The 261,959-nt window shown below is 43.8% G+C and overlaps 6 protein-coding genes and 1 pseudogene across 7 annotated transcripts; 2 read left to right on the top strand and 5 right to left on the bottom strand.

Moving 5' to 3' along the window:
- The first annotated feature begins 6,232 nt into the window (after positions 1-6,232).
- LOC115146203 (homeobox protein OTX2) lies at positions 6,233-8,236 on the top strand. The gene is made up of 3 exons (XM_029688134.2): positions 6,233-6,524; positions 6,988-7,139; positions 7,499-8,236. Exons 1-3 carry the CDS (start codon positions 6,428-6,430, stop codon positions 8,120-8,122), a joined length of 873 nt encoding a protein of 290 aa, XP_029543994.2. The 5' UTR covers positions 6,233-6,427; the 3' UTR covers positions 8,123-8,236.
- Positions 8,237-38,320: 30,084 nt separating this feature from the next.
- On the bottom strand, positions 38,321-75,319 carry LOC115146202 (protein O-mannosyl-transferase TMEM260). Of its 2 annotated transcripts, XM_029688133.2 has the most exons (17): positions 75,178-75,316; positions 74,692-74,807; positions 69,572-69,603; positions 67,502-67,665; positions 52,667-52,844; positions 52,271-52,384; positions 51,971-52,150; positions 51,810-51,850; positions 50,681-50,767; positions 48,980-49,088; positions 48,528-48,700; positions 47,640-47,811; positions 47,292-47,431; positions 42,858-43,034; positions 40,654-40,707; positions 40,269-40,353; positions 38,321-40,172 (listed from the first exon to the last, which is right to left on the bottom strand). In XM_029688133.2, the coding sequence occupies exons 2-17, from the start codon at positions 74,795-74,797 to the stop codon at positions 39,918-39,920; spliced, it is 2,067 nt and encodes a 688-aa protein (XP_029543993.2). In that variant the 5' UTR covers positions 74,798-74,807; positions 75,178-75,316; the 3' UTR covers positions 38,321-39,917. The 2 variants fall into 2 exon arrangements, with proteins under 2 accessions (XP_029543993.2, XP_064860293.1); XM_065004221.1 differs by lacking the exon at positions 50,681-50,767 and having other exon boundaries at positions 75,178-75,319.
- A 10,201-nt stretch (positions 75,320-85,520) lies between these two features.
- On the bottom strand, positions 85,521-134,325 carry LOC115146201 (E3 ubiquitin-protein ligase pellino homolog 2-like). The gene is made up of 6 exons (XM_029688132.2): positions 133,960-134,325; positions 111,121-111,250; positions 105,396-105,497; positions 90,458-90,655; positions 89,907-90,095; positions 85,521-88,522 (listed from the first exon to the last, which is right to left on the bottom strand). Exons 1-6 carry the CDS (start codon positions 134,034-134,036, stop codon positions 87,944-87,946), a joined length of 1,275 nt encoding a protein of 424 aa, XP_029543992.1. The 5' UTR covers positions 134,037-134,325; the 3' UTR covers positions 85,521-87,943.
- Positions 134,326-139,329: 5,004 nt separating this feature from the next.
- Positions 139,330-191,834, bottom strand: LOC115146199 (kinectin). Its single transcript, XM_029688128.2, is given in 35 exon segments — positions 139,330-140,347; positions 142,480-142,590; positions 142,839-142,928; positions 144,176-144,259; positions 149,920-150,003; positions 150,109-150,177; positions 150,293-150,385; positions 150,480-150,569; positions 150,669-150,788; positions 155,752-155,841; positions 157,974-158,060; positions 158,998-159,088; positions 159,223-159,260; positions 159,360-159,459; positions 159,545-159,654; positions 159,919-160,009; positions 160,123-160,160; positions 160,269-160,337; positions 160,458-160,548; positions 160,792-160,829; positions 160,971-161,039; positions 161,444-161,534; positions 161,691-161,728; positions 161,839-161,907; positions 162,219-162,397; positions 162,583-162,679; positions 163,090-163,234; positions 168,077-168,183; positions 168,546-168,677; positions 168,813-169,048; positions 170,473-170,577; positions 170,768-170,926; positions 171,215-171,626; positions 171,629-171,857; positions 191,699-191,834. Coding segments are annotated over 34 exon segments (3,681 nt in total). The 5' UTR covers position 171,857; positions 191,699-191,834; the 3' UTR covers positions 139,330-140,317.
- Positions 191,835-193,855: 2,021 nt separating this feature from the next.
- Positions 193,856-214,083, bottom strand: LOC135561634 (mutS protein homolog 4-like; annotated as a pseudogene).
- A 10,996-nt stretch (positions 214,084-225,079) lies between these two features.
- On the top strand, positions 225,080-228,367 carry vcpkmt (valosin containing protein lysine (K) methyltransferase). Its single transcript, XM_029688703.2, has 5 exons — positions 225,080-225,362; positions 225,636-225,749; positions 225,938-226,010; positions 226,235-226,354; positions 226,509-228,367. The coding sequence occupies exons 1-5, from the start codon at positions 225,103-225,105 to the stop codon at positions 226,611-226,613; spliced, it is 672 nt and encodes a 223-aa protein (XP_029544563.1). The 5' UTR covers positions 225,080-225,102; the 3' UTR covers positions 226,614-228,367.
- A 17,148-nt stretch (positions 228,368-245,515) lies between these two features.
- Positions 245,516-249,287, bottom strand: LOC115146198 (ADP-ribosylation factor 6-like). Its single transcript, XM_029688127.2, has 2 exons — positions 249,136-249,287; positions 245,516-248,991 (listed from the first exon to the last, which is right to left on the bottom strand). The coding sequence occupies exon 2, from the start codon at positions 248,263-248,265 to the stop codon at positions 247,735-247,737; it is 531 nt and encodes a 176-aa protein (XP_029543987.1). The 5' UTR covers positions 248,266-248,991; positions 249,136-249,287; the 3' UTR covers positions 245,516-247,734.
- Positions 249,288-261,959: the final 12,672 nt, after the last annotated feature.

Below are 261,959 nucleotides of genomic sequence, written 5' to 3'. Positions count from 1 at the left end.
ATCTGAAAATGTATAATATTTATTTTTGTTAAATTTGTGTAAATATAAAACGGTGTAAATATATATATTTTATAATTGCATCATGGTGATGAATGATGATGAATGGGAAACATTTACATGAACACGAGAAGGCAACGGGGATTTAATAATCGGTTAAAAAAACATTGAGGTTAAAGTGTGAAGTGGTAAGTCATAGTGCGAATAGATGAAAAGAGGAAGAAGAATAGGTATAGGTAGAGTTTGATTCATACATCCAATTTGTGTTGAATTTGGGATTTGAATCCCGCAACTCTTAACCCCCGGGTTCACTTACCAGAGGCACAGATAAAAGACCTCGTCCTTGTCAATTAGCCGGGAGCCAGTGGGAGCGCTGATTGCCAGAGGCGTTAACTCGTTTTCCCTTTAAACATCGTCCTCCTTTTAAGATAGAAAGTCCCGGAGGAGGGCTGGTGTTTGAATTTAATAAATAATTTAGCAATTTAAACGGCGAGGAGCAAGCGCGATGCTACGGATAACGATATCAGGCACAATGATTTTCCACACAACACCGTAATTTATTAGGCTATTAATGCAGGTAAACAACCTCTGTGCGTTATTCGATAGCTCTGGTTGCTCGTGCCACCTTTATGATCGGGCTATTATTTTAGTATACGTGAGTTAATCATTATAAAGGTAGCCTAAAAAACTAAATGGCATGCTGAAAAGTAGGCCTTAAAATGAGTATAGATTTCAATAGCCTACAATTAGCACACCGCAGGGCCTTCGTAGCTTTTAATTTGCTTATTTTAAAGGATATGTTTTATGACAATACAACATAAGAAACAAATAACAAATGCCGTTTGTTTTTACATGACTTCTGATTTGGCCTAATAATGAAAATTGCTTCAGGCAAAGCCTTTGAATTCAAGGAGAGGCCTGAGAAAAAGAGGGACCACTTTGAAAGCTTATTTTCATAATATAAGTATAAACAAATACCTATATATATATTTGTTTTTTATTACTATACTCAAAAGCACCGCGGGACAATCAAATCCCTAAGGTTAACAAATGGAATTGGCTAATTTGCTTCAAAAACACAAATGAAGAAAATGAAGAGAAAATGCAGATACAGTATTAACAGATACCTGACAACTTGCCATGTCCCTATCCATCCCTCAGACAGAGAACGGCTGTAGGCTGAAGAAACCCCGGTCATAAACTAGATAACATGTTGGAAAACTTTACTCCAGTCAAGATGCAAACATGACGAGTCCGGAACAGAATATTGATAGAGAAAAAAAAGAGTCTAGACGGAGTGATCCCCGACGATTTCCATTCATCAAAGTCTGTCAAAATAAATCATATAGATTTTTACATTAGTCAATGTTTTTGATTGCGTAAAAAGACAGGTCTAACGATTCAATACTGCACTTTTGACTTAGCCTAGGCTACTCTTAAGACTGCTAGAGAGGCAACTGACGATGTATAAAACCCAGGTTATGTCTCTGTTTACAAATCTAAATCAATATTCGAATTTCGAATCTGTTTGAAGTGAGCGGGTTTGTCCGTGTGTGTGTGCGTGTGTGTGTGTGTGTGTGTGTGTGTGTGTGTGTGTGTGTGTGTGTGTGTGTTCCTCAAAGCTCCTTAAGATGATACATTTACCAAGGCGTGCCAAAACCCTCGGCATATTGTTTTGGTGCGCATACAGGTTACATTCATTACAAGTGATGTAGGCTATTAGTTGTGGCTCGAGTCAATAGCAATGAAGGAACTAAGTTAGACTTTCTGTTCTGTTAACTAATCAACTATAGTACTTAGGCCTAATTGTAAAACTGAATAATAACAATAATAATAATAATAATATTATAGAAAAAAAATGTTTTATGTGATTTGCTTTTTGTAGAGGGATGTCATAAAACTATTAAACATGTTATTATGTTCACATATCATACATTTTTGTGAAACGATCAATCAAAATGTAGGCCTCTGAATAACTCTGAATATCCAAAAAATGACGTTTTCATTATTCACATGAATTTAAAATAGTCATACCTTTGAGAGATAAAAAGCTGGCGTTGATTTTCTCCTGAGTAAGTGGCCGACTGAGTTCTCCAGTCAATTCAAGGGTGCAGTAAAAAGGCATCCACTAAAATAAGTCGGATGCCACCAAACTCCTGCAGGGATGGTATTTTCCCTGTCGTTGTGTTCCAGCCACAACAGCATGTCTTAACATGGCTGATATTTAAAGATATTAACTTATTTAAAAAATACACCACCAGGAATTAGTATTATATCTGGTAAATAATATATAAGGGTCAAATCTTCGGTTAGTCCGCCTCGCATAGTATTCCCTTTACCCTGGCTGAATTTTGCTATATCAACTTGATCAGAGCAGACTGGGCGCTCTGTGGATGGGAGGACAGTTTTAAGGAAATAAGTCTCCCTAAATCCCCCCTTGCTACGCAATGGAATGTGAGAGGACCGGGTTTTAGCCTCCACTTGAAGCTCCTGCTTTTCGCCCGGACGGTTTTTGTCACCGGCCCCAGAATTGTCATGGATTCGTGGGGAATGCTCCATGTTGTTTTTAGCTCTTGTTATAAGTCATTATTCGTAAGATTAAAATACTGTGGTTATTGATTTTACCTTTCCCACTGGTTAGAACCATTTATTAACCGTGGGGGTAGTTTCATATTTATCATAATTGGGAACAGTTTATATAAATATAGTTCTAACTTCAGTGTGCTAAATAGACATAAAATGCTCCGTCCATTAACCACTCAAATGAGTCTTGATGCAGGGACACAATTGCTCCTATCCATTTGCTAAGATTTGCAGCCCTGTGAGTTTGAGGTTTTATGATTAATTTACCCTCAGTTCAGGGATGAAAATGTTCTCAGTCGCCCCTTCGCTGCCATTGGCTGAGGAGTTTGCGTCAAAGCGTAGCTGGCGACATTTGCTTCTCAGCAAATCTCCCCGCGAGAGAGAGAGACAGACCCCAGCTTCGAGTCCTCCAGACGTTCTCATTGGCCAGCCCTCTCTACAAATCCAACTCCAGCAACTTCCCCAGAACAGACTAACAAATCATAACCGCATGTATTTTACCGTCATAAACGCTTTTGCACTATCCCATACATTGGTGCAAGTGTTGAAGATTCAAGTTTTGTTGGTATTTTTATTCGAATATATCCAAAGCGACAGTTACTTTTGATTGTTTACATTACAGGATATCGAGAAAGCTATTTTATTCAAGGAAAGAACTGGACAAAGAACATTCTACTCCGGCCCACAATCGAGAGTAAGTTGCCATTTATTATTATTATTATTTGGATTATTATTAGACTAGTATTATAGCCTACCATTATATGTATAGGAGTCGTAATTGTTGTACAACAAAAGGATGTATTGGCTACCTATTAGCCTATACGCTATACAGACAACATCCCACATCAGAAATATATATCAATAAAATGTCATTAACAATATAACAATACATTCATTAAATAGTGTATTAGGCCCTATTATGTCACTGTGTTTGGACATCAATTTATGGTCAATTAACACCTTGCATAACCTGGAGAAAGAGAGAAACGTTCTGACACATGTTAATCGAATGATTTTTTAAAAACTCATTAGACCATTGAACACTCCGGTGTGTATTGTGTATGGATCTTCCATTTTAGCCTGAGGCCTACTGTAGGACACTGGAAAACAGTTTTATGACACAGTTTCTGTCCTAAATGTGACAATTAATTATGTAATTGTAAAACTCAGCGCTAGTTTGTAGCTACATTTAATTAAATCCAAATAAGGCTAATAATTTCAGCCGCAATTTTGTCTTCAACAGAAATATTGTCTTGGAGAAATTTGAATAGCTAATGTGTTTTCGACTCTTTCGATTACTTTCTTCAATCTGAATGCATTCCAGTGAATGTTCTCAGTTGGTGTGAAAAATACATGCAGACAAAGGGCGATAATTGAGGAGGCGTGTAGTGAACCCTCTTTCCGCCTGTACAGCACCTCCCTCCCCTACCGTCCTATATGGAACGGCCAGTCGTGACAAGGCACGCGGGAGGGTCCTGGCAATTCTCTGAAATATAGCCTAACATCTCAAACATTTAGCTCTTTTTATTAGCGTATGAGCTGTTTGCTTTGGTTTATGCAAATTACGCTTGACCTACAGTTTAAAAAACAAATGGCCCACATTTGCTTAAAAAAAATCGTTTTATTTGTTAGAGGGACAAGTGTGTTTGTCCGTAAAAAAAAGTCTTTACATATAAAATAATCAAATTCCCATTCTAAAACGGAATATTTTCTAACACTTTAATATCGATTGAGTAGCCTAAAAAAACACTATCTGGAAATGTGTTAGTCAAGTTATAGACCTGATGTTTCTTTACAAATGTAGCCTATAGGCTATTATTTAGCATAGTCCTGTATATTGATTTGTTTCCATTAGGCTATCCATATGTCTAACTACAACGAAGACGGCGTATGAACTGTTTTATTGTGATTCTGCATGGCATATGGATATTAAATGAAAGAGGAGAACCTGTCTTATTTTCTTCAGCCTGCAAAATTATTATTATTATTATGACTGAATGCAGTGCAGAGTTGAGGATAGCGTCCTGTAATTAGGCTGCGCGTGCCACCCGGATTATCTCGTTAATTCATCAACATAAACATTTATCATAATTAATTATTGGACAGGGTAATTATTATTTAGCGGGTGTGCAACTGGTAGACGAAGTCTGTTTTAAGTGTGACAGATTGAGTGGAGGGAAAAAAAACCGTTGGGTGGATATTAAAAAATGCCACTCCGGTCGAATAATCAAGAGACTCTGGGGGGGTTACCATAAATGTTATTTAAACCAGTTCTCCAGGTTGAAATATTCCAATAGTATAGAATTGTTCAATCTTTATGAAGATACTCCTGGAAATATGTTGTTAACCTCTCTTTAAATCAGACATATTTAAAGTAATTGAGTAAGTGTTTTTCTACAACCCTGGCGCTTGCAACGCCAGGGTTGTGGATTCAATTTCTGCGGGGGACCAGAACGAAAAAAGTAGGAAAATGAATGCACTCACTACTGTAAGTCTCTCTGGATAAGAGCGTCTGCTAAATTACTAAAATGGAAATGTCCATGCTCTATAGGCTCCCTGAAATAAGAGAGTGCATGACCTACAATCAAATACATTCAAGTTAGTCCTATGCTGTGTCATTAGTCAGTTCAACAACTAAATATTTCCACGAGTAATATTATTTTTTGATTGATTCATGACCAATGTCAATAAATCATTAATGAAGCATGTATTTACCAATAAATGACATTATTTAGGCCAATTAAAAGGAATTAGGCCTATATACTCCAGGCCCTTCATGAATAATCTACATTGTCTAAATAGGTTACTTTATAGCAGTTTGATTGGCAGGGCTGATGTTTCCTACAGCCCAAGGCTGAGGGTTTTTTAATGGGTTTTAACACCTTAAATTAGTCAAGAGGCGTTTTGACAGTAGGAGATAGGGGGAGGGAGTTAGCCTATAACTGCTAATAGGGTTGGTTGCCTGTTTGGTTAACTCAAGTCCCCTAAGCGTGGGCCTCGTTATTAAAACATTTCGATTGCCTTCTGAACGTTATTCAACCTTGTAAATCTAATTACAGCAAGCAATTAATTAGGATGGAAATTGAGAAGAACCTATTGGGCACAGTCGAGTCCCGTACTAGTTTTAAATTGTTAGCTGAAGTAGCCTTCATTTTTCACATTTGAATGGCATCCTGTTCACGTTTACAGCGATTGCTGGTGCGGACAAAACCAAGAGGCATGGTGAAAAGCTTGGCCTAGTGAAATGGCTACAGTACAAAATGGGCCGATAAATTGACTGCATTGTTAGCTACTTTACGCCAAAGGTTTTTGTTATCAGTCTCATTTATCGGGCCTACAGTGTCTTTGTCTCGGCAAATGGCCTCCAATCAATTCCCTTATATTTGAGACAATTAGCTGGGCTCTATGTAAATGATGATCCTTGCTGCGTCCCAATGTGTGTGCATTTGAGCGACTGTGTTTTGTTCTTTGAGAGTACTTGTTGCAATTAAGGATGTTGCTTTTTTGGCCTGGGGGTGGAGGGGGAGGGGGGAGGGAGGAACGTTTGTCAAGATGAGCCACGCTTTCTTGAAGAGGACAGCTGGGGCTCTGGGACTGTTTTAAAAGCACACTGCGGTTGGATAGGGTTTATTGCCAACTAATCACAGCGCTGAGTCCATCAAATGCTATTCAAACTGGATGCAACTTACTTTGCTCAATTTCTTCTCTTTTTATGATTTTTGGAATAGGCATCCAGCGGCAAAATCGAGACCTCGAGAAAAAGAACCAATAAACAACCAAGGACATCTACGGGCCTTACCCAATTTTCAACATTTTCTCCAACTTTACCCCCCAGTCCAACATTAGCATGATGTCGTATCTCAAGCAACCACCTTACACAGTCAACGGACTGAGCTTAACGACCTCTGGAATGGACCTTCTGCATCCATCCGTGGGCTACCCAGGTAAGTTCCAGCACTTTTTACGCGTGTGCATGGATGCTTTAATCATTTATGTCAACTCTTCATTTGATTAGATTTTCCAATTAGGGTCAAATCACGTAAAGCCATCATGGATATAATGCCTCTGGTTACTGATTTATATCTAAAACATGCTTTTTAACACCAAGGGATTAATGTTAATAATGCATTATCATAATGCTGAAATGAGGCAAGACATCAACTAAATGTTGCATTCTTTTGTGCTGACTTGAAAATTCTTATTTCACTAAATGTTTGTAAAATGTCATTGGTCCTGAATTCGTCTTAGCCCTGAATAGCAAATACATGTTAAACAATGTTGTTATAAGTTATACTTAAAAGTGAATACATTCACAGTTGTGTCACAATATCCCTACTTTGTATCCTGATAATCTTATGTGGGTAGAATTAACATTTTTAGTTATGTGCATATGTTTATTTTCAACAGCGACGCCCCGCAAGCAGAGACGAGAAAGGACGACTTTCACACGCGCACAACTTGACGTTTTAGAGGCACTGTTCGGCAAAACTCGATATCCTGATATATTCATGCGCGAGGAGGTAGCACTGAAAATCAATCTGCCAGAGTCTCGTGTACAGGTGAGTGTTGACACAGGCACAAATACTCCCTATCACTGAATAATAAATATCCGCTGTTTGTGGCAACTCAAACGAGAGGAGACAGATGGCCATAACAGTAATTGGCATGGCAGTCATAAACAAAAGCTTTGAAAAACAAAATAGACTACTACTCAGACTACGTTTACTGTGTCAAGCAGTGCTTTTCAACATCAGTATAATAAAACATCTCCGAAGTCTATGATCAACACAACACACTTTTTCAAAATGATCTGGTTCACACGTAAAAAGCCTATTTGCGTCACATTTAGCTTTTACGTGTGAACCTTTCCTTACTGTTTGGGTGATTAATTGTGTTTGCTATTTTGTGTTTATTTTAGGTTTGGTTTAAGAACCGAAGGGCAAAGTGCCGCCAGCAACAACAGCAGCAGCAGAACGGGGGGCAGAACAAAGTGCGACCAGCCAAAAAGAAGAGTTCTCCAGCCAGAGAAGCGAGCTCTGAGAGCGGGGCGAGTGGCCAGTTCACACCGCCCTCAAGTACTACTTCAGTCCCTTCCATATCAACCAGCACCGCACCGGTATCTATTTGGAGTCCAGCTTCCATCTCTCCACTGGCTGACCCTCTTTCTACATCCTCCTCCTGCATGCAAAGATCCTACCCAATGACCTACACACAGGCCTCGGGATACAGCCAAGGCTATGCCGGATCAACGTCATACTTCGGCGGAATGGACTGCGGTTCTTACCTTACACCCATGCACCACCAGTTGTCTGGCCCAGGGACGACAGTCAGTCCTATGAGCACCAACGACGTCACAAGCCATCTGAACCAGTCCCCTGCATCCCTCTCCACTCAGGGCTACGGAGCCTCGGGGCTAGGCTTCAACTCCACGGCGGACTGCTTGGATTATAAGGACCAAGCAGCATCCTGGAAACTGAACTTCAATGCCGATTGCTTGGATTATAAAGACCAGACTTCATCGTGGAAATTCCAAGTCCTGTGAAAAGAACAATGATGATAAAAAGATAATGATGATAAATCAAACATCTAGCCCTGCCATCCTTCAATAAGATATATCCGTAAAAGACTGATTATTCGTGTCGCCGGTAAGGAACTTCGAGAGAGAAAGAGAGGGGGAAGGGGGGGGGCACATTTCGGATGGCGGCTCGTGTTGATGGCATGAAGTTTGTCCCCGTCCAGCAGAGGAGAAGTTATAATTTATTTTAGCACTGGCAAAGATATTTTCTTTTCATAAACCTCACAGGTTGAAGCCATCTCATCGGTCTGTCAGTGTGTACCTCTATGCTTACAGTACAGCACCTGTTGGTTAATTGAAGGAAAACTTGAAGTCGACTCGTAGTAATTTATGGTACATCACAGCCACGAACAAATCCTTATTCAAGAACAACATTGCTAGAGGAGACAATCTTTTGGTTAAGTGCTTGGGATGGACAGGCTTCATTTAAGCCTCTTACAACTTGCCGACCTATTGGCGGAGGAACACTTTGACCAGGAATGTTGTGTGGACTGCGCTCCCCCGAGGCGACACGGATTGACTACTTTATTTAAGAAACAGTGTTTATAAGGAATCAAAATGTAGTTTCTAAGAGACAATCAGTGTGTGTCTTATATAAATGGTACATATGTGTTTGTTTTTTAAATCTGTGCTAGCCTTCGAAACTGTGATCTGTTGTAATTGTATGCAATTTGTGAGCTCCCTCGCATTAGCGATGACTCTCTGCTGTGATTTTAATAGATTTGTAACTTTTTGAACAACAAGAAAATAATGGATAATGGTTAAATAATGATTATTGCAAGAGACAACCTGACTGTCCAAACATATGGTAGAACATCTGAGGGGATACTGGAAAAGAAATTCGATTGCTGAGACCTCTCTGGACTTAGCCTCGCGCGTCCCTATCCATTGATCACTCACGTTCATTGTGGATCCCTAACATGGCTCCAAAAATGGTGTGACCCCACCGCTGAACAGACACAAATAAAGGTCCTGAGATCAGACCCCCTCATTTATCAATGAGCTAAATATGGATTCACTATTGACTGTGTGTGTGTGTGTGTGTGTGTGTGTGTGTGTGTGTGTGTGTGTGTGTGTGTGTGTGTGTGTGTGTGTTGATACATATTTATGTATTTTACAACGTCATCCGTGGACATCAGATATGGATGAAACGCTGTGGAAGTAGGTTTATATGTATGTTCCCTCACCTTGAATTGAACAAATAAATATTCATAGGAAGAGCCATAATGCCATTTATTGGATGAATTGACAGAGAATGAACGTTGGATATGTTTATTGCAAAATACTGACTTTACTTCAGCCTTTCAAGCAAAAAGTCATGGAAAATCTTGGTGGCCATGATATATTGCAGGAGGCCTATGCCATGATATTATTTTACCACAGATTACAATATTTTCTAAACGAAATTAATGAACGAATTGAATTGAGGTGTGTTAATTAGGTCTGTAATTACTATCTTAGTGAGCAATCATTAGCCACACTTGGCCGTTCAATATCCTCCAATCAGCCTCAAACCGTAAACACGCAGCCTACTGTCTACATTGACCATTGTTGTAATAAATAAAACATTTGGCTGAAGTTTCAGTCATACATTGGATAAATAATACCAGAATAGGCCTATTTCAAGTCATACAATATAGTTGTTGCTCTTTTCTTTGTCAAACCCACAGACACAAAACATGGATTTGACTCTTCCACGTTATAACCAACACAAATAGGCTACGATGACAGTGAACAGCCCTGCGTCGTTTATTTTTGCTATACAAAATAAGTTTAGGGCCTATGTATTTCTGCAACAGCCAGGGTATAGCACATTTTTAATATTTTGCTTTTTCTTAGTTTCCGGTGCTCATTTCAGATAGTCTCAGAGACAGAATGTGCTTCTTGGGAAAGTAGTGTTAATCCTGGCCTCAAAGAGAAACTAATCCCAATATTTTACTAGCGGGGTTTCTTTAGGGCACAGTCATTCAAAGACCGCCGCATGCTTCTGCCCAACCCTGCATTCCAAAAGCTGGCCTACCGTACCAGTTCGTTATAAGCAGCCTCCCTACAAACACACGTTGACTGAGTTTTTGTTCAACTCGTGGATTGACTCGATCTCTACAAAAAATAATGAGGTTATAGCAACGATTCATGCCACTTAGTAATAATATGGATGTATTTTAAGAACCTCTAATTGCAGATTGCTAAACTGAAGCTGCCCATATTCTGCAAACGTTTTCCGAAATCAATTAAAAGGCAACAAAAGATGTCTGATTAGTTAAGTTAATCAAATATATTGAAACGCAGCTCTCTGGAAAGTTCCACTACGACTCGTCATTGCACAAAGTTTCAAGCTTGCCTTGATAGTAAAACTTTTTTTTTTAATAATCTGATTTAGGGGGTGCACTGTTTGAGAACAATTGGCACCCGGGAGTCCTCTGGAGCTCAATGGAGAACTTCTACAAAACTAAATCTGGCGAAGGCAAAGAAAGTGGGCGGGGAAAGGGTTTTACCGTCGGCTCCGGGTTATTTCTGAAAGTCCGACTCTGAGCATTTAACGTTATTGTGAGTTGACTGAGGCAAAGTCAGACAGGCAATCGAATCTTTAATTACTCCATGCCTATGCAGTAATTGTTAGAAGTCGAACATTCAATTAGCATCCTTGACATTGCCAATAATCTCTCTTTCATTCGAGTCCTCAGTAAAGGAAACACACTAATTAAAACCCGGGTTAGAAATAATTGAACCATTAAAAAGAGGGCTAAAGATTTGTATTTCATTCTTTTTATCCCTTAGTTCAGAAAAAGTGGTGACTGAACCGTGTGTGCGTGTGTGCTCGCGCGCGTGTTTGTGTGTGTGCGCGTGTGTGTTCGTGTGTGTAATGTAAATCATCATTATTATCAGCTAAAATAGATGGTTAGTTTAGATGTAAGTGAAAGTTCAGTTGTATCAACCTAAAGGTCTAGTTGAGTGCAAGAAGCCTAGTAATTGTAAAAATAAATATATATATAAAAAATAACAACAAAAAACGTATATGTAACAAACAATGAAACAATAATCATTCAACTGTAAACAATAGATGCAGTTGTCTGTGGCATGCATGTTAAAGAGATTGCGTCTCCTCGTGCAGTGTCAACAACAACTGGCCTCTGCCCTCCAGACTGTACAATGTGTTTCCATGTTTGAAATTGAAGGTCACTTGCAGGAAGATTTTTATAACAACGGACAATTTTCGGTCTGCTATAAGCATTTGGTTTGACCATAAATGATCAGTGTTCATTAGGGGAAATCCCAAATATAAGCGCACGTAATTTGGACATGTGTGTAAAGTGTGGAATTAATTTTAGGCGCGGGAACTAAGGATTCGGATTGGGCCCTAGCGCACAGAGCCTGGTTCCGCTCTAGGTTTCGTCACTGTTTGCTCTTTGGGGTTTTAGCCTGTGTTTCTGTATAATCACTTTGTGACAACTGCTGATGTAAAAATGGCTTTATAAATACGTTTGATTGATTCACAGCACATAAACTATTCATGAGAGATTCTAATGGAAATATAACAAAATTCAAAAGGCACTCGCACATCTGAGCAATCTAATTTGCAGGTTCATGGCAAGAATTGAACAAGAAGAAGGGAAAAGGAAACCGCACACTGCTCTTGATAGTATCACTGATATTCAATAAACTGACGTATCGGACTCACGGCCTTAGTCAGAGCTTTTGTGATTAAAAAAAAATGTGCACCCTTATCTAGACCTAGGATGGAAATATAACAAAAATCAACTAACTCATAACATGCAATAAAAACCCCTTTGTAATTAGGGTTAACATAAGTTAAATAACAACATGTATACTCTCTATGAATGCTCATACTCAACAAATATTATTTTAGAGGTCAAATAGGCTGCTAAATAACTGTCAGACCAGGCTGGGCTGTGGCTGGGCTGTGGTTGGGCTGTGGCCGGGCTGGGCTGTAGCTGGCTGGCGGGTCAGACAATGTAGTACAGTAGGGTTGACACATTCAGATGAGGAGCAACTTTAAGCAGGGAAACTTTACGCACAACTTTACGCACAACTTTACGCACATGCACAACATGGTGATAAGTGATGATAACAATAAAAACAATAGACCCAATGAGAATAATAATAATAATGCTAAAAATAATACTAATTAATAATACTAAGAAGACAAAATCACAACCATCACCACCATCTAAAGCTTCTTCATCCAACGGTCCCCTTTTCTTTTTATGTCAGATGGTCCAACACCACCCTCAGACAATTGCTTTCATTTTTGGTGCAATTCTCATTTCTGGATTAGGTTTAAAATACAGGATTCAATCTTGCTATGTCACATGCTTGTGCAAAACACCCATTGCATTTGTAGACCTATCATTAAAATAAATGATCCACTAACTATCCATATGTGTTCCTCCATATGAAGGATGTGATTTATTTGCCTTCCTAATGTGTTTAACCATCGAGATCTAAGGAAGACGCAGGATAAATCATTCACCTAAACAATGCACTAATAATCAGGTCTTGTTGATAAGTGCAGTGACATTCTGAGAGACACAACAGGCTCACTGAGGGTTCTAACTTTTGAATGTGATATTTTAAGCGTGCACAAGTGACGGTGAGATTAGACACCAGGTGCACATACTCCGTATTGAAGACCCCATACCTACAGTCAGACTCCGAGTTTTAATCAAAAGCAAACCGCACTGAAGAGCATATGGGACCCGCAGACGCTGCATTAATCCCTCCGATCTTTTGTTAACATCACAACAATAGGCTGCACTTAGCCTACAGCACTCCTGGTCCTGCCAGCCATGCAACGCATCACCATAACCAACGTCGGGAAGGCCCACACCAAGTGCTCACTGGAGACGCCCGGATGCATCCTGCGCAAGACGCGTGAGTGGCCCGCGTGATGTTGGGAAAATGTTTACAAGCCCTAAAACGCATTCCCAGATTATTACCTCAAAGTAGGTGAACACGATCTCTGATTACAGGCTACGAGGCCATCGACTGACGCTTCAACAAAGAAACAGCTGATGAGCACCTTCTTCTAGACAGGATCAACTATTATTGGACATTAATTAATTAAAAAAATAAAAACGACAATATCCAAAAGTAAATGTGTATTATTAATATAATTAATTATAGCGTACTATGTATAGGGCTATTGGTAGTTTATTACAAGTCAAGTCAACCGTTATCAGTTGATAACGATTTAGGAATGAGGACCACGATAATGAGTTTACATTTATGACAACCGCGTCCACTATTGTGCTGACAATGACAATTATCGCTATATTCTTTTGGATGAACTTTTTCATATATCAGACGATATACCGTTAAGGAAGGACATTATATTTCAGACAGATTTATTTAGGCAAGAATATGGTCTGGAAAGTGGGAGTAGGCTAATGTGTGCATCTTGAGAAAACATACCCTGTCCCTAATTCCAAAGGTTGGCAAGCAACACTTAAAAGAACTATCCTGTAAAAATAGTATGCAAAATACCTTCTCATTATCAGTTCGAAAAGCTTCAATTTGTTCCCCTTTTTTTTTGTCCTTTCCATCAGTCTCGGGTATGGATACACATCCTCTATGGCTTGGAAGAAATACTGCATATATGGCTACATGTAAACAAAACACCCATAATAACAAATAATTATAAGACACTCTCAACCAATCATGATGAGATTTGTGCAGAATTCGACTTGAACAATCAATGAGACCTTTTGCCAAATGTTTAATGATAAAAAACAATAAAAAAAAGATGAATGGTGTTAGGAGGAGTCGTTGGTGTTATGGAGAGTCGTTGGTGTTATGGAGAGTCGTTGGTGTTATGGAGTCGTTGGTGTTATGGAGAGTCGTTGGTGTTATGGAGAGTCGTTGGTGTTAGGAGGAGTCGTTGGTGTTAGGGAGAGTCGTTGGTGTTATGGAGAGTCGTTGGTGTTAGGAGGAGTCGTTGGTGTTATGGAGAGTCGTTGGTGTTATGGAGAGTCGTTGTCGTTGGTGTTATGGAGAGTCGTTGGTGTTAGGGAGAGTCGTTGGTGTTAGGGAGGAGTTGTTGGTGTTATGGAGAGTCGTTGGTGTTAGGAGGAGTCGTTGGTGTTATGGAGAGTCGTTGGTGTTAGGGAGAGTCGTTGGTGTTAGGGAGAGTCGTTGGTGTTATGGAGAGTCGTTGGTGTTAGGGAGAGTCGTTGGTGTTAGGAGGAGTCGTTGGTGTTATGGAGAGTCGTTGGTGTTAGGAGGAGTCGTTGGTGTTATGGAGAGTCGTTGGTGTTAGGGAGAGTCGTTGGTGTTAGGAGGAGTCGTTGGTGTTAGGAGAGTCGTTGGTGTTAGAGGGAGTCGTTGGTGTTAGGGAGAGTCGTTGGTGTTAGAGAGAGTCGTTGGTGTTAGAGGGAGTCGTTGGTGTTAGAGGGAGTCGTTGGTGTTAGGGAGGGTCGTTGGTGTTAGGTAGAGTCGTTGGTATTATGGAGAGTCGTTGGTGTTAGGGAGAGTATTTGGTGTTAGGGAGAGTCGTTGGTGTTAGGAGGAGTCGTTGGTGTTAGGAGGAGTCGTTGGTGTTAGGAAGAGTCGTTGGTGTTAGGAAGAGTCGTTGGTGTTAGGAGGAGTTGTTGGTGCTAGGAGGAGTCGTTGGTGTTAGGAGGAGTTGTTGGTGTTAGAGGGAGTCGTTGGTGTTAGGGGGAGTCGTTGGTGTTATGGAGAGTCGTTGGTGTTAGGGAGAGTCGTTGGTGTTAGAGAGAGTCATTGGTGTTAGAGAGAGTCGTTGGTGTTAGATGGAGTCGTTGGTGTTAGAGGGAGTCGTTGGTGTTAGGTAGAGTCGTTGGTGTTAGGGAGAGTCGTTGGTGTTAGCAAGAGTTGTTTGTGTTAGGGAGAGTCGTTGGGTAGGCAACAACATTTCCACCCCGCTGATCCTCAACACTGGGGCCCCACAAGGTGCGTTCTGGAGAGCCCTCTCCTGTACTCCTGTTCAGGGAGAGACTGCGTTGGTGTTCCAACTCAATCATCAAGTTTGCGGACGACACAACAGTGGTAGGCTTGATTACCAACAACGAGTCGTTGGTGTTAGGGAGGAGGTGAGGGCCCTCGGAGTGTGGTGTCAGGAAAATAACCTCACACTCAACGTCAGGAAAACTAAGGAGATGATTGTGGACTTCAGTAAACAGCAGAGGGAACACCCCTATCCACATTGATGGGACAGTAGTGGAGAGGGTAGTAAGTTTTAAGTTCCTCGGCGTTCACAGACAAAGATTTGGTCCACCCACACAGACAGCATCGTGAAGAAGGCGCAGCAGCGTCTTCAACCTCAGGAGGCTGAAGAAATTGGTGTTGTCACCAGAGTCACAAACTTCTACAGATGTTCGGAGCATCCTGTCGGGCTGTATCACTGCCTGGTATGGCAGAGCTCCGCCCACAACCGTGTCTCCAGAGGATAGTGAGGTCTGCACAACGCATCACCGGGGCAAACTCCTGGTGTTAGGACAGTCGTGTCACAGGAAGGCCATAAAGATCATCAAGGACAACAACCACCCGAGCCACTGCCTGTTCACCCCGCTATCATCCAGAAGGCGAGGTCAGTACAGGTGCATCAAAGCTGGGACCGAGAGACTGAAAAACAGCTTCTATCTCAAGGCCATCAGACTGTTAAACAGCCACCACTAACATTGAGTGGCTGCTGCCAACACACTGACTCAACTCCAGCCACTTTAATAATGGGTTGATGGGAAATGATGTAAAATATATCACTAGCCACTTTAAACAATGCTACCTAATATAATGTTTACATAGGAGTTATTCATCTCATATGTATATGTATATAGTACTCTATATCATCTAGGCATCTTTATGTAGTACATGTATCACTAGCCACATTAACTATGCCACTTTGTTTTACTCATCTCATATGTATATACTGCACTCAATACCATCTACTGTATCTTGCCTAGGAGTTGTACCATCACTCACTCATAGATCTTTATGTACATATTCTTATCCCCTTATACTTGTGTCTATAAGGTAGTAGTTTTGGAATTGTTAGCTAGATTACTTGTTGGTTATTATTGCATTGTCGGAACTAGAAGCACAAGCATTTCGCTACACTCGCATTAACATCTGCTAACCATGTGTATGTGACAAATAACATTTGATTTGATTTGAGTCGTTGGTGTTAGGGAGAGTCATTGGTGTTAGGGAGAGTCGTTGGTGTTAGAGGGAGTCGTTGGTGTTAGAGGGAGTCGTTGGTGTTAGGGAGAGTCGTTGGTGTTAGGGAGAGTCATTGGTGTTATGGAGAGTTGTTGGTGTTAGAGGGAGTCGTTGGTGTTAGGGAGAGTCGTTGGTGTTAGGGAGAGTCGTTGGTGTCAGAGGAGTCTTGGTGTAGAGGGAGTCGTTGGTGTTAGGGTACTACTACTGTTAGGTAGAGTCTTGGTGTTAGGGAGAGTCGTTGGTGTTAGGGGAGTCTTGGTGTTAGGGAGAGTCGTTGGTGTTACTAGGGAGTCGTTGGTGTTAGGGAGAGTACTACTGTTAGGAGGAGTCGTTGGTGTTAGATTACTCGTTGGTGTTAGGGAGAGTACGTTGGTGTTAGGAGGAGTCGTTGGTGTTAGGAGGAGTCGTTGGTGTTAGGGAGAGTCGTTGGTGTTAGGAGGAGTCGTTGGTGTTATGGAGAGTCGTTGGTGTTAGAGGGAGTCGTTGGTGTGAGGTAGAGTCGTTGGTGTTAGGAGGAGTCGTTGGTGTTAGGAGGAGTCGTTGGTGTTAGGGTGAGTATTTAGTGTTAGGGAGAGTCGTTGGTGTTAGAGGGAGTCGTTGGTGTTAGAGGGAGTCGTTGGTGTTAGGGAGAGTCATTGGTGTTATGGAGAGTTGTTGGTGTTAGAGGGAGTCGTTGGTGTTAGGGAGAGTCATTGGTGTTAGGGAGAGTCGTTGGTGTTAGAGGGAGTCGTTGGTGTTAGAGGGAGTCGTTGGTGTTAGGGAGAGTCGTTGGTGTTAGGGAGAGTCGTTGGTGTTAGGGAGAGTCATTGGTGTTATGGAGAGTTGTTGGTGTTAGAGGGAGTCGTTGGTGTTAGGGAGAGTCGTTGGTGTTAGGGAGAGTCGTTGGTGTTAGGGAGAGTCGTTGGTGTTAGGAGGAGTCGTTGGTGTCAGAGGGAGTCGTTGGTGTCAGAGGGAGTCATTGGTGTTACTACTACAACTATTACTACTACTATTATTACTACTACTACTACTACTACTACTACTATTACTACTATTACTACTACTACTACTACTATTACTACTATTACTATTATTACTACTACTACTACTATTATTACTATTACTACTATTACTACTATTACTACTACTACTACTACTACTACTATTACTTCTATTACTATTACTACTACTACTACTACTATTACTTCTATTACTATTACTACTACTACTACTACTATTACTTAATTTACTATTACTACTACTACTACTACTACTATTGCTACTACTACTACTATTGCTACTACTACTACTATTGCTACTACTACTACTACTATTACTACTACTACTACTACTATTACTATTACTACTATTACTACTACTATTACTACTACTATTATTACTACTACTACTACTACTACTATTACTACTACTACTACTACTATTACTACTACTACTACTACTACTACTACTACTATTACTATTACTACTACTACTACTACTACTATTACTACTACTACCACTATTACTACTACTACTATTACTACTACTACTATTATTACTATTATTACTACTACTACTATTACTACTACTACTATTATTACTACTACTACTATTACTACTACTATTACTACTACTACTATTACTACTACTACTATTACTATTACTACTACTATTACTACTACTACTACTACTACTACTACTACTACTACTACTATTACTACTACTACTACTACTACTACTACTACTACTACTACTACTACTACTACTATTACTATTACTACTACTACTACTATTACTACTACTACCACTATTACTACTACTACTATTATTACTATTACTACTACTACCACTATTACTACTACTACTACTACTACTATTACTACTACTACTACTATTACTACTACTATTACTACTACTACTATTACTACTACTACTATTACTATTACTACTACTACTAAAGTACAATAATAATAATAATAATAATAATAATAATATCACTATCCCTCTTATCCAGGCTCAGCTAACACAGTCCTATATTTTCTGCATTACTTATTTAAGTTTGTAACATCATCAATGAATTTGATAATCTTGCCAAAGATTAAATTAAAAGGGTTTTGTACCCATAATAACAGATTTAGATGTTTAAAAAATAATATATAACGGGATTGGAGTAAACCACTAAAAAGCATGTGATTTTAATTTGTCCGACTGCTCACACAAATCCGTGGATTTCCAGAGATCTGAAAGTGATAATAGTACAGCAGGACTAGTTGGAGGTCTGATAAAGCAGAGGACCACACATTCTTTCCACATAGGCCTACTGTAACATATTGCTCATGCCTGGTTATAAGCTACAATGAATACTTTTTACTGAGCAAACCAAGGTTTGTGATTTACTTATTTGCTTGACAACAGGCTTATTCCAACTTGTGACATGTATCAAAAAATGTGATATTCATTTGAACGATCAAATTAGTTTCAGAGATTAAAGGTGCATACTAACACATATTCCATTGAGGTCCAAAAGTCAGATCAAAAAGTGAAAAATAATATTTGCTAGCTGTAGCTAATAATATCTATGTGCAAATCAAAAACAAATGTTGTATTCCTCTCTGAACAGTTGCTGGGATGCAGCACTATTTCACTAAATACTACATGGTTTGTTAAGTCATTAAAAACGGATAACATTTCTTCACAGGCTATTGATGTCAGGGACCAGTAAGTTTCTTACTCTGCTTGTCTTCTGTCCCCTCACAGAAGATTAATATGGAAGTTTATCAGGCCAGTTGCCAGGGCCTTTATTATGTATATTGGTCAAGTTAATACCTAGTTAGTTAATGTCTACCTAGTTAGAACTAAACATGGAGTCCATGTAGGACCAGGGATTTAACAGCTCTTGGATTAACAGAGTATTCCATGATAGATGTTTCCTATCAACCCCCCATTGACTAACAAACCATAAATAAAAAATCTCCTTAAGAAACAAATGGAAATACTTTTATGGTGGATTACATGTATCTAATATCCTACACTCAGCGGCTTGATGGGGACTAAAGTGCTCGAAATGAGGTGGAATGCAAAATAATAATCGCCTGATCAACAAATATTCCCAGAACTGACAACCCTAATGGTCGTTGGTGTGGCCACAAGCCATTTAATAATATGATTTAACTGTAGACATCAGCTGTGTTTGGAAAGGTCATGTGAAATTCATATTATCCTCCACATATGTTCTCTAATCCTAGAAATCTATAGCCAAATTTGTGAAAGATTTGAGTGAAACGTCACTTAGGCCTGTATAAAAGTGGACAGGCCTACCTAAGCATCATCCATCAATCAACTCGACAGGGAAACTAGAGAAAAATGGGGATGCAGACTATGTCCAACGCATGAAGGCTTTGATCTAAACAAACATAAGAAAACAGATTCCTGATTCGATGCTGGATGAGTCACCACTACACTCTCACCCAAAGCGCGTCCCAGTGAGCGAGGCACTTCTCTCTCCCACATGATCCCACTGAGACACCTCATTATGGCAATTAGACAGGTGCACGCGATGAGGCCTCTGATAATTAAGGCGACACCTTTCTAACGAACTCTCGGCAGCTCTTAATCTCCAGCAAACAAGATACCCTTGTGTGAAAGTGTACAAGGAACCAGAAATTAATTAGCTGAAACTAACAGATTACAGTTGAGAGACCCCCCTAGATGGACAGCGGTTAGTAATGAGACTAGAAGTTGGGAATGGGATGAGGTTCATGTAGAGCAGCCCCGACAGACAGCACTACAGCTCCTTTTTATTTCTTTTCCCCCCCCATTAAGTGTTATACATCAATGAACTGTTTCGAGTTGTCATCCAGACAGAGTCTAAGCCTTTTTGAAGTCATGGCGCACAACTATGCACCCAACGTGCTTTGAATATCTATTATGGGAAGCGAAAGCATAACTTTTTTCACTGAAATTCTAGAACACCAATACTTATCCACTTTTCCACTCAGATCAGAGCCTTTTCACTTATTCTTTGCTTCAAGATGAAAATCTCACATTCATTGAGAGGTTATTGTTATCAATGTGGGCACATGATAAGGGAAAGGAAAAGACTTGCTGTCCTCCAAGCCCCTCTCACTGTTATTCAACTCTGTGTCTTGTTCTGTAGGCCTACTTCATAATACGTCCACAAATACTCAGATTGCATTGAATTGTTAGGAGAAAAGGTGACTAAGCCCTTCACGGGACCACCTCATTATCTTGATCATGATCTTGACCTCCTCATGCCTTTTGCACACATTGTATATAGACTGCCCATTTTTTTCTACTGTGTTATTGACTTGTTAATTGTTTACTCCATGTGTAACTCTGTGTTGTCTGTTCACACTGCTATGCTTTATCTTGGCCAGGTCGCAGTTGCAAATGAGAACTTGTTCTCAACTAGCCTACCTGGTTAAATAAAGGTGAAATAAAATAAAATAAATAAAATCAAAGGCAGGAGAAATCTGATCCCTCATTCAAGGTTGCATTGTGTTCTCGTGGTGTAGGGGGTAAGTTACCCAAAGCACTGTTCCAAGGCCAGTTTTACTGTTTACTATGGTTGAGAGAGAATTCATGGGTTGCACCTCTGTCACTTGGTCACAATTTTTGGCGCTCTCCCCTCAATCTTAGCTAGCTGGCTAAAGTTATACTGCATCTAATGTCAATCTGGAGACATCACAATGATCACAAAATCTTGTCCTACTAATTACTCCTTCTTTGCAACCTGGACTCAGGGGTAGACTTTACAGAGTAAATGTAAATTCGTAACACCAATTAGTATAATATGTTATATTTCATATGGTATGTATTAATTTGCGGATGTCCACCATCCATTTTGTATTTTGTTGCGAATTTTGTACAATATATTACACATTTGCTAAATGTATGATATGTTACGAATGCCAATTTGTTGTGGCTAACGTTAGCTAGGTGGCTAATGTGAGCTAGGCTAGGGGATAAGGGTTAGGAGTTATGTTAAAGGGATAGGGGATAGGGGAAGGGTTAGTTACTATGCTAAGTAGTTGCAAATTAGCTAAAAAGTAGTAAATAGTTCCAAAGTTGCTAATTGGCTAAAATGCTAAAGTTGTCCTTGACCTTTAGGTTCTTTCAGCCTAATTTGAGTGTCCCAGATTTACATTTACTATGTTATGTCTAGTCTATGAGACCAGGCTGCCTTTTGAAATATCCTGTGTTTCCAAGCCACAGTAAATGCTCTTCAGACAAAATCTTCATCAGCGCCCATTGAGACTGCATTGAGTAGAATGCTCAGCTGGGCATTAGTCCTAAAACAAACGTTAAAAACATTATTGTGATGAAACGTACAACCTATGAATAGGGTCAGATTATTGAGTCTGGATATAGAACAGTGCGTTTTGGCAACTCGTGCTAAGTATAAGAGCAGAAGGTCAAAGGAGAATGGAGGAAACAAAGAGAGAGACCACTTCCATCAACATTGTTCCTCACATCCCTCTCTTCAGACCCTGTCCCCACCTCCAGGACACTTTGACTAATTTCATTTTTTTATTTTACAGTGCAGGTTCAGGAGAAGCTGCTCCAGCTGTCACAATACTGTCAGCTGTAACCCACGCAGGTCCAGGTCCTCCATGCTGCTGAGCTAAGAGACAATTAGACAGAATGAGGAGAGCCCAGTCTGCGTGCCCTGCTCCACTCCGCTCTGCTCCCAATCATCTTACTGCTCTGCCCTCCTCTTACCCTCCTTGGCCCATCCAACACTACTGCTGGATTCAGACCCAATGTCCTACTGGGCCTACCCACACCACAGCAGACCATAACCAGTCACCAGCATAATGCTTGCAGAGGCTCAGCCAGGAGTAGTTATGGTAGGCTAAACCAGGCACAGATATTAATATAACTAACTGATGGAAGTCTTTTTGATAAAGGCACATAAACACATTAGTATATGCATTTTATTACACAGAAACAACACAATAAATATGTAATAAATCAAATACAAATGTAATAAACATCCAAAAAGCTGAGTCCCATTCCACTTTACAACATTTAATAAATTATATGTGTTCCTCATCAGCTCATCAAACTCCTGCCCTTTTTGGCTTTTGTTTTCTCAATTAGTTCTCCGTTCCAGCCGACTCTATTCCCACTGCATAAATACGCCAGTGTTTTGGCTTGGAAGTGGAGCCAACAAACACATTGACATGTCATGTATAGTATCTGTCTCATGTTCTCTGGGTCTATGAGCCAGTATGACAGGCCACTGAGCCCAGACAAGACAACAGGGCATCACTTACTGAAGGCCAAGCATTTCATATGGCTTAGGGGTACTGGTCTGATTCAAGTGAAATCTTACAAGAATAGTGAAATCTTACTTACAAGGCCTATTTGACAGTTTTCCAATGTCTTCCATCTACCTCTTCTAATCCCCCCATTCCCCTCCACCTGTTTGTCTCTGGTTTGCCTCCCTCTCTCGTGAGACCTTATGGGGTGGTAGCTGGGGCTGGGCTGGGTGAGGCAAGGGAGTCGTTGGGTATAGGAACAGATGCAGCCTCTTCCCTCCCCTCTCACTATCTTCCCTCTCTCCCCCCTCCCCTCCCCTACCCACCTGTTTGGGCCAAAAATTAGGGCTGAGAAGCCGCACATGTGCCATACCAGCGGCTTGGCCACCAGTTATTATCCCACCCCAGACAAAAGGGTATTTAGGCAGGCCGGGGGCAGCCTGCCTGCCCAGGGGGAACACAATGCCATGAGGCTGGTGGGCCTGTGGCCGCAGGCTCCTGAATCACGTGCCCGCTTGTGTGTGTGAGCGTCAGGGGGCATCTGTTGTGTGTGTGTGTCACCCGAGGTATTATGCCATGGATGGGGTGGGGTGGGGGGTAGGGGGTAGGAAGAGAGGGGGGCATAGGGGAAAGGGAGGGGACTGGGGGTGTTTAAAAACAATTTTATCCATTATGATTAAATGAGGTCTACAAAGAAATGAATTGTGGGCTCTAGCGTTGCCCACTCATAACAGGTCAGTCTCCACTGCTGTTGACTTACACACGGCTGTCCATTATTGCTGTTTAATAGTGCAGTTATAGGGTATTGGGTTTTATTGTTGTATTCTCAATACTGATTGCCATCTATTATAGTATAGAGTAGTAGGCAACTTTCGTAATCCCTTTACTGATACAGTGTCAGTATGAGGTGCCATACATGCTGAAACATAACCAATGAATGAAGTTCAATAAATACGGTAGGCATTCTATACATTTGGGAACCCTCCCACAGTCCTCCAGCACCCCCTAGTTGAAACAGTTTTCAGTCCAATCCCCTCCTTCTGTAGCCTGGGGTATTCAGCCCCTGATTCAAGACCTGTCTGAACTGGGCCTCTATAGCCTGCTGATGGCTGATCCCCCAGAGGTTTTTACCAAAGGATGGAGTCTCTGTGTATCTCACGAGGTGAAAAAGTGAGAGGTTCTTAGGATCTAGGTAGAGCAGGCAGCGTGAAGTAGGCTAGAGACAGACAACAGTGGACCAGCTTTAAAAATGTATTTTTAAGGCATGGCTTTCTCCATTAAACATTTCAAATGTTAACCATCAATTCATTGAGTTATCCATACTTTGCCTCCACTTATCAGTTACTCCATTTCCATTATTTTACTTTAAAAACCCTGCTAATTGAAATCACAAATACAAAACCAACATGAAATAAAAAGGGGCACAGGAAGTGCAGCAGGCAGGTGCCGTTTTCTCCATTATAAACTTTCAACACAAAATCCATCTGCTCTCACCAAGCATAGCTGCACAACGGGTCCACCATGCCAGACATCCTGACTTTCTGTGGGTGGTCACCTAAAACACAAAAACAAGGGGGTTTAAATACAGGTAGGGACATTCAATTAACCAATGAGATTGCTTCCTGTAATAACAAGGTAATTAGTCACACCTGTACTTCAACCATGGGCTGCTGCTTCTGGGCAGTAGGGATAATGCCTTATTCACTCATAGGAAAAGATTGTTGTTTCACAGATGAATAAAACAGATGAATTGAAGTGCTTGTGTTGGTCTTTGATTGATTAACTCCTTGGTGAGTGGAGCGAACAATCTGCGACAGGTTATTGGGGTAGTTTCAGAAGCATCTAGGAGTCACGGAGGTCAAGTCCCTCTTGGTTGTGATGATGAAGATCCTAACCTCCAGGTCAACTGAAAAAATGAAACAAAGTGTCAAACAACTCAGAGATACGGAGTCCTGGAACCTGCCAATTATCAACAAAGATCTTTGTACGTTGGGTGAGTAGAAGCAGTTAGTGTAGCTGTCACCTTAGTATCAATTGTGGCGACACCTTCCGTTGTGTAGGCATAGAGACCTAAACGTCCTTTGTCTGTCACGAATGTTGAATAAAATCTATATTTGAACTTACTCTGCCAATTGTCTGCGGGGCTGGTCCTTCAGTCGGTCGAAATTTGAGTCAAAATATCCACAGGAAAGTATTATCAAACAGACTTCAAAACGTGGGTCTCTGTGTGGCAATCAAGATCGTTGCAGACCTAAGGCACGTGATGCATGCATACTAACCGTCTTGCAGGTGTCGTTTACAATGGTTTTGCTCATGTACCAGGTGATAGAAATATCAGCGGCAGTACCGGTGCATGAACAAGTCGGGGTAAATAATACTTTCCTGTGGTCTCATATTTCCACCCACTGAAGGTGCCAACCGCACCGACAGACCGTACATTAAGTTGACATTTCATTCAACGCTCTGGCTTTGTAAGTAAGCTAGGTTTTCTTGCAGTGCTTTGTTTCAGACTGTAAACCAAGAATTGGTATCACAGTCTGATTTAACTGTCACCTTTAACGTGAGTGTTTCTAATTTCAATTGCACTTTATATTTCCATTCTATTTGCCACAATATAATCCAAAGTATCCAGCCCGGGAGTTTTTTGTTGTTGGTATATTTGTGGATTATGTGTGGTTGTGATCCCTCGTATTCTGAGTTATGTTGACTTGTTGGTAATAATTCTGTTGATGACGTGTATGTGCCCAGTCTACATCCTCTCAGAGGGGGAGCGTGCATGTAGCTCATGTTATTGTCTATTGTGGCCGACTGACGACAGCCTGCCCTCTCTGACACAGTAACGCATGGCTTGTGCCGTACTGACCTACAACTACCCCTCGTGTTTGTCAGCAGTTGTTTGGCCTACTTTCATAAACAACAACACACCCATTTGTTTAGTTCTTAGTTTCCATTCAAAAGGATGAAACAAAGCGGCAAGTGGAGGGGCAGCTGAACGTTGGAGGAGAGGGAGGAGGAGTGTTGGATTTTAACAACCAGAACAATAGCGACAACAATAGCGACACCTAAAAGATGTGACGAACAGTACCCACATGAATCGAGCAACAACAAAATGCAACTCTGATTAACGCTGCCTTAGTCAATTTGAATAGGCAGTGAATAGTGAACAAAAGATAACAGCACAATGAAATAAAACGAACAAGCCCTCAACAAGCTCCAGCATTGGTCCAGTATTTTCTTTGGAAGGAGCAGTTTTCATTAGAAACATAAATGATAATACATGCTACTAATCTGGATGGAAGAAGACCACAATAACAAAAATAAAAAACAATGTCAAATAAATACACATTTTAACGCAATAGTTGTTCTTCGTGACCTTATGGAAGAAGTGTTTGCCACAGGTGACAGCAGGTCCTCAAATTGAATCAGCTGTTGAGTTTGGGGCCCCCCTCCTCCTCCTCCTCCCTGGACAGTAAGGATGCTACAGTTTACTAATGAGTGTAGGCCATAGCTTTAAGAGTCCTTAATTAGTGGCACACTGACACAGCGCAGGCCCAGCGGGGGATGGGGGGCACACTGGGGAGAAGGGAGCAGGAGGAGAAGAAGCGCTGGGGGGGGGGTTAGGAGACAGACGGAGTAAACAAGAAGAACATCATCAAATCTATCTAGTGCACACCCGAAACACAACCAAATAGGAGTCCATAAATTCATTCACTTTATCTCTGTCGAATGTTTTTTAAATGAACTCGTTCAAACTGAGTTGATTGTCCTATAAACACAGTGTGCCATTGATATCTTGCAAGGTTAGGACATTGACCCTGCCCACCCTGATCGAATGAAACACTAAGTGTGACAAACAAGCGAGACATCATGTTTGACTTGAATTATCAGCAGCACCATAGGGGGGCAGAGGGACCAGTCCCCAGAGACAGACGTGTGTGTGTGGAATATTAACAGGGGATCACCAGTGACCAGTAGGTCAGGGGACTGGGCAGGGCAGTGCTGGGGAGTTGGGGACATTCCTTTAGCAGGTCTTTAATGTGATCTGGCTGGACATGCTCCCCAGCAGGTGATCTGGGGACAGCCAGGCACACTTCTAGCACACAACCACCACAACCCTGGCGAGTGTGTGTTTGTCTTGCAGGGGGTGTGGGGTTGGGGGTCCCAGATGGGTTAATGGGAAGTTTAGCATCAGGATTACAATTACATTTACATTTACATTTAAGTCATTTAGCAGACGCTCTTATCCAGAGTCAATGCAACAGTACAGGCTTCAGATTGAGTAACGATTACCCCAAGCGCACACTGTCTAACCCCCCCCCCCCTCCTCTACTGCCCACTTTCAACAACTGGGAATGGTTGTGGCCAGGCTACCGGTCACTGAGAGTCCAGGCACACGGCCAGTCAACCGTTCATCCTCTACAACAGGAAAAACACCACCTGGATCTCCCCATCCCATCCCTCCATCAGGGCCACTCAGGGCTGGTGGACTGATCTGTTTGTGAAATGTGTGTCCTGCCTCTGCCTGCCTGCCCTCCCCACGGCGCCAGGCCCCAGCTAGCCTGCCAGGCAGGCAGGGAGAGAGAGGGGAATTGAACTGTTAAGGGCAGGGACGACAGCTCCACTAATTAAATTCCCCAGGTTAATCCCTGCCGATCAACTCATCACACTCTCCAGCCAGTCCCTGCAAGGAGAGAGAGGGGGGGGGGGGGGGAAGAGAGAGAGGAGGGGGTGAGGGAGAACAAACAATAAACGTGATCATTGAAACAGCTACAATGGTCGCAAGCAAGAGAAAACAAAAGGATGATAAAAAAGCAAAGTGAAATAATGAAACAATGGATGACAGGATGGGTGGGCTTGGAACGGCGTAGCCCTACTTTATTGTGCGCATGTTTCATGAAATGCATCTTTACAAACAAGCACTTAAACGAAACACGTCAAACAGAACACAGAGACAAACACCTGCCGCTATTGACATATGTTAATATGACCAAGCTGTTGACATGCTAAAACATCCTGAACAATATCCATTAGCCCTCGTGGCCTCTTCTGTACTGAGATGTAGAGCAACTGTGTACACGCAATACAGACAGAATTCAAAGCATGTCCTGTATATGTCCAAACAAAGATACTCTCTCAGCTCAGTTAATAATTAATTTTTACCAACAACTGCCTTCTGTCCAACTCATTTTTTTATATATTATAGCTACAGTTGAAGTTGGAAGTTTAAATACTTCGGTTGGAGTCATTAAAACACGTTTTCAACCACTCCATAATTTTTTTGTTAACAAACTATAGTTTTGGAAAGTCGGCTAGGACATCTACTTTGTGCATGACACAAGTCATATTCCCAACAATTGTTTACAGAAAGATTATTTCACTTATAATTAACTGTATCACAATTCCAGTGGGTCAGAAGTTTACATACACTAAGTTGACTGTGCCTTTAAACAGCTTGGAAAATTCCAGAAAACTATGTCATGGCTTTAGAAGCTTCTGATATGCTAATTGGCATCATTTGAGTCAATTGGAGGTGTACCTGTGGATGTATTTCAAGGACTACCTTCAAACTCAGTGCATCTTTGCTTGACATCATGAGAAAATCAAATGAAATCAGCCAAGACCTCAGAAAAATGTTTGTAGACCTCCACAAGTCTGGTTCATCATTGGGAGCAATTTCCAAACGATTGAAGGTACCACGTTCATCTGTACAAACAATTGTATGCAAGTATAAACACCATGGGACCACACAGCCGTCATAACGATCATGAAGGAGACGTGTTCTGTCTCCTAGAGATGAACGTACTTTGGTGTGAAAAGTGCAAATCAATCCCAGAACAACAGCAAAGGACCTTGTGAAGATGCTGCAGGAAACAGGTACAAAAGTATCATAACCTGAAACCTGAAAGGCCGCTCAGCAAGGAAGAAGCCACTGCTCCAAAACCACCATAAAAAAGCCAGACTACGGTTTGAAACTGCACATGGGGACAAAGATTGTACTTTTTGGAGAAATGTCCTCTGGTCTGATGAAACAAAAATAGAACTGTTTGGCCAAAATTACCATCATTATGTTTGGAGGAAAAATGGGGATGCTTGCAAGCTGAAGAACACCATCACAATCTTGAAGCACGGGGATGGCAGCATCATGTTGTGGGGGTGCTTTGCGGCAGGAGGGACTGGTGCACTTCACAAAATAGATAGCTTCATGAGGTAGGAAAATTATGTGGGTATATTGAAGCAACATCTCAAGACATCAGTTAAAGTTAAAGCTTGGTCGCAAATGGGTCTTCCAAATGGACAATGACCCCAAGCATACTTCCACAGTTGTGGCAAAATGGCTTAAGGACAACAAGGTCAAGGTATTGGAGTGACCATCACAAAGCCCTGACCTCAATCCTATATAAAATTTGTGGGCAGAATTGAAGAAGTGTGTGCGAGCAAGGAGACCTACAAACCTGACTCAGTTACACCAGCTCTATTAGGAGGAATTGGCCAAAATTCACCTAAATTATTGTGGGAAGCTTGTGGAAGGCTACCCGAAACATTTTACCCAAGTTAAACCATTTAAAGGCAATGCTACCAAATACTAATTGAGTGTATGTAAACTTCTGACCCATTGGGAATGTGATGAAAGAAATAAAAGCTGAAAGAAATAATTCTCTCTACTAATATTCTGACATTTACATTCTTAAAATAAAGTGGTGATCCTAACTGACCTAAGACAGGGAATTTTTACTCTGATTAAATGTCAGGAATTGTGAAAACTGAGTTTAAATGTATTTGGCTAAGGTGTATGTTAACTTCCGACTTCAACTGTATGTGGAATAACCTTCCTATTAATCAGTGCATTGCTACTCTTAACCTGCCATGTGTATCTGCCCTCTGGCCTGGTCCCGGCCAGGGGTGTGAAGTCCTGCACCTCGCCCACTGAGATGGGCCTTGGCCCTGTTACTCTCCCAGCATTCATTGCTCATAAGTTGCCCTATGTCTGACCCTGTGGCTCCCAACACAGAGGGAAATAGGCATTCTGAGGGTATTTTTGGTGACCTCCTCAACTCCAGTAAGAGGCGTAACATTAGCCTCTGTCTATAATATGATGCCAACCAATATGTTGGAGGCTCACACAAATCTTGTGTTTTTTTTAGCATTTTGGCTGGTAGGTGACATCTCTCTACCCCCTCCACTGAATGTTATGGCTGTCATTTAAAAATCACACCACAATCAACAACAGCAACCATAGTGTTTATTAACCAAAGTCTGAGGGCACATTAGGGCCAGACTATCAAGTGTCTATCAAGTCAAACATAGCAATAACCTCCAGTCTCAGAGCAGTCTGGTGTACACGGCAGAGGGCCTGACCTCTGAGGACCAGGAACTGGGCTGTCAGAACAGCCAGTCTACAGTCAGACCACCCCGCTCTGGCCTCTTCATGTTAGCATGTCTATGGGACGTCCTGTACTGTGGGGCAATAACGCTTGTCTAAAACTCATGTCTGACCCCTGCGACCAATAGTGTGGCAGCAGGGCGATGGAATGAGTACTCAGTAAGTCTAATCACCTTTACACCATTCATCACGATGCATAAATCCTATTCTCAGTATATTGCACATAATATGAAATTCACACGTTGTACTGTTTAAGACATGATGCAAGAAGTGTGGTGGTGGGTGTCTAAAGTGGACGTGATAAGTTAGGGAAAATGTGGGTGTTTTATACAGTGTGGGTGTGGTGTGTTTTGAAAAGTGGGTGTATTACTGTATACTGTGGGTGTGCTGCGTCACAGCCAGCATGCGCCTGCGTTGTGGCTCTGCTCAGAGGTGTAATGCCTGATTAGGGGATTACAGGAAAGTACTTCTTTGCAGTTCTGTGAGAAACAATTATTAACATGTTGGTGTCTCTAATCCTGGATAAACACAGCTTTTCAAGAACAACAGCCAGATTCTCTTTCTTCCCTTTAAAAAAAATATCAGTGTCTAAACCCTGTAGTCACTTGAACTCCAAAGCCTAGCTAGTACCAGTTGAGGAGACAGGCCAGTGGCATGGAACAGTGTCATTACAGAGGTGCTGCTGAGTCACTGCTCATAGTTCCTGGAGGAACACATGGCTGGTCAGCAGGGGTGAATATTTAGGGAGAAATCCACATTTAGCTCGGGGAGAGAAAGGCATTGTGTGGAGCACAGCTTGTTGAAAGGGCATTAGACTGAACATGTTCACAGCCTGTAATCTTTTATTTGTTTGTACACTTCTCTCATGTAATCTGCTTACTAGTAATTCAGAGAAGATTTCCTAAGTAACATTGCCGGAGAGGCTGTGGATAACTGATCCAGGTGGGGAAATACTACCATTGTTGTGGATATTTTAGCATTGTCTGCTTGCCAGGGATGACTCTTCAAATGCATACAAATTAACCACTCATCATTTTGAAGTCTTAACATTTCATATTTTCCCTTAATAATACATCCAGTGCAATTAGTCTGATTTAACACCAGTTGAATCATTTATTATTGAACTCTTTGGTGAAAGTAAAAATGAGAAACGCAGACTAACACATAGAAAAGGGGTGCATTATTTTCTTGAGTTACTTCCAAGCAGGTATGTGCAGAGGGCACGCAATATACACACCTGAGCCAGCATGTTCAAACACACACAAACAACAAACTCCACCCCCGAAGTGTTGCTTCCAGACATATTACCCAGACAGGTAGATCAAAAACAACTCACCATGAGCCCCATTTCCACATCATATTACTACACCACTCTCTAGTCCTGCTGACTGGCCACTATACTGGCCAGCCACTATCAGAATCTTTAAAGAGTCCACCTCAGGCTTCTCCTGCTGTCACAGATGTCCCTCATTTTGTTTACAAGTACAGTAGGAGTGTTGTAAGCTAGCAGTGTAGGACAGTTCCAGGGCCAGGGCTAAAGGCCACAGCTATTGGGGGGGGGATGTATATTACAAATTCAATATCATCAAAATTATATATTATCAGCATTACCTCTCTGTGGTGAAGAGAACCATACCCTCAGCTCCCCCAGGGGTCCCATCTCCCTAGTGTCTGGTCCTCAGGGCCCAGTGCAGGCCAGGGGGTGCAGGGCTCCGCCTGGCCCTGACGTCTAAGGTGGGTGGTGGTGGGGCTGATGTGGTGCTGGTGCCATCTGGCAGGGCAGGGTTTAGGTCTAATTCCAGAGGCCCTCAGCAGGGGAGCCCCAGACTGCTGATCAGAACCCCCACTGGTTCCTCTCCACTCATCTCCTACTCCTCAGCACACACATAGCCTGCTGTAGAAGCCTGCTGCCGGAGCTGTGTCATACTTTATCCCCATCCCTAGCAAACACAGCTGATTTAAAGTCATTGCATTCTAAATGAAAGATCATGATTAGTTGATTATTGGAGTCAGGTCTGTTAACTGGGGCAAAAGTGTGACACCAATCAGGCCCCCGAGGACTGGAGTTTCCCGTCCCTGGTTTATATGGCCAGTACACATAAATACCATAATACACACTGTAGATGTGTGTACGGTGAGAGAAAAAAAGTATTTGATCCCCTGCTGACTTTGTACGTTTGCCCACTGATAAAGAAATGATCAGTCTATAATTTTAATAGTAGGTTTATTTGAACAGTGAGAGACAGAATAACAACAACAAAAATCCAGAAAAACGCATGTCAAAAATGTTATAAATTGATTTGCATTTTAATGAGGGAAATAAGTATTTGACCCCTCTGCAAAACATGACTTTGTACTTGGTGGCAAAAACCCTTGTTGGCAATCACAGAGGTCAGACGTTTCTTGTAGTTGGCTACCAGGTTTGCACACATCTCAGGAGGGATTTTGTCTCACTCCTCTTTGCAGATCTTCTCCAAGTCATTAAGGTTTCGAGGATGACGTTTGGCAACTCGAACCTTCAGCTCCCTCCACAGATTTTCTATGGGATTAAGGTCTGGAGACTGGCTAGGCCACTCCAGGACCTTAATGTGCTTCTTCTTGAGCCACTCCTTTGTTGCCTTGGCCGTGTGTTTTGGGTCATTGTCATGCTGGAAAACCCATCCACGACCCATTTTCAATGCCCTGGATGAGGGAAGGAGGTTCTCACCCAAGATTTGACGGTACATGGCCCCGTCCATCGTCCCTTTGATGCGGTGAAGTTGTCCTGTCCCCTTAGCAGAAAAACACACCGAAAGCATAATGTTTCCACCTCCATGTTTGATGGTGGGGATGGTGTTCTTGGGGTCATAGGCAGCATTCCTCCTCCTCCAAACACGGCGAGTTGAGTTGATGCCAAAGAGCTCCATTTTGGTCTCATCTGACCACAACACTTTCCCCCAGTTGTCCTCTGACTGGCATGTAAATGTGCTTTCTTGAGCAGGGGGACCAAGCGGGAGCTCCAGGATTTCAGTCCTTCATGACGTAGTGTGTTACCAATTCTTTTCTTGGTGACTATGGTCCCAGCTGCCTTGAGATCATTGACAAGATCCTCCCGTGTAGTTCTGGGCTGATTCCTCACCGTTCTCATGATCATTGCAACTCCACGAGGTGAGATATTGCATGGAGCCCCAGGCCAAGGGAGATTGACAGTTCTTTTGTGTTTCTTCCATTTGCGAATAATCGCACCAACTGTTGTCACCTTCTCACCAAGCTGCTTGGCGATGGTCTCATAGCCCATTCCAGCCTTGTGTAGGTCTACAATCTTGTCCCTGACATCCTTGGAGAGCTCTTTGGTCTTGGCCATGGTGGAGAGTTTGGAATCTGATTGATTGCTTCTGTGGACAGGTGTCTTTTATACAGGTAACAAACTGATATTAGGAGCATTCCCTTTAAGAGTTTATACTCCCTTTAAGAGTGTGCTCCTAATCTCAGCTCGTTACCTGTATAAAAGACACCTGGGAGGCAGAACTCTTTCTGATTGAGAGGGGGTCAAATACTTATTTCCCTCATTAAAATGCAAATCGATTTATAACATTTTTGACATGCGTTTTTCTGGATTTTTGTTGTTGTTATTCTGTCTCTCACTGTTCAAATAAACCTACTATTAAAATGATAGACTGATCATTTCTTTGTCAGTGGGCAAAAGTACAAAATCAGCAGGGGATCAAATACTTTATTCCCTCACTGTACATGTGTAGCCTATCATATATCCAGTAGACAAAAACAGTTCTGTCTGTCTGGAATTAACAGCTGTACACAGACCTACACTGTGATAAACAAAAAGGAAAACATGATCCAGACAAACACCGACAGGCAGAGGAGAGACATACACATAGTCACAAGCAGAGGGCACAGACTAGGGTTTGTGAGGCAAGTTGCAGTAACACATTTGTCACATACACAAGTAAAAAAACGAGTAAATATACACACACATAATTACAAAAACATAGACGGAGAGGCAAACACACAAAGACACCCAGAAGCGGTCACCCAGCCATACACACCTAACCACATATAATCCCCTAGACACTGGCACACACACACACACACACACACACAGCATCATTATGTTTATCACTCTGAACCAGCCCACCGACACCCATCACTCTAATTCCGTTTGTCTGTTTAGATTCGTTTTGCTTTAATCCTCCCTTGTTTGTGCACATCTGCGAGCACTGCAGCATCAGCAGAGAGAGAGAGAGAGACACAGACAGACAGACAGACAGACAGACAGACAGACAGACAGCGATAAAGCAAGCGAAGCACTTATAGAGAGAAACCGAGAGAAATCAGAGCACAGGGTAACTCTCAATCCTGCACCTCTGGTCCGGTACCGAAGGCTCCACCACCAGGGGTAGACAGGCATGTATTCCAGCCCAGAGAGGAGCACCCTGTCCCAGCCATGGAGCTGCCGCCATGCCCGCAGGCCCCGGTAATCACTGCACAGTCAAACACGCAGTCACAAAGGCTCATACACCAACACAACATTACAGGCTTTTTACACAGTATTACACCACATCTTATTATCCCATTCAAGTCCCTCTATTAGCTCAATTGGATGGTGGGATTTCCATTTGTAAATTGAGGGATTTTAGATTAGCTTGCCTGTCTGTCAGCGGTGAAATGCCCCCCTGAGATAGTGAATTATGTGACCAATCACATGTGAATCATTGCTTACGCATGCTGGTGCTGTGCATGAACCAGTGGTGTCAAGCACAAGAAAAAACATCCATTTTAACCTGTCAAAACACGTGTGTTTAGAAACAATGTGAGCCGATTTCTAATAGGGTCATGTTGTTTTACTTATTATTGTGAGTTGATGATACACATCATTTATATTGATGTACACTTGACATTGAACACAATGTTTTAACTTGAAATATAGTCCTAAACAGATCTTGTTTATAGTGATTACTATTACTGTATCCTCACCTACTACCAGCTGCTTTCTGCAGAAACACAGTCAGCTGACAGAAACCAAGGGCATGAATCACTCTTCTTCCCCAGGCCTCTCATTCAGACACGGAGTGAGAGAGAAGGAATGGCACCTCAAGTGAGCCGAGAGACGCGGCAAATTATGAAAATACCTATGTGTCCTAAACGGAGGCCGAGCTCTCTAATATGGCACAAAATTAGAACCTGGGGGAGAAAGTGTTGCCTGCTTGATTGGCAAAACCGCTTCTGGCCCGCTCCCCACCAATCCCCCTCCTTCAGCTCCTCTCGAAGCAAACAAAGATATTATCCCATGCCCAGTGGCACCATCTTGTACGGGGCAAACGGAGAGACCCCTGAAAGGCCAGGGGCGTCCATAAAGGGGCCTAAATGGTCGGTTTACTCCTCAATTATTTAAATAGATCTAAGAAGAGAGCGGAGAAAGGGGCTTTTTCTGACTCTCTGTAGTCAATGCGGAGAGAGTCCTTTCTCCACGGTAGCCATTTTCAATTACGCTCTGCACTGTTTTGTCTTTGATATAAGAAATTGCAGTGGTGGAGAGGGGCTGTATCAAATAAACAAATGTGTGTATGCAAGATAACAACGGGAACTTAGGATACAATTCAGTTAGCAGAGTATAACTCCAAGAGGTTATTTCACATTTGCAATACCGGAATACTAAAATACACATTTAAAGTACATACACAAATAGACTCAAAACACCCACACACCTGTCAGCGGAGCTTTAGGGGCGGAGGTGTACTATAGAGACAGAGTGTAAGAACCCTTTGTCCACAAATCCCCTGTGGTCCTCCATGCCCCTGGCTGCCTGGGTAAAGCCTTTATCCCTCCCCACCTCCCCAGCCTGGACAGAGAAGCCATGGATCCTCTCCTATCAGCCAGGCACCACCAGCCCCCCATGCCCTGCTAGAGGAGCAACACAGCCAGTAGGGCCAGGCCTCACCCAGGCTAGGGCCAGGCAGCCCACCAGAGGTATATGGGGGCTGGGGCCAGAGATAAGCAAGGGTTCAAGATTGATCCTGGAAATGTAGATGGCCAAATCCCCCAACCCCCTGACCCCTAATCCCTCCCATATCTGTCCCTATTGTTGAGGTCTTTATTAAAGAGACGATGAGGAGGTGGACGAGGAGGTGGAAAATGCTGTGGAGGTGTAGTAATGGGGGTCCTGAGGTGACTTTATCTTCCCCAGGCTTCTGGTGGAAGCAGGTAACAGGGCATCCCTCCCTGTGTCTACATGCTTTGCAGCAGGCCACTGTTGTGAAGGATTCTCATCTGTTCAACAACAAGCCCTTTCAATAAGCTCTATATCAGCAGCAGCAACAACACAAGGGCCTGTGACAACACAATAGACCTAATATTCTTACAAAAATACATGGACAAAGTACTCATCAACACAATGACTTAATCCATTTAAAAACAGGCAGGGACACTTAAAGGTGGAGAATACAAATGTGAGACTTTCCGTAAACAGGAGATAAACAAACCAACACAAACACATAAAGACAATGGAGAGAGCTGCTCGCACCTGTACAAACAGACACTCTGTAAACCCACAAACACACGGTGCCTGCAGGGTTTCAAACAACACCTGTCACACACTGAGACACACACTCATGAAGGTAATGGCAAACTTAATATGTAAGACAATTCACACATAACAACAGTCATTCCCACAGAGGAAAAGAACCTATAGCATAACACAAAGGAACAGGCTTGGACCCATGCTCTTGGCTTGTTGTGTTGTGCTTACAGTATAAAAACAGCTAACGACAAAAGGTGGAAACAACTTGAATATCCCAGCTAGTCTGTATGATGCTAAGGCACCTTGGAGTCTTAGTCATGACTATGGGGACACTCCACTCCATACTGTCGTCTATAAGACCTACTGTGCAAAACCAACCGACAAGAGCCACCGCATTAGATAAACCTGCAAGTATGGATGAATAACAAGAACAATCCTGTGCTAAAAATATGTTTTAGCACAGTAAGTTCAGTCACGGCCATTGGCCAGGAACACAGAAATGGGTCGCGCAGAGTAAACACCCATGAAACAGGTTTCCCTGTTTAGAAAACTGATCTGCAGGGAAGTTTTTCAGTGTAATATGCGGCAAAATCTGTGGCCAGCTCAGTACATTATGTCTCTCCAACCCCCCATTCTGTTACCAAACACCAGTCCCCCTACCCCCCTCCAACCTTCTCCATCCAGCCAGAGAGCAGAGGAGATAGACCCAGCCACTAAAGCTGTTTTTTCAGACCCTGCTCCCATTCGGTCTATCTGAGATACACAGAAAGCGGAGGTGTCGCTTTTCCGCTGGCATTTCGGACAGTATCTACTTATAGACGGAGAAAAAGAGAAAAGAAAAACAGAAGGGGTATTATCAGGGAGGGATGAGAGCAGCAAAGGCATTTTGTCTTTTTATTCCCCTCCTAAGCCCTGGGCTTTGCTCCCAATCCGATTGGTCGATACGGCCAGGGATGTAAATGAAATGCAAAGAGGAATAAGGCTGGCTTCCCTTCTCCAGTGTGCCCCCTATGTCCCCCCCCCCTCTCTCTCGTTCTCCCCCCTCCCCTATTTCTCTGTCGTCTCGGTCTCCCATTCACAGGATTGCTTCTCTCTTTCACCCTCCCTGTCTCTTTCCCCCCTCTCCCTCCATCCCTCCCCACTCCCTCTCCCTGGCTGGGCTCACAGCTCTTATCTCCTCAGACGCCCCACATTCCAGCATTGCCGTGGCTCCCTGCCTGCATCCGTGGTCATGGCGATTCCATGGGTTCCTACAATCCTTCGGCAGCTTGCTGATTTGGGGTGGGCAACTGAATCTCAGAGACAGGGGGACAGAGGGGTGTTAGAGAGGGAGGGAGACAGAAACGAGGACAGAGGGGTGTTAGAGAGGGAGGGAGACAGAAACGAGGACAGAGGGGTGTTATAGAGGGAGGGAGACAGAAACGAGGACAGAGGGGTGTTAGAGAGGGAGGGAGACAGAAACGAGGACAGAGGGGTGTTATAGAGGGAGGGAGACAGAAACGAGGACAGAGGGGTGTTAGAGAGGGAGGGAGACAGAAACAAGGACAGAGGGAATAAAGCAGAACCGAGGATGTGAGATGAGAAAAGGTTAACGACACAGAAAGGTGGCAAAGAGGGATAAAAACACAAGAAATATAATGGCAGATTTAAACAGCTTCAAATAGGTCTTTGGTGATTTTTTTGCATCTCCTTTTAATACTGATTTGTATATATTTGTATAAATCAGTAAATATACTTACACCAGAAATAAAATGTCTCATAGAAAAATATTACTAACACAGTAGAAACAGTAAAGTAAAGCTCTGAGAATGTTTAAAGTGGAAAAAATCTTTCTTAGAGTATTTTAATCTTTGGAGAACAGAAAAATATTTTTTCTGAGAGAGAGATGTACCATCTGTCCTAGGCCCGTTCTCATCAGCCAGCCCCGTGGACAGAGCAGAGGGCAGGTTGTTTTCTGAGAGGACCCGGAGCAGCACTTCTAGTGCTCTGCCCTCTCTGTCCATGCCATTAAAAGTACAATGAGAGCAGATGACAGGACAGGACACAGGAGTGGCTGTGGACCAGGTCTCATAGAAATCAGTGGCGCCCAAATATCAAACACACCAGCCCCAAAAGGTTCACAGACTGAGAATGTTTACGGTAAATTAGGTAGAAAGTCTATGCGAGAACAGAGGGGAGAAGGAATGAAAGGGAAAGTAGTTAAAGATGTAATTAAGTGTACTGAATCACCATGTCTCTCAGACCAGCCTCAAGTGACTGAGTCCATCTATCCAGGAGTGTGGGTCGTGCTGCTGAGGACCTTTGCATGTCTGGATGCAACGTCTCTGAGTGTCTGCGTGACTGTGGTTGTGACTCGATGTCTGCGTGACGGAATGTCTCTCTGGAAATGAAAGCGCTCCACTGCTCGGTGTGTGTGTGTGTGTGTGTGTGCGTGTGTTTTTCCTCTCTGCGTATCACTGGGGGGGGCACACACACACACACACCTCTAAAAGGGTCCCTGGCATTGTAACATTTCATATTTAATTTAAATCTATGAGGGATTATAGCTCTGTCGTCAAAGGGAGAAAAAAAAGCTAATTGAATCCATTGGTTTTTAAAGGACCAACTCAGATGGATGGATAGTCGGTGGGCAGGGATGGCGACTGGGAGCCAGGGTCACGCTAAGAGACCAGAGCCCAGGACAGCGTGGCAATGCACAAATCTGTCACAGATTAAGAGCCTGCTCTAATCCCCCATTTCTGCACTCAAATTGGGTTTCCCTCAATCTCAGCCCTGCCACCTAATGGGAGAAAAAGATAACTAAATCAGCAGGTGGCCACGGCCACATAATCATAACGTTAAAAGCTGTTTGAGAGAAAGAGATGCAGAGAGAGAGAGACAGAAAAATGAGATAGGGAAATAGTAAATAAAAGTATGTATGTGTGGGAGACTTGAACAGCTTGATTGGGTTCCATCCAGGCTGCAAAAGTCATGTAATGTCCCCAGTGGAAAACATTGCTGCAGTGTGAGGTGCAGCCTGGTTCCTGTTTATCTGGACAACCCCACCTCATCACAGAGAACCCCATCACCAGCACTACCTCCATATTAGGTCCCATGTTGTAGCCAATTATATGACAAGGGATGTTTTTCCTGCCCTACTTCATCACCGAATTTTCCAGGGCATCATACATATATTTGTCCATGATGACTGCCGGTAGAGCCCAGTCTACTCTCCACTGTACTGGGCGTGTTCAACCCCTGAGAAAACCCTTCATCCCAACCACCAGAGAAGTTAGAGCACCAGACGCAGCCTGTAGGTCAGTCAACATCCCCTGGCTGCCACACTCATTGAGAGGACCTCTCCTCCTCAGTCTCCATGGTGACCTGCAGTACTTCCTGTATGCCTGCTCTATCTGACACTCCCCTCCCTCACGGGGTGTGTTTCTGCCGGAGCCTGGTCCTCTCCTGCAGCAGGTGGGAGACGGCGGTGTGGATGGCGGGGGCCTGGGAGTCCGTGGGCTCCTTGTCCAGGTACAGGCTGAAGTGCTGGATGCTGCAGGTCAGCAGGCTGTCAGGGCTGTGGCCCTGCTTCCCTGAACGCAGGAGCCTCTCGCTGGCCAGGGCCAGGTTTTTATCCCAGTTGGGAGGGTAGTCTGTATGGCTCTCCACGATCTCCTTATAAAGCTGTCAATCACAAAGAACACAACTTGTACACAATAACTATAATCTATTGGTTTATGCTCATACTCCTATATGTTTACTATGGGAGGACTGACTCACAGTGTAGGAGAGCTCAAACAGGCGAGCTTTCCCCTCTCCCTGGATCCTCTCAGCCAGGTCAAACAGAAAGAAAGCCGTCTTCATCCTGAAACAAAGAGGATACATCACAGGCTCAGAGCTAAGTGCTGGATGGATGGATGAACCGTAGAGATCTATCTGCAGAGATGCACTAGCAGAATAGAGTGATTTATGTAGATGCTAGCTACACAACAGCATTTCATGTAGAATAGCTGGTGCTCTACCACACCAGACTGGGTTATGTAGATGTTTAAGCTAGCAGACAAGGGTGATCTGTCATAGAGGCTCTATCTGTAAACTATACATATACAGTGACCGTAACAGAGAAGAAGGAGTCAGTGTCTTCAGTGTTAACTCTTTACTGTACCTGGCCTGCCACATCTCCTCATTAGCCACCCTCTCCCAGGACCCTGGGTGGAAACTGGAACCGGACACAAAAACAGCTCTTAATCTCAACACCTCTGGGGCTTTTCTTATGCATCATTCTTTCCACACTATCATATTCATTCTGTATCATTATAGGTTTTAATACTGCACAAAAATATAAACGCAACAATTTCAAAGATTTTACTGAGTTACAGTTCATATAAGTAAAATCGGTTAATTCAAATAAATTATTTAGGCCCTAATCTATGGATTTCACATGACTGGGAATACAGATATGCACCTGTTGGTCACAGCTACCTTAAAAAAAGGGTAGTTGCCTGGTAATGTTGTCCCACTCCTCTTCAATGGCTGTGCAAAGTTGATGGATATTGGCGGGAACTGGAACACGCTGTCGTACACGACAATCCAGAGCATCCCAAACATGCTCAATGGGTGACATGTCTGGTGAGTGTGCAGGCCATTTTCAGCTTCCAGGAATTGTAAACAGATCCTTGCGACATGGGGCCGTGCATTAGCCTATCATGCTGAAACACTTGGTGATGGCGGCAGATGAATGGCACAACAATGGGCCTCAGGATCTTGTCACGGTATCTCTGTGCATTCAAATTGCCATCGATAAAATGCAATTCTGTTCATTGTCCACAGCTTATGCCTGCCCATACCATAACCCCACCTCCACCATGGGGCACTCTGTTCACAACGTTGATAGCAGCAAACCGCTTGCCCACACGACGCCATAAACGTAGTCTGCGGTTATGAGGCCGGTTGGACGTAATGACAAATTCTTTAAAACAACGTTGGAGGCGGCTTATGGTAGAGAAATTAACATTCAATTCTCTGGAAACAGCTCTGGTGGATATTCCTGCAGTCAGCATGCCAATTGCACACTTCCTCAAAAAACTCGAGACATCTGTGGCATTGTGTTGTGTGACAAAACTGCACATTTTAGAGCGGCCTTTTATTGTCCACAGCACAAGGTGCACCTGTGTGATGATCATGCTATTTAATCAGCTTCTTGATATGTCACACCTGTCAGGTGGAAGAATTATCTTGGCAAAGGATAAATGCTCACTCACAGGGATGTAAACAGATTTGTGCACAACATTTGAGAGAAATAAGCTTTTGGTGCGTATGGAACATTTCTGGGATCTTCTATTTCAGCTCATAAAACATGGGACCAACACTTTAGATGTTGCATTTATATTTATGTTCAGTGTATATTGTTCAACCAAGTATGCAGGCTTAGGTTTTCACAAACCTAATGTGAATATAGACAGTACTGTCAAAACATCAGACGGCAGAGCAACACCACCAACACATTAGACATGGAATAACCCACATATCCTTTTCCATTTGGTTGTGTATAAACACTTGACCTCTTCTTCTTCAAAATAATATTTTAACAGGGTTCTGAGCTAATATTTGGCTTGTGGGCATCGACCGACACGCTTGTGAGGGCGAGGGAAATAACGTCACAGTATTCAGCCATGATTATCGCAGTGAATGAGGGGCTGCTGGCAACGGCAACAGAATATGGAGCTTTGACTAATTCCACTTTTGACACACTTATTGACAAAACGCAATAAGAAACTCATTATGTTTCATCTTCAGTCTCATTTCAAATAGCTGAAGGCCTAATGTCTTGCTTTGGTATAATGCAGAAAGAGCTTCTGGATCAGAGCACGGAAAACAGAGGAAACCTTGCTGTAGGAACGTTGGTTCTCTGCCAGTATTGTGAAAGACCACATAGAGAAAGAATAGTCAACACCAAAGAGTATCTATGGACATAAGATTCCTCAATGGATTCCTAACTAGCATGTTTGTCATGGTAGAAACAAACATACAGTAAGTGTACAGAAATGATATGGCATAGGCCTCCAGCAGGGGTATCAAACTAATTCCATGGAGGGCCTAGCGTCTGCTGGTTTTGCCTTTCAATTAAGACCTAGACAACCAGGTGAGAGGATTTCCTTATTAATCGGTGACCTTAATTCATCAATCAAGTCCAAGGGAGGATGAAAACTCACAGACTCAGCCCTCCCTGGAATGAGTTTGATATCTGGTCTACAATATGACCATTTCCAAGGCGACTAGCAGAATCCCATAGACTCCCCATGGAGTGTAGGCTTCCCCCCCCACCCCTCCAGTGGGCCCTCTGGGTTTTGTGTGTAATGTACTGTGTACCTGTTGTGTGGCTCGGTCCAGTTATAGATGTAGCGGGTGCGACGGGCCCACTCCTCTGGGTGGAAGTGCTCCTGGGCAGGCACCAGGTGGTCACACACGCCTAGGGGCCAGCGAGAGAAGCTCCTCTCCCAGCTGGGGTCCCCGTCAGGCAGCCCGATGCAGGCCAGCACGGCCCCCCTGCAGACACACACAATCAGGCAGGTACCGTGCTTCTGAAGTGGGCAAGGCTGGAAACCCCTGAAGGGACCTAACCCTAGCTATCCATCTCCCGTCAAACACTTCTCACTCTCCCCTGAAACACTAATCACTCTCCCCTCAAACACTACTCACTCTCCCCTCAAACACTACTCACTCTCCCCTCAAACTACTCACTCTCCCCTCAAACTACTCACTCTCCCCTCAAACTACTCACTCTCCCCTCAAACTACTCACTCTCCCCTCAAACTACTCACTCTCCCCTCAAACTACTCACTCTCCCTGAAACACTAATCACTCTCCCCTCAAACACTAATCACTCTCCCCTCAAACACTAATCACTCTCCCCTCAAACTACTCACTCTCCCCTGAAACACTAATCACTCTCCCCTCAAACACTACTCACTCTCCCCCTCAAACTACTCACTCTCCCCTCAAACTACTCACTCTCCCCTCAAACACTACTCACTCTCTCCTCAAACACTACTCACTCTCCCCTCAAACACTACTCACTCTCCCCTCAAACACTACTCACTCTCCCCTCAAACTACTCACTCTCCCTGAAACACTAATCACTCTCCCCTCAAACTACTCACTCTCCCCTCAAACTACTCACTCTCCCCTCAAACACTACTCACTCTCCCCTCAAACACTACTCACTCTCCCCTCAAACACTACTCACTCTCCCCTCAAACACTACTCACTCTCCCCTCAAACACTTCTCACTCTCCCCTGAAACACTAATCACTCTCCCCTCAAACACTACTCACTCTCCCCTCAAACACTACTCACTCTCCCTCAAACACTACTCACTCTCCCCTCAAACACTACTCACTCTCCCCTCAAACACTTCTCACTCTCCCCTCAAACACTAATCACTCTCCCCTCAAACACTACTCACTCTCCCCTCAAACACTAATCACTCTCCCCTCAAACACTACTCACTCTCCCCTCAAACACTACTCACTCTCCCCTCAAACACTACTCACTCTCCCCTCAAACACTTCTCACTCTCCCCTCAAACACTTCTCACTCTCCCCTGAAACACTTCTCACTCTCCCCTGAAACACTACTCACTCTCCCCTCAAACACTACTCACTCTCCCCTCAAACACTACTCACTCTCCCCTCAAACACTACTCACTCTCCCCTCAAACACTACTCACTCTCCCCTCAAACACTACTCACTCTCCCTCAAACACTACTCACTCTCCCCTCAAACACTACTCTCTCCCCTCAAACACTACTCACTCTCCCCTCAAACACTACTCACTCTCCCCTCAAACACTACTCACTCTCCCCTCAAACACTACTCACTCTCCCCTCAAACACTACTCACTCTCCCCTCAAACACTACTCACTCTCCCCTCAAACACTACTCACTCTCCCTCAAACACTACTCACTCTCCCTCAAACACTACTCACTCTCCCCAAACACTACTCACTCTCCCCTCAAACACTACTCACTCTCCCCTCAAACACTACTCACTCTCCCCTCAAACACTACTCACTCTCCCCTCAAACACTACTCACTCTCCCCTCAAACACTACTCACTCTCCCCTCAAACACTACTCACTCTCCCCACTCTCCGCTCAAACACTACTCACTCTCCCCACAAACACTACTCACTCTCCCCACAAACACTACTCACTCTCCCCTCAAACACTACTCACTCTCCCCTCAAACACTACTCACTCTCCCCTCAAACACTACTCACTCTCCCCTCAAACACTACTCACTCTCCCTCAAACACTACTCACTCTCCCCTCAAACACTACTCACTCTCCCCTCAAACACTACTCACTCTCCCCACAAACACTACTCACTCTCCCCACTCTCCCCTCAAACACTACTCACTCTCCCCACAAACACTACTCACTCTCCCCACAAACACTACTCACTCTCCCCACAAACACTACCCACTCTCCCCACAAACACTACCCACTCTCCCCACAAACACTACCCACTCTCCCCACAAACACTACCCACTCTCCCCACAAACACTACCCACTCTCTCCACAAACAGTACCCACTCTCCCCACAAACAGTACCCACTCTCCCCACAAACAGTACCCACTCTCCCCACAAACAGTACCCACTCTCCCCACCCACTCTCCCCACAAACACTACCCACTCTCCCCACAAACACTACCCACTCTCCCCACAAACACTACCCACTCTCAACCCAGGTGGCTGCTAATAGAACTGAATAGGCATACATGGGAAGCACATACAGTACCAGTCAAACGTTTGGACACACCTACTCATTCAAGGGTTTTTCTTTATTTTTATTGTGCTCTTCAGTAAGGCCATTCTATTGCCAATGTTTGTCTATGGAGTTTGCATGTCTGTGTGCTTGATTCTATACACTTGTCAGCAACGGGTGTGGCTAAAATAGCCAAATCTACTAATTCTTCAAAGTAGCCACCCTTTGCCTTGATGACAGCTTTGCACACTCTTGGCATTCTCTTAGTCAGCTTCATGAGGTAGTCACCTGGAATGCATTTCAATGAACAGGTGTGCCTTGTTAAAAGTTAATTTGAGAAAATTCTTTCCTTCTTAATGCGCTTGGGCCAATCATTTGTGTTGTGACAAGGTAGGGTTGGTATACAGAAGAGAGCCCCTATTTGGTAAAAGACCAAGTCCATATTATGGCAAGAACAGCTCAAATAAGCAAAGAGAAATGACAGTCCACCATTACTTTAAGACATGAAGGTTAGTCAATCTGGAACATTTCAAGAACTTTGAAAGTTTACTCAAGTGCAGTCGCAAAAACCATCAAGCGCTATGATGAAACTGGCTCTCATGAGAACCGCCACCGGAAAGGAAGACCCAGAGTTACCTCTGCTGCAGAGGATAAGTTCATTAGAGTTACCAGCCTCAGAAATTGCAGCCCAAATAAATGCTTCACAGAGTTCAAGTAACAGACACATAAACATTACCTGTTCATAGGAGACTGTGTGAATCAGACCTTCATGGTCGAATTGCTGCAAAGAAACCACTACTAAATGACACCAATAAGAAGAGACTTGCTTGGGCCAAGAAACACAAGCAATGGATATTAGACCAGTGGAAATCTGTCCTTTGGTCTGATGAGTCCAAATATGAGACTTTAGGTTATTTGTGAGACACAGAGTAGGTGAACGGATGATCTCCGCATGTGTGTTTCCCACCGTGAAGCATGGAGGAGGTGGTGTGATGGTGCTTTGCTGGTGACACTGTTGGTGATTCACTTAGAATTCAAGGCACACTTAACCAACATGGCTACCACAGCATTCTGCACTGATACGCCATCCTATCTGGTTTGTGCTTAGCGGGACTATCATTTGTTTTTCAACAGGACAATGACCCAACACACCTCCAGGCTGTGTAAGGGCTATTTGACCAAGAAGGAGAGTGATGGAGTGCTGTATCAGATGACCTGGCCTCCACGATTACCTGACCTCAACCCAATTGAGATGTTTCGGGATGAGTTGGACCGCTCAGCATATGTGGGAACTCCTTCAAGACTGTAGGAAAAGTCTTGAGGTGAATCTGGTTGAGAGAATGCCAAGCTGGTTGAGAGAGTGTGCAAAGCTGTCATCAAGGCAAAGGGTGGCTACTTTGAAAATATATTTTGATTTGTTTAACACTTTTTTGGTTAGTACATGATTCCATATGTGTTATTTCATAGTTTTGATGTCTTCACTATTATTATACAAAGGAGAAAATAGTCAAAATAAAGAAAAACCCTTGAAAGAGTAGGTGTCCAAACTCTTGACTGGTACTGTATGCCTCCAGTCTTACCCAACAAATACACAGACGAGCATGTGCACACACACCATTCAGCTCTCTCCCATTCCTACTGCTCTGCTCCACTCTCCTCTCCAGTGCTGTGCCCTACAGGGTTGATCCCACTGGTCAGTGTTGCCCCCCTTAGAGACGTTCATGTTGGCCAAGCAAACACTGCCCCCTGGTGGGCTTGGCATTTTAAGGACTCTTAAAATGACTGTCCAACCCATTTGATCTATGTTTCCCCAGACTACTATAGTCAGATGGATACAGTAGTCACACAGTAAATCATATCTACTCATTATGTATTCAGTATTTCTCTGCAGTCTTTCCCACATATGGCTGAACCATTGTTACTCTTGAGGCAGCAGTTATAAGTCTTATTTCCTCAATGGACTGATCATTGTATCAACCACTCAGTGCTCCCATTCAACCTCACCAGTTCTCTCAACTCACTCTCTCACTCACTGTGTGTTGTGAGAGAGGAACTGCTCCAGACTGAAGGTGTCCTTCTCCTCAGTGTGGACCGGGTCCCACCAGAGCCCAGGGAAATGAACCCCAGGGTGATGCTGGCCCAGCTTGGCCACGTACCAGCTGTACGTCATCATCTGGAGGAGGAGAGAGTAGTAATGAATAGGAGCCTTACTGAGATCATCATCATCGCAACTCTATTGTCTAACTTGTATGGCCTGTCTTCAGTATCAGGTTCAGATTCATTTCCAATTCTATTATAATATAGCTCTAATTATAATATATAAAAAAGCTAGGCATGGTGTCCTGGGCCTAAATAAACCCAATATAAGGCTCAGTACTAACCTCCTGGTCAACGAGGTGTACGTCAGGCCGGACCCCCTGGCAGTAGTGGAGGTAGCGCAGGGAGTTCCCTGGGAGGTCTCCCCGGGTCAGGATGATAGAGTCTGGAGGAACAGAGGCCAGAAGCTCCCTGCCGAACCGCTCCACAACACTGTTAATGCTCTGATCACACTCCCTGGGAGGGATGCAACACAAACCTTTACAAGTCAACGGGAGCTAACATATTTTCTCTAACCACACTGACACTTAACAAGTGTACGTTTGTGTACACAGCAGCGAGGTTGTGTTTGTAGGTCTTCACTTCTGAGGATTGTGTGTGTGCATTCATGTACTGTATGCATGCTTTCAAGTTGCTCTGTGGTAAGTTGTCACAGCCCCAGCTCTGCCTATCTAATCGTGGGTAGACAGGTGCAATGGGTCTGACAGTGTAGGCCAGGCTCTCCTCCTGATCAAAGCAGCTGTGTGATAGCGGCCTCAGCCTGCCAGGCAGAGCGCAGCGCCATGCTGGTGTAATCTGCTGCCTCTCATGGCTAACATCTCACACTCAGCATTCACAGTGAAATCTATGTGCTAACCGTGCCTCTCTTTAGCCCCCACCATGGGGTGAGGAGAGACGGGAGAATAAAATACCTGCCATGTGGAGTGCAGGCTCCAGTTTGAAGTACAGAGAGAACTACTGGGTTAGCTCAGGTGAGACTAGTGTGGAGGGAGTTTTGGGAGTAAAATACTCAACACGTTTGTATGCGACCCCCTACCTATAAGACAACATGTATTTTCTAGTTTGTGCGGCAAACCTTGAAAACAGTTGGTGGTGAAGATACTACAGTGTTATAGCCCCACACACAGGATGTGCCATCAAGCCTAAGTCAGTTGACAGGTTATGATGCTTACCGATGGTTGGAGTGCACCATGTGTGCCAGGACACCTACGGTGAAGAGCCAGCCTCCGGCCCTCCACAGACCCCCATGGCCTAGCCTCCTCTCCAGGCCTGTGTGTGTCCAACTCAGGCCCAGCCCAGCCAGCACACACACCACAGCATCGCTCTGAAGCCAGAACCGCTCCACCTGCAGGGACCAAACACACAACACAGCCTTTTACCTGGGTCAGAGGAGACTGTGGCATCCCAACTCAGGCCCAGCCCAGCCAGCACACACAACACAGCCTTTTACCTGGGTCAGAGGAGACTGTGGCATCCCAACTCAGGCCCAGCCCAGCCAGCACACACAACACAGCCTTTTACCTGGGTCAGAGGAGACTGTGGCATCCCAACTCAGGCCCATCCAGTAGCGTCCCTGCCCGTTTTCCCTGCCTGCCCTAACTAAGCCCCATGGCCCATCACTCACCACTCCCAGCAGTAGGGGTCTGCTGATGTCCAGGTTGGCTCTCCAGGCAAAGAACAGGGAGTAGAGTAGCAGCATGGCCGTCAGTAGCCAGGGAACAACAAGGCGTCTCCTGGAGAGGAAGGACAGGCATCGCCATGAGAGAACTGGCCTTACACAGACATATACACAAAAATACCATATATATTACTTTCTCAATATCACATTTATTTTCACCCTCCCAACAAATACATGAAAATAGATCCAGTGCAATTCACTCCCAAATTCATCAAGGTACAGGAGAGATAACATCACACCGCCTGTAGACAGACTCACTATTACAGCGAACACGTTCTGTAGCCCACAGCATGATTGCTTTCCTAATGCTGGGTCTGGATGACAGCGTGTGAGTCACTGTGTGACGGGCCAACCACTCTGCCTCACATCACCATTACAGCACAGAGGATGGTTGTAAATGGTTTTATAAACGAACGAAAAAGCACTATCCCCTAGTGGTAATCAAAACACAATTATGTGAATGGAAATGAGAATTGGAAAAAATAGCATATTTATTGTGCTGTATTTCAGGAAACTTGACTTTCCATGGAATATCAATGGAATGACCCACGTATGTTTGCGTGTGTGTGCAGGTGTTCACGTACATACATGCTTGTGTGTCTGTGTGTAAAGCCAAGTGTATCAAAGTGCCCCCCAAGAGAGGTGGAAGAGGGTGGGTAGGGGTGGTAGGGGGTGGAAGAGGGTGGGTAGGGGTGGTAGGGGGTGGAAGAGGGTGGGTAGGGGTGGTAGGGGGTGGAAGAGGGTGGGTAGGGGGTGGTAGAGGGTGGGTAGGGGTGGTAGGGGGTGGTAGGGGGTGGGGGTGGAAGGGGTGGTAGAGGGTGGGTAGTGGGTGGAAGAGGGTGGGTAGGTGTGAGGCAGGGGGTGGGTAGTGGGTGGAAGAGGGTGGGTAGGGGGTGGTAGGGGGTGGATAGGGGTGGAAGAGGGTGGGTAGGGGGTGGTAGGGGTGGAAGAGGGTGGGTAGGGGGTGGTAGGGGGTGGAAGAGGGTGGGTAGTGGGTGGGTAGGGGGTGGGTAGGGGTGGGTAGGTGTGAGGCAGGGGGTGGGTAGTGGGTGGTAGGTGGTGGGTAGGGTGAGGCAGAGGGTGGGTAGTGGGTGGAAGAGGGGGTGGTAGGGGGTGGGTAGGTGTGAGGCAGGGGGTGGGTAGGAGGTGGTGGAAGAGGGTGGGTAGGGGGTGGAAGAGGGTGGGTAGGTGTGAGGCAGGGGTGGGTAGGAGGTGGTGGAAGAGGGTGGGTAGTGGGTGGAAGAGGGTGGGTAGGTGTGAGGCAGGGGGTGGGTAGGGTGAGGCAGAGGGTGGGTAGGTGTGAGGCAGGGGGTGGGTAGGGTGAGGCAGAGGGTGGGTAGGTGTGAGGCAGGGGGTGGGTAGGAGTTGGTGGAAGAGGGTGGGTAGTGGGTGGAAGAGGGTGGGTAGGTGTGAGGCAGGGGGTGGGTAGGGTGAGGCAGGGGGTGGGTAGGGTGAGGCAGAGGGTGGGTAGGGTGAGGCAGAGGGTGGGTATGGTGAGGCAGGGAATGGATAGGGTGAGGCAGAGGGTGGGTAGGGTGAGGCAGGGAATGTATAGGGGTAGGTAGGTGGTGGGAAGGGTTTCAAATTTACATCCCAAATGCTAATAATTGCCCTGAAGCAAGGTTCGTCTGCCAGGTGTTTCCTTACCTGTCCCAGGAGATGAGGAACATGCCCAGTCCAGCCAGGAACAGCACAGGGAGGGACAGGTCAGCCATACAGTGGTCCAGCTGAGCCCTGACCCACACACACACACAAAACCTCTGATGACCAATCAAACTGAAGGACACCAATTACTGAATGTCCTCTCATTTCCTCCTCATCAGATTGGAATACACCAGTAACTGTGCCCCCCCCCCAATCAAACAGACTAACTCTGTTGACTGTATGCACCCCCAGTCCCCACCCTTCCATTCCCATTCGAGCGACAGACACCAATGAATGTGTCCTCCACTCAACCCCTGTCAGAGTGCCTGTCAGTCACAGAGACACTTTCCCAGAGCATCTTCTTTAATACCCATCTCTATTTGATGGCTTATTGAGTCTCTATCAGGGGAGAGAGAGAGTGTGTGTGTGTGTGTGTGTGTGTGTGTGTGTGTGTGTGACTGTGTCAGCTTGTCTAGCGGAGTTTACATCCCCGATGTGACATGCTTGTCATGCTTGCCTCTCTCCCTTGTCTTGAAGGTGTGCTTGTCCATCAACCAGCAGGGGTGATGGAAGGGGGCGGGGGCTGGTGGTGGGGGGTCTTAAGACGCATACTCCCCACCCGTCGTCAGCCATAGACAATTACAGAAGTTGGATGACGGAGGGGGGAGATGGAGGGGGTTGTTGGAGGAAAACAAATCTCTCCGCTATATTGCAGTGTCTGTCATCACAGCTTGTCACGCTTAAACACCAGAGCAGAGTGATCATTTCAAACTGCTGGAGAAACAGAACACAGGGATTTGGCCCTCTAAGCAGGTTCAGTTCTGCTTTGATGGGAGAGAGGGAAGAACAAAAGAGAGAGAGAGGAGAGAGACGGGATCCAGTGCTGGCGATGGATGGGCTGCCTCCTTCAGAACAGAACTGATGGGTTTTTGTGTGATGTTTAAACCTGTCTGTCTCGAGCCAAAACCATGAGAAAACCCACTCTGTCACTTCTACAGATCACATTATCCAATGAATGACCTTCAAATGCACAACATTTAAAAGCAAGACACCAGAACAATTCATGCTATAGCAATGACTTCATCTGTAAAATAAAGTGAATGAATATTCTAATAAAGATGGGCATACTCACTTTAGCATCATGGTGAGGTTCCCGGTACCTTCTGTCTTGGCCTAGGGTCACATATTAAAGAAACAACCACATCAATCACCACTACACGTCCCACACTAGAGTTTGTGGTCAAGCTCAAAGATAATGTATGTTGGTACCGGTAAATGTATAGAAGTATGTACCAGGCTGAAGGTGCCGTATTCAGTCCTCAGTAGGTGAGTAAAGAGGCCTGAGAGGGAAGTCTGGTCTCCCCAGCTCCAGCGAGCTGTGTTCAGGTAGGAGGAGATAGGCAGGTAGACGTAGGGCAGTAGACCCCCCAGGAAACACAGTCCCAGAGACATCAGCCCACAGACAGACAGCTCCTGACACAATCACACAATAAACATATATTCAGCATCCTTACAGATGGGCCAGTTCTTCTACCTGGTTGTGTTACATCTCTATGGCCACTCAGATGGAGAAGAGCCTGTCGTTAAACTTACTCTGTGAGAGTAGAGTTGGAGCAGGACCCAGGGAATGATGACCACCACGTACAACACCAGAGTGTGCTGGTTACACAGACCCAGGCCACAGCACAGCGCCCCCCAATGGGAAACCTGACAACAACAAGAGGAGACTTAATTCCTCATATTATATATAGCATTTCTGTCATTGAAAGAAATATACAAATCAAATGACGAAACATGAAATCTGTAAATTCACACCATATTTCTATAGGTTGTACAGTATAGTTTCCTGAGGCAGACAGTTGTGATATCACCAGTTGTGATATCACCATGGAACAGTCTATCTGGTCTGGGAGATGTGGCTGATATGCATGTTCTGTCCCGTGTGAGGGTGGAAGCTGTGGAGGGAGTGTGTGCCGAGGGCTGGGTTACCTTCCTCCTCTGGGGGGCACTGTCAGCACAGTGGAAGCTGGTAGTCAGGGAGAAGAGGAGCCCAACAAAGAGGTTGTTGAGGGAGAAGACCTCAGCCACCACCGACCACTGCCAGCTGAGCCTGGACACAGCAAACACCCCCCCAGCCAGAACCGCACCCGGCCCTGGGCCTGCCAGTCTAGAGTAGAAGGAGAGGGTGAGGCACGGGGGTTAACACACAAATTTAACTGCTCAAGAAATCATATAATTTTTTTCAGTTTTTAATTGTAGAGTAACTGTCTAATCATAGGTATGAGCAGCTCCGGGCAATGTGGGCATGAGTAATTATCCCAAAGCTAGATCTGAAAATCATATTTAGGATTGACGTATATGATTGCTCAAAAAATCATTGGCACATGTTTGTTAATTATGGAGTACTTGTCATTGCAATAAATCTTAGATTTGCATAGCAATAGGTACTATCTAAAATCTAGGCCATTCCCATACCTATCCTTCAACCTTCCTCTCCAGCAGCACCAGAGCAACCTGACATAAGAACCATTATGGGAGATATGGTCCTTTACTTCAATAATGTGTGCACAAAAGTTTCCCCCTGCTTCCTCTCCTGCCTCCATCTCTTTAGTGGTAACTGAAGCAAAGTTGGGATAATCCGTCATATACTAAGACCCACCACTTACTAGAAAGAGAGACAGAGGGAGAGGAAGAGGGACAACAAATGATGAGGAGGAGAAGAAGGGGCAGAAAAGAAAAAGAGTAAAGAGATGTGTGAGTGGGGGGGGGGGTGAGAGTACGAGGAAAAAGTTGAGGGGGAGAAAGAGGAAGAAAAAAAAGCAGCCTAGTCCCCGGCACGCTGGCTCTGAAATATGAGCGGGCTCCACAGTTAAGGAAGTCAGGCAGTATGGCCCTTTCCGCCATTGTGTGGAGTGGCTTAGAGTCCTCATCAGCCTATCAGCTAACTGACAGGCAGAGAGCTGCTCTATTCAGCACGGCAGATACAAGCTGCAGGCCAAACGGCTGCCAGGTCCCTTATGACCCCACAATCCCTTGCCGGTGACAGCTTCAAGCTCCATAGCAAATTAGGCGCTCTCACATTACAATCGCAGAAGACAGATTCCATTAACGGTATCTGAAATTGAGTAGAGAGCAGGCCCGTTATCAGACCTGACTCATAAGCACCGCCATTAATCACAAGGCATGATACCATTTATACATTTCCAGCTCGCTGCCTGCCGCTGTGATAGTCAGCCACAAAAGGCCTGATGAGACTTAGGCTAGGGGAACAATGGAGCTTTCTGAGGAAAGCGCGGTAAATCAAGAAAAAAGAGACGGAGAGGAGAGTAAAAAATACCTCTCCTATCCTCCAGTCTTTTCGCTCTGTGTTCTATGTGATGCAGGGCTGTAGTGGGGGGTGTTGAAGGGGTGTCTGGGTGTGGGTTCAGTCTTAGTAAGAGATAGCAGTGTCTTTCTCACTGCACCGATCCAGGAATTAGTTGTAACTTGAAGGGTAGGAGGAAGGGGTGGGGGCAGATGGAGACATTTGTTGAGGGGCAGGGACTCCCCGCACCCTCAATTCTACCCCCCTGCGTGGCAATTAACCCCAGCCCACACGCTTAGCAGGGGGGCTGGTTTTGAGGTAGAGCAAGGTGCTGCGCAGTAGTGGGGGTCCCTGGAAGTAATGGGGATATTACACCAGGCTTGCTTTGGCTTCTACAGACCTGCCTGACAAGCACACTCCCGCATACACACAATCACACTCCTGTCCCCTTGCCCTTTATTCCTTCTGAGAGACTGACACATCTCTCTCCTAGGGCCTGTCAGTGTGTAACAACCCAGTGATGTGTGTACTCTCAGGTTTAAATGACCTGTCTGTCTGCAGAGGACCACCTGGGTTCCCAGTCAGTCTTTTAGCCTCTCCTTGGCTCATTCTCTGGGCTAAGTCTGGGGCTGGCTGCTCCCGTGGTAGAGAGATGAAGAGTAAGGGACTGACTCCATTGTGGCCATGTTTCCTGTTATCAAAGCTCAGTGTTTTGCAGGATGCTGCTGTGTTGTAATGTTGTGGCTCACTGACAATAGCTGTCTGGTTGAGACATGGCAAGAGAATAATATGTTGTCAAGCGAGTGTATTTTACCCCGAACTGATCTAGTGTGCCAGAATGTCTCAGTCTCATCACTGGGGTAATTTACAGGATGACAAAGGAATTCTAAACAGAAATGCTGTACAGAAATGCTATGTATTTCATGAAGATATTGGGAGATCATTGCCCTGCTAAAGAAACATACAAACCATTTAAGAGGAAAGAATCCTGGAAATTTGAACAATAATCATCAAGCTCTTACTGAAGTAAAATACATCGACCAAAATCGTACAACAATTCACTCTCTAAATGAGAAATATCCTAAATAGAGTATAAACTGTAGGTCAGTAAGCAGAAGAAGAAAAAATACATTCAAGATAAACACAAACACTCCATGTCCACAATCCATGTCCTCAAACCAACACAGATATAGTTCCCAGTGTCCTCTACGGGGACAGACAGTAGGACACACATAGCTTGCCACTGTCACTTTGAAGAGTCAAAGCAAAACCTGCCTCATTTACCACCTCAGTTCCTAAACATGGGCCAGAGGCTTGCCAGCACTGCACTGAAATCCAGCACCAAACGCCTGCCTGCCGTGCGCTTGTCTGGGCTGGCCTCAATAACGCAACACAAAGGGCCACCAGCAGCCTGTCTGTAGTGAATGTGTAGGGAATGAGGCAACACAAAGGGCCACCAGCAGCCTGTCTGTAGTGAATGTGTAGGGAATGAGGCAACACAAAGGGCCACCAGCAGCCTGTCTGTAGTGAATGTGTAGGGAATGAGGCAACACAAAGGGCCCACCAGCAGCCTGTCTGTAGTGAATGTGTAGGGAATGAGACAACACAAAGGGCCCACCAGCAGCCTGTCTGTAGTGAATGTGTAGGGAATGAGGCAACACAAAGGGCCCACCAGCAGCCTGTCTGTAGTGAATGTGTAGGGAATGAGGCAACAGAAAGGCCGCCAGCAGCCTGTCTGTAGTGAATGTGTAGGGAATGAGGCAACACAAAGGGCCCACCAGCAGCCTGTCTGTAGTGAATGTGTAGGGAATGAGGCAACACAAAGGGCCACCAGCAGCCTGTCTGTAGTGAATGTGTAGGGAATGTGGCAACATAAAGGGCCCACCAGCAGCCTGTCTGTAGTGAATGTGTAGGGAATGAGGCAACACAAAGGGCCCACCAGCAGCCTGTCTGTAGTGAATGTGTAGGGAATGAGGCAACACAAAGGGCCCACCAGCAGCCTGTCTGTAGTGAATGTGTAGGGAATGAGGCAAGACAAAGGGCCCACCAGCAGCCTGTCTGTAGTGAATGTGTAGGGAATGAGGCAACACAAAGGGCCACCAGCAGCCTGTCTGTAGTGAATGTGTAGGGAATGAGGCACGACAAAGGGCCACCAGCAGCCTGTCTGTAGTGAATGTGTAGGGAATGAGGCAACACAAAGGGCCCACCAGCAGCCTGTCTGTAGTGAATGTGTAGGGAATGAGGCAACACAAAGGGCCCACCAGCAGCCTGTCTGTAGTGAATGTGTAGGGAATGTGGCAACACAAAGGGCCCACCAGCAGCCTGTCTGTAGTGAATGTGTAGGGAATGAGGCAACACAAAGGCCCACCAGCAGCCTGTCTGTAGTGAATGTGTAGGGAATGAGGCAACACAAAGGGCCACCAGCAGCCTGTCTGTAGTGAATGTGTAGGGAATGAGGCAACACAAAGGGCCCACCAGCAGCCTGTCTGTAGTGAATGTGTAGGGAATGAGGCAACACAAAGGGCCACCAGCAGCCTGTCTGTAGTGAATGTGTAGGGAATGAGGCAACACAAAGGGCCACCAGCAGCCTGTCTGTAGTGAAAGTGTAGGGAATGAGGCAACACAAAGGGCCACCAGCAGCCTGTCTGTAGTGAATGTGTAGGGAATGAGGCAACACAAAGGCCCACCAGCAGCCTGTCTGTAGTGAATGTGTAGGGAATGAGGCAACACAAAGGGCCACCCGCAGCCTGTCTGTAGTGAATGTGTAGGGAATGAGGCAACACAAAAGGCCCACCAGCAGCCTGTCTGTAGTGAATGTGTAGGGAATGAGGCAACACAAAGGGCCCACCAGCAGCCTGTCTGTAGTGAATATGTAGTGAATGAGGCAACACAAAGGGCCACCAGCAGCCTGTCTGTAGTGAATATGTAGTGAATGAGGCAACACAAAGCGCCAGACCAGGGGATGGACTGTCACATATAATGCCACAGCCGTGCCATCGCAGATCAGCCCTCCACTGTTCTCTCACTCTGTGCGTGGCGCTTTGGGAGAGACATGGCAGGAAAAGAACCACACATTCCTGAAGAGGCTAGGATGAAGCCCATGAAGTGGTGTCCTGGCCTGGTCTGGTGTGACAGAGGGTTCCAGCTGGCCTTGGCTCAGTAACACTGACACCCCAGGGTTTAGATGTGGCCAGGACAGGACAGTGGGCTGAACACTGAGGATCTTTAGATAATATGACAGTGTTTCTGGTTAAGTGCTCTGTTGCATCACATTTGGGAAACAGACATGCAAATCTGTTTTTGGGCCAAGCTAAGTAATAGAGGTAACAATTTAACTATCTACTATAAAGCATATATTACACAGGTCTAAGTAGATCATACACATGATATTATGGGTGCTACATATATCATTATAAAAATGTTTTTATTTATTTATTCATAATACCTAGCCTTCCAGCAGCTAGCAAACAAACGTTCCTAAATGTGCACACATTCCTGTTTAAATTCCCCAATCAGGCAGAAGCAGCAACCACAGCAGCAGATAGGAGAGAAGAGGAGGTAAATCAGGACCAGAGAGTGGAGCGTGCCTCAGTCACCCCTCCTCCAGGAGAGCACCCGCCCTCGCCCAATGCTCCCGAGTACATGCAAAATTAATCACCACAATCCCGCTCAAACAATGCAGCCACTGACATGACAATTTCTCCCAGAATGCCATCTTAATCTCCAGCCCAACACACAAAAATTACACAAAACAGAAAAAAACAAATTACAGAAATCCGGTGCTTATGTGATTCACAGAAAGCCATTTTTATGCTGCTGCTGCGGCTATTTCAACAAAGTCATTAGGCAGCCACCACTGATATATAAATGTTACTCTATAGATTCCATTAACTAATTCTGGCTGAATTGTAATTGCCGAGTCTGATCCGTCGACTAGCCTGGTGTCTTATTAAGACTGCCTGTGGTGGGTGAGGGATGTACAATTTACGTCCGAGGCAGACACAATCTCAGGGCCACAGGCGAGAGGAATATTAAACTGGTACTTTGTTATGCTGTCTATCTACCCCCCTCATACCCCCCTCTATCCCCATCCCACTGCCAGTAATGAGGAAATAACATCTTCATTAAACATCTGTTTAACTGTATTACAGGATGAATCCTAGGGGGAACCATTGGTCATGCTGAGGATGGGGGGTGAGAGGAGCAGGAGGCCTCATGTCCCAGGAGACAGTAGGATATCATACAGACAGGGCAAAGGTCCAAACATAGGAGCTTTTAAACAATACCAATACAACTACCCCCTTCAATCTATGGTTGAGAGAAGTATGGCTCTGAACACTAAGTGCCTTGATGTAGATTCTACCTGACCACAACAGATGTGAAAGGGAGGGGCTGCCTTGCCACCAGCAGGGGGGTAGCGGATGGAGAAAGGGGGACGCTCAGCTGTTTTCCCCCACCCCATTCATCCCTATAAAACCACACACACACACACACACACACACACACACACACACACACTGATCCAGTGATGACCTCGCCACACATGTCCTTCCAGCAGCCCCAGCCCAGTGGAAAAACAAGCCACCTGAGTGAGCAGCAGCGGGGGGTAGGGAGGGGGAGCACCATCAGGGCCATATGGTGGAGGCCCTATAAGGAGCCTGGGCCACAGCACTGGGCACTAGGCATGGTCTGGCACACCGCCCGCCCTGCGGTCCACTGACGTATCAGCTGGTCCACACAGGCCCGCTCTTGGCAGGTGAGTGTCTCGCCGGTGTGCCTTTGGGATGGGGGAGGGAGGGGACGGGGCACATTTGGTGCGCCTCACGAATCCTGTTGTTATGTAATCGTACGATCACACGACGTCTCAAAAGTGCTGATTGTTGGATGTTGGTGGGGACAGTGTTTTTGTTGTTTTAGCGTTCCACTGGCTGTGTCAGTGTACTCCGTCTCAGTCTCTGGTCTCAGGATTACTATAGGAACGGCGTGAGAGAGATTCCTCTCAGGTAGCACAGATTCAGAGGAGCTTTAGTTGATAAACTGTGAAATGAGGGAGCACCAAATACTGAGCTCTTTGGATTATCCTCTTTCACAGGGTACACACGTTCTTATAGTCCTCCTGAGACTGTATAGAGGACTTTTGTAGGACTGATAGGGTCATATTTTATTCCTAGGAAGTTTCAAGTGCAATCGTACCCCTGCACATCCACTCGGTACTGGTACCCCGTGTATATAGCCAAGTTATCGTTACTCATTGTGTATTTATTTATTCCTTGTGTTATTGTTTTTCTATTTTTCTCTCTGCATTGTGGGAAGGGCCCGTAACTATGCATTTCACTGTTAGTCTACACCTGTTGTTTACAAAGCATGTGACAAAAAAACATTTGATTGACTAATTATCATCATTATGGCCACCGTCCTTAAAGGCTTGTTTAGTCCTGGTGTGATAACATAGGAGACGGGCAATTTGTCCATCAAACCATGTGATCAAGCCAAGTGTGCTGTAATTGACAAATCAAAGGGAAGCTAAGTGCTACATTTTACACTTACGCAACTGGCAGTTTAGGGAGAAATGGCTTCCAAGTCTATCAATTTACATTCCACCACATTAAAAAACAGCAATCTGTCCGACTAATTTAAATTGATACATCAAAGGCTTGCTATGTTGGGAATATTACAGACGAATTTCAAGGTCTTGCAATTTACTGTTTTGGAGGAACTGCCTTCAAGTCCATGAAAAAATAAAAAAGTGGATATCATGTAATAACTTCAATGCAATAATTCCCTACGCATTTGAAACTGTGACTATTCCTCTGGTGCAACCACTTGCATAACCACTCTCAAAATACTGCTGTGATACAAACAAAAGTTACATGGAGATTGGATACCAACCAGGGTAAATGTCAATCACAGACATAGAATAGGTATTACTATAGTTCAGCTTAGTGAGATTAGCTCAAATGTTCCTGAGGGGGCTGAGCAGGGAGGGAGTGCAGACTGGTCAGTCTTGGCATTTAGTCTGAGGGCCAGGTCTGGCCGGAGGGACCCCCACAGGGGCGTGGCATGTCATCTCTGCCACCCTACCGGGCACGGGCGAAGCACCCAATGCCCCCAGCGACCATTCCGGAAACCATCTACCCCCCTTGCCCCCTCAAGCCCTATCAGTACCATACCAAGTCTGCCAGCTGAACTTCAGCCACAGCCTCAACCCAAATCATGCTACAGACAGATAATGACTAAAACCTTTATGCTTATTTTTCAAATTGAAAAGCGTAAATTATATATTCATACTTAAAAGCTTAGAGGGTATGACTGGGTGCTCTGGCTGAAGTCCTCAGTGCCCATCAGCCCATTAGGGGGGTCCTCATAATGACTTTTCACTTAGTTTAATTATAATCCAAAATTTGATCTAAATCCTTAGAGATTACAAACAGGGCAGAACTTTCCATGTGTTGTGGTCCAAATATCTTCAGACAGCATGCATAGATGCTGTCTCCAAAATCCCAGTATGTTAGTGGCTAGCCAGAGCTTAGTGAAATGATGCGATTGATCGTTTATGAAACAAATTCCAAAACGCAGTTGAGTCCAAATCGGAGACAGAGACCGAGAGAATGAGATCCACAGAGCAACAAACCACAGAGGGAACAGGAACAACTACTCTCTAACTGTTCCCTCTGTGGTTTGTTGCTCTGTGGATCTCATTCTCTCGGTCTCTGTCTCCGATTTGGACTCAACTGCGTTTTGGAATTTGTTTCATAAACGATCAATCGCATCATTTCACTAAGCTCTGGCTAGCCACTAACATACTGGGATTTTTGGAGTGAGTGAGAGTGGAAAGAAATAACAAGAATGTTCCTCTCCTCTGCCCTCTCTTGGGAGGCCAGCCGGTTTCAGGTTATGAGTCACCTCTGAAGAGAGGAGGAGAGGCAGGACAGGGGCTGAGAGTGAGGCTGAAGTCAGTCAGTCCGGGCTGAGGGCCAGTCCACATGGAGAGAGCACTTCCTCCCCAGCCCCTGTCCTGCACCAGCAGGGCTGACCCTGTACCCTGACCCCCTTCAGCCCACCTGCCACCCAGACACCACCGGCCAAGCACACAGGAAATGGACCCAGCTCACTGCAGCCCACATGGGAGCAGTGACACTCCCTTTACCAGCCCTGTATCACCTGCTTTCTCTGGCCCAAAACAGCTTGCTGGTTCTGTATCTGTGCTACAAATGGCACAGTTTTTAACATACGCCACAATTCATTTGTTGGAATGGTAAATCTAACACGGTGCACAGTACATTCTCAAAATAGCACTGCATGCATAAATGGGCCATGTACATGTAAAACTATGGGGAAAACGTCTGAAATTAATCTGCCACCAATGGTGCACAGAGCACACGTAGGAAACTACCAAAATCAGCAAACGGTCGATGTAAGATAGGCCAGGCAACCGTGTGAGATAAAAGCAGACAAAGAGAGAGGGGGGGGGGGGTGGGGACTCCTTACATGATGGGGTCAGCAGGCAGAGCTGCAGGAGGAGGGCCGTAGGCAGGGTGGCATGGGAATGTACAGAGACACAGTGGCTAACAATCTGAGGTCCTGATTGGAGGGAGGGAGAGAGGGAGGGAGGATCCTGTCCCTTTTAGACCCAGGAGTGCAGAAGGGGGAGATTAAAAATCGTGCCATGTCAGGATTGGGAGCATGCTGGGTGATGGGAGGTGTCAGGCACTTGGAGGGGGCTGTGACTGTGTGACACACACATACACACACACAACGGGTAGGTGATGGGTAAACAGGCTGGGTGTGTTTGTGGGGGAGGAGTGTGCTGGGACTCTGCTCTGAATACAGAACAGGGGGATCAGGAACACCACTGCCAGTCAGAAACGACCCAAAAATATCACCAGTCCATTCACCAAGCAGCAGGATGCAAATGTCAGTTGGAAAATGTTCAGGGATTACAGAATTGTGCTACGAAGAGAGTTTACATTTTGTGCTAAAACCCCATTTGTTGGCACATTTAGTAATTATCCATTTAGTTATTATATATATCTAAAATGTGATTCACTTTAAAAATAAATGATATATATATATATATCTTTCTTTTCACATTTTCAAACATTTATATTTTCCAATCTTCGGGTGAGGTTTTTTGCTCACCTGAGTAGCCTCGTTTCACTGCAAAAAAATAAAATGAAACCATCTAGTGTTCAGCGAAATAACAACACAATGTCAAATACAGGTAACCTAGCCAAATAATTAACATCCAATCACATTAACCGTTACTCTCTCATGGGAATTCCACGAAGTGTCGGTGTGTAGCCAAACATAGCTGCTGCTCGTTCCATTTTCTCAAAAATTGATAAATGGTTAAAACAAGTAAGGCCCGCGTCCATAGAGACACATACCAGCTCTACTAGTAGTACTGCTACTACCAGCGGTACTACACCTGCACCTGTCAATGACACAAGTTGTTCTGCTTCCATAGAGACACATACCAGCTCTACTAGTAGTACTGCTACTACCAGCGGTACTACACCTGCACCTGTCAATGACACAAGTTGTTCTGCTTCCATAGAGACACATACCAGCTCTACTGGTAGTACTGCTACTACCAGCGGTACTACACCTGCACCTGTCAATGACACAAGTTGTTCTGCTTCCATAGAGACACATACCAGCTCTACTGGTAGTACTGCTACTACCAGCGGTACTACACCTGCACCTGTCAATGACACAAGTTGTTCTGCTTCCATAGAGACACATACCAGCTCTACTGGTAGTACTGCTACTACCAGCACAAGGTACTACACCTGCACCTGTCAATGACACAAGTTGTTCTGCTTCCATAGAGACACATACCAGCTCTACTGGTAGTACTGCTACTACCAGCGGTACTACACCTGCACCTGTCAATGACACAAGTTGTTCTGCTTCCATAGAGACACATACCAGCTCTACTAGTAGTACTGCTACTACCAGCGGTACTACACCTGCACCTGTCAATGACACAAGTTGTTCTGCTTCCATAGAGACACATACCAGCTCTACTAGTAGTACTGCTACTACCAGCGGTACTACACCTGCACCTGTCAATGACACAAGTTGTTCTGCTTCCATAGAGACACATACCAGCTCTACTGGTAGTACTGCTACTACACCTGCACCTGTCAATGACACAAGTTGTTCTGCTTCCACGAGCACATCCAATGCTAACATCAGTAATTCGTTGTTAGCCCAGCTAGCATGGACACTGAGAGTTGTGAATCTGATGCAGCCGAAGAGCTACTGCCCCCTTACCCGGTAAAGCACCGAACAACAGACAGGGACGTTGGACCATCGAAGAGGCGCAAATATGATGAGAACTACATTGATTTGTGGTTCAATTATATTGAGAGTTGTGCCTTTCCTCAGCCACAGTGTGTTATATGTGCAAAAGTACTATCTCACAACTCGATGAAACCTTCACTATTGCGCAGACATTTAGAAACAAAACATGACGATTTGAAAAATAAGCCAAAATTAAGACGACTTTCGAGTAGTAAGACATGTATAAAAGCAACAGATACCATTAATAAGAAGGGGCTAGAAGTGTCTTATATCGTGAGCTATCGAGTGGCTAGGACAGGCAAGTCCCATACTATTGTGGAGGACTTAGTTCTTCCTGCTGCCACGGATATGGCTGGGATAATGTTAGGGGAAAAGGCAAAAAAACTATACAGACATTGCCTTCATCAAACAACACTTTTTTCACGACGGATCAGTGACGTGGCAGGAGATGTTTTGAAACAATTACTGCATCACATACAAGCCAATTAATTCTATGTGTTATAGCTGGATGAGAGGATATTTTTAAAGCAGCTTTTTGACATCAAATGGACTTTGGTGGTCAAAATGTGTTGGTATCTGTAATGATGGCGCAAAAGCCATGACAGGTAGACATAGTGGAGTGGTAATGCAAGTGCAAGCAGTTGCTCCCGACGCCACTTGGGAACACTGCAGCATCCACCGAGAGACTCTTGCTGCCAAGGGTATGACTGACTTGAAAGACGTTTTGGACACTACAGTGAAAATAGTTAACTTTGTTAAAGCAAGGCCCCTGAACTCTTGTGTATTTTCTGCACTATGCAATGATATCGGCAGCGACCATGTAACGCTATTACAACAGACAGAATTGCGCTGGATATTAAGGGGCAAAGTATTGGCACGTTTTTTGTATTGAGAAACGAGCTTAAAGTTTTCTTCGCTGACCATATTTTTCACTTGTCTGACCGCTTGCATGATGAGTTTGTCACATGACTGGCCTATTTGGGTGATGTTTTTTCTGGCCTGAATGATATGAATCTAGAATTACAGGGACTCTCCGCAACTAATTTCAATGTGCGGGACAAAATTGAGGCTATAATTAAGAAGTTGGAGCTCTTCTCTGTCTGCATGAACAAGGACAACACACAGGTCTTTCCATCATTGTATGATTTTTTTGTGCGCAAATGAACTCAAGCTTACGGACAGTCAAAGTCAAATGTGAAATAGCGAAGCACCTGAGTGAGTTTGGTGCGCAATATACCCAAGTACTTTCCCGAAACAGATGACACAAACAACTGGATTCGTTATCCCTTTCATGCCCTGCCTCCAGTCCACTTACCGATATCTGAACAAGAGAGCCTCATTGAAATTGCAACAAGCGGTTCTGTGAAAATTGAATTTAAATCAGAAGCCACTGCCAGATTTTTGAATTGAGCTGCGCTCAGAGTTTCTTGCCTTGGCAAATCGCGCTGTTAAGACACTGATGCCCTTTGCTACCACGTGCCTATTATTCGATTATTATCTGTGCATTGGTCCTATAAGAGCTCTCTGTCACTTCCCACGAGCCGGTTTGTGACAAAAACAAATTATTATGTTTAATAAATGTATTGTATAGAGGGTGTGTGTGGCAGGCTTACAATGATGGAAAAAACAAACATTTGAGAGTGCGCTGACCCTGGTGCTAGAGGGGGTACTCAGCTGGAGGTTGAATGTTTGAAGGGGTACGGGACTATAAAACGTTTGGGTACCACTGATCTACAGTGCCTTGCGAAAGTATTCAGCCCCCTTGAACTTTGCGACCTTTTGCCACATTTCAGGCTTCAAACATAAAGATATAAAACTGTATTTTTTTTGTGAAGAATCAACAACAAGTGGGACACAATCATGAAGTGGAACGACATTTATTGGATATTTCAAACTTTTTTAACAAATCAAAAACTGAAAAATTGGGCGTGCAAAATTATTCAGCCTCCTTAAGTTAATACTTTGTAGCGCCACCTTTTGCTGCGATTACAGCTGTAAGTCGCTTGGGGTATGTCTCTATCAGTTGCACATCGAGAGACTGACATTTTTTCCCATTCCTCCTTGCAAAACAGCTCGAGCTCAGTGAGGTTGGATGGAGAGCATTTGTGAACAGCAGTTTTCAGTTCTTTCCACAGATTCTCGATTGGATTCAGGTCTGGACTTTGACTTGGCCATTCTAACACCTGGATATGTTTATTTTTGAACCATTCCATTGTAGATTTTGCTTTATGTTTTGGATCATTGTCTTGTTGGAAGATAAATCTCTGTCCCAGTCAAATCAAATCAAATTTATTTATATAGCCCTTCGTACATCAGCTGATATCTCAAAGTGCTGTACAGAAACCCAGCCTAAAACCCCAAACAGCAAGCAATGCAGGTGTAGAAGCACGGTGGCTAGGAAAAACTCCCTAGAAAGGCCAAAACCTAGGAAGAAACCTAGAGAAGAACCAGGCTATGTGGGGTGGCCAGTCCTCTTCTGGCTGTGCCGGGTGGAGATTATAACAGAACATGGCCAAGATGTTCAAATGTTCATAAATGACCAGCATGGTCGAATAATAATAAGGCAGAACAGTTGAAACTGGAGCAGCAGCACAATCAGGTGGACTGGGGACAGCAAGGAGTCATCATGTCAGGTAGTCGTGGGGCACGGTCCTAGGGCTCAGGTCCTCCGAGAGAGAGAAAGAAAGAGAGAATTAGAGAGAGCATATGTGGGGTGGCCAGTCCTCTTCTGGCTGTGCCGGGTGGAGATTATAACAGAACATGGCCAAGATGTTCAAATGTTCATAAATGACCAGCATGGTCGAATAATAATAAGGCAGAACAGTTGAAACTGGAGCAGCAGCACAGTCAGGTGGACTGGGGACAGCAAGGAGTCATCATGTCAGGTAGTCCTGGGGCATGGTCCTAGGGCTCAGGTCAGTTGAAACTGGAGCAGCAGCATGGCCAGGTGGACTGGCGACAGCAAGGAGTCATCATGTCAGCTGGTCCTGATCTTTTGCAGACTCCATCAGGTTTTCTTCCAGAATGGTCCTGTATTTGGCTCCATCCATCTTCCCATCAATTTTAAACATCTTCCCTGTCCCTGCTGAAGAAAAGCAGGCCCAAACCATGATGCTGCCACCACCATGTTTGACAGTGGGGATGGTGTGTTCAGGGTGATGAGCTGTGTTGCTTTTACGCCAAACATAACGTTTTGCATTGTTGCCAAAAAGTTCAATTTTGGTTTCATCTGACCAGAGCACCTTCTTCCACATGTTTGGTGTGTCTCCCAGGTGGCTTGTGGCAAACTTTAAACGACACTTTTTATGGATATCTTTAAGAAATGGCTTTCTTCTTGCCACTCTTCCATAAAGGCCAGATTTGTGCAATATACGACTGATTGTTGTCCTATGGACAGAGTCTCCCACCTCAGCTGTAGATCTCTGCAGTTCATCCAGAGTGATCATGGGCCTCTTGGCTGCATCTCTGATCAGTCTTCTCCTTGTATGAGCTGAAAGTTTAGAGGGACGGCCAGGTCTTGGTAGATTTGCAGTGGTCTGATACTCCTGCCATTTCAATATTATCGCTTGCACAGTGCTCCTTGGGATGTTTAAAGCTTGGGAAATCTTTTTGTATCCAAATCGGGCTTTAAACTTCTTCACAACAGTATCTCGGACCTGCCTGGTGTGTTCCTTGTTCTTCATGATGCTCTCTGCGCTTTTAACGGACCTCTGAGACTATCACAGTGCAGGTGCATTTATACGGAGACTTGATTACACACAGGTGGATTGTATTTATCATCATTAGTCATTTAGGTCAACATTGGATCATTCAGAGATCCTCACTGAACTTCTGGAGAGAGTTTGCTGCACTGAAAGTAAAGGGGTTGAATAATTTTGCACGCCCAATTTTTCAGTTTTTGATTTGTTAAAAAAGTCGTTCCACTTCATGATTGTGTCCCACTTGTTGTTGATTCTTCACAAAAAAATACAGTTTTATATCTTTATGTTTGAAGCCTGAAATGTGGCAAAAGGTCTCAAAGTTCAAGGGGGGCGAATACTTTCGCAAGGCACTGTATATAATTGACAAACATGCAGAATAGCAGAATTACTATTGGATGCAGCAGACTAACAATGTTGATTGTAATTAGATAAGAAGGACCTGGAGTTTTTCCTGACTATGTGACCTGACCAGGAGAGACGCCTAGCCCTAGCGATGTGCTGTAGTCTTACCTGCAGACAGTGAAGCAGAGGGCCCCGCTGGCCCCGGCCCCCAGCAAGCTGCTCAGCAGGTTGACACTGTGGGCCGGAGACACGGAGAGGGAGAGATAGGGCAGCAGGGACAGAGCCAGCCAGGCTAAGAGGGTGAAGACTGGGTATCCCGGGGGGTGAGCCACCTGCACCAACAGAGAGAGAGAGAGAGGACAGTAACCGGGGGAGGGATGATGAGGAGAGCGACAGGAGGGAGTCCACTATCCTGAGGACATCAGTGTATAGGTAGAAGTTTTTCCTGGCCCATTCAGGAAATACTCCTGGCCCAGGATATCAGGCTAATGCGTTTGAGGAGTGGGAAATGTTTAAATAAGTGTGGTGGAACTATACAGAGTGGGGGTACGGGGCTGAGGCAGGATGAAAGGGAGAGGTGGTAGCAGGGTAATGAAAGCCTGTCATTTTAATTAGCCTCACTTCCACCAGTGCTGCACCTGAGTGCCCCAGGGGGAGTGGTGGTGGAAGTGAAGGGATAGAGTGGTAGGCCTAGACAGCCATACTGTTACTGTGTCCTGACCGCTGACTGACTGACTCTGCTATGAGAGGGCCTCCCAACCCTCTTTTGTCTCTCTACACAAACCATTCCTCCTCCTCTTCCTCCCTTCATCACTTCCCAAGGACAAGGCAACTCTCTGGGGTCCGTGCTGCAGCACGTGGTGCACACCAGCCCCCCAAACCCCCTCAGAGCCGCAGCCACTGTCACCCGGGGATCCCAGAAATCACTGCAATTAGCCGCTAAGTCTCCTCCAGGCCGATAAGGGCTCAGTCATTACACACAGACTCCTTCCCTGACACAGATAAGGCTGGGTCAGCCGTAGAGCAGGGGCAGCCCTTCAAATGGAGCCGCCACTGAGAGGTGAGAGAGTGATTGCGGCAGTGGGGTGGCAGGGTAGCCTAGTGGTTAGAGCGTTGGACTAGTAACCGGAAGGTTGCAAGTTCAAACCCCCGAGCTGACAAGGTACAAATCTGTCGTTCTGCCCCTGAACAGGCAGTTAACCCGCTGTTCCTAGGCCGTCATTGAAAATAAGAATTTGTTCTTAACTGACTTGCCTGGTTAAATAAAGGTAAAATAAACAAATTAAAAATAAATAAATAAATTGCACCACCAATCATCACGGACACGGCCGAGGCTCACTGGATCCCTGGGTATGTCCACAACAACCAGCCTCAGCTAGGTCTGAGGAGAGTGGTGAGAGACTGGAGGAGCTTTTAAAGCGAGGTCGGTCAAAGGGAGGTCAAATGGAAAGACAGAAGGAGAAGAAATGTGGGCGGTAAAAAGGCACAGAGAAGGGGGAGGAGCCCAAGAGAGAGAGAGAAAGAAAAATAATGGGTGAAGGGAGACAGTGAAAAATCCCAGTTTGATAAACAGATGGGTGGGTCAGACAGGCAGGCAGCACCACACAGGTGAACATGAGGTGGAGGTAGGAAAGACGGGATGTGGGGGCAAATCCAGATGGACCGGCTCATAGTTAAAGAGCTAAAGGACAGCGGAGGGACACCAAGGCCACTGGGAGCTGTGGGGAGAGAGAGCTCCAGAGGGGAGGGCCGGCGTTCCCGGGCCCAGGGAGGACCTCCGAACACTGGGGAGGCCAGACACGCGGGCCACACGGACTGCGGCACTAACGGCAGGATTACTGGCATAGTGACACCGACACAGCCTCCCTAAAAGGATCACAGCAGCGTAATAAACTTTATTAAATAATAAAACTTATTATAACTGTTAACCCGATTTAGTTCATTCTTCCCAGCTTACACACACACACACAAAAAAGATATAATGAGCCTTATACCATACATAAGGCAGAGCCTAAGAAAGCCATCGCCTTACCATTGACTTTAATTGGATTTGAAAAACGGGTTGCAAATTATAGCATTCTCTACTTCCAACTTAGTCAAATAAGTGTATAGAAAAGAAGGGAAAAACCTGTGGATTGAAAGTAAATTAATCTGCTTTCTGTCCATGCTTAATTAAACTTCCGTGATGCTTAAAGGAGTTAATGAGTGAATTGATTAAACAATACGGCTAACGCTTACCCCCAGTTCACAAGCAGCGGTGATCAGCTCTCCTGTGGAAGACAATAGGGGAGGAAATTAATGTAAACCCAATAATTATTATTAAGAGACAAGTCTGCTCCAAAGTTTTCCCAAATCAAATACTTGCACTGGGGTTTTGCATTAATTTGCCTGGATCAAAACCTGCAAATCTTCCCAGTGTGACATTTCCTAAGCGGCACGCTCATTCTCTTCCTCTCTCGATTCTCCCCCCTACACACACGCACACACACACACACATAGAAAAACTACTCCCATCTCCGCCACACACACACACACAAACACACCATAACACTTCCTCCCCAATGCTTCGCCACACAGGCACACACGTAGGCACATCTGAGAGTATCGCTCCTGTTCCAAACCTCCCCATGCACCAGGTCCCTTCTCTTTCGTCTTTCCATCCCTTTCTCTCTGTTCACACACTCCCAGCCTCTCCTTTGGTCCAGAGAGGACACAGAGATGGAGGCAGTGTTGGTGACAATGAGAGCATGATGAGGTAAGCTTAAGGACACAGGAACTGGTTGCAAGGTTTATGACTGTCTCTACCTCTGTGTGGGGTGCAGCATAAAATGCATTCATCCCCTAAACGCTATTTCAGGATGCATCAGATCATTTTGGGCACAAACCCATTTGTGCCAGAATCTATCCAATCCGTTTCCAATTACACAGATTTTTCACCCAATGTTTGCATCTCCCACTCATGAAAATTGAAATTTTGTTCAGATTAAATGTAATTGATAAATGCGTGTGCCCTACACAACACCCTCTGCTGGACGAATATAGATAAATCAGATATTGTTTTCTCTGGGGTACAATTCAATGACAATATTTTTCTACATAAAAACAGATTAGGAAATGAGAATTGTAGTTTTTGCATCAAGGTTTTGTATGAAATATAACTTGACTGATACATTTGCGTATAAGAGAGTCTTTGCAAATATGTCTATATAATTGTACTGATGGTGTTACATGTGGTCAATTTGCAATAACTGTTGGCTATATAGTTGGAAATGGTTCTTCTAGCTCTGTGCTATAATTAATATTTGGCCATATTGACTGAATTAAAATACATTTTTCAGTTGAGAAATATGATTTTTATAAATATCAGTAACACACATAAACATACAAAATGACTGTAGAATTGCAAGAACTGGGGTTTTGATGCAATACCAAAATGACAGAACATTGCAGTATAATTTCAAACAGTTGGCCGACCTGCCTCTATTTTCTGCATTTAACCTCTGTGATACAGTGCATTATCATGTTGGACTTTCTGGCGCATGAAGCGCCCGCACTCTTATCAGTTTAATAGGCCATGAAACCCGAAACCTCTTCAATTGCACAGCTCAAATGTTTCCATTGGTCCATTTCACCTGGCATGAGAACTACCTGTCGTCATTTATCACCACTCTGTCTCATCTTCCATTTCACACTACACATTCCATATTGTACACTTTTACACACCAACATACAATTGTAAATAATATAGGGCCACAACATCAGAGTGGCAGAGGCACAGAGATACAGCAGTGCTGCGGTCCCATTACTAAAATGGGAAAATATATGAGTCGACAGGGTAGCAGCGTGGACGCCAAGAGTCTTTGTTATAGCAGAGCACAGGCACCCACACCAGCCTTCCCATAATCCCTGTCACTTCCACACACCACATTCCTAGACAACAGCGTTCCCGCAGGGTGTGCTCAAGCCTCTCTGGGGCGCATCACACCTAAAGAGATTAGAACATGGAAGCGGAGACCTGGAGAATTGGGAAAGGGTGTTCAGCTGGCACTATCGGAGCGGGCATCCTGCACCGTCCCTAAACGCTGTGGAGAAGGGTCTGGACGTTTTTTCAAAGGCCCAGGCCTCTCGGCAGCATCACAACCAGCAGGGCTACTCGGGGCTTTTCTCCTGTACTCTCCCATATCTGGCCCAGGCTTTTCAAATGGTTCCATCTGGCAAAATGCAGTTTCAATGTATTTCCCCTTTGCAGAATGTATGCCAGAACAACACAAGCCTAGTGAGCAAAGCATTCATGCCCCCAAATCCACTTTCACTGTAGCTGAACCTACACTATATATACACACAATAGTATGTGGACACCCCCTTCAAATCAGGGGCTTTTACTTTTTCAGCCACACACAGCTTGACAGGTGTATAACATTTACATTTACATTTAAGTCATTTAGCAGACGCTCTTATCCAGAGCGACTTACAAATTGGTGCTTTCACCTTATGACATCCAGTGGAACAGCCACTTTACAATAGTGCATCCAGGTCTTTTAAGGGGGGTGAGAAGGATTACTTTATCCTATCCTAGGTATTCCTTAAAGAGGTGGGGTTTCAGGTGTATAAAAATCGAGCACACAGCCTCCATAGACAACATTGGCAGTAGAATGGCCTTACTGAAGAGCTCTGACTTTCAACGTGGCACCTTTCCATCAAGTCAGTTCGTCAAATTTCTGCCCTGCTAGAGCTGCCAGGTCAACTGTAAGTGCTGTTATTGTGAAGTGGAAATGTCAAGGAGCAACAACAACAGCTCGACCGCGAAGTGGTAGGCCACACAAGCTCACAGAATGAGACCACCGAGTGCTGAAGCATCTGTCCTCAGTTGAAACACTCACTATAGAGTTCAAAACTGCCTCTGGAAGCAACGAGAACTGTTCATCGGGGAATTCATGAAATGGGTTTCCATGGCCGAGCAGCCGCACACAAACCTAAGATCGCCATGCACAGTGTGGTGTAAAGCTCGCCACCATTGGACTCTTGAGCAGTGGAATAGCATTCTCTGGAGTGATAAATCACGCTTTACCATCTGGCAGTCCGACGAATGAATCTAGGTTTGCAGGATGCCAGGAGAAAGCTACCTGCCCCAATGCATAGTGCCGACTGTAAAGTTTGGTGGAGGAGGAATAATGGTCTGGGGCTACTTTCACAGTTCAGGCTAGGCCCCTTACTTCCAGCATACAATGACATTCTAGACGATTCTGTGCTTTCAACGTTGTAACAACAGTTTGGGGAAGGCCCTTTCCTGTTTCAGCATGACAATGCCCCTGTGCACAAAGAGAGGTCCATACAGAAATGGTTTGTTGAGATCTTTGGGATGAATTGTAACGCTGACTGTGAGCCAGACCCGACACGTCACATGCACCGCAAATTACATTTAGAAATCCATGTTATTCAATTGTTACACCCACACTGCTCGAGCGCCAACTAGCGTCTGCTACACCAAGGGCTAAAATAGAACTCATTCCTATTTCTGACGCAGATCACGCTGAAAGTCCCGCCTCTCCCATCTCCTCATTGGTTTATAGTATCAGGTACCCACGTGCCATCTCCTCATTGGTTATACCCACGTGGGTGTGATTGAAAGACGAACTGTTTTGCCTGTAGTTGTGGTAATACAATGAAAGTTTAGATGCGATCACCATATAAGTTAAATTATGAAAAAGCCTGGAAGGAGGAGAGATGACTAGAAACGATTCGGTTGGACGTTTTTGTCGGAGTAGAGGTCCTTGTGCATTTCAGGTAAAATAACAACTCAATATTTATATCCTAGGACAAATTAGCTAGCAACAGCAAGCTAGCTAAATAGGACAAATTAACGTTAGCTAGCAAGTGCAAGCTAACTAGCTAAATTGCCATACATGTTTAATGATTTTCAACCTGTCCCCAAATTAATGTCATTGGTTCAGAGTTTGTTTTGATATTTTAACCTGCGTGTCGTGACCGCGTTTGGTGTGGGGGGGGAAAAATAAATGTATGCACGATAGCGCACGCGCGCAGCCGGTTTGGGTTCCGTGTAATGCTCTTGTGGCTGAATGGAAACAAGTTCCTGCAGCAATGTTCCAACATCTAGTGTAAAGTCTTCCCAGAAGAGTGGAGGCTGGAATAGCAGGAAAGATGTTTGACGAGCAGGTGTCCACATATTTTTTGTCATGTAGTGTACATACCGGTATGATATTTCTAAGCACAGTTTGTAGCCTACTTACACAAGAGAAACATTTGGATCTTGTTCTTATTGAGAGATTTTTGAAGGAAATGCAGTTTCTCTTTAGGAAATAAACCCACATTATGTTAATAACAATGCAAATAGTGGAGGAGAGGAGACTTTTGACACTAAAGCCTGACAAAAGTACTGTGGCAGATGTGAATGTCAGTCTCCCATCCATGGTTATCTATGAATCAGTAATCCTGACACTGGAGTAATTCCCTGTCTCAGTCTGCAGGCAAGCAGAGACACACCACTACCTGCTGAATACATTACTAAACAACTTTAAAATGCAGTTCATTGTCATAATTTGAATGAACATTTTACTTCATCACTAAATAAATGTGCACTGCCAATCTTCACTTCATGCCAAAATAATCTCCTCTGATAGGAAGAGACAGAGGAAGCACATGAGAAACAAAACAATGTTCTGACCACAAATAGTGGAAACATTTCACATTTTGTTAAGTAGGCCTATAAAACTACATACAATTTTACTATTTGTTTGTGATGGTTAAAGAGACAATCTATAAGAGACTGAGTGTGCACAAGATATACTAAACAAATAGAAGAATATTAGCAAATGTCATCAAATAAGCCTATAGAACTGCATAGATGTTTACTGTATGTTCGCAGGACACATGAAAACAAACATTCAGCACCATGGACAGTACAGTACAAACTAAAACAAAGGACTTGATGGCTTATTCAACACCAATGCCACTGAACAGAGCTGTATCCAGGCACCTCATATAATGAGAAGATTCAATGCACTGGAATGTCACCACCAGAAAAGTGTGCACTGAATATAATATGAACGTTTTTGGATGTAACGGAGTAACAAGTTATATATGGGTAAGTAGAGAACATTTTGAATGTATGGAGTATGGAACTGACATTAGCTACTTCTGCATGCACACTGAAAAGGTGTATGCAAAAGTGATTTGCTCACAAACCATGATAAACTGTGATTAAATTGTATCCTTAACAACAGCAATGCTACATATAGTACCTGTATAATTAGTCAGATCACCGGTAGGTGAGACGTCACCACCAGTCACTCGTCATAAACCATACACGATTGGCTGCCTGACAAGCTCATAAGCTTTACCTGAGTCTCCACCGGGGACAGCCTTCTGTGTGCAGGGCAGGTAAAGCGCTGCGACAAAGGCGACAGTGGCACCAGTTAGCACCCAGCTTCTCTGCTCCACCACCATGGCTAGTTAGCTAGATAGAGGGGAAAAAACACGAATTGTTAGCTAGCTTGCATGCACAATTAGCTGGAAAGCTAAGCTAGCACTGAAATAATAAGTAGCTAGCTAGCGCTAGGTTTCAATGCTAACACCCCAACGTCTATTTACAAATGTTTTTGTTGTTGTTGTGCCAAAGTAACGTTAGCTATTCTAATTTTAAAGCACAGCCTAGCTAACGTAGCCTAGCCAGCTACGGCAGCTAGCTAGCCTATTCATTGAAAGTAATGTCCAAGATACTGGTAACTACTCCAGCCCCATGCCATGCGCATTCTATTTCTCCGCTACAAAGACGCGACATTCATATTGACTCGTGCATATGAGGTATTATTGATTAAATGTCTTACTGTAAGAAACAAATCAATAGCTAGCTTCCAAAAATACTTGCATGGTCCACAACAGGTTATTCCGTATAAAGTTCAAATGACAATAGTCACACTGCTGATTTCACTTCCTGGTCTGCCCATCAGCAGCATTCTCCAAGGGACAGGGGGACAAACCAGAGGGAACTGCAGTATTGACAGATGGTAGATTTGGGGAGAAAAAATGGGTTAGGGTAGTCTAGGTCACATCCAACAAGAGGGAATAGAGTGCATGTGTGATACCCTACACTTTTACCAGAGCCTGCTACTACTCAGTAATCCTGTTAAAATGTCTGAACATTTGGCAAACACACACAAACATCCACATCTTGCACATCTATTTGAAAATGTAACATTTGCCTGCTCTTTTCGAGATTGATTGACAGGCATCATTATGATATCATCTGATACTTCATCCCGACCTATGGTCATCATCGTTTTTGGGTTGAACATTGAATATGTTTGTAACCTAGGTGTTTTAAAGTGATTATGGAAGGACAGCAAGATTAAATTGCCCTGTAACTTGCTCAATATGCTGAGAAAAACCTAAGGGGACCATGACTTCTGTCATTTTTTGTTGTATCTTCTAACCTGATTTTGAGTGTGTAATCACATGCTCAATGATGGACTACTCTGTATCAGCCAGAGGAGGAAGTGCAATGCATTACAAGGGAGCCAATACACTGGGCCAGTTTAAGAATGTTGACAAACCAGGTAAACTTAAACTCAAACATAGCCAGCTGCCTTATTGGATTTGGAGTCTTTTGAAAGAAGCCACGGTCATCCTGTGAGGTGTTAAGGAATTACTGAAGGAAGCTGCGTTTGTTTTGGTTCCTGATTGGGTGTGTTGATACAGTCAGTCAAGCTGAAAAAGGCTCTAGGTTCTTGTATATGATGGAGAGAGGAGAGATTAGCATCCTATATGAATAACACTTAACATACAGCAGATGATCATGTCAACATCTCAGATCAAATAATATTTTCACTGGTGTAGAATGTAGATGGTGCAGATATTCTTGTTTCAAAAGCTCTACAAATCTGTCCATAAAATGTACTAAAATTATTAAAGTGTTTGGTTCGCTTTAGGCATTAAATCATGACTGGAGAGGGAAGTGTCGACACATAATTGTGGGGACACATTTATATACTTCTCCTTTCTCTTATTCTCTTATAGCTGCATAGATTCATTCTTCTATAAGTCCAGCTACATCACAGTATATGTTCAAATGTGGGCTAATGTGCAATGATAATGAAATGAGGTGTACATGCACCCCTAAACGTCTCACAAGTGTCCACATTCCCAAGTTGAAGGGTTACCCTAGTAAAGAAATTGCCCTTTTGAACTGATAATAATCACACTATATCATAAATGAGTCTGATCCCTCAGTAAATTGAGCCCTTGGCGAGGTGGAGTGGTGTCAGCACCTAAAGAACTCAGAGATGGTTCTCTAATCCTCTCTCCCCTCTCACCAACACCCGTACTGTCTAATCAGTCTTAAACACACACACACACACACTCACACTCACATCCAGCATATATACACACACACCAGCACTCACCCTTCTTCACTCTCAGCTCAGCCATCTCTTCACTGTAATGTCACTCTTAATCCACGCTTGGTTATCCGCTGGGCTGCAGCGCTGGCAGAGGGATATGAGGAGGGAGAAGGGGGAAGTTGGAGTGTTCCATTACTCTCACAAATCCCGGCACATAGAAAAGGAGGATTTATGACAGGCCTTATAGATGCACAGATGCACCGTGGTGTATTTAGCATACACACAGATTCAAGTTCTCCCCCAAACAACCGAACAAGAGGGTTGTCAACGGAGGAATCCTCCAACGGGATCGTTGGACAATACAGAACAGTTGCTACTCTGTATTTTCCCTTTTTTGAGCTTGAAACATGTTTCATTAGCTAGTTTAAAATGCCTTTCTTGGCCAGGAAACCCAGATTGGACCACCAGCCACCACAACAACTCACCATTCTATTTGTCTCATGCTGCATTTCTGAACTTTGTAGACAGCCCATGCTAGGCTGCTACTGTAGCTACAAACTCAACTGCCTGCACAAAGTACAGAGGCATGTCTGTACTGTATGTGGCAAGCTGGCAGGACACATTAGTGACACAGAACTCATCCCAGAGCCTGAGGGATTATACAGCATCCACAGCCCCCTCCCTGTCCCCCCCCCATGCTTGCTGAAAATGTAAGACTTTTTTATTGACAGCTTGTCCAACGATGGGAATTACCCACATGGGTGAATCCCCGGTTCCATATGGCGCCAAGCTATTAGCAAATAATACTAGTCTGTAATGGCTGTGGTATTACGTTCATTATCTTTGCAGTTAGCCTATGTGTACAGAAAGAAAATTAATGTGTTAGCAATGGTGATTTGTAAAGTGCAGTGATAGGGAAAGGGCATCCATCATAAATGGTAGTGTCACGCCCTGACCTTAGAGAGACGGTTTATTTCTCTATTTGGTTAGGTCAGGGTGTGATGTGGGGTGGGCATTCTATGTTTCTTTATTTCTATGTTTTGGCCGGGTATGGTTCTCAATCAGGGACAGCTGTCTATCGTTGTCTCTGATTGGGAATCATACTTAGGTAGCCCTTTTTCCCTCCTTTCAGTGTGGGTAGTTAACTTTGTTAGAGGCATCATAGCCCTGTTAAGCTTCACGGTCGTCTTGGTTTATTGTTGACGACATTTATCTAATAGAAGGAATATGTACGCTGACCATGCTGCACCTTGGTCCACTTCTTAAGACGCCCGTGACAGGTAGTGGGAGTTGGGGGCCTTAGATAAAGTAGGCTAGCTAGCCGGTTAATGTCTGACATCTGTCTCTGTACTGTAATTCTCTCCCTGCCCTTGTAAAGAGTGAAGCCCACCATAATATCCACACCGTACTGTATGTCTTACATTGACAAATACACATACAGAGCGCATATACACACACACTCGTGCAAAGAAGTGGCTACTCAAATATATCTATTTGGTCTGATTTCTCTCTTACTGTGATTTACTATATTATCTATTTTAATCTTACCTTAAGCATCCTGCAAACCCTGTGTAATCCACTAAAGCCCCTGTGAAATATGCTTCACAGTCATAATAGAATTGTTCGTCCTCCCGCCAAACAGTTGCACACACAGACTAACTGACACTATCCACACTGTGTATATCCATAGAGATCAAATGCGAACAAGCAGAAAGTCGGCCTCATACTTTGCTGCTTTTATATAGCACCCTAAACGTAGTGATCACGTACACAACACAAAAGCTGCACAGGGACTACACCAGAGAAACTCCTCTTTTATGATCCAGAGTCTTTCCTAGTGGGTACTGATAGGTGGTCTAAACACTGCAGGTGGCAAAGCTATTTCAGACAGGATTCTTACTGATGTGGTTGTGATTGAAAAGCTATTTAGCTACCACTCAATGTAAGTCAGTTGACAGGGGAAACAAAATAGACACTGGTCCCAACGCACTTGTGTATCAACTGAATAACAAGGATGTTGTAGACTAAAACTAACGTTAACCGTTGTCCCTTTTGCACCATTTGGTTTAGAAAATGTTCCTTAACTAGACTGCTAGATGGAAAGGATAAACAAATCATTATCAACCTTTTGCACAATGGAACACAATGGGGTTGGGAGAACAACAAAGTGAGTCCTTGTTCCAATCGCCCAGAGCAGTACACCTAATGGAGACCAATTAAAATTTGAGGATTCAATTTGGCAAAACAACAGGAACCTGAAGATAAATCTTGTATCTTGGTTTGCAGTGAAGGCCACTACCTCACTTTGGTTTCTATCATGTTTGTTGTGGCATTTCAGAAAAGCAGCTGGCTACTGACAGAGTTGGTCCAAACTACCCCTCCAACATGGCACTAATCCTACACAATGAAGTTAGAGAGAGGAGTGTGTGTGAGAGAGAGAATGGGAGGAGAGTGAGAATAAAGGAAATAAGATGGTCTATGACTGTGGTGTGAAGAATTTAGAAATAGGAGGAGGGAGAGAGACAGCACGTCACAGCATGGTTTCCATGTGGGAGCAATCCACTTACTTAAACTGATAAAGATTTAATTAACACACGACTCCTGCAATTACTCTGTAATTAAAGTAATTTGTCCCCTTGTTGGGATGAGTAGGCTATATGCCACAGCTTCCACAAAATAGGAAATCGGAGAAGGGGGGAGTGACAGAAGGGAAAGAAGGGCGAGAGAGAGTGGTAAATCAGAAGAAGAAAGGCCATCTGCCCACAAACAAATGTAGTTGATGACAAACATGCGCAGAGCATGCTCAGTAACAGCACAAAGGTCATAATCAAAGTCAAGGTCTTCTTCACCAGGTTGGGCCTGTTTTGAGTTCCAACAGGCAGAGGTCATAGGGGAGAGTGGGGACAAATGTAACAAGGGACAAATGTGACATTAAAAAACAGTCCTAGAGCAATATGCAATATTTAACATTCAAACTACACCTGGAGAAGGACGGTTTTTAGGAGGTTGAGTTGAGGAATTAAAACATTTCAAATACCCTCTCTACCCTGATTTATTTGCAGAGGTGCTCGACCATGGGGCCCAGGTAAGCGTGGACCTCTGCCTGCCACTATTTCAAGGTAAATGTAACTTCAGTTATAGCTGAATAACGGGTTTGGATAATTAATGAGACGTTTTCTGCGGCAAACAGTGACTAATTGCGCAAGACAGATATAGCCAGCAATTAATAATATTCATCCAACGCTTGCCATTATCCCCTACCCGTTCAATTTGCCGGGAGATTAAAACGACTGCCAAGTTGACTAAATTAAAAAGCGGGGAAACAACGTCTTGTTGTGTTTGTGCGTGTGACGGTGTGCGCGTGTTGTTGTTACTTCATTTAAAGCGAGGGGGGATAACCCTATCTCCTATTTACAGACGATGATCTGCATATTATTTGCCTTGGTAGCACGCTGGGACATAGGTAAATATCACAGCCTTCAAGTCGCCAGCTAAGGTGTCCTATTGAAAGCTTTGCGTGCAGCCTCCAGCCACCTGTGGCATTTCGCATGCCAGTTCACCGGGTCTTGGACAGAAAATAGATGAGACAAAGATAAATTACGGTTACACGGTTCAGACACAGCAAGAGATATGCCGTCTCCTGCTAGGATAATAAGGTTTACATGACAATATAGCTGAATGGCAATACATTGCATATGCTGTCCCTCACCATGTCACATGGTCATATTCTAAACCATTTTCAAGTAAGGCCTAGCATTTTCCCGCTCTCCCCTACTATTTGATTATTGTCCACCACCACCTATTTTCCTCCTAAATATGTAGCAGTGCTATCAATTGATATCTTGTTTAGACTCACATTTTCAATAATAAGATGGATGTTATCAAATTAATTTGAGTGGTTTTGTAATGGACTGCAAATGATAATTTGTGATACCCACACCATCCTCCCAGTATCATTACCCACCATTCACTGAGGTTGACATCTGATCTTGTTACATCTGCTCCTGTCACGCCCTCTACTGCTCATCCTGTGTCTCCTTGACCTGCCGCCACTCCCCCAGTGCTCTCTCCCTCTGTGTGTGTGATTGTGTGGGCAGAGACAGGTGTGCTGGAGTCAGAGCAGATCCCCACCAGCTGCAACCTGTTCCATAATCAAGACCCCTACAAACACTCAGTCCTGCCACTTCCACACTGCCAGATTGTAATCTCTGCTCAGTCAGTCTGTTTCTAGCTGTTTGTTACTATTTAGATCCTGTTGTGCCCGTTTTCCTTGCCTGACACGGTTTTCCTCTCCGCTACAGTTCTGCCCGCTCTGACTCTGGTCCCTGTCTCCAGTCCCACGTCTCATCATCCTGCTACTCTGCCCTGGATTCCCCACTCTACTGCTCCCTTGGATTCCCCTCCGGACCTGCTTACCCTGTCCCAACCCCTCTCGCTCCAGCCTCAGCCGCTGCACCTGGTTTCCTGCAACCCGTCTGAGCTTCCACTGGCCTGCACTCCATCTTCCCCCTGCGTTTCAATAAATACCTTGGTTACTTCATCCCAGTCTCCTCGTCTGAGTCTGCTCTTGGGTTTCCCTGTTCCACTCCGTGTAACAAATCTCCTCACCTACTGCCAGCTTCCCATCTACACACCTGTCCAACAGCTGTTAAAACACACCACTCCCTACTCAAACACTGTTTACCTCATAACTTCAAAATATGTTTTGGTGCAACATAAAAGGGAGGAGTGATGTCATGGTTATCAGAAGGGAGACGACAAAGACTCAGAAGTTTGTTCTGGGTTCAATCTCCTTCCTTGGGCACCTGTATCTCCCCTTCCTTGGGTGCATGTGTCTTTGGCTGATAGGACATGTATCCTGCTTCTGTCTTTGATCCTGCAGGTATGGGCTTCTAGTGAAGGCAGGCATCCTGACAGTCTGTCAGTGGGCTGAAATAATCACACACATTGTGTCTACCTTTCTCTGTTTGTGGTGCGCTCTTGATGGACCGCTCCGCAATGGCATACATGCTGTGAAGCCTCCAGAGCACAGTAGCACTAAGCGCCACACTTCGAGGGCGGTCTACAAATGGGTTACATATGTCCATCTTGATGGGAAATGCTTCAACATTGTACCATCACTCCCACCCAAAATTCTGCTGTATTACTACCTAAAGACTATACCATAGCAATGCTGTTTAGGTGAATAATGTTAGTAGTTTTGACATTTAGCATACACAAAAAATGAATACTATCTTGGCAAATGTTAGATTTTTGTACTTGGTTACAAACCTGGAAACTATTTTCATGCTTGAGTCATGGGCTCCCAAGTGGCGCAGCGGTCTAAGGCACTGCATCTCAGTGCAAGAGGCATCACTATAGTACCTGGATCGAATCCATGCTGCATTACATCTGGCCGTGATTGGGAGTCCCATAGGGCGGCGCACATTAGGCCCAGTGTTGCCGGACTAGACTGTCATTTTAAATAGGAATTTGTTATTAACTGACTTGCCTAGTTAAATAAAGGTTAAATGTTTTTTTTAAATGCCTGCAGCCTGATCCCTTTAACGTGCTGCTGCTGCAGTATTGATCTGCATTGAGATTAATTTGCACTTTGAATTTGTGAAGTTAACATTAAAAAAGAGTATAGGAATTAAGGGAAGGTCACATTCACTGCTCTTGAAGTTCTGTGTTTTAAAAATGTTTCTTTCCTGTGTCAAGGGCTGATAAAATAAACTTTATATCACTATTACCAATAGTAAATGTGTATTAAAGTCACATATTAACATTTAGAAACTGGCACTGTGTCAGTGTCATTTATTTGCATAACTCTGCCCCGCTTAAAGCAGTGCAGCCAACCAGTGATCTCCAAATTAACATTCTGTCACCAGTGTCTTCTCCGTCATTCAGAAAAACAGGTGAGGGTGCAGACACACAAACCCCTCTGAACATCGACAGGATTAATGTTAATTAGGAGGCACGGCATCCCACTGTTCCATCCTCATCCGCAAAATGACTAAATTACATGTTATCTATTTAAATCCTTTTGTGTGCCCTTAGTTTAGAGGGGAGCAAGTTGTGTATGATGAAAAATGTTGCTGTCTTTGTACAGTATTTCTACATGAACAGATCCACTAAAGTATGTGGACTCCGCTTCAAATGAGTGGATTCGGCTATTTCAGCCACATAGAATCGAGCATACATCCATGCAATCTCCATAGTCAAACATGACTTTCAACCTGGCACTGTCATAGGACGCCACCTTTCCAGCAAGTCAGTTGGTCCAATTTCTGCCCTGCTAGAGCTGCCCCGGTCAACTGTACGTGCTGTTATTGTGAAGTGGAAACATCTAGGAGCAACAACGACTAAAAATCGTCTGTCCTCAGTTGCAACACTTACTACCAAGTTCCAAACTGCCTCTGGAAGCAACGTCAGTACAATAACTATTCGTTGGGAGCTTCATGAAATGGGTTTCCATGGCTGAGCAGGCTCACACAAGCCTAAAATCACCATGCGCAATGCCAAGCTTCGGCTGGAGTGGTGTAAAGCTCGTCGCTATTCGACTCTGGAAATGCGTTCTCTGAAGTGAAAATCACACATCACCATCTGGCAGTCCGACGAGACAAATCGGGGTTTGGCGGATGCCAGGAGAACTTTACCTGCCCCAATACAATGTGAACTGTAAAGTTTGGTGGCGGAGGAATAATGGTCTGAGGCTGTTTTTCATGATTCGGGCTAAGACCCTTAGTTCCAGTGAATGGAAATATTAATGCTATAGCATACAATGACTTTCTATACGATTCTGTGCTTCCAACCTTGTGGCAACAGTTTAAGTAAGACCCTTTCCTGTTTCAGCAATGCCCCCATGCAAAAAGCACGGTCCATACAGATATGGTTACTCGAGATCAGTGTGGAAGAATTTGACTGGCCTGCACAGAGCCCTGACCTCAACCCCATCGAACACCTTTGAGATTAATTGGAATGCAGACTGTGTGCACGACCTCACTAATGCTCCTGGCTGAATGGAAGGAGGTCCCTGATGCAATGTTACAACATCTAGTGGAAAGCCCTCTCAGCAGAGTGGAGGCTGTTATAGCAGCAAAGGGGGGACCAACTTGGAATGAGATGTTCGATGAGCAGGTGTCTGCACACTTTTGCTCATGTAGTGCAGCTAGCCATATAGAAATCGATGGTGGTACTTGAAGACGTTATTAGGTGTAATGCAGTTGATTGGTGACTATGACATGAACATGTATTGGTTTGACATCCATACAAGCACATACTTTTGGCCAAGTAGTGTAATTATTCTACGAAGTAAAGAAGACTGAATGAACTCTCAGGAGTCCATCTTTTTCACTGGTATAGCTAAATGGAACACTAGTCACTTTGTTTACATACTGTTTTACTAATTTCATATGTATATACTGTATTCTAGTCAATGCCATCTATTGCTGTATATATACACACACATACAATTCTATCCTATGTATTCTACAGATATACTAAATATTATATCCACATACTGTCCATACATTGTTCCTGGACCCCAGGAAGAGTAGCTGCTGCCTTGGCATTCTGTGAATATTGTTAGATATTAGTGCACTGTTGGAGCTAGAAACACAAGCATGACTCTTAACCCGCAATAACATGTGCCTTCTGTGTCTTGTTATTCATAATGCAATAAATGGCTGCCTTCATTCCGTCCCCTTCATCGGTCATCCATTGCTGCCAGGTTTCCACTAGATAGTACAAAGTCCAAATTGGCTATATTGTAAAAATTCATGAAAACTAAATTGAGCTTTTTGGTTAAGGTTAGCAGTGTGGTTAAGGTTGATTTGAATTAAAATCACATTTTAAGAAGATAAATTGTAGAAATAGGCAAGGCTTATGACTTTGTGGCTGTGGTAATTAGAGACGACCCTGCTGCCATGTGTTGTGTGTTCAATGTTTCCCCTGGGCATCATTTGCACCTTACAGGACACTGGGTAGCAGTATGCCCATAGTTGAGGAAATAGTGTCCTCTAGTGGTTTGTACAGTGATCTGCATAAACAGAGGACAGGGTCAGAAAATGTTCCCATTTTGCCATTATTTACAGTAAAAAACGAGGCCTATACCAACTTGATACTATGACCATGTTGAAACAAGGATAGCATCAGAAAATGTTGCTGATGGGCTTTTCTGTATGCTAAAAAAAGAAGAGTAGGCTGCCACTGATTAGATGACACGTAAGAAGTTAATAGATAAAAATATCTTATCTAAAATTGTGCCTCTTTGATAGAGCCAACTTTATCAACATTTGAGAATGAAGATGGTTAATGTTTGTAATGAGGAATGATGCAACATGTCAGCAACTATGATGAAAGATGGCCTCAGTGAAGTGCAGTAATACCAGTTATCCTGTGAGGGAGCTAGAGACTCAGCCAGGGCATCTCAGGCTACTTATGTCCAAAATAATCCTTGGCCTGCTGTCACTCAGACCTGGAACCTCCTTCCGCTAGTGTTTTAACATGGTCACCATTCTGTAAAAATACATCTGCTTACCTTTGCAAAGCCTGTCTTAACGTAGACGTGTTCCTGAGTATTATCTTTCAGAAGGCTTTGGGAGCCTTAACGTAAGCCTCACTCTTTACAGTAGAAGTGATTTTGATAGATTTCGGCAATAGACATTTAATAACCTTTACACGTGATTATCAGTTGACTCATACGGTTGTAGAATTTCTAATGTATATTTCTCTGGCAGGGGAAACACCTAAAATCACAAGGTTCACCCAGTGTGATGCTTTCAAAAACAAAATACTAAAATGTATGGCGAGTCCCTACACAGAACTGAAACCAAACAAAGACGAGCAACTTTTGTTTTTAAACAAATTGTTTATTTTTGCAAGTAGGTATTGGGAGCATCAGTGCGAGCTATGACCTGTGTACAGGGTTAGGAGACGAAATGCACTGAACAACAGAACCCCTCCCAAATGTTCAAGGAGGAAGGTTGGTGTCAGGCAGGTACATTACAGCTGTTCCAGAGCATGGTCTATCTACTTACTGTCAGCACTGACTGGGCACTGTGGGAGGAATGCTACTGTGAGACACCCCTCCTTTACCCTGCTACTCATTGCTAATTGGAAGTTACAAACAACGCCATTGAATGACCACCTGTTATGGTCTCACATCTGTCCGACTGCTTCTGGCTTCATACTACCAAGGTCATGTTTTTACCCTCCACAGAGCATACCTCACATCTGGAGGGGGAACCTCTGCAGTCCACCAACAAGGAAGAGGACAGGACACCACATCTGTAGTGTTCCTGTGTGCATAGTAATGTAATGTAAATGTAAAAATGCATAGTAGACATGTGACTATGTTATTTGGCTTCTCAGTGTAGCTGAAAAGAATAACCATCTCTTCAAACTTGTTGATTCATTATGCAACTTGTAGAAAGCCATGGTAAGAACATTGCTAACATGTCATTATCATGATGCTCACTATCATAACCATGAAGCTAAGATGGTCATTTGTATATAGTGTTGAGCTTCACTCTACATATGGGCAGAGTCAAACTAGCCAGAATCTAAGAACAGTCCACATATTTGTTTCTAATTCTTCATGTTCAACTTATTTCCACCTTGTTGTCCAACTTTAAAGTCTGATTTTATCTACACAAGTATTTGACCAACTTGATCCATCTCCACAATTTTATTTGCTAAATAGGGCATTGCACATGATACTCAAACAGCTTTGGCTGTCATCCAGAACAGTTTTTTTATTCTACAATAGCAGTTTGGTTTTTAGTTTGTTAACAATAACACTTTGGGCTCCAGGAAGCATCACAGAGAAAACTCTTTTTATATTTGGTAATTGGTATGATCCATGCTGCAGTGACTGTGCCCAGGTTTGGAAGTGTACAAATTATTGGATAAAACCCAGCATTAGATAAAGCTACAAATTCAAAAGTGCACATTGAAAACAGTATTGGAGTGTGGGACAAGGCCAAAGACAGTTCGCAGGTGAGAGTGGATGTGTGACTGAGTGAGTTACACTTCAAAAAGCTAATAACTTGCACTGGAGATGAAGGCCTTACTGATATGAGACACCCAGGTTTTACAGTACATTTAAAAAAAACTAGCCATTCAGTAAAACAATGGCATAATTAAGGCTAAAGCACCAATGGTGAGGACAATATGTATTTGAATACATTCATTGTCATGGCCCACAAGGTTGAAGCCAGCGGCCTGTTGTTGGTAACGTCATAAAAAATAAAGGGACTTATGTCTCAGTATGAGCCAGTGTTGGCACATTCAAACACATCCGCGTGATCCAGCCCACATGCACCCAATAGTTACAATAGAGAAAAATATATTAACATTTTCATTAGAAAACTGTACAAGGGCCTCAGCGTAGTAAAATACTTAAGAATAAAAAGGTGAAAAATAATCAATGTGGGTTACATTTCTTTATAGTATGCACAATTATCTCCCTCCCTTAACAATTATTATAATTTTGTTTTATCTAGTAAAAATATTCCCAGAGTTTTACTGGGAGCCCCAGGCACTAGAATACATCTCTGTACAAGAGGAGAGAAAAACGTGTTTTCTTTAAAGATCTGTTCCCTGAATTAATGAGCAGAGTTCAGCTCACCTCTGGAAAGGCTAAATGTTCTGGATAGCTTTGCAGATCGGATCAGGGCTGAGGAGCCAATGGGGAGCACTTAACTAGTCATTGATGAACCTCGCTGGCTCGCTCAACCTCCCAGACAACAGTCCAGCTGTCTTGGTTCTGTGAAAATCATGCACCTCAGAATCAGACCGTGAACCCCCACCCAATCTGCTCTTTGTAATCCGTTTGGAGTTTATGACCGATAACATGGGGACAAAATGTACTCCAGCGACCCGTTCTGTAGCCCTTTTACTTGAACTGAGCAGTCATTTTAGCTTGCACAGTCCAGAGAGTTAGCTCAGTTGAAAGCTGATGGCTGGCAGCTGAAGAGTATGTTGGATTTCTGTGGTTGTGCCTTAGGTCCACTGTGCTCCACGTCTCTGTGTACACCACACCACGGTGTTCATCCAGAGGACCAGAAGCCCAAACCAAACACTGTGATGGACCACTGCCTTCAGGCCAATCGCCACTGAAATTTGGAACACACTTGTAGTACACCATCAGCTTTGGGATCTTTACAGTCCGGTGAAGAAAAAAAACTTAAGGGCACTAAATAGTCTGAACAGTTTCACAGCATGTTGGCCCTCCTGCTTCATCCCTTCCCCCAGCCCAAGGTTCCCCAGCTTAGTCGATGGGGCCCTGGAAGATGAGCTTGGCATAGCCCTGAGTGAGGCTGAGCTGGGTGGCACAGAATGGGCATGCGGCGTGGAAGGCGTGGGTGCCATGGGGCAGAGGGATCTCGGCCCAGTACTTTGCCGACTTCTCCGAGCACACGTGTCCGCACGGCACAAAAGCATGTGTGGGGGCACCCACGTCCACGTAGAAGGCGGGCTCGCATCCCAGCCACAGCGGCACGTACGGGCCCACGGTCCGGCACATGGGGCACTCCCGCTGGGCGTTGGGCTCCTGCTCCGAGCGATGGCCCCAGTTGTGGTAGCCGTGCACATGGCCACAGGCCAGGTAGACCCAGGGCTGCTTGTCCTCCAGGGAGGAGAGGGCGCGGCTGCGCTGCATGCTGGGGAAGGCCAGGGTGTTGAGGCCCACAGGGCACTGGGGCCGTGCTGCATTGATTTCCTGCCGCAGGGCCTCCAGGTGCTTCTGGGTAGGCGTGTGGAAGAGGCCGTCAGCTGTGCGCCACAGCAGGGTGGCTCCACACAGGTCTACCAAGGATCCGTCCTGCAGCACGTTGCTCTCACACTCCACCTGCAGGGGGCAACACAGCACACACACAGCTCTAAACAGTGTACAAAACACTAGGAACGCTTGCTCCCTCCATGACAGACTGAACAGGTGAAAACTATGACCCCTTCTTGATGTTACCTGTTAAATCCACTTCAATAAGTGTAGATGAAGGGGAGGAGAGGTTAAAGGACTTTTAAACCTTGAGACAAGGATTGTGTATGTGTGCCATTCAGAGGGTAAATTGTCAAGAAGTCAAATGACCCAAGTCGCTAAACTTGCAAGATAACATCCTTCAACGAATGACAGAATATCTCCTATATGTCAAAATCGAGTTGATTATACAGATAGCAGATCAGCTCATGAATAACAGGGAGATTAGTGTAAATAGTAAGTTAAGAGACCATATATAAATAAATAAAAAATCCATATCTACGTTTGTTCACACATTCTCTACCGAAGATCTCATATGGACAGCAAGTACAAGACAACGTTGAGTAGTGGGGGACATGCTATAGGGGTATTTTGACATGCATAGGCCAGAGACATGCTTTGATAATGCAACCTACGAATCACAGAATAAAGTTACGAATTTTCACGCGACACAGGAGTCAGGACTTTGGGTTTCAGTGGGATTGGAACTGGACAGCAAAACAGACTAGGCTCAGGGACAGAATTATAATTCTTCCTCATGTGTGATAGAGATACCTATGTAGTGAATTGTGCATAGGCCTACAAAATGTGTGACTATCTGAAGAATCACGTCATCAGCTCAAAGAGGCACAAGTTATGTTATAGGTTATAACCTACTGTAGGGTTTATTAATGGTTGCATGTGCAGTCCGACAGTGTCAATTATGCATGTGCTTTGAATTTATGGGGACATTGTGTGAAGTAACTGCGCTAGGCTAAAAGCTTCCATGTGACAACCCATTTGGATAATGTGCTATTGTATTTTTTGCTAATCTGTTGCTGCACATGTTTATTTTGTGGAATTACATTAGTGCAACATTGTACGATAATTTCCCAGGTCCTGTCATTTTATTTTCCCGGGAAATGTGAAGAATGATCCCGGGACAGTCCAGGGATCCCAGTAACCCATGGGTGAGAGCACTAAGTATAGGGAAACTAAGTTAAGAGAATGCTACCTAAAACATCTGCTTCCTATATAAAAGTTGTATCGTGATCAATTTGGTTTCAGTATAATTGGGTATGGAATTTTATTTGTAAAGATGTAACAGTTATTTACATTTACATTTAAGTCATTTAGCAGACGCTCTTATCCAGAGCGACTTACAAATTAGTTATGATGTTGAATGGCCTGATGTTTGTTAATGGTTCATTCCTTGACCTAAATGACTGAACAGATTTGGTGAGTGTAATGGTGGAGCATCATCAGTGCTACTGACCAGTTTGCCGCGGGTCTGAGCAGAGCGGGTCTCTCTAAGGGTGTAAACATCCCCACACACAGAGATCTCCCTCCATACACCCGGCTTGGACTCCTCCGTGAAACCACCCCTGGGGTGCATCACGAGCACGCCATTGGTCGTCAGCCCGTCCATGTGACCATCCGGGTTCTTCCACTTGGCGGCTTTTTCCTGAGGGTAAAACAGGAGGAAAGTCAGACACACAAACACACTGTAGTGAACTTACATAACACTGGTGCTAGTATACATTGTGTGCTAATCTAGTTTACTCTGCTTGGAATGCTAGGCATGCATATGCAAACCAGGCTTTGAATCTTAGCAGGAAAACAAGAGGAGAACGAAAAAACATGCTAGTGTTCATTGTCATAAAATAGATACTGTAGCAAGAACATTAAAATATATAATTATATATTGTCACACTAGATAGGTGCAGTGAAATGTGTTGTTTTACATTAGAAACATTTGTATCTGAATTCCAGTCAACCCTGCAGACGTTCTATCCCTGGGATAGTGCCCTCTGAGCCCAGTCTTACCCCCAGGAAGATGTTCTTGGAGGAGTCAAAGCCAGCAGCGTAGATGCGTGCGGTGTAGGGCAGGACCCGCTCACAGACGACACGGCAGGCAAAGCGAGAGATGGTGCTCTGGGTGATGGGCGTCTCTTCTCCCTCCTGACTCCCAGACACAGTGTCCGTCACCACAAAGTCTATGGGGCTTTCTGTGGAGCGGCCAATCTGCAGGACAACAGAATCCGCCCAGGTTAGAACAGACAAGTGCACCATTCCAATTTGAACAGCCATTTGTAAAACAGTTGTTTAGAAAGTGTTTGTTTTTAGGGAATGGCAGATCCCATTTTTTTTAGAGCCAATGTAGATTTGTGGGGGTCAAGAAGGTCAGTGGCTGATATTTTAGGCTGATACTCAATATCACAATTGAAAATGTTGATGACAACATTTTCCAGAGACAGCAATGTGTGTATTAATGCATCCATTTCTTTATCAAAACAATACATTTGACTATGTTTTCACCAATATAACTACATAACGGTCATGTGTTAAAAAAAAGAAGGCACATCTCTTGATAACCTGGGTAAATGAAGATAGAATAGGCATATTCAATAAGAGTGTGTGCATGCATTCAGTTATCTAGCTTGTCTATGGTGCTACAGATGACTGTGACTTCCATTTGGGACTTATATTAGCCCAGAGATAAACAACATTTGCATAGAAACATCACTCCCGCATGTAAGGACATCATATAGGCACTGCTGTTAGTTTGAGAATATAAAATAACATATATTCAATGTAAACGGGTCCAACGTAATGTCGTGATTTGTGATCACGGATGCTAATCCATGATAATCATTTTTTCCCCAACTGTCAGGACACATCTCTAAACAACTAAACAACAAGATGAAATTCGATATTACTCAATTGGCTAGTTCAGCGGTAAAGAAATGGGCGGGTTGTAATTTGATCCTACTGCTACGATTGGCTAGAGCGAGGCTATAACTCTGCTCCCGTTCCCATGTCTCTCCATTGCTCATATCACTTGGTGCTGTTGACTGCTACTATGAGATAACATTTAAAACACTAAAATATTCTTTCTCTATTACGACAATTACGACAATGGTCTAATTCGACCAGCAACTGTTTATTTATGGCTGCGATTGCGGTTGGTCAAATCAGCACACCAATAAATAGCTAATATTACACTACAAATCAGATGGCTCGTTGACAAAAATGATGCATGTTCAAAATGATAACCAGCTAACGTTTGCTAGCTAAATTGGCCATTAAGCGCCTATCTGATATCTTTGCAGCATATTTATCCCGCTAACTAGTGTAAAGAATTGCTATTTCTTATACAGGATAGCTCCTACATTACACTAACCTACTGCTAAAAACATGGCTACAACTCACAGTAAAGCCTGTGGGGTCCCCTACAGGATAGCTCCCACATTACACACATAATCTCCCTTTTAACCGAACACTGTGCCCGAAGAAGATTCTACGATGACGGACAGACAACTGAGCCAATGGCGGAAGACTACAGACTACAACCAGCTGAACCAATCCGGAGATCCGATCTTCCTAGAATCAACCTTCTGTCTGTTCCGTATATTAGTGGTGTACTGAATATTAACGGGCTCTCTGCCTGCGGTTCCAACACGAACTAACGGAAGAGCCGTAATTACGCTGTACTAGATATTTTCACTCTGAATAAACTGTTACTTGTCATAAAATGTATCACTTAGTCTGAATCGATCCTTGACCGGCTCACCCATCTACACATTTAATTACTAACAGAACTTGGTACGCAGAGGATTGTTAACTAACGGTCCAGTCGAAGCGAGCAGATTGGGTGTGAGAGAGGGGGTGAGCGCGTGGAAAGGACGATTCAAGGAGGACGAGTGATGATTTTCGCTGGGTGGACAACAATTCTGCTCAACTCGGGAAACTGATCTAAAGGTGCACCATAAATAAGGTAAGCAAAACCTGTTAAATCAAACTTTGCATATTGTCGTATAGTCTGCCTAAATTTTGATCAGTATTTCCGAGTAAGTATGAATTCTTGTGTAAATTTATAATTTGCTGACGAGTCGAAAAGAACAGTGTAGTGAAGATATGTAGAAACAAGCCAGCGACGGCTGGTGTGATATAAATCATTGATGAGATATCAGTAGGGGATAGTTAATTACTATTCATTAAACCTGGCACCGAGGGGGTAAATGGTAATTTTGTCCCGCGACCCGGTCAGCACAGTCCGATAGCTTTCAATTGATGAGAGATCACTTAAAGGCCTAGATAGCTCCAATAGGGGTCGGACATATATAAATTCAGTTCCGATAGGGGTTGGACATGTGTATTAATTCTGATAGGGGTTAGTTCGATGAGAGATCAGGAATAGAGATCGGTAAGGGGATAGTTAATTACTATTCATTAAATCTGGCACCGAGGGGGGAAATGGTAATTTTGTCCCGCGACCCGGCACGGCTCAGTCCGATAGAAATTCACTGATAAGGATCGGCTTTCAGGGGTCAGAGAGATAACGTGTATTAATTCTGATAGGGATTAATTCGATAGGGATCAGTAGGGGATAGAATTGAATTCTAGAGTTGAATTCTATCCAGTAAATCCGCTTAGTTCGGTCTGATAGGGGTCGATTAATAGAGGTCAGAGATATAACCTGTAATTGTATGTTTTGTCTATTTGTAACTGTTTATATGAAAATGCAAGGTGGTTGTAATTGTTTCCATTAAGATTGTTGGTGGTTACATAGAGAGAGAGAGATAGAATTATATAATAAGGGTTATTGGATAAATCCGAAACTTCTATATTGTATGTACCTATGACTTCTGTGTTAGATGTATAATCAGGAACGAAATGACTGATGTATAATTGAAATAATATCTGAACATAATATTTGAATGTTGAGACTAATTAGTCGAATAGATCCCTTGGTTGTGCGCTCCACAAATCCCATACCGACCCATGCGTTTTTCTCGAACTAAAACATACAAAGGAGAAGCTCAGAGATAAGACAGAGCACGTGCAGCAGTGTCTCTTCGAGTACATCGTGGGTATTAATCAACGTCGGGCGAAGTATATGCTAACTATATTCAGATAGAAGGAGAGAATTCCGATTAAAACTACGATTAAATTCCGATTGAATTAAATTAAATTACAATTAAAGCAAATTCACAATGGCGACCCCCAATACTCCAAAACTGAGGTTTAATGAGTTCCTAGAACAAAAAATAGAATATAGATCAGGGGGAAAGGGACAATGGAAGCACATGAAGAAAGTTTGGGAGGGATTAAAGCTAAAATGGACACAGGAAGGTCATTTAGGAGGGGGACCGCCATCCGCAGTTCAGCTGAAAACAATGGAATGTGGGTTAAAAGAGACGTTGCAGGAAGCTAGAGAGAAAGAGACAGAAAAGAACAAAAATCACGTATTTAAGAATAAAGGGACTAAACAGAGAGAAAGGGCAGAAGTGGAACTGAAGATAGGAACTTGGGCCATCGAAGAGGCGCTAAGAGCACAACTGAATAAAAAAACGGAAATGATGGGGGTGGCCACGCCCTCACAAGGGGAAGATGAGCAGACGGACCACCACCAGGAGATGGCGCCAAATCCATTTCCCTCTGCCCCGCCAACACAAGTGCCCTCAACGACCCGACCCCTTTACCCGGTCCTATCAAATCTGCCTCCACCTTATACTGATAAGGGGAAAAGGGCCGGGCCTGCGTCAACACAGGCCCCTGTGTTCCTTGTAAAAGAAGGAGTACTTAGAGGGGATACGTTGATAACAGGGGGCCACCTGGAGTGTGAAGAATTAAAGCCTGGCCCACAGGATTACTCCACACCAGTGGGTGCACAAAGGTGTACACCAGGGCCATCTGACATGCATGCCCCTAGATCTATGCGAGAACAGCTCCACCCCAGTGGCCACACGAGGAATCCATTCATAGATGGAGCAGGGGGCAACGGGAGCAGCTTGAAGTCAGAGGGGAGGGGAACCCCCACCTCCTGCACATCCAGAGTGTACAGAGAACATAGAGGGGAACAAAGGAGCGATATTAGTAAGGACTATTTCACAAGTGGCCGCCGACAAGAAGAAAATTTAATGACTTTTAGCGAACCGGAAGAACAGGAAGGAGATGATATGGAATCACAAGAGGAGACAGAGGAAGACGTTCCCCTCACGGCTGCAGGTGTATGGGAGGCAGAAAGCCAACTGAAACTCATGGAAGAAGTCGCAGGAGAAACGGGTGAAATGGTCCTGATACAAGGAGTTTTTAAGGGAAAATCAACCCCCGTTGAAACAGCAGTAAGACGGTCGAGGCGCCTCATAGCCAGAAAAAGGAGAGGAGAAGAAGAAGAAGATCAAAGACGACATGGGTCGCATCAAATGCCACTCAGGATGGACGACACAACGCACCGAGAGGAATACGTTGCCTGGAAGATGCAAGATTTAATGGCCTTGATGGAACAGCTCCCGAGCTTACATGGGGGTGCCTCAGCCTGGCTGCTTCAGCTTCAGTCCCTAACTTCCGGGGTCCGGCTTGCCTTGGGGGACATGAAGGCCTTATTGGCTAGGTCAACAGACTACACAACCATGAATGCCCTAATAAACACAGCAGGACTGGGAAAATTGGGGTCAGCAACAGAACCTGAGAAATACAGAGTATCACTGTGGAATGAGCTCAGAAGGGCATATCCCACCGAGAAAAATTATGCAACCCTTACCTCTTTTGCCATGGAAGACGGGGAGCAGGCAGCTCAATACCTAGATAGGGCCAAGACCACCTGGAGGTCAGTCCACATTGAACCCCATGACCAAAGCGGAACCACTCTCAGCATGTGGAAGGAGATGGTGGTGAATGGGACACCCACAGAAGTGAAAACCAAGCTTAGGGCCACAGTGGGGCTGATGGCCTTGCCCACTGCCCAATTCAACTCCCATGTCCACCATCACATCTCTCAATACAACAAAGACAAGGGCACGGCTGATTCACAAGTTCAGTCGCTGCAACTCCAGTTGCTCAAATTACAATTGAATGAGGCCCAAAAGACCGCAAAGCCTAAAAAGCAAATGGTGGCGGAGGAACCCACTGATATAGCCAAAATTTTGACTCAGACCATGAACCAGATGTTGGTGGCCGCTCCAGCACCACCGACCCCCGCACAGGCACCGGTCGTATACGCCGCCCCTCCAAATCCAGGAGCCAGCTACGGATATGGAGGTTATGCCCAGCCGAGTTTCTCCAACCCCCCAGCACAAGCATGGGGGGGGGGGGGGGCACCACAAACAGGGGGGGGACCGCCACAAGCAAGACCCATTCACTGCTACAACTGTAACCACGAAGGCCATTACGCCAGAGACTGCCCCGCTCCCCTCTCACAGCAGCGCCAGTCATACTTGGCCTACAGGGGGAGGAGAGGTGGACAACGGGGAAGAGGGGCCCCAAGGTACCCAGCCCCTGCCCAGGGATATCCACCAGCCCCTGCCCAGGGATATCCAACAGCCTACAACCCAGCGCCCCCTACCAGTCCCACCTTCCAGGGGATGTCCGAGGGATACCCCCATGGGAATGAGGCTGCCCACCACCACCAGTCGGGTTAGATGGCCAACAATTCTCTGTCCACACGGAACCCACTATTACATGTGTAGTACAAGGGGTCACCCACAGGTTCCTTGTGGACACTGGATGTACATATTCCGCCATCAATTCTAATCAAACCCTCTCTTCAGACAAGGTAAAGGTGGTGGGGGTTTCAGGAAATCCTGAAGATCAATACAAAACTACTCCCCTATTGTTCCAGTGGGGCCCTTCCAGTTTGAAACACCAATTCCTATATTGTCCAAATTGCCCAATCAACCTACTAGGTCGAGACCTACTCTGTAAGTTAGGATGCGCAATCTACCTAAATGAGTCAGGTGTGGAGGGGGGACCGCTCGATCCACCGCCAAGGGCCCGAATCCTGATGCTCCCAATTCTGCCCGCACCTGCTCTATCCACCACACAGGAGGTTTACTGGCTCAAGTGCCTACCATCTGGACCTGGAACTCCTGCCATCCAATTTCAATTCAACCAATGGAGGAAGCTAATATACACCTTTCATCCCTATAAGACACCACTGGCAGAGTTGCACTGCACTCTCAACGTCACTGACGACGAAGACACGCCTTACACACAAGACTGGGATGAAAACATGATGCATCTTACCCCAAACATACGCTGCCTTACCATCGTGTGCGGCCCTGAGGGGGTGGCAGCCCTAGTCATACTCCCACACCATACTAAACCTTGGTATCAACTGGGACCCGACTCTGCTCCACACGTGACCCTCGCAGTAGGGAATGGACACGAGGCCCGAAGCCTGGGTCCAATGATAAAAAGGGCCTCGAAACTCACTTGGGAAGCGACTAGTACACCAGGCCTGTTGAAGGCAACCACCGAAGAGATGTGGCGTCTGACCATGGTGGACACTGAAGAACAGTGCCAGCCTGAGCGCCTCACTCTCCCCAGGCATCACGGGAAACCATATTCTGATCACCCTTCCTCTCCTGCTGTCTTGGAGTCCATAGACAAGGCAATATGGACAACCACACCATTTGACGTGGGAAAGTTACAGGTCCAACCAATGTGCATTACCCTAACCAATCCGGCACAGGTACCAATATTTCGAACCCAATATCGATTGAAGCAAGAACAGACAGAGGGGATCAGACCCACCATCGAAGGCCTCCTTGGAGCTGGGTGCATATACAGGACTCGGTCACCCTGGAACACCCCCATACTTCCTGTTCTGAAGGCAGGAGGAGAAACATACCGGATGGTGCAGGATTTCCGGGCTGTAAATGAAGTTACCACACCCATCGATCTCCCTGTTCCAGACCCACACATCATACTGAGCAACCTGTCACCCAAACATCGGTATTTCACCGTAGTGGACTTGGCCAATGCCCTTTTCAGCATCCCATTGGATGAGGCTTCCCAGCCACTTTTTGCCTTTACCTACGAGAATCAGCAATTTACCTATTCCGTACTTCCCCAAGGTTACACTTCTTCCCCGGGAATCTTCAATTACATTCTAAAAATCCCAGAAGGAGTGATACTCACACAATACGTAGACGACCTGTTGTTGGGGGCTCCCACCTCAGACCTCTGTCTAGAAATGACTAAAACCCTGTTAGACTTTCTGGCAGTCAAAGGCTACAAAGTCAAGATGTCAAAAGTCCAATCATGCATACGAACCGTTCTGTTCCTGGGAAGGGAAATCTCAAGCGAGGGGGCCGGCCTCTCAAAATCACACCGAAACTCAATCCTACATCATCCCAGGCCCATTACTGTTTCAGGAATGCTCTCTTTCCTGGGGTTGACGGGATACAGTCGTACTCACATCCCAGACTATATACTGAAAGAACTGAACCTCTGAGAGAAATTGTTCGAGAAGCTGGTCCAAGAAACCTACAGGCCCCACTTACATGGACTCCTGAAGCTTCAACGGCGTTTGGGCACCTGAAGACTGACCTGTCTGTGGCTGCTGCTCTCACGGCACCAGACTACGGTAAAACATTTCACCTGGATGTTTCTGAAAAGGAAGGTTTTGCATCCGCCGTCCTTTTTCAGAAACATGAGGGGGAGAGAAGAGTACTCATGTACCACTCTTCAAAACTTGACCACATTGAAACTGGCCAGACCGCCTGCTCCAGGTACGTTGCGGCGGTAGCCAAGGCAATTGAGAAGACAGCCCATCTGGTAATGTGCCACAAGATGCAAATACACACCCACCACGGGGTGGCAGCATACCTCATCAGCAAAGAATTTACCTTCAGTGCGGACAGAAAAAACAAAATCCAGAACAAATGCACCCAGTCACACATCACCTTTGTGAACACCGACAAGAACATGGCAGATGCACTTACTGCAGAAGATGGCCTAGCACACTCCTGCGAAGAGAGGGCAGCACAAGAGCTCAAACTGAGACCAGACCTGGAAAATGAACCACTGACATCTCCAGACCTATGGCTGTACACAGACGGATGTTGCTACAAGGGAGACACAGGAAACGTAGCTGCCTATGCGGTCGTACAGCAGCTGCATGACAAAACACATGTCACGTTGGAATCAGGAATTATCCCCCAGCCAGCATCGGCACAACTTGCGGAAATTGTGGCCTTGACTCAAGCTCTAGAGAAAGCCGAAGGAAAAACTGTAAACATTTACACGGACTCGGCATACGCACACGGAGCTGTGCACATAGATGGACCACAATGGGTTAGGCGCAACTTTACCACCACAGGTAACCTACCCATCAAGCACCGAGCCCAAATGGAACGTTTGATGCATGCCGTGTCCTTACCAAAGACAGTGGCCATAATGAAATGCCGAGGCCACCAAAGACTGACCAGCAAAACCAATCAAGGAAATGATGCCGCAGATCTGGCAGCCAAGGCCGCAGGAGGATACAGCCCCCGACAGATGGTGCTCGGGATAGAACCGGCAAGGACTGAATTGACAAGCCAACACATACTAGAACTACAGGAAGAGGCGGGCCCTTACGAACATTCGGTTTGGACACAGAAGGGAGGCTCCAAGGGACCAGATGGAATATGGAGATGCCATGACGGCCGACTGGTGGCTCCGGCTAATCTCTGTCCAGAACTGATAAGGGAAGCCCATGGACCCACTCATGAAGGGAAACTCAGAACTTTACAGAAGGTTTCATACATATGGTGGCACCCCCACATGAAGGACATGACAGATTTATTCTGTGACGAATGCAACATATGTGGGAGCCACAATCCAAAGAAGCCCTACCAAACCCCGATGGGGGCCTACCCGGTGCCAAACGCATGTTTACAAGACATCAGTATAGACTATACAGACATGGGAGAAGACAATGTAAAGAACGGGAAGAGATATTTGCTAGTAATGGTAGATAGATTCTCTAGATGGGTAGAAGCAATTCCAACAGCTAAGGAGGATGGGAAAACGGTCATTAAGTGGCTACAAACAGAACTCATACCTAGATATGGGGTCCCTAGACATATCCGAAGCGACAATGGGTCCCACTTCGCAAACAAACACCTGAGACAGGTGGAGGAGAGGAGAGGCATTATACACAAGTTTGGTTCCGTGTATAAGCCGCAGGCCCAAGGCCTTGTGGAGCGCTGCAACCAATCTCTTAAGTGTAAGATAGCCAAAGTGTGTGCTGGTACAAAACTGACATGGGTGGAGGCCCTGCCACTGGCGTTGATGGCCATGAGGTCATCACCTGGGGCAGGGACTCATCTCTCACCCCACGAAATAATGACAGGGAGAGTAATGCCAGGTCCACCAAGAGAGGGAGGTCATATGCCCCCTCTTGATGTACACCAGATAGTCAGTCATACCTATGTAAGAAAATTGACGGAACTGTCCGCAGCTCTTTCCAAACAGATACACAAAGTCCATGAGGGGGAGCTGACGGGAGATCCGGAGCAACTGAGGGTAAAGGTCGGCGATTGGGTAAGGATCAGGGTCCACAAAAGAAAGTGGGCGGATCCCAGGTGGACTGGACCGTACGAAGTGAAGGAGGTTACTTCACACTCAGTCCAGGTCAAAGGTAAATCAGGCGCACCTTGGCACCACTTGACTCATTGTACACCAGCACCGACTCCTTCCAGAACCCTGACTGAAGTCAGAGTCGATTTGAGCGACCTAAATTTGATTACAACCACAGAACCCTTAGTTGGTGAGGATGTGGGAGCAACTCCCCAGCACACCAACTAACAGGTCGTCCAGAGATAGGGGCTATCCCTGGACGAGATTGGGGATATCAGGCCCCGTGTTTGTTATTTTCATTGTAGTCACAGGAGTTTCCATGGGGATTCTCCTGTGTGTATTAGAGCATCATACACCCACATTACAAGCAGATATAGGACCCTCTAATGGGTCATCCAACCTGACCACACCCATGGCACATATAGAACTGACCAATCATTTGCATAAGAGGCATTCCACCACCCCTGACACTGATTGTAAGGCCAACGACATACGGAGCACGACCGTTTGCGTCCCCGCACACGCAACTAATATCATTAACATCCCTTGGGGGACTTTAGGGTACTCTAGGCTAAAGGGGAGGGAACAGGTGGGGGCCAGTGCACTCCGGTTTGCCGGACATGTCTGGTATATGACATTAGGGAAGGTTGGAGATTGGTCTTGGAGGAATTTGGTGGGGGAGACAGGTAATGGGTGGGAAGACTGGACAACAGACGAGGGGGCAGTGAAATGGCGGAAGCGACTGACTCGAACTAAGACAAATACGGGACTGAAACTTACTGTCAGGCCAGGGGGCCAGCCCTTAGGGTGTTATGATTTCATACTGGCCCCAGGGAATTCCGGGGTCAGTTATTGGTTGTGGCGAATTTGCGTGACTAGTAATCCTAAACCGACTTCGGTTACAGTAAGGAATGACATGACCGCACCCGTAAAGGGTCCCCGTCATCCCCACTGTTTGGCCCGGTGGAGGCAGTATCCAGGCTTAAAAGTCCGGATGATGTAATTTTAACAGCCACAGGAGTCTCAGGTTTTTCCAATAATTGGCTATTGTTGACCGAGGAAGCTGCAAATACCACCAGGCAGAGTTGTGTGGTGTGCATGGGAGCTCGTCCATTGCTCCGCATTGTCCCAGCAGTAGTGACTCTAGCATGTCTAATCCCTCTTATGACTACAGATAACCCCAGGGATAATTGTACTGCCTGGGATGAGGTCTATCCAGTTACTAAATTCACCACTAGGAACCCAGTGTTTTCCAACCAGGTTGCAAGGGCAAATTTTACTTGTGTCAATATGACGGGAGGAGGAACCAAGGTGGGAGGGATTCCTGCGGATTGGTGTCTGGATACAATTAATATTAAGGGGAGCCTCAGGCCAATATCCAGAGCAGATGTGTGGTGGTGGTGTGGTAGTACGGTCCTGTTTGATAAGTTACCCTCCAACAGTACTGGACGCTGTGCACTTGTTACTCTCTTGTTGCCTGTTTCTATCTACACTATAGGAGCCGAGGACCTTGTTCTGCGGATCCAGGGAGTGAATCCCGGATATAGGGGACGTTTCAGGAGAACCACCACCCCATCTAGTGGAGACCCCTCCTACATAGACGCTATCGGAGTCCCTAGGGGAGTGCCTGATGAGTATAAGTTAATAGATCAGGTAGCTGCAGGGTTTGAATCATCCATCTGTTGGTGGTGCACAATTAACAAGAATGTTGATCGTATTAACTATATTCATTACAACGTCCAAAGACTAGGCAACTGGACTCAGCAGGGTTTTGAAGCAGTACATGGTCAACTGGCTGCAACCAGCCTGATGGCTTTCCAAAATCGTATTGCCATTGATATGTTACTCTCTGAGAAGGGCGGAGTTTGCTCTATGTTTGGTGACCAGTGTTGTACTTTCATCCCTAATAACACAACCTCGGATGGTAGTTTGACGGTCGCTCTGGAAGGTCTGCGGACGCTTAATGGTAAAATGAAATCTCATTCTGGGATAGATACCTCGATGTGGGACTCCTGGATGAGTGCGTTTGGTAAATATAAAACCCTGGTGTCCTCCATTTTGGTATCCATTTCGGTGTTCGCGGCCATTTTAGTTCTCTGTGGATGCTGTTGCATTCCATGTATCCGTTCCCTTACCACTAGGGTTATCTCTAGAGCTAATGACCCTTCCTCCCCTTCCCAGATGTTTCCTCTGCTGGATAAAGACCTACTTGAATTCGAGGATGAGGAGGAGAGTGCCTATTAGGTTTACATTATATCTGCTGTTGCCTTATGGGGATGTATGCATGTGTTATGCAAGTGGATCATTCCGCCTGACTTGCCTGGTTTAAGTCACATCTCTTTGGAGATGTGAAGAGAGGGAATCACAACTTTTTCCTGCGGGAAAAAGTTGGCTTATGTAGACAAGCATTTTTACTTTTATTTTGAGCTGTTGTTCTCTGCTCTGTTAAATGAGGGTTGTAAGTTCCTAGGTGGCTGGTAGCCAACTTAGTACATAGTGGGATTGAATGGAGAACATGATGGTAATACATATATATCTATTTCTGTTTAATACCGTCCCTTATGGGAGAAGTTTCTCTTTGTGTCTGGATCCAGTTAGGTTGTGTCACGTCTCTGGTGAGACGTGAAGAGAGGGTTTTGTAAAGAATTGCTATTTCTTATACAGGATAGCTCCTACATTACACTAACCTACTGCTAAAAACATGGCTACAACTCACAGTAAAGCCTGTGGGGTCCCCTACAGGATAGCTCCCACATTACACACATAATCTCCCTTTTAACCGAACACTGTGCCCGAAGAAGATTCTACGATGACGGACAGACAACTGAGCCAATGGCGGAAGACTACAGACTACAACCAGCTGAACCAATCCGGAGATCCGATCTTCCTAGAATCAACCTTCTGTCTGTTCCGTATATTAGTGGTGTACTGAATATTAACGGGCTCTCTGCCTGCGGTTCCAACACGAACTAACGGAAGAGCCGTAATTACGCTGTACTAGATATTTTCACTCTGAATAAACTGTTACTTGTCATAAAATTTATCACTTAGTCTGAATCGATCCTTGACCGGCTCACCCATCTACACATTTAATTACTAACACTAGCATTATAGCTAATATAGCTAGCTAAGACCACATATGAAAGGGTTAGTTACCGTAATCTTTGCTAAAAGGTCACATACCCATCTGCTTAGTTAGCGTGCTTATTGCAAGAAAAATGTAATGAATATCAATATTCAGGTGGTTTATGCCTACTAGTTGACGATCCTTGCCATCATCTTACTCTCCATAGACAAAATACGATGCGTTTATGAGTTGTGCATGTGCACAATACTAATTCATGTCAAATGATTATTTGAGGCCGGGAGCATTTTAATATCCAATGTTTATTTGCATTACTTATTTTTAAAAACTCCATGAAAAGGCTGAAAAAGTACATAGCCTCTAATTCATTTTCAAAGACAAGTAGGCATATCAGATATTAAATATTTTTTACACTGGCAAAATTGGGTAGTGGAATAATAAAATAATTGTGCTGACAAGCACATTTAATTACCATACATTTTAACCCATTGTTAAGAATGAGAATTATTCCACTGATCAGACTAAATAAGTAAATAGATCATACAAACCTGCCCCTACACCCTAACCAAATTATTTGTATATTTATTTTCCCAGCTCTTGAATCAAACTAACACTTTTTGGTTCACAAGCGGTTTGACAAAATTATTTTCATACTTACATGTCAGGTCACCCTACCAAACTTCCCTGCTAAAACATACTGTAGGTCTGTCTGCTGCCTTGTCGTTGTAACAGCCTAAATGCCAATCACCAAACAGGGGACTAATGCAAGTGTGGAGTAAATTGACTTTAGTATATGTTGTCAAGTAAGTAACAGCAACCACATATTATGGAAATTGTTCATAAAAACAGCCCTACCATGCTGCTCTTTTTACCGTTTTATAAACTCAGCGGAGAATGTTCTTCTATTCAGCTCTGCTCTAATCTTGAGGGGTGTTTCTATAAAAACACTCATCCAATCCCCTTGATCCCTTACAACTATCAATCATATGCTTAAATGTGGTTCACAGTGCTGTGGCAGGACAATGGAGGTTCAGTGATGTTAATTTGCAGGCGCAGATGCTCAGATTTGAAAACGATTTGGAACACAGATGAAAAGTTAATGCACCGACTATAGAATAGACTAATTAGAAAAATATAAGCAGTACTTTTCAATGTGTGAGATATAAAGAGATGTGGCGTGTGAGCTTGAGAAGAGGTTCAAATGGGCCAATGTGTGAGAGTTGGCAGCAATGCTTATTATTAGTATATTAACTAAACTAATATTTGCAACAGGAGTTCAAATTTGGCCACTGACAATTCATCCATTTCTCAATACTGCACCTTTCAGTTGGAGAATGAGCTAGCTTGCTGTTGCTGATTTTCCCAGCTAGACATTCCGAGTGGCGGCTGGCATAGCTTTCGGAAAAGCCGATAGAGAAGGGCTGAGACACTACAAAAGGCCAATATCGGCCCGATCGTTGTCTATGGTCAACGTCCCCAATCATGGGCAATTTCCTTCATAAATAGTCAATTAAACCATCGGCTTAGACACTGCCACCACTAATGATCGCAAATTCCCACAACCAGAAAATAATGGTATGAAAGAATCTCATTGAATGGTCCAAAGACAGGAATGAACAGTGACTGTTAATGTATCAATATAAAAAAGGCCTCCATCAGCTAGCTAAATACACCCATTTGTTATTTTATCAAATCAAGGTCACAAACCAATAGAATTTGTATGAATTGTAATACAAAAATATACTGATTAAATAATTATATAAATTTCAGCTTCACACAGAAAAGTCAATGCTTTTCCATCTCATTTCCATAATAATTTTGTTGGTATTTATCATCTCTCTGCTGGTTATGGCTTTCTGTTAACTTAGTGCCATTTGCAGAAACATGAACACAATAAAGGGTTGAATGTGAAGGTGGTGTCTGGAGCAGTCTCAATTCCTCTGGTGGGAGTAGAGCGGTCTGTGCTCTGGATTTAGATTAATGCTAGGGGGGTAACAGAACATGTCTTCACTTGACAGAAGGAGAGCGGGGAGGGACTAAGAGAGAGACCAACACAGAGACTGAATGCTATAGAAACACTGCCATGTAGCAAACAAATCCATGAGGCAGATTAGCACTTCATAAAAAATTTAAGTTCTGCAAAACAGACCGCAGTTGATTGTTGAAATGCAATATCAATGTCTATTACTAAGCAGATTGTCTTGTAAAACTTATGGTTCGAGTGTTTTACACCGATTTTTAGGACTGCCGGATAATATACATACGGCAGGGTCATCTGCTAAGCTTAGACCAACAGAGTATCTGGGATGTTGAAACAGGCGGACTTACCTGAAACATGTCTGTGTCTTTGTCATGGCAGTACTCTACCACTACGGTCTGGTTCCTGGACAGAGTGTAGGAAATACTGTGCTGCACTTTGCAGTTCACCGCCTGCAACAGCAGAGGAAGCACATCAGAAGAGGCCTTCTATACCATGCAATGGACTGATACTGACAGTTCTTACAGTGAAAGGGTTAATAGGATATTAGAAGTCAAATATAAATTACATTGTATGAGCTCATTAATAATGAGATCATAAATCTACTGAAACAAAGGGCTTCTTAAGTGCTATAGGGTGATGAAATCAGGGAAGCAGCTAACCCTAAAGAGCTTGCCGTCACCTATACAGTTGACACAAGTAAAGTTATTTTAGCAGTAACGTTACGTCTTCCAGCATAATTTTGGAGAAGCGTTCGAGTTAAGGACGCGTAAAATGACTACCATGTTTAGAATGGTATGTCCGTAAATCGGTAGACTGTTCTGATTAAGAGATCCTCGTTTGTGTCGCAGAGCCCAATAAATAATTTAAGGAAATTGTTAAGATGCTACCACCCCACTACAAATCAAAATGTAACATGGATGTCAATGTTCGTGTGCACACGTCCAGTCTACTTCTTGTCTGCGGCAGGTGTGAAACAGGTGTGTGTGTGCAAAGTGAGAAGACCACATCGAATCAATGTTTGGTTTTGTTTGGGAGGGGGGTGGTAGCATCTAACAATTGGATTTATTTATTTTCTTGGGCACTGCTCGCCGATGCAAACAACAACCTCTTAAATCAGAACTGTCTTCCGATTACGGAGATCCATTCGGACATGGGAAAAGTGTCACCAAACATGCAGACATTCAGCTAGCGGGATACACGCTGCACCGGCAAGATAGAACAGCACACTCCGGTAAGACGAGGGGGGGGCGGGGGGGGGGTCTGTACATATTTGTAAACAGCTGGTGCATGAAATCTAAGGAAGTCTCTAGATTTTGCGCGCCTGAAGTAGAGTATATTGTGATAAATTGCAGGCCACACTACTTGCCTAGAGAGTTTTCAGCTATACTTTTCTTGGCTGTTTATTTACCACCAGACAAATGCTGGCACTAAGACCGCACTCAGTCAGCTGTATAAGGAAATAAGCAGACAAGAAACCAGTCACCTAGAGGCAGCGCTCCTAGTGGCCGGAGACTTTAATGCAGGGAAACTTAAATCAGTTCTACCAAATTTATCATCAACATGTTAAATGTGCAATCAGAGGGGAAAAAAATAGAGCACATTTACTCCACACACAGAGACGCGTACAGAGCTCTCCCTTGCCCTCCATTTGGTAAATACAACCACAACTCTATCCTCCTGATTCCTGCTTACAAGAGAAATTAAAGCTGGAACTTGGACTCGGTCTATAAAAAAAGTGGTCAGATGAAGCAGATGCTAAACTACAGGACTGTTTTGCTAGCACAGACTGGAACATATTATCATGTTGCTGAATGTATCCAGAGTATTTTCAAAATTTCATTATCAACAAATGTGGTGAAAAGTACGGTAAATATAAAAAAAAGCACATAAAAAGCAACAGTTTATTCAGTGTGAACTGGTGTGTCCTAAACTTGTCTAATAATTTTTCCTATTATCTCCAAACTGTTCCCTTTCAATTGCTAACATGCTTATGCATGTACTTTTCATATTTATTTTGTAAGAAACCTGTTCCATATAGGTCAATTCCCACAAGTGTAAAGCATTCCACATTTTCAACACAACATTTGGCTACTTTGGATTGCCACATACCCAGTTCTAAAATCCCACACAACCAACTGAGACCTGAAGAGAGCGAGGTCTAAACCGTTTGTTAGGGAACACCCAAAGGAACACAAACACACCCAGACAGACACCTGTAATTGAGATCAAGTGGGCAGATTAGGGAGCAGAGGCAGGATTTGAATAGGAGTCTGGTAGTGATCATGGGAGCTCCTCATTATCGGTCATTAGCACCAGAGTGTGCACAGACACGTGAGCCCTACTCAGTCGGAGCGCTTTCTCAACGTGTTCACATGGACCTACTACAGAGTGTGAGGAGGGAGATTTGGTGTAGTGTCAGAGTGAGAGAACACATTCCTGCTGAGCAAGAGAAAGCGTTGGTGGACAAGTACACACTTGGAAATCCACATGTAACAGTTACCCTCTCAATTGAGATCTCACATCTGTACTTTCAAATAGAACCGTCAGTGCTGGCTCAACGACGTTAGCTATAGATGCGGTAAAGAGATGAATCGATTCAATCAAAACAATGGGAATGCCATGGCAACACCACTGACGCATCCCCCATGCGGGCAAGATTCAAAATCTCCTTATTGCCTACCAACAAAATGTGCCTATATTTATGTGCATTTCATACCCTCTTGGGGGTAATAAGAGAATAATGCTTGTATTGATGTAAAACCAATACGTCAGTCCCCAATCAAATGCATGACACTTAAAACTAGGCTTCAAGTAACACCAATTTCTATAGTGCATTCGGAAAGTATTCAGACCCCTTGACTTTGTCCACATTGTTACGTTACAGCCTTATTCTAAAATGCATTAAATAGTCTCCCCCAAATCTACACAAAATACCCCATGACAGAGAAAACAGGTTGAATTTGCAAAATAATACAAATAAAAACAGAAATGCCTTATTTACGTACGTATTCAGACCCTTTGCTATGAGATCCGAAATTGAGCTCACGTGCATCCTGTTCCCATTGATCATCCTTGAGATATTTCTACAACTTGATTGGAGTCCACATGTGGACATGATTTAGAAAGGCACACCTGTCTACATAAAGGTCCCACAGTTAACAGTGCATGTCAGAGCAAACACCAAGCCATGAGGTCGAAGGAATTGTCCATAGAGCTCCGAGACAGGATTGTGTTGAGGCACAGATCTGGGGAAGGGTACCAAAAAATGTCTGCATCATTGAAGGTCCCCAAGAACACAGTGGCATACATCATACTTAAACCGAAGTTTGGAACCACCAAGACTCTTCCTAGAGCTGGCCGCCCCGCCAAACTGAGCAATCGGGGGAGAAGGGCCGTGGTCAGGGAGGTGATCAAGAACTCAATGGTCACTCTGACAGAGCTCCAGAGTTCCTTTGTGGAGATGCAAGAACCTTCCAGAAGAACAACCATCTCTGCAACACTCCACCATTTAAGGTAGTGGCAAGATGGAAGCCACTCCTCAGTACAAAAAGCACATGACAGCCCACTTGGAGTTTGCCAATAGGCACCTAAAGGATCCTCTGCTCTGATGAAACCAAGATTTAACTCTTTGTCCTGAATGCCAAACGTCATGTCTGGTGGAAACCTGGCACCACCCCTACGGTAAAGCATGGTGGTGGTAGCATCATGCTGTGGGGATGTTATTCAGCGGCAGGGACTGGGAGACTAGTCAGGATCAAGGGAAAGATGAATGGAGTAAAGTACAGAGATCTTTGATGAAAACCTGCTCCAGAGCGCTCTGGACCTCAGACTGGGTCAAAGGTTCACCTTCCAACAGGACAATTGACCCTAAGCACACAGCCAAGAGAGCACAGGAGTAGCTTCGGGACAAGTCTCTGAATGTCCTTGAGTGGCCCAGCCAGAGCCCGGACTTGAACCTGATCGAACATCTTTGGAGAGACCTGAAAATAGCTGTGCGCAGCAACGCTCCCCATCCAACCTGACAGAGCTTAAGAGGATCTGCAGAGAAGAATGGGAGAAACTTCCCAAATACAGGTGTGCCAAGCTTGTAGCATCATACCCCCTTTTTTTTGCTTTGTCATTATGAGGTATTGTGTGTAGATTGATGGGGAAAGAAACAATTAAATGCATTTTAGAATAAACCTGTAACGTAACAAAATGTGGAAAAAGTAAAAGGGGTCTGAAAACTTTCTGAATGCACTGTATATGGCTAGCTACAGTATGTTACAAGCTAATACGAACAGGAGTTAGCATTTATTCTAACCCCGAAAAGGACCATTTCTAAATATTATGCTGCGAAAACAGCCAAATACATTATACACTGCTTGTCGAACATTTCATTCCAAAATCATGGCCATTAAAATGGAGTTGGTCCCCTTTGCTGCTATAATAGCTTCCACTTCTGGGAAGGCTCTCTACTTAGGTGTTGGAACATTGTTGCAGGGACTTGCTTCCATTCAGCCACATGAGCATTAGTGGGGTCGGGCCCTGATGTTGGGCAATTAGGCCTGGCTCGCAGTTGGCGTTCCAATTCTTCCCAAAGGTGTTCAAATAGGGTTGAGGTCAGGACTCTGTGCCATCTCGACAAACCATTTCTGTATGAATCTCGCTCTGTGCACAGGGGGCATTGTCATGCTGAAACAGGAGGGGGCCTTCCCCAAACTGTTCCCACAAAGTCTGATGCACAGAATCGTCTACAATCTCTGCTGTAGCATTAAGATTTCCCTTCACTGGAACTAAGGGGCCTTGCCCGAACCATGAAAAACAGCCCCAGACCATTATTCCTCCTCCACCAAACTTTACAGTTAGCACTAGGCATTGGGGGAGGTGGTGAAGCATGATTCATCACTCCAGAGAACTCGTTTCCACTGAGTCCGATGGTGGCGATGTTTACAACATTCCAGTTAACCATTGCTATTGCGCATGGTGATCTTTGGCTTGTGTGCGGCTGCTTGGCCATGGAAACCCATTTCATGAAGCTCGCGTCCCGACAAACCGTTCTTGTTCTGACGTTGCTTCCAGAGTCAGTTTGGAACTCCGCAGTGAGTGTTGTGTGCCCTATCATTTCGCAGCTGAGCCCTTGTTGCTCCTAGTCATTTCCACTTCACAATAACAGCACATACAGTTGACCAGGGCAGCTCTAGCAGGGCAGAAGTTTGACAAACTGAAGAAGAAGGAACAGCTATTTTCATCTGTGTGTACAGCTGTGAGGGGAAGGTCAGCCAACTGCAACAACATCCTCCTCACTTCACCCCACTAAACCAAGTTTAATAGAGGCCCTGATACCAGGGTGGCAGAGGGAAGGGGAGGTGAAGGTGCTGGGGGGTTAATAAAGCTCCATCATTATATAACAGGCTGTACATGACCTCTTACATAAACCTACACATACTGGTGTGTGTCGTGAAACAGCAGAGAGAGGAGGGCCCAGTACAGTTCACTGAACAGGCAGTCAGAGATGACACAGCCTTTATCAGCTAACAGCTAGCTCCTAAACCTTTTCTCCCAGTGAGAAGAGCTATCAGACACAGTCAGGCTACAGGGTGGGAGACTAACACAGACTGAAGGGCCTTAAGCCAGAAGGCCCAAAAACAAAAAGGAGAAGTGCTTTGAAACATGTGCTTCTAAAAACTGCAGACGTCAGCAGCAGGCACTCTAGCTTGTTTAGCTGACTGCTAGGATACCAAATGTAGGAATGCAAGAGGACAGACATGCTGTACTGGACTGGCAGTTTTCTGGCAGACACCACACATAGCAAAGCTAGGAGGTCTGGCTGCAGCTTTTGTGTAGTAAATGTCAGAGCCATCAATAGAGCAACAATATTTTCTTGACTGGGATTTCAAGTTAGATACGTGAAAAACGTGTTAAAAAGTCAAATGACTTCAATTCAGTGTTGGTTCTCACTGCTGTGTCAATTGTTGGTCATTCTACCAATTTGCTAAGAAGGGTAATAACATATTCATGAGAACTCAGTCTTCACCCATCAATTACTTAGTTTGTGCATGAATATGTGAGTAGGCTAGGTTCCTGGTTTACCTTGCTGGCTTGTGGCGTGTTGAGGATATGGACGGTGCTGGGTTTAACACCATTGGCTTTGCTTCTCTTGTACAGGGCAAAGCGGCTTTTCCTTCTGCCCCGGTCTCCGTTTGGGAGGGAGCCATTGTACCTATCAGAAAAAAAGGGAGAAAGAATGTGAGAGAGTTTCTAACATTTCAGGAATAGTTCATTCATTCCCCCAAAGGGTAGATAAAGATATTCTTCCAAGAGAGAAAAGATCTCTGAAAAAAGAACGTTACAGAATACTCTTGTCTGTACGTGAATGCATGAATAATAATGTGTGTTCCTAGGGGTTTTGGAGCAGGGCCATTTGTATCCACTTTCATTCATCCACATAGATAACTAATACAATGAATGTGATCTAAGCGTCACCTTGGATTATAGCTGGGTTATTACATAAAGCACTTTAAAATGCTCCCCCTCCGTCTATCAGCTAGCTAGCCACGCCGCAGCTGTTACTCTGCACTAGTCTGTAGAAGAGCAGTTTAAGATGTGTGTCAGGTCTCCTTTACAGGACTATCCAGACCAGACTGGGGAGGCTCTCTGACTCACATGATGATCAGCAGCATAATACCTCTACCGCATTAGTCACACTAACTTGGAGCCTGAACTGGCTGACTCAAATTAAAAATACACAGGACAAAATGGCCTCATCATAACAACTTCTCTATTTAGTGTGTGGTTAACATTTCTATCTTGGTGCATCCTTGTGATGCCCAGTCTCTCAGTCGGCTGTAACTACGGGCCTGGTCTTGCCTGGTGAATGGAGATGCCTCTTCCAGAACAGACCAATACTCTACATCCACCAGCTGGCCCCTACAGCTGGGAAACCCCATGCTCTCCTCCCATCCAACACACAGGCCTTCTGTTCGGTCATCCACCCCCCCACAGAATAAGAGAGTTCAGGTTGACATTTTGACTGATTACAGTATTTCAGAATCAATTATATTAATTGAATAAAAATCCACCAACCTTTCCTTTTATTAGCGATTGGGTAAATAACCAACCACTACACTGTAATCCCCAAAGCCCTCGTTACTGCAACGACTACCACCGCCTCCCCATACTCATCCTCCCTCCCCTGGCCACCTGTCCCCACAGCCAGGCAGCCTGGAAAACACATGGTCTCAGTCAGAACAGGGTTGAGAGCTGGTCTGCTAGACACAACCCACTCACAGGGGAATATTGTAGCTCTGCCATCGCTGACTGACTGCACACGAGTGCGATCAATATGATATGAAACAGGTCATGACCGCTGCGATCAGTCCACAATAAAGCAGGATCAATTCCACTCTTCTGTTAACCTTCAGCAACCACCCCTTCACAGCTGTTATTGTCAGTGGTAACAGTCAATGAAATCTCTCTAGCTTGATGACACTGGGCCATTACATCTCTACCATTCCAGTGAAGCCATTTGGCGTTGGATAGGAAGACTGGGCATAAATGCCAGTCCATTATCCATCATTAAGGACAGGAAGTGAAGTGTGCAATGTCACCTGGATGCCTCTTCATCATTGCATTAGCCAGGACAGCCTTTTAAATCTGTGCTCTAGTTTATTGTAATCTCTTTGCCTTTTGACCTGGGCCAGAGTGGGCATTTTTAGCCTCTTGATTCTTAGAAGGGATTAGAATGGAGGATCTGAGCATCACCTGTACTCCAGCCCTGCCATCATACACAAGAGCCACCTGCAGTCCCCTAGTCATCGACAGGGTCGCTGACAGCACAGCGTTAACGTAGTATGAGACATTTGTTAAAGCGATAGCACTGGCTATGACCCCCATGACTGCTTCTAGGGTCATGTGAGGATGGCACAGTGGGTTATTATGGGTCAGAGGGGCAATATGTTTTTATATTTTTTGTGTGACATTCCAGATGCCTGTATTGCAAGAATCACATTTTTTTAATGGTAGATTGTTGTCATGTCTTTTTGGTTGTCTCTTTCTGTGCTGTGTGCACCTTCCCATTTACACCAGAGATCTGTATATAATTGCAAGATGCTCATGTCTACACCCTAACAATGGGAGTCATTGTCCCAAAGGCAAGCTTAGGTCCAAAATGAGCCCATAGAAACGCATGGGGCTTATTTTGGATAGATTTTAGCGAGTGAAACCTCATGCTTCGACTCTTCCCCTATGGTTTACACACACACACCCCCTAGCCGCTCCACCTGCCACTCACAACAAAAATGAGGGATCCTCTCTAACAAGTGGTTTCAACTTGTGCATTTCAGGTTTGGTCCACAGAAACCCATTTTACTGTAATAGAGAAGTTCACCTTTCTAACTATACCCTTTTATGTCTCAACTACTCAAAATGTACACAGAACAGACACTACTAAAACGAGAGTATCAATGAACATTGATTCTGGGAAATAAATGTTCAGTTTGTCGCACGCGGCATTTCAGTACCAAGTACCAATAGCAGCATTTTAGCCAAAGACTTATACTAGCTGTCTAGTCTTTATAAATGTGCAATAAGCATAAAACAATTATTTTGGGAATTGGAGAGAAATGAGGTAGGTCACTTGATTTCAACATCTAAACAAAAGTGGACAGGCTAACGATGCCATTCAAAAAGTTGAAGACACAGAAAACTGTTCATAAACTGACATTTAAATGTTCAACTTCATTCATCTCCAGCACCACCCCAACATATGTGAAAATTATGCGTTTCTATGTTTTGTAGTAAAAAAAAAAGAAGAAGAGGGGAAGATAAGTGTTTCCAATGACAACCATTGTGTGATGTTGACCATTTTTGAGTAGGCATTGCCTACTAATTGGTTAATGATGACATTGGAAACACTTACATTTCTCTGTGTGTTTCCAATGATGTCATCAATCAAACATTGGTGAGTTTCTATGTCATATGTTGATGTAGGGGTGGTGCTGGAGATGAATATGAAGTTGCATTTTTTTTTTTTTTTAAATGTTCCCCCTATAACAATTCAACTGTTCTGCCTTGTTAGCTAGCAAATAGATCCAAGTTGGCTAAACTTGAAACTGAAAAGATTAGCTGGCTACTCACTAGCACGTGGGCTTGTGTGATTGAACACCGGTCTCATAAACATTTCCTACAGCCCAAGGCCTGCTACAAAGAACTTAGACATTATTAGTGAATGTGCATTATGCAAGGCTCTGGTTAAATTTGGAACTAAACATTGCATTTTCAAAAGACAGATTTGAAAGCCAGATCATTGATTGCAAAAAAAAAAGCAGGCTAAACTATTTTGATAAAATAATTTAATTATTAGCTGGTATCATGGTTGTGGAAGGCTTATAAACTAGCCTAGGTATAATTTCACAACCCTGAATTCATTGCTGACCGTTTGAAATTGAGTGATTTTGACCTTTAAAAAAATTGTACAACAAAGAGAAAACATAAAATAAATAAATGGAGATATTGCCCAGCTCTAGGTTAAGGTCTTCAGAACCAGTCCAAAATGTGACAATAGCAGCATTTCCGATTCATCATCTATAATGTAATCCTCAGCAATGCTATCTACAGTTAGTCACCATACTCCAGTCTTGGTGTTTGGAGGTCTGTGCTCCACCTACCCGGAGATGTCCCCATCAAATACAATCTTCCCTCACAGAATCGTTCTTCAGGGGAGACTTGCACAATCAATAGGTTAAATCCCACAAGCACAATGAATGGACAAAGAGGACTGTGGAGAGGCAGAGGCTGTATCCTGATCAATCCCCCCTTTCATTTCCTAAACCCACTCACCCAGCCTGCCCACTCACTGCCCAGTGCCAGTGCTGCCAGCCAAAGCCGGGAAGTGGCCATGCAAATACCACTGGGTTAAGACAAACCAGGGTGAGAATTGCAATTCAAATAGGACTATGCTCTCCATTCAAATTACATGTCATGAAGATGTAACTTTGGATCAAAATCTAGACTATAACAGAAAGGATAAGTCCACAAATTATTGTATTTTTTTTTAATGGCATGCGTCTTATCCCTACAACACCACACTGACTCAAAATGTCCTGACTGAAAATGTGTATGGGGGGTGCGGGCAGGATTCAATACCACGATCAAAACAGTCACACTTGCGACCGTTTGACTTGGCAGTGAGACATACATTTTTAATTGGTCGCAAGGGTGCCAGTGAAAACAATGGACCTGGTCACGTTATAATTATTTTATTATCATGATTTATTCAAACAATTGAATTTAATTGCAATTGACCAAAAATAAAGAAGCAACAGCAGCACGGAAATGCCCGTGTGTGCGCGCGTCAGAACTTGCCTTTATGAGGGAGGTTTCGGAAACCCTCCGGGCCAGTCAATCATCCCAGTCAGTGGGCAGAGAAACAAATATTATAATAATGCTATTTTTAATCTAGGCTATATAATTGATTTTAAAAAACGATTAAACAATGGATGCTTATTTATCACATGCTCTCTGCACAGATATAGCCTACAGACAAACTGTCAGGCAGAGAGAACGCATAGCTCTCAAAAAGCCGGTTGTTACGAGGAGCGGGTAGGAAAGATGTTCCAAGTTACTACCAACTACCATTAAATTATAAAGCAAGAATGGGCATGCAAACTACATATTTAAAAAGTTTAAAGTCTTGGTTAAGTATTTGTGATGTGCAATTCAGTCATCATGGAATAGTATACCTTGAAAAGTCATTGAAGTTATGGTAGCCGATTTAGAAGTTCTACTGCGCTAATAGTGCCTTCAGAAAATATTCATACCTCGACTTATTCCACATGTGGCTGAACGGCTCAATCTTGTGTAGCAACATTTTAAATTGTGTTTTTTATTTTTTACTTTGGAATAAAGTAGAGACACAGAGCTAGAAAATGGTTTATCATACAGTACAGTTGAAGAACAATGGGAAAGTAATTCTGCTTTGAAAGTTGATAAACTTGTAACCCCACTTTTGAGAAAATGGCCCTTGAATATTTTGGTACACCTACTGGAAAGCTCTTCTTGGTCTACACCCATTCAGCATTGTTTACACCATCTTAAGCTTCACCCATCTCTTTAAGGATTCACATGCGAGGCCATGTGCTAAACAGTGAGTACAACCAAAGATTTAGACTAAAAGCTAGTTTATACTATGTTATTCTGACTAGCTACCACATGGACAGACTTCATTAGTGTGTTTGTCAGGAGCATGCTGTCTATTTAGCCAGGCAATACCCACATTATTCTGACATATTTTAGAATGTAAAAATAATGTGAATGTCAATGCATAATGACAATAGGTAGGCCTAGTCAAAAGGTATTTGACTTGCCAATGTCTATGTACCCTGTATAGGCTAGTTGCTCAGCTTGCGAATTAAAGATAAAAATCACACACTCATCATTTGATTTGATTTCAACCTCTCTTTCATATCGTCTGAGATCCCCAAGGATAGGAAAGCTGCTGCAGTCATCCCCCTCTTCAAAGGGGGAGACACCCTGGACCCAAACTGTTACAGACCTATATCCATCCTGCCCTGCCTATCTAAGGTCTTCGAAAGCCAAGTCAACAAACAGGTCACTGACCATCTCGAATCCCACCGTACCTTCTCCGCTGTGCAATCTGGTTTCCAAGCCGGTCACGGGTACACCTCAGCCACGCTCAAGGTACTAAACGATATCATAACCGCCATCGATAAAAGACAGTACTGTGCAGCCATCTTCATCGACCTTGCCAAGGCTTTCGACTCTGTCAATCACCATATTCTTATCGGCAGACTCAGTAGCCTCGGTTTTTCTGATGACTGCCTTGCCTGGTTCACCAACTACTTTGCAGACAGAGTTCAGTGTGTCAAATCGGAGGGCATGCTGTCCGGTCCTCTGGCAGTCTCTATGGGGGTGCCACAGGGTTCAATTCTCGGGCCGACTCTTTTCTCTGTATATATCAATGATGTTTCTCTTGCTGCGGGCGATTCCCTGATCCACCTCTACGCAGACGACACCATTCTGTATACTTCCGGCCCGTCCTTGTACACTGTGCTATCTAACCTCCAAACGAGCTTCAATGCCATACAACACTCCTTCCGTGGCCTCCAACTGCTCTTAAACGCTAGTAAAACCAAATGCATGCTTTTCAACCGCTCGCTGCCTGCACCCGCACGCCCGACTAGCATCACCACCCTGGATGGTTCCGACCTAGAATATGTGGACATCTATAAGTACCTAGGTGTCTGGCTAGACTGTAAACTCTCCTTCCAGACTCATATCAAACATCTCCAATCTAAAATCAAATCTAGAGTCGGCTTTCTATTCCGCAACAAAGCCTCCTTCACTCGCTCCGCCAAACTTACCCTTCTAAAACTGACTATCCTACTGATCCTCTACTTCGGCGATGTCATCTACAAAATAGCTTCCAATACTCTACTCAGCAAACTGGATGCAGTTTATCACAGTGCCATCCGTTTTGTTACTAAAGCACCTTATACCACCCACCACTGCGACGTGTATGCTCTAGTCGGCTGGCCCTCGCTACATATTCGTCGCCAGACCCACTGGCTCATCTACAAGTCCATGCTAGGTAAAGCTCCGCCTTATCTCAGTTCACTGGTCACGATGGCAACACCCACCCGTAGCACGCGCTCCAGCAGGTGTATCTCACTGATCATCCCGAAAGCCAACACCTCATTTGGCCGCCTTTCGTTCCAGTTCTCTGCTGCCTGTGAACGAATTGCAAAAATCGCTGAAGTTGGAGACTTTTATCTCCCTCACCAACTTCAAACATCTGCTATCTGAGCAGCTAACCGATCGCTGCAGCTGTACATAGTCTATCGGTAAATAGCCCACCCATTTTTACCTACCTCATCCCCATACGGTTTATATTCATTTACTTTTCTGCTCTTTTGCACACCAATATCTCTACCTGTACATGACCATCTGATCATTTATCAATCCAGTGTTAATCTGCAAAATTGTCATTATTCGCCTACCTCCTCATGCCTTTTGCACACAATGTATATAGACTCCCTTTTTTTTCCTACTGTGTTATTGACTTGTTAATTGTTTACTCCATGTGTAACTCTGTGTTGTCTGTTCACACTGCTATGCTTTATCTTGGCCAGGTCACAGTTGCAAATGAGAACTTGTTCTCAACTAGCCTACCTGGTTAAATAAAGGTGAAATAAAAAAATTAAATTGAATTTTAAAAATTCCTGTCAGATCTTGTCCCGGGCTAGTATATATATTTTTATTTATGCAAGTAGCTTTCAGTTGCCACTGGCCCGGTGTGCCCCTGGAATATATACCTGAATGTGGAGCCCTGCTTTGTGTGTTGCGCGTAGGGCCTACAACTTTGTGTAGCCGTTAGCCATGCTTTGTGTAGGCTAAATGTTGTCAGGTAGATGGAAAGGCAATAAACATTTAACTTCAAAGTAGCCTGCGCCTTCCTGGCAGAATCATGATTATTTGCATCAATACAGTGGACATTTGTTTTGAAACTCCATCCTAAGTGCACTACAGAAACACCGCTGGCCAAACAACTGTCTGGAGTTTACCTGAATTAAAGGCTAACAACAAAAAAATCTAAATTTCTCAGATTTTTCCCAGATCTCAAAATGGTCCCCTGATGTGGTTACATTTTTTATTTTATTAAACTAGGCAAGTCAGTTAAGAACAAATTCTTATTTACATTGACAGCCTACCGTGGCCGACCCCAATGACGCTGGGCCAATTGCACGCCGCCCTGTGGGAGATGTGGGTACGCAGACCGAAGAGTTACTGCTGCTCCTCATGAGTTCAGATGTTTTGTGGCCCCCACCCCTGCTCTAGAGGACTTTGCATAAAAAAACTAAAAAAACACATGTAACTTTGTAACTTTGAGATCTGTAATAAATATATTTAAGTGTCTTTTCTTTGCTGTTACAGTAAATCTATCCTAATTAAAAAACACAAAGGCATGCTAATTTAAAAAGGTGGCTAGTCATTCTTAGCCTGGTTCTATATGGAATGAAGGAACATTATGTTATAGAGGCCAGATCATGATCAATTATTATATTTATTTAAAAGATTGTGCGACCTAATCATGTGCTGGTGCCACCAACTGAAAAGGTTGGTAGCACCAGTGCCGCCAGTAGAAAAGGTTAGTGTAGAACCCTGAGTGCAGGGGACACAGGCCACACATATAGATTTGAAATGCAAAATGCTTTTAACAGATGCTCTATACATGAAATTCACAAAGCACCAAACACCAGAGAAATGACTGATGTATTATTTCGTTCTCTCTCCATGAATGTTTAATAACACCTTACAATGAAAGCACTGCAAGGCCACACTTTTCTTGCGGATTTTTTGTTGTTGTTGACAAAAAGTCTAGGTGGTTGTGCCTGAAGCACAATGAAATGTTGCCCAAGGAGGATAGCTACGAAGCACTGCTGAAAGAAAGTAACATCTACAATGGTAAAGACAGAGCATTAATAATCAATGTCCCACCAAAACAGGCTCGGAAACTCATCACTATGAAAAATTCAGATTAAAGTGCTTTTCTTAGCCCCATGGGGGGTATTACTACACCACCAGTGTTATGGGAGCTAATACGTGGACACAAACACATCACATCTATGGCACATAGCTACATGAGAATTTCAACAAAAGCTGTGTAGTGAAGGCCTACTTACTGTATAGCATGCAATTGCGTAAAATGTTCGAAACATGTCTACTGATGTTTTGGATTTTCCTAAAATGGGTCAATGGGAGATGTTTATTGAATTAAGGAGTTTTAAATTCCCTAAATGACATTTATATCTAAAATGAGAGAGAACATACTTTATAACTTTCATTATGTGAGTAGTCAGTCAGTTCACCTGGCAAACAATGGATGCTGTGAGAATTCTATAAAACCGCAGTAAACCAATCTGTTTTCACTAAATGTCAATAATGTGGTCCTTAAAATACATAAAACATTTGAAAACAATGTGGCAGTTGTTACCCATGTCTAAAAATCCCAATACTGTCTGTTATGATATTTAGGCGTTATACAGCCCAAATGTAAAGCAAGTGCCACGCTAAGAACGTTGCAGGTTTCTCTTTTTGTGAAACCTGCAAAAATCAGTGTTCAGATTTGCTCTTTGTGATGGGTATTCTTCAACATAGAGTAAGATTAATGTGACATTGTATTGCCAGGTATGGGGTCAAATCAGCTTCTAAAGCCCATTGAGCATGAGGTGACACTGTTGAGAAAGATTAAAACATCAGTGAGGAAGCAAACACAGACTAGCGCACAGAGGATGGGTCCCGTGAGCGCACGGGGAATGAGCAGAGGATGTGTCCCGTGAGCGCACGCGGAATGAGCAGAGGATAGGTCCTGTGAGCGCACGCGGAATGAGCAGAGGATGGTTGCGCAAACACAACATCCCCAAATGGATTTCTCTTCTCACAAAAAATAAATTCTTGCTCTTGCAACTGCAATAGATGTATTATTATGCTTAGATCCCCGACAGTGTCATTGCATTTTGGTACACCAGAATTACATTCATTTCCAATGAAAACCTGCGTTTGCCTTGCAGCATTGCGTTGCAGAGGCAGTTGCAGTGTGGTGCATATGTTGGATTTATCGAACATAGAGTCAAACTGTATGCGTAGACGGCTTGACAGAAATGGTATCAGAAGGTGAATTTTGAACTTTTGTTGCATACATACCCAGATGATGCTGCGTCAAAATTCCAGACAATGAACATGGTAGTCACTAGTTAACACCGCTTCAAATTCTTAATTATTATGGCTAAACCACACCTATTTCGACATGTTCTCTTAAAATCAGATTTTATAACTAACCTTATGCCTAACCATGATTTTAAATTAAGACCAAAAAGTTTTTGTTTTAATCAATTTTTGGGATGCAGCCAATTGACTGTGGCTGAGTTATTTAAAGGAAATTGTATTTTGACAGTGAAAGGCAATGGTGGTGATGTAGGGACAATGGCAGACGATAAAAATGTATAGTTTTTCAGTAGAGAACCTAACCAACCAACTATGATTTCAATATTAAAATTGGTAGTAAGTTGGTCTTCAATTATTAAAGCAGACTATTGATTAGGCAAGCGTCAGCTAGCTAGGAAGTTAACTAATTAGCTAACATTTAAGCACATAGCTAGCTAAGTCTAGCTAGCTAAGTCTGTAATTACACTCCAAAAGGTCAATGCTAATGTGGCTATCATAAAGAACTATAAACTGGACGAGACTGCCAAATCGGGATTCGTCTAAGAGCACACTTCTCCAGCATGCCAGTGGCCATCAAAGGTGTGCAGGGTAGCCTAGTGGTTAGAGCGTTGGACTAGTAACCGGAAGGTTGCAAGTTCAAACCCCTGAGCTGACCAGGTACAAATCTGTCGTTTTGCCCCTGAACAGGCAGTTAACCCACTGTTCCTAGGCCGTCATTGAAGATAAGAATTTGTTCTTAACTGACTTGCCTAGTAAAAAAATAAATAAAAGTAAAATAAAAATACATTTGCCCACCGAAGTCGGTTACAACACCGAACTGCAGTCAGGTCAAGACCCTGGTGAGGACAAAGAGCACGCTGATTAGCTTCCCTGAGACGGTTTGACAGTTTGTGCAGAAATTCTTTCATCAACTGTCCAGGTGGCTGGTCTCAGACGATCCCGCAGGGGACAAAGCCTGATGTGGAGGTCCTGGGCTGGCATGGTTACACGTGGTCTGTGGTTGTGAGGCCGGTTGGATGTACTGCCAAATTCTCTAAAATGACGTTGAGGCGGCTAATGGTAGAGAAATTAACATTCAAGTCTCTGGCAAGAGCCCTGGTGGCACGCCAATTGCATGCTCCCTCAACTTGTGGCATTGTGTTGTGATAAAACTGCACAGCCTTTTGTCCCCCAGCACAAGGTGCATCTGTGTAATGATCATGCCGTTTAATCAGCCTCTTGATATGCCACACCTGTCAGGTGGATGGATTATATTGGCAAAGGAGAAATGCTCACAGGGATAGACACATTTGTGCACCAATACATCTTGTTTTTATTTTGGTTCAGTGTACATGGGCAATATTGTAAGCTGCTAACTGCACACTCAGATGGTCTATGTGAAATGCAGATTTGATTACTTTTACTCTGGCAGTGTTGTGCAGTTACAATAAAAGATAATGACCTAACCATCTTCTCTTTCTCCATTCCCTCTCTTCATACAGGCCCACTTTCACTATGTGGTGGGGAAGTTGTTCTGTCCTTAGCTGACAGAGATAGCAGATACAGGATCCACTCGGTTCCGAGTACCTAGGCTCTCTATACACAGCGCACTGGGTCTTCCTGCAGGCAACAATGACTTTGATCAAATCACCTCAATAACTTAATCATTAGTGGTACTGAGTGTTCCTGTAATTGCATTGACGCTGTACAAAGGCATTGTTATTAGGACATTTGTCACATTGAGAGGATGACATGTTATTGACTTTCACCAACTGCTTTCTATTTGATTAGAAATATTGTTCTATACAGAGGACGGTTCTATATAGAATTTGTACAAGTACCTTATGTAATTGGATAGCTCTCCACAACGAGGGTTGGGCATGAAATGACAGCAGGCTGTTCAATACTGGGCCCTACTGACTGACGAGTGGCGTGATCGGATACAGCTCGACTCAGTACGTTATCACTTATTTAGCTAAATTATTATCCTTAGTTGCTTCTTTTGATACACCAACAGTCTTTAAAAATCAACTGTTACACCTTGAATGCAACATCTCAACTCTGTCCTATGCCATTTCCTGACTGTTTTTACTCTCGCCCTCACGAGACAGGTCAGTGTGTGTGTAGAGAACATACGTCTGACAAGGTGGAGTCCGGCTTTTACTGCACCGCCCTGGACCACTACGAGGCAGAGGACTCCAAGTTGACAGGTGAGTCACCTTTGACCTTGACGCAACTTTCTTGTAAGGCTTTTGGGGTCATGAATGTTCCAACTCATCATGTGCCTTACAGAACTCGGCACATATGTAGCCCTCCACCTTCCTCGGTGGAATCCTGACCAGGGGTATCAAACTCCAATGCCTACGTACCCGTTGTGTTGGCGTAGTTACCAAACCAGTTGAAGGTGGTGACAGTGATGTGTCGCAGTGTGACCAACAAACAGCCACTGTGCCATCACCATGCCAGATGACGACAACCAAATAATATCCCTCCATCCTGGATCACGATAAAGACACACCTAGTCTCTAACTCTCTCTACGTTTGTTGAATACGAGCAAGTGAGTAGTGGGTTTGTATATGCAAGCGCGTGTGTATGACACACGTTATGTACAGTCGTGGCCAAAAGTTTTGAGAATGACACAAATATTAATTTTCACAAAGTCTGCTGCCTCAGTTTGTATGATGACAATTTGCATATACTCCAGAATGTTATGAAGAGTGATCAGATGAATTGCAAAGTCCCTCTTTGCCATGCAAATTAACTGAATCCCCCAAAAACATGTCCACTACATTTCAGCCCTGCCACAAAAGGACCAGCTGACATCATGTCAGTGATTCTCTCGTTAACACAGGTGTGAGTGTTGACGAGGACACTGAGGCGCACATTGAGGCGAAGACTTTTAGAGGATGGCACAGTGTCAAGAAGGGCAGCAAAGAAGCAAAATCTCTCCAGGAAAAACATCAGGGACAGACTGATATTATGCAAAAGGTACAGGGATTGGACTGCTGAGGACTGGGGTAAAGTCATTTTCTCTGATGAATCCCCTTTCTGATTGTTTGGGGCATCTGGCAAAAGGTTGTCCGGAGAAGACAAGGTGAGCGCTACCATCAGTCCTGTGTCATGCCAACAGTAAAGCATCCTGAGACCATTCATGTGTGGGGTTGCTTCTCAGCCAAGGGAGTGGGCTCACTCACAATTTTGCCTAAGAACACAGATCAGTGTTAAGGCAGGGATAGACTACACCGTTTGTCTGAGCTTGCCCCTCTACTCTGCACTGAGTGATGCAGTCCCCATACACACTCATCGACTCGGTTAGTCCTCCCCACTAATTACATCTTCTGTCCTCTATAGATTGTGCTGATACCCCACTAAGAACCTGGAGATCTTCAATGGTTCTGAGGGAGGTGACGTGGCCACCAACAGTGCCTGGGACACATTCCAGTGTTACCACTGTCTGGACAACAGCTAGAGCGTAGTCATGACCCCTCCAGAGACATCTGCCGCTACTTTATCTTCAGCGTGCCAGCTCTGCTGCATCACAGAGCTAAAGGTATGGCACCGCACTCCAAACAGTCACGTAGGACTGCTTTAATCAAATTAAACATACTTGTATGCTCATTTAAAAAGTAAGCGCCAAAAGTATTGCCACAGTGATTTTTTTGTTGTTGGTTTTGGCATTGACATTTTACAATGACGATGAGGTTAAAGTCTTGACTGTCATACGTTCAAATTAAAGCTTTTCATCTATATCGGGTGAACAGTTTAGAAATTATAGCACTTATTGTACATTGTCCCGCCATTTTAGGGGACCAATTGTATTGGGACAAATTCACATATGTGTATTAAAGCAGTCAAAAGTTTAGTATTTGGACCTATATTCTTAGCACACAACGACTGACTACATAGCGTGTGACTCTACACATTTGTTGGATGCATTTGCTGTTACATGTCCTAATAATTCGAAAGATTGCTCAGAAAACCAGGTGTTTTTTTACCCGATTATGACTTTAAGGCAATTAAGATAAGCAGAGTGAGGTGTTTACATGACTAATGCCCCACAGCCTTTTGCCATAAAATAATTGCGCTAGAGGGGATGGCCGCCGTTTTACAGGCTCCTGACCAATTGTGCTATTTTTGTGTGATTTCTTTCCGCTGATCCTAACTTTGTCATCAATAGTTGGCACTATGGTTGAATATTTTCCCAGTATTTTACAGATGTTTTATCCCGAGAACAAATCACTTCTCTCCCGGGTAACCCAGTATTTCCGCCCAAAACCGTAAGTGTAACTAAATAACATAGAAAATAGGCCTGTGTCTGGATTTGAAATACATTTCAAACCTGATGCTACCTGAGCCTGATGAGCCATATATTAAATACATTTCAAACCTGATGCTACCGGAGCCTGATGAGCCATATATTAAATACATTTCAAACCTGATGCTACCTGAGCCTGATGAGCCATATATTAAATACATTTCAAACCTGATGCTACCTGAGCCTGATGAGCCATATATTAAATACATTTCAAACCTGATGCTACCTGAGCCTGATGAGCCATATATTAAATACATTTCAAACCTGATGCTACCTGAGCCTGATGAGCCATATATTAAATACATTTCAAACCTGATGCTACCTGAGCCTGATGAGCCATATATTAAATACATTTCAAACCTGATGCTACCTGAGCCTGATGAGCCATATATTAAATACATTTCAAACCTGATGCTACCTGAGCCTGATGAGCCATATATTAAATACATTTCAAACCTGATGCTACCTGAGCCTGATGAGCCATATATTAAATACATTTTGGAAGCCCTACATTAAAATACATTTTATGCGCACAAAAAATACTAAATTATTGTGTCATTATCCAATACATATGATATAGGCTACTGCACATAATGCATGAAAAAAACAAAACATAAAAGCCGATAGATGTAGCTAGCTATATGCCCTCTTGGGTAAATCAATTAAAAAAGCCCCAGTAGGGTAATCTTTTTTTAGTGGGAATGACATTACTATTATATAGACTGGATTTACACACCTCCTTCAAATTATGATGAAGTTGGGAGAGAACATGCAAATCTGGTGCAGCACAAGTATAGGCTAGCGAATTTGATTTTACATTTTGAAATATAATAGGGCCTATTTCTATAATTAGTAGTAGGCTGACTCATACCTTTCATAATATTTCCCCTAATGTTGTTATAGCCTACCACCTCTTTCTCACAACAGTTAAATGAAATAAGTTGTCCTCATCTTCATCATTCTAATGACATGCTTAATATAATATAGTTGGTCTAGAATTATATAAGTGAAAGCAGTCTCTCTTCACTAAGATTGAATGGATATGGTCTGAATAAATAACGGTCATAGCCTACCGCCATCGGGCGTTCGCAATTCTTTCAAACTTCCCGTGAGTTCTATTGGCTGCTATATTTAACATTCAGCAAACAAGAGCTTGCATCCCTCGTCGAATGGTCTATTGGTATAAGAAATGCAGACTCTGAAGTATTTATTTGGGCTGCAATTTCTTGAGGCTGGTAACTCTAATGAACTTATCCCTCTGCAGCAAAGGTATCTCGGTGTTCCTTTCCTGTGCCAGTCCTCACAAGAGCCAGTTTCATCATAACGCTTGATCCTTTTTGCGACTGCACTTGAAGAAACTTTCAAAGTTCTTGAAATGTTCCTTATTGACTGACCTTCATGTCTTAAAGTAATGGACCGTCATTTCTCTTTCCTTATTTGAGCTGTTCTTGCCATAACATGGACTTGGTATTTTACCAAACAGGGCTATCTTCTGTATACCACCCATACCTTGTCACAACACAACTGACTGGCTCAAACTCATTAACGAAAGAAATTCCACAAATTAACTTTTGACAAGGCACACCTGTTAATTGAAATGCATTCCAAATGACTACCTCATGAAGCTGGTTGAGAGTATGCCAACAGTGTGCAAAGCTGTCATCAAAGGGAGGCTACTTTGAAGAATCTCAAATATATTTTAATTTGTTTAACACTTTTTTGGTTACTACATGACTCCATGTGTGTAATTTCATAGTTTTTATGTCTCACTAATATTCTACAATGCAGAAAACAGTAAAAAAAAATATTAAAAAACCTGTAATGAGTAGGTGTGTCCAAACTTTTGACTGGTACAGTATATGCCTATATCAATCTTGAAAAGGATGATCTATTTTGGATGCAATTTTAGGGAGTGGGAGTGTGATGAGTGGGGGAGCAAGTTGGTCGCTCTGGGAACAGATGGAGTTACTGTGATGACCGGAGCCAAGAATGGTGTGGTCAGCCGGCTGAAGGGGGGGCAGGGCCTACATCATCAGCATCCACTGTATGGCACACCGCCTTGAACTGACCTTTTCTGATGCCATCTGGTCCAACGTGATGTTTCAGGAAGTCGAAGACCTCTTCAGTGGGCTCTACAACTTCTACCACGCCAATCCACTTAACAGGGTAAACCTGGTAAACAGTTTCCAGGCTCTTGGGCGCACACCACTGGTGCCCACCAGAATTGTCGGGACCCGATGGGTAGGACACCCATTATGTGCACTGGACCACTTCCTGCGAGGTTACCAGGGGCGTGTCCAGCACCTGGAACAGGTAGTTATTCTAGATTGCCATGCTACGTACTCTAAAAGTCATCATCAATACGTAATGTCCAGTAAATAACAAACACGGTTACAAATTGGTAACATCATGTTTCAATGCTTTATGCACTGATAAAGTGTCATATCTAATAGATTTTTTGGACAGCAATTAATTGTCTACTTGTAGGTCTGTTCTTTATGTATTTCAGATTCAATCTGCTGATGCCCAAAATGTCAGAGGTGTCCTGCAGGCCAGGAAATACTCCAGTACTGTGAGGGAGGATGCTGTTATCCGTTTCTGTGGCTTCCTGCATGACACACTAACACACCTGAGCAACCTGTCTGCAGAGGGCCACCATCACCATAGCAGAAGCCCACAGCTCCTCAACACAGGCAGTACTTAAAAAGTACAAAACTAGGTATGTTTATTTAAGCTGCAATAAGAAATACTTAACTTAAAAGAATTAAGAGAAAGGATGACATCAATAAGAGAGGGAGAGAGAGTGAGTGTGTCATAAAGGAAAATTCTGAAAGGATGGTAAAATGAGCCTTTTATCATCACAGATGGGCCCATGATGAAGGCCACAATGGCCAACAGATGAGGGAATTTCGCTGAACAGAGGTGACAGCAAGACCCTCGTCACCTCACAAGACAAAACGCTTGACGGGCTAGTCAAGAGTATAGTGACAGGTTCCAGGACGCCAGTGTTACGGGTCCTGTGTGCCACCAAGCTGGTCAGCTTCACCAACTGGCCAGAGTCAGGAGATGCAGCAGATTACTTTATGTTTTATATTAAAGGGCAGTTAGGTTAGGCTCAGGTTCATCATCATATTTTTATAGTTTGAGAATTAAAACTGCATGATGCTTGTTGTAATGTATACAGTAATTCTAGATTTTGGTGACACTGAAATGGAAACTCTGGTGGACCACTACAAGCCTGTTGAGACCTCTGGCATCCATGTTGAAAGGATCCCTGACCAGTGGACTGTCCTGAAGGTGCTGATGTACTAAGAGCCACAGTCCCTGCAGAAGATGTCCTGGTTCTGTGTCAACAGAGGCCATCAGCAGTCCTGCCCTGATTTCTGCCATTGGTTGAACTGGTCCTGTCCTTCCCTGCCTCCCCAGATGAATGTGAGAGGTTTTAATACCATGAAACAGGTGAAAACCGATTGGCGGTTCAACCTAAAGTCTGATACACTGTCAGATCTCCTTATGGTACAGCTGTCCTCTCCAGAGATCAGGGAGTATTATCCGATAAAAGTTGTGACGCTGTGGCAACAGGACTCTGTCAGGAGTAGGAGGCCAGACTTCATGGACCGTGCAGAGGGTGATTGCGGTAGAGTGAGGAGTCTGATGAGGTTTAAGTTGATTAAGCATCTGATAGGTTTACAAAACCTAATTTACTATTATGTTTGATCCATAAGTACATATAATAGCAAATAGAAGTTTGAGTTGAAGACTTCTTAAGTTGTATTCAGGCTGGGAAATTAAATCGAGCCACAGCAAAAATAACCAGCATCTGATAAGTCTCTATTTTACCTGTATTTTTTCAGGGTATTTCTACTCAAAGTAAAGGATTTGTAGACCTGCTTCCCCTCTGTATCAGAAGAGCACCAGTTCTATGTCCACTGCACTTCTCATAATTGTATATTACCATTGTTGTTGCCCTGTTTTGACTTCCATGTACGCTTATTCATTGTATCTGATATGTTTGGTTTATTCCATTGTGTGCCCACTGTTTGGCATTTTTTTCACTATGTATAGGACTTTTGGTCAACTACAGTTGTTTTTAAAATGTGCTCTACAAATAAACTTGATTTGATTAACCGTTGATCAATATAATAACAATTTTGTTTCAAATTTTGCTCTGGCCTCCTCTTTAAGTTTGTAATCAACATAATACCTTATCTCAATGAAACGTACTGAAATTCATGTATATGTGACACAAAAAAAAAATGTAAAAAATATGATTGGCTGGTGGATTTTTTCATCTACCAGTCCCCTTGGCAGATAAGCTAAAAAGTTAATTTCGTACATTTCCCAACCAGAAGCCATGGATTACAGGCAAACATCCTCACCAAGCTAAAGGCTAAAGCTGCCGCTTTCAAAGAGTGGGACACTAATATAAGAAACCCCGCTATGCACTCAGTCAAACCATCAAACAGGCAAAATAATCAATACAGGACTAAGATTGAGTCCTACTACACCGGCTAAAACGCTCGGCGAGAATGAGGCAGGGCTTTAAAAATATTACGGACTACAAAGGGAAACCCAGCCACGAGCTTCCCAGTAACGCTAGCCTACCAGACGAGCTAAATTACTTCATTGCTCGCTTCGAGGTAACATTGAAGCATGCATGAGAGCACAAGCTATCCCGGACGACAATGTGATCGCGCTCTCCGTAGCCGATGTGAGCAAGACCTTTAAACTAGACAACATTCACAAAGCCACCGGGCCAGACTGATTACCAGGACGTGTACTCAAAGCATGCACAGACCAACTTGCAAGTGCCTTCACTGACATTTTCAACCTCTCCCTGTCGGAGTCTGTAATACCTATATGTTTCAAACACACCACCATAGTCCCTGTGCCCAAGAAAGCGAAGGTAACCTGCCTGAATGATTACCGCCCCGTGGGTAGCCATGAAGTGCTATGAAAGGCTGGTCATGGCTCACACCAACACCACCATGCCAGAAACCCCAGACCCACTCCAATTTGCATACCACCCCAACAGATCCACAGACGAGGCAATCTCAATCACACTCCACACTGCCCGTTCCCACCTGGACAAAAGGAACACCTACAGTGGCTTGCAAAAGTATTCACCCCACTTGGCATTTTTTTCTATTTTATTGCCTTATAACCTGGAATTAAAATGTATAATTTGATTTACACAACATGCCTACCACTGTGAAGATGCAAAATATTTTTTTTATCGTGAAACAAACAAGACAAAGAAATCTGAAAACTTAAGCGTGCAATACTATTCACCCCGCCTAAAGTCAATACTTTGTAGAGCCACCTTTTGCAGCAATTACAGCTACAAGTCTCCTGGGGTATGTCTCTATAAGCTTGGCACATCTAGCCACTGGAATTTTTGCCCATTCTTCAACGCAAAACTGCTTCAAGCTGGATGGGTTCCGCTGGGGTACAGCAATCTTTAAGTCACAGTTTCTCAATCGGATTGAGGTCTGGGCTGTGACTAGGCCATTCCAATACATTTAAATGTTTCCCCTTAAACCACTCAAGTGTTGTTTTAGCAGTATGCTTAGGGTCATTGTCCTGCTAGATGGTGAACCTCCGTCCCAGTCTCAAATCTCTGGAAGACTGAAACAGGTTTCCCCTCAAGAATTTCCCTGTATTTAAGCGCCATCCATCATTCCTTCAATTCTGACCAGTTTCACAGTTTCTTCTGGACACTCTTTCATAAAGCCCAGCTCTGTGGAGTGTATGGCTTAAAGTGGTCCTATGGACAGATACTCCAATCTCCGCTGTGGAGCTTTGCAGCTCCTTCAGGGTTATCTTTGGTCTCCTTGTTGCCCCTCTGATTAATGCCCTCCTTGCCTGGTCCGTGAGTTTTGGTGGGCGGCCCTCTCTTGGCAGGTTTGTTGTGGTGCCATATTCTTTCCATGTTTTAATAATGGATTTAATAGTGCTCCGTGGGATGTTTGAAGTTTTAGATACTTTTTTATAACCCAACCCTGATCTGTACAGCTCTAAAACTTTTTCCCTGAACTGTTTGGAGAGCTCCTTGCCACTTGCTTGGTGGTGCCCCTTGTTTAGTGGTGTTGCAGACTCTGGGGCCTTTCAGAACAGGTGTATATATACTGAGATCATGTGACACTTAGATTGCACACTGGTGGACTTTAATTATGTGACTTCTGAAGGTAATTGGATGTACCAGATCTTATTTAGGATCTTCATAGCAAAGGGGGTGAATGCATATGCACGCACCACTTTTCCATATTTTCATTTATTTCACTTCACCAATTTGGGCCATTTCGTGTATGTCCATGACATGAAATCCATTCAAAATTACAGGTTGTAATGCAACAAAATAGGAAAAACACCAAGAGGGAAGAATACTTTTGCAAGGACCTGTATGTGAGAATGCTGTTCATTGACTACAACTCAGCAATCAACATCAGTGCCCACAAAGCTCATCACTAAGGACCCTGGGACTAAACACCTCCCTCTGCAACTAGATCCTGGCTTCCTGACGGGCCACCCCCCAGGTGGTAATGGTAGGCAGCAACAAATTTGCCACGCTGATCCTCAACACTGGGGCCCCTCAAGGGTGTGTGCTTAGTCCCCTCCTGTACTCTCAGTTCAACCGACTGCATGGCCAACACGACTCCAACACCATCATTTAGTTTGCTGATGACACAACAGTGGTAGGCCTGATCACCAACAACGAGACAGCCTATAGGGAGGTCAGACACCTGACAGTGTGGTGCCAGAACAACAACTTCTCCCTCAATGTGAGCAAGACAAAGGAGATGATCGTGGATTATAGGAAACAGAGGTCCAAACAGGCCCCCCATTCACACTAACGGGGCTGAAGTGGAGCAGGTCGAGAGTTAAGTTCATTGGTGTCCACATCACCAACGAAGTGTCATGGTCAAACACACCAAGACAGTCATGAAGAGGGCACGGCAACACCTTTTCCCCCTCAGGAGACTGAAAAGATTTGGCATGGGTCACCAGATCCTCAAAATGTTCTATAGCTGCACCATCGAGAGCATCCTGACTGGTTGCATCACCACCTGGTATGACAACTGCTCAGCATCTGACCGTAAGGGCCCCCAACAAATTGTCAAAGACTCCAGTCATCCAAGTCATAGACTGTTCTCTCTGCTACCGCACGACAAGCGGTACCAGAGGGCCAATTCTAGGACCAAAAGGCTCCTTAACAGCTTCTACACCTAAGCCATAAGACTGCTGAACAATTAATCAAATGGCCACCCGGACTATTTACATTGACCCCCCTTTGTTTTTACACTGCTGCTCACCGTTTATTAATTATGCAGTCACTTTACAAATTACCTCGACTAACCTGTACCACACATTGACTCTGTACTGGTACCCCTGTATATAGCCTCGTTATTGTTATGTAATTTTCTTGTGTTACTTTATTATTTATTTATTTATATTTTTTTCACTAGTTTATTTAGTAAATATTTCCTTAACTCTATTTATTGAAATGCATTGTTGGTTAAGGACTTAAGGACTAAACTCTGGGATTAAACACCTCCCTCTGCAATTGGATCCTGGACATTGACAGGCCACCCGCAGGTGGTGAGGGTAGGCAACAACACATCCGCCATGCTGACCCTCAACACACAGGCCCCTCAGGAGTAGGTGCTTAGCCCCCTTCTGTACTCCCAGTTCACCCACGACTGTGTAGCCACACCCAACTCCAACACCATCATTAAGTTTGCTGATGACACAACCGTGGTTGGCCTGATCACCAAAGACGATAAGACAGCCTACCGGGAAGAGGTCAGAGACCTAGCAGTGTGGTGCCAGGACAACAACCTCTCCCTCAATGTCAGCAAGACAAAAGGAGCTGATCATGACTACAGGAAACAGAGGGCCGCGCATGCTCCTATTCAAATCAACAGGGCTGTAGAGGAGACAGTCAAGAACTTCAAGTTCCTCAATTTCCACATCACTAAGGACCAATCATTGTCCAAACACACCAACACGTGAAGAGGGCACAACAACACTTCTTCCCCCTCAGGAGGATGAAAAAAAAAAAATTGGCATTGGCCCTCAGATACTCTACAGCTGTACCATTGAGAGAATCTTGACTGGCTGTATCACTGCTTGGTATAGCAACTGCTCTGCATCCAACTGCAAGGCACTACAGCGGGTAGTGTGTACGGCCCAGTACATCACCGGGACCGAGCTCCCTGTCATCCAGGACCTCTATACCAGGCGGTGTCAGAGGAAGGCCCTAACAATTGTCAAATACTCTAGCCACCCAAGTCAGTCTGTACTATCTGCGATCACCCAGCACGCAGTACCAGAGTGCCAAGTCTGGGACCAAAAGACTCCTGAACAGATTCTACCCCAAAGCCATAAGACTGCTTTACAGTTATTAAACGGCTACATTGACTTTCTGCTATTCGCCACCTACCTACATGTACATAGCTGGTACTTCAAGCAATCACCTAACCAAACCTACATATTACCTCAACTACCTTATTTTATTTTCTCACTATTTTCTTACCAATTTGTCAATTTTCTTACTTTTTAACTGCATTGTTGGGTAAGGGCTCGTAAGCGGTTCAAGGTAAAGTCCACACTTTTCGTATTCATCGCATGTGTCAAATAAAAGTTATTAGAATTAGTTTAATATCCAATTATTAGTGTGCATGTAAGTTAACCCTATTGTCAACAGCTAAATCGAAGTTAAGCATTAATATTTATTCACAGAAAAAATATTTAACTCCAGCCCGTGTTTTCTGTGCAGGAAAAAAGTTCTGACGTTCACAAACATAGCTTCGACTTTTTCACCTAGCCTACAAAATGTCAGCTAGCTAAACTGGTTGACTTTAGAAAATACACAAGCCTTTCTCCAACTTACCCTAATACTACCAGCTCGCCGTATTTTATTGGGTCTTTAGTCGGGCCGCAGTGTTCCTCCTGGCTTTGCGAAAACATTAGGCTTTTTCTTGCTTCTATGGACAGCAGGCGCCCCTCAATCTCAATGCACTCGCCCAAATTCAAAAGGAAACGATCATAGGAAATTCACTTCAAAGGGTGTAAGCAGCTGCCATTTCACACAATATCACGTCGTATACGTCTTTACAACCATATAGAGCCGTCTTATTTAAAAAAAAAATCGAATATAATTATTTTTGTGTTAGATATGTTACAAGCAAGTCGTAATTAACGCATTTTGCCAGTTCAATCCGCTCTAAAAGCGGATGCATAAACAGCCAGGCACAGGGGTGGACCATACCATTCAGCAGTCCTTTACTTCAAACAGGGGGGACCTTTAGACAAATTCCTCTCATCACTTTTTTTGGACTAATTTATTTACACAACACTTTATCGATGTAAGCTGATATAGGGATATGATATTTTATTTTTCATCATTTGATTTCTATAATACATCTTAGTCAAATAAATACGATAAATTAGAACAGACGTCCCTTGTTCGATATCTCACATGGGCATGGCTAGAATGAGGCGGCACCTTCTATTATGTAAACAAAGAGTACTATCTGGCTATTCTTAAAGGGATCATAGCTTTCACATTTCACACTGCCACGTTCATATCATTTAGAAAAAACAGAACGTTTGAAACTCACACGTTCTTAGGCCAATTTTTCTCATTTTCAGACCATAATAGCGTAGACTTAGATGAGACCTGTCCTATTATGGGCAGGGGGTCCAAGACAATTCCTATAGCTTGCAGAGCGCACCTATGAATGATTATTCTTTAGGCTGTCCACAAGGTGAGTATCCCAAAAACGCATCAATTTATGCCGGGATTTCTTCTCACGTGGACAGAAGTAGGTGGGGGTGCATATGACTATGTTTAAACATATTGACTGATTATCAGAATGCAGCATAAAACTGAGCAGTCAAAATGATATTCTCTCGGTTTTGTGTTGAGAGCAAGTGATGCAAATGTAAATACTGTGGACTGCTGTGACTAACTAGAATGAGGGGCCACAGGGATGACAAGGGTCGAATTAGACCATTCTCTATTTGGTCAAAGAAAAGTCAGCAGTTCAAGTGAATAACACATCAACTGCCGTTAGACACAATGCTGCAATCGGGTGACAATAATGGGGGAGCTGGGGAAAAGTTCCCTTTCAATATAAATTAGTCTACCCCCAGGAGTGAATATCTCTGACCTACACCTTTGAGCTTCTAGCCTCACATTAATGTGATTCACTGTAACGCAATGGTGAGGTTCTGACCACTCATCAACTTACAGTATATGCAGCTAACGTTTCATGGGCCTGTTTTACCCATCTTCACAAGGCATCAATATTATACTCTCCCTACCCCACTTGGAAACGTGCCCCTTTATGGCACACACTGCTGTCTCCTGCAAAAAGAGCCACATAACGGTCCATGAGTCATCCTATATTGTTAGATAGGTAACTGTATGTGTTGAGCATAAAAGAAAAGACAGTGCCATTCACTATTCAATACTTTTCTCGAACGTCTTACTGAGCTAAGAGTAGCAGAATCCAAACCAATGTTAAATTAATCTCACATTTTCAATTTAGGAAATCCCTCTGGTCTTCCTATCCTGTATGTCCAGTCATTGTCACACCTTTCTGGTGAATGTGCCACTTCTACAGTTCTGTCTGTATCAACAATTGACTGTCTCTGTCCTGTTTTCACAAGGCTCAGCTTGGCTAAGTGCCCCATACCTCCTAACTCTCCATTGTCAATAGCACATTTCAAAGTGCAATAACAGTTAACACAAAAACAAAAGGTCGGGGTGAGGGGGGTCCACGGCGGTCTAAGGAGTGTTACTTCATATGTAATGCATCATCAAAAGGAGTTCTGGACTTTGATGTTATTTTTGATGTACTAATCCTGTCTATCTGTAAGCAATACTGCAACCCACTTTAAACCATGGCATTTGTTGGTTACATTCATAGTTCTCCATATCAGGCCATTAATAGTACTGTTACTACAGATAAACCTCCATGTCTGTCTGTATATTAGGATCAAGCTACTTGTGCTGTGAACACCAACGTTCTGCCCCCAGGCTAGTCTTAACAGCCTGGGGTATAATGACTATTGACTTTTGTGTGTGACAGTCTCTGTCCCCCCATTTCATTGAGAGCATACTGTCTGTTTAAAAGAGCACAGTAAGACTCCCTTTCCACCCCCACCCCCCCCGCCTCCACCAAACACACACACACAAACCAAATCAAATTTTATTCATCACATACACAGTTTAGTGTACACATACACACACTCAGAGTGGATGGATCAAAGGCTCTCTAGCACATACCACACTGATGGGAAGCAGATGCAGAGAGGGAGCTGCTCTGTTGAGATGGGTCCGGCTTGTTTGTGTACAAAGTCGGACATTTCTTGGTAATAGGCATGGAACAGAGACTATCACACAATAGGGACTAACTGTATGAGCCATGATGATGTAATAAAGACAAAGCTCCTATTTACTTCCTACTCCCTCCCTGCCTTCCCCTTGCATCCTCATCTGTGCTTAAGTTCCCTGGAAGTCTTAGAAGAGAGCGAGAGTGTGTACATGTGTGTGTTGTTAAGAGTTTGTGGGATGTGGGATGTGATTGTTCTAGATTACTATTTCAGCTACATTTCCATAACTTCACATGGTCCTCATTTAAACACTCGTATATACATTCCAAGAACAGGCATGAGTCATATTTAAACAGAGAGTGAGACATGCTTCACAGGAAAATGCATGCATGTGTGTGAGAAATCCAGTTTTGGGGAGTAGTGAACTACATGTACTTCAACTAATAATTTAATTTTGCAGTAGCTTGGTGGTAGTTTAACTAAATTCCAATATTGGTAGTGTTTTCAGTTGTTCATAACGTTTTTTCATGTTGTGGTGTCGCTAACTACTGGAACTATACACAATTGTTTTTTAAATCCAATAAAATAAGGGTGACAGGAAAGACTTGCATTTTCAGCAACAGACCTGGCTTATTCTCACTTGAAACACTTTTTGTGTGCCTAAAGCTCCCTTTCTTTGTGTTTAATAGGGCACAGTACACATTATGTTAACATCTGATTGAAGAGTTATCTGTTCTTGCAATTTGTAGTCTATTACATATTAGGTGTAGATATATGATAATAATGATATTTTAGATGTGTTAATGTTTATATATGATAAGTAGTTTGGATGTAGTGAACTACTTTTTCAAAGTAACTTTAGTTAAGTAAACTATATTTTTCTTTAGGGTAGCTTTAGTGTAGCTAAACTTCTTCCAGTGTGAAGTAATTGGTAGTTTGGCAAACAATATTTTCAGAGTAGCTTCCCCAACACTGGAGAAATCTAGTGACTGGATTCCTGGAGATCTGCAGTGTAGGAAAGTTAATCAACTGTGTTTATTCCATAGGTTGCATACATCTGATAAGGGGTTTGACAGAGGCACTGATGTACCATAGAAAAGGCCTCGCCTGTATCATATCAGTGTATAGAGGGGTATGCTGAGGTTATGGTGTGGTGCCTGTTTGTCGCTAGCTTGGTCTCCTTGACAGGCCCACAATCAGCTGACTACAGCATGACAGTGTGGGAGAATGTTTGGAATGTGCTGATCCTGTGCTGCTTTCTCCCCTGACCCCTTAATGTACAAAAGTTGTCTTGTTACTCTGTGTTGCTCTTCTACAGTCCTGAAGGACCACATGCAGATTTACAGACAACAACAACAAGAGCAGAGCAATGACTGTACTCACTGTATCAAATCAAATTGTATTGGTCACATACACATGGTTAGCAGATGTTATTACGAGTGTAGCGAAATGCTTGTGCTTCTAGTTCCGACAGTGCAGCAAATTATCTAACAAGTAATATCTAACAATTCCACAACAAATACCTAATACACACAAATCTAAGTAATTCATGGGAATAAGAATATATAAATATATGGATAAGCAATGTTAGAGTGGCATAGGCTAAGATGCAATTGATAGTATAGAATTGTAGTGCTGGTAAGTTGATGCCGCTCTGATATCCAATAGTTCTTCCCGGCTGTAAGTAATAACACTTAAGATTTTCTGGGCTAACAATGTAAGAAATAATACATAAAAAAAGAAAATACTGAACAGTTTCCTAAGGACTAGAAGCGAGGCAGCCCTCTGTCAGCGCCATTTTCCTATATCTGTCTCACACACCGAATGTCAATTCCTTGGAACTGGTATTTCCTCTCCATCTAAGCTAATATAAAGAAGTTGGAGACAAACACTCACTCCACACAGACAATTCTTTAAGATCTTTCAGCTCTTCCCCACGTCTAATATGTTGAACTTCTTTGGGAATGGGAGGTAAAACTTGGACGTCATTCACAGATCCACTGCTTGTACATCTACCACAGTGACAAACCTCATGTAATTTCCAGTTGTAAAGTATGACCGGAGGGGGCAGTCCTTGGTGAGCCATTATGACAGCCACACAACAGCCATACCTCCTTTCAGTAAACAGGAAGAATCGATGTTGCACAATGTTTCGCAAGAGTGAGGTTAGAACCTCAACACAAAACAAAAGTGACGTGTAGGATTCTGTTTTCACATGATTGCTTTTGAAAAAAATGCTTTATCTACCTTCCCAATGAATTCAAAAATATATTTTATGGAAAAGAGATGTTTCTGGACAGCGCACCATGACCGCGTGGTGCAGATTACTGTTCCATTTGGGAAGGGCGGTCCTCCCTCACTGCCTTTGACCGGTGCACCACGTCTTCAGGTTAATATAACTCCCTCATACAAAGAGCACATAACTAAAATTACACCCACCACATGACAGTAAGATGTTTGTCTTGAAAGGGGAGGACAGCGTAACATTATTCTGCTTATTAGTCAGTCACGCAGCCCGTAGCACGTTTGTCATCAGAGCTGAGGGAATGGCCTTACCTTTTATTTGTAGTAAGTCAGGATCTAATCTAATTGAATGGCACATTGCAGAGATACAAGATCATCCGGCCCAAAAGTCAACCCCTAGCCGCAGCCCGTTACTTCTAGACTGATGGCTCTTCATAGGTCTGAAAGTATCAGATAAGTGAAAGCAAAAAACAAACACTTCACTCAAGCCTCTAGTAGGCAAAGTACTACACTACATTTGGAGGTGGTGTCTAGATGTGTTAAGGGGTTGATTTTGTATGGGCAGGATAGACAACATTTTAACAAACAAATAAAGTGATAAGGACATTGGTGCCCCACGGTGGTATGGCAAAGGAAGTGCAGTCAAGAGAAGCAGAACTAAACACAGGACAGCGAGCAGATTTATCAAGCATCCCTTTAATTAACTGTCACCTGTTACAAAAAAAAAGAAATATTCCATGTTAATGAAATTAGCAACAATATAGCGAGTGTTGATTACAGATGATATGGGACACCTCTTCCTAAAGTAGTTACAGTAGGATTAAAACTTCTATTCTGTAGACCTGTCCTACTGCTCCCACAGCGAGGATGGGTCACAGCCTCCCTCCTACTGGCTCTGCACTTAAGACTTCCTCCATGGTTAGTTACTTAGTGACCCGTCTGACATGCTGGGACCCTCCCTCATGCCCTTGCCCCCTCCAAAATACCTCAGCCAAAGTATGCATATACAGTACCTATGTATTCATGGATCAATGCACATTTACAGTTTGTGAGCTGTCAGCAAAGGAGATCAACAATTGTAGTGTAATGTCAGCAGGTCCTAAAAGTTACTTTTTTAACAATACATTTTTCCCTTTTAACTTAAAAAAAAAAGGAAAGAGAACCAAAGTTAATTTAATGAAGTAGGAATCCACTTCATCACCCTCTGGACAAAGAAAACTAACAGAGAAAAAAACAACATCTGTATTCAAAGATTTCCATTGAAAAAAGGGGGTAAACGGGGGGAGATGCCAGTCTGACATGTGTAGGATGTCTTTAGCACTGGCTGTGCTACTGTAAGGATCATGAGGAATGTGGTGGGACTTTGGAGTAGTAAGGTCTGGTTTGGTGTCCGGAGTGTGTGTGTGTGTGTGTAGCGTGAGGGAGCCCCTCTCCTCTGGGGCCCAGCGAAGTCTCTCCCTGACCCTGCTGAGGAGGAGCAGCTGGAGGTCAGAGGTTACAGGTCAGTGGCAGGCAGTGACAGAGGATCAGCAAGAGGCTGCCTACAGTACAGGTGAGGGGAAAGATAGGAGTGTGACAGGAGAGGAGAGGCCATGATAGGAGAGGTGGTGGGGAGGTTGGGGGTGGTCTTTGTAGTAAGATTGGGAGTGTCCATCCTCCCCTCCCTATACTTCAGGCGAGTCTTTGTCCGATTCCTGAGAGAAAAAAAGGAAGCACAGTTTAAGACCTCTTTGTGTGTTACAAGAAAGACTTGCTTGCCAGTTACAACCCCGATTTAACAGATGTGCTTGCTGAAAACCAAGCACAATTTTAGAAACTGTTCATACTTATTATTATTCTCCTCCTGCTGGAACCTGAAAAAAAACATTGATACTACTTGTACTTTTTACACTACATCCATATTTGCATAAAATCCTATGTATTTCAACAGCCATAGACTGAATGGTAAAACTTTGCACCGTGCCTAGATTTCAACCATTTATGCTTTTTGAACTGTAACCATTTTAAAATGTTCATAAAAGATCCATGGGCTTCAATGGAAAGTATTTGGATCTGCCATTGCTCTTGAACCGTTAAAGCCACAAACACCAAACCAACGTTGAAATGTGCAGACTGACAACTTAGATGGCTACAACCCAGCTTCTTGCAACCATTCAGAAACTATAAAGATTGTTGTATCCCCATTCATTTCAACGGTGGAATGCTGGATTCAACATTATAAACTGAAATCACTGACACAAATTTTAGAATGTTCAAACTAAAACATTTTGAGATCTTGAAAACACAATCTATGGCTTATGATGCTATAGTACTCACTCTAGCCTACTATACTAGCCAATTACAGTGCATCCAGAAATTATTCATACCCTTTCACATTTTCAACATTTTGTTACATTACAGCTTTCTTCTAAAAATGGATTAAAACAAAAATGATCTCATCAATCTACACACAATACCCCATAATGACAAAGCAACATTTTTATTTTTAAAGTAAAAAAAAAAATACTAATAAATTGCACATTTACATAAGTATTCAAACCCTTTACTCAGTACTTTGTTGAAGCATCTTTGGCAGTGACCACAGCCTTGAGTCTTCTTGGGTATGACGCTACAAGCTTGGCACACCTGTATTTGGGGAGTTTCTCCCATTCTTCTCTGCAGATCCTCTTAAGCTCTGTCAGGTTGGATGGGGAGCGTCACTGCACAGCTATTTTCAGGTCTCTCCAGAGATCTTTGATCGGGTTCAAGTCCAGGCTCTGGCTGGGCCACTCAAGGACATTCAGAGACTTGTCCCGAAGCCACTCATGCGTTGTCTTGGCTGTCTACTAAGGGTCGTTGTCCTGATGAAGGTGAACCTTTGCCCCAGTCTGAGGTTCTGAGCGCTCTGGAGCAGGTTTTCATCAAGGGTCTCTCTGTACTTTGCTCCAGAGATGGTTGTCCATAAAGGAACTCTGGAGCTCTGTCAGAGTGACCATCGGGTTCATGGTCACCTCCCTGACCAAGGCCCTTCTTCCCTGATAGCTCAGTTTGGCTGGGTGGCCAGCTCTAGTTAGAGTCTTGGTAGTTCCAAACTTCTTCTATTTAAGAATGATTGAGGCCACTGTGTTTTTGGGGACCTTCAATGCTGCAGAAATGTTTTGGTACCCTTCCCCAGATCTGTACCTCGACACAATACTGTCTTGGAGTTCTACGGACAATTCCTTCGACCTCATGGCTTGGTTTTTGCTCTGACATGCACTGTCAACTGTGGGACCTTATATAGACAGGCCTTTCCAAATCATGTCCAATCAATTTAACTTACCATAGGTGGACTCCAATCAAGTTGTAGAAACGTCTCAAGGATAATCAATGGAAACATAATGCACCCGAGCTCAATTTCTCATAGCAAAGGGTCTTAATACTGTAAATAAGGTATCTGTTTAAAAAAAAGAAAGAATTATAATACATTTTCTAAAAAACTTTGTCATTACAGTGTAGATTGATGATGAAATGTTTTAATTTAACCCATTTGAGAATAAGGCTGTAACGTTACAAAATGAGGGAAAAGTCGAGGGGTCTGAATACTTTCCGAATGCATTGTATATATCCCACTATAATAACTACACAACTACAAACCACCCCAAAATAGGTCACTATAACTAACCCACAGCCTATGAAAACCATATTACTATAATTACTACTGCTGTTACTACCACTTCATAACCATAAATACTGCAAGAGTAGCAAGCGCACACATTTACTTCAGTAAATGTCCTTTTCTATATTTGAAAGCCTTCTTTTGATGGCTGTATTATCTAAATGCGGATCCATAATAAATACGTCGTACCGCCTCCTGTCTCTTGGTGAGTTGCCGGTTGACGGCCTGTAGCAGCTGCTGCAGTTCCCTCACAGTTTGGTTCAGCCCTGCTGTCTTCTTCTCCTTCCTGTCAATCTCCTCCTGAGGGACACAGTGACAGGTTGGTTACTACCCTGTAGTCACTTTCAATATAACTTGTCAATAAAACTACCCCTATTTAAAGACTGGTTACATTTAATACACAATTACATCTAATAATTATCAATATTAGAACTCTTAGTAGCTAGATACCTTTGTTTTGACCATGAATATACACTACCTAGATAATATGTGCAACGGACTGTCTTTAATATATAGCCACAGACAGTTCCCCGTCCAGTGAGTCTTACGTGTGATGAGAGGTTGCTGTTCTCTATCAGGTCACCCTGGCCGGTCTCTTTGCACACCTCCTCCTGGATCAGATCCAGAGACTGCTGGGCCTGAGGTGGAGCAGGGTGGGGGAAATGACAAGAAACATTTAAGCTTACATTTCAGGTATTATAATTGTGTTCAACTCTTCCACGTATTCAAATGCTCAGTGTGTATTTATCTCCTAGTAGGGATGCACATTTCGGTCAATTTTGCTGCCGACTAACTGACCCTCATTAACCGGTTAACAAAAAATACTATTAGAGATCTGTATATAATGATGAGATGCTTATGTTTCCGCCCTAACAATGAGAGTCGACCCAAGGCAGGAGACAAGCTTAGTCCCAAAATAAGCCCATAGAAACGTATTAGGCTTATTTTGGACAGATTTTGTGGAGAGTGAAACCTCTCCCTTTGCCTCTTCCTCTCTGGTACTATGCATGTGCAGGACATTTTTCATTAAGCACTTAATAGAAACATGCAATAATAGCAAGCCTTTGTAAAATATTTGCCTTCACGTTTCTACAGATGGATTTTCGCAAGGCTACTTTGAAGCAAGGTAAGACATGCCTCATTATTTGAAGTGAACTAAAACAATTCAAGTTTCAAACAATTCCACTGCCTCAAGCTCCCATTGCAAAGTGGTGGGTGACCTGCTGGTAGTCAACGCTAGGCAGGCTATAGCCTATGCAACCGAATGACAAATTGGAGGCGCGCTTTAATTACGAGTTGTGATGGAGGAATAAAAATAGCTCCTTTAATTCGTGGCCACCGAAGTTAACAGGTGACTGCATTTAGAATTGTTATTTGTTGTGCAATGACTGGGCTTACAAAAGCAGGTTTCATTCCAGTAGCTTACAGACTTTTTAAGGAGCTACTCTCACGCCGTCTGACATGTGGTAGGCTATTCCGCTCCTCAAACTGGTGTAGTAGGGACAGGTTATGAGAGCTCCACCTATTTGGGTGAGCAAGGCTTACCAAATTCAGCTCCTCATTTTGCCTGACTGCTTCTGTATAAGAGCCATCAAGTTTGCTCGGCAGTTCAGTGTTGTGCACTTGTGATAAATAAGATGCATGGCGACTAACGAAAATACACACTCGCCAATTTAATACAGCACAATTATGCAAATGGCCCTATAGACCAATAAGCATTACCGGTCAAATGTTTTTTTCGGCGGCTAACTGCTAACATCCTCAGCTCCTTGAGTAAGTTGCTTCTTTCTAGACTTGGACTGGTGACTAATTGTTTCTCTAACAGTAATGTAAATCCAAACAAACTAAAGGTAGTCCAAACCTAAGGGACAAGGGGCCGTCTTACCTTATAGAGATCTCCAGCCACCTTCTGCCTCTCACTCTCCTCGGTCTCCAGTTTTGACAGAGTCTCAGTCAGCTGGGTCTTCAGCTGCAAGCAAAAACACCAGCGATGAGATAAATGACAGTGGTTGAGACATGTATAGATAGCTACTTATGGCAACTCTGATATCAGTTATGTCTCTACTAAACTAGCTATTCAATGATTAGCTAGAGACTGATAAAGATATTAAATGTTGTATTATCAATGAAAAACCAGCAGAGATGCTTTAATTATCATTGAAGATGTTCACAGACAGAGGGTGGCAAGACAAGAGACAAACAAGACAACCAGACAGACATTGAACATGTTTCAACTGTGTGTGGAGGCAGATGAATGATGAAAGCGTGTGCAGTTGAAGGCATAGAATGTATCCCCAAAGATGGCTGACATGGAAAAGCTCATTGTGCATAGTAGAAGTGATGGAAGAGTAGATAGTGTGGAAAAGAGTAGATAGAGTGGAAACAGTAGTGTGTGTTAGTCTGTCCTCTCACTGAGTAAAAGTGGTCCATCATCTATATTATCTATGATACTAATACTCCAGTCTAACATTACACTAAGAAAAAACTGGCTCCTAAAAAGCTAAGAAAACACACCTTATGCATGCCTCTTGCATATAAAAACAGTTTAGCCCATGTTGCATTTGAGCTTACATCACTACTGAATCCATAAGTTGTAGATCGATGGACTGATTCCCAGAGGACTGTCACGCCTTGGTCATTGTATTTTGTGTTTTTGTTATATGTTTGGGTAGGCCAGGGTGTGACATGGGTTTATATTGTGTTGGGTTCGTATTGGGGTTTTATTAGCATTGGGATTGTGTATGGGTGTGTCTAGTTAGGCTTGGCTGCCTGAGGCGGTTCTCAATTAGAGTCAGGTGCTTCTCGTTGTCTCGGATTGGGAACCGTATTTAGGTAGCCTGTGTTCACGTTGTATTTCGTGGGTGATTGTTCCTGTCTCTGTGTAATATTCACCAGATAGGCTGTATTAGATTTCACGTTCCGTTTGTTGTTTTGTATTGTATAGTTATTTTCTTGTATCACGTTTTTCTTCATTAAAGTAACATTAGTAACCACCACGCTGCATTTCGGTCCGACTCTCTTCCTTCAACAAACGAACGTCGTTACAGAATCACCCACCACAAACGGACCGAGTGGCGTGGTAACAGGCAGCAGGAGCAGCGAAGGGAGGACGTTATGGATATCAGAGGCATGGAGTATACGACGTGGGAAGAAATCGACAGGTGGGCGGCCGACCCAGAGAGAGTGCAGGAGCCCGCCTGGGATTCCCTGCAGCAATGCGAAGAGGGCTATAGACGAATGGAGTTGAAAAGGAAAACACGGCGGCGCAGAGAGAGAGTGGCTGAGTCAGGAGTCAGACCTGAGCCTACTCTCCCTGTTAATTGTGAGGAGCAGCAACATAAGGACTTCTGGTCTTGGGAGAGGATATTAGATGGTAAAGGACCCTGGGCGCAGCCGGGAGAATATCGCCGTCCCAAGGAAGAAATAGAAGCGGCTAAAGCGGAGAGGCGCTGGTATGAGGAGGCAGCACGGCGACGCGGTTGGAAGCCTGAAAAGCAGCCCCAAAAAATTATTGGGGGGGGGCTAGAAGGGAGTATGGTTATGCCAGGTAGGAGACCTGCGCAAACTCCCTGTGCTCACCGTTGGGCTAGAGAGACCGGGCAGGCACCGTGTTATGCTATGGAGCGCACGGTGTTTCCAGTGCGGGTGCAGAGCCAGGTGCGGCACATACCAGCCCTTCCTATTGGCCGGGCTAGAGTGGGCATCGAGCCAGGTAAGCTTGGGCAGGCTCGGTGCTCAAGAGCTCCAGTGCGCCTGCACGGTCCGGTCTATCCAGAGCCACCTCCACACACCAGTCCTCCGGTAGCAGCTCCCCGCACCAGGTTTCCTGTGCGTGTCCTCGATCCAGTACCACCAGTTCCAGCACCACGCACCAGGCCTTCAGTGCGCCTCGCCTGTTCAACACAGCCAGAGCCTTCCTTCCCTCCTACGCTGTCGGAGTCTCCCGCCTGTTCAACACAGCCAGAGCCTTCCTTCCCTTCTACGCTGTCGGAGTCTCCCGCCTGTTCAGCGCAGCCAGAGCTTGTCTCCTCTCCTGCGCTGCCGGAGTCTCCCGCCTGTTCAGCGCAGCCAGAGCCTGTATCCTCTCCTGCGCTGCCGGAGCCTCCTGCCTGTTCGGAGCAGCCTGAGCTGCCAGTCTGCAGAGATCTGTCAGTCTGCCAAGTGCTGTCAGTCTGCAATAAGCAGCCAGTGCTCACAGTCTGCCCAGCGCCGCCAGTGTTCACAGTCTGCCCAGCGCCGCCAGTGCTCACAGTCTGCCCAGCGCCGCCAGTGCTCCCAGTCTGCCCAGCGCCGCCAGTGCTCCCAGTCTGCCCAGCGCCGCCAGTCAGCCCAGCGCCGCCAGACAACCAGTCTCTTCCAGATCTGCCAGACAACCAGTCTCTTCCAGATCTGCCAGACAACCAGTCTCTTCCAGATCTGCCAGACAACCAGTCTCTTCCAGATCTGCCAGACAACCAGTCTCTTCCAGATCTGCCAGACAACCAGTCTCTTCCAGATCTGCCAGACAACCAGTCTCTTCCAGATCTGCCAGACAACCAGAATCTTCCAGATCTGCTTGTCAACCTGAATCTTCCAGTTCCGCCAGCCAGGATTTACCGGTGCCTACTACCTCCCTGAGCTTCCTCTCAGTACTGGGCTTCCTCTCAGTACTGGGTTTCCCCTCAGTCCCGGGCTGCCCCTCTGTCCCGGGCTGCCCCTCTGTCCCGAGCGGCCCCTCTGTCCCGAGCGGCCCCTCTGTCCCGAGCGGCCCCTCTGGACCCGAGCGGCCCCTCTGTCCCGAGCGGCCCCTCTGTCCCGAGCGGCCCCTCTGTCCCGAGATGCCCCTCTGTCCCGAGATGCCCCTCTGTCCCGAGATGCCCCTCAGTCATGAGCTGCTCCTCAGTTATGTGGGGATCTGGGTGAGGACTATTAGGCCATGGTCGGCGGAGAAGGTGGATTATCCTAGGACGCGAAGGGGAGGAACAAGGACATTAATGGAGTGGGGTCCACGTCCCGAGCCGCCACCATGGACAGACGCCCACCCGGACCCTCCCTATGTTTTTGAGGTGCGTCCGGGAGTCCGCACCTTAGGGGGGGGGGGTTCTGTCACGCCTTGGTCATTGTATTTTGTGTTTTTGTTATATGTTTGGGTAGGCCAGGGTGTGACATGGGTTTATATTGTGTTGGGTTCGTATTGGGGTTTTATTAGCATTGGGATTGTGTATGGGTGTGTCTAGTTAGGCTTGGCTGCCTGAGGCGGTTCTCAATTAGAGTCAGGTGTTTCTCGTTGTCTCGGATTGGGAACCGTATTTAGGTAGCCTGTGTTCACGTTGTATTTCGTGGGTGATTGTTCCTGTCTCTGTGTAGTATTCACCAGATAGGCTGTATTAGATTTCACGTTCCGTTTGTTGTTTTGTATTGTATAGTTATTTTCTTGTATCACGTTTTTCTTCATTAAAGTAACATTAGTAACCACCACGCTGCATTTCGGTCCGACTCTCTTCCTTCAACAAACGAACGTCGTTACAAGGACAAAGAGAACCCTGTATTCCCCAGGCAGGTGGTGATGGACACTTTATTGGATTAACAGAAAATGTGCAATATGCATCAAAACAAAATTAGACAGGTCCATACATTTGGGCACCCCAATAGAAAAATCACATAAATATTTAATAGAGCCTCCTTTTGTTAAAATAACAGCCTCTAGACTCTTCCCATAGCCTCTAAGGAGTGTCTGGATTCTGGATGAAGGTATTTTGGACCATTCCTCCTTACAAAACATCTCCAGTTCAGTTAGGTTTGATGGTTGCCGAGCATGGACAGCCCGCTTCAAATCATCCCACAGATTCTCAATGGTATTCGGGTCTGGGGACTGGGATGGCCATTCCAGAACATTGTACTTGTTCCTCTGCATAAATGCCCGGGTAGATTTTGAGCAGTGTTTTGGGTCGTTGTCTTGTTGAAATATCCAGCCCCGGCGTAACTTCAACTTTGTGACTGATTCTTCAACATTATTCCCAAGAATCTGCTGATATTGAGTGGAATCCATGCGACCCTCAACTTTAGCAAGATTCCCAGTACCGGCCCTGGCCACACAGCCCCACAGCATGATGGAACCCCCACCATATTTTACTGTGGGTAGCAAGCGTTTTACTTGGAACGCTGTGTTCTTTTGCCGCCATACATAACGTCCCTTGTTATGACCAAATAACTCAATCTTTGTTTCATCAGTCCACAGCACCTTATTCCCAAATTAAGCTGGTTTGTCCAAATGTGCGTTTGCATACCTCAAGCGACTCTGTTTGTGGCGTGTGTGCAGAAAAGGCTTCTTCCGCATCACTCTCCCATACAGCTTCTCCTTGTGCAAAGTGCGCTGAATTGTTGAACGATGCACAGTGACACCATCTGCAGCAAGATGATGTTGTAGGTCTTTGGAGGTGGTCTGTGGGCTGTTTTTGACCGTTCTCACCATCCTTCGCCTTTGCCTCTCCGATATTTTACTTGGCCTGCCACTTCTGGCCTTAACAAGAACTGTGCCTATGGTCTTCCATTTCCTCACTATGTTCCTCACAGTGGACACTGACAGCTTAAATCTCTGCGATAGCTTTTTGTAGCCTTCCTCTAAACCATCATGTTGAACAATCTTTGTTTTCAGTTTGAGAGTTGTTTTGAGGCCCCCATGTTGCCACTCTTCAGAGGAGAGTCAAAGAGAACAACAACGTGCAATCGGCCACCTTAAATACCTTTTCTTATGATTGGATGCACTTGTCTATGAAGTTCAAGGCTTAATGAGCTCACCAAACCAATTGTGTGTTCCAATGAATCAGTGCTAAGTAGTTACAGGTATTCAAATCAACAGAATGACAAGGGTGCCCACATTTTTGCATAGCCTATTTTTCACATCTGATTTAATTTCATATAACTTAATATTGCTACACTAAAAATCATTGTCTGGACAATACCCCAGTACTGAGATTTTATTAGAAAATGAATGGCATGCCACTGTGATCATTTTCTGTGAGGACAGAGTCAATTATTATGCAGCCTCAGAGGGGTGCCCAAACTTTTTCATACGACTGTAACAGGCAGCTGTGGGATCGGAGGAGCCAGGGGACAGAATGCTACACAGCTGAAGCAGGGGAACGGGATGATCGATCGGCTGCTATGGTGAATGTACAAGCCTATAGCATCAAGGTGTTTGGTTGGTTTTTCTACATTTAATCAATGCTCTACAGCATCTGCATAAAACAAATACTCAAACAATGGAGGAATTGTGTGGTGATATGAATGAATGCAGCTGGCTGACAATGTTTTTGTTCTGTGTAACTGCAGTGACGCCAATGTTTTAACAACAACGGGGCAGACTCAGTCTGTAGGTTACTGTGTAAAGTGTGTAAACCCTCTCAACCATATTCTATAACAGAACATACCAGAATGAACTGTGTGGTGTGTCAACTGTGAATGTAATGTCTAATTGTTGCATGAATACCACAAACAGTAAACACAGAGACATGCACCATAAACATACAGTACAAAGCCACCCACAAACAATGCAGAGGCGAATGACTAGATCTATGACGACATAGATGAATAACCACTATGACATGACCGAGTATGACTGGTAGATGACATGAAGTCTAGTCAGCTCACCTTTCTGACCTCTGTCACATAGGTGGCGCTCTCACGCTCTGCTCTCTCCAGCGCAGACTCAAGGTGCTGCTTGTCTCTTATCAACTATGAAAGAACAAAATGAAAAATCACTTACATTTAGTGAGTCAACTGATGTAAAGTTCCTAATACAATTGCTGAGAGATGTGTTAAGTGTGTAACTGGACTGACGTTGTCCAACTCCCCGACGTCACTCAGTCTGTCTACATCCTGCTCCAGTGCTGCAACTTTCACACTCATCTAGGAAAGAGAGGGCAGGAGAGTGACCATAAGCACCACACATACTCATTATATAGTGATTAAAAGGGAAATATAAATACAAATTCAGTTTGATTGAATGGTCTTCAGTGTTCACCTCTTTCAGCTCTGTCTGTGACAGATCCAGCTTCACCTTCCATCGAGACTCCTCCTTCTCCACACTGCTCTGGAGACGTTGAAGGATGCCCTCCTGTGGACAGTAGAGGGTATTACAGGTTAGTTTAAAAGACCTCATGACGCCGTTATAGAGTTATCTACAGGACACTGATAGAGCATCACCTCACCGTCTCAGCCAACACTTTCTTGTACGTCTCACAATCTTTCTGTAGAACCTTCTGGGCCTCTTCAGATTCCTTCAGCTTATCAGCCAACACCTGTAAGGAACAGCCCGGGTTACACTTATTTTCACCTCAGTTCTCAGACATTTGAAAACACAACTATTTTTAAAGAAACAGTAAAGGCTGTGACGTCACCTTGGTGTCCTCTGAGCCCTCTGGAGCAGGTTCAGGTGCTGCTTCAGGGGCAGGGTTGGGCTCTGCTGCCGGGGCCTCTTTCACTGCAGTCTCAAACCTCTGAAGCCACTCCTGGTGGTTCTGAGAGAGAACACAGTAGAAAAGATACAAAACTATAGGATATGTGGAAAAGATTAACTTATAATTTAATATCACATCATATGGTCCTCTGTAGTTCAGTTGGTACAGCATGGCACTTGCAATGGCTGTATGGTGGGTTCAATTCTGGAGACCACCCATATACGTCTGCTAAATTGCATATATATATATATATATATATATATATATATATATATACACACACACAGTACCAGTCAAAAGTTAAACAAATCAAACTTTGTCACATGCACTAAAAACAACAAGTCTAGACTTTACCGCGAAATGCTTACTTACAAGCCCTTAACCAACAGTGCAGTTGAAGAATATTTAACATAGACTAAAGTAAAAAGTAATAATAAAACACAATAACGAGGCTATATAGAGGGGGCACCGGTACCGAGTCAGTGTGCGGGGGTACAGGTTAGTTGAGGTAATTTGTACATGTAGGTGGGGGTGAAGTGACTATGCATAGATAATAAACAATGGAAATTGTCTGGTGGCGATTTAATTAATTGTTCAGCAGTCTTGTGCCTTGGGGTAGAAGCTGTTGAGGAGCTTTTTTTGTCCTAGACTTGATGCTCCGGTACCGCTTGCCGTGCGGTAGCATAGAAAACAGTCTATAACTCGGGTGACTGGAGTCTCTGTCAATTTTATGGGCTTTCTTCTGACACCACCTATTATATAGGTCCTGGATGGCAGGAAGCTTGGCCCCAGTGATGTACTGGGCCGCTCTCACTACCCTCTGTAGCGCCTTACCGAGCGGTGCCATACCAGGCAGTGATGCAACTGGCCAGGATGCTCTCGATGGTGCAGCTGTAAAACCTTTTAAGGATCTAAGGTCCCATGCTAAATCTTTTCAGTTTACTGAGGGGGAAAAGGTTTTGTTGTGCCCTCTCACAACTATCTTGGTATGGTTGGATCATTATAGTTTGTTGGTGGTGTGGACACCAAGGAACTTAACTCTCAACCCGCTCCACTACAGCCCCGTCGATGTTAAATGGGGGCCTGTTCAGCCCGCCTTTTCCTGTAGTCCACGATCAGCTCCTTTGTCTTGCTCACATTGAGGGAGAGGTTGTTGTCCTGGCACCACACTGCCAGTTATCTAACCTCCTCCCTAAAGGCCGTCTTATTGTTGTTGGTAATCAGGCCTACCACTGTGCTTTTGTCAGCAAACTTAATGATGGTGTTGGAATTGTGTTTAGCCACACAGTCGTGGGTGAACAGGGAGTACAGGAAGGGACAAAGTACGCACCCCCAGTGTTAAGTATCAGCGTGGCAGACGTGTTGTTGCCTACTCTTACCACCTGGGGGCAGCCCGTCAGGAAGTCCAGGATCCAGTTGCAGAGGGAGGTGTTTAGTCCAAGAGTCCTTAGCTTAGTGATGAGCTTTGTGGGCACTATGGTGTGGAACTCTGAGCTATAGTCAATGAACAGCATTCTCACGTAGGTGTTCCATTTGTCCAGGTGAGAAAGGGCAGTGTGGATTGCAATTGAGATTGCGTCATCTGTGGATCTGTTGGGGCGGTATGCTAATTGGAGTGGGTCTAGGGTGTCCGGGAGGATGCTGTTGATGTGAGCCATGACCAGCTTCTCAAAGCACTTCATGGCTATCGATGTGAGTGCCACGGGGTGGTAATCATTTAGGCAGGTTACCTTCGCTTCTTTGGGCACAGGGACTATGGTGGTCTGTTTGAAACATGTAGGTATTACAGACTCGGTCAGTGAGAGGTTGACAATGTCAGTGAAGACACTTGACAGTTGGTCCATACATGCTTTGAGTACACGTCCTGGTAATCCGTCTGGCCCAGCAGCTTTGTGAATGTTGACCTGTTTCAAGGTTTTGTTCACATCGGCTCCTGAGAGCGTTATCACAGTCATCCAGAACAGCTGGTGTTCTCTCGTACATGCTTCAGTGTTGCTTGCCTCAAAGCGAGCATAAAAAGGCATTTAGCTTGTCAAGTAGGCTTCGCGTCACGGGGAGCTTGCGTCTGGGTTTCCCTTTGTAGTCCCTAACAGTTTTCAAGCCCTGCCACATCCGACAAGCGTCAGAGCCAGTGTAGTACGATTCAATCTTAATCCTGTATTGACGCTTCGCTTGTTTGATGGTTCGTCTGAGGGAATAGCAGGATTTCTTAAGCGTCTGGATTAGTCTGGAAGTCTCCCGCTGGATTCGTCTCCCGCTCCTTGAAAGCGGCAGCTCTAGCCTTTAGCTCGATGCGGATGTTGCCTGTAATCCATGGCTTCTGGTTGGGATATGTACGTACGGTCACTGTGGGGACAACGTCATCGATGCACTTATTGATGAAGCCGATGACTGTGGTTGTGTACACCTCAATGCCATTGGATGAATCCTGGAACATATTCCAGTCTGTGCCAGCATAACAGTCCTGTAGTGTAGCATCCGTGTCATCTGACCACTTCCATATTGAGCGAGTCACTGGTACTTCCTGCTTTAGTTTTCGCTTGTTAGCAGGAATCAGGAGGATAGAATTATGGTCACATTTGCCAAATGGAGGGCGTGGGAGAGCTTTGTATGCATCTCTGTGTGTGGAGTAAAGGTGGTCTAGGATTTTTTTCTCTGGTTGCATGCTGGTAAAAAATGTGGTAAAACTGATTTAAGTTTTCCTGTATTAAAGTCCCCGGCCACTATGAGCGCAGCTTCTGGGTGAGCATTTTCTTCTTTGCTTATGTCCTTATAGAGTTGATTGAGAGCGATCTTAGTGCCAGCTTCGTTCTGTGGTGGTAAATAGACGGCTACGAATAATATAGATGAGAACTCTCTTGGTAGATAGTGTGGTCTACAGCTTATCATAAGATACTCTACCTCAGGCGAGCAATACCTCGAGACTTCTTTAATATTAGACATCACGCACCAGTTATTGACGAATAGACACACACCCCCACCCCTCGTCTTACCAGAGGTAGCGTCTCTGTTCTGCCGGTGCATGGAAAATCCCACTACCTCTATATTGTCCATATCGTCGTCCAGCCACGTCTCAGTGGAACATAAGATGTTACAGTTTTTAATGTCCCATTAGTAGGATAATCTTAATCGTAGGTCATCAATTTTATTTTCCAATGATTGCACGTTAGCAAGAAGAATGGATGGCAGTGGGAGTTTACTCGCTCGCCTACGAATTCTCAGAAGGATGCCCGATCCGCGGCCCCTTTTCCTGCGTCTTTTCTTCACACAAAAGGCGGGATCTGGGCCTGATCCAGTGAAAGCAGGGTATCCCTCTCGTCAGACTCGTTAAAGGAAAAGGTTTCTTCCAGTCCGCGGTGAGTAATCGCTGTTCTGATGTCCAGAATATATTTTCGGTCATAAGTGACGGTAGCAGCAACATTATGTTCACAATAAGTTCAAAAAACAAGTTACACAAAGTGCAAAAAACTAACAAAATAGCACAATTGTTTGGGAGAATGTAAAACGTCAGCCATGTTCTTCAGCGCCATCTTCAGCCTACTCATTCAGGGGTTTTCTTCATTTTTACTATAGTGCAGAATAATAGTGAAGACATCAAAACTGTGAATTAACACATATGGAATCACGTAGTAACCAAAAAAGTGTTAAACAAATCAAAATATATTTTATATTTGAGATTCTTCAAAGTAGCCACCCTTTGCCTGAATGACAGCTTTGCACACTCTTGGCATTCTCTCAACCAGCTTCACCTGGAATACTTTTCCAACAGTCTTGAAGGTGTTCCCACATATGCTGAGCTCTTGTTGGCTGCTTTTTCTCCACTCTGCGGTCCAACTCATCTCAAACTTTCTCAATTGGGTAGAAGTCGGGTGATTGTGGAGGCCATGTCATGGTCATGAAGGTGCACTCCAACACTCCTTCTTGGTCAACTAGCCCTTACACAGCCTGGAGGTGTGTTCTGGGTCATTGTTATGATGAAAAACAAATGGATTGTCCCACTAAGCGCAAACCAGATGGGATGGCGTATCGCTGCAGAATGATGCGGTAGCCATGCTGGTTAAGTGTGCCTTGAATTCAAAATAAATCACTGATAGTGTCACCAGCAAAGCACCCCCACACCTCCTCCTCCACTGAGGGAACCACACATGCGGAGATCATCCGTTCACCTACTCTGTATCTCACAAAGACACAGCGGTTGGAACCAAAACTCTCAAATTTGGACTCATCAGACCAAAGGACAGATTTCCACTGGTCTAATGTCCATTGCTTGTGTTTCTTGGCACAAGCAAGCCTTCTTCTTATTGGTGTCCTTCAGTAGTGGTTTCTTTGCAGAAATTTGACCATGAAGGCCTGATGCACACAGTCTCCTCTGAACAGTTGATGTTGAGATGTGTCTGTTACTTGAACTCTGAGGTGCAGTTAGTTGCCAATTTCTGAGGCTGGTAACTCTGATGAACTTATCCTCTGCAGCAGAGGTAACTCTGGGTCTTCCTTTCCTGTGGCAGTCCTCATGAGAGCCAGTTCCATCATGGTTTTAGCAACTGCACTTGAAGAAACTTTCAAAGTTCTTGAAATTTTCCAGATTTACTGTCGTTACTCTTTGCTTATTTGAGCTGTTCTTGCCTTAATTTGGACTTGTTATTTTAGCAAATAGGGCTAACTTCTATATACCACCCCTACCTTGTCACAGCACAGCTGATTGGCTCAAAAGAAGGAAAGAAATTCCACAAATTAACTTTTAATAAGACACACCTATTAATTGAAATGCATTCCTGGTGACTACCTCGTGAAGCTGGTTGAGAGAATGTCAAGAGTGTGCAAAGCTGTCATCAAGGCAAAGGGTGGCAACTTTGAAGAATCTCATATATATTTTGATTTGTTTAACACTTTTTTGGTTACTAAATTATTGTTATTTAATAGTTTTGATGTCTTCACTATTATTCTCAATGTAGAAAATAGTGTGTCCAAACTTCTGTCTGGTACTGTATATATAATATCTAGATTATATTATGTGAGCACTTACCCGTTCAGTGGGCAGAGGCACGTTCGGAAGCAGTCTGTGCAGAACACCTCGACATTCTGCCTGGGCTATCTCCAGGGCTGTCTGGTTCTCCTGAAGAGGTAAAGGAGGAGGAAAGAGAAGAGAGGACATTCAACATGGACTGCACTCAGGGAACACACACACACACACACTTGGGGAACCTGTACAGTAGTTAGCTGAATAGCTCTGCAGGCAAACATCCAACCTCAAGTCACTACCTCTGCTTGCTTGGTTTCACTCCTCCCATCTCAGAGTACATACAGGAGCATAGCCTCTGACCAGCACATCTCCCTCTCCATGACACTCCAGTGAACAAACTGCTAACATTTACAATGGCTCAATTATTTAGTGTGCGCTCAAAGCAAGTATTCATACGCCCCACTGTTCAGCAGCCACACACAACCACAAAACAAGTTCCTCAAGCTTTAGACCTCACCCTACACAGGTTCAATTATTTCAGATGTTTATCCTCTCAAGGAGGAACATCAAAGTCACTTGTGTTCATATAGTTGCAGCACAGTAATTCCCCTGAGTATCTAACATTCTGTCCAGAGACAGACATCCATAGAGCACCACACATACTTCTGTTATCAGGAACCCGCAAACAAAAACCACAATGTTGGTGCCGTTAAGCACATTAGCCGCACAAGGCTTGAAACTCTCAGAAGGAGAGCGATGTCATGTATAACCCCTCTACCCTCCGATGGAGTGAGTCCTGTAACAGACAGCTGGCACATTCACCTCTCATTAACACATCGTGTTGTAAGGGGAATAGGTTCTACACTACGACATATGCTTTAGATTGTGTACAAGCATGCACTTTCCTGAGCAACAGGTGTCCAGGAACGCCTACATTTTTACTGTACCAAAATGGCCGAGAGCAGCTGCTGGGTAAATCAGTTCACTATGTGCCCTGTCTGCTGTATTGACATGGAGAGGAACGGGGGTGACAGCTTAGGCAAAAATTCCCTGAACCCTCCACAACTGTTTATAGTAAGAGCAATCTGTTAGTCTATGGTTTACTAGTGCATCCCTAAATACATATGGTTAAGCAAAGGTAGGTGTGGCAGGTAGCCTAGTGGTTAGAGCGTTGGACTAGTAACCGAAAGGTTGCAAGATCGAATCCCTGATATGACAAGGTAAAAATATGTCGTTCTGCCCCTGAACAAGGCAGTTAAGCGCATTGAAAATAAGAATTTGTTATTAACTGACAGTTAAGCGCATTGGGCCAGGTACCGGAAGGTCACTGGTTCGAAACCTGAGCCGACTATGTGGAAAAATTTGCAGATGCGCCCTTCAGCAAGACACTTAATCCCAATTGCTCCTGTAAATTAAAAATGTAAGAGGACAAAAAAATCCTTAGGAAACAACTGGGTGGATATAAACAGCAGTTAAGCTGAGGGGCTGTCTGGTTTCTAATGGTTCCATGCAATAAGTTGATAGACGTGTCCACACGGAGTCAAAGTACCCCCGTTGTTGTATAATAAATCACTGATATTCAGTATATGTTTTGTTGTTTCCAAAAATGATTTTACACAAAACAATTATGTTGACTAATTACACATATTCTGGGCATAATTTCTCAAAAAGGCAACTCTGAAAGACCAAATTTATTTTGAAAATCTTATAATCGAATTTCATTAGAGGCTGATTGCTGTAATGATGACAGTATATACACAAAGCAGAATGGAACACATGCTGGATTTGGGAGAGAAAATGAGGAAAGCACATGGCAGGGAGCGAGAGGAGCATCATGAAGACCATGGATCTCAAACTTATTATGACCATCTACAGGAAATCTGGAGTCAGTCACTGCACACTCATTTTCAAATGTCTATTTCTTTACTTTGTATTGGAATTGATGTAGTTAAAATAAATAGTTGTACTGTATGAAACAAAAAGATTGTGTCCTTTAAAAGAGGTCAATGCATTCTAGCGCGGAATAGCAAGCAGAACTCAAGTAGAGCAGTGTTTTTTCTACATAAAAATACATTAGACTCTTTATGAAATTCCTGAGGGGAATAGATTAATGGAGATAAACTGCCAATTATTCAGGGCCAGAATGCAGAGGGAGGGGAGAAATGAGTATGCAGCAGCATGTAGAAATGATGGAGTAATCTCACTGGTCGATTATGGCAATAACTGTTTGGGGATGCATCAGATTTTCAATCTAGAGTGAAGCAGACTGGAAGTGGGATCCGAACCTTGAGGGCCTTGCTGAGTTTCCCCTGAAGCATGGACTCGGTGGCTGCCAGAGCCTCCATAGCGCTCCAGTTTTTCACCCGAAGCTCCTGGTCAGTTTCAGAGAGATATCACTTTCAGTTTAGCCTCAGGGAAAAGTATGCAGTGACCCACAAACACAATTTATATAGGGATGAACAGAGAACCATTAGCAAAAATAAATGTGACTCCTTTTCTTTACGGCTGTCCTGTCCTATCCTATCCTGTTTCGGAGTCTAGGTTTAAAGAAAATCCTCACTGCATTTTACCGTAAACCAGTCTAAGGGTCAAGCTCAACTTAACATGAGTTGGCCATCTAAAGATTGAGTCTTTAGAAGGATCAGACACTAAACTGTATTGTCAAAAACAAACAGTGAAACAGCTCTGATAGTAACACAGTAGAGAGGTCTTTGGCATAGACAAACTGAAATAACGTGAAGAATGAGAGCTGCAACTCACTGCCAAAAAAGTCCAATGAGTCTAGATAGGAAAAGCCAAATCACATAACATAGAGCTAGTCAACAAGGTAGCTGTCTGTCTCTGCAAAACAAGACCATTGTTAAGCCCCAGAGCATTCACACGCACAGACATGCATCCTGACACACAGAAATACAGTCCTTGTAAACATGGCAAAGGACAGAGCAGAGTAGACTGACTGCCCTAACAACTGTACTGTTTGATTGTAGCAAGCCTTAGCCAGCATAAGCATAGAATAGCATATGAACAGCTCTAAAATGTAAATGGTACATGTATCATTGTCTTGAATAGTTTCAATTAGATTAATAAATATTCATAGTCTGCGACAAAATGCAACCTAACAACTTTGTAAAAGGAGTAGAGGGAGATTATGCATGCATAGTGTGACATCACTGAGAGGGTGTGGTTTAGGGGAGCACATTGAGGATGAGGTCTGCAGATGTATCACAGGGCCAGACTGGAGATGTGGACGGTAGGCTGGTAGTGTGGGCTGAGGCAGTAGCAGCACTGTCTGCAGGACAGGACACCTACATTGTTCTTGTTCCTGTGAAGCTCCAAGGACTCCGTCAGCTTAGCCAGCTCTCCCTGGAGATCAGACACCTGCTTCTCCTTCTCTGCCAACCTGGAGGACAGAACACCACCACACATACATTACCAACACTACCACTACCAATCACAACACTGCTGGGTGGCCCCATGCCAAGGGACACCTACTGTATACTGAAGGGAATTCAGTGAAGTATTACAGTGACTCACGCTGTCAGCAGTTCCAGGCTTGGGGCCTCTGTGTGGGTCTGCGAGAAGAAGAAAATAAAAGTAGTTAACTCTCGTTCTTTTTTCTCCCTCTCAGCCAATAAAGGTCACCAATCAACTGTTTCCACCTCTTCCCTCACCTGTTTCTGCTGTAGTTCCTGCACCTTGTCGCTCACCTCCTTGGCCCTTGACTCCAACTCACTCTGTAGTGTCTGGATCTCCTGGTCCTTAGCAGCAAGCCTGGACAAAGACTGTGTTAGTCTATCTTTTCAGAGTACAATGCAGTCGAGTAGGTCAGAGTAGAGGGATAGTACAGTAGACTTACTGTGTCTGTAATTCTAGGAGCTGGTCGCTGGCACTGGTGGTGTCCACAGCCTGCTTCTGTCTCAGCTGCTCCATGTCAGACTGCAGCCCTGCCACCTGCTGCTCCAGAGACTGCAGGGACAACACACACACACATTTACATAAACACCCAGCAGGGAGACACAGCACAATCCAGAACCAAAACTGTAACATTGGGCAAAGTCAAAACACACTACATTCAATGTTTAATTTCACATTTGTTACAAGTTTGGCATTCCAAAATCACATGAATCAAAATGCAGAGTACATTGCTGTATGTCAGAGAGAGAGAGAGAGAGAGAGAGAGAGAGAGAGAGAGAGAGAGAGAGAGAGAGAGATGTACTACTATGAACACACCTCAATGGTCATCCCATTGCTGGAGCCACTCGCCTGTGCTGCCTGTAGGCTCTCCTCCATTGACTTAATCTGCTCATCTTTCTCTTGGATCCTTGAGAAACACAGAATTACAAAACGTATCAAACACAGAACAAATTGTCCATGAATGTGGCAAGAGGTTTCATAGCAGTTGCTAGACAAAAATTGGTATTTTCATTGACTTACTTGCTCTGTAGACCTTCCATTATCAAATCGGATGATGTCTTGAGAGTAGGAAAAGACAAGAGGAAAAAATGTCATGAGAATCCAATGAGGGAACGGGGTTGAGACTATCCAAAATGAAAACACAGCAGATCAGTGTGAGTACTTACCTGCTCAGTAGTCTGAAGAATAAATGCCTCCATATCACGTTTCAGAGCCTTATTCTCTTCTCTTACAGTCTGTGACAGAGAAAGCCATTTGATTTTAAACAACACTTAAAACAATATTTGTCTAAACAACGACCAAAACAGTGATGTCAGGTGGGTCAAGCTTATTCCCGACCCTTGACCCCTACTCACCGTCAATTCCTCCTCCTTATTGGCCACCTCAATCATTCCCATCTTCAGCAGGTCCTCCACAGTCTTGATTTTCTCCTCCCTCTCTTGGACACTGCAGGGGGCACAACACAAAGACAGGGTTATAAGGGTTACAATCATAGCATTGTTTTCAGGTGTGGTATTAATACCACGTTTCTAAATAGAGGCAAGACGACAACATTTTATCTACTTGTAAAACTACCCAGCAATAAGGATAAAATTAGTGCACATTTGATGTAACTAGATAGAATGGGAAGCAGAACAGTCAACTCTCTGGCAGGTTCTAAATTGCTTAAAAATGCTCTCACACACACACCTCTTCTGGAACTGATCCAAGGCCAGCTGAGAAACAGTCTAGATGAGGATAGAAGGAGGGCGAGAAGGAAGGAGAGGAGGGAGGGAGAGAGAAAGGGTGTCAGAGGGTGCGCATACTGAAGGACTGGTAGATCACAGCAGGAGTTCCATCTAAGAAAACAGGCGTGTTTCACTTCTGACCTGTTCAGAAATCTGAGCCTGCAGATTCTGGAGCGCTGCCTTCAGTGACATGTTGTCATTGTGCATGGCCTGTGGAGGCCAGAGAAGCAACATAGAAGGAAAAGAGGGTGAGGGCAGGAGGCCCAGAGTCAACAACATTCATCTCAAATAAAGGAGACATCTTACTATTACGTTGACAGTATGTATGTAGGTCTACAGTAGTATGATAATATCTTTATACTATTGAATTTGTCCAGCTAATTCACTTTGCAAAATGGACAAAAGCGGCCCAGAGGGATGTCATATCTGTTTTATTACTGCATTAGCTAATATGCTTCACGAAGACAGAAATTGCATGTACAGTAAGCCCTTCAAATCAACCCACCGTACTGTGTGCAGCATTCCTGTAGCTCAACACATTCCAGCCGGTCAACAGACCATCATATATAGAGCAGGAGTAATAATGGGGGTTTAGACAGTACTACTGTAGGTACCTGCATGTTAGTTTCCCTGCTGGCGCCACTGCTCCTCTCACTATTCAGGGAGTCCTCCAGACTCTTCCTCTGCAGCTCCTTCTCAGCCAGCCTGGACGCCACACATGACAGGAGTCAGCAACACAACCCATAGGACAGGGAGAAGAGTCAGAGAGGACATTATATGGGACAAATGGACATTCAAGGATCAGGCTAAGCACATGTGCAAGAGGTGTGGGCATTCATTCTAAACTTGCAAAACACTTACAGCTTCTGCAGCTCTTCAAAGTGGGAGACAGTAGTGGCCTGAAAGAGGAGGGAAGACAGTAGTCACAACATACTCACATACCGGTATACAAATAGAAACATATCAACTCTTGTTGATGAACTAAAGGGTGAACAATGCTCGTCCATACCTGAGAGCTCAACTGGGCCTGCAGAGTCTCAATCTGGGCATTGAGGACACTTTTTTCACTCAGGAGATCCTGTCAGGAACAAAGGAGGTTATTTTCAATGCATACCAGAATATCTTTGTGCAAAAAATATAAATATTACAGAAATACTTAAAAATAAGCCTATTGTTTTATCCCCGTTTCTCAACCAAGCCATTTCACAGCTTTTTAATTACCCCTCTCCCTTGTTTCTGAAAGGTTTGAGAGTGTAAAGACGACCTGTCCACACCTGGCACAATAACCACAACATCCAAGTAGAACTGTCAACTGTAAATCCTAGAGAATGTGTTATTGTTATACCCATCACATCTGTCATTACAACCATAAGGGCTGTGTTCCCCTACCTGGACCTGCACTGAGTCTTCAGCCAGGCTGTGCTGGGACACCTCCAGCAGCTGCATCACCTTCAGCTCCACCTGGTCCTTGGACACAATGGTGTCGGTCAGGCTGCTGTGCAGCGTCTGGATCTCCTTGTTCTTGTTGTTCATCTCTGTCTCCACCGCCAGCAGCTGGCTCTGCAGCTCTGAGAGAGGAGCCACACCAGATAAAATCACTTACTGGGTATACAACACAAGCCACTTATACATGTGGTGCTCATGACAATGGTGCTCCAAATTGGCTTATACTATTATACTAGTATTACTTATTAGCAATGGGAGGTTCATTAGCTTGAGTTTAGAAGTCTGTTTCTAGAAACTCTGTGAGCACCTTCTTTAGCAGCATGAAGTTTCTCCCTCTCTGCGTTAACATTGTGGAGGTAATTCTGGAGCTCCTCCCAACCCCGCTTAGCATCCTGCAGTTGAGCCTGGTGACAACGGGACACAACATTTAGCATTTTAACAGTGTACATACACTGACACAACCTCTCACTGTACTGTATTGGTTATGAAAAACACAGGAAAGGCTGACCTGGGTGTGCTTTGCAGGGAAGCAGTGTTTATACTGAGCACAAAGCTTCAAACAGCCCCACTTCCTAAACCAACATATTCTCCACTTCCCTGTTCTATGACACACCACCCAGCCCACCTTAGGATCGACGGACACAGGCCCTCCCGTGGTTACAGTGAGAAACCCTAAACAGTCCAGGTCTCACCATGAAGGTGAGATTCCTTTGTGTTTCATCTCTGTGGGGCAGCCTAGTGAACTATGTGCTGAATAAATAACTAAATAAGATGCCTGTGTTAGGCACGGTCCCTCCCCTGAAAGACAGCACACCTCCAGCTGAGACACGTTCTGCTTGTAGTTGACCTCCAGCGACTTCCTCTGGTGCTCCTCCTGCTGCAGCTTGTTGTTGTTCTCCGTCAGCTCTTTCATCAGACCAGAGTACTCCGAGCGCAGCTGGTTCAGCTCCGACGACTGCCTGCCATACACACCACACCAACTATTACAACCCACACACTCATCAATGCCATGCTTCAAAGACAACTAGTATTTCTTCGATGCGATACAATACCAAACAAGGCAACACTAAACATGTCATTCCCCCAATCAGTGTCATTTTGTAAATTACAGATCTCTATGGCAAGACGCATCATTCACCCAAAATTCGTCAAAATGGGGCCAGTGGTGTATAGCTATGTTATGTGAAGCGCTACACAAATTCAACAGTCACAAGATGGGGACTTCAAATAGGCCTATGGCACATCAAAGGAACTGTGTCCTACTGTTAAGATGGGTTAAATGGAAACTGAAATCTGGACACACTGTAGGTCAATAACCTCTTTCACAGCCTTAATATTAACTCCTGCAGAATTAAGCATTTGTTAGCAATGGGAGGTTCATTAGGTTCATTAGCAATGGACACCTGAAACCCCACCTCTTTAAGGAATACCTAGGATAGGATAAAGTAATCCCTCTCACCCCCCCTTAAAAGATTTAGATGCACTACTGTTCCACTGGATGTCATAAGGTGAATGCACCAATTTGTAAGTCGCTCTGGATAAGAGCGTCTGCTAAATGACTTAAATGTAAATGTAAATTTCTTGGGAGTAAAATGATACACCAAATGTAGGCAAAATTTGGACTTGGGAACAGAAGTGGAGGAATATGATTAATTTATTTCAGCATCTTGAGAGAATGTGAATGCTCAGTTAGATACCATCTGTAGAGGTGCCATCTTTATTAGCATCATAAAAGCTGACAGTATTTCAACCACATGAAATATGCATCGAAGCTAAAATCTTATCAGAAACACGTTGGGTCGTTTTCACAGCTTTCTATTTCCTTACAACCAGTCAAACTGATGTCATTTGGTACATTTTGCACTGAAAATCTTTGGAGTTTTGTTTTTGTTATTGCATTTTCTCCCCGGTCCTTAAACGTCTTTGCTCCACGAAAGAAGCAGAGAATACAGAAAACTTTACCGATGTCAACTAGATAGAATGAATGCTTCAATCGATTTATGACATTCTGGTGAGCAAGGGTTTATTTAGGTTTCTATGGCAACATATAATGACAGAAGAGAAGCTGCATACATCTAACTAGACAAGTTTAATAAAAAAATAGCTTATGAAAATGTTGGAAATTATAAGCAGAAACATATAAAAAAAACAGGCAAAAAAAATCCTGTACCCCGTCAAAAAAATATATTCTGCCCTCTGACTTTAGCCTACAGCGCATTTTCTATATTAGCGGGTTAGGGTTGGTTGCAGGCCTCAGATTTTCACTTTATCACATATAGTTGGGCGTTTGCTGATGGGTTATTAGCAATTTTGGGCGGGTGCGAGTGAACAAATAGCTGACTATGTACAGTTGACTACTACAGCGTCCCCCTTGGGCCAATCAGTGTAATTTTGCAAATGGCTCATCTCTACGGCAAGACGCATTATTCACCCAAGTTTCATAGAATGTGGGCCAGTGGTGTCAGATATCACGTGGGTTAGCTAGACTCATATCCCTGAGCATGGGTGCCAAATTTCATCAGAGTCAAACAGATCAAAGAGATAAACATGTGCCCGTTATAGCGTCACCGTGAGGTCAATATAACTGTTGCATATGTTTAGTCTTGACACTATTTACAACATGTGTACCAAATGTTGTTACAATACGAATATCCATTTATGCATTTATGTGCCAGACCACGCCCACGGCAAAGTTTTATTGGTCAATATTGTTTTAGGTAGTAGTCTGGAAAATATTGTGTTGAGAGACCTTTGTCCATAGATACCACATATGTGATTCAAGACGGCGCCGGTGAAGACGTTTTAAAAACAGATTTTGTACATAATGTTGCTGCTACCGTCTCTTATGATCAAAAATAACTTCTGGACATCAGAACAGCGATTACTCACAATGAACTGGCAGAAGCTTTTTTTTCCTTTAACGAGTCCCGACGAGCCTGACGTGAAGGACATACTGCTTTCCCGGGAACACGCCCAAATCCCTGTCATTTGTGTGAAAAAAAAAGAAAAAAAAAAAAAGAGGACGGAGGTCGGGCTGCCTTCTGAGAATTTGTAGGCGATCGAATAAACCCCACCTGCCTTCCGCTCTACTAACTAACGTGCATTCATTAGAAATAAGCATTCATTAGCATTAAAAACTGTAATATCTTATGCTTCACGGAGTTGTGGCTGAACAACGGCATTATCAAAATATAGCAGGCTGGTTTCTTCTCTGTATCGGCAGGTTTGAACAGCAGTGTCTGGTAAGACAAGGGGTGGAGGACTATGCATACATGTAAAAAAACAGCTGGTGCATGATATCTAAGGAAGTCTCTAGGTTTTGCTCGCCAGAGGTAGAGTATCTCATGATAAACTGTAGACCACACCATTTACCTAGAGAGTTTTCATAGATGTCTATATACCACCACAGACCGATGCTGGCACTAAGACCGCACTCAATGAGCTGTATATCGCCATAAGCAAACAGGAAAATGCTCATCCAGAAGTGGCTCTCCTAGTGGCCGGGGACTTTAATGTAGGGAAACTTAAACCTGTTTCACCAAATTCCAAATCAGGATGTTTAATGTGCAACCAGAAATTTTTTTAAAAAAAAACTCTAGACCACCTTTCCTCCACACACAGAGACGCGTACAAAGCTCTTCCTCACCCTCCATTTGGCAAATAATGACCATAATTCTAACCTCCTGATTTCGGTCAATAAAAAAGTGGGCAGATGAAGCAGATGCTAAGCTACAGGATTGTTTTGCTAGCACAAACTGGAATATGTTCTGGGATTCTTCCGATGGCATTGAGGAGTACACTACATCAGTCACTGGCTTCATCAATAAGTGCATTGATGATGTCGTCCCCACAGTGACCGTACGTACATACACCAACCAGAAGCCATGGATTACAGGCAACATTCGCACTGAGCTAAAGGCTAGAGCTTAGAGCCACTTTCAAGGAGCGGGACTCTAACCCGGAAGCTGATAAGAAATCCTGCTATGCTCTCTGACAAACCATCAAACAGGGAAAGTGTCAACACAGGACTAAGATCGAATCGTACTACACCGGCTCCGATGCCCGTCGGAGGTGGCAGGGCTTGCAAACCATTACAGACTATAAAGTGAAGCACAGCCGAGAGCTGCCCAGTGACACGAGCCTACCAGACGAGTTAGAAGTAATTTATCTTTGCTTCGAGGAAAAAACACTGAAACATGCATGAGAGCACCAGCTGTTCTGGATGACTGCGTGATCAGGCTCTCCGCAGCCGATGTGAGTAAGACCTGGACACCTTTTAAGAATCCTATTCATTGACTACAGCTCAGCGTTCAACACCATATTGCCCTCAAAGCTCATCAATTAGCTAAGGTCCCTGGGAATAAACACCTCCCTCTGCAACTGGATCCTAGACTTCCTGATAGGTCGCCCCCAGGTGGTAAGGGTAGGTAACAGCACATCCGCCATGTTGATACTCAACACAGGGGCCCCTTAGGGGTGCGTGCTCAATCCCCTCCTGTACTCCCTGTTCACCCATGACTGCACAGCCAGGCACGACTCCAACACCTTCATTAAGTTTGCCGATGCCACAACAGTGGTAGGCCTGATCACCGATGAGACTCTCCCTCAACGTGATCAAGACAAAGGAGATGATTGTGGACTACAGGAAAAGGAGGACCGAGCACGCCCCCATTCTCATCGACGGGGCTGTAGTGGAGCAGGTTGAGAGCTTCAAGTACCTTTGTGTCCACATCACCAACAAACTAACATGGTCCAAGCACACCAAGACAGTCGTGAAGAGGGCACGACAAAACCTATTCCCCCTCAGGAGACTGAAAAGATTTGGCATGGGTCCTCAGATCCTCAAAAGGTTCTACAGCTGCTCCATCGAGAGCATCCTGACTGGTTGCATCACTGCCTGGTATGGCAGTGATGCCTTCAGAGGAAGGCCCTAAAAATTGTCAAAGACTCCAGCCACCCTAGTCATAGACTGTTCTCTCTGTTACCGCATGGCAAGTATGGGAGCGCCAGGTCTAGGTCCAAAAGGCTTCTAAACAGCTTCTACCCCCAAGCCATAAGACTCCTGAACATCTAATTAAATGGCTACCCAGACTATTTTCATTGCCCCCCCTTTTACGCCGCTGCTACTCTCTGTTATTATCTATGAAGTTACATGTAGGTAGAGTTATTAAAGTATCTATTACCTTGACTAACCGGTGCCCCCCCCACACACACACATTGACTCTGTACTGGTACCCCTCCCCTGTATAGTCTCGCTGTTATTTTACTGCTGCTCTTTAACGACTTGTTACTTTGATTTCTTATTCTTATTTTTTAAACTGCATTGTTGGTTAGGGGCTTTTAAGTCAGTTTCACTGTAAGATCTACAACTTTTGTGCAGTGCATGTGACTAATACAATTTGATACCAAGATTCACGCAGTTCGGTCCTTCAGTGCCAGAAGAGTAGCGTTTTAAGTGTTTTCCACAAAATTCTAAATGGCCGAAAATTCTTAATGGCAAAATTGCTCCTTGTGAGTAGAGGGACCTATGCACCAAATTTCATGACTCTAGGTCAAACGGGGTGAGCAGCGTGACCTTTCAAAGTTAGCATTTTCAATCTTTTGTTATAGCACCACCATCTGGCCAATCAGTGTACTTTTGTAAATGCAGGATCTCTTTGGCAAGACGCATCATTCACCCAAGTTTAGTCAGAATTAAGCCAGTGCTGTCCGAGGTATTGTGTGCGACTAACGTACGAACGTGGGGGACAACAAAGACCTTAACATTTTACAAACTAGGAGGGCTGGGAAGTGGCTCTCACTTGCTCTCCATCTGGTTGGTGGCAGAGCTGACTGCGTCTCTCAGGATGCCGTTCTCCTGTTGCAGCCTGGCGATCTGACCCTCCAGCTGCTCCCTCAGCTTCTGGAACTACACAGTACAAATCACTGGGAGTCAATTTAACTTAACTAGGCAAGTCAGTTAAGAACAAATTCTTATTTACAATGACGGCCTAGGAACAGTGGGTTAACTGCATTGTTCAGGGGCAGAACGACAGATTTTTACCTTGTCAGCTCGGGGATTTGATCTAGCAACCTTTCGGTTACTGGCCCAACACTCTAACTACTAGGCTACCTGTTGCTCTAACCACCTAACATACAGCATCAGAAACAGTACTCTGTATACTGCCTTAGGACTGATGTCTGAGTATGAAGCATGACAGTAAAAGGGTGATGGTAGTTGAGGTTTGGCCTGTTAAGGTAAAGGTTGTATCAGTGGTGGATGGTGCTCACCTTCATCTGCATGCCCTGAAGCTCTCCCTGGGCTTTAGCCTGCACGACATTCAGCTCCTTCTCCATTGCCCCACGCTGGTCCCTCAGAACTGCCTCCGCTCTCACAGTCTTCTGCTTCTCCTGCTGCAGCTCCTAACAGAGGAAAGGGCAGAAACAGCAGCAGTGAAATGTCACCAAGCCACAGGTAGTTAACCAGTGATGTAGTCAATGGATATGCATTATTGTACCGGTATCTTAGGGTTATCTTATGAGTGTGTGCAGCTGTACCTTGCTGAGCTGCTGGACCTTGTCCTTGGCGATGGAGGCCTCCTCCTGCAGAGTGGTGAGGAGCCTCTCTCTCTCCAGGGATGAGGGGTCAGTCTTCACTGCAGACTTCTGCCAAGCGTCCAGGGCAGAGGGGTTCTTTTCTTTAAGCACAGTAACCACACTCACAGCCTCTGCCTGAGACAGGGCCAGACTTCCCAGGCCCACTAGCAGCTCCTTCAGCTTCACCTCAGAATTCTCTGCAAATATACACACATACAGGTAGAGGATGAATTATGTTATGTGTTGTATGGTAGCTGATGTGTTGAATAAATTAGTGCAGTGTAAATACATTTATAAAATATCCCTGTTCATATGTCAGCTTTAATTAAGTTATAATGCCAGAGAAGCCGGTGTTTGGAGGATATATTGGCACAGGTGTTGTTAATTCATACTATTTCATCCTTCCACAAGATATAGTCCGGACACAAATCTAGGGTTGCTACCCAAGCCGGCTGGTCGTTCGTTCTAATGGTTCGGTTGCTAGAGACACGACCCAGTCGTTCAGTCTTTTTGTTCTGTCTATGGACTCGACCCAATCGTTCATTCAAAATGCTCCATTGCCATACAGGCTGGCAACGTTCTTAAACTTTGCTTGCTAGCTAGCCAACTATGGCTAACTTACAGTCACATCAAATAGTGCAGCCAGAATAACAGCAAAGTAGCTGCATTTGCGTTTGTTTAAGGTGTTTGCTGGTGACATTTATTTGGATACAGCCATAACAAAAGAGCTATGCACAATTTCGCCTGGCATAGAAAATGTGCTTTCTCGTCAGGACACCGTTGTTCAGAGGAGACAGCCAACAACCCAGCTAACACAATCACTTCCAACTGAAGCTGGAAAGATAGCAAACTAGCTGCACCTTGTTTCGTTTGACCTGTTTTCCATTGATAGTTATTTGTATATCCATAAAAATGAAGCTGATTCATGATTCCGACTGGCTGAGAAAAGCTGCCTGGCTGTCTGTCTCATCCCGACTCCTGACACGTTCACAATATTACGGCTGGAGATCGAATTTGAATATTGAAACAATGTTGCAAATGTCGGAGAGGCAGACAGCAGGTTTATACAAATCTCCGCTGTTGAAAACTAAATGTTAGTCTAAAAGAAAAGTTAGATAATATCTAGATGCTTTTTATAATGGAGATCAAGTTGATAAATTGCCTGGCTGGGCTGATGAGACAGTGGATTGCGCAGTCAGATGGAACAGAGTAAATAGCCATTTTAACATCATAAATTTAGCCGGTGGTAACTTGCGGAATAGACACTGGCTGGAATTAAGTTTTATTTTTTTATTTTTTATATATATATTTTTTTAATTTTACCCCTTTTTCTCCCCAATTTCGTGGTATCCAATTGTTGTAGTAGCTACTATCTTGTCTCATCGCTACAACTCCCGTACGGGCTCGGGAGAGACGAAGGTTGAAAGTCATGCGTCCTCCGATACACAACCCAACCAAGCCGACTCTGATGGCACAGCTGGCGCTGCAGTACAGCGCCCTTAACCACTGCGCCACCCGGGAGGCCCTGGAATTAAGTTTTAACCAATCAGCATTCAGGATTAGACACACCCGTTGTATAAACATGGTATAGCAGCTATATGTTAGAGTGTAAGTTTCGCACCTTTGTTGGCCTCGTTCTTCTGTTTCTTGCCACTCCCCTTGGAGGGCGCGTCATCATTGTGGTTGGCAGAAGTCGCAGAGTCAGCCTGGACATCATCCACTGGGGCTGGGGGAGACAGAAGCACATGGTCATATTTGGTGCCAGACACATAAATCAAGATATTGTTGGCCCAAGGATTTCATTTTCAAAAAAAGGCAGATTTAGATATATTCTGCTTTTTGCTAGCAGCGTCAAACAATGTCTCTGAACCTGCTCTGACTTTGATTACACTACAGTAAGTATTCATCATCCTTACCATGCTCAGTCTTCTGCTTCTTGGCAGAGTTTCTTTTCTTGCCACTGGTTGTGGTGGTGTCTGGGGGGGCAGGACCATCCTGTGCTTTGGTTTCCACCAGCACTGGAGCCTCCTTTTTGACTGGAGCTGGAGCCTTCTCCACCTTAATCTCTTCCTCCACTAGACAGGAACGAACAAGAGGACAATTAAGTTTAGGAGATACAACGAAAAAGGATGCCACTATGATAGACACATTTGTGTAGAAGGTATTTTGAGGTTATGGCCATTTTAACAAACTCCCTCCCGCTCCCTACTCATACTGTGCTTTAAATAATCAGATTTGATTCGGGAGGATAGACACTAATGAGTGGCCTCAGGGAAGATGCTAGCCCCGTTTGCAGACGCAGGCAAGTGCCCTGGACACCACACATCCTCATCCTACTAAAGCCACTCTGGCCTTCTACTCACCAGACTCTGTCTTCTGCTTCTTCTCCTTCTTCTTCTTGCCAGAGAGCTGGGGTGGGGTCTGGGCCTGGCATGGGGGCTGGGCCTGGCATGGGGGCTGAGACTGGTGGTCAAGCTGGGGTGAGGGGGGACTGGGTTTAGCCACTGGGGCAGGGGGCTCTGCTTTGCGGCCAGCTGGCTTAGAGCCGTTCACCTCAGGTTCCTCGGCAGGGGGAGCAGCTGCAGCTTTGGCAGCTTTCTTCTCCTTCTTCTTCCTCTCCCTCACCCCTACAGGGGCCTCGGCTGGCACTGCCACAGGGACAGGAACCGGGGTGGGCGGGGCCATAGGGGTAGGCTCCTCCTCCTCAGCGGTGGAGCTGCTCACGGCGTCAGCCATGTCAAAGTCCCGCAGGTCTTCCTCTGACTCTCCTCCTCCCCACCACCTCCTCCGCTACTGCTCTCCTTCTTCTTGCTCTTTTTCTTGTCATTCTTCTTGCGAGTGTCTGGTTTGGAGGGTGGCAGCTTGAGATCTCGTTTCTGCCTGGCTAGCACCTCATCATAAGAGGTCTCCTTCATGAAGAGCCAGAAGAAGAGGAAGATGAGGGCGATGACCAGGGATGGGGCCAGGATTACCAAGTACTGAGAGTCATAGATGTCCAGCGCCATTCTGAAGAGACAGAGCAAGAATGAGTCATGAGTATCATGCACATGATAAGCCAACTGTCAACATAAGACATTTAACAAATGCGTCATAGCTGCAAATAATGCATAGCAAAATAGCTGATCAGTTCATTCCTAAATGTCCTATACCTCTTCTTCGTTGCCACATATTTTAGATGAAAAAGTTGATTCTCACACGGACTAGGTCAATTCCAAACTTCAAGGCCAGTCAGACACTGGCACAGCCCCATCCATGCCAGGGCAGCCCAGTGAAAGGGGAAATGGGGTAACGTGATTTACAAGATGAACAGCTACAGGCGCTTCCAGACATCCCAGATCATTCTGACACGAATAGCTGTGGTGCCAGAACACATTCCACCTCTCCCAGTGCCTCCCTAATAAGAGGACGCTGGCGCTGCTGCTGACACTTCCTCAATACGTTATGGGTTTGATATACTACAGCAAAAATGCTAATGCCTTTTCCACACTGCATACATTTATTGGTAAGAAATATGACAACTCCTGGAGGTTATCTGCAGTCAGAGTGAGACAGCCCTGTGCAGAGGGAATGTGTGTGTGTGAGGGGTAATTAGCATGTATGGAGGACACCTTTGTGTCTTCCCTCACCCATAGTCCTCTCATCTCTGTGATAGGGTCTATTAGACTAGTAGAGTACACTGTCCTAGCCTACAGCCTAACACTTTCTTTACACACAAACACGGTAGACTAGCTACTAAAGTTGGTAATGCTTACAAACAATGTACTTACGAGAAACAATATGCACTGAATTAATCTGTCTACCTTTTATCAAGTCCATAGTGTGTGTATTAGCTAGATGAAAGAAACAAAATGGACACCCTGATGGATTGCACCTCGAGGGTGACATGACACTCTAAACTCAATAGAGGAAGGCTTTGCAAGGGGCAAAAATACACCAACGTGTAAATATTGTCCCAGTGCTGCAGCTGCAGTTTTGTACCAGCCTGTTGAGAGGTGAAAATGCTCTTCTCCTGGCAGGCCCAAGACACAGCAATATGTCGTTGTCAAGCAAGGTAAAGCCTACGCATGTCCCTTAGCATTTACACAGGATGCTGGACATAAACAGTGTACAAAACATTAGAAACACCTGAGCGGTGTTTGAATATCCATACTAACATACTGTATACTACATACTTAATGAGTATATACTACATACAATTAGTTCATTTTAGTATACTGTAAAAGAACGGTATCCTTTCAGTTGTGTGTACTAGTGCTCGCCTGTCTACCAAAAGTTGATGCTGTTGCTATGCAACCTTTTGCTAGCATAACAAATTACTAGCTATACATTTTACGACTTCGGGTGCGTTCTTAAATTCAATCCGGAGTGCCAGAGAGTGCTCAGTGTGCTCTGGGCATTAGTAAATTCAAAGCTTTGTCAGATTGTCCGTTTGTTACTTCAGAGCATTTCGCTCTCAAGAGCGTACACTGAACGCTCTGGCCGAGGAGTAGGGTTGATCTGAGCGTTCTGACCATACAACGGCAGTCAATCACCCAAGCTAACTGGTTTGCTACTACCAGACACAAATGAGAGAACACCTCACTCTGACAAATCAAATACATTTGTATTTGTCACATGCACTGAATACAAAAGGTGTTGGTAGACCTTACAGTGAAATGCTTACTTACAAGCCCTTAACCAACAATGCAGTTTTAAGAAAATACCAACAAAGAAAGTAAGAGATAAGCAGCAGTCGGTTAAGCTGTTTTCATGTTATTCAGAGCGTTGGTGATTGTGCTGCTGGCAACAATTTAATTATGCTTTTTTTGCCGACGTTTACTACCATCGACCATATTCAACAGGTGTTGAGCGTTCGTAGATTCATCAGTTATTATGGTCTCTGGTACACTCAGATAAGAGTGAGCTGAAATCGGAGTAGATAGCCAGAGCGAATTTACGCACCCGAATGTCCATTGCTAACGCACGACTATACTACTTAGCTAAGCTAATTAGGACGGGAATAATCAAGTCAATAAACGTTGGTTAGTTAGTTAGATAGCATATAGTTAATATACAGGTAAATTCGATGTATTAATAGCCAACTAACGTTAGGCAGCTAGCTAACATACCGGTGGTACATACTGCTGTAATGATATTCTATGCGGTTCGTAAGGATAGTGTAGCTAACAAATTGTCAGCCGACATAGCGTCTAAGGTAACTTATTTGAAAAGTCATTACTTTATTACATTGCTCAACATTTTAACATTTGTCATAATTAGTTAAAGCAATGAATTTGTATCCGCTTTTGTTGGACTTCGGCTGCATATTTCCACCGTTTTCTGCAATGTATGTAGTTCTGTCTGAGCTGGTCTTGTAAGGTCGATTTCCTAGGTTAGCTAGCCAGCTATTGTCGTTCTTTTAACGCAACGTAACGTAATCAACACTGCTAGCTAGCCAGCTAGCCCCGAATAGCAGCACAGTAGCACAGTAGAAACTATTACACTCAACGGAACGACTTGATTAGTGTAGTGTCAACAACGCAGACACTGCCAGCTAGCCTACATAGTCAACAACGCAGCCTCTGCCAGCTAGCCTACTTCAGCAGTACTGTATCATTTTAATCATTTTAGTCAATAAGATTCTTGCTACGTAAGCTTAACTTTCTGAACACTCGAGACGTGTAGTCCACTTGTCATTCCAATCTCCTTTGCATTAGCGTAGCCTCTTGTGTAGCCTGTCAACTATGTGTCTGTCTATCCCTGTTCTCTCCTCTCTGCACAGACCATACAAACGCTCCACACCGCGTGGCCGCGGCCACCCTAATCTGGTGGTCCCAGCGCGCACGACCCACGTGGAGTTCCAGGTCTCCGGTAGCCTCTGGAACTGCCGATCTGCGGCCAACAAGGCAGAGTTCATCTCAGCCTATGCCTCCCTCCAGTCCCTCGACTTCTTGGCACTGACGGAAACATGGATCACCACAGACAACACTGCTACTCCTACTGCTCTCTCTTCGTCTGCCCACGTGTTCTCGCACACCCCGAGAGCTTCTGGTCAGCGGGGTGGGGTGGTGGCACCGGGATCCTCATCTCTCCCAAGTGGTCATTCTCTCTTTCTCCCCTTACCCATCTGTCTATCGCCTCCTTTGAATTCCATGCTGTCTTGATGCCTTGATAAGCTCCTTTCCTGAGGACTGCTCACCTCTCACAGTTCTGGGCGACTTTAACCTCCCCACTTCTACCTTTGACTCATTCCTCTCTGCCTCCTTCTTTCCACTCCTCTCCTCTTTTGACCTCACCCTCTCACCTTCCCCCCCTACTCACAAGGCAGGAAATACGCTCGACCTCATCTTTACTAGATGCTGTTATTCCACTAACCTCATTGCAACTCCCCTCCAAGTCTCCGACCACTACCTTGTATCCTTTTCCCTCTCGCTCTCATCCAACACTTCCCACACTGCCCCTACTCGGATGGTATCGCGCCGTCCCAACCTTCGCTCTCTCTCCCCCGCTACTCTTTCCTCTTCCATCCTATCATCTCTTCCCTCTGCTCAAACCTTCTCCAACCTATCTCCTGATTCTGCCTCCTCAACCCTCCTCTCCTCCCTTTCTGCATCCTTTGACTCTCTATGTCCCCTATCCTCCAGGCCGGCTCGGTCCTCCCCTCCCGCTCCGTGGCTCGACGACTCATTGCGAGCTCACAGAACAGGGCTCCGGGCAGCCGAGCGGAAATGGAGGAAAACTCGCCTCCCTGCGGACCTGACATCCTTTCACTCCCTCCTCTCTACATTTTCCTCTTCTCTCTCTGCTGCTAAAGCCACTTTCTACCACTCTAAATTCCAAGCATCTGCCTCTAACCCTAGGAAGCTCTTTGCAACCTTCTCCTCCCTCCTGAATCCTCCTCCCCCTCCCCCCTCCTCCCTCTCTGCAGATGACTTCGTCAACCATTTTGAAAAGAAGGTCGACGACATCCGATCCTCGTTTGCTAAGTCAAACGACACCGCTGGTTCTGCTCACACAGCCCTACCCTGTGCTCTGCTACCCTGTGCTCTGACCTCTTTCTCCCCTCTCTCTCCAGATGAAATCTTGCGTCTTGTGACGGCCGGCCGCCCAACAACCTGCCCGCTTGACCCTATCCCCTCCTCTCTTCTCCAGACCATTTCCGGAGACCTTCTCCCTTACCTCACCTCGCTCATCAACTCATCCCTGACCGCTGGCTACGTCCCTTCCGTCTTCAAGAGAGCGAGAGTTGCACCCCTTCTGAAAAAACCTACACTCGATCCCTCCGATGTCAACAACTACAGACCAGTATCCCTTCTTTCTTTTCTCTCCAAAACTCTTGAACGTGCCGTCCTTGGCCAGCTCTCCCGCTATCTCTCTCAGAATGACCTTCTTGATCCAAATCAGTCAGGTTTCAAGACTAGTCATTCAACTGAGACTGCTCTTCTCTGTATCACGGAGGCGCTCCGCACTGCTAAAGCTAACTCTCTCTCCTCTGCTCTCATCCTTCTAGACCTATCGGCTGCCTTCGATACTGTGAACCATCAGATCCTCCTCTCCACCCTCTCCGAGTTGGGCATCTCCGGCGCGGCCCACGCTTGGATTGCGTCCTACCTGACAGGTCGCTCCTACCAGGTGGCGTGGCGAGAATCCGTCTCCACACCACGTGCTCTCACCACTGGTGTCCCCCAGGGCTCTGTTCTAGGCCCTCTCCTATTCTCGCTATACACCAAGTCACTTGGCGCTGTCATAACCTCACATGGTCTCTCCTATGATTGCTATGCAGACGACACACAATTAATCTTCTCCTTTCCCCCTTCTGATGACCAGGTGGCGAATCGCATCTCTGCATGTCTGGCAGACATATCAGTGTGGATGACGGATCACCACCTCAAGCTGAACCTCGGCAAGACGTAGCTGCTCTTCCTCCCGGGGAAGGACTGCCCGTTCCATGATCTCGCCATCACGGTTGACAACTCCATTGTGTCCTCCTCCCAGAGCGCTAAGAACCTTGGCGTGATCCTGGACAACACCCTGTTGTTCTCAACTAACATCAAGGCGGTGGCCCGTTCCTGTAGGTTCATGCTCTACAACATCCGCAGAGTACGACCCTGCCTCACACAGGAAGCGGCGCAGGTCCTAATCCAGGCACTTGTCATCTCCCGTCTGGATTACTGCAACTCGCTGTTGGCTGGGCTCCCTGCCTGTGCCATTAAACCCCTACAACTCATCCAGAACGCCGCAGCCCGTCTGGTGTTCAACCTTCCCAAGTTCTCTCACGTCACCCCGCTCCTCCGCTCTCTCCACTGGCTTCCAGTTGAAGCTCGCATCCGCTACAAGACCATGGTGCTTGCCTACGGAGCTGTGAGGGAACGGCACCTCAGTACCTCCAGGCTCTGATCAGGCCCTACACCCAAACAAGGGCACTGCGTTCATCCACCTCTGGCCTGCTCGCCTCCCTACCACTGAGGAAGTACAGTTCCCGCTCAGCCCAGTCAAAACTGTTCGCTGCTCTGGCCCCCAATGGTGGAACAAACTCCCTCACGACGCCAGGACAGCGGAGTCAATCACCACCTTCCGGAGACACCTGAAACCCCACCTCTTTAAGGAATACCTAGGATAGGATAAAGTAATCCCTCTCACCCCCCTTAAAAGATTTAGATGCACTACTGTTCCACTGGATGTCATAAGGTGAATGCACCAATTTGTAAGTCGCTCTGGATAAGAGCGTCTGCTAAATGACTTAAATGTAATGTAATGTATGTAAATGTCTTGTCTATTGATGTTCAGTATTATGTCATTCTGTATTATGTTTTGTGTGGACCCCAGGAAGAGTAGCCAAAAGCTAATGGGGATCCTAATAAAAATCCCCCCCCCCCAAAAAAAATCTGAAAACGTTGTGAAGCCATGCTTATTTTCTGATCAATTGCATTATGGGCCCTAAAATCACGGAAATAGTGTCCACTGCTTGTATACTTCGTATTTTGGCGAATGTAATACGACATCTCGGAACGTTTGGCATTCTAACTAGATCCATACTATGACCAGTAAGCATACTACATTTACGTCACAAATAGTAGAGTTAGTATGAGCATTCAAACACAGCTCTGCTCTTCCCATGACAGACGGACCAGGTGAAAGCTATGATCCCTTAATGTCCTTGTTAAATCCAATTCAAACAGTGACCATGTTTACATGCGCACAGTATTCCGTATAGTAGCTCATATCCCACTTAAGGTCTTATCCCACTCACGAGTATCCTTTTAGCCATGAATAAACAGAATATTCCTAATTTAAGTATATGGGTTAAATAGAATAGGCACACTGAGTGTCGGCCTATAATAATATTAACTCCTGCAGAATTATACATTTCTTGCAGTGAAATTATACAACAAATGTTAATTTTGTCTCGGGAACAAGAGTGGAGAAATAGGATTTCTTCCTTTCAGCATTTCTTGAGAAAATGTGAAAGCTATGTTATGTGTTCTTTTGACACTGGTGTTATGCAAGCAGATAGTATTTCAACCACATAAAATATGCACCCAAGACAAACCGAAGTCTTAACAGAAACGTGTGGACTTTTCATTTCCTTAAAACCGGTCAAGGGGATGACATTTGGACATTTTGCACAGGACTAATCTTTCCACTGTTTTCTCCCCGGTCACTAAACAAAACAGACAACTTTACCAGCGTTAGATAGAATGCATGCATGAGTAATCTAGTTATGTAAGACAATATTCCGTTGAGCACTACTCTAATTGGACTTCTGAGGCAACAAGTTGTGGCAGAAAAGAAGCTACATGTATCAAACTACTGTTGAAAAATGGCTACCAAATGTTGTGAATTATAAAATGGCTACCAAATGTTTTGAATTATAATATGGCTACCAAATGTTGTGAATTATAAAATGGCTACCAAATGTTGTGAATTATAATATGGCCTACCAAAGCAGAAATGTCTAAATTAGGTGATGAAAGTGTCCTGCAGTAAAAAAAAAAATATATATATATTTTTTTTAAAACTTTATTTAACTAGGCAAGTCAGTTAAGGACAAATTCTTATTTTCAATGACGGCCTAGGAACAGTGGGTTAACTGCCTGTTCAGGTGCAGAACGACAGATTTGTACCTTGTCAGCTCGGGGGTGTGAACTTGCAACCTTCCGGTTACTAGTCCAACACTCTAACCACTAGGCTACCCTGCCACCCATTATAGTAGGCAAAATTATGGTGGATCGAACTGAGCATATAGTCTACCTTTTGAAGTAATTTGTTTGACAATAAAAGGAAAACATAAAATCACCCATGATATGCAAAACTGAGCAGACTGCAAAAAACGACAGTAAAACAGGATAAGTTGTTTACATGCACAGTATCCAGTCTTAGATTAGCATTTCCCAGGCATCTTATCCGGGTTTCTCATAACCCGGGATAAAGCATTTTCAGGATATGTGTCAACTCAAAAACAGAATACTTGAGTATCCCGAATAATAACGGGATGTTGGTGTGCATGTAATGTGGTCAGTGTAGATGAAGGGGAGGAGACGGGTAAAGAAAGATTTAAGCCTTGAGACAATTGAGACATGGATTTTATTTATACAGTGCACATTCGGAAAGTATTCAGACCCCTTGACTTTTTCCACATTTTGTCACGTTACAGCTTTCCTCTAAAATAATGTCAAAGCAAAAACAGGTTTAAAGTTTTTTGCAAATGTTTCAAAATAAAAAATAAATCACATTTACATAAGTATTCATACCCTTTACTCAAATCAAATTGTATTGGTCACATACACATGGTTAGCAAATGTTAATGTGAGATGTAAATGCTTGTGCTTCTAGTTCCGACAGAGCAGTAATATCTAACAATTCCCCAACAACTACCTAATACACACAAATCTAAAGAGGTGAATGAGAATATATAAGTATATGGATGAGCGATGGCCAAGCGGCATAGGAAAGGTGCAATAGATGGTATAAAATACAGTACCGGTCAAAAGTTTGGGGTCACATTTTTTGTCCATTAAAATAACATCAAATTGATCAGAAATACAGTGTTAATGTTGTAAATGACTATTGCAGCTGGAAACAGCAGATTTTTTAAATGGAATATCTGCATAGGCTTACAGAGGCCCATTATCAGCAACCATCACTCCTGTGTTCCAATGGCATGTTGTGTTAGCTATTTATTATTTTAAAAGGCTAATTGATCATTAGAAAACCATTTCGCAATTATGTTAGCACAGCTGAAAACTGTTCTGATTAAAGAAGCAATAAAACTGGCCTTCTTTAGACTCGTTGAGTATCTGGAGCATCAGCGTTTGTGGGTTTGATTAAAGGCTCAAAATGGCCAGAAACAAAAGGTCTTTCTTCTGAAACTCATCAGTCTATTATTGTTCTGAGAAATGAAGGCTATTCCATGCAAGAAATTGTCAAGAAACTGAAGATCTCGTACAACTCTGTGTACTACTCCCTTCACATTACAGCGCAAACTGGCTCTAACCAGAATAGAAAGAGGAGTGGGAGGCCCCGGTGCACAACTGAGTAAGAGGACAAGTACATTAGTGTCTAGTTTGAGAAACAGACGCCTCACAAGTCCTCAACTGGCAGCTTCATTAAATAGTACCTGCAAAACACCAGTCTCGACGTCAACAGTGAAGAGGTGACTCCGGGATGCTGGCCTTCTAGGCAGAGTTGCAAAGAAAAAGCCATATCTCAGATTGGTCAATAAAAAGAAAAGATTATGATTGGCTAGAGAACACAGACACTGGACTTTTCTTTCAACAAGGACATTTCTAAGTGACCCCAAACTTTTGAACGGTAGTATACATGTGATATGAGTAATGTAAGATATGTAAGGCATCCTGCATTGTCGTGGCTGTGTGTTTAGGGTTGTTTTCCTGTTGGAAGGTGAACCTTAGTCCCCAGTATGAGGCCCTGAGCATTCTGGAGCAGGTTTTCATCAAGGATCTTTCTATACTTTCCTCTGTTCATGTTTCCCTTGATTGTGACTAGTCTCCCAGACACTGCTGCAGAAGAATATACCCACAGCATGATGTTGCCACCACAATGCTTCACCGTAGGAATGGTGCCAGGTTTCCTCCTCTTAGCATTCAGGCCAAAGAGTTAAATCTTGTTTATTATGGTCAGAGTCCTTTAGGTGCATTTTGACAAACTCCTAGCAGGCTTTCATGTGCATTTTACTGAGGAGTGGCTTCCGTCTGGCCACTCTAGCATAAAGGCCTGATTGGTGGTGGAGTGCTGCAGAAATGGTTGTCCTTCTGGAAGGTTCTCCCATCTCCACAGAGGAACTCTGAAGCTCTGTCAGAGTGACCATCTCTGTGCCTCCACAAAATCCTGTCTCGGCGCTCTACGGACAATTCCGTCAACCTCATTGCTTGGTTTTTGCTCTGAGATGCACTGCCAACTGTGAGACCTTATATAGACAGGTGTGTGTCTTTCCAAATTATGTCCAATCAATTGAATTTTCCACAGATGGACTCCAATCAAGTTGTAGAAACATCTCAAGGATGATCAATGGGAACAGGATGAACCTGAGCTCAATTTCGAGTCTCACAGCAAAGGGTCTGAATCTTTATGTAAATAAGGTATCTGTTTATTTTTAGTACATTTGCACAACTTTCTAAAAACCTTTCACTTTGTCATTATGGGGTATTGTGTGTAGATTGGTGAGGATTTTTTATTTATTTTTAATCCATTTTAGAATAAGGCTGCAACGTAAAAAAATTTGGAAAAGGGGAAGGGGTCTGAATACTTTCCAAATACAATGTATGTTTGCCATTCAAAAGGTCAATGGGCAAGATACAAGATCTTAGGTGCCTTTAAAACAGGATATGGTAGTCTGTGGTAGAAAAGGAGATGAGGAAGGAGACCATAGTATCAATGCAAACATAGTAGGCTCTATTAGTTTCAAGAAACCACAATAGTGGAAGACAATATAGTGGTAAAACTCACCACGAGGATCATTACATTGCCAAATAACATTAGTAGAAAAAAATGCCTGTCCAACAACCACCTGAACAGAGATTGTTTTATTTAGTCAGGCATCACTTTATTTGTACACGGAGTGGAAATTAAAACATTTCAGCCCTGGGGCATGGTCTAGTTTGAAGTGTACTATTGTTGTCAACAATACAAACAGTTGCGCCAACCGTGGCTGACAGGACAATACCCGCTTGCTCTGGATTCAGATTGGTGTCAGCAATAGCACAGGACTCAGCCCCCTCTGTCCAGCTAGCACATCTCCTATGCTGGGCCTCTTAGTTAGGCCCTAATTTGGATTAAGAAGATTACCCATGATAATACATTAAGAATAACTTCCCGCTGCAGTGCTTCTCTGGGCCTGATGGGCTTGAGGTGCAACAGTCAGTTTCACCTAGGCCTGTAAAACCTCTCCCATTATTTCACACCTGACACACACACACACACCGACTCATGCACAAACAAACACACACACATAGTCCAGCAAGCAGCCAGATAGATATATATCCAACAACTGTCATCATGTACGGCTAACTTATCATTGACTTGTTCCTCATTCTGAGAGATTGCTTCAGACCATTTCCAATGACAATACTTCTCCAATTAGAAATAAATTGTATTCAAGTGAGTTCTCACAGAGCACGAATGCATATCGGGGCAATTCCACAGTAACAGATTTACAGTGGAGACTCAGATCTTTCACTTAGAATGTGTGCCAAACAAAAAACATTGATTTCAAAGTTTAACAAACCATACAACTCTATGCACAATGACTACTTGACAATTTACACAGAAAGAAAACAAACAACGTTTACAGTAACACAACATTTTATCTGCACAGTTCTTCTTGTAAATGTGTTTTTGTAAAATTCTGTGGAAATTGTTAAACTTTGAATCAATGGCTTTTGTTTGGTATAGATTTTAAAGTGAAAAATCTGAGTTTCCATTACCATGGAATTGCCCATGAGCTACATTTTGCATGGTTGTTGTGGTTAAAGGTGAATTCATGCCAATATTTAAGAGTTCTATATATTAACGTCAACCCCCTGAAGGAGTATGCCACCTCACCAATTCCCTAATTACCCTCTGGACACACCCCTTCTCCTAACAACTCACCACACCTGAACTCACTCTGATAATCAGCATTCCTCTCTCTTCCTCACCTATATAAGCAGCTGTTTTTTTTTTTTTTTTCACCTCATTGTGGTGGCTTAAGTCCTTTGTTGTGTGTACTGGGTGCTGAAGTAGGTGTTTTTTATTTTATTATTATTTTTAACATGTATAACATTAACTTTGTAGGTTTATTGCCAATCAGAGTGACACTTTACTTAGACTACTTCCTTTTCTTATATTCTGAGTTCTATAGATCTTGACTGGCCTTTTTTGATTAGCATGTTTTGTTATACTTTATTTCTCAGTTCTGGCACTGTCTTGTGTGTTAACTCTCAGCACCAAACCAGAGCACCCACCCTCAGTTATTTCAGTCTTGTCCTGCAAGAGCAGAAAACACTAGTTGGGACCATTGGAGATGTGAAAGTTAAGACCTCTTAAGCAGAATAGAACACTAGGCAGTGTGGACAGGATTGTGGTGGGTGAGTTGCATCATACCTGCCTGATTGCTTTCTGCCCTGACTATGCCTCAGACTGGAGGGTGCTAACATTTCCCATTGCAGCAGGAGCCATATCCTAGCATGGAAATGAGCCTGAAGACAAAGCTCTCTTGGACCATTCCCCGGAGCTCCTGTTTTGGTAGGGACAGTCCTCAGGAACCCCCATGATAAATTGTCAACGTGGCGAACCAACCTTTCAGGGCACTACACCTGACCTGTAGCTTGTCATTTGTTAGTACCATCTATGTTTAGTAACTAGGCTTGGGCGGTATACCGGGGTATTTGGAAAAAGACACGGAATAGTTAATACCTTTTCATTAGACAAAGTCAACTATTTACTGAATATAAATGCAACCATTTCAAATATTACAATTCATGTAAGGAAATAAGTCAATTGAAATAAATTCCTTATAACCTCATCTATGGATTTCACATGACTGGTTAAACAGACACTCATCTGTTGGTCACAGATACCTTTAACTTGAGTGTAGGGGGCAGGATTTTTGTTTTTGGCTAAAAAACTTACCCATTTGAAACTGCCTATTTCTCAGGCCCAGAAACTAGAAAATGCATATAATTGTCAGATTTAGAATAGAAAACTAAAGTTTCCAAAACTGTCAAAATATTGTCTGAGTATAACAGAACTGATATTGCAGGTGAAAACCTGAGGAAAATCAAACCAGGAAGTGCTGTTTCTCCTGAAAGCTTTGTTCCATTGGATGCCTTGCCTCCATTTTTTAAAGGGATATCAATCTGATTCCTGTTCCTATGGCTTCCTCAAGGTGTTAGTCTTTAGACATAGTTTCAGGCTTTTATTTTGAAAAATGAGTGAGAAAGATATCGCGTCAGTGGATAGCTAGGTGTTCGCAGAGTTTAGCTTGCGCCACAGAGTGGGGCAGCCATTGTCTCTCCCTCTCCTATTGAAAAAGTGACAGTCCCGGTTGATATATTATCGATTATATATTTTAAAAACAACCTGAAGATTGATTATAAAAATGTTTGACATGTTTCTGTGGACATTACGGATACTATTTGGAATTTGTCTGCGATGTCGTGACCGCTCGAACATGTGGATTTCTGAACATAACGCGCCAAACAAATGGAGGTATTTTGGATATAAAAATAATCTTTATGGAACAAAAGGAATTTGTAACTGGGAGTCTCGTGAGTGCAAACATCCGAAGATCAAAGGTAAGCGATTTAATCTATTGCATTTCTGACTTTCGTGACCAATCTATTTGGCTGCTAGTGTTTAATATTTTGTCTACTGAGAGAGATGTTCTTAAAAGCTTGTTATGCTTTCGCCAAAATTCTGTATTGAAATCTGACACGCCAGGTGGATTAACAACGAGCTACGCTGTGTTTTGCTATATTGCACTTGTGATTTCATGAAAATGAAGTATTTTTAGTAATTTAATTTGAATTCAGTGGGTGTTGATAAATTAACCCGCTAAAGGGATGGGTGCGTCAAGAAGTTAATAAAAAAAGTGCCGTGGATCAGAAAGTCAGTATCTGGTGTGACCATTTGCCTGATGGAGTGCCACACATCTCCTTTGAATATTTGATTAGGCTGTTGATTGTAGTGTGAACTGTTGCTGGTTATTGGTGGGAACTGGCACACGTTGATCCAGAGCATCCCAAATATGGGTGACATGTATGGTGAGTATGCAGGAACTGGGAATTTTTCAGCTTGCAGGAATTGTGTACAGATGACGGCGGATAAACTGCTCGCCCACACAACACCATACACGTGGTCTGAGGTTGTGAGGGCTGTGGGACAGCTTATGGTAGAGAAATTAACATTCAATTCTGTCAACAGCTCTGGTGGGCATTTCTGCAGTCAGTATGCTGATTGCATGCTCCCTCTGAGACACCTGTGGTGTTGTGTGACAACTGACCTTTTATTGTCCCCAGCACAAGGTGCCCTGTGTAATGATCATGCTGTTTCATCAGCTTCTTGATATGTCACACCTGTCAAGTGGATGGATTATTTTAGCAAAGGAGAGATGCTCATTAACAGGGATGTAAACATGTGCACACAATTTGAGAAGCTTTGCATATGGAACATTTCTGGGATCTTATTTCAGCTCATAAAACATGGGACTAACAGTTGACATGTTGCGTCTTAAATATTTGTATGGAGTATGAAGTTTTTCAATACATGTTTTGTAGCTACTTTTAGTTAATACCTGCAGTCAACTTGTGAAATACATTAGGAGATTGTATTCTTTATTTCACCGTCACATTTGACATTATGAAGTTGACCAGTCACATTTGTAAATAGCACAACGGGAGACGGTGAGTCCATAGCGTTCTATATCTGCGAGTCTCTGTGCGGTGCACGTGAATTTCCTACAAGTGTAACTTCATGGTTTCCATCATATCGTATGTCTTTCTGCCAGAAGTCGGGGAGCTCTGGATGAGTTTGTAAAGATATAATTTTACCCCCCGTTCTTCCTATTAGCGTTTTTCTCCTCCCCTCTGCTCCGTGTACACATGCAGCTCTTCCTTCAGAAAAGTATGCAACAAAATTGTGCAAATGAACAATATTTTACCTGCAAAATGTCCACACCTCACCGACAATGACATTCGGTAGAAACGCTGGTGTAACTAACTCGGTCAATAACCGCCAGTCTGCACAGCGCAATATCAACCCAGAGCATATCAGACTTATTTTCTCTACCACATCACAGGATTACTGCTGCAAGCTCTGGACCATTACACCGGATCATTGCAGCTAGCTAGCTGCAAAAGAGTGGCTATTGTTGGCTAGTGCCTCTGTCCCGAAGCAAGCACCAGTTAGCCTTGGGCTAGCCTCATCTCCCAGCTAGCTGACAAAGTTTACCAGCTAATTCTTGGGCTACAATACTACATTTACATTTACATTTAAGTCATTTAGCAGACGCTCTTATCCAGAGCGACTTACAAATTGGTGCGTTCACCTTAAGACATCCAGTGGAACAGCCACTTTACAATAGTGCATCTAAATCTTTCAAGGGGGGTGAGAAGGATTACTTTATCCTATCCTAGGTATTCCTGAAAGAGGTGGGGTTTCAGGTGTCTCCGGAAGGTGGTGATTGACTCCGCTGTCCTGGCGTCGTGAGGGAGTTTGTTCCACCATTACTACTTTTGCCAATTGGCCTGGACTCTATTGTCGACACAGAGCCCCGCCGATCCATCACGACTGGTCTGCCGACGTAAACGTCAATGTGGTTTCAACAGGCTTTTCCGTTGCGATATTGCTGAAGACCCATCTGCTAGCCCTGGCCCGCTAGCTTTCTGAACGCCGTGTCTCCTGCTCACCTAGCGTAGTACCGACTACTGAACGGCTCCCTGACTCACCTATTGCTGCTCATTGAACCCTATGATCACTCAGCTACACAGCTGATGACTGTTCACTAACACGGCACCTCATTTTGTTGGCCGGCCCCAGCCTCAACTCGGTCCTGTATGTACCTAACTGACTCTGCCCATTCATTGCCATTTACCCGTTGTCTTAGCTCTCCTGATCAACACCCGTGATAGCTTTATGCCTCTGTCAATATGCCTTGTCTACTGCTGTTTCGGTTAGTTCTTGTTTTATTTCAATGCAGAGCCCCCAGTCCCGCTCAACATGCCTTAGACGGCTATTTTGTCCAACCCGCCCCACCAAATGCGGAGACCTCACCTGGCTTAACTCGTGCCTCCAGAGATGCAACCTCTCGTCACTCAATGCCTAGGTTAACCTCCACTGTACTCATCCTACCATACCCTTGTCTGTACATTATGCCCTGAATCTAATCTGCTCCTTTCATTCTGTTCCCAACGTACAGTTCTTATAGCCTTTAGCCGTACCCTTATCATACTTTTCCTCTGGTGATGTAGAGGTTAACCCAGGCCCTGTAACCCCCAGTACTACACCTACTCCCCAGGTGCTCTCATTTGTTGACTTCTGTAACAGTAAAAGCCTTGGTTTCATGCATGTTAACGTCAAAGCCTCCTCCCCAAGTTTGTTTTATTCACAGCTTTAGCACACCACCAACCCTGATGTCCTAGCCATGTCTGAATCCTGGCTTATGAAGGCCACAAAATTCTGAAATGTCCACTCCCAACTACAACATTTTCAATCAAGCTAGAACTGCCAAAGTGGGCGGAGTTGCAATCTACTGCAGAGATGGCCTGCAGTGTACTGTCAAACTAACCAGGTCTGTGCCCAAACAGTTCCGGGCTTCTACTTTATTTTTTAAATCCACCTTTCCAGAAATGTAGAACGTTATCTCAGCTCACTGGTCACCATAGCAACACACACGCTTCAGCAGGTATATTTCACTGGTCACCCCCAAAGCCTATTCCTCCTTTGCCTGCCTTTCCTTCCAGTTCTCTGCTGCCAATGACTGGAACGAATTGCAAAAATCACTGGAGACTTCTCATTAACTTTAAGAATCAGCTGTCAGAGCAGCTTACCGATTACTGCACCGGTAAATAGCCTACCCAACTACCTCATCCATGTTCTTTTGCACCACATTATCTACTTGCACATCTCACTCCAGTGTTAATGCTAAATTGTAATTTTTTCCCATGTGTAACTGTCTTTGTCACACTGCTTTGCTTTATCTTGGCCAGGTCGCAGTTGTAAATGAGAACTTGTTCTCAACTGGCCTACCTGTTTAAATAAAGGTATTTAGGACTAAAAGCATTGTATTTGGGACATTCACTAAATCTTGTAATAAATAACGTGGTGAAAAACTGCTTTGTGTATCCCTGGATTGTAAACTGTCCTGGTCATAACATGTTGATTCAACAATAGCTAAGATGGGGAAGTCTGTCCATATTAAAGCACTGCTCTGCCTTTCTAAAAACACAGGTCCTACAGGCTCTAGTTTTGTTCCACCTGGAATACTGTTCAATCAGGTGGTCAGGTGCCACAGAGGGACCTCAAATTACAATTGGCTCAGAACAGGGCAGCATGGCTGGCTTTTAAATGTACACAGAGCTAACATTAATAACATGCATGTAAATCTTTCATGGCTCAAAGTGGAGGAGAGTGACTTAATCATTACTTGTTTTTGTAAGAAGTGTTGACATGCTGAATGCACCAGGGTGTCCTTTAATTCACTAGCACACAGCTCAGACACCCATGCATACCCCACAAGACATCCCACCAAAGGTCTCTTCACAATTCCCAAATTAAGAATAGCCTATGGGAGGCGCACAGTACTACATGGAACTCTAGTCTAAATCAGGCAACTGATGAAGTAGTAGAATCGAATTAAAAAAATACAACTTATGGCACAGCAGGGACTGAAGGGACAAGGCTATACAAGACACTTGTATACATTTTTTTTTAAATTGTACCTTTATTTAACTAGGCAAGTCAGTTAAGAACAAATTCTTATTTTCAATGACTGCCTAGGAACAGTGGGTTAACTGCCTGTTCAGGGGCAGAACGACAGATTTGTACCTTGTCAGCTTGGGGATTTGAACTTGCAACCTTCCGGTTACTAGTCCAACGCTCTAACCACTAGGCTACCCTGTAGCCCCATGGATTTTGTATTGTAGATGTGTGGTGGCCTGAGGTATTACACTGTTGGGGAAGGTGTTATGAAGTGTCACATTTGAACTCTAATGATCTTATGTTGCTGGACCCCAGGAAGAGTCGCTGCTGCCTTGACAGCTAATGGGGATCCATCAAAATAGAGTATTGGTCCTCTAGGGCCTATATTCTCGAACAAGCATAATTTACACATTTCAAATAAACCCAACAGATACTCACATGCACAGTAATCATTTGATATTAAAACTGATGGCAGTAGGCAGATTATGAAATAGTCACTTTACTATGCTTATCTTAAATCTGCGTGAGATCAAAATTGAAGTAAGCATACACCAATTATAACCTGGTTTTCTGAGCAATCTAATTATTAGAACATGTAAAAACCTTATCGGCAGTGTATTTGATCTGCACCAGCCGGGCAGGCCTCTCTTTAGTGTGTCTGGAACAGCGGAACGCATGAGTCTTAGAGGTTTTCAAACTTTAGATGTCTGTACTCAAATGTTTTGCAAAAATATGTTCGCTGAGGTAGAACGTTCATTTTGATTGCTGGTTTTCTGCATATTTCAGATGTCCATGTAAACAGGATTGGGGAAATTGTTCTTGCAAAGCATGTAAACATTTTAATCTAACATTCATCTGATTTTCCACAATAACCACATTGGTGATCATGTAACCGCACGGGAGACGGTGACATTGATTAGAACCAGCCATTACATCCCTCAGTATCCAGGTTAAGCCATGAGGTTTACTCTAGCGTGGGTGAGTTCAGTATCCCACAATACTCCTTTCTGGAGCCAGAGGCTGATAAGGTATCTCAGCAGCCAGCCCTGTGTGTGCACACAAATAGAACTACCCCCTCAAGCCATATCTGGAATAAGACTCAGAGGTTTCCATGCACACTGTCCTAACTGACCAATCACTACTGATGTAAGGAAAATGACCTGTGAGTAGGCTAACCAGTGACAATTTCTCTACTCAATGACTTAAAAAGGAGCAGGTCAAATACTTGCACTGGCCTCTTCGAAAGTGCAGGGGAGTGGTAAAGGCAGTTGGTCCTAAATGCCTCAATCTGTAAATCGTTTAAATGATCTATTCTCTTTAATGGTCTCAGTTTATGAAAAATTGAGATGAGATACTGGGGGAGTGGGAGGGGAGAATTTTGTGCATCTCCCAAATTTGACATAGCCGGAGAATGCAGGAAGAGAACAAGGCCTCACTCAAAGGTGAAATGGGGTGATGATGTGGTTCTATGAATGTGCTGTATACAATACAAACAGCATCTTGGTCAGTGATGCAGGCAGGACTGGTGGAAATATGGAAGTAGTCTACTGTATAAATTCTTAATGGCTGCAACATAAGGTGAGCATTTCCCAAATGTTATGCACTACATTTTGTAGATGGCCCCTGTCATAAGTCACTGTCTGTGTAAAATTACACAGCACTTGGGGGATTTAGCTAACCCAGTAAAAATGTTATGACATGCAGAGAGCATTTTTCAAAATACCTGTAGTTAAACACATACCTCAAGGATCACTCATTCTTCAATCGCAACAGCTAACGTTACTACAGATGGTAGGACAGAAATGTACCTTTACGTGAGGCTCCGAACAATCACTATTAGAGATCATCATAGAATTCAAAAGACATCCTGCTGTCCATTGAAACAGTGAAACGTTGCATAGCTTGTAATGATGTAAACCGCTAGCTAATGAAACTATTCCACAGATAAAGTAGTAATTTCTTTACACCTAAAAGTTGCCTACAAGGGACGTTTGTAGCATGTTTTAAGTACAAGCTAGTAGCATATGTTCTAAGCACAACTCTGGTATTGCCTAGTCTTAGGCTGATCAGTTCCGTTTTTCAAGACGATAATATTCAGTCTTTGCTAACATGTCATGGCCTTGCACGTAACTTCGCTAGCTAAGTAAGCTAGTGTGCAGCACTGTGGTTAGATATTACTCTATTAGCTAACGTTAATCACTACTAGTGACACTAGACCAGCTAATCATAATGCGAATGTATTATATAACTAACGTTAACTTGGCTAGCAACGTACACCGGAGTTGGACACGACAGCGAAATTATCCTGGTTAAGATATACTGACGCGATGGCTACGAACCTGCTAGCTACAAAGCCGTGCTAATGTCATTATTTGACAAGGGGCGCACATGTTGGTGGCTAGTTAGCTAACCACTCCGGGTTTCCAGTGACGCCTACCTCATATTAGCTATAGGCACAAAAGGGGTAGGCCCCCTTTTTTGGGGTGTGGGGTCTGTGCGTTTATCTAGTTAACTAGCTTTTCTTCAACAACCCAGCTAACTTGCCAGCTACGAATCGTGACATTTGCGGAAAGGCTCGTCACTCACTGACAAGACGTCTCGAGATGCACGGACACAGCTAACGTTATTCTATATTTTAAATAGGTGAAATGCTCTAGTCTAAACTACACACACTTTATTTTACAAATAACGTTTAAAGAAAATCACAGCTAATGTTGGCTTTATTCTGAAACCCAACCCAGTGTACAGCACCTGAGAAGCCAATCCTAACAAAAGGCCTCGCCTATAAAGTGACCTAGCGCCCCCTCTATTCTGAAATCTCTGACCCACTCTCGCGTCCCTATTTTCAGGCAGTGCCAGGCCCAGATAACGGTTTCAGCTACGAAAATCCTTGAATGACGAGATCGGTTTAAAAATAACAAATGTTGTAGGAGGAAATGCAATGCACATACCTGTATCTTAGTGCCAAAGTTCCCTAAATGTTGAAATGAAATGTTGAGTTCCCCGGAGCAGCTCCAACCCAAGCCCGTATCTTGTGTTTCGGTTTCGCGGGGGCGGGTCGGTCTGTCTCAGCACATAGCGTATGATTCAATGAAGGGATGGGACTGGATAAGAGGATGTGGAGAAGGCATGGCCTCTTGCTCTATGCACCCGATTAGACTACAACCACCCCGGGTGCACCAGGGTAGCCTGGAAACCCGACATTGAATGTAATTAATTCTATGTCGGGCATAAATTAGTGATTATGAAAGTTTCCTCAAGACCTCAAGCAAAAGTGTTAAATTATATTTTAAATTACTTTGCCGGTTGGTCTATTTGCGGGTAGGAATGTTGGACAATATCCACCAGAAAGCATAATTACAAACTTTTCAAAGCACTGGTAGTGCATTCGGATTTCTATCACCATAAGAATGCCAAGAACCATGTAAACACATGCACGAGCTCGGCAAGTATTTATCTTGTGATGCTTGAGGTGATAGAAATCTGAATGCACTACCACCAGCGCTTTGAAAAGTTGTAATTATTCTTACACATTCCTACTTGCAAAAACCACATGGACAACCGGTAAAGTAAGTTCAAATACAATTAAACAACATACTGGCTTGTAGTGGTCATGAGAGGAAACTTTCCTGACCCAAATGCTCATTAATGCCCGACGTAGAATTAAATACTATGTCGGGTTTCCATGCTAGCTCTAGGGGTTTTAAACCTACATGGCGGTTTACATTTGGGCCCCTGTCCCTTGTCCCACTTAATGTCACATTAATAATGAACTATTTATGAAAATATGACAGAAACATTGAAAATATTACACCTAACAACTTGTAATTTAATATCATATAGGATATTTTTATTTAACCTATTTTGTAGCAAACAGCATAATTTAAATCCACAAGCTTCTTCAATTCCTCTCACCTCCATCGACCCATCCCAACCTGACAGTCTCCATGGACACATGTTCTTCTGTTTCATAGTGTCTTTTCGGGCCCTTTAGATAGATTCGCAGGCTGTCAAGGTCCAGTATGGAGTCCCTGGATGTTTACAGGAGCCGGGTGGCCAGGTGATACAGAGGAGGAAGACGACATGTTGACAGACCAGCAGGGACCACAGAATAAGATGGAAGGTACATTTGATCTAAATAACAAGAAGAAATAGCCTACTGGGAATCCTTCTTGGATTATGGTTGTAGGCAGTGCAATCATCTCTGCAGCCCTCAGACCTGCAAGTTAAACATTACAGTAAACCTTTTGCTATTTAGGTTAATGATTGGACAATGTTAAAGAGTAACCTTACGTAATAAGCATCTTATCCTTTTGAAAACTGCCTTTGTGGCATCAATGAGTCAAACATTTATTCTAAAATTGACTTAGTGTTTAATAGGATCATTTTGGTAAAAGTATCTAATCCAAAACTGAGATTTGTGAGATAATTAGGGGGGGGGAATGGTATGTCACAGAGTAACGGGCACCATAACAGTTTTACTTGGGTTAGGTTTATTTAAATCCTGCCCACAGCTGGCAGTACCTAAGTAATCAACAATTAGACCCAATTGTAATGCCCATGTCCAATTTGGTTTGACATTCAATATCCCCTAAGCCTAAGGGGCTAGTTGGGGACCTCAGTAAATTACACAATGTATATTTAAATGTCAATAGCACCAAATGACTTAGACCAACTATAAATTACAGAAATTAATATATGATGTTGAAAGCATTTAATGAGACAACTAAAAGGTGTGCAACATGAAAATATTGTCTAATTTACATTGTGTAATTTATTGACCGTCCCTAACTAGCCCCACAGATTGGATAGCCAACTTTTCTACTGTTGCACACAGCTGGCTGAAACTAATTGGCGAAAGAAGTTGGCTAGCTAGTCTAGGAAACTTCCAGACAAGATCTGATTAGGCTGTTTCACGTTTTCTAGAAGGGTGAGTGACTAACTGTGTAGTATTTGGCAAAGTTAAAGTACAAACGCTTTCCACATTTGAACACACACGTCAAAGCCTGCCTCCAAACCCAAATCTTGTTCTCAGTCGCATTTCCTAATGAGGAGAATTGCAACCGAGGGTAAACCAGGAAGTTCAGCACCCCTTTAAGAATGTTCAATCATATTTCCTCTGTACCTGTGTTGCCAGTGCAGGTGTGCTGAACCTCCATGTGCTGGTTTTCCACATTGGGGTACAATGTCTCCAGCTCACATACTGTAGCTCCAGGAAGTGTGTGGCAAACAGAGTGAACACCTGAGACCACCAGGGAAACAGAGCGGAGTACACATTTAACTGATGATAGTTTGATCTGAGCAGTGCAAGTAACAGGAAGTCAAAGAAAATTAAGGCTTCTATGATTCATACACAACAATCCAATTAATCATCTATTGTTTCAGACAGAGGCACTGTGCTGGTTGGACAGTGCACCTACCCTGAGGCTAATGAAGAACTTGCAGATAGATTGACATATGACTACGCCCCACTCAGCACTGGTGCTACACCCAAGCGCGTCTATGATGAGAGATTTGTCACTTCACATTATGGATTATATAAGAGACCTTGGGAATACCCAGACAAAATGAAACAAAACTATTTTGCCAAGATTTTAAAAGTCCATACCATATCACTGCATCAGAAAGGCCAGTATGTATTGAAAATGTACCACCTTCATTTCCACCATGAAGGTTGAGGAGTTTGTCTTAAAGTTGTCATCCACCCCGATTCTGGTGAAAATCTGTTCAGCAATGCGGAAGTAGGCACAAAAGAGCCTAGGACAAATCAGACTCATTATATAAATAACCTGTGAGTAAGCCTGTTGAATGGTTACAACACTGGCACACTGAAAATTAAGTTAATTCAGGTACTAATAAAACAACATTCCATTTTGAATGAAGTGTGTGGTTTCTCCACCTACCTATCTGAGCCATGATCTGGCACAGCACCACCTGTTTGAGGTAGGTGGACTTGCCACTCATGTTGAGCCCAGCGATGATGACAATGTTGCTGCCCTCAGAGATGTAGCTGTTGTTGGACATGGGCTGCTGGCCAGTGATAAGATCCAGAATGGGGTAACGACCCTGCTTGATGGCCAGTGTGTCTGTGAACTAAGGACGCGTTGCAGTCACAAAGCAGGATAACTTCAGGAAGAACACTTTAATTATTGATAATTACATTGTTGGTAAATTTAAAAAATCCATCTGGGTTGAATTGCTGTGAATGAAATTCAGTTGCGTTTGTTATTTTATTACTAATTTCATGTGAATTCCAAACACTACTAGCGTACAGTACATGCAGTCAAAACAGACATCTACAGTTGTCGTGTAATGCAGAGAGATTGGTCTGGTCAAATACAGTAACGGTTACGTAACTCGGGTCATCTGAAAGTGAGAGGAATGAGTTGGAGAAGGCCGGCAGTCAGCACGTGTCTCTACAGAGATCCTTTCAGACAGCTGGGGGGGCAAGTGGTTACCAACCACATTGCTATTGGGGCTGCTGCCCAGACAACTGAAGCTGACAGGGCAACCAATGTTACATAGACAGCAGAGCACAGCAGCCTCTTTGTCAATCAGAGAGGAGAAGAGAGGGCGCTGCTGCTGACGCACTGTATTCAATCATGCTGCATTGACTGGCTGCTATGTGAGAAGGATGAGTGGGTGGTTGTTTCTTCAGATACTGACTAGACTGAGGTCAACCAACTCCAGGGATAGCTTGAATCTGACTGGATCATATGGTTAGCGTGTCTATGAATTTGAACAACTGTTTTTATGTTCTAAAAATGTTGGGTGAAAAATGTTTAATTGATTACATTTATTCACTTTCCTGCTTAACAGTCTGAGATGGTGCATGCATTGGCTAGTGACAGCAGCATGTCTAGCATAGACACAGCATCGGACAGCTTGTATAGGCAGTGGATATGCTCATGAACTGTACTCAGCAGCTGGTACCACCCTGGGAAGAGACAGGTGTAAACAGGTCAGTCAACATGATCTAAAACTCCACAACAAACCAAACAGCCCCATCTACTGGGTAAACAATCAGTACATCCAATTTCCCCCAGTTTTATTTCATGCCACTTGATAAATACAGAAATAAACGGTCGGTTGGTCAATCAGAACAATGTAGCTCAAATGTAGCTCTTCCCCATAATTTTGGGCAACCAATGGCAGCACTCCAATGGATAACAACTGTCATCAAATCTGACACCTTGGACAAGCTCACGTTTATATCGCATGAAAGCCAGTGAGTGCAATGGCAAAAAAAACATGTTTCAATGGCTAAATAATTAAACTGTGCACCAGGACGACTTGCTACTGTGATTGCTGAAATGCAGAGCCTGTTTGAGTATTTTTTTAAATCAGAAATTATACTTTTGTTATAATGTTTGCAAGTTCAATTGGTTAGCTACTAGCTAGCTCTCTGTCTCATTGACCACCAAACGTTACTAAGCTAGTCACTTAATATAACTTTTTTTATCAAAATGTATGTTAACTAGTTAAGTTAGCAATGTTATGAATACAACTCTCATCTGCTGTTGACATCAGGATACGATTTTAGAGCACTGGTTTGCTCCAAAAGTAGTTATAGCTTTCACTGCACGCTGACTGAATTCAATGCCATTCAGTGGCTAGCTATACTACAAACAATTTTACCAGGTTCACCGTAAAGCAATTATAATGACAGTTCACCACAACATACCCAAGAGTTTCCTGATTAGCAAAACCTAGTTTGGATCGATGTGAGGGGATTTCGTTAGTGGTTAAATGGGCAGCCGTGAGCTGCCCAGTGGCACGAGCCTACTAGACGAGCTAAATTATTTCTATGCTCGCTTTGAGGAAAGCAACACTGAAGCATGCATGAGAGCATCAGCTGTTCCGGAAGACTGATTACCAAGACGGAGTCTGTAATACCAACATGTTTCAAGCAGACCACCATAGTCCCTATGCCCAAGAACACTAAATGGCAGACCACACGCAAGCATGGCAAAATAGATTAATAAATGTATGTTATTCAATTATTGCACGCACCATTGAGCATCTGTGTTGCCAAGGGCTAAAATAGAATCAGTTCTATTTCTGACACAGATCGTGCCGCAAGTCCTGCCTCTCCCATCTCCTCATTGGTTATACCCAAGTGGGTGTGAAAGACGAACAAGGTCAGTGGCGGTAATGCACCTAATTTATGAAAGTTGCCCATCGCAATATGAAGTCAAGAGAAGAAAAAGCCTGGAAGGAAGAGAGATGACTAGAAACGATTTGGTTGACTGTTTTATGTGTGGATTAATTGGCAGAGTAGAGGTCCTTGTGCATTTCAGGTAAAATAACAACTCAATGTTTATATCCCAGGACAAATTAGCTAGCAAGTGCAAGCTAACTAGCTAAATTGCCATAAATGTTTAATGCTTTTCGACCTGTCCCCAAATTAATATAATTGGTTCAGAGTTTGTTTTGATATTTTAACCTGCGTGCCTTGATCACGTTTGGTGTGGGGGGACAAAACACATTTATGCACATTGGCACACGATGGCGCACGTGCGCAGCCAGTTTGAGTTCCGTGTAAGGGAACCTGCCTAAATGACTAATGACTACCGACGCATAGCACTCACATCTGTAGCCAAGAAGTGCTTTGAAAGGCCGGTCATGGCTCACAACACCATTATCCCAGAAAGCTTAGACCCACTCCAATTTGCATACGGACTCAAAAGATCCACAGATGATGCAGTCTCTATTGCCCTTTCCCACCGGGACAAAAGGAACACCTACGTGAGAATGCCATTAATTGACGACAGCTCAGCACACCACAGTGCCCTCAAAGGTCATCACTATGCTAAGGACCCTGGGATTAAACAACTGGATCCTGGACTTCCTGACGGGCCGCCCCCAGGTGGTAAGGGTAGGTAACCATATCTGCCACGCTGATCCTCAACACGAGGGCCCCTCATGGGTGCGTGCTCAGTCCCCTCCTGTACTGCCACTGGCCTTGTTCAGTGGCAGAATGACAGATTTTTTTACCTTGTAAGCTCTGGGATTTGATCCAGCAACCTTTCGGTTACTGGCCCAACGCTCATTGGGCTACCTGCCACCGCCATACAGTCTTGGGTGAACAGGCAGTACAGGAGGGGACTGAGCACGCACCCATGAGGGGCCCTCGTGTTGAGGATCAGCGTGGCAGATATGGTTACCTTCTTAACTAACTTGTTTATTTAAATAAAGGTTAAATATATATATAATTAAATGGCCAGGCACGACTCCAACACCATTATTAAGTTTGTGTTGTCGGCAAGACAGCCTATAGGGAGGTCAGAGACCTGGCCGTGTGGTGCCAGGATAACGAGCTCTATCTCAATGTGTTCAAGACAAAGGAGATGATTGTGAACTACAGGAAAAGGAGGATGAGCACACCCCCATTCTTATCAACGGAGCTGTAGTGGAACAGGTTGAGAGCTTCAAGTTCCTTGGTGTCCACATCACCAACAAACTATCATGGTCCAAACAAATCAAATGTATTTATATAGCCCTTCGTACATCAGCTGATATCTCAAAGTGCTGTACAGAAACCCAGCCTAAAACCCCAAACAGCAAGCAATGCAGGTGTAGAAGCACGGCGGCTAGGAAAAACTCCCTAGAAAGGTCAGAACATAGGAAGAAACCTAGAGAGGAACAAGACTGAGGGGTGGCCAGTCCTCTTCTGGCTGGCCACGATGTTCAAATTTTCATAAATGACCAGCATGGTCAAATAATAATAATCACAGTAGTTGTCGAGGGTGCAGGAAGTCAGCACCTCAGGACTAAATGTCAGTTGGCTTTTCATAGCCGATCATTAAGAGTATCTCTACCACTCCTGCAGTCTCTAGAGCGTTGAAAACAGCAGGTCGGGAACAGGTAGCAGGTCCGGTGAACAGGTCAGGATTCCATAGCCGCAGGCAGAACAGTTGGAACTGGAGCAGTAGCACGGCCAGGTGGACTGGGGACAGCAAGGAGTCATCATGCCAGGTAGTCCTGAGGCATGGTCCTCCGAGAGAGAGAAAGAGAGAATTAGAGGGAGCATACTTAAATTCACACAGGACACTGGATAAGACAGGAGAAGTACTCCAGATATAACAAACTGACCCTAGCCCCCCGACACAAGCTACTGCAGCATAAATACTGGAGGCTGAGACAGGAGGGGTCAGGAGACACTGTGGCCCCATCCGATGATATAACCCCACCCACTTTGCCAAAGCACAGCCCCCACACCACTAGAGGGATAAATTCAACCACCAACTTGCCGTCCTGAGACAAGGCCGAGTATAGCCCACAAAGATCTCCGCCACGGCACAACCCAAGGGGGGGCGCCAACCCAGACAGGAAGATCACATCAGTGACTCAACCCACTCAAGTGACGCACCCCTCCTAGGGATGGCATGAAAGAGCACCAGTAAGCCAGTGACTCAGCCCCTGAAATAGGGTTAGAGGCAGAGAATCCCAGTGGAGAGAGGGGAACCGGCCAGGCAGAGACAGCAAGGGTGGTTCGTTGCTCCAGAGCCTTTCCGTTCACCTTCACACTCCTGGGCCAGACTACACTCAATCATATGACCCACTGAAGAGATGAGTCTTCAGTAAAGACTTAAAGGATGAGAACGAGTCTGCATCTCTCACATGGGTTGGCAGATCATTCCATAAAAATGGAGCTCTATAGGAGAAAGCCCTACCTCAAGCTGTTTGCTTAGAAATTCTAGGGACAATTAGGAGGCCTGCGTCTTGTGGCCGTAGCGTACGTGTAGGTATGTACGGCAGGACCAAATCAGAAAGATAGGTAGGAGCAAGCCCATGTAATGCTTTGTAGGTTAGCAGTAAAACCTTGAAATCAGCCCTTGCCTTAACAGGAAGCCAGTGTAGGGAGGCTAGCACTGGAGTAATATGATCAAATGTTTTGGTTCTAGTCAGGATTCTAGCAGCCGTGTTTAGCACTAACTGAAGTTTATTTAGTTCTTTATCCGGGTAGCCGGAAAGTAGAGCATTGCAGTAGTCTAACCTAGAAGTAACAAAAGCATGGATTAATTTTTCTGCATCATTTTTGGACAGAAAGTTTCTGATTTTTGCAATGTTACGTTGATGGAAAAAATATGTCCTTGAAACAGTCTTGATATGTTTGTCAAAAGAGAGATCAGGGTCCAGAGTAACGCCGAGGTCCTTCACAGTTTTATTTGAGACGACTGTACAACCATCAAGATTAATTGTCAGATTCAACAGAAGATCTCTTTGTTTCTTGGGTCCTAGAACAAGCATCTCTGTTTTGTCTGAGTTTAAAAGTAGAAAGTTTGCAGCCATCCACTTCCTTATGTCTGAAACACAGGCTTCTAGCGAGGGCAATTTTGGGGCTTCACCATGTTTCATTGAAATGTACAGCTGTGTGTCATCCGCATAGCAGTGAAAGTTAACCTCTTACAGCTACCCACCTACTTTTTTCCATTTCTGCCTGAAGACATACCCAAATCTAACTGCCTGTAGCTCAGGCCCAGAACCAAGGATATGCATATTCTTGGTTTCATTTGAAAGAAAACACCCTGAAGTTTGTGTAAATGTGAATTGAATGTAGGAGAATATAACACAATAGATCTGATTTAGATAATACAATGGAAAAAAAACATACGTTTTTTTATTATTGTTGTATCATCTTTAAAATGAACAAGACAAAACAAACATTCAGATAGGATGATGGGGACAATTTTAGTGAAAAACGTAAGATGGCAACAGTACTTGTGCAAAGTTTCAGAATGATAACTTCCAAAATGAGTGTGCTACATGACATTTATCATGAAGTCACCCAGGTGTCCCACACAAGTAGCCCAAATGTACCCAAGTGGCCAAATTGGTGAAGTTATACATTTTGAATGGAATAACTATATACAAAATACCAAAATGGTATTCTAACACACCTCCCAAAAAATAGAGAAAAAACATGAAAAAAAATATATACATTTACAAAATAACACTCAATATTTGGAAGACCCTCAGTCCTCTACACAATATTGTGCTGCTGATGCCAGGTGCCATAGCAGTCTCTTTCTGCTGTAAAGCAGAAGGTCACCAAGCATGTGGTGCAGGTGATGGGGGACTTCATTTTGTAAAGAACACAGCGACGCCTCCATGCTGTGCCCTTTTGGCCCTGAGGCACATCCATGCCTGCAGAAATACATTTGGGCAGAGGAACACCACTTGTGGCAGGAGCAGAAGGGACAGAGGTAGAGGGGCCAGAATGTGGTGCAGTGGTGCTGTGGTGTTGTAGCCAGCGAGCTCCTTGATGAGCAGCTCTCTGAAGGCTAGCTGGGGGGCTTTCCACAGCTCTTAGCCATTTCCTTGTGTAGGATGAATGCATTCACCACAGCAATGTCGATGAAATAATAGAAAGTCTTGTACCATTTCATCATCTTATGGAGAACATTGTAATAGCCTAGCAGCGCATCTGACAGGTCCACACCTCCCATGCTCTTGTTGTAGTCCTTTATTGCAGTTGGAATGGGGACATTTTTTGCGGTCCATGCCCCAGTAGCGCTGAGACAACAGGCTGGATGAACCAGCTTCAGTGGGGGATGGACACCTTGGCACTGGGGGCTCCCATTCAGAGTCAGTGTCACTGTGAAAGAAAATGTTCAGTTAGAATAGTTTCACATATGAGCCCTGTATCAACAGGTATAATAAACAGATATATACAGTGCCTTGCGAAAGTATTCGGCCCCCTTGAACTTTGCGACCTTTTGCCACATTTCAGGCTTCAAACATAAAGATATAAAACTGTATTTTTTTGTGAAGAATCAACAACAAGTGGGACACAATCATGAAGTGGAACGACATTTATTGGATATTTCAAACTTTTTTAACAAATCAAAAACTGAAAAATTGGGCGTGCAAAATTATTCAGCCCCTTTACTTTCAGTGCAGCAAACTCTCCAGAAGTTCAGTGAGGATCTCTGAATGATCCAATGTTGACCTAAATGACTAATGATGATAAATACAATCCACCTGTGTGTAATCAAGTCTCCGTATAAATGCACCTGCACTGTGATAGTCTCAGAGGTCCGTTAAAAGCGCAGAGAGCATCATGAAGAACAAGGAACACACCAGGCAGGTCCGAGATACTGTTGTGAAGAAGTTTAAAGCCCGATTTGGATACAAAAAGATTTCCCAAGCTTTAAACATCCCAAGGAGCACTGTGCAAGCGATAATATTGAAATGGAAGGAGTATCAGACCACTGCAAATCTACCAAGACCTGGCCGTCCCTCTAAACTTTCAGCTCATACAAGGAGAAGACTGATCAGAGATGCAGCCAAGAGGCCCATGATCACTCTGGATGAACTGCAGAGATCTACAGCTGAGGTGGGAGACTCTGTCCATAGGACAACAATCAGTCGTATATTGCACAAATCTGGCCTTTATGGAAGAGTGGCAAGAAGAAAGCCATTTCTTAAAGATATCCATAAAAAGTGTTGTTTAAAGTTTGCCACAAGCCACCTGGGAGACACACCAAACATGTGGAAGAAGGTGCTCTGGTCAGATGAAACAGAAATTGAACTTTTTGGCAACAATGCAAAACGTTATGTTTGGCGTAAAAGCAACACAGCTCATCACGCTGAACACACCATCCCCACTGTCAAACATGGTGGTGGCAGCATCATGGTTTGGGCCTGCTTTTCTTCAGCAGGGACAGGGAAGATGGTTAAAATTGATGGGAAGATGGATGGAGCCAAATACAGGACCATTCTGGAAGAAAACCTGATGGAGTCTGCAAAAGACCTGAGACTGGGACGGAGATTTGTCTTCCAACAAGACAATGATCCAAAACATAAAGCAAAATCTACAATGGAATGGTTCAAAAATAAACATATCCAGGTGTTAGAATGGCCAAGTCAAAGTCCAGACCTGAATCCAATCGAGAATCTGTGGAAAGAACTGAAAACTGCTGTTCACAAATGCTCTCCATCCAACCTCACTGAGCTCGAGCTGTTTTGCAAGGAGGAATGGGAAAAAATTTCAGTCTCGATGTGTAAAACTGATAGAGACATACCCCAAGCGACTTACAGCTGTAATCGCAGCAAAAGGTGGCGCTACAAAGTATTAACTTAAGGGGGCTGAATAATTTTGCACGCCCAATTTTTCAGTTTTTGATTTGTTAAAAAAGTTTGAAATATCCAATAAATGTCGTTCCACTTCATGATTGTGTCCCACATGTTGTTGATTCTTCACAAAAAAATACAGTTTTATATCTTTATGTTTGAAGCCTGAAATGTGGCAAAAGGTCGCAAAGTTCAAGGGGGCCCGAATACTTTCGCACGGCACTGTATAGAGTACAGGGAACATTAGGTTGAATATATTATTATAGACCTGCTAGATCTACTGTCTCATTTATATTATGACAGACCAGCTAGATCTACTGTCTCCATTTCACTTTGGCATTGTTGTGGGCCTGCCTCCCCCCCCCAACAGCCTCAAATAGGCTATTTCATGTGGGGGTGGGGTGGGGTGGAGCGGCAGACATGCATCTCGGCCATGCACCCTCTAATCCACAATATGTACAGTATATATACACACACAAACATAGGCTATGGGTCACACAATGTATAGCCAACGTGTACTTTACACATTTCATTACATTTTTATATATTGCTACTAAAATGTTAAAAAATCACAAATAATATTTTATATTATTAATTTCAAACAACGGCATTAGCATGAGAATAACTTACCAGTCCAAAACGATGTCCTCTCCGTTCAAAAATATTCCTCCATTTGGGAATCGCTAAATTAATCGTCCTCCAACAATCTCTGTCTCACTTTCCCGATCAATTTCTTCTAAAATTGTGTGTACATCTGTATATCTAGACTTAGATTTAGCATTCCCTGACTTAGTCGCCATACTGATTGATATATAAACAGCTGAAGATGCGCTTTACCAAAATAACGCTGTGCGTAACATGTGTGGCTCCTTCCGGTATGAATCTTCAATGGCGAATGACCCTCTTTACGCTGGAGTTTACTACATAGGTTGGTCTTCCAACACATAAACATTACATATTGCCGTTTACCTCAGCTCATTGGCTATCTACCCAGCTAGATTTCAAGACGATCAGTGGTCATTGGGTTAAAATACAGTCAATCAACGAAACAGCGGTCATATCATTGGTGCACAATGATGTCATTACTTGTTGTCTTCAAATCGGTTTCTTTCAGTCAATACGTCCCGCGAAATGACCCATCACGTTTGGTTGTGTTACAAACAAACCAGTTGATTGCAATGAAACCAAACATGACTGGATAAAGTCACGTTTAGTGTGTGTATTTACATCGAATGTGTCGTCGAAAATGGAATGAGACGGAATTCACGACACAAGCGGTTCACAAAATGTATCGTGTTAGGCTATAAAAATGGATTTGATCAAACAAAAGCCTATTCATTGTGTAACAATGAGCATTGGGATTGCAAACAGAGGAAGATCGTTAAAGGTAAACTATTTATTTTATTGCAATTTGTGATGTTGTTCCGCCTGTGCTGGTTGAAATAGTTTTTTTTAATGGGGCTCTATCCTCAGATAATCGTATCGTATTCTTTCGCAGTAAATCCTTTTTTAAATCTGACAAGGCAGTTGGATTAGCAAGACTCTAGGCTTTCGACCCATGTGAGACACTTTTATGTAGCGATCACCGTATGTTGTCGAATTTAATCCTGCTAACGGGTTCGGTGCACAGAGAGGTTAACGTTATGTTTTCGAATGACATCCCCAAGAGGTAAAATATATATATAGTGAAAACAATAGTGGTCAAAAAACGGAACCTTGAGGAACACCGAAATTTACAGTTGATTTGTCAGAGGACATACCATTCAGAGACAAACGGATATCTTTCCAACAGATAAGATCTAAACCAGGCCAGAACTTGTCCGTGTAGACCAATTTGGGTTTCTTATCTCTCCAAAAGAATGTGGTGATCGATGGTATCAAAAGCAGGACTAAGGTCTAGGAGCATGAGGACAGATGCAGAGCCTCGGTCTGATGCCATTTTAAAGGTCATTTACCACCACAAGTGCAGTCTCAGTGCTATGATGTGGTCTAAAACAAGACTGAAGCAGTTTGTATACATTGTTTGTCTTCAGGAAGGCAGTGAGTTGCTGCGCAACCGCTTTTTCTAAAATTTGAGAGGAATGGAAGATTCGATATAGGCCGATAGTTTTTTATATTTTCTGGGTCAAGGTTTGGCTTTTTCAAGAGAGGCCTTATTACTGCTTCTTTTAGTGAGTTTGGTACACCTTCGGTGGATAGAGAGCCGTTTATTATGTTCAACATAGGAGGGCCAAGCACAGGACGCAGCTCTTTCAGTAGTTTAGTTTGAATAGGGTCCAGTATGCAGCTTGAAGGTTTAGAGGACATGATTATTTTCATCATTGTGTCAAGAGATATAGTACTAAAACACTTGAGTCTCTCTCTTGAACCTAGGTCCTGGCAGAGTTGTGCAGACTCAGAGCAACTGAGCTTTCAAGGGGGAATACGCAGATTTAAAGAGTAATTTGCTTTCTAATGATCATGATCTTTTCCTCAAAGAAGTTCATGAATTTATTACTGCTGAAGTGAAAGCCATCCTCACTTGGGGAATGCTGCTTTTTAGTTAGCTTTACGACAGTATCAAAAAGAAATTTCTGATTATTCTTATTTTCCTCAATTAAGTTGGAAAAATAGGATGATCGAGCAGCAGTGAGGGCTCTTCGATACTGCACGGTACTGTCTTTCCAAGCTAGTCGGAAGACTTCCAGTTTGGTGTGGCGCCATTTCTGTTCCAATTTTCTCTAAGCTTGCTTCAGAGCTCGGGTATTTTCTGTATACCAGGGAGCTAGTTTCTTATGACAAATGTTTTTAGGGGTGCAACTGCATCTAGGGTATTGCGCAAAGTTAAATTGAGTTCCTCAGTTAGGTGGTTAACTTATTTTTGTCCTCTGACGTCCTTGGGTAGGCAGAGGGAGTCTGGAAGGGCATCAAGGAATCTTTGTGTTGTCTGGGAATTTATAGCACGACCTTTGGTGCTCCTTGGTTGGGGTCTGAGCAGATTATTTGTTGCAATTGCAAACGTAATAAAATGGTGGTCCGATAGTTCAGGATTATGAGGAAAAACATTAAGATCCACAACATTTATTCCATGGGACAAAACTAGGTCCAGAGTATGACTGTGACAGTGAGTAGGTCCAGAGACATGTTGGACAAAACCCACTAAGTTGATGATGGCTCCGAACGCCTTTTGGAGTGGGTCTGTGGACTTTTCCATGTGAATATTAAAGTCACCAAAAATTAGAATATTATCTGCTATGACTACAAGGTCCAATAGGAATTCAGGGAACTCAATGAGGAACGCTGTATATGGCCCAGGAGGCCTGTAAACAGTAGCTATAAAAAGTGATTGAGTAGGCTGCATAGATTATGACTAGAAGCTCAAAAGACAAATGTCTTCTTTTTTGTTGTAAATTGAAATGTGCTATCGTAAATGTTAGCAACACCTCTGGCTTTGTGGGATGCACGGTGGATATGGTCACTAGTGGAACCAGGAGGTGAGGCCTCATTTAACACAGTAAATTCATCAGGCTTAAGCCATGTTTCAGTCAGGCCAATCACATCAAGATTATGATGAGTGATTAGTTCATTGACTATAACTGCCTTTGAAATAAGGGATCTAACATGTGAGGTATCACGATCACTTTCAATAATGTCAGGAATGGAGGAGGTATTTATCCTAGTGAGATTGCTATGGCGAACACCGCCATGTTTAGTTTTGCCCAATCTAGGTCGAGGCACAGACACGGTCTCAATGGGGATAGCTGAGCTGACTACACTGACTGTGCTAGTGGCAGACTCCACTAAGCTGGCAGGCTGGCTAACAGCCTGCTGCCTGGCCTGCACCCTACTTCATTGTGGAGCTAGAGGAGTTAGAGCCCTGTCTATGTTGGTAGATAAGAGGATAGCACCCCTCCAGCTAGGATGGAGTCAGTCACTCCTCAGCAGGCCAGGCTTGGTCCTGTTTGTGGGTGAGTCCCAGAAAGAGGGCCAATTATCTACAAATTCTAGCATTCCTACAGCATTTCCCTCCAGAAGCCATGAGAAAGTTGTCCTGCTGCTGGGACCGTGCGAGGGGATTTATACTGACGTTACTATCTGTACTTACTGGTTGCACAGACGCTGTTTCATCCTTTCCTACACTGAAATTACCCTTGCCTAAAGATTGCGTCTGAAGCTGGGCTTGCAGCACAGCTATCCTCGCCTTAAGGCGATCGTTCTCCTGTATATTATGAATACAGTGACTGCAAGTAGAAGGCATCATGTTAATGTTACTACTTAGCTTCGGCTGTTGGAAGTCCTGACGAACCATGTCCAGATAAAGCGTCCGGAGTGAAAAAGTTGAATGAAAAAAAGTTGAGTGAGGGAAAAACAAAAAATATAAACGGTAATTAAAAAGTAAAAACCGTAAAGTTGTCAGGTATCAAAGTAAGGTTGGCAACAAAACACACAGCAACACGTAAACACGTCTGCAAGTTGTGACCGGAAATGAACACACCAAACACACCAAGACAGTTGTGAAGAGGGCACAACAAAGCCTATTCCCCCCCCCTCGGATGACTGAAAAGATTTGGTATGGGTCCTCAGATCCTCAAAAGGTTCTACACCATCCAGCTCCTGACTGGTTGCATCACTGCCTGGTATAGCAACTGCTCGGCCTCAAACAGCAAAGCACTACAGAGGGTAGTGTGTACGGCCCAGTACATCACTGGTGCCAAGCTTCCTGCCATCCAGGACCTCTATACCAGGCGGTGTCTGAGGAAGGCCCTAAAAATTGTCAAAAAGACTCCAGCCATCCTAGTCATAGACTTCTCTCTGCTAACGCATGGGAAGCAGTACCGGAGCACCAAGTCTAGGTCCAAAAGGCTTCTTAACAGCTTCTACCCCCAAGTACTCCTGAACAGCTAATCAAATGGCTACCCAGACCATTTGCATTGCCCCCACCCTCTTTTACACTGCTGCTACTCTCTGGTTATTATCTATTCATAGTCACTTTAACTCTACTTACATGTACATATTACCTCAATTTCCTCAATTTCCTCGACTAACTACCGCACATTGACTCTCTAACTCCTGTACCGCTACTGTTATTTTACTGCTGCTTTTTATTTGTTATTTTTAACTTGGCAATTTTTTACTTCACACTTACTATATTTTTCTTAACTGCATTGTTGGTTAAGGGCTTCTAAGTAAGCAATTCACTGTAAGGTCTACACCTGTTGTATTGTGACAAATAATGATTTGATTTGGGCTTCCCAGGGAAAATTATGGCCGAGGTTGCAATATTAACTAAGGGGGTCAGGGCTTAGCAAAGGGTCAATTGTGAGGCTATTTAGCGCCTCTTTACTCACATATAGGACATGTGGAATCACAGTGATCAGTAATCTTCATCAGGTCTGCTGTGGTGAAGCTGTAGTTGCCCTTGTGCTTTGTCACCTGAGGGAAGAGTCATTTATAAAAAACAGCAAAGGTATAAAAATGCATTACTATAGAGAATGCTGACGCGTGTTGTTGTAATATAGAGCCACGGCAATTCTGACAGGTACAGCCCAATTTAAATAATGAACATGAAGCAATGACACCTTGTAATGAGTTTCCCTCACTTAAAGCTCTGTATAACTTATTCATCATTGCAATTGTTCAGTATTGCCAGTTATAGAGGTGTTCAAATGGGCTATTAGAGGTACCTTGATGAAGTCAGCTTGGATCTTCCCATCAGGTGAAGCCACCCCTCCAGTTTCATCTGGATGATCCCTCGAGCTGTGCTAAAGCTCATCGGCAACCCATACTTCTCCCCCACCTGGTCAACCAGCCCTGTGCATCATTTATTTATTACATTTTTTTTTATTGTCACACATACTTCTGACATGCCCCCCTACCTGTGGTCCTTTTGTTGACAACCAACTCCAGGTTAGTGGCAGACGTTGAGCTGATGTGTAACCTTTATTTAACTAGGCAAGTCAGTTAAGAATAAATTCTTATTTACAATGACGACCTACCCCGGCCAAACCCGGACAACACTGGGCCAAATGTGCACCTCCCTATGGGACTCCCAATCACGGCCGGTTGTCATTTCAGCCAGGAATCGAACTAGGGTCTATAGTGATGCCTCTAACACTGAGATGCAGTGGCTTAGACTGCTGTGCCACTAGGAGCCCGAGTGGTCATGGCAGTCTGCTCACTACCTTTTGAAGCTCACTTTCAGTGATTTGGGTGCATAGATGGAGTTCTGAATGAACTCCAAGTATCTCTGGGGCACACATCTGCTGGATGTACTCCAGCCCTTTTCTCTCATTGCAGTGAAAGCTACTGACTGAAACATAAAGGTTAGGCAACAAATAAGACATAACAAAGGTGTCTCACTTCAGCAGTATGGGCAGACCACCTAGTACCTGAATGTTTTCTGTGATGAGGTTGTATGGTTTGGTCCCTTTGCCTTTCTCACTGGCAGTAGTGGCAGTGTCTGGCATTAGTATCTCCAGTGGCACCAGGATGTGAACCTTGGTGATAACCTGGAAGTGGATGAGAGACAAGTTTAACATACTTTCAGTACAAACTGAGATAACCATGCACTTAGCTAGGCCTCATGGAGATGAATTTGCCTGCCTCTCCCTGTTCTGAGATACTGCCGATAGTAAACTAATTCAGCCTGTTTGTTTACTATGTTCTACCTTGGCATAGGTCCCAGTGTCTGCAAACTGAGCGAACCAGTTCTGCACATTTCAGGTTGATACTGGCCATGCCAAACTCTCCCCTCGCAACCCATCCCTTCTACCACCGCAACAATCACAGAGGCAGCAGTGGTGAGGTCACAGAGGAGCAGCCAGTGGTCACTGCAGGCATGGAGAGAGCGGAATAATTAAACTCTCAAACTGCGACAGCCTAGTGAAAACCAACTCCTCTGTGTGTGTCTGAGCTGTAGCTTTACCAGAGGGTTCAGTCTGTGGCATTTATGCAGTGTATTCCTACAGCCCCAGCTGAGCCTGGTGTCCTCCTAAGTCTGGGGGTTCCCCCTATGGGTCTGGAAGTCCCACTAACAAGGAGCCAGAGGGTGGGACATATTAAAATGTCCTTCCCCCTCTGAAGCTGTGATTCACTTGACCTGGGTCAAAGAAAGGCAATCAACTTGTAAGTTACTAGGCTACTGTACATCTCAAAATAAGCCTGCCTGGCTAAGTCACTTGTGCCTTGTAATTAAAAATATAAAAATGTGTATAAGCTTTATTTACAGAATTTAGCAGTCCTCAAATTTGCGAATTTAGAGAAACTATATACGCTGGTTGCATGAGCTGAAATAAAAGACCCCATACATTTTCCGTATGCACTAAAAATGTATTTCTCTCAAATGTTGTGCACAAATTGGTTTGCATCCCTGTTAGTGAGCTTTCCCCTTTGCCAAGATAATCCATCCAACTAACAGGTGTGGCATATCAAGAAGTTGATTAAACAGCATGATCATTATACAGGTGCACCTTGTGCTGGGTACAGTAAAAGGACGCTCTAAAATGTACAGTTTTTTTCACACTATACTGGACTTGCTAAACATACAGTAGTCCTTATCCAGCTATCCAATTAACTAAACACTCTTAAAAATAGTCTGAGAAGCAGGCTGGCGTTTTGGAAGTTTACTTGAATCACAGTGTGAAACTGCAATAAACACAAAAATACACATTTTCAGTTACTGTAGTAAGGGCACAGAATGTCTTACACAATAACTGCACTAAATTTATGAAATAAGGAATAAGAGTACTCCATTTAGAGTCAAATATAAAATAAAGTTACTAGAATTCAACTGTATGCTTAATATTGCTAAACTAGGTGTCCCTAGGGAGAAATAGCACTGAAGCTAATGCAAAGTAGCTAACAGCTAACTAAATCTTTTACAGAAACAGGAAAATTGTGATAAACATTTATCCTGTGTTAATAAACAAATGTACTTACAGACATTGCATCTTACAAAGCTTATAAAGAAGGATGTTGAAGGATTGTAACTACTGTCACACACTTCCTGTCACATGACACAAAAAGGTACATTCTACACTGCTGCACTTAAACTGCCACTAGGGGGTGCTAAACAACTAACAGGTCCAGAACACTCATTAACGATCCCATATAAACCTAACTCTGACCACTGGGATATTATGAAGTAAGAAGGACAACAACTTCGGAGATAGGCCGAGAGAAGATCTTCAGAGTTGTCAAGGAGGGAACTATGAAGTTGACTTTCCTCACCATCCCGTCCCGGCTGTGAAGGGTCTTCACAACGATGGCCATTGGCCATTCATTTCTTTTAGCCTGACTGTCCTTCATTAAGACCATATTCCCTTCTTTAAGATCTAGCCTCTTGTCCTGCCACGTACGTCGGCTCTGCAGCGTGCAGAGATACTCCCGCCGGCACCTGTTCCTAAAGGTATCCCCTAGACTTTGTACCTGCTTCCACTCTTGCTTGTAGAGTTCTACGTCCCAGATCTTGCCTGGTGGAGGAAGGGGGGACGACAGTCTTCTGGGTCAAGAGCACAGCTGGAGTGAGGATAAGGGGTTATTCTGGGTCTGAAGATACTGGGACGAGGGGCCTGGCATTCATCACAGCAATGACCTTGGCCGTCAGTGTTGTCAGGACTTCATTTGTAAGGCATGAAGATCCACGTTGGAGGAACATGCAGTCAAGTATACGACGTGCAATGCCAATCATCCGCTCCCATGTACCACCCATATGGGATGAGTGAGGTAGGTTGAACACCTACAGTTGAAGTCAGAAGTTTACACACACTTAGGTTGGTTTTTCCCGTTTTTCAACCACTCCACAAATTTATTGTTAACAAACTATAGTTTTAGAAATTTGGTTAGGACATCTACTTTGTGCACGACACAAGTAATTTTTCCAACAATTGTTTACAGACAGATTATTCAATTTATAATTCATTGTATCACAATTCCAGTGTGTCAGAAGTTTACATGCACTAAGTTGACTGTGCCTTTTACACAGCTTGGAAAATTCCAGAAAATGATGTCATGGCTTTAGAAGCTTCTGATAGGCTAATTGACATAATTTGAGTAAATTGGACGTGTACCTGTAGATGTATTTCAAGGCCTACCTTCAAATTCGGTGCCTCTTTGCGTGACATCATGGGAAAATAAAGTCTGGTTCATCCTTGGGAGCAATTTCCAAACGCCTGGAGGTACCACGTTCATCTGTACAAACAACAGTACGCAAGTATAAACACCATGGGACCACGCAGCCGTCATACCGCTCAGGAAGGAGACACGTTCTGTCTCCTAGAGATGAACGTAGTTTGGTGCGAAAAGTGCAAATCAATCCCAAAACAACAGCAAAGGACCTTGTGAAGATGCTGGAGGAAACAGGTACAAAAGTATCTATATCCACAGTAAAACGAGTCCTATATCAACATAACCTGAAAGGCCGCTCAGCAAGGAAGAAGCCACTGCTCCAAAACCACCATAAAAAAAGCCAGACTACGGTTTGCAACTGCACATGGGGACAAAGATCATACTTTTTGGAGAAATGTACTCTGGTCTGACGACAAAAATAGAACTGTTTGGCCATAATGACCATCGTTATGTTTGGAGGAAAAAGGGGGAGGCTTGCAAGCCGAATGTAACAGTATAACTTTAGTCCGTCCCCTCGCCCCGACCCGGGCGCGAACCAGGGACCCTCTGCATACACAGACAACAGTCACCCACGAAGCATCGTTACCCATCGCTCCACAAAAAACGCGGCTCTTGCAGAGCAAGGGGAACCACTACTTCAAGGTCTCAAAGCGAGTGACGTCACGGATTGAAACGCTATTAGCGCACACCACTGCTAACTAGCTAGCCATTTCACATCGGTTTCACTCACCCCCCTTTTGACCTCCTCCTTTTCCGTAGCAACCAGTGATCCGGGTCAACAGCATCAATGTAGCAGTATAACTTTAGTCCGTCCCCTCGCCCCTACCCGGGCTCGAACCAGGGACCCTCTGCACACATCAACAACTGACACCCATGAAGCATCGTTACCCATTGCTCCACAAATGCCACGGCTCTTGCAGAGCAAGGGGAACCACTACTTCAAGGTCTCAAAGCGAGTGACGTCACCGATTGAAACGCTATTAGCGTGCACCACCGTGAACTAGCTAGCCATTTCACATCGGTTACACGAAGAACACCATCCCAACCGTGAAGCACAGGGGTGGCAGCATCATGTTGTGGGGGTGCTTTGCTGCAGGAGGGAGTGGTGCACTTCAAAAAATAGATGGCATCATGAGGTAGGAAAATTATGTGGATATATTGAAGCAACATCTCAAGACATCAGTCAGGAAGTTAAAGCTTGGTCACAAATGGGTCTTCCAAATGGACAATGACCCCAAGCATACATCCAAAGTTGTGGCAAAATGGCTTCAGGACAACAAAGTCAAGGTATTGGAGTGGCCATCACAAAGCCCTGACCTCAATCCCATAGAAAATTTGTAGGCATAACTGAAAAAGCGTGTGGCCTCCTTGCTTGAAAAAGCGAGCAAGGAGGCCTACAAACCTGACTCAGTTACACTAGCTCTGTCAGGAGGAATGGGACAAAATTAACCCAACTTATTGTGGGAAGCTTGTGGAAGGCTACCCGAAACGTTTGACCCAAGTGAAACAATTGAAAGGCAATACACTCAATTCGTATTTGGTAGCATGTAAACTTCTGACCCAATGGGAATGTGATGAAAGAAATAAAAGCTGAAATAAATCATTCCCTCTACTATTATTCTGACATTTCACATTCTTAAAATAAAGTGGTGATCCTAACTGACCTAAAACAGGGAATTCTTACTAGGATTAAATGTCAGGAATTGTGAAAAACTGAGTTGAAATGTATTTGGCTAAGGTGTATGTAAACTTCCGACCTCAACTGTAGGTACATTTCTGTTCTTGGAGATACATCACTGTGCTTTCTGAACTAGAACTTGATCAATCCATCCTCAGGTCTCGGTATCACCAACAAAGTTTGTACCGCAATCTGAACGTACCTGGTTTGCTATGCCTCTGAGAATAATCTTCTCAGGGCGTTTATGAAGCTGGAAGCACTTAGTGATTTAATTACTTCTATGTGAACAGCTCTTGTGCATGAGAACATCACCGCGCACCTTTTGCTATTGGCATGTCCTCCTCTGGTGCGGCGTGAGACCACCGCCCATGTGCCGAAACCGTCCACAACTACGTTGTTGAAAGGTGTTGCTACCTGCAGCCACTCATTTGGCAGTTCTGCCATCTGCTGGTGTTCCGTCTTCCCACGGAGCATCTTCGTCCATCTGCTTGGATGGCACCCTCTGTGAAATGTCTCTCAATGCTTCACAGCCTCATGGTGGTGACGCACAAGCAAGATTGCCAGGTGGTGACGACCTGGAATGATGATGGGGTTGACATCGTTTGTTCTTAATTTAGATGGAGGCCAAATCGCGCAAACGTTGAGCAGTCCATCACTGTCAACGATAGGATGCAGCCTTCGTAGACTGCTGTCAGTAGGAAGACTGCGTTCTGCTGCTATGCACCTAATTCCTCTGCATAACACTCGTCTGGGCTCTTTCCAGCTATTATGAGGATTCTGTGTTATGCACTATAGCCTGTTACCATATATGTGATTGAATATTATCTGCTGTTGGCTTGTGTGGATGTATGTAGGTGTTATGCAACATAGCTGACTTGAAACATTGTTAACAGTTTCAGGACCATGGGCCTTTCTCATGATGTAAAAATACAGAATAACATAAAAACGGTCACATACAGAACGTAGTGTAGCAAACCACAGACCGTTTTTGTTAGAACTCAAACTTAACAATAACAGAAACCAGATATGTGATAACGGTATCTAGGGAATGAGCGCATAGATACTCGACACAGCAAGTTACATCTATCAACTGGAGCACCCGGGGGCTGGTACCAGCTCGTACGACAACAACCAACGATAGGCTGGGTGAGTTTAAACCACGCCCAGTCTCTACTCTGACAGGCCGGCTCGGAAGCCGGAACTACTACTGTCATCAGGGTATATTATAATATCTTTGTCAGGAACAAGTCAGTTCTCTGTTTTGCCCTGCGAGGTGGGACAGAGAGCCCATATATACGAAAATTACATTTACCACTTATTACTTAGCTAATAAAAAATACATAGTATACAATCGGTGACTCATTGTCATATTTATCCTGATACCAGATTTGAATTGACGCAATTCTAACACTATTCTTCAGTGGGTTTCTTCTGACAGATGTGCCATCCATGGCAGGTGCTCTATTGTGCAGGCTGAGAGAAGGTCCGAGCTATGTGTATTAAGTGTGCTACTGTCCTTATGAGACTGTTCCACTTGGAGAAACACTCAAAGCGTTTGGAGCTCAGAAGGTTCTTGGAGATTTGAGTGACATTAGTCACCTGTGGGCTTATATCAGAAGCAGAGTTGATAAAGTCAAACAACACTAGAGGTTTGGAGTGCAGGGCTGGATTCTGAAGAAAGTCTGGTCCTGACAGCCATGTCATGTTGCTGTGGAGGGCTACTGTTACGGCTCTAGACCCATGGTGAGCTGGGTTGAGATCTGTGGGCACGTAACTCCATTGGTCTGGGGATATGATTGGCCGGATACACTGAACTCTGTTGCTCACATAGACGTAGAACTGCCTTGTTTGGTTGTGGATGTACCCAAAGCACCACTTTGATGTCCGAATAGTATGTGATGCTGTCAAACTTCAGATCCATCTCCTCAACTATCAACTCTCCTCACTATCCCAGTCTGGGGATAGTGAGGTCTGGCTTACACTTTTTCCATCTTGAGTGTTGACCTTCAGGTAAGCTATAGCTGTTCTACTCCTCTTCCATGTCTGCAGCAAGGGGTGAATCCCAATCTTCCGCTCGCGTAGAGCTCTCAGTTGTAGCATGCCTTGTATGGTGACAGTGGCTAGGAAGCCAAGTGGATTAAAATAGGCTATTGACCGTAGAGAGCACTCCCCTGCGTGTGTATGGCTTCTTGTCGTCTACAGCTTGGAATGTGAATATGTCTGCTGTGATGTTCCAACACACTTCTAGACTGTGCTGTAGGGGAGATCATCAGTGAGGAGGTTTATATTCCTGTGCTCAAGGACACTGATGGCTTCTGTTTCGGTTGCAAATGACTTCAGTGAGTCATCGACATAGAACACACGTTCGATGAACCTTCTCACATTGCGGCCAAAGTCATCTTTTTCTTCCTTGGCTGCGCTCCTTAGGCCGTGTATGACGACAGAATCTGACGGCTATTGCCAAAGACATGGACACACATTCTGTAGTCCACAATGTTACTGCTGGGGTCATTGTTGCGATACCACAGGAAGCGGAGGAAGTTTCTGTGATCCTCCCTCAACACGAAGCAGTGGAACATGTGCTGGATATCAGCAGTGATAGCCATGGGTTCTTTCCTGAACCCCATGAGTACCCCCAGCAGGCTGTTGTTGAGATCAGGGCCTGTGAGGAGTACATAATTGAGGGAGACTCCTTCGAATGGTGCACTTGAGTCGAACACCACATGGATCTGGTCTGGCTTTTTAGGGTGATTGACTCAAAATGAAGGGAGGTACCAGCATTCTAGACCTTCCTGGAGTGTTGGAGCTACCACTGCATGGTCGTTGAGGAGCATTTTCTGCACAAACTCGAAGAAGTGCTCCTTCATCTGAGGCCGCTTTTCTAGAGTACAATGGAGTGAGGTGAGATGACTAAGCGCACTCCCTATTGTTAGGCAGCCGTCGTCTGGAAGGGCAAGGGCGTGACCCAGCTGTTGGAGCTGTCTTGGCAGACCTTAATGTCCATGATCTGAAGGAATCTCGTGTCGTTGATCGAAGGTGCAAGTTTGTGATCGCTAGTGGTGCCACAGCAAATTGACTGACCCAGGTTCTCTGCAGTAAGTGTCTGTGAGTTGTCTTGCAGGTTTGGCTTGTCGAGGATCTGCTGTTGTGCTCCATAACTGAGCTTCTTCTTCAGTCTAACCTGACTGTTGCATGGGCTGAGGTAGGTTGGACAACCATTTTCCAAGATGGATGTATTGAACGAGCTCACCTGAGATGGTTTGTGGGCACCTCTTAGACACACGTCGCAGATGACAACCCAACCTAGGTCTAGTTTCTGGGCAAATGGAGCATCGCAGGACCGTTAATTTGGTTCCTGACTTTATGTACTCTCAAGACATCTCTGCCTGAGCCTCCCGGGTGGCGCAGTGGTTATGGGCACTGTACTGCAGCGCTAGCTGTGCCACCAGAGACTCTGGGTTCGCGCCCAGGCTCTGTCGTAACCGGCCGCGACCGGGAGGTCCGTGGGGCGACGCACAATTGGCCTAGCATCGTCCGGGTTAGGGAGGGCTTGGCCGGTAGGGATATCCATGTCTCATCGGGCACCAGCGACTCCTGTGGCGGGCCGGGCGCAGTGCGCTCTAACCAAGGTTGCCAGGTGCACGGTGTTTCCTCCGACACATTGGTGCTGTTGGCTTCCGGGTTGGATGCGCGCTGTGTTAAGAAGCAGTGCGGCTCGGTTGGGTTGTGTATCGGAGGACGCATGACTTTCAATCTTCGTCTCTCCCGAGCCCGTACGGGAGTTGTAGCGATGAGACAAGATAGTAGCTACTAAAAACAATTGGATACCACGAAATTGGGGAGAAAAAAGGGTAAAAAAAGACATCTCTGCCTAAGAGGAGAAGTATGTCTGTCAGGATCCAGAGGTGGGATCTGCGATGCGTATCATATGACTGTGGTGGCGAGCTGTGTTTGAGTGGGAATTTCTAAGTGGTTGTTAGGGACTAGGTTACATTTGATGAGTGTGGGAAGTCGGAGACTCATCTTCTCACCGACTGACTCCACAACGTAACCACAGGCCCTCCTACCGGCTGTCTCTGTGAGTCCCGCACACGCCTTGACTTTGAAAATGTCAAAGAACTCTGATCTTGCTAGAGACCGATTTGCTTTGTTCATCCAGTTTAGCATACATCCTTTTGGAATCTTCACAGCGTCCTTTGGGGAACACATTAACGAGGCTTATCTTGGAGGATGCTCTCGCGCTCATTTCTTCTCTACACACCTTGGTGGTGCACTTCGATGTGATCTCCTGATTGGCCGGTTCATCTTCCTCCCCGCCATGCTCTGAAGAGGAAGGGGATGAGCTTAACTTCCATGGAGCTGGGCCGGGATGGAGTGCTGAGTGGTTCCGGTCACTTTCGCATTTGTTGCATTTCCCCCGTTTCCTTCCAGTTCTTGGCGAGATGATTTGTGGAAGAGCAACACTGAAAACACCTCCTTCTTGAATCCCTCCATTCCTCTGGTTGTTGGCTTTGCTTGTGCTGGCCAGGATCGTATGACCTGGTGTAAGCTGCTCATCTGTCTGCGTTTGGTTGGTGGCACAGGGCATGTTATCTCATGTATCTGTGTCGGCAGAGTCAAGTGGTTTTTCATCCCTCACTCTGTTGAACTGCTGACTTGAACTAAGGCTAGCGTGGTCTAAGGTGTGCTGAAGGCTTTTCTGACGTGGGATTGGGGGTGAGACCCTGCCAGCTAAACCAAGATCTACTTCCTGTAGAGCTGCCTCCAGTATTTCTGCCTCAGCAAAATAAGCATTTTTCTCTTTCTCTTCCTGCAGGGCATCCCAAGGTAGCTTTGAGGCGGGCCTTCTCAACCTTAATGCCTATCTCTCTCTTTGCATAAGCTGCTCTGGCTTGCGCTGCTTCTGCTTTGGCTCTCGCTTTGGCACCCTTGAACTGGCTGACGACCTCGAACTGACTGATGATTTGTAAGAGCAAGAACTTATAGACTGTGCATCGAATTCTCCATGTCTCTGTTTTCGTCTTGCTGCATAGCATTTTCCTTACTACTTTCTGCTAGGATGTGAGGTAAGTGTGGCACGGAGGATCAAGACTTAAGCTGGTGATGTCGTGATGGCTTGCTCTGCGCCAAGATGACAGCCCCTTAGCTCTCAAATCCTTGCTGCTCTACGTGGAGGTTCCTCTCTTACGGGTAGCTATGCCTGTCTTTTCACTAGCAGGCTGGCATTTTGGAAGTTTACTTGAATCACAGTGTGCAACTGCAACAAACCAAAAATGACATATTTTCAGTTACAGTAGTATAGAGCACAGAATGTCTTACACAATAACTGCACTAAATGTATGCAATAAGGAATAAGAATACTCAATCTAGAGTCAAAGATAAAGTTACTAGAATGCTACTATGCTTGATATTGCTAAGCTAGGTGTCCCTAGAGAGAAATAGCACTGAAGCTAATGCAAAGAAGCTAACAGCTAACTCAGTTCTTAATCTTTTACAGAAACATAAAATGTATGTGATAAGCATTTATCTTGTGTTAATAAACAAATATACTTACAGACATTGCATTTTACAACACTTATAAAGGATGTTGAAGGATTGTAACTACTCTGTCACACTTGTACATCTTACACATTGCTTCACTTCTGAAATTGCTTTCTGTCACATGACACAAACAGGTTAGTTCTACACTGCTGCACTTAAACTGCCACTAGGGGTTGCTAAACAACTAACGGATCCAGAAAACACACAACACAATGCTACAGATGTTTCAGGTTTTGAGGGAGCGTGCAATTGGCATGCTGCATGCAGGAATGTCCACCAATGATGTTGCCAGAGAATTTAATGTTAATTTCTCTACCATAAGCCCTCTCCAATGTCATTTTAGAGAATTTGGCAGTACATCCAACCGGCCTCATAACCGCAGACCATGTGTATGGCGTCGTGTGGGCGAGTGGATTGCTGATATCGAAGTTGTGAACAAAGTGCCCCATGGTGGTGGTGGGGTTATGGTAAGGGCAGGCATAACCTATGGACAATGAACACAATTGCATTTTATCAATGGCAATTTGAATGCACAGAGATACCATGACGAGATCCTGAGGCTCATTGTCGTGCAATTCATCCACCGCTATCACCTCATGTTTCAGCATGATAATGCACAGTCTCATGTAGCAAGGATCTGTACACAATTCCTGAAAGCTGAAAATGTCCCAGATCTTTCATGGCCTGCATATTCACTAGACATGTCACCCATTGAGCATGTTTGAGATAATCTGGATCGACGTGTACGACAGTGTGTTCCAGTTCCCGCCAATATCCAGCAGCTATGCACAGCCATTGAAGAGGAGTGGGACAACATTCCACAGGTCACAATCAACAGCCTGATCAATTCTATGCAAGGAGATCTCACGCTGCATGAGGCAAATGGTGGTCACACCAGATACTGACTGATTTTCTGATCCATGCCCCTACCTTTTTTAAAGGTATCTGTGACAAACAGATTCATATATGTATTCCTAGTCATGTGCAATCCATGGATTAGGGCCTAATGAATTTATTTCAATTGACTTATTTCCTTATAAGAACTGTAACTCAGTAAAATCTTTTAAATTATTGCATGTTGCGTTGATGGCTACCTCAATGCTCAGGTAACCTTAATTTAAAACTTTCCCACCAGGCCTAGGTGGAAGGTCACTGAGGGCGAGTCAGCTAGCAGATTCAGCGCACTAGCGCAATGCCAGGCAAAGTTCACCCACAAACGATGTTGCGTTTGTCATCGCGAAGGCAAAGAAAACATTACAATAATTTGCCAGGGTCATGTTTGTCTGGCCCACACACCATAATTCATCATCATCATCACCATTTGGTTGCCAAGTTTGTTGCCAAGGAGGGTACCACTACCAAGCAACCTACCAACTTTGAAGAAGGTAAAAGAGCAAGGAGAACTAAAAAACCCCGGCGAGAGGTGCTACACGTCACAGTGGCCATAATAAGGAAGCGGAAAACAACTGTAGAGAACAAGATGGCGTTCAGAGAGAAATTACCAGGGGTGTATTCATTACGGAAACCATTTACCATTTAAGAACCAAACGGGAGCAAACGGAACGAAACGGGGAGGGACCTACCATAGAACAGAATCGGCATAATGACTACACCCCAGAAAATCTCCCAGAGGAACTACATTGTTGCCAGTGGCAGTAGTGCAGACCATTTCTAAACCTGTACTGTCTTTGGCAGGAGCCTACTACGGAGCTAGCTAGTTAGCCAGCCAAATGCGGAAGCGGACGATGAAGTGGATTCTGAATCTAATGGCGGTAGAATCAAGGAGAATTAGAATATTGTCCAAAAGAATGGAAAACGGAGGAAAGTAGACTACACTTATGAGAATGTCACATTGTGTCTTGTAGGAGTATGGCTTGTAAATGAGCAGCTGATCAAATGACCAATCTTGAGGAATCCATTTGAGATATCTAAACTGGTGGAGAAAGTGCTGAGTAGAGTGAGGGCTGTGAGGATCATGAGAGGCGGGCTGGTTTAGATTTTTTGTGCTTCTGAGCATCAGAAGAAATGTTGCGTCTCACCCGAATTTATATGTTTGAAGGGTTGTGTGTGTCTCTTAGGAACCCATCAAAGAGGTTATATCTGGAATCTCGTGGGAAGTAGATGCTGAAGAGACTATAAATATTCCTGGAGTGATTGATGCACGTCGGATGAATTGAGTGGTGAATGAAGAAGTGAAGTCTCTCTGTTCTTTTGTTTTTGATATGGAGTCCCCCTACTCAAGTGCAGTTAGGGTATCTTAACTACAGAGTAAGAGCCTTTATCCCAAGACTAATTCATTGAGATCATTGTAAAGCTTTAGGTCCTTTCAAGTGTTTGCAGAAGGGAGAAGCCAAGATGTCCAAGTTGTCGAAAATATAATGTTATGTGTTATAAAAGTAATGAACATGTGACATGTTGCAATTGTGGTGGGAACCATGAAGCCACATCTTTCAAATGCCCCACAAGGGTGAAGAGAATGAGGAGTCCAAAGTCAGGGCTATCCAGAGCATATGTGCAGCAGCTGTTAAAAGGGTTGAGGATGTGAATGGGGGCACTTGAAGAGTCCATGGTGGTTGATAGGCCTTCACTGCATGGTGCAGGGGTTGCCTTTCACCAGCAGGATCCTGACATTTTAAAGGTTAAGAAGGTGGACTTTGTGGCCTTTATAGCTATAATGATAAATGACACTGCCAAGGTGGAGAGAAGTCCCATGAATAAATAAATCATTGTGGAAGCGGAGGGGCGGTTCCTGGGGCTGTAAGATTTCTTGGCGAAGAAGTTACATGCTATATTGTCACAAGCCGTACCACCTTCTCGGGCCTTAGAGCCTGAGAAGGGAGATATCAAATTTTATTTGTCACATACACATGGTGAGCAGGTCTTAATGCGAGTGTAGCGAAATGCTTGTGCTTTTAGTTCCGACCATGTAATATCTAACAAGTAATTTAACCTAACAATTTCACAACAACTACCTTATACACACAAGTGTAAAGGAATGAATAAGAACATATACATAAAAATATATGAATGAGTCATGGCCGAATGGCATAGGTAAGATGCAGTAGATGGTATAGAGTACAGTATATACATATGAGATGAGTAATGTATGTAAACATTGTTTAAAGTGGCTGGTGATACATTTATTACATACATTTTTGCATTATTAAAGTGGCTAGAGTTGAGTCAGTATGTTGGCAGCAGCCACTCAATGTTAGTGATTGCTGTTTATCAGTCTGATGGCCTTGAGATAGAAGCTGCTTTGATGCACCTGTACTGACCTCGCCTTCTGGATGATAGCGGGGGTGAACAGGCAGTGGCTCGGGTGGTTGTTGTCCTTGATGATCTTTATGGCCTTCCTGTGACATCGGGTGGTGTAGGTGTCCTGGAGGGCAGGTAGTTTGCCCCCGGTGATGCGTTGTGCAGACCTCACTACCCTCTGGAGAGCCTTACGGTTGTGGGCGGAGCAGTTGCCGTACCAGGTGGTGATCCAGCCCGACAGGATGCTCTCGATTGTGCATCTGTAAAAGTTTGTGACTGTTTTTGGTGACAAGCTGATTTTCGTCAGCCTCTTGAGGTTGAAGAGGCATTGTACACCTTCTTCACCACACGGTGATATGTACACCGAGGAACTTAAAACTTTCCACCCTCTCCACTACTGTCCCGTGGTAGGGGGCTGCTCCCTCTGCTGTTTCCTGAAGTCCACAATCATCTCCTTTGTTTTGTTGACATTGAGGTTGTTTTCCTGACACCACACTCCGAGGGCCCTCACCTCCTCCCTGAGGGCCGTCTCGTCGTTGTTGGTAATCAAGCCTACCACTGTAGTGTCGTCTGCAAACTTGATGATTGAGTTGGAGGCATGCATGGCCACGCAGTCGTGGTTGAACAGGGAGTACAGGAGAGGACTGAGAACGCACCCTTGTGGGGCCCCAGTGTTGACGATCAGCGAGGTGGAGATGTTACCTACCCTCAACCTGGGGGCGGCCCGTCAGGAAGTACAGGACCCAGTTGCACAGGGCGGGATTGAGACCCAGGGTCTCGAGCTTAATGACGAGTTTGGAGGGTAATATGGTGTTAAATGCTGAGCTATAGTCGATGAACATAGGAATACATAGGTATTCCTCTTGTCCAGATGGGTTAGGGCAGTGTGATTGCGTCGTCTGTGGATCTATTGGGGCGGTCAGCAAATTGGAGTGGGTCTTGGGTGTCAGGTAGGGTGGAGGTGATATGATCCTTGACTAGTCTCTCAAAGCACTTCATGATGACGGAAGTGAGTGCTACGGGGCGGTAGTCATTTAGCTCAGTTACCTTAGCTTTCTTGGGAACAGGAACAATGGCTGCCCTCTTGAAGCATGTGGGAACAGCAGACTGGGATAAGGCTTGATTGAATATGTCCGTAAACACACCAGCCAGCTGGTCTGCACATGCTCTGAGGACGCAGCTGGGGATGCCTTCTGGGCCAGGAGTCTTGCGAGGGTTTAAAGGTTAAGTTTTACTCACGTTGGCTGCAGTGAAGGAGAGCCCGCAGGTTTTGGTAGCGGGCCGTGTCCATGGCACTGTATTGTCCTCAAAGCGAGCAAAGAAGTTGTTTAGTCGGTCTGGGAGCAAGACATCGTGGTTCGCGACGGAGCTGGTTTTTCTTTTGTAGTCCGTGATTGACTGTAGACCCTGCCACATACCTCACGTGTCTGAGCCGTTGAATTGCGACTCTACTTTGTCTCTATACTGGCGCTTAGCTTGTTTGATTGCCTTGCGGAGGGAATAGCTACACTGTTTGTATTTGGTCATGTTTCCGATCACCCCCGATTTAAAAGCAGTGGTTCGCTCTCAGTTTTGCACGAATGCTGCCATCAATCCACGGTTTCTGGTTGGGGAATGATTTAATAGACGCTTGTGGGTACAACATCACCGATGCACTTGCTAATAAACTCGCTCACCGAAACAGCGTATTCATCAATGTTGTTGTTTGACGCTATGCGGAACATATCCCAGTCCACGTGATCTTGAAGCATGGAATCTGATTTGTCGGACCAGCGTTGAACAGACCTAAGCGCGGGTGCTTCCTGTTTTAGTTTCTGTCTATAGGCTGGGAGCAACAAAATGGAGTCATGGTCAGCTTTTCTGAAAGGAGGGCAGGGGAGGGCCTTATACGCGTCGTGGAAGTTAGAATAACAATGATCCAGGGTTTGCCAGCCCGAGTTGCGCAATCTCTGCTGCCAATGACTGGAACGAACTACAAAAATCTCTGAAACTGAAAACACTTATCTCCCTCACTAGCTTTAAGCACCAACTGTCAGAGCAGCTCACAGATTACTGCACCAACAACTACCTCTTTCCCTACTGTATTTAATTAATTTATTTATTTAGCTCCTTTGCACCCCATTATTTTTATTTCTACTTTGCACATTCTTCCACTGCAAATCTACCATTCCATTGTTTTACTTGCTATATTGTATTTACTTTGCCACCATGGCCTTTTTTTGCCTTTACCTCCCTTATCTCACCTCATTTGCTCACATGGTATATAGACTTGTTTATACTGTATTATTGACTGTATGTTTGTTTTACTCCATGTGTAACTCTGTGTCGTTGTATGTGTCGAACTGCTTTGCTTTATCTTGGCCAGGTCGCAATTGTAAATGAGAACTTGTTCTCAACTTGCCTACCTGAAATAAAAAAAAAAAAAAAAATTGAATTTAGGGAGCCTTGTTTTCAGATTAGCCTTGTTAAAATATGGAGAATTGAAAGAAGGAAGATGTGGGAGTTTTGTTTTTTATTATTATTATGTAGTATTATTTGTGAGTGTAGTGTTAGATGGTAGGGTATTTTTGTGTTTTTGATTTGTTTAAAAAAATGTTTTTTTGTATTTTTTGTATTCATAACACTCCAGTAGGTGGCGGTAATGCAACATTTATTGGATGCCAACCGCCGTTATACCTCAACGAAGAAGAAAAGATGGCGGAGCATACGTTACACCACAATAATTATTTTACAAGAGACGTTGAGAAAAACGACGGATCTGTCTTGAAAATCAAACAGTGCTTTAAAGGAGACGTCGGTTGTGTGGTGTGGGATGCAGCAATTGTCCTGTCAAAATATTTAGAAACTAAACCGTTGTATGACCCTTGCTCGGGCGTGAACATGTGGGCTAGCAAAAACATTCTAGAGTTAGGAGCAGGAACAGGAGTTGTGGGCCTTATGGCAGCATCTTTGGGGTGAGTAACGTTAACTAGCAACTAAATGTTATTGTGAGCCTTTTATCTATATAAATCGTTGACTAACTATTTGCTTCGCTTCTAACTAAAGTAAACTATCTAACATTAGTTAGCTCGCTAACGTTTCTGTCTAGCTGAACTGTATATAAATACATAGCTACGTTCGCTACCTATCGAATGGTCTGAAATTACATTGGTACAGAACTGATTGATGAAATTATTTGAATCATAATGAACATATTGTCTTAATCCCTCTCTCTTTCTGTCCTGTAGGGCTCAGGTTACTGTGACAGACCTCGAGGACCTGCAGTCTCTACTCCAAGTCAATATCCAAGACAACCAGGAACTTGTCAGCAGTGGATCCATCGAAGCCAAGGTACTAAAATGGTCTGTACTGTACTTATCCCAGTACTTGTTAGTTAATATAGATTCTATTTCCTAAGAGAAGGCAAACTACAACCATAGTTATCACAGTAGGCTATAATGTGTAAGCAAACCATGGCTTTTCTATAGATGGGCCATGTAATCTAACCTTGTTCATGTCTCAAATGTGGAATTCTCTTACCTTTTTAAAGGGGTGAAAATGTGTCAGAGTTTCTACCACACCCACATTTTATCCTGATGGCGGACTGCATCTATTATGAACAGGTGTTGTACTTTATCATTTGCTGTTGTGATACTGAATTTGTGCAATTTTAATTTTGGGGGGTACTAACCTAAACTCATTTTTTGTTAGACTTGCTTTTTATTGCTTGAACACCTATACAACTGCCCAACACATTTAGTAATAAAACACTATTGATAGTGGGATGAGTTACTTTGAGTTCAATACATGGGTGAAAAATAACTTTTTTACTGTCTGTTGTACTTAGTCCGTGAAGCCACTGGTGGAAACCCTGAAGCACCTGGTTGGACCAGAGACCACCATCATATGCTGCTATGAGCAACGCACCGTGGGTGTCAACCCCAAAGTGGAGAAACAATTTTTTGAGGTGAGAAATCTGTCAGTTCTTGCTATCATATATACTGTTGTGTAAGGAAATGTAGTTAGCTGTTATATGCGAACTTTTCATTTCTTCTGTGGAGATCTTAGGACCATCTTCCTCTTCAATGACGTGCTGTTCCTCTGTTCTGTTGTCCAATCAGTTGCTTCTACAAGACTTCCAGTCTGAGGAGATCCCTTTGAACAAGCAGGACCCAGAGTATAACAGTCCTGACATCCGCATCCTTCACATTCGCAGAGCTGTCTGAGTGAATGAGTGTCTTGTGTATATGTGGTTGTCAGGGTTGTGGTATACAAATAATTGAATTGCACTCATGTACAGTTCACATGGTAAGTTAAATTGAATGGACCCCAGGGGAGAGCACTAATGTTGAAAGAACTCGTTTGAAAATCCTTTATCGATATATCCATGTTGTCTTAGTACGGACTATGAGTTTTACCAGACTGTGATACTCATTGCACCATGATTCTAAAACAAATCCCAGTTAGACTCCACGATATGACTTGGGTGCACAAAGTAAACAGCATAGGGGATCAATTTCTACAGCAGCTAAGAGTGTTGAAGCGTGAGGCTAAACTTCTCTGCTGTTTTGGTCCCGTACCACGAGACGCAAACTCGTACACGTGCAGATACTGTGTGTGACTGTGGGAGCGAAGTCTTGCATCCCACTCATCGCAATATATGTGGTGCTAAACGTGGCAACGTCATTTCGCTGGGTCTACCTTTGAAAAGGAAAAGAAAACATTCTTCTTCAGAACATTGTTTTTCTCATTACAGTATTTAACTGTTGGAACACATTTGTGGGATGATTAAGTGAATTTTTTATAGAAGTTAATGAAATATAAGTTTAGCTAATTAAAGTGTCATACAGAGACTATACTAAGTTGTGTCAAGTTGGCTGGATGTCTTTTGGGTGGTGGACCACTCTTAATACACAGGAAATTGTTGAGCATGAAAAACCCAGGAGCATTGCAGTTCTTGACACAAACCGGTTCGCCTGGCACGTACTACCATATCCCGTTCAAAGGCACTTACATATTTTGTCTTGCCCATTCACCATCTGAATGGCACACATACACAATCCATGTCTCAATGCTTAAGTATTCTTTAACCTGTCTCCTCCCCTTCATCTACACTGATTTAACAAGTGACATCCATGTCAGTCTGGATTCACCTGGTCAGTCTGTCATGGAAAGAGCAGGCGTTCTTAATGTTTTGTATACTCAGTGTATATGATGTTCAGCAGCAGAGTGCTAGTGTGTGGATATAGTCTTCAGAAAGTATTCATACCCCTTGACTTATTCCACATTTTGTAGTTACAGCCTAAATTTAAAACATTTTTCTCACCAGTCCCCACACACTATCCATAATGACAAAGTGAAAACATGTTTGTAGAAACATTAACATTTATTGTAAATTAAATACAGATCTAATTTACATAAGTATTCACACCCCTGAATCAATACATGCTAGAATCACCTTTGGCAGTGATTACAGCTGTGAGTCTTTCTGGGTAAGTCTAAGAGCTTTGCACAACTGGATTGTACTATATTTGCATCCACAAACATATTTAAGCTCTGTCAAGTTGGATCATTGCAGGACAGCCATTTAAGTCTTGCCATCAATTTTTAAAATCTGATTTAAAGGCCACTCAGGAACATTCAATATGGTTTTGGTAAGCAACTCCAGTGTATATTTGATCTTTGTTTTAGGTTATTGTCCTGCTGAAAGGTGAATTGGTCTCCCAGTGTCTGTTGGAAAGGAGACAACCAGGTTTTTCTATAGGATTTTGCCTTAGCTCTGTTCTGTTTCTCTTATCCTAAAAAACTCTCTAGTCCGTGCCAATTAAAAGCATACCCATAACATGATGCAGCCATTTTTCTGTACAGGCTTCCTTCTTTTCACTCTGTCAATTGGATTACTATTGTGGAGTAACTATAATGTTGTTGATTCAACCTCAGTTTTCTCCTGTCACAGCCATTAAACTAACTTTTAAAGTCACCAATGGCCTCGTGGTGAGGGCTGTTTTCCTTCCTCTCCGGCAACTGAGTTAGGAAGGACGTCTATCTTTACTGTGACTGGGTGTATTGATATACCATCCAAAGTGTAATGAATCATTTCACCATGCTCAAAGGAATATTCAATGTCTGCTTTAGGTAACCTATCTACCAATAGGTTCCCTTTGCGAGGCATTGAAAAACCTCCCTGGTCTTCGTGGTTGAATCTGTTCGAAATTCTTTGCTTTACAGAGGGACCTTACAGTGATCTGTATGTGTTGGGTAGAGAGATGAGGTAGTCATTCAAACATGTTAATAACTTATTGCACACAATCCATGCAACTTATTATGTGACTTGTAAAGTACATTTTTACTTCTGAAATTATTTACACTTTTCATAAAGTGGTTGAATACTTATTGACTCAAGACAATAGATTTATTTTTTATTAATTTGTGTAAAAAAAAAAAAAAAGAACATAATTCCACTTTGACATTATGGGGTATTGTGTGTAGGCCAGTGACACAATCTCAACTTAATCCATTTTAAATTGAGGCTGTAACACAAAGTCAAGGGGTGTGAATACTTTCTGAAGGCACTGTAGATAGCAGACAATCACTATTCTCTGTGATGCACTGAGCTATTTGTTCAGTGTGTGCGCCCTTTCCAGCCCTTACACATTGGTGCACTGAACGTTAAATCATACTGGCTCTGAGCAATACCCTGCTCGTTCTATTGTGCATGATTTTATTAAGCCAGGCAAGTCTGTTAACCGGCCCAACCCTAACGACGCTGGGCCAATTGTGTGCCACCCTATGGGAATCCCAAACACTGCCGATTGTGATACAGCCTGGAATCGAATCAGGGTCTGTAGGGAAGCCTCTAGCACTGAGATGCAGTGCCTTAGTGCCACTCGGAAGCAACTGGACTCCATGCAAACAGATTGCTGCAGAACAGGCCTGGTGGATGGGAATGGTTCTAGCTCTGTCCTTTCAGGTGACCTGCTTCTGGAATTGGCACCCACTGCCTTTCATATGCCTCAAACAGATGGGTCCACTAAACCAGTGTTTCCCAACTCTGGTCATCAAGTACTCCCAACAGCACACGTTTTTTTGTTGTAGCCCAGGACAAAAACACCCGATTCAACTTGTCAAAGGCTTGATGATTAGTTGCCAAGTAGAATCAGGTGTTTTTGTCTGAGGCCACAGCAAAAATATGTAGTGTTGGGGGTAATCGAGCACATGACCCTCAGATGAGGCCTAGGATGATTTCCAAAGAAATGACCAGTTACTTCCATTTCTGAGCACTAGGGGGCAATAGTTGCTCACAATGGGAAACAACAAGTTGTGCTGGAAAGGTAACATTTCTAAATGTAGATGTTTAATATTGATTTGATTAAGATTTAACATTTAAGCTAAAGTAGACATTCACCATAATTAATACAATGAACCACCAAATAATTTATCATGTTACATGTCATAGCTTTTCTATACTCCATACTGTAGTTCAATGTTCATGCATCACCAAGTAGATCGAGCATAGAGCCAGCTTCCCTGAATGGCCCTCCATGCAGGGGGAATTCCTCATCAAGCCCCAGATTAGTAGGAAGATTCTCTTTTTCAAGCATAAACCATGAAGCGCGCTGCATACTCCCACAGGCATGCATGGGCCCCCTCGCAGCCTTTCATGCATATCTCTGTTTACATAGTGGAGCTGTAGTGTTGTTGGTTGGCAGGTCTGCCTCCAATGCCCTCTCTTCAGCTATATGGAGAGACTCAATGACATTTACTAACAAGCAAGTCGGGGTTAATCTCCATGTTAAGTGTTTGCTGACTAATGACTTTGTATTTTTTATTTATTTTTGTTTCTAAATCAAATTTGGCTGATTCATTAATGATGATTAATAGGGATAGTAATCAAACTATACCAGTCATTGTCTGGGTTCAATCAAGTGATCCACTTAGCAGTGAAAAACCTACTATCTTAAAACCTGCTTAAATGACCATCTGTGATGTATACTATTCACTCCCCTGAGTTTGGCCTTGTTTGTTAAAGTAGGACATTTTGTATAAAATAAAAAAACTTCTCAGATTTAAAAAGGATTGTAATCTAAAGTGAATACCAAGAGATTTGTTTTAAATCTAAAGCGGTCGGACAGCGAATGAATGAATTCTCCATAATCCAATTTTGAATGACTAAACAGTGGATTTACTGTAGATTTATCATTCTCACAGTTGTAAACATAGTACAATTGTTTCATTCACACCTGCACTGTTGGGGTCTCGGTGCTTAAGAATCACTGTACACTGAAACTACATGTGCATGTGACTAAATAAAAAAATGTAACCAAATCAGAATACACACGCCTCCCTTTCCTATCCAAAAGACACTCGAGAGACAAAAAAAGTGCTGGATATCAGAACCTTTTACAAATGCACATACTGTACATTCTAACATGTCCTAGTCACAAACACACACAGGAGACAGATGAAAGTGTGCATGTTAGTTGAATGAATCACAGACCCCCACCCTCAAATCCCTCAAGGCCTTCTTGGCTGATAATACATAGCCTCTAAATCCTTCCACTCAACAGGAAAAGGCAGGAGGAATGTGGCAATTGCACAGAGATTAATTGCCATTTGTTGCCTTTGCTATAAATAACCAAAACAGATCATTTGAGAATTACTGCTAGTGGCTCTCTTTTCTACCTATGTATGCTGTCCAAGTGCCACTGGACTGTAGGGCTTCCTATTCAATCCCCTCTTCTCCTTGGCCAGGATATGTTTAGCCTAATTACTTTGACACAGAGCCGGTATTGAGTGTCATCCTCCTCCCCTCTGGGTGGTGAGGACAGGGCATGACAGGGCAGAGGGATGAAGGGGAAGTCCAGTACATGGTGTCATTGAGCAGCATTTCAGATTGTCCCTCTCTCTCCTCTCCCTTACAATTTCTCCTGCTATAAAAATGTTAACGCTTACGTTCTCTTAAAATGTATCCTCGTTTTCTTTATTTCGGCTAGCACTACAGTAAGAAGGCTTTCACTGAAATAAGAACAGCTGCCATGACCAGAGGAGCGCTGCGATTGCTGCATTCTGATGATGAACTTATCTTTTTGGACCTGACTGTTTCAATTGATAGTTATACTGTATGTGTGCACCTGTCCAGTGTATATGAGAATCATTTTTATTTGATTTTTTATCGTATAACATTTTTGACAAGCAGAATATTACTGCTTAAAAAACCCCAATAAGGACTGCTGGTGGAAATACTTTTAGTATTTCAGAGGCAATTTGGAGCATACTTCTGTAAACCTGCCTACACATTGTTACTGTGAGATACAACTTCCAAATACCACTTCCTCTGTATTTCACAGTTCTGTGAAAAGGGAAAACATTAAGTCATAATGATGAAGATCATGTGATGGGGCTACTGTTTCCAGTCTTGCATGTAGGTCATCATTCTCATGTTATGGAGTGCTCTGTAAAGGTGCCAGCCATTCTGGAGCACATTCCCAAACCTCTGCATAAATTCCACAGACAGCGAGAGAGAGCAGAGAGACTGCTGCATCACAGCCTAGTGACACAGAAGAGCCTTTGTGTCATCCTCATCAAGCTGCTGCCAATTCATCCTAGCCAGGAGATGTTGTCGCTGCTCCACAAAAGAACACACATTTTCTTGACTACTTAAGAATAGAAATAAGATTGAGATGATTAAAAATAGACTGGTACCAGTAGTGTAAAAGTGGAGCTCCTCTGATATAGTGGAGGCTGGTGGGAGGAGCTATAGGAGGATAGGCTCCTTGTAATGGCTGGAATGGAATTAATGGAACGGTATCAAATGTATGTAAACCCCATGTTTGAATCCGTTCCATTGATTCCATTCCAGCCATAACAATGAGCCTGTCCTCCTATAGCTCCTCCCATCAACCTCCACTGCTCTGATATGACAACAGTTTTTACAGACCCAGCTCTCTGATTTCAGACTGGCAGGCCCATAGAGTCATGTACACAAAAGCTCAAAATTATCTGACAATGTTCTAAATAGAGCATAACATTTTATTGTGATGTTTTGTATTTGCATTGTGTACAGCAGTGTCCCGGTCTTGGATAAGAAGGCACAGATGGCTGATTATTTTCAAAGCTCAGTTCTATAAGAAAGGAGTGTACAGTGCCAATGGAGCATAGCCCAATTCTAGAGATTGAATGGATAGAGCAACGGCTGTAAACGGCTGCCTTAATCCACATCATCACCCGGGGAGCAGTTGTTGTTGGGGGTTCACTTCACAGATTTTCCCCACCTTGATGGCTCTGGGATTCGAACCAGCAACCTTTCGGTTACTGGCCCAACAGCTTGGCTGCCTGCACATTGTCAGTCTGAACCCTGACACTACTCCAATTCAGTGGGGGAAAAATACCCAATACTTGAGTATAAGTAAAGAGACCTTAATAGAAAATGACTCAAGTGAAAGTCACCCAGTAAAATACTACTTGAGTAAAAGTCAAAGTATTTGGTTTTAAATATAATTAAGTGTGAAAAGTCAACGTAATTGCTAAAATATACTTAAGTATAAAAGTAAAACTATAAATAATTTTACATTCCTTATTAAGCTCACCAGATGGCACCCTTTTATTTATTTTTTTATTTACGGGTTTGGTATCATAACACTCAGACATAACAAACATTTACAAATGAAGAATGTGTTGTTAATTGAGTCCGCTACATCAGAGGCAGCAGGGATGTCCAGGGATGTTCTCTTGAGAAGTGCGTGAATTGGACCATTTTCCTGTACTGCTAAGCAATTTGAAATGTAACTAGTCATTTTGGGTGTCAGGGGAAATGTATGGAGTAAAAAGTACTCTTACTTTCTTTAGGAATGTAATGAAGTAAAAGTTGTCAAAAATATAAATAGTAAAGTACAGATACCCCAAAAATGACTTAAGTAGTACTTTAAAGTATTTTTACTTAAGTACTTTACACCACTGCTCCAATTAGAGTCTGACATTGAGTGTGACAGTGTGGTGGTGAGCTCCTCTGTGGATGGAGCGTAATGAGAAGTCTCTGAGCGGTGAATGCCTTATATCCGTCAGCCTGTCACTGATGGAGTAGGTTAGTCACTGATCATGGCCGCCAGAGACACTCAGTGAATATCACCACCAAACACCAGTCGCTGAAATGCACCACTTATATGCGTATGATAGTTACTCAACATAGATAATGAAAGACAGTTATTCAAAGCCCAGGTGTCAGTATCAGTCAATTAACCACAACTGAGCACGATAAGTTTCTCTGTTCTAGGTGCACATCTAAGTGATCCCATTATAACAGAGGTGGACAGACACCACACTGGGTAGGTCAGTGCTGCACCTCTACTTAACAAAGGTGTATGGCAAATACAGGCCCTCTGACTCACAAGATCTGATACAAAGACATACTGTACACACAAGCACGCATACCCTCAAAAGAGGGTAAAACATCCAACTAGAAAATGATTTATAAATGAGTTATTTCCCCCTCAACAACAGGTGTAGTCTAGAGTGCTGTTCTTCCAACTATACAACACATCTCAAAGAGAATGGGGGGGATCAGACACTCTTTACTCATGTCCTGTACAGCTGGTCAAACACAGTGCTCTCTGCATATGAGTCTGGACATTCTGGGACAAATACTGTATAAATCAGCTTTTCTGTGTGTTCACACCCTTACACAGCTGTGATAGATATACTGCAATACCCCAGAGGGCCAATACAGACAAACTTGAGGCTTTCACAGAGTAGGATAGAAATAGATGCCCCCTCCCGGGTTCCTTACAAAAGAGTGTTATGTGAGGCATAATGCATTGCTGTTGCTGATTATGGGTCAATGCACAAGCTGCCAACTAGACTGGACTCTTAATTTGTTTAATGGATCAAATTGCTATGGTGGTTAGCAGGCTCATGTCACCACCTCAGTACATTAAAGATCACTGACCACCAGTCGTTAATCATTTATAACAGGACTTTATTCAACCTCTGTATTCTGGAGCTATGCCCAGTGTGCATCTATGACTTTCTGGCCCTAATTCTCACTAAACTGGTCCACTGCATTTCAATATTTACTATGTATTTAAACTAAAAGACATTCAGCAGTGATAACCAATCCTCAACCTCAAGTCAATACTTTGCTCTCAGACAGCAGCTGTATGTATTTTGTTCACCCTGGTCTGCTGAGAGCTTGCACGTATGACTTCATTCAAGCATTTTAGCCACGGCAGGAAACCCAAAGCTAAATTCAAAACCACTTCCTGCCCCATCTTTAAACTGAGCACTTTTGTGTGTGTATATTATTGACAGTGTGTCAGAGGTAGCTATAACTCATTGTGGGTTGGGATGACCAGAGGAGAGAGGTTCCGTAATGGATGTTTTACTGTACTTGAGGATAAACAGTTACCCAACAAAGCTTTGTGCAATGTGGTTTTGAGTGGGGCTCCCTCTACCACTTGGCAGATGTCAAATAATCTACCATAGTCACTGTGTGTGTGACTCACAAACCACACTGCTTATCCCCCTGGGTGTGGTGGCTGAATGTAAGCTCCAGCGTTGGGCCATCAGTTGACCACACTCAGCCCAAACTAAGAGCAGAAGAGAGTGGGCCAGAGGTGAGTTACTCACAGGGCCTGATGCTTTAGTAAGCCTAACACCACAGACAGGGGTGAGGCCTAAGTGCATGTCTACAATGCTGTACTACTCACCATGTTTATCCACATGCCTTTGTTGAAATATTCATATGAAATATTTGCCTAGAGGGCAAAGACCTCAACCTGGCCAAGAGTGCAAGCAATGTGAAATTGTTCACAGGTTTGTGGTCTCTCGTTTTCTTCGCCGTCTTCCCCTTTCCAAATAGCATAGAGGAACTCCACTACGGGAAACAGTTCAAACTAAATGACCTCAGTGTTACCAAAACCATTCCACTAGCCCCATTAGGGTGTTACCATACCCACCGGCCCAACAAACTGATGAATTTGTCTTGCACATTCTTGGAGAAACCAGTGAAAGGGTGTGCACGTCAAGCTGTTCCCTTTGCATATAGTTATGCGCTCGCCCTCCTGCTATGTCAGTTTACCATACAGAAGTCAAGTGATACTGATGATCGAACCTTCCGTGGCAGGGTTCCAAGAACACGTGGCTGTACATCACTGGTAACACTGAAGTTCAGTGAACACATGCTTCCTGATCCTTTTCCATTTCCCTGTCATTTGCAGTGGTTTTATTGGGTCCTGGAGCACTGGCACTACACATGCTCCATGACCACATCCATGATCATTCCACCTTCTGTGGTAAAGGTATTTTGGCAAAGCATCTAAGGCCAATCCCAACTGTTGAGACATCTGACCATGTAACATCTACCAAGTAAATATACATCTTCGTTCCTTACACAAACGCATGAAAATATACAGTGCATTCGGAAAGTATTCAGACGCCTGGACTTTTTCCACATTTTGCACATTTTAGACTTTTTCTAAAATTGAATAAAGTATATTTTCTCTTCAAACTACACGCAATACCCCATAACGACAAAGTGAAAACAGGTGTTTAGAAATGTTTGCAAATGTATTAAAAATAAACAGAAATACCTTATTTACATAAGTATTCAGACTCTTTGCTATGAGAGTCGAACATTGAGCTCAGGTGCATCCTGCTTTCATTGATTAACCTTGAGATGTTTCTACAACTTGATTGGAGTTCACCTGTGGTAAATTCAATTGATTGGACATGATTTGGGAAGGCAGACACCGGTCTATGTAAGGTCCCACAGTTGACAGTCCATATCAGAGCAAAAACTAAGCCATGCGGTTGAAGGAATTGTCAGTAGAGCTCAGAGACAGGATTGTGTCAAGGAACAGATCTGCGGAAGGGTACGAAAAAATTCTGCAGCCTCGAAGGTTGCAACGAACACAGTGGCGTCCATCATTCTTAAATGGAAGAAGTTTGGAACCATCAAGACTCTCCGTAGAGCTTGCCACCCGGCCAAACTGAGCAATCGGGGGAGAAGGGCTTTGGTCAGGGAGGTGACCAAGAACCCAATGGTCAGTCTGACAGAGCTCCAGAGTTCCTCTGTGGAGATGTGAGAACCTTCCAGAAGGACAACCGTCTCTGCAGAACTCCACCAATCAGGCCTTTATGGTAGTGTTCAGACAAGGACAGGGACTGGGAGACTGGTCAGGATCAAGGGAAAGATGACCAGAGCAAAGTACAGAGAGATCCTTGATGAAAACAGGCTCCAGAGTGCTCAGGACCTCAGACTGGGGGCGAACATTCACCTTCCAACAGGACAACAACCCTAAACACACAGCCAAGACAACATAGGAGTGACTCTGGGACAAGTCTCTGAATGTCCTTGAGTGGCCCAGCCAGAGCCCGGACTTGAACCCGATCGAACATCTCTGGAGAGACCTGAAAATAGCTGTGCAGCGACGCTCCCCATCCAACCTGACAGAGCTTGAGAGGATCTGCAGAGAGGAATGGGAACCCCCCAACAATTTTTTATATTTTTATTTAATCTTTATTTAACTAGGCAAGTCAGTTAAGAACAAATTCTTATTTACAATGACAGCCTACCAAAAGGCCTCCTGCGGGGACGAAAAATACAATATAAATATAGGACAAAACACACATCACAACTAGAGACACAACACTCCATAAAGAGAGACCTAAGACAACAACATAACAAGGCAGCAAAACATGACAACACAGCAATGGTAGCAACACAACATGACAACAACATGGTAGCAACACAACATGGTAGCAGAAAAAAAAACATGGTACAAACATTATTGGGCAAAGTCAACAGCACAAATGTCAAGAAGGTAGAGACAACAACACATCATACAAAGCAGCCACAACTGTCAGTAAGAGTGTCCAGGATTGAGTCTTAGAATGAAGAGATTGAGATAAAACTGTCCAGTAAATAAAGGTGTGCTAATCTTGTAGCGTCATACCCAAGAAGAATCGAGGCTGTAATCGCCGCCAAAGGTGCTTCAACAAAGTACTGAGTAAAGGGTCTGAATACTTATGTAAATGAGATAGCAAATGTATAAAAAAACAAAACATGTATAGAAACCTGGGGTATTGTGTGTAGATTGCTGAGGGGGGGGGACAATTTCATCCATTTTAGAATAAGGCTGTAATATAACAAAATGTGGAAAAGGTCAAGGGGTCTGAAAACTTTCCGAATGCACATCTCCCTTCCTTACATAAAATAATGAAAACCCATTGCTAGCCATCTTTTCCTCTCAGGAAGCCTCTGGGATTTCAGCCAACCTCAGCAGGAATAGAGAGGGGGGCAGGGGGTCTCATCTTCACAGAGGAATGGTCGTAAAACCTGGCTGACTATCTCTGTCCTCGTATGGCTGTCATAAAGGTTGTAGAGATCATCTGGTAGTAATGAATCAGGGAGAACCACAGTAGTCAATACTGCCCAATTAAACTGCAATCAGTGTCCTAATGGAGGCCCTTGACTGAGCTCCTACTGGGAGGAGGGTGATGGAGTGTGTGTTGACACCAACACACAAGCACACTAACTGTGTCTGAGGAAATGCAAGTAAGCATATGTTTAAGTGTTTGTATGTGTTTTATCAGTGCTGTAAATCACACAACCCCTTCCTGACCAGTAGCAAATACCAAGCAAAGAGGAATCCACATTGGAACTCAAACTTGTCTGCAAGTTTGAGAGACAGTTTGACAGCACAGCTGAAACATGTTCATCCTTTTCCATCTCCTAAGTAAGAATGTTCATGGTATGCCATACAGTCTATTGACAACACTATAAATGCTTCTGAACAGTGAACAAGTTTTTATCCACTAACTCAGCTGTGTGGGGTGCACATTTGTTTGTGGCATGTGGTTTGTATGATACATTTATCCAGTGCCTTATCATGTGGGTAGATGTCACCTGACCTGTCTGACCGAAACTGAATGAGCCAGAATCAGTCCATGGTCAACTGGAAAATTGTCACTTGTTCATCCCACAATGATTGTGTTTTCAGCCACCAATAGCTTGTGGGTGCTTTATATGCGCTACAGTCAATTATGATTGCATGACCACTTATATTAACTATAAATATGAATAAAACGCCTACAATTTCCAAAAGATAACCAAACAAAAACATATTTACAAGGTGTTTGTGCCGTCATGTGCATTAGTAGCACAATTTCTAACTTATTTGCATTCGTTTTTACTTACACTTATATGATGACTTCTCCATTGATGTTGTTTTTAAGTTTTGGCTGAATTTCTTAACGGATGTACAATTGTCACGAATTGAATTATGAAGAGTTTCAGGCATAATTGTACACTCGCAAAGCCGACTAAAAACGAGGGCTGAGGGGCTAAGGTTGTTTGGCTAATCATTTGGACCACCCCCCAAGATGGCGACGGGGATTCCCCCAAGGGCATAAGGCGAGTGTAAATGGACGAGGGTGTGTCTTTTATGAGTTTGCACCACAGCCTTAGTGTAATGAATCTTGTCCAGGAGAGAATGACTGCCCCCTCGCATTGAGGATTTCAAGCCAAAGGTCGACCACGGTAGTTTTTCCCCCTCATTGAGATAACATCTCTTTTCCAAGAGAGACCTGGTCCAATAGCAGCAGGGGGAACAATGTTTCATACACAACAACTTACATACTAACAACATTAAACAACTAAACTCAGCCAAAAAAAATAAACGTCCTCTCACTGTCAACTGCATTTATTTTCAACAAACCTATCATGTGTAAATATTTGTATGAACATAAGATTCAACAACTGAGACATAAACTGAACAAGTTCCACGGATATGTGACTAACAGAAATTGAAAAATGTGTCCATGAACAAAGGGGTGGGGGTCAAAATCTAAAGCAACAGTCAGTATCTGGTGTGGCCACCAGCTGCATCAAGTACTGCAGTGCATCTCCTCCTCATGGACTGCACCAGATTTTCCAGTTCTTGCTGTGAGATGTTACCCCACTCTTCCACCAAGGCATATGCAAGTTCCCAAACATTTCTGGGGGGAATGGCCCTAGCCCTCACCCTCTGATCCAACAGGTCCCATACGTGCTCAATGGGATTGAGATCCAGGCTCTTCGCTGGCCATAGCAGAACACTGACATTCCTGTCTTGCAGGAAATCACACACAGAATGAGCAGTGTGGCTGGTGGCATTGTCATGCTGGAGGGTTATGTCAGGATGAGCCTGCAGGAAGGGTACCACATGAGGGAGGAGGATGTCTTCCCTGTAACGCACAGCTCTGAGATTGCCTGCAATGACAACAAGCGCAGTCCGATGATGCTGTGACACACCGCCCCAGACCATGACAGACCCTCCACCTCCAAATCGATCCTGCTCCAGAGTACGATAAACGCGAAACCGACCATCACCCCTGGTGAGACAAAACCGTGACTCGTCAGTGAAGAGCACTTTTTGCCAGTCCTGTCTGGTCCAGCGCAGGTGTGATATTTGGATGTACCGATCCTGTGCAGGTGTTGTTTCACGTGGTCTGCCACTGCGAGGATGATCAGCTGTCTGTCCTGTCTTAGGCATCTCACAGTACGGACATTGCAATTTATTTCCCTGGCCACATCTGCAATCCTCATGCCTCCTTGCAGCATGTCTAAGGCACGTTCACACAGATGAGAAGGGGCCCTGGGCATCTTTCTTTTGGTGTTTTCAGAGTCAGTAGAAAGGCCTCTTTAGTGTCCTAAGTTTTCATACCTGTGACCTTAATTGCCTACCATCTGTAAGCTGTTTGTGTCTTAACGACTGTCCCACAGGTGCATGTTCATTAGTTGTTTATGGTTCATTGAACAAGCATGGGAAATAGTGTTTAAACCCTTTATAATGAAGATCTGTTAGGTTATTTGGATTTTACGAATTATCTTAAAGACAGGGTCCTGAAAAAGTGGTACCCTGCCACGTTTCTTTTTTTGCTGAGTTTATAAACACACATACAGTACAACAATGACATATTACATTAAAAACACAAAAGTCTTGACCAAAAAACAGCTGTCCTAAAGACAATTACACTATTCTATGATATATACATTGATCAAGTGTTTAAATTCCACCAACAAAACTAGATGGGGCGGCAGGTAGCCTAGTGATTAGAGCATTGGACTATTAAGCTACAAGGTAAACATCTGTCGTTCTGCCCCTGAACAAGGCAGTTAACCCACTGTTCTCTGGAAGGCCGTCATTGAAAATAAGAATTTGTTCTTAATAACTGACTTGCCTGGTAAAATAAAAAAGATTATCAAATTTTTAAATGTTCAGGAGAGAATTCCAGGACCATGGAGCTGAGTAAACTAAAACTATTTCTACCATAACCTGTTCTAATTTTTGGTACCGTTGGAAGCAAATGAGAATGGGACCGTAATTGATATTTATTTGCAGGCATTGTTTCCAGAAAACAGGATCCCCCATTAATGTGAATGGGGAAATGGCGATCTTCGTGGTCAATATTAGTGGATATATAAAAAAACATCAAACACAATCATGGTACCAATAATTGCTTCTATTTCACCAGATGTATGTCCTTGAACCAATTACTTTCAAATTTCATACAGACGAAGTTAAAAGGATAATTTAGTAGCTAATGGCAGCCTGCAGTACCTCAGTCAGCCTTCAACTTGATATATTCAATGAGGGGGCAGCACTGAGCTAGCCTGCAACATCACTTCCTAGAATAGCTCAAATGCATCTTTCTTTTTTCCAACGCAGTTAAGCTAAAACCACACCCCGTTATTCAGAGTGGCGTTCTATGCTCACATTGGCTAGCTAGCGTGGTCTCACTGACAGGCGATCAGCGCAGAGACAGTGGTAAGGATAGAGTGTAATTTAACAATTAGCTGCCTACCGTAATAAAGGTCTATTATTATCATCATGTTTGGTAACATTTGCCCATGTATTTATTTTCAGTTTCAATGAGTTGCAAAAATGTCTCAGAACTCAGCTGACCTTCAATTGAGAACATTTTAGCTAAGTTAACTTAGGCTACTTAACGTTACTAGCTCAGTGTTTGAGGTTGTTATATTATCATTAGTAGTGTATTATCAGGTAAAAGCATATGCTTATTATTCACAATTTCTCAAATATTTATTCTAATCATTCAGTCGAATACGCTATACTACACAGCCATTGAATCGGTATTTGAGCGTTAAGGGACGTTAATGGCTAGCTTGGTCCACGACATTATGTTGTTATATTTTTCAATATCGAAATAGAAGGGCAAATGTTATTAATCAGTGACTGGAATTTTGTGCTACGTGATATTCACTCCCGGACTTGGAGAGCGCTCAAAGCGTTGAAGAACGGCCCTCTGAATAATGAGGCGTGGTTTTGGCTTAACTGGGTTGGGGAAAAGAAAGACGCAGCTCCAACTGGGCATTGCAATGGTTCCAAAAACACCCCCATGTTGCAAAACGGTGACACGCTGAAATTTACACTTCCTGGTCTTCAAACACACCACCATTTTCATAGGAAACAATACGTCCATATTTTTTTACAGTCAATGGTCGTGTATTGAGAGATTTCCGCTTACCTGTAAATAGGCCAGCTGCAATGTCAAAAAAATATATATTTTAAAAATTCATGAAAACTAAAATTAGCTTTTTGATTTTTAATTTAAGGTTAGGGTTAAGCATGAGTGGTAGCAGCGTGGTTAACTTCAAAATCAGATTTTATGAAATGTATGGAATACAGTGATCACAGTCATTGTAAATAAGAATTTGTTCTTAACTGACTTGCCTAGTTAAATAAAGGTTCAATTTAAATGATATATATACATTTATTGCTAAACCTATCAAATCTATAAAAGGACACTGTCCCGTGCTGTGCTGCTGAGAAAGGAAATACCCATTGCTGTTGAATAAAACTAACGGATCTTCTGTTGCCCAAAACCCCAGGGCCTACCCGCATCAATCCTGTCTTTGTGAGGACTGTAAACACTCCCTTTGTCCTTAATCAGATTTAAATGGGAGAACTAAAGCATTCCTTCCATTGCTCCTCAGTGTCTGTCTCAATCTGGCTCCAATGGAGTCCTATTGCTGGTGAATTGTAATTATTATTATTTTTTAATTGTTAAAACAGGGGGCACACCAGATTAATCATATTCATAGACCCCATGACCACAAGAAATAAGACCTCAGCACAATAAGCAATATATATTTTGTATATATTGTAGGGGTGCACCACAGTGCATGCACTATTTGTATTTACATTCACATTACTATTTCAGGCAACCAGTTAATATACAAACACTCGATCAGTATGTTTTATATACATGACATCTAGAGAAATGCAATCCAATCAGTCAGATAATTAACAATAAAGAACCGATACGAAAATGATTGATAATGTTAAAAATGACAGTTGGAGGGACATGGTCTGTCTTGACTTGTCCTGCCCTATAACAAGCATGTGGGGTTTGAACAATTCTATTAAAATGTATTCATCAGTCCCACCAAGCCACTGCAGTTTAAAACGGGGATCAATAAATATCCCAGGAGAGGCCTGCCTTCCCTCTCTGTGGCACTCCCAGATATTGACTCTGTGAGATGCTGCGAGTCCTCCGTCCTTCAACATCGATCGAGGGGTGGATCACTCTCCTCCCACTGTTGAGGGATGCCCATCACATCCCAGGCTGATGATGTTCTACCCAAACCATCCATCCTATGTCGAGGGACAGGAGACCTATCCCTGGGCCTTGTTGACAAATAAGTATGAAACTCATCCTGTACCAAATGCTAGGGCCAGTTCGAGCACCCCTTTCCTTCCCCAATCCTGCTCAGGTTCAAATCCCCCCTACTATGTAACTGTATCCTCATCAGTACAGTATTTAAACAAGGCACAATTCATCAAACATCATTTCTGGACATCAGTCCTTTCCCACACCCCACTCCGCATACAATGTCCACATCCTCTCAACAATGGCCACCCAGTGCTAGAGAACCCACCAACAACCCCTTCCTGACTTGTAGCAACTAGCAAGCAAAGAGAAATCCACTTTGGAACTCAAACTTGTCTGCAAGTTTTAGAGACAGTTTGGCAGCACAGCTGAAACATGTTCATCCTTTTCCATCTAAGTAATAATGTTCATGGTATGCCATAAATTCTACTGACAACACTATAAATGCTTCTGAAAAGTAAACATGTATGTATCCACTAACTCAGCAGTGTGAGGTGTATAGTTGCAAGGGCATGATTCATAACTTCTTGAAGCTAGACTATCAGCTGGTGTCCCATGTGATGTGACACCACTGCCTGGGCTTCTGCAGTGTCAGTCAAAATACACCAACCAGCAGCGGTCCATAGACACCGAGTCAAACGAAAGCCATATCATTTATCGCAACTGTATGACAACCTCCTGTTGCCTGGGCTATCACTGATGTTGTGCATCTGTCCTATGACTTTAAGTTTAAAAGTCAAGCCTGCCTCTACTTCTCTGGGCTTTGGACTCTTAGTGAACCAATAGGTTGACTACAGACGATGGCCTTGGCATCTCTCTTCAGCATGTGCCAACCAGATAAGTTCATGCTGGTTCTTCAGCTGATCGAGTCAGTGTGTCTGAGTAGAGGCTACAGTCTCTGGCCCTATTATTTTTACTCTTGTAATGAGGACTACTCAATAAGATTCATTAAGTCAAGACTTGGAAAACACCTTGGGCTGGTACAATTAGGAAATGGCCTAGTGAGACCCAGAAAGACAAGGCACCATTACTGCCTGGTGTGGGATAATATAGAAATTAATGAGTAACTAGAGACCTTGTCACATTGTGACCTTTAATTTGATTCCTTAATCTACATTTACCTCTAGGCAAATATAAAACCCAATTCAAGAAAAAGAAAGCACATTTAGCAGGGCAATGTCTACAAACAAAAACATGTTTTTCTGAGTTTAACCAATCTGGTGGACAGTTTACAATATTCACAGGACCCCAGACAAGATACAAACCAGCACACAGCTGGATTGCTTACTGGAGAGGACAACAACTTGGTAGCAGATGTTGGTCTGTTTTTTAAAAACAATATTGTACACTATCCCAAGAAACTAATATATATATATATATAGTTTTTAAAAAATTGCTTTTTAATCTTTGTTTTGCAGTCGGCATGCATCATAGTATGTTCCTTCTAAACAAATATTGGTGGGTTGGGGGGGGATTATTAATTTCCAGCCTGTTTTGAACCACAGCTGACAGAATTCAGAAACTGCTGTATTGCTCCAACATTTATGCAGCCTGTCAACCCCCAATGTAGGCTAGCAATGTGGCTCTGTAGTTATTCCACTGAGACCATTTGGACTTCCTGTTTTGTATATGGGGTAAAAGGAAAAACATATATTTCCCAATTCAATGGTGGCGAACAGTGACAAAAGGCTTTGAGGGTGGACAGCTATATAAACGGCCTGAAAAGTCTCAATGCAACACACCAACAAGACATTGTGTTCTTCACATAAAATATAACAGAATGAGTCATTACCTAATGCGAATAGAATGCTGAAAAACACAGGAAAATTACATTACGTTAAAAACATGTCAAAAAAATTGTTGACCAATTCACATCAAAGTAGTCCATTCATCGGGAGGGAAATTGCATTCTTGGTAAAGGTTAAGCTTGCCACACCTTAAACCACAGCTTTTAGTTATGCAGTTAAAATAGGTCTCAACATATACTGGCAATTAGCCTATGTAAAAAGAACATCTTTAAGCACAGTACTGAAGCACTGAAGGTGTTTTGTGTTGGATATTTTAACACCTGGCAGTTTGTAGCACATCAAACGTGCAAGCTCTGCAAATGTCATTTCACCTTTATTTAACCAGGTAGGCAGGTTGAGAACAAGTTCTATTATAAATCATTCCTCAAGGGGACAAACGCTCACATAAAGCAGATAAGAATTTCCCCAATGCAAGGGTGGTCAACTATAAGCAAAGAACAAATCACAATCCTATCTCTAGCATTTTGCACATACTTTCTTATAATGGATTTTGAGTCCTTGGGAAGCTGTGTACTATGATAACTGTGTTCCTTTTTATTTATTATGGATCCCCATTAGCTGCTGCCAAAGCAGAGTCGAGCAAAATGAAGGCAATTTATTAAATTAAATCACTTTTGGTCAAGTTATGATCAACATAAGAAAATGAGACATTTAAAATTACTTTTTTAATTAGACATTACAATGACATTGTTCTGTACATGGTTCTCCAAGTCAACATAGGAATAAGAGAGCTGAACCAAAACATCATTTCACCAGGGAGCTGCTCTCTCCCATTGCATGACAGGCCCACTCTGCTGAAGGGTTACTATACTTCTGTACTCATGCTGCAGATACAGGCTAGTAAAAGGTCTCGGCATCCTGAGACATATGAATGGTAGTAGGTTGAGAGCTCAGAGCTGAATGACATTCCTTTGGAAATATTAGTCCATTGCCTTCATAACCATCAATGTTACCCTATGAACAAAAGCTGAATTCTGAAAAGCATGTTTGGGTTAACGGAGACCTGTTTGCTTGAGCACAATCTGGGATCAAAACACGAGTATACAAAAAGGCCAATTAATTCACAATATAGCCCACTATAGGGAATCACTTGTGCAACTGGGTTCCAGATGGTGAGTCTAAGCACTACACTCTGGCAGTGTCCTAAATCTGTCTTGTTACTTACTAAAACTGCATACTGTGTACTAATCGTACTAAATGCTATTTAGAACGTACTGTTCAGTAAAATCGAATACAGTAAGCAACCAATACCATACTAGGCTCATCCATACTGAGAATGCATAATCTAATGCTCAAATTGTATTGATTCCTGCCATTCGTTTATTTTTGGTAAAGCACATCACCATATCTGATTATCAGCTCTTATCAAACACAAGTGGGTCTCGAAAAACTATTCTCTTCCTTAATAGTGTGCAGTGAATTTTACTAGATGAAATGCCCGAAATGAGTATGACATCCTGGCATTTAAGGCATACACAATTTGACATTGCACATACTACAAAACATTTTTGCATACCCAAAACACCTACTATTTTGAATGCAAGTATGGGTATTCGGACAGTCAATGTCTTTCCTGACAATTTTGTCACAACAATGTCCAGAATGTTGACAATTAAATGTACGCAATGGCCAAACTTTTAAATCACACCTTGCAGTGTTTGTCAATACAAATACCTACATTTGCTAAATGGTTTCTGTATTAAAAACATGTTTAATATAAGGTGTTGTAGTTGTCCCAAACAAGCTAGACTAAACATCAGACTTTAGTTCTGAAAGGAAAAACTATGAATCAGACCCTTATGTTACTCACAATCCAACAGTATCTTTAAAGCATACATGAACCAAGCTTGAGCCCTAATGAAAATACAAATCCAGCTCCATTAGAAAATATATAAAAATGTGATAAAGAATAGGCAAAGTTGGTAATCTCTGTAGCTTTGAATTATGAACACATTTAATTGATATTCATCAAGCCACATAATGTCCCCTAGGCTTGCTACAGAGTAGAAGCTAACACTTATTCATGACTCCAATTCCACTGCATTACATTGAGCCATTGGACTTGGCTCAATGCCAACACTGCACAAATGCTCTGCCTAAACTCAAATACACCTTGCACGTGATACAGTTTTGGAAACATTTGGAACTTTTTCAAATACAAAATATACACGTACTCTAAGCAGTTTAGGAAAGTTGCACCCGGCTGTATTTTCAAGAACACCGCCTCCAACAGGCTACACTTCCTCCCCTCCAATTTCCACTTCAAAAGTCTCCAATGGTGCGTAAAGGTTACTACAATCTTCACTTTGTTGATCTACGTGCGTGCAAATTTTGGAGCAGCGGACCCCTGTTGGTAAAATGATATCTTCACCGGTCCCACTCTAATTCACAAGGGGGCGACAGCATTTATTTTTGTCATTTCCTTTTGTGAAATCAAGGAAGAGTCGCCTTCCCTTGCTAGTAGTAGCTAGTTGGCAGCCTGGCTAGCTGGCATTAGCCTGACTAAAAACATAGCTAGGTTTCCAAAACTGTATCGCAAGCAAGGATTATTAAAGTTTCTAAACGTTAAAACAGAGCATCTGGAATGCAGTTCACATGGAGCCAGCTGTCCTCCATACCATCAGCTAAGAACCCAAGACAGGGACCGGCTTTAAGACACCTTGGGTTCTCAAGAGCTAAGTAGAAGCAAACTATAAGCCAGAAAAACCAAGTTTATAAAGATAAATTAGTTATAGGGTCATCATAGTAATAAAAAATAAATGGAGATCAAACTTCTCTTTATTATATATTTATTTGAGAAGTAAAGTTGTGTTACTTGCCTCAATTTGACTTTTTTGTAGTTGAATCTAAAACAGTAATCACTCAATCATTAGGATTTGTAATTTGATGTTAGCCATGTCAACCCCTCATATAGTCCGTCTCCCGTGGTCGCACAGGAGGGCTGAACATACCAATTCCTATCTCTAATGCGGGTCAATCCTAGTTTCTCTTGGATTTCGTGTGGCTTCATGGCATCGGGTAGGTCTTGCTTATTGGCAAAAATCAAGATGATGGCGTCCCTCATCTCACGGTCATTAATGATGCGATGGAGTTCCTGCCTGGCTTCATCAATGCGATCTCTGTCTGCGCAATCCACAACAAAGATTAACCCTTGAGTGCCGGTGTAGTAGTGTCGCCACAGGGGACGGATCTTATCTTGGCCTCCAACGTCCCATACATTGAATTTGACATTTTTGTAAGTCACAGTCTCAACGTTGAAACCAACTGTGGGAATTGTGGTGACCGACTGTCCAAGTTTCAGTTTGTAAAGGATGGTGGTCTTTCCAGCAGCATCAAGTCCAAGCATCAATATTCTCATCTCCTTGTTGCCAAAGATTTTCGATAGCATTTTCCCCATCATGTAAACAGTGCATAAATATTCCGTTCAAAATGAAAAAAATGGTTGGATTCTTCAATATTTCCTTTTTAACTTCCTTAATGTCAAAACCATGCAGGTTAACTTTATTTGCTTAACCGGGCGTAACTAGGCAACTAATTACAAATGGACATGGTGTGAATTATGAAGCTCAAACTGAGTCATGTGCGGGTCTATCAATGCTTCACAATGTGTCGGCCAAAGAAAGGAATCTCAAACTGGCAACAATAATATTCCTGGTGGCAAATCATTAGCTAACTTGTAGTATTGCTGTTCATAACTTAATTCTCAGAGTTTGAGACAACCAAGTTCAAATGTGTACCCAAAGGTGAGATAAGTCAATTGTATGACAAGCCGTCTAAGTATATTGTTACTTTTTAATTGTAGCTGTCACAAAATGTTCATACTATTGATTTCTATTCTCTTCAGGGTCGGGAGGGGCGGGATAGTGAATCTGTTGATAGAGCAAGGAAGTCAAATAGGCCCTCCAAAAAAACTGCGGTACTTCTTACTTCCTCTTGGTGAATGTGTCTCGAGGTCCCCCTCCTCGTCCTTGTTCCGATCAACACCACCGGAGGAGAAAGGCAATGTTCTGCAGCTATTCCATCAAACGTCACGCTGGGCTACACACTCGTTCGTAGGAGCCAGTTCTCCTAAAGTCCCGGCGACTAAGGTCATTGATTCAATAAAAAAAAATCCCTTCTTGTTCCCCTGAAACAGAAGAGGATCATGAGGAGTGTCAGAAAGCTCAACTTAGCAAGTTAACAGCTAGCTAGCTGACACTAGCTTGCTTACTTAGCTACCTACATGCTGCATTGTGGATAGCTCAACAAAATTGAAAAAAATGCAACTTACGTTCCGTGTATTTTTAACACAAATCTTCCCAAAATATATATATTACATTCTGTTTCCCCCCTCCTCTCTCAGTAATTTGCAAACCGCTTTCGTCTACCTCTCTCTCCTTTTCAGCCGAGTTGCAACGCTACTCTGATCTACCGGAAAGGTGTGGACAACATCACCAGTCACTTCCTCTGGATCGTTCAGTAGTTAGTTGGCTTGCGCACGAACTTTCACAGCTTGAACTGTGACCAGAGGACGCCATTTCGGCTCCGCGGATTACTCTGACATTACGTGCATTGTCCGAAATGCATTCGTTTAAAGTAAATGCATGTTACGAATTTAACCAGTCCAGCAAATGTTGTAAAGAGCAGGAAAATGTAACGCACCATACAATGATGTATATAAACCCATCGGCACCATACAAGGAAGTGGATGCATTTATTTGGTGCACGTGCATGGTGCTAAATAATATCTAACAAGCTATTAGCTAGTCAAAATGTATTGGGTAAATGTATTAAATTACAATTACATGATGGAAGACCAATTCATTCGTATCAATTTTACAGCACATAAAACACGTAGGCCCATGGTTACAACACGAAACATGAAATTGCAACAGTATTAATATGCATTTTTAAATGAAAGTAGTGCATTTGGCATGCTTAACATATATTTTAAAATATAGGTTACTTTCTAGCCTTAAATGAAAAAAATGCATGCAGGCTAGGTTACTGTGTGAAGCATAGACTGCACAAATATGGTATGTAGGCTACGTCCTCAATACAAAGTGTAATAACACCACCATGTGGCATGCATTGGCACTGCTTCTCATTTTACTGAAGTTATTGACCAAATATGCAGGTTCGCATAGCCACATGGTGGTCACTCACAAGTCTGTCACTCAGTTTACAAGTCCTAGTCTATCTCTTGGAGCACCAATAGTGGTGGGTAGGTTGTCTATTATCTGCTAGTTTTGTTAAACTGTTTAAACCTCTGTGTGGATGCATGTGGATACACTCTCTGTGTTCGGATGCTGGCTGACCTCATGACCTGTGGGCTGTTTGGATCTTACTGGTTCCAGCTAGGCTCTTGGTTGTTGTCTGGCTGACATGTAGATGACAACATCATGTGTTTCCATTTCCTGAAGGGTTCCATCATTTGGATCATGGCCATGTGTTTGTGTCTTATATCTGCAAACGTCAAGGTTGCCCATACAAATATGTGGCCATCTGGGCCCTGGTGACCCCATTCTCCAGCTCCCTGTCTGTGCACTGTGGAGGGCAGGAAGAGTGGAGCTGCCGGGAGTCTTTGCTCTAGACCTCTGAGATGAGGGACAGCAGCCAGGCCCCAGTCTCCCCAGTGTCCTGTAGTACTGTCTCTGCTGCTGCTCGATCCCCCTCATACAGTATCTATGCTCCAAATCCAGGCGACGGAGCAGGCCCTTATGTTGTTGGACTTGGTACCTGTGTAGTTCATGCTTTGTGGCAGTGAGTGGCTTCTGCATTTACATGGCGGACGTGAGTAAAACATTTAAACGTGTTAACCCTCTCAAGGCTGCTGTCCCAAACAGCATCCCCAGCCGCGTCCTCAGAGCATGCGCAGACCAGCTGGCTGGTGTGTTTACGGACATATTCAATCAATCCCAATCCCAGTCTGCTGTCCCCACATGCTTCAAGATTGTTCCTGTTTCCAAGAAACCTAAGGTAACTGAACTAAATGACTGTCGCCCCGTAGCTCAAGATTGTTCCTGTTTTCAAGAAACCTAAGGAAACTGAACTAAATGACTGTCTAAATGACTGTCGCCACGTAGCTCAAGATTGTTCCTGTTTCCAAGAAACCTAAGGAAACTGAACTAAATTACTGTCGCCCCGTAGCTCTCTGTCATCATGAAGTGCTTTGAGAGACTAGTCAAGGATCATATCACCTCCTCCCTACCTGTTACCCTAGACCCACTCCAATTTGCTTACCACCCCAATAGGTCCACAGACGATGCAATTGCCATCACACTGCCCTATCTCATCTGGACAAGAGGAATACCTATGTAAGAATGCTGTTCATTGACTACAGCTCAGCATTCAACACAATAGTACCCTCCAAACTCATCATTAAGCTTTAGACCCTGGGTCTCGACCCCGCCCTGTTCAACTGGGTCCTGGACTTCCTGACGGGCCGCCCCCCAGGTGGTGAAGGTAGAAAACAACATCTCCACTCCGCTGATCCTCAACACTGGGGTCCCACAAGGGTGCGTTCTCAGCCCTCTCCTGTACTCCTTGTTCACCCATGACTGCGTGGCCATGCATACCCCCAACTCTATCATCAAGTTTGCAGACAACACTACAGTGGTAGTCTTGATTACCAACAACGACGAGACAGCCTACATGGAGGAGGTGAGGGCCCTTGGAGAGTAGTGTCAGGAAAATAACCTCTCATTCAATGTCAGCGAAACAAAAGCGATGATTGTGGACTTCAGGAAACAGCAAAAGGAGCAACCCCCTGCGATGGGACAGCAGTGGAGAAGGTGGAAAGTTTTAAGTTCCTCGTGTACATATCACCGACAAACTGAAATGGTCCACGCACACAGAGAGTGTGGTGAAGAAGGCGTAACAGTGCCTCTTCAACCTCAAGAGGTGATTGGAATTTTATGAATAATGACTAAACAATATCTACATTTAAATAGAACTATAACTAATTCGACTCTACCCTGTTTTACAATATCTGATTAATAATGTTAGTTCATAAGGAAGAGATTATGTAGCATGAACAAGGAGTAATTAAACATAATAAACACCATTCCAACTTTGTTGGAGAGGTATGTGTTGTGTGTTTTAAGTAAGCAAAAGAGGATCATTAACTTATGTTTGAACCCACTCAGCTATAACTCTGTGGCGATTAAATAAGACAGCGAGAGCCTCTTCAGGTTTTCCGTATCTGGAACTGTCTGCTAAAGTAATGATAGATAATGGTGAGACTTCAGAAGTTAATCTTGATATAGTGTGTGTGTGTCAGGAGTGTACGCAAGTGGGTTGGAATACACTTTTGAACCTGCTTTGTCTTGGTCGAGAGGAGGAGATTCATTCTATAACCAATGACGTCATATTTGATATATAAACTGTTGTACATTGTTCTATGGGTAGCGCGCTCCGAGAATAAATACTATTATCTCATTTTAATAAGACTGGTCTCTGTGTAATTTATGCAAATAAGGATCTTACAATTTTTTAGAAACAGACAGAGTGATTTCAATTGAATTGGTTAATGAACACATATAGGAATTATGAAATTCAAGAGGTTGAAAAAATTTGGCTTGTCACCGAAAACCCTCACTAACTTTTACAGGTGCACAATTGAGAGCATCCTGTCGGGCTGTATCATCGCCTGGTACGGCAACCTGCCTTCCAGGAAACCTTCAACACCTGATGTCACAGGAAGGCAAACAAGATAATCAAGGACAATAACCACCCGAGCCACTACCTGTTCACCCCGCTTCCATCCAGAAGGCGAGGTCAGTACAGGTGCATCAAAGCTGGGACAGAGAGATTGAAAAACAGCTTCTATCTCAAGACCATTAGATTATTTAACAGCCACCACTAGCGCAGAGAGGCGGCTACCAACCAATAGACTGATATCATTGGCCACTTTAATAAATGGAACACTAGTCACTTTAATAATGCTACTTTAAGAATGTTTACGTATCTCGCATTACTCATCTCACATGGTTGAAGTCGGAAGTTTACATACACCTTAGCCAAATACATTTAAACTCAGTTTTTCACAATTCCTTACATTTATTCAGAGTAAACATTCCTTGTCTTAGGTCAGTTAAGATCACCACTTTATTTTAAGAATGTGAAATGTCAGAATAATAGTTGAGAATGATTTATTTCAGCTTTTATTTCTTTAATCACATTCCCAGTGGGTCAGACGTTTACATACACTCAATTAGTATTTGGTAGCATTGCCTATAAATTGTTTAACTTAGGTCAATGTTTCTGGTAGCCTTCCACAAGCTTCCCACAATAAGTTGGGTGAATTTTGGCCCATTCCTCCTGTCAGAGCTGGTGTAACTGAATCAGGTTTGTAGGCCTCCTTGCTCGCACACACTTTTTCAGTACTGCCTACAAAGTTTCTATAGGATTGAGGTCAGGGCTTTGAGATGTTGCTTCAATATATCCACATCATTTTCCTTCCTCATGATGCCATCTATTTTGTGAAGTGCACCAGTCCCTCCTGCAGCAAAGCACCCCCACAACATGATGCTGCCACACCCGTGCTTCACGGTTGGGATGGTGTTCTTCGGCTTGCAAGCATCCTTCTTTTTCCTCCATGGTCATTATGGCCAAACAGTTCCATTTTTGTTTCATCAGACCAGAGGACATTTCTCCAAAAAGTAACATTTTTGTCCCCATGTGCAGTTGCAAACCGTAGTCTGTCTTTTTTATGGTGGCTTTGGAGCAGTGGCTACTTCCTTGCTGAGCGGCCTTTCAGGTTATGTCGATATAGGACTAGTTTTACTGTGGATATAGATTATTTTGGACCTGTTTCCTCCAGCATCTTCACATGGTCCTTTGCTGTTGTTCTGGGATTGATTTGCAGTTTTCGCACACCAAAGTACGTTCATCTCTAGGAGACAGAATGCGTCTCCTTCCTGAGCAGTATGATGGCTGCGTGGTCCCATGGTGTTTATACTTGCATACTCTTGTTTGTACAGATGAACGTGGTATCTTCAGGCGTTTGGAAATGGCTCCCAAGGATGAACCAGACTTGTGGAGATCTACAATTTTTTTCTGAGGGCTTGGCTGATTTATTTTGATTTTCCATGATGTCAAGCAGAGGCACTGAGTTTGAAGGTATGCCTTGGAATACATCCAGAGGTACACCTCCAATTGACTCAAATAATGTAAATTAGCCTATCAGAAGCTTCTAAAGCCATGACATCATTTTCTGGAATTGTCCAAGCTGTTTAATGGCACAGTCAACTAAGTGCATGTAAACTTCTGACCCACTGGAATTGTGATACAGTGAATTATAAATTAAATAATCTGTCTGGAAAAATGACTTGTGTCATGCACAAAGTAGATGTCCTAACAGACTTGCAAAAACTATAGTTTGTTAACAAGAATTTTGTGGAGTGGTTGATAAACAAGTTTTAATGACTCCAACCTAAGTGTATGTAAACTTGCGACTTCAACTGTATGTATTAACTGTATACTGTATCCTTCACTATCTATTCTTTACTATCTATTGCATCTTAGCCAATCTGTCACTGCTCATCCATATATTTTATACGTAAATATTCTCATCCCATTCCTTTACTAGATTGTGTGTATTAGAGTTGGTTGTGGAATTGATTAGATATTAGGTTTTGTGGTGGAATTGTTAGATATTACCTGTTAGATACTGCTGCACTGTCGGATTTTGAAGCATAAGCATTTCGCTCCACTCGCAATAACATCTGCTAACCATGTGTATGTGGCCAATCAAATTGGATTTGATTTGATTTAGTTGTCAGTGGCTTCTATAGTATCACCTTGTGGAGGAAAGGATTGCAAAACAATATCATTTCAATAATGAACTATACCAGTGAAGTAACTGTGTATTTCCTGTGGTATCACCATTATATTAACATGTGATAATTGCTTCGTAATGGAGTTGAGCATTTTGTTGTTTATATTATTACAACAATGTAAAAAGGAATGGCCCTTACTCTTGTGTAATAACAACGGTCTTCATCAATACATCTTTCTCATTTTAAAGGAATGTAAAATCATACTATGGATAGATACCTCATACAAATATCCTTGTTCAAACTAATTTATCAATTGTACACATCAAAGGTTGTTTCAGAGTAAGTCAAATAAATTGCACTAACCTGAGAATAAAATCAGTATCCCTTTGATGAATTTGATGAGACATATATCTGTTACCGTGTCATTTCCCCAAATCTCAAGTGTAAAGTTGGTTGTGTCTTCTCTACTTTATAGGGAGTCTCTCTCTCTCTCTCTCTCTCTCTCTCTCTCTCTCTCTCTCTCTCTCTCTCTCTCTCATTATGTAATATGATCCCCTGGCCCATGTAGATGTTGGTAGTCATGTGATCTCTTGATAAGCTTTATTTACAGCCCTCTGGATTTCATTCACTTTGCACAAAGTAGAACAATTTAATCCCTGCTAATTGACAGGTGACAGGTGAGGCTTAACCCTAGCCCAATTGTATTTTAAAGAGCATGTAAACCCCAATATTGAGAGTTGGTATGTCCAGCTCTCAGGACATTGCAGGGGACTATACATGTGAGTTACGTTATTGTTGTGGTGTAAGAAAGAGGCTATGACAGACTTGTGGCTATGAAATATTTACAGCAGAGTTCAGATGACTAAGGCGCCTGTGTAGAAGACGGTGTGAGTAGCTCATCATTAAAGTTTCACAAACTGGATTTCATTCACTGTCCTTTAATTATATAAAACTGCCAGCTCTAACTGCACAAGACACACATTTCAGAGGATTTTCATTTCATTTGCCAACGCTTGTGTTGCAAACTCAGAACATACTAGTAATTGTGGAATAATAGCGGAGGCCCTTAATTAATTGTAGTGGAATCACTTTAAATTCCATGGATCAATCGCATGGCCAGTGAATGTATACATTAGGTACATGAACCTGAAGGGTGTGGAACACTAAGATCACTATCTGAGAGGCTAAATAAAGAGCAATGGCCTGAAAGAGTAGGATATCTAAAACCATAAATGCAATACATGACTGCATATATGTAACGCATGTACACAAAATAACTGCACTATACTGCATTTGCACCATTCATCTCTCTGCATTTAGATATATTTATACTGATACTGTACATGTGTACATGTACACTGAGTCTACAAACCATTAGGAACACCTTCCTAATATTGATTTACACCCCTTTTGCTCTCAGAACAGCATCAATTTGTCACGTTATGAACTCTGCAAGTTGTTGAAAGCGTTCCACAGGAAAGCCGGCCCATGTTCAGTGGTGTAAAGTACTTAAGGAAAATACTTTAAAAGTACTAGTTGTTTTTTGGGGTATCGGTACTTTATGTAACTATTTATATTTGTGAAAAAGTTTACTTTTACTTCACTACATTCCTAAAGAACATAATGTACTTTTTACTCCATACATTTTCCCTGACACATTTCCCTGAATGCTTAGCAAGACAGGAAAATGGTCCAATTCACACACTTATCAAGAGAACATCCCTGGTCCTCCCTACTGCCTTTGATCTGGAGGACTCACTAAACACATATGCTTCATTTGTAAATGATGTCTGAATGTTGGAGCGTGCCCCTGGCTATCTGTAAATAAAATAAACAAGAAAATGTTGACGTCTGGTTAGAGTAATATAAGGAATTTGAAATGATTTATAATTTATTTTGATACTTAAGTATATTTGAGCAATTACATTAACTTTTGACACTTAAGTATTTTTAAAACCAAATACTTTAATGACTTTTACTCAAGTAGTTTTTTTTTGGGTGACTCACTTTTACCTGACTCATTTTCTATTGAGATATCCTTACTTTTACTCAAGTATGACAATTGGGTACTTCTTTCACCACTGCCCATGTTGACTGCAATGTTTACCACAGTTGTTCCAAGTTGGCCGGATAGGTGGTAGACCATTCTTGATACACATGGGAAACTCTTGAGTGTGAAAAACCCAGCAGAGCTGCAGTTCTTGACACACTCAAACTGGTGCGCATGGCACCTACTACCATACCCCGTTCAAAGGTACTTAAATCTTTTGTCTTGCCCACTCACCGTCTTAATGGCACACATACACAATCCATGTCTCAATTTTCTCAGGGCTTAAAAATCCTTCTTCAACCTGTCTCCTCCCCTTCATCTACACTGATTGAAGTGCATTTAACAAGTGACATCAATAAGGGGTCATAGCTTTCACGTCAAGTCTGTCTTGGAAAGAAAACCTAATGTTTTGTACACTCACTGTATATCAATTGTATATCCACTGTATATTTGAAGAGATTTATTCCAAAACACTACATCCACACATGTTTTACATTTGTGTTCTTTTCATCAGAAATGATTGCTTATGGGTACAGTCATGTGTGTGTAAAATATTACTGTTCTCACATTTTTATTCAGAGATTTAAAATCAAATCAAACTTTATTTGTCACGTGCTGAACACAACATGAACATGAACATGAACACATACCGTGAAATGCTTACTTACAAGCCCTTAACCAACAATGCAGTTCCAGAAAGAGTTAAGAAAATATTTACCAAATAAACTAAAGTAAAAAATAATCAAAATAACACAATAAAATAACAATAATGAGGCTATATACAGGTGGTACTGGTACCGAGTCAGTCATTGTGCGGAGATACAGGTTAGTCGAGGTCATTTGTACATGTTGGTAGGGGTAAAGTAGTCACTTAGATAATAAACAGCGAGTAGCAGTAGTGTAAAAACAAATGTGTGTGTGTGTGTGTGGGGGGGGGCTTATGGCTTGGGGGTAGAAGCTGCCATGCGGTAGCAGAGAGAACAGTCTATGACTTGGGTGACTGGAGTCTTTGACAATTTTTAGGGCTGGGCTTTCCTCTGAAACTGCCTAGTATATAGGTCCTGAATGGAGGAAGCTTGGCCTCAGTGATGTACTGGGCCGTACGCACTCCCCTCTGTTGCACCTTACCCATGCAAAAATCTTTTCAGTCTCCTGAAAGAGCAAAAGGTGTTGTTGTGCCCTCTTCACAACTGTTTTGGTGTGTTTGGACCATGATCGTTCGTTGGTGATGTTCCAAAGAACTTGAAATGCTCGACCCGCTCCACTACAGCCCTGTTGATGTTAATAATGGGGGCCTGTTCGGCCCGTCTTTTCCTGTAGTCCATGATCAGCTCCTTTGTCTTGCTCACATTGAGGGAGAGGTTGTTGTCCTGGCACCACACGGCCAGGTCTTTGACCATCTCACATCATTGTCGGTAATCGGGCCTACCACTGTTGTGTCGTCAGCACACTTTATGATGGTGTTGGAGTTGTGTTTGGCTATGCAGTCATGGGTGAACAGCGACTAAGCATGCACCCCTGAGGGGCCCCAGTGTTGAGGATCAGCGTGGCAGACGTGTTGTTGCCTACCCTTACCACCTGGGAGCGGCCCATCAGGAAGTCCAGGATCCAGTTGCAGAGGGAGGTGTTTAGTCCCAGGGTCTTTAGCTTAGTGGTGAGCTTTGTGGGCACTATGGTGTTGAACGTTGAGCTGTAGTCAATGAACAGCATTCTCACATAGGTGTTCCTTTTGTCCAGGTGGGAAAGGGCAGTGTGGAGTGCGATTGAAATTGCGTCATCTGTGGATCTGTTGTGGCGGTATGCGAATTGGAGTGGGTCTAGGGTATCCGGGATGATGCTGTTGATGTGAGCCTTGACCAGCCTTTCAAAGAATGTCATGGCTACCGATGTGAGTGCTACGGGGCGGTAATCATTTAGGAAGGTTACCTTCGCTTCCTTGGGCACAGGGACTATGGTGGTTTGCTTGAAACATGTAGGTATTACAGACTCGGTCAGGGAGAGGTTGAAAATGTCAGTGAAGACACTTGCCAGTTGGTCCACGCATGCTTTGAGTACATGTCCTGGTAATCCGTCTGGCCCTGCGGCCTTTGTGAATGTTGACCTGTTTAAAGGTCTTGCTCACATCGGCTACTGAGAACGTTATCACACAGTCGTCTGGAACAGCTGGTGCTCTCATGCATGCTTCAGTGTTGCTTACCTCGAAGCGAGCATAAAAGGCATTTAGCTCGTCTGGTAGGTTTGCGTCACTGGGCAGCTCACGGCTGGGTTTCCCTTTGTTGTCCGTAATAGTCTTCAAGCCCTGCCACATCCGACGAGCATCAGACCCGGTGTAGTATGACTCAATCTTAATTCTGTATTGACACTTTTTCTGTTTGATTGTTCGTCTGAGAGCATAGTGGGATTTCTTATAAGAGTCTGGATCAGTGTCCCGCTCCTTGAAAACGGCAGCTCTAGCCTTTAGCTCGATGTGGATGTCGCCTGTAATCTATGGCTTCCGGTTGGGATATGTACGTACGGTCACTGTGGGGATGACGTCATCGATGCACTTATTGATGAAGCTGATGACTGAGGTTGTATAATCCTCATTGCCATTGGATGAATCCCGGAACATATTCCAGTCTGTGCTAGAAAAACAGTCCTGTAGGGTAGCATCCGCATCATCTGACCACTTCCATATTGAGCGAGTCAATAATACTTCCTGCTTTTTGCTTGTAAGCAGGAATCAGGAGGATAGAATTATGGTCAGATTTGCCAAATGGAGAGCGAGAGAGAGCTTTGTATCCCACTCCGGGTTGGAGCGAGCGGTCGCATCTGCACTCGGTCCGCAGGTAGTATTACATTTCATTACATTTCATTATAGTACAACGGTTTGATTTGTCTAATCTTAGCAATTTTTCTTCTTAGCTAGCTACATAGTCGTCTTTGTATCATAGATAATTGCGTAATTATCGTATTTCGTCGTCCTAACGCAGTCTACACCGCCCTGCAGCTAGCTAGCTAGCTAACGTCTACCGTTAGCTAGTCCACCGTCTACCGATTAGCAGCACAACTTACACTCAACTGAACGACTTGATTAGTGTAGTGTTAGCTAGCTACATAGTTGTCTTTGCTGTCTTCGTATCTAATTGTGTAGTTTAGAGTGTGTAGTTTTAGAGTGATTATCTTAATTTACCGTTAGCTAGCCAGCTATTCGTCGTTGCTTAACGTAACAGAACTTCCGCACTCAACAATCCGTCGCATTTCGGCTCCACAGGTAGTATCACATTTTCATTTCATTACAGTACAACGGCTTGATTTGTTTGATCGTAGCTTCTGGCTGCTACATAGCCGTCTTTGTATCAAAGATAATTGTGTAGTCTTGAGCGATTTCCTAGGTTAGCTAGCCAGCTATTGTCGTTCTTTTAACGCAACGTGTAAATCAACACTGCTAGCTGCCAGCTAGCCCCGAATAGCAGCACAGTAGCACAGTAGAAACCATTACACTCAACGGAACGACTTGATTAGTGTAGTGTCAACAACGCAGACACTGCCAGCTAGCCTACATAGTCAACAACGCAGCCTCTGCCAGCTAGCCTACATCAGCAGTACTGTATCATTTTAATAATTTTAGTCAATAAGATTCTTGCGTAAGCTTAACTTTCTGAACACTCGGACGTGTAGTCCACTTGTCATTCCAATCTCCTTTGCATTAGCGTAGCCTCTTGTGTAGCCTGTCAACTATGTGTCTGTCTATCCCTGTTCTCTCCTCTCTGCACAGACCATACTCCACACCGCGTGGCCACATCCACCCTAATCTGGTGGTCCCAGCGCGCACGACCCACGTGGAGTTCCAGGTCTCCGGTAGCCTCTGGAACTGCCGATCTGCGGCCAACAAGGCAGAGTTCATCTCAGCCTATGCCTCCCTCCAGTCCCTCGACTTCTTGGCACTGACGGAAACATGGGTCACCACAGACAACACTGCTACTCCTACTGCTCTCTCTTCGTCTGCCCACGTGTTCTCGCACACCCCGAGAGCTTCTGGTCAGCGGGGTGGTGGCACCGGGATCCTCACCTCTCCCAAGTGGTCATTCTCTCTTTCTCCCCTTACCCATCTGTCTATCGCCTCCTTTGAATTCCATGCTGTCACAGTTACCAGCCCTTTCAAGCTTAACATCCTTGTCATTTATCGCCCTCCAGGTTCCTCGGAGAGTTCATCAATGAGCTTGATGCCTTGATGAGCTCCTTTCCTGAGGACGTCTGTTCTGGGCGACTTTAACCTCCCCACGTCTACCTTTGACTCATTCCTCTCTGCCTCCTTCTTTCCACTCCTCTCCTCTTTTGACCTCACCCTCTCACCTTCCCCCCTACTCACAAGGCAGGAAATACGCTCGACCTCATCTTTACTAGATGCTGTTCTTCCACTAACCTCATTGCAACTCCCCTCCAAGTCTCCGACCACTACCTTGTATCCTTCTCCCTCTCGCTCTCATCCAACACTTCCCACACTGCCCCTACTCGGATGGTATCGCGCCCGTCCCAACCTTCGCTCTCTCTCCCCCGCTACTCTCTCCTCTTCCATCCTATCATCTCTTCCCTCTGCTCAAACCTTCTCCAACCTATCTCCTGATTCTGCCTCCTCAACCCTCCTCTCCTCCCTTTCTGCATCCTTTGACTCTCTATGTCCCCTATCCTCCAGGCCGGCTCGGTCCTCCCCTCCCGCTCCGTGGCTCAACGACTCATTGCGAGCTCACAGAACAGGGCTCCGGGCAGCCGAGCGGAAATGGAGGAAAACTCGCCTCCCTGCGGACCTGACATCCTTTCACTCCCTCCTCTCTACATTTTCCTCTTCTCTCTCTGCTGCTAAAGCCACTTTCTACCACTCTAAATTCCAAGCATCTGCCTCTAACCCTAGGAAGCTCTTTGCAACCTTCTCCTCCCTCCTGAATCCTCCTCCCCCTCCCCCCCCTCCTCCCCTCTCTGCAGATGACTTCGTCAACCATTTTGAAAAGAAGGTCGACGACATCCGATCCTCGTTTGCTAAGTCAAACGACACCGCTGGTTCTGCTCACACTGCCCTACCCTGTGCTCTGACCTCTTTCTCCCCCTCTCTCCAGATGAAATCTCGCGTCTTGTGACAGCCGGCCGCCCAACAACCTGCCCGCTTGACCCTATCCCCTCCTCTCTTCTCCAGACCATTTCCGGAGACCTTCTCCCTTACCTCACCTCGCTCATCAACTCATCCCTGACCGCTGGCTACGTCCTTCCGTCTTCAAGAGAGCGAGAGTTGCACCCCTGAAAAAAACC

This window comes from Oncorhynchus nerka, linkage group LG18 (assembly GCF_034236695.1).
Source record: "Oncorhynchus nerka isolate Pitt River linkage group LG18, Oner_Uvic_2.0, whole genome shotgun sequence".
Taxonomy (NCBI): domain Eukaryota; kingdom Metazoa; phylum Chordata; class Actinopteri; order Salmoniformes; family Salmonidae; genus Oncorhynchus; species Oncorhynchus nerka.
The sequence above is the reverse complement of the archived record's forward strand: the minus strand, read 5'-3'. Positions and strand labels throughout refer to the sequence as shown.

Excerpts from the sequence above, each read along its gene's own strand:
- vcpkmt (XM_029688703.2), top strand. The coding sequence starts at position 225,103 with ATGGCGGAGCATACGTTACACCACAATAATTATTTTACAAGAGACGTT. Across the intron at positions 225,363-225,635 it reads CTTATGGCAGCATCTTTGGG|GGCTCAGGTTACTGTGACAG; the intron begins GTGAGTAACGTT and ends TCTGTCCTGTAG. Across the intron at positions 225,750-225,937 it reads GAAGCCAAGGTACTAAAATG|GGGTGAAAATGTGTCAGAGT; the intron begins GTCTGTACTGTA and ends ACCTTTTTAAAG.
- LOC115146203 (XM_029688134.2), top strand. The coding sequence starts at position 6,428 with ATGATGTCGTATCTCAAGCAACCACCTTACACAGTCAACGGACTGAGC. Across the intron at positions 6,525-6,987 it reads TCCATCCGTGGGCTACCCAG|CGACGCCCCGCAAGCAGAGA; the intron begins GTAAGTTCCAGC and ends TATTTTCAACAG. Across the intron at positions 7,140-7,498 it reads TGCCAGAGTCTCGTGTACAG|GTTTGGTTTAAGAACCGAAG; the intron begins GTGAGTGTTGAC and ends TGTTTATTTTAG.
- LOC115146202 (XM_029688133.2), bottom strand. The coding sequence starts at position 74,797 with ATGGTGGTGGAGCAGAGAAGCTGGGTGCTAACTGGTGCCACTGTCGCC. Across the intron at positions 49,089-50,680 it reads TTCCTCATCTCCTGGGACAG|GAGACGCCTTGTTGTTCCCT; the intron begins GTAAGGAAACAC and ends CTTCCTCTCCAG. Across the intron at positions 40,354-40,653 it reads GAGGAGATGTGGCAGGCCAG|GATGAAGACGGCTTTCTTTC; the intron begins GTACAGTAAAGA and ends TCTTTGTTTCAG.
- LOC115146198 (XM_029688127.2), bottom strand. The coding sequence starts at position 248,265 with ATGATGGGGAAAATGCTATCGAAAATCTTTGGCAACAAGGAGATGAGA.
- LOC115146201 (XM_029688132.2), bottom strand. The coding sequence starts at position 134,036 with ATGTTTTCGCAAAGCCAGGAGGAACACTGCGGCCCGACTAAAGACCCA. Across the intron at positions 90,656-105,395 it reads AAGACACAGACATGTTTCAG|ATTGGCCGCTCCACAGAAAG; the intron begins GTAAGTCCGCCT and ends GTTGTCCTGCAG. Across the intron at positions 90,096-90,457 it reads CCAAGAACATCTTCCTGGGG|GAAAAAGCCGCCAAGTGGAA; the intron begins GTAAGACTGGGC and ends TTTTACCCTCAG.